Genomic DNA, 245,664 nt, shown 5'->3' with positions numbered 1-245,664 from the left:
GATCTCATTTACATATGATATGACATCACAATAGGACAGGGGTGGGAGATTGGAACCTTCACGTGGTCCCACTAAAATCAAACTGCTGCATGAGTCACAGTGCCATCTCACAGATGTCTAATCACAATGGGACAGGGGTGGGAGATCTCTCCCCCTCCCTTTCTCTCACCCCCCTTCCTCTCCCCAACCCCCTGCCCTCCCTCCCCTAAACCCCCTTCCCCCCCCCCACACCCTCCCCTCCACCCCTCCCCTACCCCCTTCCCTCCACCTCCCCCCTCCCTCCCCCCCACCTCTCCCCATCCCTTCACCCCCACCTCTCCCCCTCCCTTCCCATCCCCTCTCCCCCCTTCCCTTCCCCCCTCTCAGCCCCCCTTTCCCCCCTCCCTCTCCTCCCCTCTCTCTCCTCGCTTGCTCCCCTCCTCTCCCACCCTCACCCACCCTCCGTCTCCTCCTCCCCTCCACCCCCCCACTTCCCTCTGTCTCTTGCCATTCTGTCTCTGTCTCTCCCCATTCTCGCTCTGCCCTCACTCTCTACCCCACTCCCATCCCTCTCTAGACGCGCCTGCGAGTTTGGGGCTATGCGTCAGTGGATAGGGCGGTTATGGGGTAAAAGGAGCAAATTAATAATCTATATTACTAAAAGTCTGTTCTTGACCGGTTTTGGCCATCTGTGCTGCGATTTCCGAGAGAACGCCGCCACCTACGGCCGTCATTTTTGGCCACTTTGCTCAGAGCCCCCCTCCGCCGTATGTGCCGAGGATTTTTCCCGGCGATGAAAAATGACAGAGATATTAATGTTTTTACATAATTCCCCATTCTCTCTGCTGCCCCCGCTGGAGGCAGGTGAAGGGACTATAAAACCAGGAAGTGGTGTGCCTCAATTAGTCTCTGCAAGCTGGAGCTCTGTCAATTAGTCTCTGTCACTCTGAGCTCTGAATGACACTGAACAAATGTCTACAGCACTGTGAGTACCCTTAATTTGGTTTGAAAATGAAAATATAGTTAGTTTGAAGTAAAAAAGCACTGCCTGCAAATGGTTGTTTGGGTCTGGGTTGAAGTAAAAATGCACTCTCTCTCTCTCTCTCCCCACCTCTCTCTCTCCCTATCCCTCTCTCTTTCTCTCTCTCTCCCCCCTGTCTCTCTCCCCTCCTCTCTCACTCTCCCCTCCTCTCCTCTCCCCCCCCTCTTCCCCCTCTCTCCCTCCCCCCCTCTCACTCTCTCCCCCCTCTCTCGATCCTCCCACCCTCTCGTCTCTCCGGCCCCCTCGTCTCCCCCCCCCTCTCAGTCGCGTCGCCCCCTCGGTCTCAGCAGCCCCCCTCTCTCTCTCCCCTCTTCCCCCCTCTCTCCCCCCTCCCCCTCTCTCCTCCCCCTCTCTCCTCCCCCTCTCTCCTCCCCTCTCTCTCCCCTCCTCCCCTCCATCCCCTCCCTCCCCTAAACCCCCTCCCCTACACACCCCCTACCCTCCCCCCTCCCTGCTCCCCACCTCTCCCCCTCACCCCCCTCTCAGCACCCCCTCTCTCTCCCCCTGACTCACCCTCTCTCTCTCCTCCCCTCCTCCCCCACCTTTCCCCCCTCACTCACCTTCCCTCTTCTCCTCTCCACCCCCTATCCCTCTTGCCCCTCTCTCTGTGTGTGTCTCTCTCTCTCTGTCTCTGCCTCTTCTCTCTCTGCCCTCACTCTCTACCCCCCCCCCCCCTCTAGATGTGACTGCAAGTTGGGGGCTATGCGTCAGTAGATAGGGTGGTTATGGGGTAAAAGGAGCAAATTAATAATATTAATATAATATCAAGGAGGGTAATTAGCGTGAGTGCGGGGGGGGGATAGTTAGTGTGTGTGACGCTGCATGCCGCCTCCCTCCCCACAACCGCACGTTGGGAGAACAGACCCAACGGGTCTGCACTTGGTCTAGTATTAATATAATATCAAGGGGGGTAGTTAGTGTGTGAGTGGAGGTGGTTAGTGTGTGTGACGCCGCATGCCGTCCCGCCCTCCCCCCCGCAAACGGCGTTCGGGGAACAGACCCAACGGGTCTGCACTTGGTCTAGTAATTTATAAATCTATCGTAATATTGACATTCTTTTACTTGCAAGTAAAAGTAATATTGCAGATTGGGGAAAAAATTACATTTATGGTCTATTTAGTGACAGTTTCGTGGGCTGGAAAAATAGGGAATAGGTTTGTAAAGTAATCTCAAAATTACATTCCATGAAATCTACATTTTAAAATATTAAAAAAACATTGAATACTGGGTCATGGAATGGAGTAATATAATTTATGCAATGTAGTTAATTTGCTCATTTCAAAAGGATGTTGGATGTTAGTAATGGGAAACAATGACCCAATGAAACTTGCGTGCATGCTTTTTGCATCTGAAGAAAAACGTGCAATGTTTTGGTTAGAATTAATGAAAACAATGGACCAATATTTTTTTAAGTAATTATAATATTAGTAAATGGATTATATACCTAACAACAGAACTGCAGCAGCTTAAATGTTGGTATGGTTTGTAATGGAACATTTGGTGTTGCCCAAATGGCAAAAGACTTCTGCTCTGTACGATGGAATACTAGCCATGCAGACAAGGTGCCATTTTAAAAGCCTCGTGATCTTATTCTAAATGAGTAGATCTGAGATACATCACCTGAGGATATTTGGTGATACAGCAAAAATATATTTAGAGTAACTGAGACCTTTGTGTGCATTTCACATAGGCAACAGCAGAATTCAGAAATGCCACTTCTTGCCTGAAGGAAGTTTACGATTAAAAATAGTATTCATCTGTTAGGAGCAACGTATTTGTTGAATACAATATTGAAGAACAAAGGTATGAAGCTCCTCATGAATATGCTATAATTCAACCAGAGATAAAAATGTTTTCCCATAAAGCACTGCCCTACATTTATCTGATCCTAAGTAAGCCACATTGATATTCGAACCTAGGAATTGATATAGGATTAATTTCTCAAGCATTAATCCTGAAATTGCAAAGCAAGAATTGGAGATACTGGAAATCTAAAAATAGAAACAGAAATATTGGATTTTTTAGCTGGCCTGGCAGTATTTTTGGAGAGAGGAACAGAGTTAAAATTTCATGCTCATGAATTTTCATCAGAACCTTTCAACAAACTTAGAACTCACGTTTACAAAAATATTGAGATATTTTGGGAACACTCTAGAAATTACTGATTTCAGGTCAGCAGCTCAGTGACTAAATTCAAGCCACAGATGAAATGTGAACAGATATCCTTCCTTGGCCGACATTTCATTGCAGACAGAAATGTGTGGTCAGGATCTCTGTCTTCAGGTAAAATATTAATCTGATGTTGTGATATTAAAGGGAGAGTAGAGCTGCTCTCCTGGTATCTTGCACAAACTTTCCTCATAACCAGTTCTGCAGAAACAGACATGGTCATTCACCTTAATATTTGAGAGATTTTGCTTTGTGAAAGTTGAGCATATTTTTTTAGAACTGCGACTGTAAGATCAAAAATACTTAAATGACTGCAAATCACTTTGGAATACAGACATTTTGAGCAGCACAGTGGTACAGCACTTTTACAGCATAAGCAATCACTGTTGATCTATGCCACTGTCTATATGGTGTTTGCCGTTTCCTCCCATATTTTATATATGTGAAGGTTAATTAACCCCTAGTTAATATGGTAGAATATTGGTGGGAGGAGCTGGAGTTTATGGGAATATTGGGAGATTTGAATGTATTAGGGTGGGATTAATGTGAAAATGGGTGCTTAATTGTTGGTGTGGAGTCAGTGGGCCCTGCTTTTGTGCTGCATTTCTCTGACTCGAAAATGCAAAATACAATATATAAATCTTCCTTCATTTCTTGCTAATTACCAACAATTGAGCCAATGAGCAGTCCTTGATGTTATGAGTGAGATTTCTAATTCTCTGCAGATTTGGGAAGCAATTGGATTCTATCCTCTGGTCACTGCTTATTCTCATTTTTACTCCTGGGAATTGTTCTGAGTTTTGCTTTTGTTCTTTTGTAAATAATTGCTCTTCAGAATTCTGAAACCTAAATTACTGCTGTCCGTTGATCTCATTAGCCCTACAAAAAGAATAATCTTAAATTCACCCATTATTTTTATTATTAGTTCCAGCTCTTGCTGCCATTTATTATTACATTTTTCTCCCTGCACTGTCCTTCCAAACCTTTCATTTCTTTCACCATTAGTGGTTGTATTTCCATGATGATAACATTACCAGACTGCTAGTCAACAGACTTAGATGATTGATATGGAGATTTGAATATAAATTTCACCATGGCAGCTTGGGATTCAAGTTCAATTAATTCAACAAAATCTGTAATAATTAGTATCTATAGTGGTAACCATGAAGCTATGTATAGGCCAGTTCATTGGCTATATTTAAGAGGGAGTTAGATGTGGCCCTTGTGGCTAAGGGGATCAGAGGGTATGGAGAGAAGGCAGGTACGGGATACTGAGTTGGATGATCAGCCATGATCATATTGAATGGCGGTGCAGGCTCGAAGGGCCGAATGGCCTACTCCTGCACCTAATTTCTATGTTTCTATGTATGATTGTAATCACATCTATTTCACTTACAACATTTAGTAATTTTACTGACCTATTTATAATTCCAAACCTAAAGCTATTGCGGCTGACTCTCAAAGCCTCTGAATTGCCTCGCTAGCTGCCCAGTTATACCAATTGCTTGGGGATCTACAAAGACTGTTCACCACCACTTTTCTCCAAGGCCAGGTGGAAATTAATAATAAATGTTAGCGATGTCATTGGTTGAATGAATGAATAAAACCCAATAAAATAATAATTGCCTCTTTTTTTCTACTCCATCATTTCCTTCCCCAGGAACGGTGGTTTTGGCTTCTTCCTTTGGAAAGACAAACTCTGTCTTCCTATGTTCACCACTCACAAGCTTATTTTAGGTTTACATTTTTGTCCCCACTTTATCCCTATTATTTTTTCTCTTCTGCCTTGTCATATAATAAGTTTTCTTGATATTCTGTGATTTTTTTTCCAATGTACACGAAGGGTTGAAATTCAATACTTCAGATGCACAGGTTTAAATCACTTCAAAATATTCTGTGTTAGGGTTTGCATTGAGTAGCTGCTATGCTGATCGGTGGCAACAAATATGACCAACAACTGAAATACTGACTGTGGTTTGGGTATTCAAGGTTGTAATCAGGTCAATGCAGTGCAGTTAAGATTTTTTGCCAAATGCTTCAATTAATATTTACAATAACTTATCTTATTCTTGCTTTTGGCTCTCATTATCCCAAGCAGACTATCATCTGTAACCTTATATCAGAGTGATGGCATCTGTAACCTGCAGTTTGTCTGTAAACTCTCGTTCGTGGAGTTGACCTTGAATTGGAATGTTCGGGGTTTTTGTTAAAGTGTCTCACAGTTCTTCAGTTAGAAACATAGAAAATAGATTCAGGAGGAGGCCATTTGGCCCTTCGAGCCAGCACCACCATTCATTGTGATCATGGCTGATCGTCCCCAATCAATAACCCGTGCCTGCCTTCTCCCCATATCCCTTGATTCCAATAGCCCCTAAGAACTCTATCTAACTCTCTTAAATCCATCCAGTGATTTGGCCTCCACTGCCCTCTGGAGGCCAGTGGAGTTACAGGATGTGGACATTGCTACCAAATACAGCATTTATTTCCATTCCTTATTGCCCTTTAACTTAGCGGCTTGACATTTCAGAAGTCAATTACATTGAATCTGAAGTCATATTTAGATACGACCAGGTAAGATGACTGAAGGAAATGTTGTGAACTATTTAGAACTTTCAGACAATGTTGTCATCTCATTGAATTTAAAAAAATATTGATACTAGTTGATACCTGTAATTTAACCACTGTATTTAAGTACCCCAACCGATATTCCTCTGTTGGATGCTGCTTGGTTGAATGTAGTGCATAGATTTGGAATCTCCCTAATTAACGGTACTTGTCTCAAGTGTCATCTTCCTAATAAGGTGGGAAACCAAGCCTCATTTTGAGTGCTTGAATAGACATTAAAAAATCCCATTGCATTTTAAGAACCGAGTTCTACCAAAATCTTTATTGGATTGATTTGGAGCATAGAACAATACAGCACAGGAACATGCTCTTAGGCCCATGATGTCTATGCTGACCATAATGTTAACCCAAATAAATTCCAGTTGCCACTACAGGGTACATATCATTCCTTTCTCTGCCTGTTCACATGCCTCATAAACATTGTTGTTGAATTTGCTTCCACAAGGTCCCCTAGCAGTGAGTTTTCGGGTACCTTCCTCTCTGTGTACAAATAAAAATCTGACATAAATATCTCCTAAATTTTTCACCTCTGACCTTCTAGTATTTGACATTTTCACTCTTTGTAAAAGTCCCTGACTAACTACCCTATCTATGCCTCGCATAAATTTATATACTTTTATCAGGTTGCCCCTCAGCTCCATAGAAAAAAAAGTTTGTCCGACCTTACAGTGCCCTCCATAATGTTTGGGACAAAGACCCGCCATTTATTTAGTTGCCTCTGCACTACACAATTTGCGATTTGTAATAGAAAAAAAATCACATGTGGTTAAAGTGCACATTATCAGATTTTAATAAAGGCCATTTTTATACATTTTGGTTTCACCATGTAGAAATTACAGCAGTGTTTATACATAGTCTTTCCCCCATTTCAGGTGACCATAATGTTTGGGACACAGCAATGTCATGTAAATGAAAGTAGTCTTGTATAGTATTTTGTTGCATATCCTTTGCATGCAATGACTGCTTGAATTCTGCGATTCATGGACATCACCAGTTGCTGGGTGTCTTCTCTGGTGATGTTCTGTCAGGCCTGTATTGCAGCCTTCTTTAACTTATGCTTGTTTTAGGGGCTAGTACCTTTAAGTTTTCTCTTCAGCAATATGCTCAATTGGGTTCAGATTGGGTGATTGACTTGGTCACTCAAGAGTTGACAATTTTTTAGGTTTGAAAATCTCCCTTGTTGCTTTAGCAGTATGTTTGGGATCATTGTCCTGCTGTAAAATGAACCGCCGGTCAATGAGTTTTGAGGCATTTATTTGAACTTGAGCAGATAGGATCTATACACTTCAGAATTCATTATGCTACTACCCTCAGCAGTTGTATCATCAATGAAGATAAGTGAGCCAGTAACTTCGGCAGCTATACATGCCAGGCCATAACACCCCACCACCGTGTTTCACAGATGAGGTAGTATGCTTTGGATCGAGGGCAGTTCCTTCTCTCCTCCATACTTTGCTCTTGCCATCACTCTGATATAAGTTAATCTTCATCTCATCTGTCCACAAAACATTTTCCAGAACTGTGGTTGCTTTTTTAAGTACTTCTTGGCAAACAGTAACCCGGCGATCCAATTTTTGCGGCTAACCAGTGGTTTGCATCTTGCAGTAGCCTCTGTATTTCTGTTCATGAAGTCTTCTGTGGACAGTGGTCATTGACAAATCCACACCTGACTCCTGAAGAGTGTTTCTGATCTGTCGGACTGGTGTTTGGGGATTTTTCTTTATTATAGAGAGAATTCTTCTGCCATCAGCTGTGGAGGTCTTCCTTGGCCTGCCAGTCCCTTTGCGATTAGTAAGCTCACCAGTGCTCTCTTCTCAATGATGTTCCAAACAGTTGACTTTGGTAAGCCGAAGGTTTGGCTGAGGTCTCTAACAATTTTATTCTTGTTTCTCAGTCTCATAATGGCTTTGGTCCTCATGTTGATAAACAGCAATACAAGTTTTCAAAGGTGATGGAAAGACTGGAGGAAAGACAAGGTGCTGAGAGCTCACATACCTGCAATACGGAGCAATTAAACACACCTGAGCAATTACAAAAGCCTGTGAAGCCATGTGTCCCAAACATTATGGTGCCCTGAAATGGGGGGACTATGTATAAACACAGCTGTAATTTCCACATGGTGAAACCAAAATGTACAAAAATTGCCTTTAATAATATCTGACAATGTGCACCTTAACCACATGTGATTTTTTTCTTTGCCAAGTCTCAAATTGTGGAGTACAGAGGCAAATAAATAAATGATGGGTCTTTATCCCAAACATTATGGAGGGCACTGTATACTCTAATACAGGTAAAATCCTGGTAAACCTCTTCTGCACCCTCTCCAAAGCCTCCACATCCTTTCTGCAATGTGGTGACTATAACTACACGCAGCACTCAAAATGTGACACCAAAGTTTTACTCATCAGCAGCACGACTTAATAATGTTTCTACTGAACACCCAGACAAATGAAGGCAAGTATGTAATTTACCTTCCTTACCACCATATTTACTTGTTATTTTCTGGAAGTTATGGACTTGCATTCTAAGATCCCTATGTATAGCAATGCTCCTAAAGTCCTGCCATTTGCTGTATTGGTCTTCTTGCCTTAGAACTTCAAAACGCATCACCTTCTACTTAACCAGATTAAACTCCCTTCTGCCATTTCCTGCCCACATTTCCAACTGGTCTATATCCTGCTGATTCCTTTGTGAACTTTCTTCACCATTCACTACTTCACCAATTTCTGTGTTGTCTGCAATCTTACCAATCAGGTAAATTATGTCTAAATCTAGCAATGTTACAAAATTTTGAGATTTAAAAAATCAAGTCTGCAATTTATCCCATCAGATAAAGCATAAAAAGAAGTTTAATTTGACACCTAATTCACTTTCATATCTTCAGTATTAAATATTTATGGCCATTTTCATACTCGGAAATTAGCATCTTGTTCCCTATTGCTTTTCCATTGACTTAACACAAAAGCTGTGATCGAGGACAATCAAAAGCCCGTAACTTTCTTAAAAATTAAGAGAACTGAAAGAAATTTTCTGTTATTATAGATTGAAACATTCTGAAACAAATATGAAACAGTCTTACTTGGATGACCTGAAATTAAAGCATATAATTAGTTAGTTGCCCAATTGTAGCTAATTACACAATTCAATTACTAGATCTAAACATCTATCCATTTCTTAAGAAAAGATCAACATTTTTAAATAGCCTAAGTGTCCAAATAACATACACACAAGAATTCACAATATAACATGATATTTAAATCTCATAGTCATGGATTTATAGGCCAAATGGAAGGAATTTAGTGTTTAATACCTGCAAATTAATGGCCATTTAAATCATCTTGCGAGTCGGTTTTTCTGGAACGCGATCATTTGGAACGTTGTGGTTGCGGTGAATTTAAACCCCATATCGGCAGGGAAAATACTGCCGGTTCGAATGGGGGGAAAATCACCATTTCGTACGTAAAATGTGAATTAAAGGCATCTTAGGGAGCACTTTTATCCATAAACTAAACGGCTTTCCTTTACCTGTCCCGTACGTGAAATCCGTCCCCGTTGTCGGCGTTAGAAGCATTAGAAGCTGATTTTTAAATTACTCCAGTGCTGAACTTGTCGGGCGATTTTTAAAAAATTAAAAAAATTCACAGAACGCCTGTCGGAACAATTCTTCAGCAAAAGCTTGCAATCCGAGAAAATATAATCTAGGACAGGTAGGTGAAAACCGCATTTTAACCCCGACCCCCCCCCCCCTTCAAAGGCGCCAAAATCGCGCACACGGCCAGTGGCAGAACTGCAGCGCCGCTGAAGGTACGTTTCGTAACATACCTACTAAATGTTTAACCAGCATTCTTGATCCCAATCTTTTTGACCAGCTCTAAGCCCCTTTGTTACAATTTCTTCGAAGAATATTGATTAAATTGACAGTGCACTCTGCATGGGACTTATTTCTCAATTAACCCATATCCCTTGTAATGATCACCCTCACTAAAAGTCCAATACATGCTGTTTAGGTTTTGACATTGTGTGCTATAATCAATAAGGGAAAACCTTATTTAACCTTCAATCGTTATAATGAAATGTTATTTTATTGCTAGGGAGTACAGTATATTTGTGAAGGCGTATGTACTTACTAGCTTTTCTGCAGTATCAGTCTGTTTTTATAATATTGTGGAAGAAGGGTAGTGATTTGTTATGGTTTTCTTTTAGCTTTTTGCCTTCAAGTTTTTACTGCAGGCCACTAAAGATGTATGTTGTTGGAGAATAAATGTACATTCTAAAATAAAAGTATATAGGAACTTTTGAATTAACAAAATGAAATCCTTCCTCTTGGTTTCAGAAAGTTACCTACCATATTTGATTTGCCTTAAGCAGTAGTAATGTGTGCTTCTTCACTTTTCTAATACTGATGAGGGATATGTGACCTGAAACCTCAACTCTGCTTCCATTCCCAGTGAAGCTGCTTGACCTGCTGAGTGGTTTCAACATTTTATGTTGTTTTTGTCAAAAAAAAACCTGTGATTCCTTTCAGCAGGTATTCTCAATATTCTGCATTCCAATTTTGGGATGTTTTCGGATTGAATATCTATGATTATAACATGGTTTACAATCTAGTTCGCATCATATGATTCTGTTACAGGAGTTACCATCTGTCATTTTCTAGATTTACAGCAACTGCTAAGGACGAGAAAAGCCAAGTTGCACAAGCTCCAGGTGTCTGCATAAGACAAAATAATGAGATAGACTGCACATCAAGGAAATAACATATTTTACGGTTCTGATGACATTGAGAATTATTCATAATTGCTTTTATGGTTTATGGTATCATCTGATTCCCACAACTTGTTACATTTTTTAATATACTCTCACCATATGTTCGACATGGAACCTCCTGCTATCTATTATTCCACTGATCATTTATTTTTCATTTTGGTGAATTGGAGTCAAGAGTTTCCATGAATATCTAATTTATTCTACAACACTAAATTTAACATGTCACGGTTCTAAACCTGTTTTGCACTTGTTATTTCAATCATAAATGAAACCTAATTTTAAAATGTGAATCTATGGTACAAATATTACACATAACAAATATGATATGCAGACACCTGGAGCTTGTGCAACTTGGCTTTTCTCGTCCTTAGCAGTTGCTGTAAATCTAGAAAATGACAGATGGTAACTCCTGTAACAGAATCATAGCTACTATGTACAACAAATATTTTGTTAATGCTTTAATTAGTTTAGATTTTGTGACCAAACCACATTGCCATTGGTTGGCAAAACCTATTTTTGCTTCACTGATATGACATTTGCCCTCCGAAGCCTGACTATTGAGATCATAATTGATCTGTGCCTCAACACTATTTACTTCACTTTGATCCTTATTCCTCAATGCCCATAGCAATGAAAACTTTCAGTAACTAGAAAATTTGGCGGGGGAAAATAGCTGTAACAACATTTTGGTGTGGAGATCTCCATATTTAATTTTCTCGACGAATGCATACATTTATAAACCTGGCCTGCCACTTTCAAGGATGTATGTATATATTTGCCTAGGTCTTCCTATTCCTATGCATCGTTTAGAAGCATTTAATCTGTTGTGCCTCTCTCCCTATTCTTTCTATCAAAGTGCATGTCCATTTGCTCTGCTTTCACCAGTGCTTTAGCCATTCTACATTTGTCTTTCATTTTATCGCTATCCTCCTCACTGTTTCCCACTTTCTTCAGGATTTAAATTTTTTTTAAGATATAAATTTTCCTAGCACTCGTGTCAGGTCATTAATATATGATTCCAGCATAATGCACTATCCTCCACCCTGTAAAGTTACTGTTCACATTGTGTATTTGCATCAACCTTGAAGTGTATTTCCTATCCATGCTGCTACTGATCCTATAATTTTATACGCCACAATTTTGCTTGTCAGCTTTTGTGTGAGATTTGACCAAATATCCACAGAAAATCTATGCCATTTAAGATCTATTCCAAGCTACCTTAGAATTTATTTCAATTGGGTCATTTGTCATTCTTCCAAGATCCAGATATTAAGACTTATTTTGCTTAATTTTTGTCCATCTTAGGAATCAATTTAGTTCACCTTTGCTGCACCATCTGTAGGTTAAGTATATGGGGGTGGTGTGGGGAAGGTGGGTGGTGTAGAGAGGTGGGGGAGGGAGGGGAGGGGGGTGTGGGGAAGGGGGGATGGGGAAAGAGGGGTGTGGGGAAGGGGGGGTTTGGGAAAGGGGGGTTGTAGGGAAGGGGGTGGTGGGATGGAGGGTGTGGGGTAAAGGGGGGTGTGGGGAAAGGGGGGTGGGGAGGAGGAAGAGGGATGTGGCTTCCGGTTCAACTCAGCTTCCTGCTGGTCATGCTGGTCACCGCAGAAGCAGTCCGTGGGCTGCGCACTCTCTGCGGGCTGCACAATACACTCCACCCCGTCAGCTTTTTATTCTCCTCGCCGCGTTATTGACAGGCGGTTGTGGAAGGGGCGTTTTTAACGATTTTTAGACCTTCATTACTTTTGTGCTATTTCACTGATCGGAAGAAAACTTATTTGACTTGGAAGAGGAGAGAGAGGGAGAGAGAGATGGAGAGAGAGAGAGGGGGGAGGGGGAGAGGGGGGCGAGGGAGGGGAGAGAGGGAGAGGGCGAGGGAGAGAGAGAGAGAGAGAGAGAGAGAGAGAGAGAGAGAGCGCAAATGACCAGTTTTTCCCTTCACCCTATCAAACAAAGAATTGACCATCTGTTTCTCATATTGCTTTATATATGTCAATGATAGATGTCTTTATTTCAGTCACAATTGCGCTTGCCATGAAAACCTCCGATTTTTATTTCAAAATGTCTTAATGGAAATATCGTTTAGCATTTTTATTGGATTTCTGAGTCGTCAAAGAGACATATGTGATAGAATAAGATGTCAAATACCCTGACCTTTGCAAATGACCAATGAGGGGACAATGGTAATCAGCTGGGCAACAAAGCACGCAACACCCGCATAAGAGCTTTTTTTTTAATGCAATGGAACTTCACAAAGTTCACAAATCACGACCCAAAATTTAAGATACAGAATAAATTTCACTTTCTCAGAATTGAAGTGAAAAACAGTAGATTTCATTTTCACAACTTGTGTTAGTGCGCAAACTTGCCACAATGCAAATGGTTTTCTGCAACCTCCCCACCCAACCCATCCCCGTTGCCCTGTAAAATACACCAAACGCCAGTGTTAATACACTGGAATGGTACAAAATTTTCAATTAGTGGCAAATAAACGGCACTCACTGTTCACTGCATTGACAGGTTCCTGTATTTTTAATGGGTTTTTTAAGCAAATTGTTATACTTAGTTATCTGGCTTTTGAGACAGCTTTGAGCTCTCCGCAGGAAATATGTGCCAACTGTGAATTCTTCAAATTTATAACATATAACATATATAACATAACAATTACAGCATGGAAACAGGCCATCTCGGCCCTACAGGTCCGTGCCGAACAATTATTTTCCCTTAGTCCAACCTGCCTGCACTCATACCATAACCCTCCATTCCCTTCTCATCCATATGCCTATCCAATTTATTTTTAAATGATACCAACGAACCTGCCTCCACCACTTCCACTGGAAGCTCATTCCACACGGCTACCACTCTCTGAGTAAAGAAGTTCCCCCTCATGTTACCCCTAAACTTCTGTCCCTTAATTCTGAAGTCATGTCCTCTTGTTTGAATCTTCCCTATTCTCAAAGGGAAAAGCTTGTCCACATCAACTCTGTCTATCCCTCTCATCATTTTAAAGACCTCTATCAAGTCCCCCCTTAACCTTCTGCGCTCCAGAGAATAAAGACCTAACTTATTCAACCTTTCTCTGTAACTTAATTGTTGAAACCCAGGCAACATTCTAGTAAATCTCCTCTGTACTCTCTCTATTTTGTTGACATCCTTCCTATAATTGGGCAACCAAAATTGTACACCATACTCCAGATTTGGTCTCACCAATGCCTTGTACAATTTTAACATTACATCCCAGCTTCTATACTCAATGCTCTGATTTATAAAGGCTAGCATACCAAAAGCTTTCTTTACCACCCTATCTATATGAGATTCCACCTTCAAGGAACTATGCACGGTTATTCCCAGATCCCTCTGTTCAACTGCATTCTTCAATTCCCTACCATTTACCATGTACGTCCTATTTTGATTTGTCCTGCCAAGGTGTAGCACCTCACATTTATCAGCATTAAACTCCATCTGCCATCTTTCAGCCCATTCTTCCAAATGGCCTAAATCACTCTGTAGACTTTGGAAATCCTCTTCATTATCCACAACACCCCCTATCTTGGTATCATCTGCATACTTACTAATCCAATTTACCACACCTTCATCCAGATCATTGATGTACATGACAAACAACAAAGGACCCAACACAGATCCCTGAGGCACCCCACTAGTTACCTGCCTCCAACCCGACAAACAGCCATCCACCATTACCCTCTGGCGTCTCCCATTCAGCCACTGTTGAATCCATCTTGCTACTCCTGCATTTATACCCAACAGTTGAACCTTCTTAACCAACCTTCCATGAGGAACCTTGTCAAAGGCCTTACTAAAGTCCATATAGACAACATCCACTGCTTTACCCTCATCAATTTCCCTAGTAACCTCTTCAAAAAATTCAAGAAGATTAGTCAAACATGACCTTCCAGGCACAAATCCATGTTGACTGTTCCTAATCAGACCCTGTTTATCCAGATGCTTATATATATTATCTCTAAGTATCTTTTCCATTAATTTGCCCACCACTGAAGTCAAACTAACAGGTCTATAATTGCTAGGTTTACTCTTAGAACCCTTTTTAAACAATGGAACAACTTGCGCAGTACACCAATCCTCGGGGACTATTCCCGTTTCTAATGACATTTGAAATATTTCTGTCATAGCCCCGGCTATTTCTACACTAACTTCCCTCAATGTCCTAGGGAATATCCTGTCAGGACCTGGAGACTTATCCACTTTTATATTTTTCAAAAGTGTCAGTACTTCTTTTACTTTGAAACTCATAGTATCCATAGCTACTCTACTAGTTTCCCTTACCTCACATAATTTAATATCCTTCTCCTGGGTGAATACCGAAGAAAATAAATTGTTCAATATCTCCCCCATCTCTTTTGGCTCTGCAGATAGCTGTCCACTCTGTCTCTCCAATGGACCAATTTTATCCCTCGTTATCCTTTTGCTATTAATATAGCTGTAGAAACCCTTTGGATTTACTTTCACCTTACTTGCCAAAGCAACCTCATGTCTTCTTTTAGCTTTTCTAATTTCTTTCTTAAGATTCTTTTTACATTCCTTATACTCCTCAAGCACCTCATTTACTTCATGCTGCCTATAATTATTGTAGATCTCCCTCTTTTTCCGAACAAGATGTCCAATTTCCCTTGAAAACCAGGGCTCTTTCCAATTTTTACTGTTTCCTTTCAACCGAACAGGAACATAAAGATTCTGTACTCTTAAAATTTCCCCTTTAAATGTCCTCCATTTCTCTTCTACATACTTCCCATAAAACAAAATGTCCCAGTTCACTCCTTTTAAATCATTTCGCATCTCATCAAAGTTAGCCTTTCTCCAATCAAAAATCTCAACCCTAGGTCCAGTTCTGACCCTCTCCATAATTATATTGAAACTAATGGTATTGTGATCACTGGACCTGAAGTGCTCCCCAACGCATACCTCCGCCACCTGTCCCGTCTCATTTCCTAACAGGAGGTCCAGCACTGCCCCTCCTCTAGTAGGTACCTCTATGTATTGCTGCAAAAAACTATCCTGCACACATTTTACAAACTCCAAACCATCGAGCCCATTTACAGAATGTGTTTCCCAGTCTATGTGTGGAAAGTTGAAATCTCCCACAATCACTACCTTGTGCTTACTACTAATATCTGCTATCTCCTTACATATTTGCTCTTCCAATTCTCGATCCCCATTTGGCGGTCTATAATACACCCCTATAAGTGTTGCTACACTTTTCCCACTTCTCAGTTCCACCCAAATAGCCTCCCTAGATGAGCCCTCCAATCTATCCTGCCAAAGCACTGCTGTAATATCTTCCCTGACTAGCAATGCAACACCTCCACCTCTTGCCCCTCCAATTCTATCACACCTGAAGCTACGAAATCCTGGAATATTTAGTTTCCAATCAAACCCCTCCTGCAACCATGTTTCACTGATCGCCACAACATCATACTTCCAGGTGTCTATCCAGACTAAGCTCATCCACCTTTCTTACAATGCTCCTAGCATTAAAATATGCACATTTAAGAAACCCCCCGCCTCTTATTCTCTGTTTATTTCCTTTTTCTTCTTTCTCCTCTTGTGTCCGAGTGCTTCCCTTTTCTGCTTCCTGCCTCCCATTCTGTCTACTAGCTTTCTCTATTTGAGTCCCTCGCCCCAACCATTCTAGTTTAAAGTCTCCCCAGTAGCCTTTGCAAATTTCCCCGCCAGGATATTTACTGAGATAAAGGGCTGCATTATATTGGCAGCATGCTGGCAGATCCATAGCAAACTGCCAGCAAGCTGCAGTACACCACCATCGTGTTTCAAACTTTGACATGCGCACTGCAGTGTGGAAGTACATAACGTGCTGCAAATCAGATGTTGCACGACTGCTTTCTCGTTCCCTTCCTGGACTTGCCACTGAATCCAGTGGCAGTCCATAGCTTATTTAGCTAAGAGAAGAAATAATCTTTGTATACACTGTATACACGAGCCACACATGCAGCGTGAGCTGTCAGCATTCTTTCATTAGATAAATGGTTTGATTTATTTAATTAATATTTATTAACTTAAATCAGTTAAGCATGTGTTTTAAGTGAATTTGTTATTTTGTTTTTCAACTATTTCTAAATGTTTACAAAATATCCGACATTTGAAAATGTTCAAAAGGCCTTCAAGCAAAACAAAGTCAGAATACCACCACAACTGTCCATGGGTACAGCCTTAGTTTCTGTCAACTCTGACCTACTGTCTATTTGTGGACTGGTCCGGCTCACCGGACAACCACCTCAGCATTGCTCGCATTGAGTTGTGAGATATGGGGTTGCCAAGGTTACGTGCTAGCATGGGGTAACCAACGTATAGGGTCCATGCCACAAAGCATAAATTGGGTATCAATCATGTAATGAAGGTGAAATAAAAATTGGAAAGAATTCCCTCTGGATTAAGAGAAGTAAGAGACAAATCAATTAAAAAAATCTCTCCTTAATTTCTGAAAAAATGCAATGACAAACTTAAAATAATTAATCTTTTAGAACTTGGTAATTTGGCAATTGTTATCACTAATGGCATTTGAAATTCTCACCAAATATTTTTCCTGGTGTATTTTTCTGGTATAAATATTGTAAATATCCCAACTATTTAAATGGAGAACATCTATTTTGAAAGATTCTAATATACCACTCTTTGGAAGAGCAGATGATTTATGAATTTACGCATTTTACTGTGCATGTTTCCCAGAAGTTGTTGTGCAATTAACTCTGTAATAATATTGGGACCTCTTAGACTCACCATTGAGTCTTTCTGTTTCTTCATGCTGGAAAATGAAGACATTGTACAACTCCCTGAAAGAAGAAGAGAGGAATATGTTTAATATGCAAGAAGAAGAGCAAGAAACACAGGTGTGGCAGCCCGAAGAGTAAGCACGTGGCCTTGCCTCGCCTTGAAAGCAGCGGAGGGCCCAGAGCCGATCAGCCTCACTATCCTGCTGCCCCGGACCGTCACCCGCGCCCAAAGATCGGACCCCACATCCGCGCGGCAATAACGCCGCCGCCATGTTCAAGAGATTCAAGGAGCCCTGCGGAGCGCGCAGCATGACCCGAGCAACAGTTTAAAGATGCTAAGGGACAAATGCAGAGAAGTAAAAGTTAAGAAGCCAAGAAGTACAGATAATTTGCCGAAAATTCAAATGCAAAGAAGTAAATGTTAAGAAGTGAAGAAGTAAAAGTTAAGAAGCCAAGAGTTATTATGCAAGAAATTGAAAGAATGAAAATAGTTTGTATTGACTGTTTAGTATTGACTAAGTTTTTTTTTGAAGGGGGAGTCCGCCTCCTAGATGGCGCAAGTCTACGAGACCAGGCGGAGAGTAAGTTCGGATAGAGACGTCTAGTCCAGGATAGACACCTGTGTAGCCGGGGATAGACCCCTGTGTAGCCGCGGATAGGCCACCTGTAGCCAGACGCCCAGATGCGAGAAACCTAGACAGAGGAGCCAGTCTCCCAGAGGTGAGAAACCTGGAAAGAGGAGCCAGTCTCCCAGAAGGGGCAATTCCCCAGAAGACACGATGCGCCGAGATGCAGCGAGAGGCAGGAGCCAGTCTCCCAGTAGCAAAAGGCAACGAGACAGGCCCTTTGTTAGAGTTTCTAGAGTTTGAGGTTAAAGTGAAAAACAGCAGCACTCTTAATTGAGTCTAGTGTAAATCCTTATGTGGATATTAGGGGGAGATGTGATGTAATTAAAGTGAAGGGGGAGATGTGATGTAATTAAAGTTAAGGGGGAGATGTGATGTAATTAAAGTTAAGGGGGAGATGTGATGTAATTAAAGTTAAGGGGGAGATGTGATGTATATGTAATGTAATATGTAATGTAAATGCCAGTGCCCCTTGAGGCCAAAAGCAGAAGCTGGCAAATGTACCTGTGCCTCGTGACTGCGGTCAAGTGACCTGGAAGTTTTAGTTGAAAGCAGATTAAACTTTTCCTACAAGATGTCGGACGTGTATTCATTGTGCTAGTCACAACAAGGTTTTACAGAAGACATTACAGAAGATCACATCTAGTTGTCCAACTGGAGGCCTGGGACTAGCCCATTGCTAAATTTTTCATCTCCTGTGCATTCAGAAAGTATTCAGACCCCTTTCACTTTTTCCACATTTTGTCAGTTACAGCCTTATTTTAAAATGGATTCAATAATTTGTTTTTATCATCAATCTACACACAATATCACAGAATGAAGAAGTGAAAACAGGTGTTGAGATATGTTCACTCATGGGAGGGTCATGAACAAGAGGATGCAACTAGAAAATAAGGAGTAGGTCAGTTAAAACTGAGGCAAATAGAAATGTATTCTCTCAAAGGACAATGAATGTAATATTGCCCTGAATTATCTGCCCCTGGGGGTGGTTGAGGCCAGGTTGTTAAGTGTATTTAAGGTATTTAAGATAGAAATAGAAAATAGTTTAAAAATTGGGGCATTGAGCATTATGGGAACTAGCACAGAAGAAGAGTTGAGACCAGCACAGATCAGGCATGATTACAGTGAATGGTGGGGAAAACCTGAGGACCCTGAACCATTTTTTTTTTTTTGCCTTGTGGTGTTGCATGACAGGACTGGGTAAGAGCAGTAGAATTTCATGGTTCATTGCAGAATTAAGGGCTTTTACTATAATTTGGTTGTTTTAAGGCAATATACAAGCCATTGATTACTTTAAATTAATTTTACTAGCTGCCTGGTGGGATTCAAAAGTATCTCCAGGTTAGTATTATGGAACTCTGAAAACTGGTGGAACTCTAAACCAATAAATTGTCATATCACACTTAACAAGCCTGTGCAGCATTTAAAGATTCTGTAATAATAGTTGGCATTCCTATAGTGATTATTTGTAGTTATAGATGAGCTGTTTCAAAGTTAGCATTTTACTTTCTATATTTTATTTTTGCAGTTTTTATACGTTAAATTGTGGGAGGTGAGATTATCCTCATGATTTCCCTGATTTCAATTTGTTTCTGATTTGAAAAATGCCTTGCTTTTCTCATGGTATTTCTTGTTTAGAGATAGAGTTAAAAAACAGGTCCTTCAGCCCACCGAGTCCGCATCGAGCAGGGATCCCCACACTTTAACACTTTCCTACACACACTAGAAACAATTTACAATTATACCATGCCGATTAGCCTCCAAACCTGTACATCTTTGCAATGTGAAAGGAAACTGGAGATTCTGGCGAAAACCCACGCAGATCACGGTGAGAACGTACAAATTCTGCTCAGACAGCACCTGTAGTTAGGATCGAACTCGCGTGTCTGGCGTTGTAAGGCAACAATTCTACCTATGCGCCACCGTGCTGCAAAAATTGTCCATGCAAAAATTCAATCAAATTCTGACTTCTAAAGGTCAGTGACGAGAAGTTTGGAAATGTTGGTTATTCCATAGAAAATTATCTTACATTGGAAAGAAAAGTTGAAACTGATCAATTGAGGCATAGGAAGGAACTGCAGATGCTGGTTTACACCAAATTAGACATAAAATGCTGGAGTATCTCAGTGGGACAGGCAGCATCTCTGTAGGAATGGGTGACATTTCAGGTCGAGACCCTTCTTCAGACTGTCAGGGGAGAGGGAGACTAGAGATATGGAAGGCTAAGGTGCGAAAACGACAGATCAAAGCAGACGATGATCGAAATGAAGAATGGTTAATTCTACATGAACCAGGTGACAACGCTGCATACAATCGATAAAATTAATCAGGACTGAAACTAGTCGGAGAACTAGGGTGGGGAAGGGAGACAGCAAGGATTACTTGAAGATAGAGAAATCATTATTCATACACTGAAATGCACTGTGCTGCTGACACCTCAGCATTATGACTCAGTGAATGTGTGTGTGTGTGTGTATATTGCAAAAGTTAACTGCAACAACTGTTGCTTGCAGCCTGCCCTGTCCTATGATCAGTCCTATAAAGTTGCAAACATTTTGGGAAAGTGAAGGAAAGGACCAAACTGAGGGCAGTCAGGCCCAAAATGAAAAGCTGCTTATTTACAGATTATTATTATTATGATTCCACATGTTTTTGTTTCTGATCTGGTGGTAAAAGTTTTCATTTATATCATTAAAGATTTAGATTGGAAAGAAAATCCTAGTTTGTTGGGGTATATAATTTAAATTATATTTCTATGGAAATTAGATATTCATGAAATAGTAAACAAGAAAGAATGAGTTTTAGTATGTGGTCTCAAATCATTCCATTGATGAATTAACCCGTGTCAACACAATGTAGCTAGAATATGAAAAAACAAGCTTATAATGTGTTGATATATTTTGTTACAGGAGAAACAGCAAATGAAAGGGAAGTGCTTCAAGGTTGTGAGCCAGGAAACCAAACAACAAGCACACGCTGTCAGACAATTCAGGTACACAATATACAGGAATGATTGCCCTTGGGTAACATTATGTTTCAGTAGGTGAATGGGCATAATTAAAATTGCTTTACCTAATTTGGGATTATAAACAGTAGACGCTTTGATGTACCCGTATTTCCATGCTCCTGTATTTGAACACCCATAGTGCATTGACATTATAGATATTTAATGTTAATGTCATACACTATCTGCAAAGTAAAACTGAAAGGTGGATCATAAAGATTTGCTTTCATTTATTGCACTGAAGTATACGAATGTATACTACTATGTATCAGCAAACTTGCTTTCAAGACTTGTAAAGGGCCTGTCCCACTGCGCCGACCTAACTGGCGAGTTTAGAAGAGTTTAGGAGAGTTTAAAAACGTGCCATGTTGAAGATCTCCTTCGACTATGTAGAAGACATCCTTCGACCTCTTTCGACTATGTTGAAGACTAGCTTCTGGAAAATTGGACACCGAATAGTGGAGAGTGAAGACGACCTCCTTTCGACTATGTTGAAGACTATCTACGACCACCTTCGACTACCCTCGATTACCTACGAATAACATGCCGACCTACTATGACCTACTTCGACTAAACCTACGAGTAAAAAAAAATATTGATTTTTATTTTTCCATGGTGACCTTTCTTTACTCGCGGGCATTTTTCAGCCCTGCCAGCAGCGTGTCAGTTTTTTCTACTTTTTTTTGGTTTTTTTGTGTGTTTAAATGTGTGTTTTTGATGTTTCTCAGTGTGTCTTGTGTGGGGGGGGGGTAAGGGGGAAACCGCTTCGGTCGCCTCCTCCACGGAGAGGCGACTTTTCCCATGTCACCTCCCCCGTGGCCTAACAGCAAGGATCGATGCGGCCTTTCTCGGAGAAGCGGCCGGGGCTTCAGCGGCGGGCGCAGCGTGGACTCTCGGCGTGGAGCGGGCGAGCCCCCGCTGGGGCTCGCCGGAGGGGATTTCTCCGTTTACTGGCCTCTGGCAGCCTGAAGCCGTGGTCTGTGGAGCTCCAGCTGGCGCGGCGTCCGCAGCCTCTTTCGGCGTCCGCAGCCTCGGGAGAAGAAGAGCTCCGACGGCCAGCCCGCGGCCTACTTCTACCGCGGGTGCGGCGGGGACTTACCATCAGGAGCGGGGTCCCTCGCCGGGGATCCCTGGAGGGGAGCTTCGACCACCGGCCCTGCGGTCTGCGGTGCTTCTGGCTGTGGGAACTTTAAATCTTCGACCGTCGGCCTGTGGCCGACACCAAACTGAAGCCGCGGTCTCAGGTAGGGAAGCACCGATTCAGGACTTACCTGGACTTTTTACCTTGTCTGCACATCTGGACGCCCGCAGCGGTGGCTGCGGAGGGTTGAGGTCCCGACTACGGGGGAAAATGGAGGAGGTCTGGCCAAATTTTGTGCCTTCCACCACAGTGATGAATGCTGTGGTGGATGTTTGTGTTAAATTTTTATTGTGGTTTTGTTCTTTTTCATTGTACTGCTGGCAAATTAATTTCACTTGTACTTTATGTGCAAGTGACAAATAAAACTGATTGAATTGAATTGTAATAATTTTATCTTTCATAAATTGTATCTCTCCCATAATACACATTTTTTTCCACATTGCATCTACACAGTCCTTATACCTGGATTCCTGCCTCCCACAAAAGGCACAAAATGCTGGAGTAATCAGGCAGCCTCTCTGGAGAAAAGGAATACAGTGTATTCAGAATGTATTCAGACCCCTTCAATTTTTCCACATTTTGTTATGTTACCGCCTTATTTTAAAAATGGATTAAATACATTTTTTTTATCATCAATCTGTACACAATACAGAATGAAGAAGCAAAAACAGATGTTTAGAAATTTTTGTAAAGTAATTAAGAAATAACTGAAATATCACATTTACATAAGTATTCAGACCCTTTACTCAGTACTTTGTTGAGACACATTTGGCAGCGATTAGAGCCTCAAGTCTTCTTGGGTAAGACGCTACAAGCTTTGCACACCTGTATTTGGGTAATTTCTCCCATTCTTCTCTGCAAAATCCTCTCAAGATCTGTCAGGTTGGATGGGGAGCGTTGATGCACAGCTATTTTCAGGTCCCTCCAGAGATGTTCTATCAGTTTCAAGTCTGGGCTCTGGCTGGGCCACTCAAGGACATTTACAGACCTGTCACAAAGCCACTCCTGCGGTGTCTTGGCTGTGTGCTTAGGGTCGTTGTCCTGTTGGAAGGTGAACCTCTGCCCCAGACTGAGATCCAGAACGTTCTGGAGCAGGTTTTCATCAAGGATCTCTCTGTACTTTGCTTTGTTCATCTTTCCCTCAATCCTGACTAGTCTCCCAGTTTCTGCTGCTGAAAAACATCCCCACAGCATGATGCTGCCACCACCATGCTTCATCGTATTGGCCAGGTGATGAGCGGTGCCTGGTTTCCTCCAGACGTGACGCTTGGCATTTAGGCCAAATAGTTCAATCATGGTTTCATCAGACCAGAGAATCTTGTTTCTTATGGTCTGAGAGTCCTTTAGGTGCCTTTTTGCAAACTCCAAACGGGCTGTCATGTGCCTTTTACTGAGGAGTGGCTTCCGTCTGGCCACTCTACCATAAAGGCCTGATTGGTAGAGTGCTGCAGATATATAAATGTCCTTCTGGAAGGTTCGCCCATCTCCACAAAGGAACTCTGGAGCTCTGTCAGAGTGACCATCGGGTTCTTGGTCACCTCCCTGACCAAGGCCCTATTCTCACGATTGCTCAGTTTGGCCGGGCGGCCAGCTCTATGAAGAGTACTGGTGGTTCCAAAGTTATTCCATTTAAGAATGACGGAGGCCACTGTCACCTTCGGGACCTGCAATGCTGCAGAAATTGTTTTATAGGACGGAGATGAGAAATCATTTTTTACACAGAGAGTGGTGAATCTGTGGAATTCTCTGCCACAGAAGGTAGTTGAGGCCAGTTCATTGGCTGGATTTAAGAGGGGGTTAGATGTGGCACTTGTGGCTAAAGGGATCAGGGGGTATGGAGAGAAGGCAGGTATGGGATATTGATTTGGATGATCAGCCATGATCATATTGAATGGCGGTGCAGGTTCGAAGGGCCGAATGGCCTACTCCTGCACATATTTTCTATGTTACCCTTTCCCAGATCTGTGTCTCGATACAATCCGATCTCTGAGGTCTAAGGACAATTCCTTCATCTTCACATCTTGCTTTTTGCTCTCACATGCACTGTCAACTGTGGGACCTTATATAGACAGGTGTGTGCCTTTCCAAATCATGTCCAATCAATTTAATTTACCACTGGTGGATTCCAATCAAGTTGGAGAAACATCTCAAGGATAATCAATGGAAACAGGATGAACCTAATTTTGAGTGTCATTGCAAAGGGTCTGAATACTTATGAAAATGTGGTATTCTTGGTCTCTTGGTCCTCCAAAATATTCCAAATGGAATTTAAACTGGAGGTGGTGAAGGGAGGGCATAAGCCAGAAAAAAATCTGTATTTCAGTATTTTTAATAATTACTTTAAAAAAATGCTGGAGTAACTCAGCAGGACGGGCAGCATCTCTAGCGATAAGGAATGGGTGATATTTCAGGTCAAGACCCTTCTTCAGACTTAAGCATTTTGTGTCCACCATATTTAGAGTACTGATCTTATTTAGTGGCAGAGCATGCTGAAGGGCCTACTGCCATTTCTTGCGGTCTTGCATCTTTCACATTGCATTGATAATCCAAATCCACAAGCTTTGGGAGATGACCTGTATTTGCACAGTTATTGTAGATAGAAATTGCTTTGCCAAGTTCATTGAAAATGGCTTGGCTTGAATTTTTAAGATAATAATATCCTCATTCTGGGTTTTAGAAACAATGTCCAGGGCCCTGGAATTTAGTGTGCAGATTAGGGGACCGGTTAATTGTAGAGACTTGTTTTCCGTGAAGAAGACTAAAGAGGAAATTCAGTAAGAGGTTTAAAATCATGTACTGTTTTTATAAGAAGAAATTGTTAAGATAAACCTGTCTACAGATCGAAGGGGAGTACATAAGGGGCACAGATTTAAGATAATTGGCAAACGCAGCTGAGGTTATATGCATGAATAACTTTATTCCATAGCAATTTATGATCAGGTGTCTACTGACTAAAAGTATGACGAATACAGATTTTCAACTTTCAATGTAATTACTTTAATGGAAGGAGTGCAGATGGCTTTGTAAAAAAATGTAAGCATGATAGTTAATATCACGTGCAGACATGTTAAGCTGAATGGCTTACTTATGTGATGAATCATTCTACAGTTCTATTAATTGCACGTTTTAGATTTGGGGAATCATTTCCCAAAGCCTTAACTTTAGCAGAAGATTTCAACTTCCTCAATAGAGCTTATCAAGCTGATTTTTAATCAATTAATAATAGCAGAAACATATGTAGTGCGTATAGGATTGGAGGATAAAACAAAGACCTTTTAGTGATGAGTGAAAGTTCATTAATAACTGATTGTTATCATAGAAACATAGAAAATAGGTGCAGGAGTAGGCCATTCGGTCTGACTCTTAATTTTTTGAAACTATTTGACTTGCATTTCCTCTATTTATATTTGCGAGCATTACTTTGTCGACACTTGTAGCATCATGACAGAGTTGAATTATGATGAATTTGATAAGGAAGCGATTATATTAGGAAATGTTTAAGTCAACAGCAGCTCTTAGATTGGCCAACTTTAAGGTGATTGAAATTCTCCCAGGACACTGTCCCCCACTAATGTGGAGCATATGAATTGGCATGAGAATTGTGGCAATGGTGGGAGATACCATATGGCATATTTGGGGAAAGAGGGAGCTCAGTGCTCTGATACTGTCATCTGGACTTTTCTTTCCAACTTCCAAATTTTGGAGATAGAGAGAGATAGGGCCACTTATTAAAGCCTATTTAATAACTCATTTGTTCTAATATTTCTTTATTTGGTTTTAACACAAATGGTATGTTGAATTAATAATCCAAACTCAGTTATTCCTTCTGATATTTCTGCTTCTATTGTCTTATTTAAAAAAAAGTAATATGCTGTGATAACAATCTTGGAAAATATATCGTCATAATAATATCTTGAACAATGTTTATATTTACTGTTATTTTCAGACATTTACATTGGTTACAACAGAACATGCATGATTTAAATGTCACGAAGTGTGCACTTTTGTCTATAAATTTAGAGGAAAAGATTACAGAACATAAACTGTCATTCACAGAGGCTTTTACTCTGTTGTCTAAATTAGAAATTAGTTTTGCAAAGACTTATTTGTGAATTCCCACTGGGTTTAAAGAATAAAATAAAATAAATGATTGCTCTATAAGATAGATCGCAGGCAAATAACAAAAGCTTCGAATTGTAACACAGCATTTTCCTTCCCATTTTTAAGAGATAACCAACAAGCTATCTTCAATTGTAACCTGATTGGTGCTGATGGTAAAATATTAATATTTCTTAATTAATCTTCAAACCTTGAACTACTGGACATGTTTTGTATAGAACCATTAATTGTAAACCTGTAATTTGTTCCAGGTATAGCAAACATTAGATGAATTAAAAATCGGTAAATGTTTATTTTAATTTTTTTAACAGACATAGAAGTTGCATTCTAAAGGTTTAGTAGTATTTTCTGGTAAATATCACAATATATATTAGTTGTGGCTATTCAGAGCTCAGTTTCAAGAATAAATTATTGCCCTTGTTGCTCATCATTTCTGCATTATCCTTGGAAAATTTGTTATTAATTCTGAAGGTGGAAGAATCTATAAGCATCCATATCTCTGATGTCTTTTGTCCCACTTGCATTTCCTTGATTAGGCCCAAACATTTCATACAAGAATTAACCGTAAATATTGGCTATAAATGCAATAATGTCTTGGTAGATTTGTATTCTTATTAATTACATTTAGTATACTTTTATTGTTCAGCAGAGACAGTATTGAAACGATTTGGGATTAATTTCTATGCCAAGTACCCATGATCTGTCATGACACCACTTATGGCCCCAGAAATTGAATTTGTTTGTATTTAACTGTAATTGCTAATCTACGAGATAAATGCAGAATATTAAGAATGATTCCATTATTTGTAATTTTATTGCAAATTGTAATAATTCTATTTGGTTTCAAGTATCTTCATGCATTTAATATGAGTTTTTTTTCTTTACAACTACACTGAGAGTCCTGCTGTCAGAGATTTCATGAATAATCTGGCAGCTGGCTACAAAGCTTTTGGACACTTTTTTTCTAAAAGTAGTCCATTCATATTTGGGAAAATTTGTCAGAGTCCTTTCTGGCAGTAAAAGTTCCCATAATAAAGAGAATGTCTAGTTTGTACTGTCTGAAAGTAATGCAAAATCTTGTTACAATACATGGCAAATAGAGCAGAAAAGCTTTTGCAAAATTATATGTGGATTTCTATACAAAATAGGGGTTTCTCATATGAACTGGCTTGCCCGGATGCATTAACTAATGAAAGGTGTAATTAAGGTGATTTAAATGCGTTAAGTTGATTTACGTGTTTCTGGGCAACACAAACCTGAAAACATTTGTCCATTATGATCCTGGAATAGATGAAGAAAATATTTTTACTATAGTGCCATTTAGCCCATTTTATGCATGCAAATCAAAAGTTTGCTACCTAACATCTCACTTTCGAGCGCTTCGTCTATTGCCCAAGCATATTGACACCTCTTTCAGTATGTATTTCGGCACTCTTTATATGTGGTAAGGAGTTTCTGTCTTTACCACCTTTTCAGCCAGTGAATACCTTCTAGATTTCTAGAAATGGCTCGGGGTCCCACGATGTCTAACTAACATCGGCCTATATGGCAAAGGGGTCCTGGAACTACCTCTCACTAGTCTAACAGAGGAATACAAGTGTTCTAAAGTAAGACTTCAGATGACACTGAGGGACTCTAGAGACAAGACCATCAGTGCTGTTGCGCCGCCCCTAGTAACTGGCCGGAAGTGGACGCCATCTGATGCATTACAGCAAGCTTCATCAGCCCTGAGATACAAAGACATCGTGGGGCAAGTCCAGCAGGGAAAAGGAGGCTTTGGCCTTACGACAAGTAAACCAACTTGGCGAAAGGCCACAACATCAGAGCGGAGGACATTGGTGGTCGAGGAGGTGCGGCGACAAGAGGAGGCCGCAAGAAGTGCAAAGGCGGTCTCTCTTGCCAAACAGGGGCAATGGATGCAGTGGGAAGGTGTGGAGCGGAGGAAGATCAGCTGGAAAGAACTATGGGAAATGGAAGCAAGCAAGATCAGCTTCATCATCAGAGCGACTTATGACGTGCTTCCATCACCAAAGAACCTCCATCAGTGGTACGGCGAGGATCCAACCTGTGCCCTCTGCCCAACTCCAGCGACCCTCAAACACATCATGGTAGGCTGCAAGACCAGCCTCACGCAAGGGAGATACACGTGGCGGCATAATCAGGTACTAAAAAGCCTGGCATCAGCCCTTGAGAACAGGCGGTGTGCGACCAACTCCTTGCCTCCGAGAGCAAGCAACCCCCTCCCCCTAAGGGCAACAACCTTTGTCCGAGAAGGACAGAAAACATCTAAACATCCTTCCACCAGATCAGAAGAAGGAAACCTATGCAGGGCCCGCGACTGGAGGATGCTGGCGGACATTGGCCGACAACTAGTTTTTCCACCTGAAATTGCTTCCACCAACCTCAGGCCAGACTTGGTGTTCTGGTCCCCTTCACAGAAGACTGCTTACATCATAGAGCTCACAGTTCCATGGGAGAACTCTGTTGAGGAGGCCTATGAGCGTAAGAAGCTGCATTACGCAGAGCTTGCAGCAGAGGCAACGCAGCGTGGCTGGAACACCAAAGTCTATCCAGTTGAAGTGGGATGCAGAGGATTTGTTGCGTCATCTACCATCAGACTGCTGAAGGAGCTTGGAATCCACGGTCAGGCTCTGCGGAAGACCATAAGATCACTCTCAGAGGCGGCTGAAAGAAGCAGCCGGTGGATTTGGCTCAAGCGGAAAGATCCATGCTGGGCCCCAAGTATTTCAGGGTGAATCTTTGGGACGGTTTGACACCGGACACGCGCTGAGGGCTGATCATCCTGCAGCGGGCCGCCCTTGTGGAGGGTGTATAGTGATAAAAGGCCGAAACACCCAGTGATGCAAGGGTACACTACTGATGATGTGTCCTGTGCCCAACTGTCCTAAAGGTTACCCAGGCCAAGATATACGTATCCACTCCCCCACCCCCGCCCCCCCCCCCACAGATGTTGAGCGTCTACCACTCTCAACAATCAACGAATGTCGTGAAATGCTCCCCACCTATTGGCACAAGGGACTTCTTAACATCTTGTCCTGTGTATTTGATTCTGATAATCTGGACTCGTCCAGTAACTGCTGTGAAAGGACAGCTGACAACATGGGAAAGTCCACGTGACAGCTTGGAGAGACAGCTGACAGGAGGGAACAGACCCCACTGGGGCCGTCATGGGCTAGCTACCCATGATAGCAGTCCCCAACGCTGTTTCAGTTAGTTGGAGACACCCGCTAAATGCTACTAAAAGTAAATTAAAGAGAATACCCCTAGAGCCTGCGAGAGCGGGGGCGGAAGATGGCTCACCGATTGATAACACGGTTACAGACCAAGGAACGGAAACGACTACTGACAAGGAGAGCATGGCACATGAGACATCCACAACAGCTGCGGGACACAAACTTCAGGTGTGCATTTGTGGTTGGGAGAAAATTACATCAGTGAAGGGCTTGAAGATCCACCAAGGGAGGAAAAAGTGCTTGAGAGAGCAGAGACATGGGCCTCGCATTGACCAGTACTTCTTACGAAGCAACCAGTCAAATCAGTCGAGTGAAGCACAGCGACAGGACTCAAACCAAAGTTCGCAGAGCATCAGCACCCATGTCACTGAAGAGGGTGATACAAGCACAGAAATGCCGGTGGAGGAGCCCACGCAACAACGACAAAGACCTCCATTGGAGGGAAAGATCAAAGGGCACAAACCTGGAGTGAAATGGCCCAAAGCTGTTGAAAAGAAAGAGTGGGAGACGGTCAACAGTGACCTTATACATATCTTGGAGCAACAAGCGGGCACAGCAGTGGAAAAGCTTGAAAGGATGGGCAACACAATCTACAGCTATGGAGAAGAACGGTTTGGGGTGAGTAAAGGGAGAGGTGGAAAGAAATTACCAACACCAATCAAGTCTAGGAGGCAGCAGGAGATCGAGAGGCTAATCAGAGAGAGGAGACAGTTGAAAAAGCAATGGAAAAAAGCAACTGAGGCAGAGAGAGAAGGTCTCATGCTACTCCAAGAGGACATCAAGAGCCGATTGGCAACCTTGCGAAAAGCAGAGAACTTGAGGAAACTTCGCAGGAAGAAAGAACACACAAGAACACGGTTCTACAAAGACCCTTTCAAGTTCATCAAAGACCTCTTCGCAAAGGAAAAAAGTGGAACTTTGAAAACATCAAAACGGGAATTGGAGGAACACCTGGAAAAGGCCCACCAAGACACGAAAAGGCATGAGCAGTTAGTCATCCCAGATGACATCCCGCCTATTCAACCACCTGAATTCAACCTGGACACCAGCCCTCCAAGATGGAAAGAGGTAGAGAACACTGTCCGGCGAGCAAGAGCAGCATCAGCTCCGGGGCCAAATGGAGTACCATACAAGCTCTACAAGAACGCACCGGATGTGTTACGCTTTCTATGGAAGCTCATGAGGGTGGTGTGGAAGAAGCAAACAATACCTAAGGCGTGGCGAAGGGCCGGCGGCGTGCTAATACCTAAAGAAAAGAATGCGTCAGACATCAGCCAATTCCGGCCAATATGTCTCCTCAACGTCGAGGGAAAAATCTTTTTCAGCATTGTATCACAAAGGCTGTCCACCTATCTGGTAACAAACAAGTACATTGATACATCTGTACAGAAAGCAGGAATTCCAGGATTTTCGGGCTGCTTGGAGCATACAAGCATGATCTGGCACCAGATCCAAGCAGCTAAGAAGGAGAAGAGAGACCTACATGTGATCTTCCTCGATCTGGCCAATGCATTTGGTTCAGTTCCCCATGAACTCCTTTGGGAATCTTTTGCCTTTTTCCATGTACCAGAGCTCATCACCACACTGGTCAAGAGCTATTTCCAAGACCTGCAGCTGTGCTTCACAACAGCTGACTTCAGTACAACATGGCAGCGCTTGGAAGTAGGCATCATGGCAGGCTGCACAGTCTCACCCTTGGCCTTTACAATGGCCATGGAAGTCGTCATCAGGGCCTCAAAATGGGTGGTGGGCGGTGAACGAACCAGGGCTGGGCTCCGTCTGCCACCCATCAGGGCATACATGGACGACATGACCACACTAACCACTACTGCAGCATGCACCAAGCGGCTACTTGGAAAGCTGCAGGAGAACATCAAGTGGGCCCGAATGAAGATCAAACCATGTAAATCTCGAAGCATCTCCATAGTCAAGGGGGTGCTTAGAGACACAAGGTTCTGTATCGGTGACGACCCTATACCAACAGTGTCTGAACAGCCAGTTAAAAGCCTGGGCAGATGGTACAATGCAAGTCTCAAGGATAAAGAGCAGGTGGAACAACTAAGGCAAGAAATTGTCAATGGCCTGGAGAACATCAATCAGACCCTACTGCCTGGGAAACTGAAGCTCTGGTGCCTACAGTTTGGACTCCTTCCTCGGACAATGTGGCCACTGACCATTTATGAAGCCCCAATAACAACTGTGGAGAAGATGGAGCGAACCATAACTTCATACGCGAAGAAATGGCTCGGGGTCCCACGATGTCTAACTAACATCGGCCTATATGGCAAAGGGGTCCTGGAACTACCTCTCACTAGTCTAACAGAGGAATACAAGTGTTCTAAAGTAAGACTTCAGATGACACTGAGGGACTCTAGAGACAAGACCATCAGTGCTGTTGCGCCGCCCCTAGTAACTGGCCGGAAGTGGACGCCATCTGATGCATTACAGCAAGCTTCATCAGCCCTGAGATACAAAGACATCGTGGGGCAAGTCCAGCAGGGAAGAGGAGGCTTTGGCCTTACGACAAGTAAACCAACTTGGCGAAAGGCCACAACATCAGAGCGGAGGACATTGGTGGTCGAGGAGGTGCGGCGACAAGAGGAGGCCGCAAGAAGTGCAAAGGCGGTCTCTCTTGCCAAACAGGGGCAATGGATGCAGTGGGAAGGTGTGGAGCGGAGGAAGATCAGCTGGAAAGAACTATGGGAAATGGAAGCAAGCAAGATCAGCTTCATCATCAGAGCGACTTATGACGTGCTTCCATCACCAAAGAACCTCCATCAGTGGTACGGCGAGGATCCAACCTGTGCCCTCTGCCCAACTCCAGCGACCCTCAAACACATCATGGTAGGCTGCAAGACCAGCCTCACGCAAGGGAGATACACGTGGCGGCATAATCAGGTACTAAAAAGCCTGGCATCAGCCCTTGAGAACAGGCGGTGTGCGACCAACTCCTTGCCTCCGAGAGCAAGCAACCCCCTCCCCCTAAGGGCAACAACCTTTGTCCGAGAAGGACAGAAAACATCTAAACATCCTTCCACCAGATCAGAAGAAGGAAACCTATGCAGGGCCCGCGACTGGAGGATGCTGGCGGACATTGGCCGACAACTAGTTTTTCCACCTGAAATTGCTTCCACCAACCTCAGGCCAGACTTGGTGTTCTGGTCCCCTTCACAGAAGACTGCTTACATCATAGAGCTCACAGTTCCATGGGAGAACTCTGTTGAGGAGGCCTATGAGCGTAAGAAGCTGCATTACGCAGAGCTTGCAGCAGAGGCAACGCAGCGTGGCTGGAACACCAAAGTCTATCCAGTTGAAGTGGGATGCAGAGGATTTGTTGCGTCATCTACCATCAGACTGCTGAAGGAGCTTGGAATCCACGGTCAGGCTCTGCGGAAGACCATAAGATCACTCTCAGAGGCGGCTGAAAGAAGCAGCCGGTGGATTTGGCTCAAGCGGAAAGATCCATGCTGGGCCCCAAGTATTTCAGGGTGAATCTTTGGGACGGTTTGACACCGGACACGCGCTGAGGGCTGATCATCCTGCAGCGGGCCGCCCTTGTGGAGGGTGTATAGTGATAAAAGGCCGAAACACCCAGTGATGCAAGGGTACACTACTGATGATGTGTCCTGTGCCCAACTGTCCTAAAGGTTACCCAGGCCAAGATATACGTATCCACTCCCCCACCCCCCCCCCCCCCCCCCCCGCCCCCCCCCCCCCACAGATGTTGAGCGTCTACCACTCTCAACAATCAACGAATGTCGTGAAATGCTCCCCACCTATTGGCACAAGGGACTTCTTAACATCTTGTCCTGTGTATTTGATTCTGGAATAGATGAAGAAAATATTTTTACTATAGTGCCATTTAGCCCATTTTATGCATGCAAATCAAAAGTTTGCTACCTAACATCTCACTTTCGAGCGCTTCGTCTATTGCCCAAGCATATTGACACCTCTTTCAGTATGTATTTCGGCACTCTTTATATGTGATAAGGAGTTTCTGTCTTTACCACCTTTTCAGCCAGTGAATACCTTCTAGATTTTTTTCTCATCTCTGAATACTTTTATCTTTAACAATTACTTTATATCTCTGCCCTTTGGATTTTGATCCCACCCAAGGAAAATAAATCCTTCCTGTTTATTTTGTTGAGGCTCCTCATTGTTTTGTATACCAGTTAAGTTCCCTGAAGTACATCTGTTTCAAAGAAAATGGCGATAGCTCATTCAATTTCTTTTTACAGCCAGATTTTTCCAGTCTTGGCAACATCCTATTTATTCTCCTTTGTACCCTCTGTTTTATCAGGCAGTGACCAAAACTGAAGAAATGAAGAGTCCCACATGAGAAGAACATCCTACTTTTCTATTTTGTGCCTCAGCAAATAAATGAAAGCATGGGACGTTAATCACATTATCACCCTATCCTAATGTATTCATAGCTATGTGGACAAAACTTCCAGGGTCTTGATTTTCCTTCATATTTCTCTATCTTCCCATTTATTGTGCATCGCCTCTGACCATTTCAGCAAATGTACAGTCTCACTCTTCTCGGGATTACATTTCATTTGTTACTCTTCTGCCCAACAAACCAGACCATCCATGTTTGTCAAGCACATGACCAATTCTTATATCATTTTTAAATTTCTTTATCATCCTGCCTCATTTTAAGTCTATATTATTAATGTACAGGAACAATGGATCAAATACTGAGCATAGTGGGATCCTATTGGTATCTACCTTCCAGTTATAAAAGCGCCACTTAATCACTATTCCCTGTTTCTGCGTATGGATTCAATTGAACCTCCATGCATTTTTACCCTTTTGACCTGGCTGTATGCAAGATCTTGTCAATAATCTTGATGAAATCTATGTGGACTCCATCAAACACACTGGTGTCATCAACGACGTTCTCATAAAACCCATCTGCTTCACCAATGCCTTTCAGGAAAAGACTCCTACCCTTCTAAAGCATGAGCAGTAACAGATGTGATCATGCAAATCTTTGATTGTAGTGTGGCATGCTGAGAGTGCATCCAGTAAAACATATGGGTTTCTGGGCTTTTTATAAAGACATGGGTACAAAAGCATGGAGGTTATCCTGAGTCTATAAAATAAAATACTGGTTAAGCCATAAATGGAGTGTTGAATGATGATCATTCATTGTAGAATGGTTAAAATTTGAACAGAACACATTTTGCATTTCTTTGCTTTTGTCATTCTAATATAATGGCGACTGACAACATTTTTCTACTTGCTATTTGTTTAGCAGATCCTTGATATTATTAATGCAAATTATGGAAAATCTCTGCATGACATTTCTTAATTATTTTAATAATGTAACATTCGCTTCAAAAAATCCAGAGTCAAAGGTTTAATTGTACTGACAATGGAACAATGAAATTCTTGCTTGCAGCAACATGATAAGCCTGTAGATGCAATGCACACAGATAATGTTACATTACAAAAAAACAGTAAATTTATAATCGCAATACTAGTGGGGCGGCACGGTGGCTCAACGATAGAGTTGTTGCCTTACAGCGCTTGCAGTGCCGGAGACCCAGGTTCGATCCCGACTACGGGTGATGTCTGTACAGAGTTTGTACGTTCTCCCTGGGTTTTCTCCAAGATCTTCGGTTTCCTCCCACACACCAACAACGTACAGATATGTAGGTAAATTAGCTTGGTATAAGTATAAATTGTCCTTGGTGTGTATAGGATGGTGTTAATGTGCAGTGATCTCTGGTCGGTGGGCCGAAGGGCCTGTTTCTGTGCTGTATCTCTTAACTAAACTAATCTAAACTAGTCCTTATTTGCAACTAAGGCAGTCCAGAGTTCATTGTTGAGATCAATGTTGCTGTAGTGTTCACAAGCCTGTTGGCTGTTGGTTGTTGGGAAATCGCTATCAAAACATGGGGGGACACACAATTTCTTGGCGGCCGCACACACAAGCGAAGCTTCAGCTATGGGCCCTGTGGACGGTAACATCGGGAGCTGACCTGGTTGGTGACCGATTCCGAACTTCAGCAACAGCAGCTTCGTCCGCCGCAAAGCGTGGGGCTTGAATTGGCCCATTTGTGGGGTCTTTCATCGCCCAGCGCGGCTTAAAATCGGCCGACGGGGGCTTCAACATCGGGAGTCTCGATCGCCACCATGCGGCAGTTTGACTGCCTGACCGCGTGGCGATGAAAGATTCTGCGGCCGATTTTGAGCCACGCGGGGCGATGAAAGGCCTCGCGAACGGGCCGATTCAGCCCTTAGAAAGCAAATCTTTCAAGAGTTTGCTGGAGTTCGGAGTCGGTCACCAATCTTTCAAAAGCTACAATGTGATAAATAATACTTATACAAATAAAACTGAAGCAAATAAAGGCAAACAGAAGAACCAACCTTGGGGGGGGGGGGAGGGAGAGAGATGGGGAAAAAATACTAAATAACGTGAGCGACCGTGAATGAGGGACTTACCTGCAGTTAGCCAGGACACCCGTTTGACCGGAGCCCTAAATGAACTGACCCGTTCAAATCTTTCCCATCCATCAATCAGCTGCTCCTGAGTGGGCCTAAAACTAAGCGGAAGCTCAGAGGGGACCGTGCCTTTGCTGTGTCGGCACCCAAATTATGGAACGATCTGCCTCTCCACATTAAACAGGCCTCTTCTCTGTCTGTTTTTAAATCACTTCTTAAAACCTATCTCTTCTCCGTGGCCTTTGATACCCAGTAAGACGTCGACTTTATTTACTTGATTTAATTTCTTATTTTGATTGCTTTTATTGCGTGGCTATTATTTTTACTCATGTTTTATGTCTTTTAATTTATTGTTGTATTTCATATGTAATTTTTTGCGCCTTATGTGAGCTCTTATGTTACATTTGTACTTGACATTTGGACAAGTACATGGATAGGAAAGGTTTAAAGGGATATAGGCCAATCGTGAGCAGGTGGGACTAGAGTAAATGGGGCATCTTGATTGGTATGGACAAGTTGGGCCGAAGCGCCTGTTTCCATGCTGTATGACTATGACTAAACCAGATCATTATGTAATCAGTTAGAATGCTTTCTACCGTACACCTGCAGAAGTTAAAGGAGTATTCGGCGACATACCAAACCTCCTCAATCTTCTGAGGAAGAAGAGGCAATGATGGGCTTTTTATGTGATTGCATCAATGTACTAGGTCCAGGACAGATTTACAGATATATATGCACACACATGAACTTGAAGCTGTTGACACTTTCCACCACCATCCTGTCAATGAATATCCACGAGGACCTTAATAGTGCTCAAACTGATCGTCCGTGGTCAGGATATTGTATAAGCCATATCATATAATGACCACCGAAGAGCTGACTCCAGTTGACTTATTAACTTTTGCAGTATGAAATGCAATGTTCATTGTAACCAACTGAATGTGCTATGTTATACCAAGCAGATATTTGTCTATCCGAACCTTGCTTTAAATGAAAACATGTTTGACTGAAAATGTAGGTAATTTAAAGTGCTTACATGCAATCAGAAGCCAGGACAAAAGGAAAAAAAATCACAGGTTTAAGAGACAATTTATATCAGGCAACATGGTGGCACAGCTAGTAGTGCCAGGGTCCGAAGTCCACGTGGGGTTTGCATGTTCTCCCTGTAATTGTGTGAATTTCTTGCAGCATTGCAAAGTTGTTTGCGTTGGTACTTAATTGGTCGCTGAGAATATAGCACTAAATAATGTCCTGTGTTTTTGACAAAATGTTTGGTGAAGTAGGTCAAATTTCGTTAAATTATCTGGTTCAGAATGGTTGTTTCTTATCACAAGAATATCACTTGTCATTAGAATGGAATAGCAACAGCATAAATTTTGAATATATGCATTAGCTGAATGAATTGTTCAGAATGCATGCATTATGTTACTTTCAGCAATAAAATGGTGAATCAGTCTGTCAGGCAGAATGGATGCAAATACATTGTTACGCTTGAGCAAGTAGTTTTATTGGAGATATGAAAGACGATGAAATGAAGTGCTGGAAAGAGATTGAGAACCTTGCATCATAATGTCAGAACAACAACATAGGACCCCCTCCCCGGGTACCTTCCGCTGCAACTGCAGGAGATGCCACACCTGTCCCTTTACCTTCTTGACTCTGTCCAGGGACCCCGGCAGTCCTTTCAGCTATGGCAGAGGTTCACTTGTTGGAGCCGCTGTTCCAGGTATGGACTCTTACACATTGGCAAGACCTAGTGTAGACTGGGCGATTGTTTAGCTGAACACCTTTGCTCAGTCTGCCTAGGCCTACGTGATGTCTGGGTTGCCAAACACTTTAACTCCCCTTCCCGTTCGCTTAACGACCTTTCTGTCCTGGGCCTCCTCCATTGTCAGAGTGAGGCCAAACACAATTGGTGGAACAGCACCTCATATTTTGCCCAGCAGTATGACTATTGATTTCTATAACTTCAAGTAACTCTCTGTCCGTTCCTCCCCTACCCTACTTATTGTACTAGTTTCACCTGTTGAGGTACACTGTCTGTCTGGATAACCTGTTATCACCTAGCCCACAGCCAACAATAAACCATTGTGGGCTCCACCTAACCTTGATCATCATTACTTTTTGTATATCTTTCATTCATTTGTTCTATATCTCTCTCTGTATCACCTTCTATTTCTCTAGTTTCCCTTTCCCCTGACTCTGTTTGAACAAGGGTCTAAACCCGAAAGTTCACCTACTCCTTTTCTCCAGAGATGCTGTCGCTGAGTTACTCTAGCTTTTTGCATCTAGCCTTGGACAAGAGTTGGCTGTTCACCTTAGGAAACAAGAGGTGAACATAACCCTGTCCTCATCAATGGAGATGGTTTAGAGAAGCTTGATCCCTTTAAGGGTCTAGGCATTCATATCACTGGCTAACTTACCTAGTCCCTTTACACTGATCAAGAAAGTTCATCAGAGTATTTACTTTCCTAGGCGCCTGAGAAGATTTGGCATATCCAAAAGGATTGCACTATAGAGAGGATTCTGTTTAGGATGTACCATAGCCTATTATAGCAAGTGCTCTGTTCTTGACCGCCTGAACCTGCAGAGAATGGTAAACACAGATCAGTCCATCAGGGCTTATAATTTCCTTCCACCCACATTATCTTCTTTGTACATTGCATCAGATAGGTGGGATGTATCGTCAAGCAAACCCTGCCTTATTCCCTTTTCTCTCTTCTACCTTTTGGGAGAAGATACAGGATATTCCCCACTGCTTGCAGACTTCTGAAGCAATCCATTCCCAGAGGTGCTACCATGTACTCTTTTTCTTAACCCTACCTCAGTCAATTATTCTGATATTGTACTTTGATGTTTTTTTGCTCGACTTCAGATTGCACTATACTTTAGCAGTCTGTTGTTTTGAACTTGTCGTTATATTTATCAGTGTTTGCAAGCTGTAATTTGTGAGCTTTATGTGAACAAGGAATTCCAATGCACCCTTGTGTATAAATAAACTAACCTGATCAGATATAAATATGGGTAGCATTATTATGAATCTTGCAATTTTTTGAAAGTAGTTTTACAGCTACTGTCAAATAACTTGAATTTATGAAAGATTTATTAATTTGATGGCATCTTTACATATTTTATATTTATTTTGCACATCTATTATTGGAACAATACGTTAAAGCTTATATGTATTCAGAGGCAGCTGAGACCTAGTGTGAGAGGAAGCATAGACCAGAAAAAATAATCAGGCTGGTACCAGTGCCTTGGAGAATTGAATGACTGGGGCTCCAGAGATGTTATTCGGACAAAGCATTTGGATGAGTCTGAGCGAAAAATGTTAAAATGTACAAGGTATCATCAAGGCAAAAGAGAAATGCAGTGATTTGGGTAAAGATAACTACATTTCATCTGGAATGGCTAAAATTTAACATTGAGATATGTGATATATAAAGGACCCAAGCAAAAAAGTTGGTGGTCAAAGATAAAAGCTCTTATTCTCAATGTCTTAAAGCATTTATAATAAGTTCTATTTAATTGGTAGCACAATTTAATTTGACATAAATGCCATTATGGAGATGTGTACGGGGTCTAAAATTAGGAATTAAATACTTTGAGGTAGAATAGAAACTCAAGTACATTGATTGGGTTTACGGAATCCTGATAGGGTGACTTTAGTAATGAATTGTGTTCAGGCGATCAGGATGTATGATTAGTTAGAGCAGAACATAAGATTAGGATTAGTGGGACAGGGGCATAGGAATTGCATTGTTCTATCTGGGCATATGTCAATAAAACACACTTGACCAGTGGAACAGGAATCAATGATGGTTCACTATTGTCATCAATATTAACCATTTGGATCAGAGTAGAGTTCGCATAGTTTGTAAGTTTGTGGAGGACACAAAAATTGTTGGGGAAGAAAATTATCCAAGATTGCAACAGGACTACAAAAGTTGGACAAAAATTACTGTTCAAACAAATGTGAATTAATACATTTTGGCAAGTTAAACCAGGGCAGGACTTGCACAATAATTGGTTGGCCCTGGAGATCATAGTAGAACAGAAGGGACAGAAGATACGTAGCTTCATGAAAGTGGCAATACAGATAGACAGGGTGGTGAAGAAGGTATTTGGCACAATTACCTTCAACAGTCAGACCATAGCGTACGAGTTGAGATGGAATGTAAGAGCTATACAAGATGTTGCTGAGAAGGCATTTGGAGTATAGTGTGCAGTTCTAGTCATCTAGCTATTGAAAGTGGATGTCATTAAGCTAGAAATGGTGTGGAAAACATTCACAATAATATTTTCCAGAACTGGAGAGCACAATTTATTTTCGAGCTTTTACTTGCACTAATGATTTTGAAATTCATCCCTCATTAACCATTTGTTTCCGTGCTATATCGAGATTTGACTAAGTGGTACCTGTTGGGTCCCTGTCACACAGGAGGCTTGGTCCCCCAATGCAATATTCCGCCACTCACCCATAGCCCCCAACTGCACAGGGGCACCTCAGTTCCCCTCATCCCCAGCACTCCCCCGCTTCATCCTCCCTCTTCTTTCTCCTCTCCTCCTCCCCTCCCCAACCTCTCCCTCTCCCTCTCCTTTCCCCTGCCCTCAGTCACTCCCTCCCTCACTCCATAACACTTCTCCCCTCCTATCCCTCTATCCCCCACTCCTCACCTCCCCTATGGGGATCATGACAGAAGCCTCCTCGTGGCGATCCCTGGAAGCGACAACACGATGCACTCTGTGACACGTCGGGCAACAATTCTGTCAACATGTTGGACGACGACAGAAGCCAATAGCGAGCACATCGTCTGACACACGTGAACAAACCTCCCCTATCCATCCTCACCTCCTCCACTGCCCTCCTCTCCCTCTATTCCCCCCACCTCTACTCCCCATCCTCTCCCTCTATTCCCCTTCCTCCCATACTCTACCCACCTCACCTCCTCCTACCCTCCCCCAATCCCTCCCTCACCTCTCCTTTCCCCTATCCTCAGTCACTCCCTCCCTCCCTCCATAAATCCTCCCCCTCTTCTTCCTTTATCCCCTCTGCTCCCGCACTCTTCCTCCCCAGGATCTCGAGGTTGCAGCTCCTCTCCCTTCTTGCGTGCCCCGGAGGAGCATCAGCTCCTTTGCCAACAGGGACAATTTCTCTCTATCCAGTGGGTCCCTGTCACACAGGAGGCTTGCCTACTATTTTCTGTGTGCTTAAGCAAAGCAAGAATTTCATTGTCCTATACAGGGACACATGACAATAAACTCACTTGAACTTGAACTTGAGTCTATACACTAAATGATTTTTAGATTCATTCCCTCTCTACCCTCAGAACTAAAGTCACCTATCTCAGGAATCATTAAAGTAACACTCTTCTACACCTTTTTTCAGGTTATATCATTCCTAACCTTTGGTAACACACTTTGTTGCAATATTTGAGCATAGATTAGTCGTAACTTTCTAAATTTTGTACTCTGTCTCTGTTCATCAATTTATATGTACATACAGGTACTCTCCTGTTACGAACGTCCGATTTATGTGCACTCTATATAAATGAACGAGCATTTGGTCTACCGGGATGGATGAGATAGCTTTCCAGCTGGCGAGGGGCTAGACATCTTTTACAAAGAGGGAATGGGGCAATTCTGCATGTCTTCTCTATCCAATCCCCCACCTGGTTGCTCCTCCCATGACTGCTCACTCTCCCCCCACATATTTCTATGATACTGGCTACTAATTTCCAATTTATGGACAGTTTGTAGGTATGTTGCAAAGCCTACCTGAAGCGTCGCTGAAAATCTGTCGCTGCGAGTGTGCGCGATTTTGGCGCCGTTTAGAGGGGGCGGGTTTAAAACGCGATTTTCTCTAAGCTGTTCCAATCGAAAATGTTCAGCCTAGTTAATTATTAACGAAAAATCGCTGAAAGACCCCGTCGCAAAAGCTATTATTAGGTTTAAAGGCCTTGAATAATAGTTATAGTAGTTTAAAAATCAATCTCTAAACCCGCGACCGCCAGCAACCGCAGGGTCTCATAAAGCAAACCACAGAAGGTAGGCTGTATATTTTTACATTAAAAAGGGCTTCTAAAGATCCCTTTATACAAAGTTTAATATTGCGAGCAGCTCATTTTGGGCCCATTATATCCCGCAGTATTTTTCTCGGCATTTGAGGGCACAAATCTACCGCAATGTGAACGTTCTAAACCAGCGCGTTCACAGGAACCCACTGGAAAGCTGATTTAAATGGACATTTATTTACAGCAATTAAACACTAAATTCCTTCCATTTGGCCTATAAATTAATGTAAATGAGATTTAAAAATCATGTTTTATTGTGAATTATTTGTGAATATTATTTGGACATTTAGGCTATTTAAAAATGTTAATCATTTATTAAGAAATGGATAGATGTTTAGATCTAGTAATTGAAGTCTGAAATTAGCTACAATTAGGTAACTAACTAATTATATGCTTTAATTTCAGGTCATCCAAGTAAGATTATTTTATATTTGTTTCAGAATGCTTCAATCTATGATAACTGAAAATTTCATTCAGTTCTCTTAATTTTTAAGAAAGTTATGGGCTTTTGACTGTTCACGATCACAGCTTTTTTGTTATGTCCATAGAAAATCAATAGGGAACAAGATGCTAATTTCCCAGTATGAAAATGGCCATAACTTTTTAAATACTTGAGATATGAAAGTGAATTAGGTGTCAAATTAAACTTATTTTTATGCTTTATCTGGTGGGATAAATTACAGACTTGATTTTTAAAATCTCAAAATTTTGTAACATTGCTACAGTTTGGATTATGATCAATTGTCTGGATGGAACCCAATTGTAATCTGGGGACCTCCTGTACAGATATCTCCATTTCCATTTCATAATTGTATCCTTCAATTTATTTTGTCTCCTTGTTTTTGTTTTCCCTGTTGAAAACACTGAAATATTTTAAACAATTTTATCTTATGAATCTGAAAATAGTGGTGCTGAATTCAAAATTCTACGGAATCTTCAGTTCTATTTTTTCCTCTGTGTAAATTACTGCATTGGGCTATTGTGTAACTGGTGCACTGTCAGAAAATATAAAGGTATAGTTTGAATTTGTTTTCCAGCCATAAAACATTACTTAACAGGAGCACAGATTGTCTTTTAGTTGCAGGGGTCAGTGGAACTGATCTGACGCCTTCTCAATTTTTAATTCATTAAAATTATTATTTAGGCCAATGAAGATGCAGATGAGTTCTTTGTATTATAAAATTGATTACTCAAATTGCAGGTAAACTTTGGTAATACCTTTGGGTATTGTTAAATTTGGTATATGGTATAATTTCGTTGGTAAACAATGTGCCATATCATAAATATAACTTTTTCCTTTTTGTAGGGCAAAACAACAAATTTATATCCTGTATATACAAGTGAAACATGTACTACTGAACAGATGGACCAAACATTCAAAGATTTTCCTTTAAGTGCGGAGCTCCTCAACGACGTGCCTTTCACACTAGCTCCTCATATTCTAGCAATTCACGCTAGTTTTCAGGACCTCCCTGCCAGCTTGCTATTGTCGAAGAATGAAAACTTGGCACGTTTCGGATATGATTTTACTCTTGAAAATTCTGTACTTAATTCCTAAAAAATGAATGTTGCTATTTTGCATGAAGCACAGTGTTGTCCTTCAAGATATTGAAGTAAAATGTAATTGATGGATTCTTTATTTCTCTATTACTTTTCATGCGTTATGTTACTAGTATTGTACCTTTTTGTGTTCCATCTGGAAGTTTTCCAATGTTTCCATAAAAAAATAATTCTTGACGAAATTTAATGGTTTGCATTTCATGTGAAACTAACATGGCTACTCATGGGAAGGATTGAGAAATTGCGTCGTAAACGCTCAAAGATTAGATTCCTGGGTTGGTGTTGGGGAAGGGGAAAAAGAAGTGACCCTGCTGGTATCATCTATACTGTCAGGATCATGCTTTTATGTGCTGACTATGCCTTTGTATATCAGACCAGAAATTCTAGTCTCTACCAGTAGGGTGCCTCAGAGACTTCTCAGAGAAAAATAAAAATGTCCTTCTTTGCAAGGCTGCTTTCCTGACATGGACTTCCACCTCAAGTGCTTTGACATATAGAAAATTATGATTGCGTTGAGAGATGGGAAAGAGACCAGAATTAATAACTACATTGGTCACTGTCATTTACTAGAATATATTACATGCAGGTGTATAATGTTCATGTATAATTATTTTGCAACTTTTCATTTGATTGAATCCTTTTTGATTTGTCTGTTTGAGTGTTGTACACACTTACAGCAGTTGTGATAGATGTTAATTTTCAGTTTTTGAAAGAATACAAATGCTTTTATTATGGTTGAATGATATAATCATATTGCACAGCAGTGGAGTAATAATAAAGTATATCTATTGAAATAAAACGTTTCTGCTTTTTTACATGGTATTTATAATGTTATGTTCAACATATGCCCTTGGAGAGTTCATTTAACTGGAGGGGGACCAACATTCTGGCAGGCAGGTTTGCTAGTGCTACACGGGTGGGTTTCAACTAAATAGCGGGGGGGAGGGGTTGACAAATTGGAAGTATATGATGGGGTTAAAGTGAAAGAGAGTACAGGAAAAGTTACGAAAGACACCCAAATTAATGGTCTGGAAAGTTCAAGAAGGGATAAGAGAGTAAGGTCAGGTGAAATAGGAACCAGTGTGAGGGGAGGTGAATACCAGATTAAGTATTACATATGAATACGCGAAGTATAAGATATAAAGTGGATGAGCTTGGGGCTCAGTTAGAGATTAGCAGGAAAGATGTTGTGGGAATTACAGAGACATGGCTGCAAGAGGGTCGGCTGGGAACTGAATATTCAGGGTTATACATCGTATCGAAAAGACAGACAGGTGGGCAGAGGGAGTGGGGTAGCTCTGTTGGTAAGGAAAGAAATTCAGTCCTTTGCGAGGGTGACATAGAATCAGAAGATGTAGAGTCATTGTGGATAGAACTGAGAAATTGTAAGGGCAAAAATACCCAAATGGGAGCTATCTGCGGGCCCCCAAATATTAGCCTGGATATAGGGTGCAAGTTGAATCGGGAGTTAAAATTGGCATGTAACAAAGGTGATGCTACGGTGTTTATGGGAGAATTCAATATGTAGGTAGACTGGGAAAATCAGATTGGTACTGGACCCCAATAAAGGAGGTTTGTAGAGTGCCTCTGAGATGGATTCTTAGAACAGCTTGTACTGGAGCCAACCAGGGAGAAGGCAATTCTTGATTTAGTGTTGTGCAATAAATTGGATTTGATAAGGGAACTCAAGGTAAAGGAACCATTAGAAGGTAGTGACCATAATATGGTGTTTTAATCTGCAATTTGAGAGGGAGATGGTAAAATCAGAAGTGTCAGTATTGCAGTTGAACAAAGGGGTCTATGGAGCACGAGGGAGGAGCTGGCCAAAGTTGACTGGAAAGGGACCCTAGCAGGGATTACGATAGAACAGCAATGGCAGGAATTTCTGCGAATAATCCAGAAGATGCAGGATCATTTCATTCCAAAGAGGAGGAAAGATTCCAAGGGGAGTAAGAGGCAACTGTGGCTGACAAAGGAAGTTAAGGACAGTACAAAACTAAATGAGAAGACATTTAACATAGCAAAGATGAGCGGGAAGCCAGGGGTTTGGGGAACTTTTAAAGAACAAAAAAGGTAACTAAAAAGGCAATATTGGGAGAAAAGATGAAGTACAAAGGTAGGCTAGCGAAAAATATAGAGGAGAGTAAAAACTTCTTTAGGTATGTGAAAAGGAAAAGATTAGTCAAGACAAATGTGGGTCCCTTGAAGACAGGTGAATTGATTATGGGGAACATGGTAATGGCAGACGAGTTTAACAGATACTTTGGCTCTGCCTTCACTAAGGAAGACACAAGCAATCTCCCAGATGTACCAGGGGACAGAGGATCTAGGGTGACGGAGGAACTGAAGGAAATTCACGTTAGTCAGGAAATGGTGTTGGGTGGACTGAAGGCTGATAAATCCCCAGGGTCTGATGGTCTGCATCTCAGGGTACTCGGGGAGGTGGCTCTAGAAATCGTGGACCAATTGGTGATCATTTTCCAATATTCTATAGATACTGTTTCAGTTCCTGTGGATTGGAGGGTAGCTAATGTTATCCTACTTTTTAAGAGAGGAGGGAGAGAGAAAGCAGGGAATTATAGACCAGTCAGCCTGATGTGGGAAAGATGCTGAAGTCAATTATTAAAGATGTAATATCGGCGCATTTGGATAGCAGTAATAGGATCGGTCCAGTCAGCATGGATTTACTAAGGAGGAATCTTGCTTGACTAACCTTCTGGAATATTTTTGAGGATGTAACAAGTAAAATGGATAAGGGAGAGCCAGTGGTGTCGTGTATCTGGAGTTTCAAAAAGCCTTTGGTAAGGTCCCACACAGGAGATTAGTGGGTAAAATTAAAGCACATGGTTTTGGGGATAGGGTATAGACATGGAAAGAAAATTGGTTGGCAGACAGGAAACAAAGAATAGGAATTAACGGGTCCCTTTCAGAATGACAGGTAGTTTCCAGTGGGGTGCCGCAAGGTTCGGTGCTGGGACCGCAGCTATTTACACTATTAATGATTTAGATGAAGGAATTAAAAGTAACATTAGCAAATTTGCAGATGACACAAAGCTGGGTGGCAGTGTGAACTGTGAAGAGGATGCAAGATGACTTGGGTTGGTGAGTGGGCAGATGCATAGCAGATGCAGTATAATGTGGATAAATGTGAGGTTATCCACTTTGGTGGCAAGAACAAGGCAGATTATTATCTGAATGGTGTCAGATTAGGAAAAGGGGAAGAGCAACGAGTTCCGGGTGTCCTTGTCACTGAAAGTAAGCATGTAGGTACAGCAGGCAGTGAAGAAAGCTAATGGCATGTTGGCCTTCATAATGAGAGGATTTGAGGAATAGGAGCAGAGGTCCTTCGGCAATTGTACATGGCCCTGGTGAGACCACACCTGGAGTATTATGTGCAGTATTGGTCTCCTAATTTGAGGAAGGACATTCTTGCTATTGAGGGAGTGCAGCATAGGTTCACCAGGTTCATTCCCGGGATGAATACTGTCATATGATGAAAGAAAAACGACTGGGCTTGTATTCACTGGAATTTAAGATGAAAGGGGATCTTATAGAAATATAAAATTATTAAGGGATTGGACATGCTAGATGCAGGAAACATGTTCCCAATGTTGGGGGAGTCCCGAACCTGGGGCCACAGTTAAAGAATAAGAGGTAGGCCAATTAGAACTGAGATGAGGGAAAACCTTTTTACCCAGAGAGTTGTGAATTTGTGGAATTCTCTGCCCCAGAAGGCAGTGGAGGCCGATTCACCGGATGCATTCAAAAGAAATTTAGATAGAGCTTTTAGGGCTAGCAGAATCAAGGGATTATGGGGAGAAGGCAGGAACTGATTGGATGATCAGCCATGATCACATTGAATGGCGGTGCTTGCTCAAAGGACCAAATGGCCTACTCCTGCACCTATTTTCTATGTATATCTATTTTACAATACATTGTATATCTATTTTACTATACATTTAATGACTGAGGACAGAATCATTAGATGTATATGTGTAGTGGAATATAATCTTGTTTATGATGTACTGATGTTATTCAGCAGCAGTGATGCGCAGTAGTGGTCTGAATGTTGCTTGCTAACATTACAGAGTAGACTGGCACCTGGACATGCAATAAACTGCCAAACTCTTACGCCACCAGGAAAATGCATTTTAATGTAAGTAGGGTAACATTTTTTATACTTTCCGTTAAACATTCACTTCAAATCGAAGATTATCCATTTTGAGTATGAACCAATTTATGACACTGATGTTGAGAGTGCTAAATTATCCCTTTGGTATTGAAAATAATCTTAACAACTGTGGAGCCACATACCTTTTAAATGGACACAGATTATCAGTAAATAAAACCTAGTCAATACACTGACTTTGTTCTTCTCATTTAAATTTCTGCAAATGGATTGGATTTGAGGTATTGTAGTAGACATGGATAATTTTGCTTACCACTTTCGCTCAGTCCGCCTGGACCTACCTGTTCTCCCAGTTGCCAAACACTTTAACGACCCTTCCTATTCCCACACTGACCTTTGTTCTTGGCCTCCTCCATTGTCAGAGTGAGGCCAAATGCAAATTGGAGGGACAGCATCTCATATGCTGTTCCTCCAATTGATATGAGATGATATGAGCATCTCATATTTACTTGGGCAGCTTGCAACCCAGTGGCATGAATTTGATTTATTTAACCTCAAGTAATCCTTGCACCCCTCCCTCTCCCACTAAAGTCGTACCAGCTTCAAAGTCGTCCTGTTGAGTCTCATTGCCTGCAACTAATTCTCACCTAATAAACAGCTAACAATGGCCTGTTTTCTTTAGCATATTAACTTTTCATCCATTCGTTCTATATTTCTATACATCACCATTTATATCTCTCGTTTCCCTTTCCCCTGACTCTCAATCTGAAGACGGGTTTCAACTTGAAACGTCACCTATTCCATTTCTCCAGGGATGGTGTCTGACCCGCTGAGTTACTCCAGCTTTTTGTGTCTATCTTTACGTGCTGTACGATGTACATTGTACCCCTGGACACATTAATATGTGTCTCTCGCTAGGCAGGAACATCTGACTATCATCCTTTTATTATCTGGCTCCACTCAATATTTTCTGATCAGATACCATAATCTGCAGCCCTTTGTTGTCTCCACACATCACTTCCCAGTCTCCATGGCTATCTCCATCCTCCCTCACCCAGCTCCTTCTGTCCACAACGCCTCCTCGAGTGGATCCAAGTATCACTTGCCAGCCCCTGTCTCTGTTCCCTTCCTCATCTCTTTATACTAGCGATCTACCATTTACATTCTTAGTTCTGATGCAGTATCTCGACCTGAAATGTCGAGTATCCCTGTGCCTCTATAGCTGCTGCTGACCTGTCAAGTTCCTTCAGCAGCTTGTTCTTTTGCTCCAGATTCCAGCATCTGCAGTCTCGTGTCAACATTCATGCTCTTCCTCCTGATCATTTCTATTGATTGGGTTAATTTCCTTTCTTCCGATTAGAAAACCTATACAGTTATAAATATTTTTTTTAAATCTAGTTTATTTTTATGACTTAAGTCTTTTTGGGTAACGCTACTTTTAATTTTTTTAAAACAGGCATTCCTATTACTAACTGCACTGGGGTGAAAAATATCATTTTAGCACAGAGAAAATACAAACACGAAGTAGGAGCAGAATACGCTACTGGACCCTGCAAACCTACTAATATGATTGTATCCTTGTTGTTGCCTACCACCATGAATCTTTCACCACTTTGTTCCTCATTCATTTATCGAACTCTGGTTTAAAAACTCAAAGATTCTGCTTCTTCCAACAGTGCGAAAGACTTACAACCCTTGGTGAAAAAGAAAATTACCTCATCTGTCTTAAATGGGGGACACCTTAAAGCAGTGATCTCTAGTTCTAAATTCTTCCACAGAAGGGAACATCTTTCCACGTCCACCAGGTAAATGCTGCCAGTTTCTTGTACTTTCAATCAATTTATTTCTCACATCAAAAGGAGCTTTCAATAGGATTTGTCATTATTTGGAGATGGACTATAAAGTGTAAAGATTGATTATTTGAAGAATGTATGTATGGGGTGAATACATACTCAGAGATCTGACATTCAGCAATACCTGGCACAGAGTTGGAACCATGACTCAGTACCATTCTTGCCATGACTCGCTACCAATCAAACCTCACACTATAAATTTCCAACTTCATATTAAAGACATGCTTTAAAAAAAAAAAGAAGAAAATTGGTTTGCTTAAATGCACAGATAAGACTTCCCCTGAAAAATAATATTTCTTAAAACTGTTACAGGCAAAGGATGATAACCAGCATTAACCCGATAAATTATAGTAGAATATCTATGGAACCAAACAAGAGCCCAGACACCAGGTAAAGAGACAGACCTATGCACAATTAAGCCTTTCTTGGTAATCAGTCGTCTAGATAGCATTTAAGAAGCACTTGCTAAACAAAAATTATCTAAACAAAATATAAGCACGGATTCAGCAGAATGTTACCTGGACTTGCAGGCTTGAGTTAAAGGGATGGGCTGAGATTTTGTTTCCTTCGGAGCGTAGAAGGTTAAGGGGTACTGAAGTATACAAAATCATGAATTGCACAGATTAAGTGAGTGCTCTCAATCTTTTCCCTAAGGTAAAGGATTCTAAAACTAGAGGGCATAGAATAAGGTAAGTAGGGGAGAGATTTAAGAAAGACCTCAGAAGCAACATTTTCCCGCAGTAGTAATATTAATCTGAAATGAGCTGCCAGCAGAATCTTTCAAAGCGGATACAATTCCACCTTTCAAAAGACATTTGATCAGATATATAAAACGTGAAGGGTTTGGAGGAATATGGGCCAAATGCAGGCAAATGGGTCGAGCCAAGAATATCAACATTTCAGTGTGGATAAGTTGGGCTGTTCCTACATTGGAAAGCTCTGACCAAATAGATTATGGTTAATAACTTCACAAATTCCAGAAATATGAGGGGGCAATTCAGTGACAATGTCTCCGTGCTGAAGTAACACAGTGGGTCAGTCTGAAGGAATGTCCCAACCCGAAATGTCGCCTATCCATTCCATCATCAGATGCTGCCTGACTCGCCGAGATATTCCAAACATTGTTTTGTTCAAGATTCCAACATCTGCAATTCCTTGAATCTCCATGCACTTTATTAATGTGCTTCATTTAAATATTCAATTTACAGTGAACTGAATTAAGAGAAATGTTTAACTGTGTTTCGCTTTCCACATACATGGCCTGTCCTACTGAGTGTGCCAAGCATTTTGTTTTTATTTCAAATTTCCAGAATCTGCAGTTCTTTTGGTTTTCAATAGACAGAAGGAATATCTCACAGCAAGAGGATTATAAGCCTGAGGCTTTGACAACAAAGATAAGTTGAAAATAATAGAACCAGGAAGACAGGTATGTTAATCCTGGACTGTAATAACTTTTACACGGTGCTACATTTGGCCTTTCTCTGCCCATCAGAGGAACAGCTTAGTTAGGCAGATATAGAATCATTTTGAGTGGTAATTGTCCCTTTGCCTCCTCTGGGCTATTGGCTGACCTATTTTGATGATCAAAGATCTCTTCAGGAGCAATTAGAATTTTAGAAAGTGCTTGATAGTTTTTTTTTGTGGTTTCAAAAAGAAAAATGCTCAGAGAAGGAAATGTTAGCAAATTAACTGGACGGAGTGTGTTTCTTGTGATTTATTCCTGTTCATTCTGTTATATTGACAAATAATTGTATAGGTGACCCTTGTGTTACACGGAAGGTGCATTCCTGGAAAACAGGATGTTCTGTACTGCAGAGCCACGTCATCTATTTATTTTTTCCATATAAATTACACAGGATCAAATCTTATTCCGTATCTCAAATTTTTGGATAGTAATTTGTGAATTTAGCAAGGGCAAATTTCCATAACCGAAATGACAGTAATGCCAGGGTTGCCTGCAAGTAAGAATTCAGTCACAATTTGAATGAGTTTTCCCTAAAGATCTGTGGATGGTAACTCAAGAGACTGCAGCAGCTGGAATCTAGAAGAATGGTCTTGACCAGAAATGTCATATGTCCATTCCTTCTACAGATGCTGTCTGATCTGCTGAGTTTCTCAACTCATTTTTTCCCCCTAAAAATCTACTTTTGAGGTTTAGTTGCCTAAATTAAATTAGCAATACAAACATAAAAGCTTGTTGTGCCAATATCCAGATTCTAAGATTTGCCTATGCGGAGAACGGTGTACAGATGGTGCCACAACATATGGCTACAATGACAGAATAGTTTTGGTATGTTAAGCGACCTGTTAAATGCAAATCCATTAATGTATATTTAATCAGAAATAGATTTGATCTGCATAGCTGTTTGATCATTCAGTCTGATGAAGGGTCCCAAACAGATATGCCATCTGTCTATTTCCCTTCACAGATGCTGCCTGACCCGCTGAGTTCCTCCCGCAGTTTGTTTATAGTTGTTTTGTTCAGGCTGATTGCATGTGATTTAAATTGATGGTGTTTAATGATGAAACTATTCTCTCAATGACTTGTTTTGTTTGTGCAAATACCATTTTGATACTTTTGATCCTAATAAATGAAATTCCATAAGATAGCACAGTGGTCCTAGTGGCAAAAGGTTCCATCATTATGTTTCTACAGATTCACAGCGCCATATTTTGGCAACTTCTATTTTGAGATCCTATCTCAATGCAACCGTCCTTCAGTAGATATAAAAATAATATATTACATGTGCTATGGCATAGTTCTATTAGAAGTATCTCTTAGGCCATATGGAAACTCCTAAGCAGCACACACAGAAGTCTGTAAGTTCAATAGAATTTGTGAATTTTTGATAGTCTTATGCAAGGAAGTCATTATTATAGTAATACTGTGTTGTCATTATTAATCAAATTCAGTATTTTGCATCGTAAGTCAGATCTTGTACATTTCTGATAGCAGTATTGATTATACTGCTTTGCAAAACCTGAGAATAGAGTTTCCAGAAAGTTATATACTGCAACTTGGTTTCAGTTCAACTACAGGCTTTGTCCCATATATTATATTTCAGTATCTGAGAACTAAGACCCTACGGAAATGGTCCCTGACAAAACATTTAGGAGAGCAAAACAACAAAACCATGAAAGATTATCTCGGTAAACCCTACCACTATTTAGGTTACAGAAATTTGCATTTAGGGAATTCACAATTCACTTCCCAAATATTTGAGATACGGTATAAAATTTGCTCTCATGTATTTTGCAGATTTTTTTTTTTTTAAACTCATTTCTTGACACGTGCAGATGGCGCAGCTTGGATATGTTAATTTGTGGGATGCATGTGACAGTGGCAAACTAGAACTTACAACTAAATTATCTTTTATTGCATTTATCTTGTCCCTATGCTCTGAATATCCCCCCAGTCTGACATGTGATTTTTTGCACAAGATTGACATGGAGCCAGATTTGGATCATGGGATTTTTTAAATTCACATCCAAACAATAGGGTGGCACGGTGGCGCAGAGGTAGAGTTGCTGCCTTACAGCACCAGAGACGGGGTGGAAGATTGCAACCTTCACGTGGTCCGTCCTGTTTCGACTAATGCAATCAACTCGAAGTGGACAAACGGAAGATCAAATAGAACAAGTTGTCCAACAACTTTAGGCTGTGCACGCCACATGAAAGAAGAAGATGCACCAGAGACCAGAGTTTGATCCATGGAAGGAAGGGGAAGTACAACGGGATCTGGGGGTCCTGGAGGGAAAAGGGGAAGTACAACGGGATCTGGGGGTCCTTGTTCATCAGTGTGGCAATCAGAACTGTACACAATATGTTTCATATAAAATATTTCAAAAGCTTTACCGAAGCAACATTCATAATAAAAAAAGAGGATATCTGTGAAATAAATGTTCTGATTACTAGCACAGCAATATACATAAGTGGGTGAGTTATAATGAAAGCGGAACGAAAAAAAGCTTTTTGACAATTATTAACTGTACACATATACTTGACAATAATGAGAAGTCTCCCATTTCCCTTTTATCCCTCCTCTAATCCCTGGTTGTTGTTGGAATGACTTAACTCACATACAGTGATTGAGATCCAAAGACTTATTAGCAATACAGCATAGGTAACTTCATCTTAACACATAACTCTAGACTGGGGAAGAAAGGGAAAACAGGCTTTCTATTAAACCAGTGGGCGGAGCTACAGTATGACTCATAACATGAGTGGCACTGATCTACACTGGTCCTTTGTTCCAATATCTATCTATCCATCTATCTGATCTTGTGCTCTTTGCAAGATTTTTCTATTTGCGCAAAAACGGTAATGTGATTGCGCTCCAATTTTTCATTGCTTACTCACCGTTCTCCTGTGCTACGAGTGCAACAAGTTTTGTTCCGATCAATGGTATATTGTAAAAGTTATTAAGGTTTAAAAGTCGTAAAAAAACGCGCATGCGCAGATTGGTCTCCTCTCCTGTCAGTCAGGAAAGTGCATTAACGGGACAGCGACGCCCCTTCCTGGCACCATCACCGCACTGATTGGCTGCGTCCACCGTCAGGCCTGGACGGGATCCCAGGTGGTGGCCGAGCTGAGAGCTGGAGTCGTGCCCAAGCCCAGGGTGTACCAGCCCCTCGGGGGCCGCCCAGCTGCCGCCATCCTAGTGCACAACCTTCGCTTTCTGCTCTGCGGGCAACTCTGGCTCAGCCGCCCGCCAACCTTACCCCTCCCCGGCACAGCAAGCCCCGCTCAGTCAATTAATATGATAAGTTTTAATCTACAATTAATATAAGTTTTAATCTATAATTTGAGAGGGAGAAGGGTAAATCGGAGGTGGCAGTATTACAGTTGAACAAAGGGGACTAAGCCAAAGTTGACTGGAAAGATACCATAGCAGGGATGACAGTGGAACAACAATAACAGGTATTTCTGGCAATAATACAGAAGGTGCAGGATCAGTTCATTCCAAAGAGGAAGAAAGATTCCAACGGGAGTTAAGGGGTGACCGTGGCTGACAATGGAAGTCAGGGACAGTATAAAAATAAAAGAGAAGTACAAAAATAGCAAAGATGAGCGGGAAGCCAGAGGATTGGGTAATGTTTAAAGAGCAACAGAAGATAACTAAAAAGGCCACGGTGAAAAAAGATGTACGAAGGTAAGCTAGCCAAGAATATAAAGGAGGATAGTAAAAGCTTCTTTAGGTATGTAAAGAGGAAAAAATTAGTTAAGACCAAAGTTGGTCGTTAAAGACTGAAAAAGGTGAATTTATTATGGGGAACAAGGAAATGGCAGACGAGTTGAAAAGGTACTTTGGATCCGTCTTCACTAAGGAGAACACAAACAATCTTCCTGATGTACTTGTGGCCGGAGGATCTAGGGTGACAGAGGAACTGACTGAAATCCACATTAGGCAGGAAATGGTGTTTGGTTGACTGATGGGACTGAAGGCTGATAAATCCCCAGGGCCTGATGGTATGCATCCCAGGGTATTTAAGGAAATGGTTCCAGAAATCGTGGACACATTGGTGATCATTTTCCAATGTTCTATAGATTCAGGATCAGTTGTGGATTGGAGGGTAGCTAATGTTATCCCACTTTTTAAGAAAGGCGGGAAAGAGAAAACAGGGAATTATAGATCAGTTAGCCTGACGTCAGTGGTGGGGAAGATGCTGGAGTCAATTATAAAAGATGGGATAGCCGCACATTTGGATAGCAGTAACAGGATCGGTCCGAGTCAGCATGAATTTACGAAGGGAAAATCATGCTTGACTAATCTTCTGGCATTTTTTGAGGATGTAACTAGGAAAATGGACAAGGGAGAGCCAGTGGATGTAGTATACCTGGACTTTCAGAAAACATTTGATAAGGTCCCACATGGGAGATTGGTGAGCAAAATTAGGGCACATGGTATTGGGGGTAGAGTGCTGACATGGATAGAAAATTGGTTGGCAGACAGGAAACAAAGAGAAGGGATTAACGGGTCCCTTTCAGAATGGCAGGCAATGACTGGTAGGGTACCGCAAGGCTCGGTGCTGGGACCGCAGCTATTTACAATATACATCAATTATTTAGATGAAGGGACTTAGCAAATTTGCAGATGGCACAAAGCTGGGTGGCAGTGTGAACTGCGAGGAGGATGTTATGAGAATGCAGGGTGATTTGGACAGGTTGGGCGAGTGGGCAGATGCATGGCAGATGCAGTTTAATGTGGATAAATGTGAGGTTATCCACTTTGGTAGCAAAAACAGGAAGGCAGATTATTATCTAAATGGTGTCAAGTTGGGAAAAGGGAAGTACAACGGGATCTGGGGGTCCTTGTTCATCAGTCAATGAAAGTAAGCATGCAGGTACAGCAGGCAGTGAAGAAAGCGAATGGCATGTTGGCCTTCATAACAAGAGTAGTTGAGTATAGGAGCAAAGAGGTCCTGCAGTTGTACAGGACCCTAGTGAGACCATATCTGGAGTATTGTGTGCAGTTTTGGTCTCCAAATTTGAGGAAGGACATTCTTGCTATTGAGGGAGTGCAGCGTAGGTTCACAAGATTAATTCCGGGATGGCGGGACTGTCATATGCTGAGAGAATGGAGCGGCTGGGCTTGTATACTCTGGAGTTTAGAAGGATGATAGGGTATCTTATTGAAACATATAAGATTATTAAGGGTTTGGACACGCTAGAGGCAGGAAACATGTTCCTGATGTTGGGGGAGTCCAGAACCAGGGTCCACAGTTTAAGAATAAGGGGTAAGCCATTTAGAACAGAGATGAGGATACCCTTGTTTTTACACAGAGAGTAATGAGTCTGTGGAATTCTCTACCTCAGAGGGCGGTGGAAGCCGGTTTTCTGGATACTTTCAAGAGCTAGATAGGGCTCAAGATAGCGGAGTCAGGGGATATGGGGAGAAGGCAGGAACGGGTTACTGATTGTGGCTGATTAGCCATGATCACAATGAATGGCAATGCTAGCTTGAAGGGCCGAATGGCCTACTCCTACACCCATTGTCTATATGCTTTTCTGCCTTAATTTTTATGTTATTGTATGTTAAACTTTCAGTTATTATATATTTTCTCCTTTGGAATATAATGTCTGAATTTTAATTCCCACTGTGCCTCAATCCCAAATGAGACATAACTTTTCACTCCATCCCGATGAACGAAGAAATACAAAACATTGCAGATGCTAGAGTCGTGCAGATGGAGGAACTCAGCAGGTCAGGTGACATCTGTGGAGGGAATCGCAGTCAGCGTTTCAAGTCACAACTCTTCTTTAAAACTGATTGGAGTAGGGAGGAGAAGCCATAAAAGTGTGTTGGGAGTGGGATAAAACCTGGCAAGTGATATGTATATCGTCAGACTGAAGAAGCGTCTCAACCCGAAACATCACACATTCCTTCTCTCCAGAGATGCTGTTGCCCTGCTGAGTTACTCTAGCTTTTTGTGTCTATCTTCAGTTTAAACCAGCATCTGTAGTTCCTTCCTACACATGGAAACAATGGTGGACTGTCTGACCTGTCTTATTGGCTAGACTACATTCAAAACTTTCTGTAATTTGTTGCCATCTTGGACACTGCAGTTCTCAAACCAAGCTGTGATGCAACCTGTTAGTAAGCTTTCTATGATGCATCTGGAGAAATTGGTAAGAGTTGATGGTGATATGCCAAACTTTCTTAGTCTTCTGAGGAAGTAGGCAATGATGTGCTTATTTTGGCCATAGCTTGAACTTGATTGGCCCAAGATAGATTGCTGGTAATATTTATGCCTAGATATTTGCAGCTTCTGACCGGTTCCACCGTCATCATTATCATTGATTGGGACATGTGCTCCAATTGCTTCCTGAAATTAATAACTAGCTCCTTTGTCTTGCTGACTTTGTCTTGACATCATGTTACCAAGATTTCCATCTCCTTCCCGTACTACATCTCATCTTTGTTCAAGATCCGACCTACTACAGTGGCATCATCTGCATACTTGTAATGGAGTTAGAGAGAAATTAATTGCAGTTTGAACGTGTATAGGGATTATAGTAAAGGGCTGAGAAAGCATCCCTGTGGAGTACCAGTGTTGAGAATTATTGTGGAGGATGATTGTGGTCCATGGAATAGAGTCAAGGAACCAGTGGCAGACAGGAGGTGCTAACTCCTAGAGTTTGGAGATGAGTTTGGATGAGTTAATCATGTTGAAGGCAAAGCTATAGTCAATAAATAGTAGTCTTTAGTGTCCTTGTCCAGAGATGACGAGGTAGATGTGATAATAACGTTCAAGGGACTTTTAGATGGATGTGCATGAAATGGAGGGATATGGATTACGTGCAGGCAGATAAGAGATGGGCTTGGCATCTTGTTCACCACAGACATCGTGGGCTGAATGGTCTGTTCCTGTTCTGTACTGTTCTATATTCTCATACTGACATTTCTGTCTACCTTGGCTACCTCCTTTGCCAGAGTGAAAGCACAAACAAACTGGTTACAGGACCTCATATTGCTTGGGTTGCTTATCAACATTGAATCCTCCAATTTAAAGTAATATTTTTCCTCTCCGCACACATTTCTCCCACCATCTACTACCCCTCACAGGCACATGTTCCCTTCCCTACACTTATCTCTCACCAAGTCTCCCATTTCCTTTTTACTCCCCATATTTCCCTCTTCCCCATCCCCTTCGAATCATATCCCTCTCCAGCTTTACATTTAATTGCTCCTCTTCTGTCACTCTTTTGTTTTATTTTCATATCTAGCCATTGTCACTTCCCCCAGCTGCCTATCACCCTATTCACCTGTATCCACCTTTCTTTCACTTGCCAGGCTTTGTCCCACCCCCCACGTCTTTTCTATGTTTCCCTCCACTCCTCCAGTCAGTCTGAAGGGTCCCAAACCAGAAATTAGTCTGCCCTCCACATATGTCACCCAACCTGCTGAGTTGCTTCTCCAGGTGAAAAAGGACTGGGGTATCTGCATAACCCTTTTGTTTAAATTGGTAATGGTCATGTGTTTCTTTTAAGGCCTTGCTGCTGCAAAATTCTGCAATGCTCAAGGTCCAAGATGGTATTTACATTTTTAAAGGTCTAAAATTAAATCCTTCCTTAGAATATTCTACCTTTACAGGGAGTGTGCAGTAATTCCCGACTTCTGGAAGCAAAGCAGTACACATTCTACGTGATACATTCATAGCGCCAAAGTAAAGTTGGTCAAACTCTTCAAGTTCTTAGGAATAAGTATCACCAGCAATTTGTCCTGGACAAGCCACATCAAAGCTATGGCCAAGAAAGCACACCAATGCCTCTATTAACTTAGACGGCTTAGGAAGTTCAACAGGTTCCCAACAACCTTCACCAACTTCTACAGATGCGCTGTAGAAATCATCTAATCGGGAGTTATGGATGTAGCCCAGACCATCAGGCAAATCTACCTTCCCTCCAAGATCTCCATCTGCACTTAATGCTGCCTCGGCAAGGCCACCAGCCTAATCAAGGACTAATCTCACACTGGACACTCCCTCTTCCCTCCTCTCCCATCAGGTAAGAGGTACAGAATGTGAAAACAGATACCTCCAGATGAAGTAGGGTTTCGGCCCGAAACGTTGCCTATTTCCTTCGCTCCATAGATGCTGCTGCACCCGCCGAGTTTCTCCAGCATTTTTGTCTACCTCCAGATTCAGGGGCAATTTCTTCCTAGCTGCTATCAGGCAATAGAATTGTCCTCTCACCAGCTAGAGTACGGGCCTGACCTCCCATCTATCTCATTGGAGACCTTTGAACTATCTTTAATTAGACTTTATGTTGCACTAAACATGATACCCTTTATCCTGTATCTGTACACTGTGGATGGCTTGAATGTAATAATGTAGTCTTTTTGTTGACTAGATAGCATGCAACAAAAAACTTTTCACTGTACCTTGGTACACGTGACAATAATAAAAACTAAACTAAAATGGTTATCCTGTGAGGACTGCTTGGGAACAAACTAGTCAGGATATTACCTGTCAGGTTGGGACATGGCTGCATGTAGAGTGGGACAGAGAGGAGGTTGGAGAGTATATATTCAAGCTAGATTTCAAGTTGTATTTGTCAAATTTCACAACTGCAATACTTTGGGAATTACATATTGCACAATGAAAACACAACTGCACAGCAAATACAAGGGTTGGTATATTGGCAATGGTAGAATTCCTCCCCACAGTGATGTGCTCAAGTTGGTGCACCATCTCCAGAAAAGCGTACACAACGAGAAACAGTGGTAGTAGGCCATGCGCCCCCTCGATCTTCTACCGCGACATTTGCTTGATCACCCCTCTCCCTATACCGTGATTCCTATAATATAACCATATAACAATTACAGCACGGAAACAGGCCATCTCGACCCTTCTAGTCCGTGCCGACTAGATATCCATAAATCGAGACTTCTGCTTGAAATTGTTCTCACGTCCCACTGGCAGATTGGACGGCCGACGTCATTCATCTATTCAATTGAAATTGGATTCTACTCCGGCCTTCAATTACAAATGAAGAAGTACACAGCATTAAATGTACAATTATGCTTGAGAAAAACCCGTTCACTTTTCCATTTGATCCTGTCCGATCTCACCCATTACAATTTTTAGGAATATTATATTTTAAACTGGCTGGTTCTGAAATCCTAAATGTCAGCAAGCAGAGGGTCTGGAGAAGGAGGCACGCTTCAATTATGCGCCTCGCCATTTTTGAGAAAGCATGGTCAACATCTGTTGCGGCTTCACTTTCGTGATTTGAAAAGGACTATCGCGATATCCTAAAAAAAAATACAACTCAAGCGGAACAATAACACACAATTTCACAGCTAGGTCTATCGAGACGTATGCACAAATGCAAGGGCTCGTTCTCAGCTGGATTAATAGCAACTGACAGGTCTACCGAAAAAGTTAACTTATTTCAACATCAACAGAGCAAAATTATAATGCAAGACAAACGGGTAAAAGATGCAAATATCCCTGCGATCAGCTGAAATACAACCAATGAGTAAAAAGAGCCCCAGCAGCAGACAAACCTTGGGCTGAAAGGACAGGTTGAGTTTAGATGCCAATCACGAGATCGCGCACTCCGGGCCCTGGACGGGGCAGACGATTGAATGAAGGAAGCGTCAGTCAAACGGCACCCCTTTGGAAAGCCCAGTAATGTTGTTCGAATAGCAAATGGAAGGGGAGGGTCTAGAGTTACGGCCTCCTGGCTGGAGGACGAGGCTGACAATTATTGCAGGAAGGAGGCGCGGCAGCGCGCAAGTAGCTAATCGGGTGAGGAGAGCAGAACGTGGAGCAGCCCATCCTTTTTCGCCACGATAGGATAATGTCAATGTCAATCCTACCCAGCTCTGTTCTGTTGGAGAAGGATGGTGCGAGTCCAGGTTGTATCTGGGGTTCTAATTGGCGTGGACGCTGTCAGTCACTCCTCCCGGGCTGCGGCTGGCTTGTCGTTTCTTTGGAGCTAGGTTGAGGACAGCAACGCGAATGAGTGAGAAGTGGATTAACTGGAGTCACTTTAACAAGCAGCAGCCCGGAACGGGACCGATTCAAGCAATAGGGTGGTCAAACACTTCCTAAAACAACACCGTTCGGGGCAGCAAGCAGCAGTAACAAATATTCTAGAGCATCCAGCGTACGCAGAGTGAAGATATTACGGCATTGAAAAAAAACAATAATTTGTATAATCATTTTAGAGAACTATCCTGTATTAAAGGATCTCGCCATGTCGTCCTCACAACCAGCGTCTCAACGAGTGCGGCGCAATGGATCGCCTACTTCGAACCGCCTGCAGCCCATTAGGGCCACGGTGCCCTTCCAGCTGAGACAAGGCAATAACAGCCCGACCCGCTCCTCCTCCTCCTCGTGTGCCGGCGGCAGCAACAATAACTCACCGGCGGCGGCCGCGGCGGCTTCTTCAGCATCAACAACCATCCCGACCTCAACAGCAGCCACATCCACAAGCTCCAACGGACAGAAACTTTCCCCAACGTCGTCGCCCACCTCTTCGCTTTGGGCTCCGTCTGCAGCTGTCGTCGCCGCCGACGGCCGCATGAGGCACAGACGGTCTCCTGACAGTAGGAGCTCACCTGAGAGAAGGAGCCCCAGCTCTCCTGTTTATAAAGGTACTGTGGAAAGCCAGATACACTGTCATACTATCTCAGTTAAATGAACGGATTAGAGCAATGTTATTATCTGAAATATTATTTTTCCTTCAAATCTGCTTACGGATATTGGTTTTGAGGGTTTATTTCCTAGTATATTTTAGTGCAACTATGTGGAGAAGAAACGCATTGAAAATATAAAAGGGTAATAGGAATATTCTTATAGTTAATTAGTAAAAGTAGACAAATAAATATCATGCAACCGATTGCAAAGGTGCATAAGAACATTCCAACTACTGCACTCGGCATTGTTTCAAACGTAAGAAATCGCAATTACGTGTGTTTTCTCCAAGAAGAGAGTAGAGGAAGATAGCTGCAGGGGTTGGCTGTGTTTATGTTGACACAGAAATTGATTTAAACGGCATTTTACGGGATTCCGCGTCTGTTTTCACAAACGGGGCATAATCCCAGAAGGATTTTTTTCTGGGATCCAGTCTACTACATTGTGTCAATTTTTCAGATTATCTATATCTGAAAGAAGAGTACATTGGGAATGGCGGTAAAGGATATTTTATCTTTTATTAACTCGCAAGGAAGATATAAAGTAAGCTTTGGTTATCTGCATTGTGTAAACAGAGGTGTAGGAAGCAATTTTGCAAGCATTTTCCACTTAGTAAAATACCATTCGCAGCATTTTCAAGGATGTTGCCTTGCAATAATCCGAAGGGTAATTTGTAGCATGTTACCATTTCTCCAAATATTTTGTTGTTAATCCACATTTCAAATTCCATTTTCGCCCTCAAGTTCAGAAACGTTAATATGAAGCAAAAGTCAAATTGAAGAAACACTGCATCACTGGGGAGGAACCAAATAGACTGCCTCAGATATTCTGATTGCTTTTATAAAGGCCAGTGTTATAGTCCTTGATTCCACTAAAGAAAGCTTTACACCAAAGAGCAACATGATTAGATGATATTTTAAGAGGCTAAACAAAGACTATTTTATATAAAATATGACGAGGCAATTATAAATGTTGAGATGTACATCATTACTAGGAAGTACATGATAAGCATATACTTGTTAAATGTGTTACAAACGTAAATGGCTACTATACGACGTTTTTGTATGTAGGACGTGTAATAGGATAGTGTATTTAAAAATATATCCTCAATGGTTTTCTTCTTGTATCTAATTATTATGTGCGCAACCCATCCTGCAAGACTTGATTATTATCCCGTTTGATCGTATTTACTTTGACCGCCAGATTAAAATGTCACCTTTTCCCACTTACGTTTCTCGATTACGAGACAACTGCGGTAATGGACCCAACGTACAATTACTGAGATTTTGGCTTCGTATGTTACCTATTCCAACAAGATCACGCTTAGAAACTGGAGGGGGAGAGGGAGGGAGGGGGGGAAGGGGAGAGGGAGGGGGGGCTGTTGACGAAGAAAAACATGAATGAAATTAAAATTGTAGTTGTAACTCTACGTGTTTCAGAATCCGTTCCAAATCCTATGTTAATAATTCAATCTTTCCCAATCTATTCACTTAAACCGAGGGATTGTTTATAAACTATAATTTGAGAAGCAGTTTCTAATCCGATTATAATAATTTACAGCCTTTCCAATCTATTCACTTGAGATGGGGGGGGATATTTTTTTAAGGAACGATAATGACATTCAGTGCTGGAGAAAGGGCTGCTTTATGCAGAGCTGCCGAATGCACTTGGCATTCAGACAGTAACACATGGACGAAGGGATTGTGGTATTTTAATTCATTCAGGGGCCGTAGCAAAGGGCAATACGGAGCCTCGGCAAAAGCATGGGTACATCCAAATTACATAAAATCCAAGCAGAATTTATTCAGGAAAAAAACAATTATGAATGACCTGCATTTTAATTAAAATATGATTCCCGCCCCCCTCCCTCCCACCCCCCCCCCCCCCCCCCCCCCCACCGTCTGTCAGATTAAGCGATTTAACACAAAATCGGTGTTATTCACATTTGCTGTTTACAAAATGTGTTTGTTGCCTGACGTGGCCATTGCATTAGTTGGTCCTGATCTCTCGATGCTTTTTTTCCAATGTGCAGAGAGGTCATGCATATAATTCCATAGCACCCCCTTCCCCCCCAAAAAAACTCCCAAACACGTTGAGTTACAGTTGCATCAGATTTCTTCTACAATTTATTTGTGCTTATTAAGTGTTTAAAAAAAACCAAAACAAGTTGGTGCATTTAAAGTAAAACACCTTTACACGGAGCGACATGTGTACGATTGTCTTGTGGTCTCGTCGCTTCCCTGGGCTGCAAATCTTTTCATTGATGACAAGGTATTTTTTAACAAAAGCAAATGTAAGATGTTATTTTCTCTCTCGAGCTCCAACTAGCTGTCATGCTTGGCGTCTGGACACGTTGATGTGAGTCCGGGAGTTGGGATGGTGGATGGGGCTCTTTATGTGTGAATTGGCGGCTATTAATCGGTGGGTTATTTTTCCAGAAAGCACTTTAACAATTGCAAATAACTTAGAAAGAGTTGGACTAAAGGATTCAGGTATATTAGGTGGGGCATTTTGGCGGTATTAGCCCTCCCAGAGTTCTATGTATGTGAATTAAAGATAAAACAATCTGTTGTTAAACAGTAAACATGTTAGGAAGATCAAATTTTAATCAGTTTAGGTTTGGAAAATCATGCCTTTCCAGAGAATGTCAGTAATCCCAAGGCATTCTTTAAAGGAACATTGTATTTCCTCCAATAGCTCCATTCAATTTCTGGGGGATGGATGGGGTGTAATTCCAGATACTATTTCATCCGATAGGTCTCTGAGATTCTTTGTCTGGGATTGGATTAGAGACTACGATTTTAGAATCATGTTTGAAAGACTACTTAAAGTAAACACTTGAGAATCTGAATGTGTGTTTTAAAATATTTAAATCAACAGTGTTAAATCAAAATCTACGGTGGTTTTTTTTTAGCAATTAAGTCAGATTTTTTTTAAGGAATCACATTTTTTGGCAAGATGGAGGTGTTAGAATGTTTAAAAATCAAAAACTATTATTGACAGTACAATCAAGATCTGGACTTGTAAGCTATTTCTAGCAACCATTGTGTAGAGTATGATGAACATCTTATTCCATTTTGGTTGTTGTATTTTTGGTTTCATTTTTATAAACAAATATACTTCCAGTGTGTTTGTCAGGTCGTAGCATTACTGAAGCAATTTCCACTGCTTTGTAACCATAAAAGACTCTTGTTGAAATCAATTTTTATTGTTAGGGCCATTGAAATTTATAATATTACAGTAGGCCCAAGCTATCTTTGCCAGCTCTCTGTGCAATCCAGGCTAATCCCCATTCTCTTAGTCTTGTGGTGTTTTCAATATTCATTAGACTTTTCCCTTCTGCAGTTATCTTTGGCTGGTATCGTAATCTCCAACAAATATTCATTTAAATAAACTTCTAACCCTTCTCATTACAACCTCCCACCCAGCAAAAAAAAACTTAAAGAGATAGCAAGACCTTGAAAAGCGTATGACCTAGATACTATTTGGCTCAAAGTTTATATTTTGAGAAGTGGTCATTATTTAGGCCTATTTTCCATCTGCATACCAAAGCTTGGGGGATGACCGGACTGAGGTATATAAAATGTCAATAACAGCAGAATTTCGGGGAAAAATCATCAAGCTAAGCACCAACAAGCTATTTTGTTTAAATAAAAAAGGATTTATGCAAATGAGTACTTGATAGTCAATATGGACTCAATGCATCAATGTGCCTGTTTCTGTGCAGTGTTCTCTGATTCTATATATCCTTCATCAATATAAAGTCTTTAAAACCATTGAATAAAATGGATAGAGGTATATTATTTAATTAGTTTGGGAAATACAGAGCATGAAAATAATCTGAAAATTAGAGGCATAGGTTGGGTAGACAGTCAGGACCAATTTCCCAGTGGACATGTAAAGACTAGAGGGCATAATTTTAAGGTGAGATGTACGGGCCAAGATTTGTTTTGCACGGAGCGATGGGTGCCTGTAATGTGCTGCCAATGAGAGTCGTGGAGGAAGATACGATCATGGCATTTAAAATACTTTTACATAGGCACATAGTGGAGCAGTGATTAGAGGGATATGGATCATGTGCAGGCAGATTAGATCAGTTTAACTTGCTGCCATGTTTGGCATGGACATTGTGGGCCAAAGGGCCTGTCCCAAGCTGAACTGCTCTGTTTTAATACAACAAGGTCAAATAGAAGTAATTCATTATGCAGATGTAGTGGAAATTTGGAACTTGGGTACAAAAATATGAAAAATGCATGGAGGGAGAACCCCCCCCCAATGTCAGAGAAAATATTAAATGGAAAGGTAACTGAAGGATATGGATGAATAGGGCCACCTAGGGGTGAATCAGCATATTTCCTTAAGTGAAAGTTCTGGAGCTTACGAGTTTGGAAAAATAATTGACCTTTAATTCATTCAAGGTCATTCTGCTATTCCAATCGATCATGAGTGATCTGTAATTGTGAATCCTGTATCTGTTGACTTTTATTAAGAATGTGATCAAAAGTCATTTGTGGCATGAATGTCATGGGATGTAGATCGTGTAAATTGGTTCATGCCTACTTTTGATCAGATCGAATGTTAGAAACTACTTGGTTAAAATGCCTGCTTCTGTTGCTTTGCAACTGTATTCTCATCCCTGTTTTTCTCTCAAAATTATCTATTCACACATCCATTTAAACCATGCTTAGCACCAAATTGCCCATTCAAATGCATTTCCTCAAAAAAAGGTAGGTATGTTGAGACCTATAAATTATATTGGTGAACAGTTTTAACAATTTTGCAGTTGAAATGCTTATTGTTTTACCATATTGGACTGCACCTTGATCATGGATATTTTGACATTGTAACATGCATGGTATATCAAAGCCAGGTTTGGTTCATTGGTTATTATATGTGCAATTTAAAAAATATATGCTAGAATTGAATATGACAGCTGTGTATCGTTGCCAGCTCTTTACATTTTCTGTGTTCTTCACTGTAGTGCCTATCGGTGCATTATTATTTATGCACTTAGTGCTAAACAGATTGTTTTCTACACTTCAGTAGGTTTTTAAAAAATCTTTCATTTTGCCCAATTTGATGCTGCTCCTTGTAAATTCATTCCATGGGTATGATTATTCAGATCAATGGCCTTCTTCTCAAAGCACTTTTACAAATTCTTGGTATTAGTGCCAATTAAACTAAAATCTGAATTGGCTAAGGATTCATTGCTCTAGGTTAGAGCCATTGTGAAAGACTGTAAACAGGTCAATTTATAATATCACAGGTAGTGCTAGGTAAATTAACCTTCCCTCTGAGATCTCAGTGCAGAATGGCATTGCGTATAAATAACAAACGGTGAAGAAGTAGTTTCTCAAGTATCCTCTTCCTTCACTGTTAGAAAGTCCACTTTAGGCAGGAACGTTTTTGAGTCCTTTGTTTTTTTTTCCCCCCCATTGGTAACCAGGATGAAATAATTCCTTGCATTTGGTGTTCCATGTAATGCAGCTGCCCATGTGAATTCTGCAAACTGAGTTGGGCATCAACCAAGTATTTTAAATCACTTTTATAAACCAGGGAACACGGAAACTTTCACAAAGGAGAAAAAGAGTTGTAATTTCAGGTTGAAGACCATGATGTATCAGCATTCTTGGTTTTTATTTCCGATTTTCAATATCTGCAGTTTTTTGATTAGCTTTTGAATCATCACCACCACCACCTGGCTGGATATTAATCATATCAGTTTTTGACTCATCCAGATTTCATATAGTTTCAGCCCGTTAAGCATTGAAAACAATTAATTTAAATTGAGTTTGATTTTTGCATTATAGCTGGCATGATGGCATTTTCCACAACATGAAATTTCCACTAACTTTTTTGTGTAGATATTTAAATTTGATGTATGGACTTAGAAATACAAAATAGCAGTCAATCTGTTTGATATATAATGTTTGACTATTAATTGAATTTTCATTTAAAAAAAGTCCTCTAATTGTATTGCTGAGTTTTGACTAATGTATACTTCTGATTCCAGTCTTGGCTAATGTTCAAACTATGAATTTCTCTGGGGATGTTTATGACTGTGTGGAAGAAATATTACATTATTTTTGTGTGGGATGGTAATTTTTCCATTTTGCCAGCAAAGGGATGGGACTGATGCATCTTCAGATTTCTATAAATATGACTACTGCGTTCTTTTCATTATTGGGGCTATTGACCAGCGAAGAAATCATTCAAGTTCTGCTTTGGGAGAAAACATTTCAGTGACCTTTTCTGATCGCTTTGTTTTTTTTCCAAAAGAGTGAATGGCAGCCAATCTTATTTCACTGCCTTTACCTTCAGGCTCTTGGGTTGCGGTGCAAGAATAGCTTAGAATAATGTTTTATATTTGTTCTATAATACTTTTAAATTCTATCAGTCAATTTCCCATATTACTGAGATAATTGGTAACCAAATCTCCAACCTGCAGTTTACTGCATGGAAACGTGTGAATGTCGACCCATTTCACTCCCCACACGGGAATATAGTAGTACAGCATCAATGTAACGTGTGACTTTTTTTAATAGTCTGAAATGATCTCAAGCTTTGTCTGAATGTGCTGCCCAGTTGTTTGATCCTTATTCCTTATTAGAAGACTGTTCCATGGCAAAGCGCACTGGAGCTCAATGCACCACATGGGTTTTGCTGCTTTGTTTTTCTTTGTGCAATGATCTTCAGCCATGTGTAAATGTGCTGCCCTGCCGTGTGAGACCTGCTGCTTGCAGTGTCACAAGCACTAACATGATGGAAGTAATGTCAATACTGTATCTACTGTGGATGCTAACGGTGTAATCCTCAAAGCTTATATCCATTAACATCTGAATAATGGTTGCTGGGGGCACGGGGACAAACTAAGTGATGAGCGTTCTCCAGTTGCAGTGTTATCAGTCACTCTGCCTTGGTTAAAATGATTTAGTCCACAATTTTCTTTTGCAGTATCTCCATTATGTTGGGCATTATTGATTTAAAATTTTCCCTGAAGTTTTGTGACTTTATGTCAGTGATTTGCCCAGACTATTATGGCAATTTTTGCATAGCTCATTGGAAGATGGAGCTGTGGTGCATTTCTGTTAGCAGAGGTTACCATCACTAGTTATTGCTGTATAGACACACTGAATGATCCATACAGCAATTAGCCACATGAACTAATTAAAAAAGCTACTGGGGGCTCCTTTGAAAGTTTGTGCCCGTCATTCCCATTGAATGGAAAGCATAGCCTCATTAATTCATGTCAACCTGCCCGAACAATTTTTTCCTGTAGTACATTGGAGATGTAATCTTATGTAGAAGCCTGGAAACTAAAACCTTTTATCAATAACTGTTCTGGTTGATTAATTGAATAATCATTGTGTAGTGCCATTAATTCATATTTGCATTGCCCATTCAAAGTACCAATGTACTCTTGAGTCTTTTTGAAGGGATCTATGTTCATAAATATCAAACCAAGAAAGTTTTCTTTTCAATTGCTGAACAATGACATTAGAGCCATAAAAGCAGATCTATTGTCATTGCTGAATTTAGATTTTTTTTTAATATAAAGAACCAACTTAGGCAGAAGGATAATTTGTTGTGTTTTTGTTTTGAAGCCCAATAGTTGGACTAGCATTTACAATTTTCAATTATAAACGCTCTAGTTAGACTGATGCAGATCTGAGGATGGAGCAAAGACCTGCACGACACACATCCTCTTTTGTAATAGAGTATCAAGTGTTACCTGTTGTGGAATGGCTGAGGATTATGTGGAAGCTCCTCTTGATCAAAGAGAGAGGTTGAAATTATTCAGGACATTCAATTAGGAGGGTTATCTTATGATATACATGGAAGTCCAGGATAGCTAGCTAAATGTCACCACTGCCATTTATCTGGCGTCATCTAAACAAAAAGTGGTCCATATGTCCATGGAGGAAAATGTGCAGGAAACTATTTAAAATAAGGTTGCACTGCACATATAGTGATGCAGTCTTGAGGTATGAAATGGTAACTGCAAACGACGTGAATGCTCATAAACACATTTAATATTGTTTTTGTTAAAGCCTACATTTTCTAATTTTCTGTGTATGCATTGAATATTTTTCAAAACATTTCGGCATTTATTATGTTTTTGTTAGTGATTATTTTGAACATCATAAGAGCTGTGTAATATTTACAACCCCTTTCGTTTTTCACAGCTGAAAGGTCCAAATCGCAACAGATGAGAACTTCAAATACTATTCGACGCACCTCATCTCTAGACACCATAACAGGACCGTATCTCACAGGGCAGTGGCCACGTGATCCCCATGTGCATTACCCATCATCCATGAAAGATAAATCAACACAGGTAAAAGTAAAACTATGAATCAGGTTTATATTGCAACATACTTTGATATGCAATTTTGTGTTCCTGGACAGTGCATGACCAACATTTGTCATCCTTGTAAAATGTGCGTTTGGTCCATTTGTTTATAAATTGTCCTTTATCTGGTTCTTGCTTCTGTACAGGTGAAGGATGTACTTTGTTGTGGGCAAATGTTATAGCCAAAGAAACAATTATTGTTATATTGTAAGGTCTGAGTTAACTGGAGATTTTGTGTCACAGGGATGTCAAACAGCTTTGCTTTTGAGAAACCAGGAACTGCAGATGCTGGTTTACAACAAAAAAAAAGACACAGTGCTGGAGTAACACAGCAGATCAGACAGCATCTCTGGATAACATGGATAGGTGACGTTTTGGGTCGGGACCCATTTTTTTGTGATCAGTTTTATTATGCAGCTGAATATGGCCTAGGTCTTGTTTGAAATTTTAAACTTGCAAATTGTTTTTCAACTGTATGTGTATATTTTGCTGCTTTTTGAAGCAGGTTTGACACGTGTACCACATTTTCATGGTGGCCCATTACCAACATTAATCTTTCTGTTTTTATAGTTCTTACACTTTGCATGTCAAGAGTCCAATCTGATACGTTGTTGGAGTGTCCATGAATACTTTCAGTGACTTATTTACTCTAGTTTATTGCTGAGTAGTATAGTCCTTATTTAGTCTTTGCAGTAGAGGTGCTAGCAGCAGTATGCCTTGTGAGATTCAGTGTGACAGAGATGGCAGGTTAGTTTGGATGAAAGGGTTGAAACCCATAGCAGGTGGCTGCAGTAATGAAGTGTTACGATAGGTCAACAAAGGTGGATATACCGTTAAAGCTTACTTTTGTGCTAAGTGAACAAATATTTTGTGGCCATAAATATGTGACAAATGCTCACCATAACTCTGTGTGCTGGAAGGGCCACTAATCAGTCAATGACCCATTTGTATTTTATCCTGGGCATCAACCCAGGAATATAGCAGATGACCTGTTGCAGGCAAAATCTAGCCATGTCAAATAATATCGTTAACATAGTAGCAGTGGCATAGCATGGCAATAGTGACTTCTGCAGAGGTGCTTGTTTTCTTACTCTAGTGAGACTCTGAGGTTCAATACTGATGGAAGCCAACCTTGCCAAAATCAGTTGTGCCCGTTACTGAATAGCCTTCCTCCAGGGCTAGACTGAAATTTTGATCTGCCCCACACAAGAATAATTAAGTTATCTTACTGCAGTTATTCTTGTGGGTAGATCATATCTAAAACATCAACGATTCTGCCAGTTCGGGTTGTGCCAAAGTTTGTGGACTGTAGGTTTAGATTAATTACCGCGAAATATCTGCTTTTTAAAAAAAAAAGTAATCTGTGCTTTTGAAATAAAGAATGTCCCGATCCAACTTCTGTAGTGTATGCACTGAGATTGATTTTTTGATACTGAAGGTAGGATGTCCCCTCCAGCCCATTGGATTTCTGCTATCTTTGACCCATGTAAAAGTCAATGCCTGCAGCAGCTGGTAAACAATGTTTGGATTCCAGAATTGGATCAAACAAAAGAACACTATGTCATTATCACATCTATCATATGTATTTATGATGTTGATGATGTTTCAGTGGGATTGCAACCAAACTTGACAAATTGAAGATCTTAAATCCCTTGAATTGGATTTCTGCTTGGTTGCAGGTGAGAACCTCCAAGTATCCAGATTGCAAAAGGAGCAATTTGTTCTGACAATCCCATTTGCGAAGAACAGTTCTGTTAAGAGATTGATGTCAAAGCTATTTAGGAATTTTCCATTATGCTTGAATGCATTTAAACAAATGCATTAAAGGTAACTCTGAAAGTATTAAATTAGATTAGTTTTGCAATACCTCTGAAGTTGTGTTTTCCTTGCATGAATACCTACCTAAAGTTTTTTTTTTTTAAATGTTGTATGACATATTGTGAACCAGACTGCTTTGAGCAGTGTTTTTTCTCCATCGTTTGAAACAACGTGATATGAACTTGTAGATGATTTATGTTAACATAAATCTTGTTTCGTTAAATTTATTATATTGTCTAAATTGAAAAAGGGGATTTCTGGTTGAATATATGACAACATCCTTTCATTTCTGGGGACTAGGTTTGAACCTAATGTCGGTTGGTAAATTGAAAGCTAAATCTCTCTGATTCCAAGGCTCATTTGGCAATGGTATGATTGTTGTGGTTGGTGTTACAGTCCGCATTCAGGAAGACTTGCATTGGTACAGATGTGCAGTTTATAAGGTGGATTTGTGGAAATGTAATTTGTGCCTGCGCCATGGAGAATTACGTGCATAGAAAATGGATCATGTGCCTCCATGATTTTGAGTGGAACATGAAGCAATTTCTGTGAAAATAGAGGCAACTGAGCTTGAGTGTGGTTTGCAGAGTCCATCATTTCCATTCCAGCTCCCACAAATGTGTGGTGTGTTGAGAGCCCTGGATATGCAAACAACATGGGTCTAGATGCCATTACTGAGATTTTTAATGGTACACATATGATCAATGTTGTTCATGGGCCACATGGAGAAACACCTATCGAGACACAGAAAGCTGGAGTAACTCAATGGGATTCAAGATTGGATTTGCATGATTTAAAATTGATCTCACTGATTAGCTTCCAGGTCCAATATTGGAACAGATTAGAAAGAATCCATCAAGGGTTTACTGTCCTCTCAAAGCCCCCTTTTTCCAATCATTGACAGTGTTTGCCATTGGGTAATGGTGAAGTTCATCATCGATTTCCATGATCATCGATAGATGAGAGGTGGCTCCCAAGATAATGGGAACATGCGCCACCTCCTAACATCTTTTTTGTAGACCTTTCCTGACATTGTATTGTGGGAATAAGTTGAGTCTTTTTTAATATTGATTTATGAAGATTAAATGTGAAGGGATTGAAGTTTTGAAGCTCATCCTCTGGATATCCACATTCACAAGTGACATCAATTTACTGCAGTTTGATGTTGGGGCAACCAAATATGTGCATAAATGGTGAAAAATGTTTTTATTAATACTTTGTTCTTAGTTTCTTCCTTCCACAATGAATAGTTTCATACTTTCCCACTTTAGACACTACTGACCAATCTTTTTCCCAACTCATTAATATAACTCGAAAAACCATTTTCCTATCAACATGCCTCTCATCTGCAAATTTTGCCGCTAAATATTTTCTTCCTTTTATGTCAGTAATAGACACGGTAAACAGGAGCAGTCATGGCAATGATTCCTGTAACATCCCATTGGTCACAGCTTACCAACTGGGAAATGAACCTCTTAAACCCACTTGCTGCTTTCAGCTTGTCAGCTAATCTTCTATTCAGGACAAAATATCATATTGTTGTGGCTGAAATTTTATGAGATACCTTGTCAAATCCATTCTGGTACAATTTGATTTGCCACATGTCATAATCCTACTTTGAGATGTTTATTTTACATTTTTATACTTTTGTTCTGTGTTGCCCTGAATTATATAATTGAATACTTTGTAATGAATGATCCAGGGCCATGTTCTCCAAATGAAGATTCACTTTGACAAACAAAAGAACAACATGTAGACCTGCCTGGAAGTCCATGGCACCAACACCAAGTGCTCATGTCTCATGACTTTACCCCTTGTGGGAGATCTTATCAAATGTCTTCTGGAAGTTCAAATACAGTCCATCTATTACATCCACTATATCTATTCTGATTGAAACTTCTTCACAAAACAAATCCGTCGAATCTTTATCCCTGGAAACGTGGGTGGGAGAGTGTACGGGGATCACTGGTCGCGTGGGCCGAAGGGCCTGTTTCCATGCTGTATCACTAAACTCTAAAGTCTCTGCTTGATTAGATTATAATTTTCCAAATACACGGCTATTACTTTCACAATTATTGATTATAACATTTTCCATCAATAGTTGTTAAAACTAAGCCTATTGTTACCTGCCTTTCATCTCCCTTTTTAAATAGGGGTGTCACCTTGGCACTTTTCTAAAACCTGGCAGATCTCCAAAATGCAAGGGAATTTGGATAATTAAAACGAAAGCAATCACTATCTTGAATGCAACCACATGCACAAAGCATGAGTGGGCCTAACATGGAAGAATTGTCAGAACACTGCAGTCTCCTTTGTTTGTAATAAATTACACAACACAGCTTGTGGATTTAAGTTTCAGTTTGTAGATTAGCAGGTAGCTATGCAATTATATATTTTGTTAGTTCACAATGACTCGTTCCAACCTCAATCTGGATTGACAATCAAATCACCAATTATTGCACTGTGTAATTAGCCACTGGGATCAAGCACATTTATCAGTGGTGGGTAACAGGGCAACAGTGGAGGGGCAACTTCCAAAACATTAAACTTGATCCCAGTTCATTTATTAGAGAAGCTGGTGCGACTGCTCCCCACTCCCACCAAACTTATCAAGGTGGAGACGACAATCCATTTAGGAAAAGGTTTTAGGGTGGTTACGTGCCATTTTAACCAGTGGAAACCAATTTACCGGGATTTAGATAGTGCAGCACATAAAAGATGAGAAAATCCAGATCAATGAAGTGGAGAAGCAGCTTTGTTTTCCTCAAGCTTGACAAGCCACTGATTTTTGATGACAATCATCACCCCCCCCCCCCCCACCCCCCACTGGAACTCTCCCTGCCTCCTGTCCAAATCCTCAAATAATCTGCAATCTCCTACTTATCTTGCATTCTCTACCCAACCATTTCCCCCTCCCAATAGGCAATTCACCTGTTAATTAGGCTAGATGTCAGATGGGGGAAAAATGTGAAAACATTTTAAAAACATTCTACAGTTAATTTTGGCAGGATGTCCAGGAAATCCTAACTTTAATAATTATTGCCCAGAAATCCCCCAGCTCTTTTCACTGACCAAATATGTCGAGGCCAGCTGTCAACATTCAGAAGGTAAAACTAGTGCCAAGCATAGTCTGTCTTTTGAATATTTAATCATTTTTCCAGGGTAAGAAAGTGAATGAAGCTAGAGGGCATCAATTTAAGATGATGCAAAGAAAAATTTAAAGGGCACCTGAGTGACTACCTTTTCAGAGGGTGGTGGGTATTTGAAACGAGCAGCCAGAGGAAGTGGTGGAGAGAGTACATTTGCAGCATTTAAGATGTTTGGACAGGTACAAGGATCAGAAAGGTTTAGTGGCATATGGGGAAAATGCAAATGGGACTGGGTCAGGAAAGCATCTTGGTCAGTATGGACAAATTGGCCTGAAAGATCATTTTCAGTGCAGTACTTTATAAAACGGGCCATCAACAGATTAATTCAGTGCACCCGGTCATCTCAACCAGCCCCACATTTCTTTAACCATCTGTTTCGGAAGAGGCTCCAGAGGTCAAATGACCTATCTCTGTACCAAATTCACATGAAACAACGAGCTCAGGAGTCGTACATATAGCCTCCAGCTTAGAAACAAAATGCTGGAGGAACTCAGCGGGACAGGCAGCATCACTGGAGAGAAAGAAAGGGTGACGTTTTGTGTTGAGACCCTTCAGAGTTATCCCTCAGGAAACTGAATTTCCCCCTACTTTAGCTGTTTTTCATATATCTGCTGTTTGTGAAACTATGCTGTGCATAAATTGGCTGATATATTTTGATTTTATGACTATTACTGTAGTAATTTGAAATGATAGCCCCTACATTAACATATTCTATGTCGCTCTTCTATGGAGATGCTAACTGCATTTTGTTGTCTCTGTACTGTACACTGCACAATGACAATAAAGTTTGAATCTGAATCTGAATCTGAAATCCCTATCTTGAGTTCTTGGTGTTCCACACCTCTGCAGCAACAAAGATTAACCAACTACAACAATGTCACCATCTAAAAATAATAACTGATTGTGATCACAATTAAGTACCTCATTTATCAGCCAAGCTACTTCTAAATTAGGAAGAATGGACAAGAAACCACATGCTCTTCATACAGTTCCAACTTTCAGAACCTTAGATTCAATGATAAATTCATAATTCATTTCGCTCATCTTTAAAAGAAAACATGTTGCACAGAGAATTGGAAAAGCAAAGCTGAAACATTGTGTTGTGGTTTTAAATCGACATAATCAATTTTCTAACATACAGAACTGGCAGGAAAATAAATATTACTGGCTTCATTAAGAGTACGCTAGATTTCACAGGCTGATGTCCGACAATTTCTTTGCATGGCACATATTTTCCAAGCATCATAAAAGCCTATGTTTGGATTCAATGACTTGGAAATACAGTAAATTAGAATTGGAAAAAGGCAAGAAAGTAAAACTTCGTGAGTTGTGAAAAAGCGAAACGGTAAGAGAGAAGATGGAATGAAGATGTCACCTTCAGAAGTTTGTGCAGGCTGTAGTAACCGGTGACCAGAGCAGACTGTTGATCCAATAGCCATGATTGTGAAGTTTTAAACTATGTAGGGTCCAGCTTCTATGCAGCAAGACCCAACATACTGTGCTATACTACAATAGGATAATTCCACAATAACAATGGTCTGTGCATAGCTGATTTATAAATTTGTTCTGTGCTCCTTTAAATAAGCATCTCTTTTTCAGGTATTCAAATATTGAGATTCCAATTAATTTGCTTCAGTCAAACTGTATGCACTAACCTTTATCCAAAAGCACTGTGGCACTTCTTCTCCTGCTTTCTTTTTGCATAATCAAATCAGCTTTCTGGAAGACTAGATGAAGTGTCTCCACCCAAAATGCTAACTTTCCATTTCCCTCCACAGATGCTGCCTAACCTGCTGAGTTCATCAGCTGCTCTCCTTTTGGGCTAAATATTCCAGAATCTGCAGTCTCGTGTGCCCCTAGAATTTCTGATCTGCTTACTTCTGATTAAACAGCAGAGTATAGTATTTTGCCTAATTGGTAGCTATCTCCTTTAGTCTCCACTCAAAATAATATGTACTTTAGATCTATAATAGCCCCAGTACATACACTTGAAAGCAAGATGCATCTAGTCAGGAGTGGGAGGAAAGAACTTAGGAAATCAAGGCCTCACGATATGACTAAAATGAACCCCTGGCCTGTGAAGCAACCAAACGTGAGTGGGCTGGAATGAGGCAGCAAATACAGGTCTTTATTTGCTTCAGAAATCACTTTAACATTTTCAGCTCTGTCAGTAACTTATATTTCCATTTCTTGGAGCCTCCTTTAGTAACTGGCTTCTGAACCCTCCCTACCATCAGATTCAATCGGTTAGAATTGGCCATAACATTTTCTCCATCCTGACCCTCAACATGGTGCTCCTCGGGGTTGCTTGCTCAATCCCCTGCTCTATTTGTACACTTGTGTAGGATTAGTAGAATCAACGGCTTTGAGATAGTACAGGAAAGAGATCATGAACCTTGTATCATGGTGTCAGATTATTTGAAAAATCTTTCAAATTGCATTTATTTTTTCCTAAAGGTTTGAAAATGTTCAATTGATCTCTATCAGTTGAATACCTACTGTGCTGGTGGCGCTGTTTTAATCAGGCTGTGCCATCAGGTTATAATGTTTGGAATGATTAGTTTCATGTTTCAACATGTATCTTACTGAAATGCCCTTACTCTTGCCATTAAAAGTATAACTGCTAACCTGATCAATTTGGAGGGCATTGTAAAAATCTGTTAGTTGTGTTTTAATCTAGTGGGAGGAGTAATGAAGCTTTAGAGTTTCACTGTTGCATTCTAGTGCACTGATGTGCATGTTCATTGTTTTGCTTGTTTCCCCTTGTACTTCCCTTTCAAAATGCTTCACCAGTGTTAATACAGTGTTTCAGGTTGTGGAGCTCAAAAAAAGAGCAGAATACACGGCTCACCAGGAGGTTGGATCTTGTGTGAATTCAACTAATGAGCATTCTAAGTAAAATGTAAAAACAAGTTGATGTTTAAGCTGCTCCCTGCCAAAAGTTATTACATGAAGTCATATTTCTTTTCAGAACCAAGTAATCCATTAATACCATTTTTTGATATGTTAAGCCATGGAGAAAAACTATTTCACCTGGGGTAGATTGTACCTGTGATTATTTTGGAGTTGCATTGTGAGCACAGGGATACTGGTTCTGGCCCTCTGTAAAATGTACATTTACTGTGATTAATGCTTCTTTCCACATCAATCATGCCCCTCTTGCCTTCCAAGTTGCACACTGCACATTTTTTCCATTGTGACATGAGTCAGAGTTTGGGACACAACCTATGACCTTTGTTGAACACTGGCAGCAGAGCCAGCTAGAATGCATCACGCTACATTGTTGCATTTGTGCCCATTTAAAGGGACGCTACGATTCTGGCGACCTCACTGCGGAACTTCAGAACGGACAGCAGCCTCCCAAAATCAACAGAATGTGGTTAAATTGCAATTGAAATTATTTTTCTCCGCACTTGCTTCATTAGTAACACTGATGACAAGACTCTAGAACAACATCTAGATAAGGCATGGTGGCAATGGCAGCAGCTCCCATACTAGTGACATTCCCTGCACACTGAAGGATGTTGCTTTGCTTAAAAGGGGCTGCATTTTAGAATCATTTTGGACCAACAAAAAACTAAGCAATACAAAACATTGAAAATCACAGTTTTCAGTAAAATGATGTATCCCAATTGCAATTTTTCCATTACATGGATTGCAAAGTTGAATACTTTGTCAAAGGCTCCTATCTGGATAATGAAAGGCTGTTCCTTTCCACTAGAAGTCTGCACGTCCTTGGTGATCCACAAGAAGCTCTTGCCAGGAATGTAATCTGGGGTGATTGTTGTGAAGCACAGCAGAGTGTGCTGCTTGAGTAGCCCTGACAGGAGGCGACTTGGTAAACTCAGGAGGTAGATAGATAGCAGTGTCTTGGGCGCACAAACCAGGTTAGCCCTCAGGACGCTGTGTAGAGAAAGGTCAAATGATCCGCCGCCGAAATTGCTCTACCATTGACACACCAAGTCATAGGCGTTGGGTCCCTTTAAGTGTATCAAGGATGGATGAAATCTAACCTTCCAAATGTGCCTAATTTATTTGCACTCTATCAGTAAATGTATTGTCCATCCCTGACCTGAGAAGCAGTGGAGTGCTCACTCCAGAACGATTGGGAGTTCTATATAGGCAAGGTACAACATTAACGAACCAGGTAGGGTTTTATTGAGGTCATCCCTTTAAAACTCCAGATTTACATAACTCTAGATCAATGAGAATTCTTGGATATTACGAAGGATTTCAGAGAGTGAAAGGAAGACTGGAGAGGTAAACTGGCGTTGTAGAGTCATAGGGTTCATTCAAATACTGTGAACTTGCCTATTAAATATTGTTACTGTTTCTGCCTCCACTGTATCCTCCAGCAGCTCATTTTGGATACTAACCACCCTTTGTTTGAAATATTTACTCCTTTGATCTCCTTTTTAAACTACCACAATTTACCTTCAACCAATGCCCTTTAGTTTTGGACAACCCTGATAGGGGAAACAGACTCTGGCTAGCTATCCTGTGTCTGCCTCTCAAAATGTATATGACCTTCATCCCAATCTGAAAAGTAAGGAATTTATCTGAGCCTTTCCTGAATCATGCATCATTTTTATACACAGCATTTGTACATAATATTTATTATTACTACAACTCTGGGCTAGAAAATGGTCCATTATGTAACCTGTGTTCAATATAAAAACCTTTCTTTGCAGCGAAGTAGAGGTTAGTGATTTTATTCCTTTCAAAACGATTGCGGTGCTTGTCTAACAAATTAGGGAAATAAACCTATACCTGCATGGATAAATTAGTCTTGGAAATAGTTAAACTTTTAACAGTTGGTATTAAATGGTCTGACCTTCAAATAGCTGGATGACCAGTATGGGATATTGGGACGACCAATACTCTGGGATAATGAGGAATAGGAATATGCTGAAAATCGGAGGCAAGAGAGGCTACACAAAACCAAGGGAGACAACAAAAACTGAGCACTTTGCTTAATAGAGTGAATCAAATCTCATAACACAAAGTAAGAACCAAGTAACCAGAAGGAAGAAATTACTCATATCCATCATTTTTATGACCTTGAAATTCCAAAACAGTTTACAGTTACAACAATTAGATAGCTTTATGGTGTGGGAAACATGGCTAGCAATTTACAAAGTCCTGTGAACAACTCTATCATAATGACCAGATAATTTGCTTTAGTTATATAGTTTTAGGCAGAGTATTCTGTTGTATTTCAAAATAATGCTATAGACCTCAACTTAGAAGCAGATGAGCCATTTTTAATCCCCCAGCCCAAAGATGACACCTTCAAACAATACTGCACTTGCTCAGTAACTGGAGTTGTTGGCCTGTATTGTATGCAGACATCTGGAGTTGGCTTGAACCCAGATTCTTCTGAGTGAGACAAGAGAGCTGTTATTGAAAGTGAAAGGCCAAGGCACAGAAAATGAGAAATGGAAGACAGCCGGGGACTGTAGCTGCATCTGTCCAATGCTTCTGTAGTACTCCCACAGACTCCAAGAAAATTCATTAAAGCAAAAGATTTGTCACAATAGATTGGTGCTGTGATATTATAATGTATGTTACCTGGACACTCCTTGCAAATTTGAATTTCCAAGACACCTCACATGCCCTTCGACTCTTTAATTACTTTTGGTTTCCAGGCCCCCGTTCCCTCATCTTTAGTGTGGATGTTCAGTTGCTCTACACCTCCATCCCCCAAAAGGAAGGCCTTAAAGCCCCCTATTTCTTCTCGGCAGCAGACCCAGCCAATCTCCCTCTACAAACACTCACCTCCAACCTAGCGGAGCTGGTCCTCCCCCTCAACAACTCTTTCAATTCCTCCCACTTCCTCCAAATCAAAGGCACTATGGGCACTTGTGTAGTAAAGAACTGCAGATGCTGGTTTAAATAAAGTTAGACACAATGCTGGAGTAATTCAGTGGGACAGGCAGCATGTCTGGAGAAAAGGAATGGGTGATATTTCATGTCCTCAGTCTTTAGTGAATGGAGGTTCCCCTCTCCTATCACAGATGAGACCCTCACGTGTATCCTGTAGTTCCGCTTTTGCTCCCCCTTCCCTCAGTCGCAACAGGGATAGAGTTCCCCTAGTTCTTCCCTTTCATCCCATAATCCGTCACATGCAACACATTAACCTCTGACATTTATGCCACCTCCAGTGGGATCCCACCACTAAGCACGACTTGCCATCTCAACCTCTTTCTGTTTTCCGCAGAGAGCATTCCCTCCGCAACTCCCCACCCCCACCCAAGCCAACCCCTCCCCAGGTATTTTCCCCTGCAACCGCAGGAGATGCAACACTTGCCCTCATACCTCCTCCCTCGACTCCATCCAGGGTCCCCAAGAGTCCTTTCCGGTGAGGCAGAGGTTCACTTGCACCTCTTCCAATCTCATCTACTGTATCCGTTGTTCTCTGTGTGGGCTCCTATATATATCGGCAAGACAAAGCGCAGACAGGTCAATCGTTTTGCTGAACACTAGCGCTTACATTCCTTGCCCTACCCGATGCCCTAGTTTTACTCCACTTCCCACACAGTATTTCCACACTGACCTTTCTGTCCTGTCAGAGTGAGGCCACATGCAAAGTGGAGGAACAGCACGTCATATTTCACTTGGGCAGCTTACAACCTAGCGGTATGAATATTGATTTCTCTAATTTCAAGTAGCCCCTGCATTCCCTCTCTCCCCACCTCCCCCACCCGAGTCATCCTACTCGTTCCACTGTTTGCATCCTCATATCCCTTCATTATTACCTCTTCCCCAGCCAACAATGGGCCATTATGGGCTCCATCCTCCCTTGGTCATCCGTTACTGACCTTCTTTGTTCTGCCTTCACCTATCTCCAGTTCCTTCCCCTCTACTTTCAATCTGAAGAAGGATCCTTACCCAAAGTGATATCCATCCTTTTTCTCCAGAGATGCTGCCTGATCTGCTGAGTTGCTCCAGCACTTTGTGTCTATCATCTGAATGTTTTGAAGCTGGATTTGGGAGAGCATTATGTTTGGCGTCTACTATAAATATTAGCTTGACAATCACCTCATACTGCAAGATAATATGGTGGTGGGAACAACTAGCTTATCAATTTTGTGGTTGAAGAGGAAAAACTGGCTGACATTAAGAATTTTCTGCCCCCCCTCTTCATCTTGGCCCCTTGCTATCAGATGGGTTGTACCTCATCCAAACCACATCACATGTTGCATTGGAATGTCAGCCCAACTTGAGTTCAAACCCTGGACCACGACTTGAAACTACCATCTTCTGATTGATGTGTGAAAATGTTAGCATTGGTTCCAGTTGACCTGACTGGAAAATAATGAGAATATATGCACTGAAACTTTGCTTATAGGCTACTGATGTTGGAAAATTGGCATTTGCCACTGTTAATGATTCTCCACATGTGCTTAGTCATGCAGAACAAAGTTTCTTTTCTTGGCTAAGTACAAATTTCCACGTATTTGGATATGCTCATTTAAGCATAAATTCAGCACTGGAAATCAGAAACATTTGTAAACATTGTAAATCACACTAACCTCCAATATGATTTTTAGATTTATGCACCCATTGTATGTGCTGGGAGAGTATTCTTGCAGATTTTCCTTTCCATTATATGTAGATATAGAAAACAGATTTTAGTGTCTCAGTCAAACAAAGTGATTTTTTTTCCCTCGGACTATTTAACCCCTCCATATTCATTAAGGCAATTTAGAGATTTTAAGGAATGCTTTGGGACATGGGAGACTTTTTTTGCCACATTTAGATTACAGTTGTCACCAGTTTGCTTTGCTCGGCCTGGGCAGCCATTGAACATAATTTGGATTATGACAGCTGAATAGTAGAATAGATTTGGGGTAGAATGGTATTTTGCCTCTGCTCAGATCATGTAACCACATTATCTGACTGCTGTTCAGTGCAGAATCCCTCCCTTTACCAAGGTATTGGTGATCACCTCAGCTGTCGCAATCTTCTATTGCAGGCGGATTACTTGTGTTAGATGAATGTAGCCAGTAATTTGTTGCACAGATCTTGATGTTGGCTGGCATGGGCTGCTTTATTAACAGCATTGTGAATGAGCTGAAAATTATCGATTTAATAGTCGCGATCCATTCCTGACATCGGAAGGAAAGTTTTTTTGGAAGTGGCAAAAACAATTCTTTGAAAGATTCTGACAGTAATGTACAAGATTATATTGTTTGGCTTCCAACAGTCTTGATTTCCTTCACATTAAAAATCTTCAACTTCTGGGGGATTTCGTTTAGAGATACAGCATGGAAACAGGCCCTTCGGCCTACTGAGTCCACACCGAACATCGATCACCTGTTCTACATTATCCATCTTTTGTATCCACTTCTTACTTACTAGAGATAATTTACAAAGGACCAATTACCCTACAAACCTGGACATCTTTGGGATGTGGGAGGAAACTAGAGCACCCGGAGGAAACCCACGAGGTCACAGGGAGAACGTGCAAAAGGCACCTGAGGTCGGGGTCGAACCCGGGTCTAGCGCTTTGCCAGCTGCAGCACTGCCACTCTCGTGTCATGTTTTCTCATGTCTGCCTTTGACCACCTATCGTCCCTGATAACATATTTGGATGAATAGTGTCCTGATTCCACTCTTCTGGCATTGGATGCATGTTTCCTAGCTTGTAGCTAGGCGTGTTTGAGCATTGGAGCCAAGTAGTTTGTTAGTATCTGTATTGAGTGCCTCAGAGCATGTTTTTTTATGAACAGAGATGCTTAAAGACAAAGCAAGGAAATGCTTTATTAAAAAAAAAAATGGCCTGTATAATTGGCTTCTGGCATTATCTGCAGGTTTTCTGCTGAATAGTCATTGTTTGTCCCTGCACATGCTTTCATTTGTTTGATTGCTTCATATCTGATCAATTATGAACTTGGATGCTATTAATGGAAATGAAATTTCCCGTGATACGTTCAAGTATGACATGGGTATAATGTTCCAAATGCACACTGGATACAAGATGTTTGTAGTGCAGCTAAATGGTTTGATCATGGCTGGAATATTAATTGTCTGGGTGCTCCAGTCAAGTGTACTCTATCGGGATGTGATGGAAAGAAGTTCTGCATTATACTGCCTATTAGGAAGGTTGCATGTTGCTCAGTATGTGCAATGACTGGCTGCAAATGAGAAGTACAGCACTTTTGGGGGGGATTTTTGATGTCTCGTTTTTTTTTGACATACTTTCAGAACTTTTAGATGGAGAGATCTAAATATTGATGTGCTTATAGAAAATATGTATTGCAATGTACTTTATAATAAAAAAATGTCTTGCAGTATGCTTTTTGGGTTGAATGACGGGGAGGATGACATTTGACGATGTTTTCCTACTTTATGCAGTTCAATCTGGGATTTTATTGAATATGAGTGCAAGAATCCCTGAAAATCTTAACCTGGCTATGGTATTTTCATGCCTTGATGTGGTTGACTGAATGCTTTTTGGGATTTTTTTTTTTTTTTTTTGGTTCGTCTCTGAATTACTGACATTGCATCACTTTATTTCCAACACTTGCGCCGTGTACTTCCTTGCGTATTCATTGCTGGTTAATCTCTATATCCATTTTAATATGAGGATCTCGGTGCTCTCTTGCAGTAGTTGTTGGTGATAAGGCTGCTTAAGTACTGTTATTCATCTTGCGATGACAATTTAAATCCCACGTGCAAGATTATAAGTATAATTAGCTAAGGTTTTGAGTCGTACTTTGATTCGTGTAGAAGTTTGGAAAAGTGGTAAGACTTTGGATTCAGCTTGGGTTTGGTGGGGAGGTTGGTAGCCACTGTAGTGTTTATAATTGAAGGAGTGAATGGATTTTACTGCGTGCCCACTCCTTGTATTGCTGTCCTCTCTGTAAAATGGCTAAATTTTGCATTTTGTTGCATTGCATGTGTATTTTGCATGCCCATTGTTTCAGCACAGATTTTTAGCTTCCAAATTATATCTGATGTAAACAAAAAACTAAAGTTATTCTGTCGACGAGGTTTGTTTTGGGAAGGGCAGGTTAACGAACAACTGCGTGATTTATCTTGTGCACATGCAGTTAATTATACATCTTTTTGATGATTGATTGATGGGCATTGCTGTGTTTTGTCAGGACATCCTACAGTTCCTCAGCAGCGTTCGTGTAATGTAGGTCAGTCAGGTCCTGATCATGTCCAGAATGGCAGACTCCAGCCAAGGCATGGTTTAGTTGTGGCTAGATGCCAACCTTCAGTCAAGGGCGTCATCTCCAGTGTCACTGAGCTATGCACAGCATCTTGTGTCTTCTACTTTATCTTTCTTGAACGTTTCTAGCCTTTTCTGCTTAAGAACTTTGAAAGAAGAAATGGAAGCAGGGAAGGCCTCAAAATTTCTCCTCATTTCTGAATGTTAGTCTTTTTTTTTTTTCTCCCTTCCACCCCCCCCCCCAAATACTCCACTCCCCCACATGGTGACAGAGTGGCCTCTGCTACCACGTTAGATAGGGGAAATGTTGTCTACCCTGTTCAGCCTCTTTTAATTTCAGATTTCCAGCTCTGTGTTTTTTTTTTGGGAATAGTAGAGGCTGAATAAGGTTTCTGAACTAATTGCAGGATGATGGTTGTTTTCTTGTTGCTGAAATAATTTAGCTTGGCCTTTTGTAAAATAATTTTGTTATTTAATGATTCAGCTTAGTACTATTGCGATTTTTTTTTTTTTTTTTTTTTTTTTTTTTTTTTTTTTTTTTTTTTTAATACAAGCAAAGTAACTTGCAATGTAAAGAAAACAGGACGCACTGTAAATATAAAGTTCCATTTTATTGTCACAGTAGGCATAACATTTGCTTCAACTTTTCTGTGATACTAGTAGCTGATAGGTGAAATGAAACTATATGAGGCCTCAAACTGCTTTCACCTTTATGTGTGTGCATCAAAATGAAGTTTCATTGAACAGACATTTATGAAATAAAGTAACATAACTGCTGAAGGGTCGCCTCAACCCAAATGGATAGTACTATTGTAATTATAGTATGCTGAGAGCTTTGAAAATATATGTAACGTAGACTACAAATCGAAGAGATTCATTTTCCATTTAAGTAATCCAAACGACTGTTTCAATTTCCGTGCAAATGAAGTGGGCCTTTGCAGTGAGGCCAATATTTAATGTCCATGCCTAATTGCCCTTGAAAAGTTGGTGATTAGCTGCCTGCTTGAGCACTACAATCCTTTATATGAAGATGGTTCCTCACATTACCAGTGAGGGTGTTCTGGAGCTTTGACTCGCCAATGAAGGAACGCAGAATTATTTCCAAGTAAGGATAAAGTGTGATTTGGAGGGAAATGTGTAGACAGTTTTGACCCACGAGCCCACAGCCCTCATTCTTCTAGGTAGTGGAGGATTGGTGATGAGGTTGAGGGAGAGATGAAGTTGAGGTGTTTCTGTACACGAAGCTCTGTTGATTTGAAGTGGTGCCCGATCTAGATGATACACACTGCAGCCAGCATGTGACAGTGATGGAAGGGTCGAATGCTTAAGGAGATGGACAGGATGCCATACCTTACATTGCGGACATTGCGATACCTTAAGACACTAAATGCTGGATTATCTCAGCTGGTCAGGCCGCATCTCTGGGTGCGTGACATTTTGGGTCTGGTCCTTCAGGTTTTTGTGTCTGAAGAAGGGTCCCGACTCAAAACGTCACTTAAAACGTTACATATTCACCAGATGTGCTGCCTGACCTGCTGAGTTACTCTAGCACATTGTCCTTTTTTGTAATTCTGCATCTGCAGTTCCTTGTCTCCATTGGGATAAATTAACCTGAATATTGGTCCAGCGCGCTGCCGGGCAGTAGAGCATATTCCATCAGACTTCTCACTTGTGCCTTGCATTTGGTGGCAAGGCTTTGGGGAATCGTGAGGTAATGACTGGCTGGATGATATCCAGTCTCTCTACTTTTGTTTAACAGACACTGCATTTGTGTGGTTGGCCCAGTTTAGATTATGGTTATTGGTAATCCCCAGAATATTGATGGTGAGAGACAACATTTTGAAACTCCTTGAAGGTCAAGAACAGAAATTAAATTCTCTTGGAGATGTCCATTGCACAATACTTGATTGACAAATGACATTCTTGCTTCACATCAGTCTGAATCTGAACGTTGTGACATTTTTTGCTGCTTGTGGAAATTGATTGATTGCTTTATTATTTTCAAAAGCTGTAAGTTGAATTGAGCACTGCAATCACCAGCAAACATCTCCACTTTTACCCTATTGATGAAGGAAACGTCACTGCAGTGCTAACTGAAGATTGGTAGGCCCAGGAAATTGCTTTGAACAGTTGCAATAAAATTCTGGGTCAGAGTTGATTGGCTTCAATTACCACAACCATGTTGATTTGGGTATGTTATGACCACAGGCAGTGAAATGTTTTCCTCTTGATTCCTATTGCCTTCCATGATGCATATTCCATCAAATAATTCAAGGACAATAATTTTCACTTCTCAGCTTGAATTCAGCATGTTTTCTTTTCATAAGGCTGCAAAGTTGTCATTAGCTGAGGGACCCCAAGTGACAACTATTGATGAGTAAGTGTTGCTTGCAGATATTGTTGGTGGTGCTTTCCATCAATTGACAGATGAGTTAGACGGGACTGGTGGAAAGAAAACTTATTGAAATGCTGTGTCCTCCTTTTTCTAAACTGGACCTACTTGTACAATGTGCTTATTTTTGAATAGATGCCAGTGTCATGGAATAGTTTGGAGATGGAGATCCATAGTTCTGGAGTGCGTTCTGGAGTGCACCGTGAATATTTTCAGGCCAAGAGTCTTTGAAATAACCACCTCATTTAGCAACTGCCTGGTATAAAGTAGACAAAATGGAAGTGGTGAACACTGGCCTCTATGGTTGTGTTGTGGTCAGCATGCTGATCGCACTTTTAGTAGAAGAAGTTTGCAAATGCTTTGTCTCGTTTGTGTATTGTGATTAAAAATTGGGATGTTTCTAGGCACCCTACTCTAATTATCCAGCGATATTTGTTACTGAATGCAATAAGCTTTCAGAACTTCCATCCAGTCTGGTTATGGGATTATTTTACAATATCAGATGAATGCTGCTTCTGCACTTTGGTATTCGTGCAACATGGTGTTTTAGCTTTGCCTCACTTTTAGTTACTGCGCTGGCATAAACTTCTATGCTTTATTATGTTCTTGTCAGTATCTTGAGTTGAATGTCTTTTGGCCAATTCTACATGATCTGTAGCTTTGTTGATGATTACTATTAGTTCCGATTAGTTTACAAGTAATTTCAATCAGTCCTTTTGTCCTAGGCTGATGTACATTTGCTTACAGATCAAGGTAAATTGGACAGAGGTGAATATTTGACTCGAATTGGCATGAAACTACTTGTTGCAGTGGTATTAATTTAAATGTAAAGTAGTAAATAGTTCTATGGCATTTTCTGGGAGTGATTAGAAGAAACATTTGACAAAGATGGCCAATATGCAGAACAGTATTAAAGAGGCACGGAGGAATGGTTGGTCCAAGAGAGGGAGTCCCAGGCAGGTTGAGTTGAAGACCATCATTGTTAATGTGCCTATAAACAGGATTGCACAAGAGATTAGGATAGGACAGATGATAATTGAGGCATTGCAGAATTAGTTTTTTTTAATTTATTTTTTATTAGGGACAGTGCATATTAATAAACATTTACATGTAATATGCAAGATTATAGCCAGTAGCTAATTTCCATCTTTAGTCCCAACACAAGGTAAACACATCCCAAACAAGGTAAAAACAAAAGACAAAAACAAAAACAAAACAAACCATAAAGTAAAAAAGTAGCAATTAAAGAGTACCATAGGTTATTTTTAATGTAGATTATGATTGCAATTTTGATTTTGTAGTAACCATATTTTTAGATGTTTGGTAAATGAGGTAAGGGTTGGCAGATCCCGTATGACGCATGGTATCGCGTTCCAGGTCTGCGACGCTCGATATGAAAATACTGACTGCCCAAAGACACTTTTCCTAAACGGGACTATACAATCACCCCTGGAGGCTGCTCTTGTCGACCTATTTGTGTTTTTCTTTATAAAGTCCTTTAACGGAGGTGGGGCTAGTCCACGGAAGATTTTATAAACCAAAATCGAGTCCGAATATTTTATTAGTTCAGGGGATGTGAATGGAGGTTGACATTGTATGATGCCAAGGACAGAGTTTCAATGAACTCTGGCTTGTACAGGTTGGAAGTTAAAAGATCAACGCTGGGATGACAAAACTCCATGGTGGCAAAGCTGCTTAGGAGAATTTCATCAGTAGACGATTAGTTGTGGATAGAAATGGGTCGCGTTATGTGTTTGGAAGAAGGCCATCGTGGTAATACTGTGATTATCTGGTCGAAGTATGACATCTGGTCAATACCATGCCAAGGTTATGGGGTAAATGTGAAACGTCTTTCTTCAGGAATGTTATTGAGGGAATGCAAAAGCGAAATGGGATATGCGATGAGTAATTTTCAAGGTTAATGGTGCAGATGCAGGGACCAGAGCTATTACAGATGAATCCTTACTACGTCTCTTGGGTAAACATGAATTCAGACAAGTGGTGAAGAGGCATAGGAAGAGGAGGATGAATAAAAGTGCATTTGTCTTTGTGTGTGACCAAATTTGTCTTTGGTCTGAAGAAGGGTTTCGGCCCGAAACGTCGCCTATTTCCTTCGCTCCATAGATGCTGCTGCACCCGCTGAGTTTCCCCAGCAATTTTGTGTACCTTTGTCTTTGTGACTGTCAGATGGGGTGCGATTTGTGATTGATACGAGCCACATCCATACTGTGGTGGTGGTTGGAGTGAATAAAATGGGTATTTGTCGGGGGAACGGTGACAGATATAAGGTAATAATTTGGAGAGGAAAGAAATTGGAGATGGAATGGAGAACTAATGGAACTATTTTTCTTTATAAGGATGCAATGTTCCATTTACAGTTCAACAGTGTGAGCAATTGACCAAGTGATCTTTTTTTGTTGTGTTTGAGAGAAGCAAATCTGGCATGGATGCATAATGGGTTCAAATGTGCAAGGCGCGTAGGAGAGTGAAGATTAGTTATCATCAATTAAGCGCAGAATATTGATGCAGAAAATTATTTGGTTCTTTGCTAAAGGCATGATCGAAGATGTCTTAGATCTGCGATGGTAAGTACTTTATGGAAATAAAATTAGAATTGTAAAGATCCATGCTACAGAAGTCAGCCACGTTGTTGAACCACATGTCCAATGGCTTCCAGTTAGTTTTGTGCAGAGATGGAATTAACTCCGGCGATAGCAAAAATGTGCTTGACAAGTTGTAGCCTTTTATCTGAAATGGAACGAGATGATGCATATCCTTTTCCATTTTACTTGTTCAAATGCATTGTTCAGTGCTAATGCAAGGTGTCGACCCGAAACATCAATCATTCTTATGCAGCTCAGCAGAAGACAATGCTATACTGGCATTGAATTGAATCCTTTATTTGTCATTCAGACCTTTCGGTCTGAACGAAATGTCGTTGCCTGCAGCCATACATGTAATAATAAACAACACACAATAAACACAAATTAACATCCACCACAGTGAGTTCACCAAGCACCTCCTCACTGTGATGGAGGCAAAAGTCTTAGGGTTGCTGTCTCTTCCCTCCTCTTCTCCCTCTGCGCTGAGGCGATACCCCACCGGGCGATGGTAAGTTCAAGCTCCGCGGCCCTGGGGTGGTCGAAGCTGCCGCCCTCCAGTCCAGCGGACGCAGTTGTTGCCACGGGAGCTCCGGGAAAACAGGCATCAACCTGTGACCCGCGAGCTCCCGACGATGTCATCCACTGGCCCGCGGCCGAGCCCTGGATTCAGGTCGCCGCCGCCTCAGCCGCCGGAGCACCGTCTCCGCCCCGCACCGGGCCGCCCACACGGGAGCGTCTCAGCCCCGCACCGGGCTGCCCACACGGGAGCGCCTTCCAGCCGGGGGCCGGGCCGTCCTCACGGGAGCACCTTCCAGCCAGGAGCCAGGCCGCCCACACGGGAGCGCCTTCCAGCCGGGAGCCGGGCCGCCCACACGGGAGCGCCTTCCAGCCGGGAGCCGGGCCGCACTCACAGGAGTGTCTCAGCCCCGCACCATCCACCCTCACCGGAGCGCCGAGTCGAGCCGCTGCCCAAATGCCGCCACAGCTCGAAGACAGCCAGCCTCGCGTTGGTAAGTCCTGGCTGGCTCTACCTCCGGATCCTCGAGGTCGGTCGCAGGTTGGAGACCGCCAGCTCCGCCATTAGGCCTCAGCTCAGACGGGGGAAGAGAAGGGGGATACGACAAGAAAGTCGCATTCCCCCGAAGGGAGAGACAGAAAGCCCTGTTTCACCCCCCCCCCCCCCCCACATAACACAACATAATAACCAAAAGTTTAACTGAACAAGACAAAAAAAACAACACAAAAAAGTAAAAACAGACAGACTGCAGGCGAGCCGCAGCCGTTTCACAGCGCCGCCACTTCTGGCATATGTTCGAGAACACAAGCTGATCCCAGAGGTTTGCAAATTCTTTCCTTTTTAAGATACTTTACCAGTCTAATTTTGAATACCATATTTTTTGCCTCCAGTGCATTCTAGATATTAACCACTTCCAGAATGTTTAAAACTTCCTTGCGCTGTGTACGCCTGAGCATGAATCTGTTAAAGATATTTTCAAAGAATATGTGGGTGGTTTGTATATTGAGTGGTTTACCTGAACTAATTAGTCCTCCAGCACATACTAGTAGAAATTCTGCTGGTAAAGGTAGTGACCAAGTGAAGGTAGAAATGAACACCATGACAATATTGGCATAATATAACTAACTTTAATGTCAATACCATGCTGGGAAAGAGATTGAGATAAAACGATTCACTGAATTTTCAGCAGCATCCTCCCAAGTCCCACTTCTTTCGGCATTGAAGTGTTCCACAAAGAAACCTGCATTCTGTACTGTGCACATTTTGAGGCTACTAATTTTATATGCTGTACATAGAAACATAGAAATTAGGTGCAGGAGTAGGCCATTCGGCCCTTCGAGCCTGCACCGCCATTCAATATGATCATGGCTGATCATCCAACTCAGTATCCCGTACCTGCCTTCTCTCCATACCCTCTGATCCCCTTAGCCACAAGGGCCACATCTAACTCCCTTTTAAATATAGCCAATGAACTGGCCTCGACTACCCTCTGTGGCAGGGAGTTCCAGAGATTCACCACTCTTTGTGTGAAAAAAGTTCTTCTCATCTCGGTTTTAAAGGATTTCCCCCTTATCCTTAAGCTGTGACCCCTTGTCCTGGACTTCCCCAACATCGGGAGCAATCTTCCTGCATCTAGCCTGTCCAACCCCTTAAGAATTTTGTAAGTTTCTATAAGATCCCCTCTCAATCTCCTAAATTCTAGAGAGTATAAACCAAGTCTATCCAGTCTTTCTTCATAAGACAGTCCTGACATCCCAGGAATCAGTCTGGTGAACCTTCTCTGCACTCCCTCTATGGCAATAATGTCCTTCCTCAGATTTGGAGACCAAAACTGTACGCAATACTCCAGGTGTGGTCTCACCAAGACCCTGTACAACTGCAGTAGAACCTCCCTGCTCCTATACTCAAATCCTTTTGCTATGAAAGCTAACATACCATTCGCTTTCTTCACTTCCTGCTGCACCTGCATGCCCACTTTCAATGACTGGTGTACCATGGCACCCAGGTCTCGCTGCATCTCCCCTTTTCCTAGTCGGCCACCATTTAGATAATAGTCTGCTTTCCTGTTTTTGCCACCAAAATGGATAACCTCACATTTATCCACATTATACTGCATCTGCCAAACATTTGCCCACTCACCCAGCCTATCCAAGTCACCTTGCAGTCTCCTAGCATCCTCCTCACAGCTAACACTGCCCCCCAGCTTAGTGTCATCCGCAATCTTGGAGATATTGCCTTCAATTCCCTCATCCAGATCATTAATATATATTGTAAATAGCTGGGGTCCCAGCACTGAGCCTTGCGGTACCCCACTAGTCACTGCCTGCCATTGTGAAAAGGACCCGTTTACTCCTACTCTTTGCTTCCTGTTTGCCAACCAGTTCTCTATCCACATCAATACTGAACCCCCAATGCCGTGTGCTTTAAGTTTGTAAACTAATCTCTTATGTGGGACCTTGTCGAAAGCCTTCTGGAAGTCCAGATACACCACATCCACTGGTTCTCCCCTATCCATGCTACTAGTTACATCCTCGAAAAATTCTATAAGATTCGTCAGACATGATTTACCTTTTGTAAATCCATGCTGACTTTGTCCAATGATTTCACCACTTTCCAAATGTGCTGCTATCCCATCTTTAATAACTGACTCTAGCAGTTTCCCCACTACCGTTGTTAGACTAACTGGTCTGTAATTCCCCGTTTTCTCTCTCCCTCCCTTCTTAAAAAGTGGGGTTACGTTTGCTACCCGCCAATCCTCAGGAACTACTCCAGAATCTAAAGAGTTTTGAAAGATTATTACTAATGCATCCACTATTTCTGGAGCTACTTCCTTAAGTACTCTGGGATGCAGCCTATCTGGCCCTGGGGATTTATCGGCCTTTAATCCATTTAATTTACCCAACACCACTTCCCGGCTAACCTGGATTTCACTCAATTATTCCACCACGCCTCACCACGCGCCATGCGCACGTAATGCATGCCATACGCGCGTCACGCGTGCGTTGTGATGCATAAATGATGTCGCGTAAATGACGTGCAAATTACGCCGAAGTGGGACAGGCCCTTAACTCTACCTTTCTGAAATGTTGACATATCTTTCCCTTTCAGATTTGGTTTAGTTTATTATTGTCTCCTACCGAGGTACAGTGAAAAGCTTTTGTTTGCATGCATTCATGTCAAAGAAAAAACTATACATGAATATGATCAAGCCGTCCACAGTGCACAAATAAAGGGTACAACATTTAGTGCAAAGATATGACATTGAAGTTCAATAAACTCCAATGAAAGAGTTCAAAGGTCTCCAATGAGGTAGATGGGAGGTCAGGATCACAATCTAGCAGATGAGATGACCGTTCAGTTGCCTGTTAACAGTTGGGAAGAAACTTTCTGAATCTAGAGGGATGTGTTTTCAAACTTCTATATCTCTTGAGGGAGTGACCAGGGTGAGACGGGTATTGATTATGCTGGTGGCTTTGCTGAGGCAGTGTGAAAATGCTGAGCAGTCTACTATATGCTTCTTCTTAGTTTTCAATTTTGGGAACCAAGTTTCTAGTATTTGTAATAAGAGCAACTTGTCAGGAAGATTTGTATAGGAATTGATTCTATTTGAATCAACATTGACACCATGAAATGCCGTGCTCATAGTTTCAGTGTCCCTTAATCAATTCTGACCTGCTGCTGTCTTTGTGGGATTTGCATGTTCTTCCTGAGGTTTTATCCCATTGCCCAATTGCTAATTAGACCGTTTAGTTTTAGAGATTCCGAGTGGAAACGGGCCCTATGGCCCACTGCGTCTGCACCAACTAGCGATCCCTGCACACTAACACTATCCTACACACACTAGGGACAATTTACACATATACCAAGCCAATTAACCTACAAAGCTCTACGTCTGGGTCACGGGGAGAATGTACAAACTCCGTACAGACAACACCTGTAGTCAGGATCTAACCTGGGTCTCTGGCACTGTAAAGCAGTAGAACTACCGCTATGCCACCGTGCCACAGCATAAATTGCTCCTAGTGTAGGTGGGTGGTAAAAGAATAAGAGAGTTTATGGGCACCTAATTACGTGCAGAGATAAATGGAGAAATGGGATTAACAGAATTGGTCTGAGAGCTGGCACAGACATAGACCATAGAGTATAGAACAGTGCAGCATAGGAATACGTCCATTGGCCTCCAATGCCCGTGCTGAACATGATGCCAAGTTAATCTGTCTGCACATGATTCCTAACCCTCCATTCCTGCAAATCCATGTGCCTATCTAAAAGCCTCTTAAATGCCACAATTGTATCTGCCTCCAGCACCATCCCTGCCAGCATGTTCCAGGCACCCACCAACCTCTGTTTTAAAAAATAAAATAAATAAAAGTGCCCTGCACACCACCTTTAAACTTTTCCCCTCTAACTTTAAAGCTGTGCCCTCTAATCTTTGACATTTCACCCTGGGGATAAGGTTGTTGAGCCAAATGGCATACCAAACACTAATACATGTCTGTTTCTTGTCTGGCTCGCCCTTTTGCACAACATTGCGGCCTCAATTCTCCCTCTGTTTTTAACGTTGTGCCGCCTTTTTATTTTCATAAATTTCTGTGCTATTTCATTTATGTGGTGAAAGTAATATTTGCAAATGTATGTTTACATTGCACACTATGGAATATTTTTTTATTTTATTATTGATAGATTTATTCTTATAAAGTTAGGTAAATGCCCATGTACCATAGGAGCTGCACTGGGGTCACGGCATTGATTTTTAGAGTTCTAGGATCATTCTGAAGCTGTATATGAGTTTTGATCGGCCACAAAGATAAACACAGATCGTGTCTGATATACAAAACACCCAACACACTTCAATTACACTTCTGTCACATTTTGAACAAAATGAAGCCCTGCGTGTGTTTGTGCTTGATTGAGATGTGTAGATAGTTTGTGTGAACATCTCGATAAACATTTGCCTTTTGCAAAATACAAGGTGACGCTGAAGCCAGGCAACTCTTTGCTTGCTGGTCTGCTGTCATACATTACAATCGCTCCACTCTTTTAAATCTTTATTTCAACAGCAGCATTTCTTACTCAAAACGTTATACCCTTTATCCAGCATCTGCACACTGTGATGGTTTGATTGTAATCATGTATAGTCTTTTCACTGACTAAATAGCATGCAACAAAAGGTTTCCACTGTACCTCAGTACATGTGATAGTACTAAACTGCTGTTGGTTGAGTTCAGTAAATAAAGTCGTCATTCACTAGTTATGCACAAAAATGCAGAGCTACTTAAAACCACTAACTTCTGTCTGTTGACAATGTACAGTTTTACTTTTGGATTAATACCTATTTCTCCACCTTGTCTGTTCTAGTATATTTATTCTAAAAGTTCATGAGGCTGTTGGGTTGCTTCAAATCAGTTTTTGGTTTCTACCTTACTGCAGTCTATGGAACATATTAATTTGCGGTTTGAAATGCATAATATGTAGTGCATGCTACATATGAAAATATTTACCAAGTTCTCTTCCAGTTCACTTCTCAAAAGAATTTAGAACATGAGCTTCTTGTGAAAGGAGACTTTCTGTGACCAGGGCATACACAGCCTGTGAAAGGCCTGCTTCCGTTGAAGCTATTTTGAGAAGAGTACCACACATTCTGCACTAATGAAGGGAGTAGGTTTCATTTTGCATGAGCTGCAAATGAAACTTTAATACTGTAATTAATGAGTGTGCATCGAACATTACTGAAATGCGAAACTACATACAGGAAATTCAAAGATGTCGGGCTGTGATAACACATCTGCTTTCAATATCTTGATGAATGTCATGTGTTTATCGTTTACTCGTGTTTTATTATACTGAATTTCAGTTATTTGTATCACCTATATAAATGTTTTATGTAAAGACTTTACAACCGAATGCAACATTTTTTTTTTTCTTTTCCCTTCTCCCCAAAGATATTAATTATTGCAGTAAAGTGGCCTCAACACATTTATTTAACCTGGTTGTCTACCAGACCAGTGTGCAACTGTTACACATGTTGATGGAAAATTCACATATTTGCCCAAATTAATGAATAAAGGATTGAACATGTCTATAGGATCTCATCTTCCTTAAGTGAGTCAATTAGGGACATTGAAGTCCAATATCAAGGAGATCCTACCAAGTCTTTCATCCAAAACCTACTGTATAGAATTTGCTCATCTTGATCCTCCCTAACCCACTCTTTCACTGCATCCTTTTGTCTTTTTGTTTTCAATCAGGGATTTGGTCAGGGATCAATCAGGGATTCAATCAGGGATCAACAAAGGTTCACCAAATTGTTTCCTGGGATGGCAAGACAGTCATACAAGAGATAAGATCAATTTGTCCTGTATTCACCAGAGTTTAGAAGAATGAGAAGCAATATAATTGAAATGTATTACATTCTGACAGGGATACTGGAAGGTGTTTCCTCTGGCTGCAGGGTTGCAACTAAAGTTTCAGAATTAGCTGAGAGTTGAGGAGAAATTTCATTCCTGGTGAACCTGTGGAATTCATTATCATAGGGCTGAGGAGTCAGAGTCATGAAATATTATTAAGTACATAGATTTCTCAGTGTAAAAGTCATCAAGGCATCTTCTTGCGTATGGCGTGCACAACCTAAAGTTGTAGGACAACTTGTTCTATTTGATAGTGCACACCGGGTTGATTGCATTCGTCGAAACATGGCGGCAACGTGAAGGTTGCAATCTCCCACCCCAGGCATCAAGTATTGTGAGGTGGGAGTGGGAATGTTGTGTTATAATAGCAGCCATGATTGTACTGAATGGCAGAGGAAAGGTTGCATTGCCAATTCCTTTTTTCTATGTTCCTGCATTTCTGAAAATAACATGAAACATCTTTTAAAACTATGTAATGGATATTGCTTCACTGCAGCTTATGATAGGACTTCATAACATATAATGTGGAAAATACACACAACACTCCTTCCTTGGCATTGGCCTTATCTGCATAATTTACCTTATAATTTACAATTTATCATGCAAATAGTTTTCCCTCATCTCATTTTGGCTATCATTTTGACATTGCTGATTCTGGAGTAGATTTTCTGCTTGCTTTGGAAACTATGCTGCCGATGTTGGGAACTAAAAAAAATAATAATATCAATATAAGGTTCTTCACAATTAACTCAGAGTAACATCAGGATATTGTTGGCAGAACAAGTGCCATCCATGTAGATGACAAACAACACTGGTGGCCATCTAAACTAGCATGGTTTAGTGTGGCTTAATTGTAACTTCAAAACTGTTAAAACACTTTCTCATAGACATGGAAAAAAAAAATCTTCAGGGACATTCGGTCTCTTAACCTTTAAAAGGATAAAAGTAAATAGTAAACAATTGAACTCCCAAACTATGAAAAATTAAAGTTAACTAATATTCAGCAAAATGTTCAACGGAAACACAACTTATTGTCCTATTGATGACATCACAAGGGCATTAGATAAGGGGAAATCTATGCATATGGCAATCCTGGACTTTTCAAAAGTGTTCGATAAAGCTCCTCATGAAAGGCTCCAAGAAAAACTGGATTACTATGGCATCAGAAATAGTCTACATAACTGGATTAGGGACTTTCTCACAAATTGGACGCAGAGGGTGGCACAGGTTGGATCCTCGCCGTACCACTGACGGAGGTTCTTTGGTGATGGAAGCACATCATAAGTCGCTCTGATGATGAAGCTGATCTTGCTTGCTTCCATTTCCCATAGTTCTTTCCAGCTGATCTTCCTCCGCTCCACACCTTCCCACTGCATCCATTGCCCCTGTTTGGCAAAAGAGACCGCCTTTGCACTTCTTGCAGCCTCCTCCTGTCGCCACACCTCCTCGACCACCAATGTCCTCCGCTCTGATGTTGTGGCCTTTCGCCAAGTTGGTTTACTTGTCGTAAGGCCAAAGCCTCCTCTTCCCTGCTGGACTTGCCCCACGATGTCTTTGTGCCTCAGGGCTGATGAAGCTTGCTGTACTGCATCAGATGGTGTCCACTTCCGGCCAGTTACTAGGGGTGGCGCAACAGCACTGATGGTCTTGTCTCTAGAGTCCCTCAGTGTCATCTGGAGTCTTACTTTAGAACACTTGTATTCCTCTGTTAGACTAGTGAGAGGTAGTTCCAGGACCCCTTTGCCATATAGGCCGATGTTAGTTAGACATCGTGGGACCCCGAGCCATTTCTTCGCGTATGAAGTTATGGTTCGCTCCATCTTCTCCACAGTTGTTATTGGGGCTTCATAAACGGTCAGTGGCCACATTGTCCGAGGAAGGAGTCCAAACTGTAGGCACCAGAGCTTCAGTTTCCCAGGCAGTAGGGTCTGATTGATGTTCTCCAGGCCGTTGACAATTTCTTGCCTTAGTTGTTGCACCTGCTCTTTGTCCTTGAGACTTGTGTTGTACCATCTGCCCAGGCTTTTAACTGGCTGCTCAGACACTGTTGGTATTGGGTCGTCACCGATGCAGAACCTTGTGTCTCTAAGCACCCACTTGACTATGGAGATGCTTCGAGATTTACTTGGTTTGATTTTCATTCGGGCCCACTTGATGTTCTCCTGCAGCTTTCCAAGTAGCCGTTTGGTGCATGCTGCAGTAGTGGTTAGTGTTGTCATGTCGTCCATGTATGCCCTGATGGGTGGCAGACAGAGCCCAGCCCTGGTTCATTCACCGCCCACCACCCATTTTGAGGCCCTGATGATGACTTCCATGGCCATTGTAAAGGCCAAGGGTGAGACTGTGCAGCCTGCCATGATGCCTACTTCCAAGCGCTGCCATGTTGTACTGAAGTCAGCTGTTGTGAAGCACAGCTGCAGGTCTTGGAAATAGCTCTTGACCAGTGTGGTGATGAGCTCTGGTACATGGAAAAAGGCAAAAGATTCCCAAAGGAGTTCATGGGGAACTGAACCAAATGCATTGGCCAGATCGAGGAAGATCACATGTAGGTCTCTCTTGTCCTTCTTAGCTGCTTGGATCTGGTGCCAGATCATGCTTGTATGCTCCAAGCAGCCCGAAAATCCTGGAATTCCTGCTTTCTGTACAGATGTAACAATGTACTTGTCTGTTACCAGATAGGTGGACAGCCTTTGTGATACAATACTGAAAAAGATTTTTCCCTCGACGTTGGCCGGAATTGGCTGATGTCTGACGCATCATTTTCTTTAGGTATTAGCACGCCGCCGGCCCTTCGCCACGCCTTAGGTATTGTTTGCTTCTTCCACACCACCCTCATGAGTTTCCATAGAAAGTGTAACACATCCGGTGCGTTCTTGTAGAGCTTGTATGGTACTCCGTTTGGCCCCGGAGCTGATGCTGCTCTTGCTCGCCGGACAGTGTTCTCTACCTCTTTCCATCTCGGAGGGCTGGTGTCCAGGTTGAATTCAAGTGGTTGAATAGGCGGGATGTCATGTGGGATGACTAACTGCTCATGCCTTTTCGTGTCTTGGTGAGCCTTTTCCAGGTGTTCCTCCAATTCCCGTTTTGATGTTTTCAAAGTTCCACTTTTTTCCTTTGCGAAGAGGTCTTTGATGAACTTGAAAGGGTCTTTGTAAAATCGTGTTCTTGTGTGTTCTTTCTTCTTGCGAAGTTTCCTCAAGTTCTCTGCTTTTTGCAAGGTTGCCAATCGGCTCTTGATGTCCTCTTGGAGTAGCATGAGACCTTCTCTCTCTGCGTCAGTTGCTTTTTTCCATTGCTTTTTCAACTGGCTCCTCTCTCTGATTAGCCTCTCGATCTCCTGCTGCCTCCTGGACTTGATTGGTGTTGGTAATTTCTTTCCACCTCTCCCTTTACTCACCCCAAAACGTTCTTCTCCGTAGCTGTAGATTGTGTTGCCCATGCTTTCAAGCTTTTCCACTGCTGTGCCCGCTTGTTGCTCCAAGATATGTATAAGGTCACTGTTGACCGTCTCCCACTCTTTCTTTTCAACAGCTTTGGGCCATTTCACTCCAGGTTTGTTCCCTTTGATCTTTCCCTCCAATGGAGGTCTTTGTAGTTTAACATACTCAACAGAAAGGAGAACAAGAAAGAGTAATGATATGCAAATAGAAACCCCATTCGCCAGAACAGATAAGCACTCATTCTTATAAATGCATAGCAAAAGGATTTGAGTATAGGAGCAGGGAGGTTCTACTGCAGTTGTACAGTCTATTGGTGAGACCACACCTGGAGTATTGTGTATAGTTTTGGTCTCCAAATCTGAGGAAAGACATTCTTGCCTTGGAGGGAGTACAGAGAAGGTTCACCAGACTGATTTCTGGGATGTCAGGACTGTCATGAAGAAAGACTGGATAGACTTGGTTTATACTCTCTAGAATTTAGGAGATTGAGAGGGGATCTTATAGAAACTTACAAAATTCTTAAGGGGTTGGACAGGCTAGATGCAGGAAGATTGCTCCCGATGTTGGGGAAGTCCAGGACAAGGGGTCACAGCTTAAGAATAAGGGGGAAATCCTTTAAAACCGAGATGAGAAAAACATTTTTCACACAGAGAGTGGTGAATCTCTGGAACTCCCTGCCACAGAAGGTAGTTGAGGCCAGTTCATTGGCTATATTTAAGAGGGAGATAGATGTGGCCCTTGTGGCTAAAGGGATCAGGGGGTATGGAGAGAAGGCAGGTACAGGATACTGAGTTGGATGATCAGCCATGATCATATTGAATGGCGGTGCAGGCTCGAAGGGCCGAATGACCTACTCCTGCACCCATTTTCTATGTTTCTATGTAAGAACCTTAAGAGAATGGAATAAACTAGACAACAATATAGTCCAATCACCTTCACTAGATAGTTTTAAGAGGGCACTAACAGCACGTTAGCATGCACAACACATCCAAGTTGGCGATATGCAGAGTTCTGCCCTGCCGACTACAAATTCAGAAGGCTCAGAAGGTATTTCAGTTTTATTTTGGGTTGCAGCATTCCCTTTGTGGAGGTGATGGGCAAAGTCTCCCTGATCCAGGACCAACCTGAAACAAGTTATCTGTGGAGATACTGTACCTAGTGGAAGGGTTGTGGAACCCTAGCGAGCAACCATGAGAATCTAGCTTTAGAGCAATCGTAGTCATTTCACACCAAGGCAACTCAGTATTTCCACTTTCATGAAGAAATTTCAAAAGTGCTTACAATTAGAGTTGTGATTTACATTGGAAAATGTAGGCCTTTAAAAAAAAAAATGTAACTAGGCCAATATTTTCTAATGCATCCACAACTATCTTTTTCTTTTATTTCCCATGCGATGGAAGTTCACCATTTATCCCATTGAGACATGTCGGGTCTCAGCCAAGGCATTAATGCCATTCCCCATTTGCATACCCATCAACTACCTACCTCACCTTCCATTCCAATGTTCCTAGCGTTCACCTACCCTAGCGGTAATTTACACCAACCGATTAATCTAGTCTTTTGGATTGAACCAGGAGAAACTGAGTCCCAGGGAGAACATGAAAACTCCACAGACAGCACTGGGATGAGAGTCAAATGAGAAGGAATGGGTGACGTTTCCTTTGGGTTCTCAATAGGTTCAGCTTCAGACTGAAGAAGGGTCTCGAACCGAAACGTCACCCATTCCTTCTCTCCAGAGATGCTGCCTGTCCCGCTGAGTTACTCCAGCATTTTGTGTCTACCTTCAGTTTTTTTTAATGCTTTGTTTTTGAGCTACTGAGTGACTTTGCTTTTCACACCCACTGTTTTACCATTCAGTGCATATTGCTTTCCCCATTCTTTTCCACCAAGTGGATTTAACCAAAGTGAATCTTTGTTTACAAACTTATCAATGATCTACAGAAGTTAACACATTTTTCAGTTGGAGATGTTTCCTACATTGTAGTAAATTGTTAAATTGTACTTCCAGGACAGAGGTCAGGTCATGTATATGAGCAGTGGCCCATTTGCTGATCGTTCGATAAAACCATTGCTTGCATTCAGCATGGAAAACATGCATCCAGCATTGCTCCATGTTTAATCTTTAACTAACTTACCGTCTGCATCAGTGTTTTTTCCATGCCTTCATTTTAACAGACCTGCTAGTTAGCTGACAATGTGTTTTGACAATATATATGCAGAATATCTGTAGCATGACCTTGAATCATTTAAGGTACTTCCTCAAAAGATCTCTCGGAACTTGGGTAGTTTATAACCCAACGGTGTGAACATTTGAATTTTCCAATTTTAGGTAACTAACCAAAGTCTTGCCTGTCCCCCACCTGGATTCACAATTTACATCTCCTCAATTCTTATCTCAAACCTTTTGTCGTTTCATCTCTGCCCTTTATCCAACCATCTGCCTATCAACACCCCTCCAACCCCCTCCTCTCTCCTTGCCTGCATCTACCTCTCGCTTGTTACCAAATATACTACAGGTGCACAACCTTTTATCCGAAAGCCTTGGGACCAGACACTTTTCGTAATTCAGAATTTGTCGGTCTTCGGAATGGAAATTTTTTAGCGTAGATTTTAATGGCTGGCTCAGTGGTAGAGTGCTCGGCTCATATCCGCAAGGTCGCGAGTTTGCGCCTTGATCCTGGCAGTTACTCGATCGCGAGTTTGAGTCTTCAATGTCGTTTTTTCTTGCAGAATAAATGTTTGTATGAAATACAGTGTAGGAGAAGTGTACTGACTGTGTGGGCAGAACTTTGGAAGTGATTGCCCACCAGTCTAAAAAGCCGCGGTGTCTCCCTGTCCCTGGGATAGCAGGGGGCGATCAAACCCCCCTCCCCCTCCAACTCCAGAGGAATCCGCTCCCCGATGGGCCGCTACCAAAGATCATAGAGGAGCTCCTCTATGATCTTTGGCCGCTACAGTGACAAGTGGCAGTTCGCCCACAGCCCGAGCTGCGCCCCCTCATCCGCCACCCCAAGAACAAGACGTACCTTGCACACCATCAGCTTCTGCCCCTACGTGTTCCTCTGGAGTTGGAGCGGGGCTGGGCTGGAGTTGCTGCTGGCTGTGGGTCTCTGGGATCTCCGTGCTTGCAGTGGGCCTGGGGGTCGGTGGGCGGCGGTGGGAGCTGTGGACCTACGGACCTACCTCCGTGGAGCTAGCCAGCTTCGGAGCGTGGAGAGCTGCGGGGGCGAGCTGCTGCGACCCGACTCCGGTGGATGGTGACACCGGGAGCTCGCGGGTCCCCGGTGGGAGACTGCTTTGCGGGGCACCGGCAGCGGCGACTTCTCCCGCCCGAATTATGGGGTTGAGAGCAAACATCATAGAGGTTGAGAGTGACCTGGAGGGGGGCCTTACAACGCCCGGCGCGGCTGTAAATTGCCGCGGACTTGCTAGCGCCCGCCGGGGGCTCCAACATCAAGATCGGGGCAGGGCCCTACATCTCCCGGCGTGGCTTTGAGTGGCCGCTCCCCGATGGGCCCCTACGACGCCCCGAGCTGCGCCCCGTCATCCGCAACCCAGGTTCCTCTGTAGTTGGAGTGGGGCTGGGCTGGGCTGCTGTTGGCTGTGGGTCTCTGGGATCTCCGTGCTTGCGGTGGGCCTGGTGGTCGGTGTCCAATTGGTCCTGGCACGGTCCTGCTGCAATCGCCGACGTGAAGACAGTGCAAAGCCCCCGCGCCGGTGCAATGGGCGGGGAGCTGGAGAGGGGAGGGAAGGGGTCACACACATGGCCGGGAAGCAGAGGGTGTAGGTGGGGTGATACTGAAGCGAGCGACAATCTGCTGCTGCCTGCCCCGCTGAGTTAAAAAGTTCCCACGCAAGACTCACGAAACACTGTATATCGTGAGTCTACCGTGGGAACTTTTTAATTCAGCGGGCAGGCAGCAGCATATTGTCAATTATTAACCCTCCCGCGCAATATACCCTCACCTTCTCTTTTATGAATGGGGATTTAGTTCCCCTTTCTTCGAGGACCGACCGGAGGTTCCGCTGTCACCTCTGCGGGCCGCCCTTGGTGAACGTTTTCAAGGACCTTTCTTCAAGGACCGAAAAAATGGCCGCTATTCGGAGGTTTTCGTTATTTGGAGCTTCGGATAAAAGGTTGTGCACCTGTAGTACTAAAGATACTAGTGTCTTTGCTTGCTAGGGGTTGTCCTGCCCCTCCTCTCTTCCAGATTCCTTCCTCCTCCATAAATTGGAGGGGGAAGTTTATCCTCCATAATTTATCGTGGAGGACATTACTTCCCAAGTACATACTTCCCAAGCACCAACCTTTTGGTCCAAGTGTAATAAAAAAGGAACTTCGGGAACTGCAGATAGACACAAAATGCTCGAGTGACTGGATAGTCAGTCAGGGTATCAAAACAAGATTCTATATGTTTAAGGTGAAAGAAAGGAAAGTTGAAGTATTTTTTGCAGAGTGGTGGATATTAGGAACGCGCTGCCAGAGGAGGTTGTGGAATCCAACACAATCACGTTTAAAAGGTATTTAGACAGGCACATGAATAGGGGAAGCATACAAGGATATGGGGCCAATGAGGGCACCTGGGATTATTATTGATTGGGAAAAAGTTCAGCATAGGCATGGTGGGCCCGAAGACCTGTTTGTCCTATACAACTGACTCTGACACTCAGTGCAGGAATTGAAAAAAAATGCTCTCTGTCAGCAGCTGTGGAAGAAAGAATTTCACTTTTGCTGTTGAAATGGATTGAATAGAATGGTTCTTCTGCCAAATTGAACATGCCCCAATTGATTACTTGAATCCAATCATCCCTTTAAGAAGATACAGTACTAATTCCTGTCGCTCATTCTGTTGCATTGCATTGCAACTATGAAAGTGTTGAGTATTGCTCCTAAGGCAGTTTTTAATTGGATGATGTTCTTTTCAACTTCTTACTGTTGCTTCTATAAGTGGCAAATCAGTTGCTGTGGGATGGCGTTTGGACCATGCTTCAAGGACAACATTGGATTTGAGGAGATCTTGGTGTTCTTTCCAGCAGCTGCTCTAGAATTTCACCTTGTTCTTGACTCTGGGACGGGGCCTTGGGTGTTAGGGTCATAGTTGTCTATTACTGAACTGAAGAATCCACAAACATTATGACTGTTAGCTTTCTCCTTATCTACGATCTGGTTGTGGGTTCCCAGGGTTCTTGCTAAACCTTTGCCTTATAGTGCCTTCTGAGGACTGTTTGCCTTGGGGAAGAGTGTAGTTTCCTAGCTAACAAATGCTTTGCTTTTGCAGTGAATTAATTCTTGGCCATTCTCAACAAATCCACTCTGGTGGTTCTTGATAAAGAAGCTGAGAATATCTTCACAGTGGTCGCTATGGTGAACTTCAGGGCAATGCATAAGTGATGGACACATTGTGGTTCATGGAGTCTAACAATTGATGGTTCCCATGCGCTCTTTGAAAGAGCTGCCTTTGTGATGTCTTTGAGAGTTTTAACATTAATCTTCTGTTGATGCCGACTTTTTAAGGGGGTTATTTTGTAGATAGAACGGGTCAAGCATTGTTCAGTCCAGCAATCACCTGTCCCAATCAATACAGAAGTGATTTATTTACGGACCCATGCTCTGAAATCGATATATCTGAGAGGTGCCAGTGCTCTGACCAAGGGATTTGCCATGACATCTTGAGCTTGTCCCTCTTTTTAGTTCCTTCCCTCACAGTGGAAAGTGGTGATTCTGCTGTGGGGGGACGTTCATGTTAAATTCTATAGTGTGTTTTGTCTTTTTTCTTTTTTTCTTTTATATGGATGTATGGTAATCTGATTCCTTCTCTGTAAAGCACTTTGGCTTCAACGTGATTTGATTTAAAAGTGCTATATCAATAAAAATTACTTACTTACTCTTTTATAAGGCTGGGCTTTGAACATTTTACCATGAAATGGATCTTATGGGAGTTATCCCTTGCTGATCATGCCTTACTAGAGGGTTGTGTCCTCTGCCTGTGTAGCATTAAAGTCGCCCAGGGTGGGAAAACAAATACTGGTTTTGCATGCAACACCTGGATTCTGAAAATAAATGAATAAAGGGTAACAGAAACAGGTTGCAATGTCACAATAATCCCTCAAAAGGGCTTTCATATCCTCCTATCTATAGAGAACAGATCCAGTTGATCATTGGATTATTGATTAAATTCATTTTACTGTTTGTTTTCCATTTAACAAAACTGGCATTGAATTTTAATTTTAGCTGCATTCTTGCAGTCGGTTTCGCAGTGCAGCATTTCGGAGCTTAAGGCCTTGACAGCTGAAAGTGCAGCTGCTGGTGGTGGAGTGATTAAATTCAGGGACGCGGTGGACTAGCAATGTAAGACGTAGATATTTTAGAGATTATAAATTTGGTAAAGATTACAAAGAAAGGGGGGGGGGTGAGATTTTGGAGGAATTTACAAACAAACATGTGAATTTTAAAATTAAAGTGGGAAACAATTTAGATGAGGTAAGCACAGGTGCAATGGGTGAATCGGATTTGGTGCGAGATAGAACATTATCAGCAAGGTATTGAATTGCTGCCATAGAGAGTGGAATTGAGGACATTGACCTGGATTGCTTTGGAACAATAACGTATGTTTGGATGAGAGCTTTCACTGGCTGAATTAAGGCAATGCTGGAGATGATATGTGGACGCATTTGAAACTTGACTCTTTGGTCAAATGTAACATTTAGTTTGCAAGCAATCTGATTCAGCTTTGTACAGTTCCATGGAGAGGGATGTAGTGGGTAGTTCTTCTTAAAGCGCTTTTGAAATTGGTCAGTTCATTACTTGGAGGAATCTTCATCCAGTTGGCCAACAAAAGGTGTTTACTGAAACGGTGAAGCTAGATCTTTATGCTACACTTTAGGTTGAGATTAAGTGAAGCTAGAATATTAAGGAAAAAAAGAAAAAAGTAAAATCAACCTGAAATCTACCCACCTTATCTATTTTTTTGTTGTTGCATGATCTATGGTCAAAATCTATTGCAATTTGAGTTGATTATACCCAGATACGTAGTAAATGTTAATAACCAAATTATTTTGTGCTGTTGAATATTCTACTGATTTGTTTTCCTGTGAAATTATTTTTTTCCACTTTGCATTTACAGCATATAGTTAGTTCCCAATGTCGTTCTGGGAAAATTACAACCTGGGATTAGTTTGTGCTAGAATTCTTAGAACAAGGATGGATGGTGGCTAAGTTTTGATTTAGTTAGAATTTCCTAACTGGTGGAGAGCATGTCGAAAATAAATCCTCCTATCTTCAGGGACGTGGGAACACATTCACTCACTCAGCTGCAGGCAGGAGGCCAAAGGAATATGAAATTGGAGTTTTACAAGAAATAAACTTGCTGCGTGCTGCTATAAAAACCTTGGTCAAGGACAACGTGGTACTCTGCTTGAAGATGCCTTGCTCTAATTGGCTTCACCATCTGGGGTCGTGGTAAAACCAAGCAACAATATCTCCTATTGATAGCATTGAGGAGATTAGTTCAATATCATTTGGTGAATCAGCTTTGCATTCTATTAATGAAATAACCCCTGTACTAAATATTTTGAAAGAGATTAGTTTCCTGCTCCAGCTTGATAGATTTTTTTCCAGATGCCTTGGGTTGTTACTTGGCTGTTTGAATAGGTTGTGATTGAGTGAGATTGGGCTTTCCATCACCTCTAAGCTGGTAAAGTAGCTTCACAGATTCTTGATGGCGTATTCCATCTACTTGCCCTTTTAGAAATCAATGCTGAATTATCAAGAAGGTTGAGCACAAAAGCATGTCATGACCAGCTCTGTGACCAGGGTGTCCATGTGGCTTTTATTTTGTTGTAAATGCGGAATTGCTTTGAACACCTACCATGTTTTATCAGATTGGTATTTCAATGTACAATTTGCAAATAGTTGGAAAAATTCCAAGTTATTGCTAGTCTTTAGCCAACACATGCAATAGGAGTCTTGGTTAATGTTATTTTTTTATTTCTCATTTGTTATGAATAGCCATATTGTGAATTACATTGTAATGAGGGAGAACTGGAATATTTCTAAACATTTTTATTAGTAATTCTATTTTGCAGCTGAAGTAACAAAAAGTATATTTTTAAATATATAATTGTACAGCGAGCAATCACATTCAACTCTCAGCATTTACTCTTTTTCTATTTTTAAACTATTTTGGATTCACATATAAAGCAAAAATACATATAGATGTGCAGAGTGAAAAAGAAGAAGAATTGAACAAAATGTAATCACCAAGTGGCGTTTAGATGGAAGATGATAAGAAGTGACTTCTAACTTTCGGCTAGTTTCTGGAGAGGAAAGGAAGCGAGAGATGTCTTGGTACCTGTGAATTGATTTGTAATGCTTTGAAACAGAATTTAAATTATTTTTTGTCGTGATTTTATTGCAACAATAATGACCCTTGGCTCTTTCTGTATACTGAAGAAGCAATGTCTAGTGCAAAGAATGCTGTCAAGGCCAAGCAGGTTCATGCTGGTGCTTGTTCTGCAGTCAAATCTCCTTCCTCCCCAACACTCAGTTCTTGGCAACATAACCTTGTTAACTTTAATTTAGAGATACAGCTCGGAATCAGGCTCCTCGGCCCACTGAGACGATGTTGGCCATCGATCACCTGTTCATACTAGTTCTATTACTCTATTTCACATTCACTCCCCACACAGGGGCCAATTTACAGAGCCATTTAACCAACAAATCCACATGTCTCTGGGATGAGGAAGGAAACTAGAGCACCTGGAGGAAACATGCGGTGATAGGGAGAATCCAGGTCTCTGATGCTGTAGGGCAACGGCTCTACCAGCTACTCCACTGTGCCATATTCCTATTCTTGAATTGTTAAACTATCCTTCAAATTAAAAAAAATAGCCTTGCCCATCGTAGAGTCACAGCACAAAAACAGGCTGTATGTCTTCACTCATCCATGCTGATCAAGGTGCCATCCTGAGTGAATTACATTTGCCAGCATTCATTCCAATGTATTCCTTTTGTAATTATGATATTATTATGTTACCAACTTTGAAATCAAGAATTTGTTCAAATAATGGAAGAGAATGTCTGGAAGAGCCTTGGGCAAGAGATTGGTCACATAAAATAAGATTTACTTTAAAAAGTTTTACATTTTTTAATACTTCAAATGGCTTGTTAAATTAGTCCCCCCCCTCACCCCCCCCCCCCCCAAAGTATTGAAAAATATTTGAAACTTTAAATTTTAGAAGTTTATTGGATAATTAATATTTAATTTTCTCAGATGTATTTTTAATTTAAAATATTTAACCATTTCGGAATGCGTCAAACATTTCTTATCAAAATATTTTAAGTCTACGACTACTTTGGCTATGTCTAGAGATTGATTTAGCTGACTGTTCATTTAAAAAATAATCTTATTTAAAGGACTGGATTTGTTTGGACTTGCCGACGTGATTCTCCCTTCATGCCAATATATCCTTGTCACACAGATGGCCTCCTTTTGGAGTATTCTCCCAGTATTTTCCACATGTCCCCATTTGGCCTGTGAAAGAGCAAGTCTTTCTGCTTCCTGAAGTGAGCTACAGGTAGCTCACAGTTGGCCACACGACACACCACATTATTTTTCTCCTGGTTGTTAATGGGAATCAATATTCCTCAAGAATAATCTTAGAGTTATAATCTTAATGGTTCTGCAGATTAATAATTGATTGTAGCTGTTGGAATTTTCAAATAATTGATTCCACAAAATAATTGTTCGATATATGAAGTTTTTACAGTAGGGATGAATTGGTGTTCTGTGATTCCATGTTATGTTTGTTTCCAAGCGCAGGCTTTTAGCATGCCATATAGTTAACATGTCAAACTAAGTTCAAGTTCACATTTATTGCCACATGCACCAGCTAAGGTAAAGTGGAATTTGATTTACCATGCAGCCACACAATCAAAAAGAGCACAATACACAATAGAATACAACATGAACATCCACCACAGTGGAATCAACATTCTTCACTGTGGTGGAAGGCAATAACATTCAGTCAGTCCTCCTCCTTGGTTCATTCGTGGTCGGGGCCATGAATACTCCGCAGTCGCCGCTACGGACGATGTACAGGCCCTCTCGTTGGGATGCTCGAAACTCCGACGTCGGGACAGACAGACACTCCGCTTGAAGGTCCCGAATCGGCCGCTTCCTACCGGAGATATCCGACCACGATGTTATAGGCCGCAAGCCGGCGGTCAGAGTTCTGCTCCGGCGGTCCACAGTGAGGGATCCCACTCTGAAATGGAAAGTCCACGCCGCGCCCGCGGTTAGAAGCTCCGCAGACCGCGGTTTCAGAATCTTATAGTCCGCGGGCCAGCGATCAGAGCACTTCTTTTGCCGATCCCTGCCAAGGGATCACCAGGCACCACAATGGAAAGTCTGCGCTGCGCCCACTGCTGAAGCTCTGGGCCCGACTCTGGGAGAGGCCACACCAATCCAATCTGTTAGGCCGCGAGGGTGGGCGAAAATGTGACTAGGAGAAGTCACATTCCACCGAGGTAAGTAACTGAAAAACAGTTTCCCCCTATTCCCCGCCACCCCACACACACTAAAACACACTTTTAGACATACTAAAAACCAAAAAAAGTGGAAAGGACGAACAGCTGCTGGCGAGGTTGCCGGCTCGTGGCGCCACCCGATGACCGATCTAACGTGTGCTCACTCACTTTATATATGTTTTCATGCTCTGAAGTAAAAAGTGCATTTGCATGTTGATCAGTGACTGTTTATTCCAAAGTAGCTAGACTCTTTACATCAATTGAATCCGGGCATTTTATTGGCATTAACAAGAAATTAATGTATTTTGAATTCCAGTTTTCACTTGGCAAATAGACTTTGGAAAAAAATTGTATTCAGGCAATCAGAAATCAGCTGTTTTTGCCAAGTTTCTACAAGCAAGTTTGCCTGTTTGATTTTGACCTGTAACATGATGAGAGAAATATATTTCCTGGGTTGACTAGTTTTGTTTTGGAGGTAATGCCTTCGAACAGTGAATCTGTATTAACTAAATACTGTGAAAAGTAATCCAGCACAAGGAATGGCAGTGTAACTGAAACTTTAAATCAAAACCATAACATTTAAGGCAATCTTTTAAAACAAAATCATGCTTCACTGATTGTTGTGGTACTTCTAATTTGCTAAATTTAGAGTTTGGGAGTAAGTTTTAACTGAAGCTTTATTTAAAGGCATTGAGCAGACCCGAGTTGCATTTCCTTAAGACCTGGTGTGCTAAATTGAGTGTAGGCGGTTACATTTTTTACTTGGCACAAGAATTAAGTAAATTGTCCCAGCAGATGATGAAAATTGAATTGATATCTCAGCCTTGGTACAGAGGTTTGCAGCAGCACATTGTTCCAAGAGGTACATCACCACTCAGTGGAATGATGAATGAGAAGAACATAGGGTTTTGTGCGTAGGAAGGAACTGCAGATGCTGGTTGAAACCGAAGATGGACACTAAAGCTGGAGTAATTCAGCGGGACAGGCAGCATCTCTGGAGGAAAGGAATGGGTGACATTTCAGATAAGGTTTTGTTCAACTGAAGTATGCAGTCAGTTGTTGCAGCCACAGAATATTACACATGACCTTAGATCAAAAAATGTCGAGTTGTGGGAAAATTGTTACATTTGTTTTTTATGTGTTGAAGTGCATGTTTAAATTTTATGTTTGCTTTTACTTTGTGCATACATTGTAAGAACAGATATTATTGTGTAAAACACTGGCCACAATATACTTCGATGGTTGAAAAACATGCACAGTCTTAATGTAAATCTATATCTTGGATGTTTGGTGCGATAGGTCTGAGGTGTTTCTCAATTTTATATTTATGTTGGGAGAAGTCAGGCATTGTACTGCAGAGCATGAGGCCAGATAAAATTGGTCATTTTTGACTAAAAATGAAGCAGGCTTCATTCAACTCTCTATAGATGGCCTACTTTTGGTTTATAGCCTGCACTATTCATGTGCTTCCAAGACCCAAATGAACTTTGGGCAAAGTGGCAACAAGACGAGTTGCATGCCCTATGACTTCCTATACTCGTCTGTGGTTGTGCATCTCGTAGATATGGAGAAACCAGTCCAAAATCACCAAATTTCCCCAAAGAAACAAAAGGATCCCTCGGCTTGAGTATCACAGCTGAATTTCTCTTACAAATCTGTCCACTTCACCAGTGGCATGTGGCAAGCAAGGTGAATGCTTCATGTGTGCACCCATTTTATGATTGTGTTTTAAATATTCTAGTTGTTTGGTTGGCTCAATGTTCTTTCCACATGAAACCATAGAAACATAGAAAATAGGTGTAGGAGTAGGCCATTCGGCCCTTCGAGCCTGCACCGCCATTCAATATGATCATGGCTGATCATCCAACTCAGTATCCTGTACCTGCCTTCTCTCCATACCCCCTGATCCCTTTAGCCACAAGGGCCACATCTAACTCCCTCTTAAATATAGCCAATGAACTGGCCTCAACTACCTTCTGTGGCAGAGAGTTCCAGAGACTCACCACTCTCTGTGTGAAAAATGTTTTTCTCATCTCGGTCCTAAAGGATTTCCCCCTTATCCTTAAACTGTGACCCCTTGTTCTGGACTTCCCCAACATCGGGAACAATCTTCCTGCAAACCGTTCCCTGTCCAATATTATTAGGAAATATAGATTATGCATTTTTAATTTGAGAAATGTAATAGTTTGTGAATACAGAGTGATTTGTTCAGGCTGGAGTTTTAGTTGTCAGAGATAATCACTCCATGACTGGTCATGCAGAACTTTTCTATGCATTCAAAATCGTTGCTTTATAATTTGGTGTTACACTTGCATTTAAAGACCTGACATGGAAGTTTTGCAGTGTTTGGCGTCTGAGTTATGATAGGAAAATTGCTGTGCAATAATGGAAAGAGTGATGTTTTACTGTGCTGCATTACTGGAAATGTGGCAAATCTCTTAATGTTCAGTTTCACCCGACCATCCCCAACACTGACCAGCCCTGCATCCCATTCCCCTGGCCCACTGAAACCCCTCCCACCAATCCTTCAGAAATGTTAACCCTTCTTGCCCCAAGCTGACCTTTTTGCCTTTCTGTGACATCAACCGGCATTTGTTTTCCTCACCTATTTCCATTCCACTCTTTTTCCATTCCACTCCAGCAGAATTTGGTGCTTTCCAATGATCAGGCTTTCTGGTTCATTTGGCTGCTTTTTAGTTAAAAAGAAATATGCTTCTGCGATAATTGCCATGAATCACACTCCAATTCCTGTTTCTGCAACATGTTGCGTACATCAATCAACAGCGAATGCCTGTAACCAAATTTGACAAGTATTTGAAGCAAAATACTAAGTACCGGATTAACTCGGTGGATCAGGCAGCATATGGGAGGAAAGAGACAGGAGCAGTTTTGGGTTGGGAGCTTTCTTCTGACTGTTTGTAGGATGGGGGTGAATGCTGGAAAATGGATTTGGAGCTGTGATTAAGCCTGGCAAGTGATAGGTAGATACAGATGAGGGGGGGTTGATTGGCAAATAGGTGGAGCTTTGTTTTGTTTAAATGAAGACAGACCATGTCAGACAAAGTCAATCCCCTTCCCTTGTTTCCAGAGGTCTCCAATTATGTCCACAACCTGGCATGACGGAACCCTGCTCCCAGCACCCAAATGGGAACGCCTGCCAATGTCTTGATTCCTGATTTATTTATTTTTTGCCCTTTCCCTCCACTTCCTCCAAACAATTGACAGGTTTGCATCCAATGATTTATCCAATAGTTGCCCTTGGACAGTGACTTCAGGGTTTGTACATGGTAAAATAAACCTTGCCTTGATGGCTACATGCTAGTGGTGCAGTGGATAAATTGGCATAATTGCATGAGAAGTTCATTTGCTCTGCTCAAGCTGAAGGGAAATCATAGAAGCAAGATTGTTATTGTTCTGTATAGGACCACAATACATTCAAAAAGCACAGTACTGCAGATAATACTCAGTTTTTTCTCAACCCACTTGCACATCTTCCAGAGATATGCCACATAAAAGATGATTAGCATCCACGTATGTTTGACAAAGCCAAGAGAAAGAGCGTGAAAGCAAAATCAATGCATGCCATTATGTTCTGGCAGTAAAATTATTCTGGCAAACAAGCAGCTCTACATATGTCCACCATTTAAAGTGATGGTTATGAAAGGATCATTTTGCAAAGCATCACATAAAATGGATTATTCGTCTAAGTGCTCAAAGTACACCCCACTGCAGATGAACCTCAGAGTTGTAAAAAAAAACTAGTAATGATGAGTGGTGACTTGGCTCTCTGGAACTGTGGACTCTGTTGCACTTTTTCTACAGTGGAGATATTCAGAACCAGAAACTCTCGATTCTTTTAAGAGGTAAACATGACCATTTATAATTGTTGTTAGTGAACCACCTGCCCATTTTAGTCGCATCTTTAGTTTTTCCAATGACCATTCCACCCATGAATGAGTTCATATTTAACCATTCCACTACCACTAGATTCAGGAGCAGTTACTTTTCTATTACCATCTGGTTCTTGAACTAACCTGCACAACCCTTATCTTACTTCAGCTGCAGAACACAATGGACCACCTCTTGCACTACCATAGACCTGTTCTGTAATTATGTTTTGCACTAATGTCTTTGCAGTCTTTTTTCCTTTTACACTGTTGCGGATAATTTGTATTTTGTGTGTTGTCTGAATCTATGTGCCTCTGATGTTGCTGCAAGCAAGATTTTCATTGTTCTTGTACTTGTGCATATGTATTGTCATATGTACTTGTGCATATGACAATAAATTTGACTTCCCTTGCTATCAAATCTGTTGCGGTTTAGAACATAACTCTCTCAGACTAATCGCTCAATGGGAAGAATGCCCTAACTTGCACTCATTAATTGGCTTTAACATAGTAAGGGCAAAAGTGATTCCTTGCGGATTAGCTTCAGTAATGTTTGAAGTAAGTTCTATCGTTGCCGCATGAAATAATTGTGTTGTTGCCTCACTGGCTGTCATCCCTTGTCAAACGGTTTACTAGTCCAGAGATTTGCACGCAACGTAAATTATCTGAGAATTGCACGTGATTGTATTTTCTTAGCACCTAAAATGGTTTCTAATTTGCAACATACTTCACATTGACTTTAGTTGGTTTGATTCTTTGAATTTGTTTCTGCTGTTTTGGTTAAAAAAACAGAGCAAGGCTGCTTTTTGTTGCTCAGGCACACCATCTGGCATTTGCATAAATGACACTCGAGTGTACCGTTCCGTGACTAACAGCAACTATCACCTTCCAATCTTGCCTGCTCATGCATCACCTGACGCCATGTTTAAAAAATATTAAACAAAGCTCTACACTGTATGGAGGATTTCAATGATCGTTACATGAGTTGGATACATAATTTCCCTCGCTAATCATTGTTGCTTTTGGCTCAGTAAAAGGGTTAAAGTAAATAGTTTCTTTTTCAGGGAGGTGTTCCATTGTAATTTCCATGCATGTCTCCCTCATAGTGTGTGATTTAAAAAAAAACTAGAACTATGCCGCTGTAATCCACAGGTTGGACAAATAATTCATACACCATTATTACAATTTGACAGTATGACTTCTAAATAAATGTAAAACTAACCAAATAGAAGCTAGAACTTTGTCCCAAATAAAAGAATTGCATGTGCGTGTCCATGCCCATCTATATCACAAGTGATGGTCAACATCTGCACTGATGCTGCTGTAGTGCAGGCTGGATTTTACTGAGCATTTTGCTATCTTTCAGAATATAGATTTCAACAAAAATGTCTTGCATGTTTTACGGATGGTTTTGCATGTTTTATATGGATCCTATACATGGCATTATGATTGAGCAGCTTTGCAAGCATTAAACTTGTTTTTATTTGCCAAAAGGGAAATTCCAATAAAGCAGAAGATGATCACCTGAATTTACAATCTGCCATGATATATAGAAACATATGTACAGAGAAGTTCACTGAGGTGTAAAAGTGTTTCTATTTTTTGATCATTGCCCGTGTGGTGTAATTAATGGGTGTGCAATTTTTCTGTCACCTGACAATTGTCAATAAGCACATTTACAAGGCTTGCTGAGCTTCGAAGCAGTATGCTGCAGTTTGAATCGTAGTTTTGAAGGAATATTACTTTGTTGGAGCATTCTGCACCCTCTCCAAAGCCTCCACATCCTTCCTGTTATGAGACGAGCAAAACTGTGCACAATACTCCTAATGTGGCTTAACCAAAGTCCTATAATGCTGCTGCATGGATTTGTGAGAACGAGATTGATCCCAGATCACTGGAGCAGTGAGGCTTTATCTCTACTAACTGTGCTCCCCAATTAAGCATTTTATGAAATTCTGAGATAATATGGCCATTTTATAAATGTGAGTGTTTAAAAATAAATAAATCAGCATTTAAGTAGAACTGATAGTTTAGTCATGACTGAATGATATTAGAAAGATGATTGCATAATTTTGGATGATTAATGTGGATTGCTGTTAAAATAGAGCTTGTGCAGAATACATACTTAATAATTATGTCCAAAATCACTAGTTCATTATGCTTTTCATCAGGTTATTTGCCAATGTCTGCTTTTAAAACGAAGCTGTACTGACTTGAAACCATTCCATCCTGTTGAAACATCTTGTTGTGGCACTTTTCCACGCAAAATGGTTCAATCTTGTGCCTCTTTAACTAAACAATATTTTTCTGCTTGGTGTGTTATTTGTTGCTACAGGGGTAACATGGATAAATTGGGTCCTTAATTCATCTGCTATGATCGTCCAGAATTGAACTGTGTAGAAATCAGGATTGGAAGTTGGAATAGAGCTGGCTCCTCTTCTTCATAAAACAGTTGTTGTTGCCAGTGTTTTTGAAGCCAGTGTTGTCTGGCTGATATACTCAAAAATACATAGATTGTGCCTAGAAACTAACCAGCATTTGTTATATTAACTATGCTTAAAGTGCTTTTAGCTATTGGGAAAAGAACTGTGCGACAGAAAATTCCTAATTATATTTTCTCTCATACCGGCCAAGTCGTCTTATCAAGGAAAGTCCGCCACAGGTGATCTTTTAAGATGAGGGCATTTTCACTCCAATGAATATAAAATGCATACTCTAGCCAGCTATTTTTGAATTTAATACTATAGCTTATATCGTGTGACATTTCCCTGCTGTTACCGAATATTAATGGATGAATTCTTCACCGCTGTATATTTGCTAGTGGTTTTGTCCTTTTATTTGAAATGAATTCTTGCTGTGTTCAGCAATCATGGAGGTTTTTGCTGAAGAGTTTATTAAAGCCAGTGTGAGGTTAGTTCCGCCACAAGTGGCATCTGCCGTCAGCAGGTTGCGATGTTTTATGGGAGGAGTATCGGACCAGAGGTTGAGGGCTGCCCTTCTGATGCATGAGAGAGTTGTGAGTCTGTGGAATTCTCTGCCTCGGTGGCGGTGGGCGGTGGAGGCCGGTTGTCTGGATACTTTCAAGAGAGAGCTAGATTGGGCTCTGAAAGATAGCGGAGTCAGGGGATATGGGAAGAGGGCAGGAACGGGGTACTGATTGGGGATGATCAGCCATGATCACATTGAATGGCGGTACTGGCTCGAAGGGCCGAATGTCCTACTACTACACCTATTGTCTATTGTCTGCCCCTGTTTTGATGATGAGTATGGTGCATCCAGCCATCAATATGCAGTGTGGTCAGCCACTGGTGACTTCCTGGAGATAGTTGATCAGAAGTAGTAGAAACCTTACCCTTGTCTCAAATTCCTAGTTGTAACCCAGTAGAATTAATTGTTCCTTTTAGGGATGGGCTTGATAATCTGCAAGAGATTTATCAATGTTATATGTTGTCAATAAAAGGCACATCCTTTGCAGATAATGAGCAATAATCAATGCAATAATAATTTGCCTTTGAAATTGGTGATTTGACAATCCCTCAGCTGATTTTATTTAATGTCACATTTCAACAAGATAATTGTGGGATGGCCATAGTCCCACCACTAACGGGTTTTTTTCCAGGAGGGGAAATCCAAAATGGACCCATTTCCAAAGTTTGTGAGTGTTTATGCCTGTACAGTATCAAATGGTGCCCAGTGGACAGTCATCTGGTTGAGATACTCTAAAGTGTTGCTTGTGTGCAAGAGATAAAATGGCAATGGATTAGATGGGTAATACCAGTCCTTCATCAGTTCTGATCAGAAGTAGTTTACAAGTTCCTTAATTGCTGTGCATTGTACAACGCTAACAATCCAACTGGTTCTTTTTTTTCACACTTATGAACAGAAAGCTGCAAATTTGCTTTTTAGCTGAATATCACTAATCTCCTTGGCTCAGTTACTGAATTTCATCCACACTGGTCTCAGTTAGGTACGTAATTAGAATGTTGCCTGGCAGAATTTCAACTTCAGTGCAAGAGAAAAATAATTTGTCTGCATGGATTGCTACTTTTGACTGCTCATTATTGGGGTTGTTGTGCAGAGATTTTTATCACCCAGGATATTTGGATCAAATGAGTCATTGGGATTGGGGAGAAATTTTGAGGTGGAAAAATGCATCATTACTTGCAAAATATTAATTTTCCTTTTAGTTCCAGAAGTTTAATATTCCAGTTTCTGGAAATGACAGATTAAACTATTGGTGATTTTTAAATAAATGGTAGTTACAGAAATTAAATAGTTACAGAAATGGTAGTTACAGAAAAGGCGATCCAGTAAAAAAATCACCTCCTCTCAGTCCGTCGTAACCTACCTGATCTCCCAGTGGTTCAGCACTTCAACTCCCCCTCCCATTCACAATCTGACCTTTCTGTCCTGGGCCGCCTCCATTGTCAGAGTGAGGCCCAGAGCAAATTGGAGGAACAGCACTTCATATTTCGCTTGGGTAGTCTACACCCCAGTGGTATGAACTTCTCTAACTTTCGATAGCCCTTGCTTTCACTCTCCATCCCCTCCCCCTTCCCAGTTCTCCCACCAGTCTTACTGTCTCTGCCTACATTCTATCTTTGTTCCTCCCCTGACATCAGTCTGAAGAAGGGTCTCGACCCGAAACTTCGTCAATTCCGTCTCCCCATAGATGCTGCCTCACCCGCTGAGTTATATTTAAGAGGGAGTTAGATGTGGCCCTTGTGGCTAAAGGGATCAGGGGGTATGGAGAGAAGGCAGGTACAGGATACTGAGTTGGATGATCAGCCATGATCATATTGAATGGTGGTGCAGGCTCGAAGGGCCGAATTGCCTACTCCTGCACCTATTTTCTATGTTTCTATGTTACTCCAGCATTTTGTGTCAACAATCTAAATGTAATCATTTTCAGTTTTGAGGAATGTAGATTTGTGGGTGGGAAAAATTAACCCTTTTTAATGATTATGAATAGTGAAAGGCCTGGAGAGAGTGGATGTTTACACTCGTGGGAGAATCTAGGACCAGAGGCCATAGCCTCAGAATAAAAGGACGTACCTTTAGAAAGGAAATTAGGAGAAATGTCTTTAGTCAGAGGGTGGTGAATCTGTCGAATTCATTGCCACAGAAGGCTGTGGGGCCAAGTCGGGGATATTTTTAAGGCACAGAATGACAGATTCTTGATTAATAAGGATGTCTGGGGTTATGGGAAGAAGGCAGAAGAATGGGGTTGAGGGAAAGATTGATCAGTCATGATTGAATGGCGGAGTAGACTCGATGGGCCGAATGGCCTAATTCTGTTCCTATAACTTATGGACTCATAGCAATGTTCAACATTTTAGCAAATTCAAATGAGTAATGTCGCTAACCTGCCAGCACATTGCAAAATATTCTTTACCATCTAGCAGAATGAGTCTGTGGTGTGAGTTAGCTAAAGAGGTTTGTGCTCGCTATCTCTTCCAGCATCTTCACAGCCGAGAAGGATGGACAGGGAATGCTTGGGAATACCAACACGGCCAAGCACCACTCTGGTATATTCCTTTGTCATTGCTTAAAACAAAACCTTCCCACCCTGTTTGCAATGTGTCAAGAAAGTAGTGCAATTATCATAATTTCAAAAGCGACTAAAAATTAGCAATAAATAGCATGTGGGATGGAAATGTACTTACTACTTCCTTATAGAGCTTCTGGCAATGTTCACCTCTCAAGTCAATTTGTCTCTGACTTCTTTACCTGTATTCTAAACAAAAGTCAGAGATGAGCTGAAGACTAAATGCAGGTATGTGAGACCTACTGCACTGAGTCCAGCAGCAAAAGGCAGCTGTCCTGAGCTGAGGAGCAGGGTTGCACATTATATCTGGCCCCTCGAATGTACAGGAAACATGACATATTTTCTTGCAGATCTAGATGGAAAAAGGGTAATAGAAGCTATTTCTTCAAGTGTAAAGAAAATTATTTTCTAGAAGGTTACAATAGAATTGCATATTTTCATTATTTTAAACTGTTTCCCTTTTGAAATGTTTTTAATAGTTAAATTCCTTTGACCCCATTGGTGAGTTGTCATATGTTATAGGAACAGAATTAGGCCATTCAGCCCATCGAGTTTACTCCACCATTCAGTCATCAAGGAGAGATTACAGATGCCAATGCTGAAAGAGCACATTCCAGTTTTGCAGATTGACTGTCTTGAAGTGCATTCAGTTATTTTCAATCTTAACAGCTGTTTGCCTAAATTCCAGGTTGTTCCGAAGATAAACTAGAAACACCTCTGTTTTCTCTGCTCATCTAATATAAAATTGTGGCTTTTATTTATTAACCAACAATAATTATGGACTTTATCTTAGCATAAAGACAAACGAAGGATATTTTGAGACATTTTGCAATATCAGCTTAATATTGATGTTCATTAAACCCATCTCACCAGAATTTCTAATTTTGTATTAAAGATATTTGTAGTATTTGTTTTGCCGACTTTGTTCATTGCACTTAAGTGTTCTCTGAGATCCTCGTCATCAGAGAATCAGTTTGTGTTTGCTAGACAGAGTTTGTGTTTAATCCAAACATACATTCTTGAATAATGTCAACTTTTTGATATTATTAAAAAGATATTAAGGAATGAAATGTGCTTCCAAGTTTGCTGATAATCCAATATGTTGCACAATCATAGTTTTGGAGTCTGCTGTTTAGCCCTCTTTGTCCCCCATCCCACAGGATGGAGCTTTTTCTGTAAAGCCCATGATAGCTGGAGTGCCAAGGCTGCCCCACGTTTAAAGGAAGGCATCTTCCACTCCACAATAAAGTTCGGGCCCCAAAAGTGACTGTACTGAACACTGGTCTGCTTGTCATTGCCTATATATAATTTATTTTATATCAACACCACTCCATTGGTTGCAGCATATCAGACTGAATATGGCCAGTTTAATAAAACAAGTCGGCAAGTACATCTTCAAGAGGGGCAAACTGGAAAAGAACAGCCCCTCGGGAATTATCCCCAACCCATCCTGTGGAATTAACGAATGCCCTATGATCCTTTGGTTCACTGTAACATGGAACCAACTCATTATAGCTATGAGTGCCTTGTGTGTGAGATGGTACTGCGAACCTGGAAGCCATCCATTATATAGTAGGCCCTGCTCGGTCATGACTGACCATGGGTGATGCATCCTGGTCGGATGCAAGCCTGAACAATGTCATATGAAGGACAGGCTGTTGCCCATGCAGCACGTCCCCCCTCTCCACGTCACTGATCGATCCAAAGGAACAGCAGGGCCGTTACAGTTTGGCACCAACGCCGTCGCAGGAGCTGCCAGAGCGAGGTTGTAGACAACGACGAACTGCTTTAGGGGCTCCGACTCTGGATTTTCTTGAGGTTTACTCCTGGGGCTTTTTCCATGACTGGATATGGCCACAAGGCAGTGGAGGTTTTAAATCAGAGTTTTTCCTCTACCGGATGGACTACCTTCCCAGGCTGACAAGCCCCATCTGCCCGAGACTCGTGGGGGCGGGGGCGTCTACCTTCCCATGCAGGTCTATAGCACCTGCCCCCTGCCATCCATTAGGAGCACACAAAAGCACTATCTCAGGCAAACTATCATGTGCCCCATCTGTGGAAGACTCTGCCCTCGCTACATTCGTGGGCGGAAATCCCGGAGGGGGACGGGGGACACGTCCCCCACATGCTTTGAGAGGTGGGGGACAATCTCCCCCCCCCCCCCATGTTTTGTAATCCGGATTTTGAAATTTGGTGAAAAAAAACTTTAAAATCTCCGCTTTCCACGAGACAGTAGGGGTGTCACTGATAAGCGCTTGTTAAATGTCTCTATTAACATTGTATTAACACGATGTGTCACCAATTGTGTTTTGACCTTCAAGTATTACTGAAGGTATTTGTGGAGAATTTCTTAAAGCTGTCTGATGCGGGTACAATTACCATTTGAACTAATTGGATGTATTGGAGGATGGGAAAGATTTAAATGGGTATCGGATTTAAATGGGTTGGGTCATTAAGGGCTCCAGTCGAACAGGTTTCCTGGCTGGCTGCAGGCAAGTCCCTCATTCACGGTCACTCACGTTATTTAGTATTTTTTTCCCATTTCTCTCTCCCCTCCAAGGTTGGTTCTGTTTGCCTTTATTTGCTTCAGATTTATTTGTTTAAGTGTTATTTATCAGCACATTGTAGCTTTTGAAAGATTCAAGCGGGTATCAGATGCTTTCTAAGGGCTGAATCGACCCATTTGCAGGGCCTTCCATCGCCCGGCGCAGCTTAAAATCAAACTGCCGCATCGACGCTCCTGATGTTGAAACCCCCGCCGGCCGATTCTAAGCCACGTCGGGCGTTGAAAGGCCCCGCGAACGGGTCGATTGAAGCCCCACGGTCGATTCGGGGCAGACGAAGTTGCTGGAGTTCAGAGTCGGTCACCAACCAGGTCAGCTCACGATGTTACCATCCACAGGGCCCCATGGCTGAAACCTCCAAAGCAGCGCAAGTGTATGCGAGTGCGCATGCGCGCGGCCACCAAGGAATTGTCTCCCCCCCCCCCATGTTTTGATAATGATTTCCGCCCCTGGCACATTGGTCTCATTTGCCATCAGTGAAACCCAAAGTAGAAGTCAGGTAATCCTGAGGGATTGTCTGAGAAGGAAAAAGATAATCCTCGTCAGAGATCATGTGAATTGGATTAAATTTGAATTTTTAAGGGATTTTTTTTAAAGCTTGAAAGATAAGAAAACTCAAAGTTTATTGTATTCGCAAAATGTGTATAATATTATTTTACAATGAATGACGAGCACCACTTGTGATTCCCAGTTATGTTCCATCCATCTGTTTATACTGACCTAAAAATGTTCAAGATGTGTCCTCTCCCAGCAGTTATGGATTTGAAAGCAGATGTGTTTTGACTTTGGACATTTTTCCAGACTAATTTTGAGGCCTTGATTTATCAATTCACTATGGAACAAAACATGATTTCATCTAGTTACTCTGCTAAAATTGACCATTTTGATCATCTCTTCTAAAATGCAAGGAGCAAGCAAAGAGGAAAGCAAATGAAAACATGAACCAGAAGGGGAATAGAAGAACGGTGGGATTTTTTTAGCAGAGAAGCTCTGGAAAGAGAGTACTTGCCTTGAAGTGATAGAAACATAGAAAATAGCTGCAGGTGTAGGCCATCCGGTCCTTCGAACCATCACCGCCATTCAATATGATCATGGCTGATCATCCAAAATCAGTACCCCGTTCTGGCTTTCCCCCCCATATCCCTTGAGAAGGAAGGAACATTTTTGAAATCTTTTATTCCTTTGGCTTTTGTGTACCAGTTTTATTTTATAATGTACATTTGAAGCTCTGGCTTCCAGCGTGAGGTAATAAAAATGCCATGCATCCAATGACCTTTGGCAAATAGATATCCTTTTGTACCCTCTTTGGGAAGGTGCTGCCACAGATTCTCACTCTTAATTCTACCTCATTCGGTTATTCTGTTATTGTACCTTCGGTTTTTTTCTACTTTAGCCTGCATTGTAATCCTCGCACCATTGTGCTGTTTTGCATTAATTACTGAATTTATTGTAGTATGAATCAATAGTATGCATGCTATTTATTGAAAATCAAATGTGGTTAAAGTGCACATTGTCAGATTTTAATAAAAGCCATTTTTATACATTTTAGTTTCACCCTGCAGAAATTACAGCAGTGTTTATACATAGTCCCCCCATTTCAGGGCACCATAATGTTTGGGACACAGCAGTGTCATGTAAATGAAAGTAGTTATGTTTACTATTTTGTTGCATATTCTTTGCATGCAATGACTGCTTGAAGTCTGCAATTCATGGACATCACCAGTTGCTGGGTGTCTTCTCTGGTGATGCTCTGCCAGGCCTGTATTGCAGCCATCTTTAGCCTATGCTTATTTTGGGAGCTAGTCCCTTTCAGTTTTCTCTTCAGCAGATAAAAGGCATGCTCAATTGTGTTCAGATCGGGTGATTGACTTGGCCACTCAAGAAATTATTATTTTTTAGCTTTGAAAAACTCATTTGTTACTTTAGCAGTATGTTTGGGATGATTGTACCGCCGGCCAATGAGTTTTGAGGCATTTGTTTGAACTTGAGCAGATAGGATGTGTCTATACACTTCAGAATTCATTATGCTACTACCATCAGCAGTTGTATCATCAATGAAGATAAGTGAGCCAGTACCTTCAGCAGCCATACACGCCCAGGCTATAATACCCCCATCACTGTTTCACAGATGAGGTGGTATGCTTTGGATCTTGGGCAGTTCCTTCTCTCCTCCATACTTTGCTCTTGCCATCACACTGATATGGCACATATCACACATCATATAGCACAAAACACAACAATAATCCTCTGACATTTTCCCCACCTCCAACAGGATCCCACCACTGGCCACATCTTCCCATCTCCTCCCCTTTCGGCTTTCCGCAGAGACCGCTCCCTCCGTAACTCCCTAGTCAATTCGTCCCTTCCCACCCCCTTCCCTGGTACTTTCCCTTGCAACCACAGGAAATGCTACACTTGTCGCTATATTCCCCCCCCCCCCCCCTCTTGACTCCATCCAAGCAGTCTTTCCAGGTGAGGCAAAGGTTCACCTGCATCTCCCCCAACCTCATCTATTGCATCCGCTGCTCTAGGTGTCGACTGCTCTACATTGGTGAGACCAAGCGCAGGCTGGGCGAAAGGCCCCAACACCTCCGCTCAGTTCACATTAACCAACCTGATCTCCCGGTGGCTCAGCACTTCAACTCCCCCTCCCATTCCGAATCCGACCTTTCTGTCCTGGCTTCCTCCATGGCCAGAGTGAGTCCCACCGCAAATTGGAGGAGCAGCACCTCATATTTCGCTTGGGTAGTTTACACCCCAGCGGTATGAACATTGAGTTCTCCAATTTCAGGTAGTCCTTGCTTTCTCCCTCATTCCCCTCCCCAGCTCTCCCACAGCCTACTGTCTCCGCCGCTTCCTTTCTTCTTCCCGCCCCACCCCCACATCAGTATGAAGCAGGATCTCGTCCCTTATTCGAGACGTCATCTATTCCTTCACTCTATAGATGCTACCTCACCCGCTGAGTTTCTCCAGCATTTTTGTCTACCTTCGATTTTTCCAGCATCTGCAGTTCTTTCTTAATCACTCTGATATGTTAATCTGCGTCTCATCTGTCCACAATACCCTTTCCAGAACTGTGGTTGTTCTTTTAAGTACTTCTTGGCAAACTAACCTGGCCATCCTATTTTTGTGGCTAACCAGTGGTTTGCATCTTGCAGTGCAGCCTCTGTATTTCTGTTCATGAAGTCTTCTGCGGACAGTGGTCATTGACAAATCCACACCTGACTCCTGAAGGGTGATTCTGATCTGTCAATCAGGTGTTTGGCAATTTTACTTTATTATAGAGAGAATCCTTCTGTCAATAGCTGTGGTCTTCCTTGGTCTGCCAGTACCTTTGCGATTAGTAAACTCACCAGTGCTCTTTCTTCTCAATGATGTTCCAAACAGTTGATTTTGGTAAGCCTAAGGTTTGGCTGATGTCTCTAACAGTTTTATTTATGTTTCTCAGTCTCATGATGGCTTCTTTGACTTTCATTGGCATAACTTTGGTCCTCATGTTGATAAATGGCAATAAAAGTTTCTCAAGTTGATGGAAGGAGTGGAGGAAAGACTAGGTGCTGAGAGCTCTCTTATACCTGCATCAACGAGGCAATTAAACACACCTGAGCAATTACAAACACCTGTGAACCCATGTGTCCCAAACATTATGGTGCCCTGAAACGGGGGGACTATGTATAAACGCAGCTGTAATTTCCACATGGTGAAACCAAAATGTATAAAAATGGCCTTTATTAAAATCTGACAATGTGCACTTTAACCACATGTGATTTTTTTTCTATTACAAATCTCAAATTGTGGAGTACAGAGGCAAATAAATAAATGATGGGTCTTTGTCACAAACGTTATAGAGGTTGAAGAAATAAACAGTCCGCCTATTTCTGAACTATACGAAGGATAGAATAACATGCTACAATATAATAATTTTGTGGCACATTTTAAGATGAAACATCTGCAGTTCAAACGAAGTGCTTCTAACTTCAGGGAATTTAAGTCGTCAGAGCATAGAAAATTAGAACCAAAAAAAAATGGTAACAGTAATGAACTGGATAGACACAAAAAGCTGGAGTAACTCAGCGGGACTGGCAGCATCTCGGAGAATGGGTGATGTTTTCCTTCGAGATATACCTGGATGTGTTCCATTTCCAATACAGAATGGCCATGGTTTTCACTACATAAATGATGCATGTCAAAATATTTCATTGTAGTAGCGAAGCAAATAAATGAAGTATCTCACCACATGAAGACATGTTATCCTTTAATAGTAACAATATCTTATAATAAATGTGGGAAAAGTCTTGCCTATTCCAATAAAGATGATTTTATGACTTTCTAACCTTTCTCTTTTCTGGAACATTTGAAAGTCCTTAGATTTCCCTCCCATCTTGTCTTCCCAACCCTCTGTGTCTTATGAACATATTTTGTTAAGACCTCTTGTGCTTGTTTCCACCTTGGCGACAACTCCAAAAATTCTGGAGGAAACTTATTTTCTTAAGGGCCTGTCCCACTAACGCGACTTTTGAGCGACTATCTGCGACCTTCAAGTTCGAGGGCACTCGCCCGAAAAACCTCGAGCCGACCGTCAGCGATGAAACCGTGAGCCGGATCTACTGTCCACACACACACACACACACACACACACACACACACACACACACACACACACACACACACACACACACACACACACACACACACACACACACACACACACACACGCGCACGCGCGCACGCACACAGACACAGACACAGACACACACACACACACACACACACACACACACACCGCAAAGGTGGGGGCCAGTGAAAGCGGGGGAGCGCTGTCTGAAATTCACAACTGCGATGACCAGGAAGGTAAAAGACGGCTGGCACAGTTACGGTAAGTCCTTTAGAGAGAGCGGAGAGGGGGGGGGAAGGAGTGGAGACTTTTTAGAAGCCAGACAACTTTTCATAAAGTTTAGCGGGCATTTAACATTACCAGTCGGTTTTCTTACCTTTTTTTCCCTCAACGAGCTTTACCTTCAACTACCTATGATTATCTTCGATTGCCTTCGATTACCTACGATAGCATTACGACCTACCTCGACTAAACCTACGAGTAAAAAATTATAGATTTTTCCCATAGCGCCCTTTTTTTACTCGCGGGCATTTTTCAGCATGTTGAAAAAAATGCCGCGACCTAGATGAGGCCTCGAGTACGCGGGGACTACTCTCGAGCATGAAGAAGAGTTACAAAGACCTCCTGGGACTTCGTGTCGACCATGCTGCGAGTATGAGTCAAGGGCAAACTCTTCTAAATTCACGAATTAGGTTGCCGCAGTGGGACAGGCCCTTTACTTTGTTTTACATATAATCCTTATCCAAATGATGGACACTTATTTCCGACAACATTGTTTGTCAATTACTTGATAATTTAACATTTTTGTCAATTACTTGAGATGACACCAGTAACAAATTAAACTTTCAGAGCATTCAGATGGACATTTTTATTTATATTAATGTACACTCTCTTTGTTCATAGTTGAACAGACCTGTCAGGTAGCAGGCCTGCCTGATCGCTGCATCCAACCACATTTGAATGTGGCTATCAGCATTTAAGCTGCACTTTTCCACTTTTATTGGGGTCTGGGTAATGCCAGCAAGGCCTACTTTGATTGCCAAACTCTTTGCCTTTAAAGCGGTAATGACTTACCGTCTTGAACTACTGCGGACATCAGGTGCAGACGCTCATAATGGCCAGCGATGATGATGGAGCAGCCAAATATCTCCAAGTCAGGATGATGTGTGACTACCCTTGTTCTCTGGTTGATTTTGTGAGGTGATGTCAGATTTATCTGCGCAAGTAAGTGTTGTACATTTTGGAGATGGTAAACCTGCAGTCACTGGGTGTTAGTCGTGGAGTGGATGAATCTTTAGGGTTGTGGATGGTGTATCAATTGCATAGGTTATTTTGCCCTGGATAACAGTGAGCGTCTTGTGTGTTGTTGGAGCTGCACTCATTTAGGCAAGTGTTTTACCCCTAGTGTGAAAATTAAGTCTATAGTTTTAAAGTTATATTTTGCAGTAGTGTGAGTATTTACTGCTAGGAGCCTGTGTTTCATTGGAAGTCCTGCTAGCTGATACTTGGCTGGTTCATTGTCACAGATTGAAGCTACCATTCACTCTGGTTACTGCCACAAGATGTCTGGGTTTTGTTCCATATAAAAGCTACAGATTTATAATTGTCAGTTTGCAGTTCTTGCAGTTCGACCTAATTCAGATGTGGTGCACCATCAACACCCTCTTCTAATGAGGTTCTGGCTTTACAGCTCATGTTCACAGAAATGTGCAAACATTTCCTCAGCATCTCCTGGGGTGGTGGTGGCATATCCGTGCTCCACTGGCTGGCTGCTGCTCTGAATAATCTGCTAGCCCACCTTCTCAAATAACGTCCAACATTCAAAGACGAGCTTGTCTAAGACTGTAGGCAGGAAAAGGACAATGCTGCAAGGATGCAATGAGTTAGATTTTGAAAGAGGAATATGGAACTATTCCATTATCATTAAAAAAAATCTTGTGCTACTATCTTCAAAGATGAATTTCCTTCACACGCTCATCCTTCACTGTGTAATCCCACGTTCACCCAACCACTATCACTCAGGTTTTATTTTCTACCTTTTTCATCGGGCAATCAAACCTTTTTATCATAAGTATGGTGATCACAGTTAGTAATTTGGAGGAAAATATCTTAGTGAGAGGTTCGAATTTGGATCGCACATGCGCAGACAGTAATAAAGGTGAAGGCACATTTTAAGGAATTTAAGGGGGAGCTGGCCCACACAAGAGAAAGGGATGGAAGAATATCCTCGTATGGTGAGATGAAGCAGCAGGGCTGGGGCCTTATGTAAAATATCATCATCGCTAAAGCCTAGTTTGGGCTGGATACACTACATTTACGGGAAAAGATTTAAGCACGAACTGCTAATAACCCCCTTGGGATTAAGCACCCAAGGAAGAATGAAAGGTGGACTGACCACAGAGATACTGCAGCTGCTACAATCTGGAAACAAAATGCAGAACTCAGGAAGAACTCGAGTTTAGTTGACGTCTGTAGAGGAAATCAGGTACAAATTGACATTTCAAGTCAAGATCCTGCATGAGAACTGAGGTAAGAGGTAAAATTGCTAGCAGTATAACAGTGGGAGATGGGGCTGTAGGGATAGAGTGCGTTAGGTGATGGGCGAAATCAGATAGGGAGGGGATGGTGAACCAGTTGGGAAGAGAGGGTGGGAAAGATAAACGCAGGGAGAAGAAAACTAGGTGGATAGGCGAGTGTGGTTGGAGAGGAACATCAGGGATGTGGGATGCCTGAAATTGGAAATTGGGTTATAAGCTATACAGGTGAGATGTTCTTCCATTTGCGTTTCACTTCTCTGATTGTGTTGGATTTGTACTCGCTCTCTGTTGCTAGACTGTTCTGTCAACCTAGCCATGAAAGTGCCATCATAGTAGATCCATGAACTGCTATTTGAGGGTGAGAGCCTACACTTTGGTACCTGTTGGGGCTTCATGCCAGGGTTGAACATTTTCAGTAAGTATTTCTTGCAGAAAAAATTAAAGAAATTACCTGAAAACTTCCAATGGTGTGTTGGCCTGGGTATCTTTGAACAGCTGCTGCAAGAGATCTCAAGGATGGAATGGACTGAATGTAAAAAAAATACTGTTTGTGGTTAAGATGTTGCATATGTGTATTCCTGGATAAATGCGAATTTATGGAATCAACCGTCATACAGCAGCCCCTTCAAATGTTCTGGTTTCCCTCCTCAATATATTTTTCAACAAACGTGATAACCTTGTGGTGGTGGCCAGAACATATACTATGTTGTGAATGTGTTTACATCAATGATTTATAAGGCAGTGGGATTACCTTTCTGTTTCATGACAGATGAACCTGAACACCCCTTTCCTTCCTGAGGTATTGTGCTCGAAACCTATTCATATTGGAGGCCAGCCAAGGCTTTTCACAACTGAAGCAGAACTTCCTCTGCTCAGATTGAGAGAACATACTGGCATTCCATTCGTATACCTGGTTACTTTCTGAATCCGTTCTCTGGCTTTCAGTGATTTGTTTACAGGGATGCCCACATTGCTTTACTCCTGTGGTACTTCTATGGGATACAATGGGCTTTGCACTTTGTTTGCTGGTCTGTGTATTTGTTTTGGCCACATCTTGCGGAGACCTTCCAGTGTAACTTTAAGTCTATGGCATCCAGCTTTGGGGATTAATAATGTCCTATTTTTTTTTAATGGATCCTAGTTAGAGATGGTGATCCTTCAACAAATTTGCTGAGGCTCCATAGCTAAACAATTAAATATGCAAATCGACACAGTTTTGCTAGCATCATGCAAATTTTAGGTTTCCTATTGAACTGGGTTACACAAGCCAAAAGCACTGGATTGACGGCTGAAGCTTATACTTCCTGGTTCACAGGAATAGCAGCCGTGTCAAGAACATTGTTTTCCTTTTAGAACGTGAGATCTGCTTCGTTGTCATTTTGAATAATTTCCATGAATAACCTGAACTACGTGCAGGGGTATTTACACACAATGTCAAAGTATAAAACAGATTAAAAATGTGATAGGTACCAGAACAACTATACAGCTCCTGTTGTCAGCAAGAACATGTAGTTAATTGTTGACATTACAAAGGAAAGCCGAGGTTTCACAAACCTGTCTCCACCACTGGCGGTGGAGAGAATCAACAGATCAAGTTCCTGGGCGTGCATCTCTCTGAACATTTATGCTGGGCCCAGCACATTGATGCAATCATAAAGAAAGCCCATCAACGCCTCTACTTCCGAGAGAAGATTAGTTATGTCGACAAATACGATCTTGTACTTCTGCAGGTGTACGGTAGAGAGCATACTGACTAGTTGCATCATAGCCTGCGTCTCCAATCCAAAAGCTCAGAAATGGAGGGTGACTTCTCCACCATCGGTGGGGGGGGGGGGGGGGGGGGGGGGAGAATCTATCGGAGTTAACACTTGATTTGTTACTCTTAATTTCCAATTTTTTTTTGTCAAAAATTGCAACAGAACCTTGATAGGTGAGGCAGGTGGGCTGAGGAATGGTTGATGGAATTTAATACAGAGAAATGTGAGGTGTTGCATTTTGGGTAGTCTAACATGGATAGCATAGGTTTAGTGGAAAATGGGCCAAATGCAGGCAGGTGGGACTAGGATAGATGGGGCAAGTTGGGGCGAAGGGCCTGTTTCCACCTGTATGAATCTGATTTCTATGATGAAATAATATGAAGGAGGATTTCGATGATTTTAGTTTCTAGTTTCCAGACTGTGGCCTGAATTTGCAATCAGCAATGGATGAACAGCACGTCATTCATTGCACTTAATACTTGTTGATAGACCATCTATTGGACTTTATACTATGGTTTGTTGTAAATTGGATGTCAACCAGCAAGGCAATTATGCTGGGATGGGGCTTAAATTAAACATGGGAAAAATCAGCAATCAAACAAAAAAATAGTTACAAATGTGCATAGTCTAAATCTGGAACTGTAAACTCTGTTATTTAATCCAATGTAAGATTATGTATAAGGCTAGTTCTTATTTTACATATATGGTATTTATATGAAAGCGAAATGTATACAAAAAGGCAGATATATTGAGTCAGGACATCAGGCAGCCCTTGTTTTCCCTCTCTCCATCCCCTCCCCTTGCCAGTTCTCCGACCAGTCTTACTGTCTTTGACTACATTTTATCTCTGTTTGCTTTGTTGTTACCTTCTCCCAACTAACAATGATCTTCATTCCATTTGTCCTGTTTTCACACCTTACACTTCCTTATCTCGACACTTCTTTATCTATGTACCTCCCACTCCCCTGACATCAGTCTGAACAAGGGTCTCGACCCGAAACATCACACTTCTTCTCTCCTGAGATGCTGCGTTACTCCAGCATTTTGTGTCTTCGATTTAAAATCAGCATCTGCAGTTCGTTCATACACATAGACTACGCAATATTTGATTGAAAAGCAATAAATCTCTGGGGTCTGGTTCCTTTGTACCTGTTGAGGAGTGGAAATTATTGGCCTCCAATGACTACAACTATCTTCCTACGTGTTTGGTAGGTATTGCAATACTAAAGAATTTCCCTGTGATTTACATTGCCAAGATCTGGAGTCAAGTGAGCCAAGTGGAACCAAAAATGATCATCAATAAGCACATTATTGCAAGGAAATATAATTGAAGAAACTTTGGGGCAAATAATTCCTGAACTTTGTTGATTTCTACATGAAGAACTACCTCTGTCTGTCCTGAACCCCTGTCTGTTGTCTTTTGAAGCTGTACAAAAATTGTATGAAGTACTTTGTTTGTACTTACTGAGCACAGTTCTAGTCAAACATATGCCTTCCAAACAAGCAGGGAATGGAGAATGTTATAAAGATTTGCAAAATTGATACTGAAACTGACGGGTTATAACTACTGTGGTAAGATTAAACAGGCTGGAGCCGTTTTCTATTGAAAGGAAGAGTGAGGAGTGACCTAAAATGTCTTTAAGATTATCAGGAGGATGGATAATGTGACAAGAAGATGTTTTTAATCAGACAGGAAACCAAAACCAGGGGCCATAAATGTGAATCCAATAAGAAAATCGGGAGAGAATTCTTTAGCCGCATGTGGAACTCGTTCTTGCAATAAGTATTGAGTCCAGTTAAGTTGCAACTGGATGAGCACACAAGGGAGGAAGTAACAGGATGATACGGTCGTAAGCTTAAATGGGAAAGGCTAGGAGATTCATGTGAAGCTAAATTTGAATATGGACCAATTCACCCGAGTGGAACTGTTTCTCTGGTGCATATTTTGTATAACTGGAGGAGAAGATAGATTTCATTAATTATGCAAAGCTGGTTGCTGGAATGTTCCAAAAAATGTTTTGGGCCAGAGCTATAAATGCTAGGCATTCATAACCAGCCTTTTCATGTGCACACCATATGTGAAAGAGCAATGTGGAGCTCATTAATATTGTTCTGGATTGCAGCATTATCAGTATATTTAGTTTAGGTTTCAATCACTTGAAAACCTGAGGGCACAACTTGTACTTCATCAGAAACGTGGCTTAACTACCTGTCTGTTTAATAAAAGGCCAATAGCCCTGGGGATTTCTCCACGTCTGACCAAAATAGCAGAACCCAAAATTGCCTCAGTGCCTGCAGAAGCCTGTTAACCAATCAGAACACAACATGCCAACTATAATTTTGGTTAGAGGCTGTGGGTTGGCATGACCAAATGAGATTTGTGTGAGAGAGAGAAGAGTTTTTATTTTCTTTCATCCTTCGAAGAGAATTGTCCAAACTGGGGTGTGTGCAGGAGAGGACTATGGCCTGGATCATTTAAAGAACTATATAACTTTATACGACTTTTTTTAGCTGTATTTGGAGTACAGCTGCTCCTCGACCTACGGTGGGGTTACGTTCCGATAAATCCATCGTAAACCAAAAATATCGCAAGTCAAAAACGCATTGCGATATATTGTGATCACGTGACCGGAAGTGGCGTGAGGCTCACTGCAGTTGCCGAGCGTTTGCCGATGGTAAAGTCGAAGTATCGAAATATTGCAAGTGGAAGCATCGTAAATCGGGGACTACCTAAATTGTGTGCAGTTGGAAAGGGTGCAGAGGTGGTTTACCAGAAAAGATGCCTCTGTTGCTAAACACTTTAATTGACCTTCCCATTCCCACACAGACCATTCTGTCCTAGGTCTCCTCCATTGTCGGAGTGAGGCTAAACGCAAATTAGGACAGCATCTCATATTTTGCTTGGGCAGCTTACAGCCCAGTGAGATGAATATTGATTGATCTCACTTCAGGTAGCCCCGGCATTTAAAAAAAAAAATCTTTTATTTATTTTTTTTTTTTTTTTTTCTCTCTCTCTCTCTCTCTCTCTCTCTCCTTTATCTCTCTCTCCTTTATCTCTCTCTCTCTCTCCTTTATCTCTCTCTCTCTCCTTTATCTCTCTCTCTCCTTTATCTCTCCACATCAATGTCTATATCTCTCGTTTCCTTTATCCCTAACCAGTCTGAAGAAGGGTCTCGAGCCGAAACGTCACCCATTCCTTCTCTCCAGAGATGCTGCCAGTCTTGCTGAGTTACTCCAGCTTTTTTTGTCCATCTTTGGTTTAAACCAGCATCTGCAGTTCCTCCCTGCACATTTTGTCTATTAGAATGTATTAGCTAGAGGGTGAAGTTCAACAAACTTGGATTGTTTTCTCTGGAGCAACAGAGGTTGCACGGAGACCTGATAGATTTATATCCAATTGCGAGGCATAGATAGAGTAGACAATCAGAGCCAGGATGGAAAAATCAAATACTAGAGGGCATAGCTTTAAGGTGAGAAGAATAAAGTGTAAAGGAGATTTGTGGGCTAGGTTTTCTTTTCACAAAGGCTGCTGAGTACCTGGAAATGCTGTCAGGATTGGTGGTTGAAGCAGATATGTTGATGACATTTATAAAGACTCTTGGATAGGCATATAGATATGGAGGGGTATGGGATATATACAGATAGATAGATAGATGTTGGTCTTTGAATCATGTTTGGTGCAATCATTGTGGGCTGCAGCATTAAAAAGGCAGAATGAGCACCTATGCTTATTGTTCTTAAGTCGTAGGAGCAGAATTTGGCCATCTAGCCCACAAAGTCTACTTTGCCATACTATCATGGCTAATCTATCTTTCCCTCTCAACCCTTTTCTCCTGCCTTCTCCCTGTAATCTTTGACACGCCTACTAATCAAGAACCTGGCAATTTCTGTTTAAAAAATACCCAACGACTTGGCCTCCATAGCCATCTGTGGCAATGAATTCCACAGATTCACCAACCTCTGGCTAAAGGAATTTCTCCTCGTCTGCTTTCAAAATGTACATCATTGTATTCTGGTCCTACACTCTCCCACTGGTGGAACCATCCTCTCCGCATCCACTCTATCCAGTCCTTTCATTATTTGCTAACTTCCAATGAGATGAAACTTCCAGTATGCTACATTTCTTGCTCTTAGCTCCCATTCCTAACTTTCTGCTACTCCCTCTTACTCCTTTTCCCTTTCTTCTTTTTCTTTCTTTCTTTCTCTCCCTTTCCTTTGCTCTAATTTTTGAACGCGTGATCAGTCTCTATCTTTCCCCTCAACTCTACGGTTTTATGAACACTGTAACCATCTGCAGCACACCTTGTCCACACTCATTTACGTAGAACTACTTGAAACAGTGTTTATGCAAGTTGGTGTTTTATAACACAACCTTCACTTGGAACATAAAGTCCTTATAAAAACAATGCCAATAGTTGCCATATTTGGAGTTAGTGCTGTTTTGAGACGTACTTTGAATCTGATTTGTACACAGCATAAATTTGTAGAATGGATTGCACGCTGCTGATAGATGCACACTGCACCTGTTTTCCTGCTGTTGGAAACCGTTCTATATAATTTTAGTTGAGATCATGTTCTTTGATCTATTCACGCAGCTACTGAGGAGGTTGAAGGCTTTATTTTCTATGCCATGCAGTTCCTCCTTCCATCTCCTTATTCCTCAGAGGAATTGGTGGTCTCACCTCTCATCTCTCCCCAATAAATATGCAGGATTTTTCTTTCATGCTCATGCATTTCTAGTATTGATCTTCAGTACCTGGATGTGCCTATATTAAATATTATAGTGACCGTGTGTTCCTTTAGAAGAGGAAAACACACCAGGAACTATATATTTGCTCATTATTGAATTTGCAGAGACAAATTATCTAATTACCATCCAATTGCAATTTCTACCCCATCCCTCCATTTTTTGATTTGGTTATTAGTGCTTTTGTGTTGACGAATGAATGAATGAATGAATGAATGAATGAATGAATGAATGAATGAATGAATGAATGAATGAATGAAAGCATCACAATCTTTAAACTTCCAACTTTGCTTTAGTTTGGAAGACAAACTAATAATGTTAATTTAACTGCCAGGTACCCTGTCAATCTGGTGAGTTTAGTTTGTGATTGATGCTGAGGAGTGTCTGTACAAGAAGGGTCTCGATCTGAAACATCACCCATTCCTTCTCGCCAGAGATGCTGCCTGTCCCGCTGAGTTACTCCAGCTTTTTGAGTCTATCTTCGGTTTAAACCAGCATCTGCAGTTCCTTCCTACACACTCTGTACATTGAGAGGAAGTTTAAAAGATAACTGTGGTTTTACAAGAAATACCTGATTTGGACACGCGTGATGTGTCCTCCTGGATTCACATATGTATTGATATAATCCTAAAAGTTGTTTAGGAAATGGAAGTTGTGGCTTTATCACTATTCATTCAGACATTCCCGTGGGCACCCACATGAGATCTGTATTGATGAGAGCATCCCAGCTGGTGGTGAGCGGAACTCTTTTTAAAATACGGTTTTGTTCTTCCCTTTCAGACTCCCAACTTTTGGTCAGATGAAGGAACAGAAAAGAAAACCACACATCAGCGCTCTGCTTCTTGGGGAAGTGCCGATCAGCTGAAAGAGGTAATAAAGTTCAAAAACACCATTGATTGAAAGCCAGACAATGTATCTTCACAGCTGGCTTAAAAAATAAATGTGCATATTTTTTTTAAGATTCTTAAAATGGGCATAGGATGTTATAAATAAGAATAGTTGGTCAAAGAAGGTTGAAATCTTTATTCCAAAGTTGTTATTTATGATCAATTAACTTTGCATTAATTGGTTACCATTTAGGGTTAAATTATCTGAATTAGAGCTTGATTAAAGCGTGTGGACAAGCCTTTTGATTGGGATATGTCTCCATTGATCCTCATCCTTATCTACGTCTCAAATACAAGGACTTTCTGTTAGGCAAAGAGCTCAGCATTGGCAAACTTGGTTAATTTTCCTGGTGTTCTTAGTGGGTGGATTTGAATCAATACTTGGTTAAATAAGGAATTTAAATTTATCAGTCTGACTAAGGATAGGACTAATGTATTATTTTATGGTACTTTATTGAGGTGCTTGTGAACATGAAATTATAGTTTGTTAGATGTCACTGAAATAATGGGGAAGAAGGAGGTTATCCTAAAGCTTCATGCAGGATTAGCAACATTTTAAATGTCTTGTTATTTACCACTCTTGGTTAAATATGTTAGCATTCCTCAGATGCTGAATTCTAGATGGACACTTCGTTGCAATAGGAAGTCCCAAAATAGATAAGGTTTCAGGTGCCGATGACCTCACCCAAACTGATTAGAGACTTGCACCATATGTGCACATCGTTCAATAGCTCCCAATGTTTAGGATTTGTTTCCTTCCATTAGAAAGTCTAAATCAATCAATCAAAGACTTTATTGTCATTCAAAAATACACCAACAAATGCAAGTCTGAACAAAATTTCATTGCATCTGGCTCACCGTGCAACATAAAATAACAAAAGGATAAAATAGATAAAAAGATAAAATAGATAATAGTGGCGGCACATTATATGGAATTCAAGAGTCTGATGACTCGAGGGAGGAAGCTGTTGCAAAACCTGGCCATTCTGCTCCTTATACTGCAATACCTTTTGCTCGAGGGCAGCAGAGTGAACAGTCCATGATGGAGATGTGTGGGGTCTTTTATAATGCTGTTGGCCTTGGACAAGCAACGTTTGCACGCAATGTCCCGGATTAAAGGAAGAGAATTCCGGATGATTTTTTTCAGCTGTTTTCACCACTCTCTGCATGGACTTCCAATCGGAAGCTTTGCAGTCCCCAAACCAGACAGAGATGCAGCTGGTCAAAATGCTCTCTATGGTGCCCCTGTGGAAAGTGGTGAGGACGGGGGGGGGGGGGGGGGGGGGGGGGGGGGGAACTCTTCTCATCCGGCGCAGAAAGTGTAAATGCTGCTGCACTCTCTTAACTAGTGATGCGATATTTTGTGACCAAGTCAGACTGTTCGTGATCTGCACCCCCAGGAACTTAGTGCTACCTACCAACTCCACATCGATGCCATTAATGTGTAGTGGTGAGTGACTGTGCCGGTTTCTCCTGAAGTCAACGATGACCTCCTTTGTTTTGTCAACATTCAGGATCAGATTGTTCGTGTTGCACCAGTCCACCAGTTGTTTCACTTCCTCCCTAGAGATACTTGCAGGGGAATGTGTGAGGAGGTTATTATTTGTCTTTAGTTTTAGCTTGAACCATGACATCTGAAGATTCAAAGTTTAATATAGTAATTGTGCTGATACTGACCAACCAACCATATAATGAATATCATCCATTCCGGAGGTTTTATTTTTCTCATGCCATTTAAACTTCACTAGGATTTCAATCACTTCAATGTAAAAGTAATTGGGAATGGGCAGCATTGGAACAAATATTTGCCCTTGGTACATATTAACTGTAATATAATAATGTATGCATGTTGGTAGGTGCAATCAAAACAAAGATTTTTTTATCATTGTTGTGTTATGAATAGCACAGAAAATATTATGTACTCTCAAGATCACATTTAATAGAATAATATTGCTTAAATATATAGTTATTGTACTTTGCATTTCGGAAAAGTCCCAGCTGAGAGGAAGACAGCAAAATACTGAAAATATTGGGGGTGAAAATGACTTCAGGACAGTTTGTTAGGAAAATGAAGGAAATTGTAACAGAATACTTATACAGCTGAATGAGTATAATTTTATGGATGAGAAATTGTGTTCAACCAATTGATTACTTCTTTGACAAAGTAACTGGCATGTTAGATAACAAGGAAGCCAATGGATGTAGCCAATTTTGTTATACAAAATTTGGTCTGTGAAGTGCCCCATAAAAGATTACAACATTAGATAAGCACCTGTGGTCTTGAACGTAATATGTTAAGTCCAGGGAGTCAGATATGGGGCTTTATGTGTGTGCCAGATATAGTGTCAGTGCAGAGGGGCTCGGAGCAAGGCCAAGTGTGCAGCCAGAGTCAAGGTCTGGAATAGTACTAGATGTGCAGTCAAAGCTGGGACAATGGGAGTGTTCAGCACTGGGAACCTAACCAGGTAAGCAGCTATGATCAGGGTAGAATAGGGGGCCAGGTGTAAGGCTGGACTCGGGTTCAGGAATGAGAGAAGGTATGCAACTGGAGTCAGGGTCAGGAATAGTATCAGGTGTGCAGTGAGACCCAGGTTGGTCAACATGGGCCAAGTGTTTGATTCTAATCTGATTTCCATACATGAATTCACTAAGATCATTCATGTACTGCACCTGTTGATCAGAGCCTGGGCTCTACTGTGGAATGTAATTAGGAATGTAATTTAGCCTAACCTTATCCATAGCTAACCCAATTTAAAGCATAAATATTGCATTCAAATGTAAGTTAAAAGACTTGCTACAGTATGCACCAGATTGCACAATTTCAAGCTGAAAAATGCAAAAGCTCCGTACCAATAGGTACCCACATCCTTTCAAAATGTAGTTGTATAATGTTGTATATCTAATTAGGAGCTGTGACCAGTGATGTGTTGCAGATATTAGTGTATGAATGAAACAAGTCACAGTGAAATTCTTTGCTTGTATACCTAAGGTACGCAAATAGTCGCCACATAAGGGTGCTGACAAAGTTACAAAGTATACATAGTATCTGCGCCAGTTCCCCTTTGTTCTCCCCCTCCTCCTCACGGCGTTCCCCCCCACGCCAGGACCTCTTGTTCCTTCCCTCGGCAGCGGTGTCCTCACTTCCACATGGTCTGTCTTGTCGTCAGTAGGCGCCCAGCTGGGTTCAGGATCGTATGTTATCTATATTAACAATTTGGATAACAATGTAGTTAATGTTGTTGGTAAATTTGCCAATGATGCCAAAATTGTCAGTCAGCAAAGAACTGCTGGAATTTTGCATAGAACATAAAGTGCTGAAGGAACTTGGCGGGTCAGGCAGCATCTGTGGAGGGAATGAATAGGCAATTTTTTGGTCAGGACAAGTTTGAAAAATTGTCCCAACCCAAAATATTAATCTATGGCAGGAATATCCATTACCTCCACAGATGCTGCCTGACCTGCTAAGTTACTCCAGCAAGGATATCCAAGTTTGGAACAGAATTTGCATCGGTTGGGAAGCTGGGCTAAGGAATGGCAAATGGAAATTAACTGACAAGTGTATGGTGTGGCACATTGGTATGTCAAACCAGGGCAGTAAAAAGAAAGCCTTTAATCGTAGCTCTCTTCCAGTCTCTATCCTCTGCCTTCTGATTACACTCTACACCACCCAGGCATGACCTACTAAAACTTGATTTTAACTGCCACGCCTGCATCCCCAAGCAGCCATGTAGGACAACCCCTCTCCCCTGTCCTGTTCCATTACAATTGAGGTCCCAATATCAGGTTTCCTCCAGAACAAGGCATCCTTTATCGCACAAGATGCCTTGGGCCTCAAATCGTTTTGCAGCTCCGGGCTATTTGCTGACCTGTCATGTCCTGTGTGTTAGTTCTGTCTTTCTAGATCAGGGCGATATGGAGGTCATTATTGCTTTTGCTCTCATTCCATTCTGGATCATGCACGATTTGACTTCCATATATTGACTTACATACATTCCTATTTGACTTCAATTGATATTTGTAAGGTGGAGATTGGCAGATTTTTGATTAGTAAAGGTGTTATGGGGTAAAGGCAGGAGAATGGGGTAGAGAGGAAAGTATAGATCAGCCACGATTGAATGGCGGAGTAGACTTGATGGGCCGAATGGCCACATTCTGTGTCATTCCACAGGTTATTGTCGGTCCTCTGCACTGTGCCTTCCATTTTACAGTGCCTTAGAACTACAGAGGAAAATATGTGAGACCAGTGGAGCTAATTAGTGGTGGTGATGGAAGATATGATTCTCTGAATGGTCCCAATGGGAAAGCCCTGAAAGGCAAGCCATTACAATGATCTCAGACTGAGAGATTTTATTCTTTGCTTCCCTGCAATACACCTGGGAATTGAATTGTTCTTGTCAATTGAGTTTTACTCGTATGATGTCACCTTAATTTTTGAAGTGTTGCTGATTTGTAAACATGTCACAACTGTTTACTGACTATATTAGATCTGTTTATCAAATGATCTCATCTTATTCCCACAATGTATGCAGCAGAGAAATATCAGAATTTGGAATAGATTATTATTGTTATTTATTTTCAAGGTGTACTTTGCATTTAATTAAATTATCATCCATTTTTTGGAATTTGCTTTTTCAACCCTGCTGCTCAAGACCCAACCCAAATTTTTGCCATTGGGACATCGCCTTTGTGCCTTTTTCTAGAGAATTCTAATCACCAAGAGTTGCAATGGGTGGAAGTAGGAGATGCGAGTTGACATGTGCATTAAAATACCACGAAAATTATAACAATATTCCCAGGATAAAGTGAAGTTAATAATATTCATTCAATATCACTGCGTTTCTGCAGATAGTTTCAAATGATCTCATTGGAGAGGGGAGGTGAGAGTGAGTGGAGGAGGGTCAGGGCTTTTACAGAAATCTGTAACGTTCCACACTCCATAGGGAGGGTCCTGGTGGAAGCCGCTGATTGGCGGAAGCAGACTAGAGGAAGCAGCTGATTGGGTGCAACCTCAGGTTAGCATTTCTGCTTTCTGGTTAAAGGTACAGTGCTTTAGTAAAGGTACAGTGAGCTAAGGGTACAGAGCTTTTTGTTTATATAATAAAGGTGCAGTTTAAAGGTCAAGAGGGAGCAGCTGTTGTGAGTCAGATACCTGCTGATTTCTCCCAGCAGTTTCTATTGTATTATACTTGTATCGGATCCAGGGGAAGGCGGGAGAATGACAGCCAGAGCAGTGTACTGTTCGGGATGTCAGATGTGGGAGGTCATGGTGTCGGATGGCCCTCCAGTCGTCCACATCTGCACCAGGTGCAGCGAGATGGGGCTCCTAAGGGACCGTATTAGGATCCTGGAGCAGCAGCTCGATGACCTCTGTCTGGTCAGGGAGAGTGAGGAGGTCATAGAGGGGAGTTATAGGGAGGTGGTCACTCCAAAACCACGGGAGAGAGACATGTGAGTCACGCTAAGGAAGGGCAAGGGGCAGAGGCAGGGACGGGTGAGTACTCCAATGTCGGTACACCTTGGAAATAAGTACTCCTGTTTGAGTACGGATGGGGGTGACAGCCTGCCCGGGGGTAGCGAGAGCGGACGGGCCTCCAGTACAGAGACCGGCCCTGTTGCTCCTGAAGGTAGGGACAAAAAGAAGAGGGCAATAGTAATTGGGGACTCTATTGTTAGGGGGTCGGATAGGCGATTCTGTGGACGCAGTCGGGAGACCAGGATGGTGGTCTGCCTCCCTGGTGCCAAGGTCTCGGACGTGTCTCAACGCTTCCAAGATATCCTGAAATCAGAGGGAGAGGAGCCTGAGGTCGTGGTACATATAGGTACCAATGACATAGGTAAAAAAAAGGAAGCGGCCCTGAAGGGAGGATTTAGGGAGTTGGGAGGAGAGTTAAGGAAAAGGACCAAAAAGGTAACAATCTCAGGATTACTGCCTGTACCACGCGACAGTGAGAGTAGGAATGGAGCGAGGTGGAGGATAAATGCGTGGCTGAAAGACTGGTGCAGAGGGCAGGGATTCAAGTTTCTGGATCATTGGGACTTCTTTTGGGGAAGGTGGGGCCTGTACAGAAAGGATGGGTTGCACTTGAACCCGAGGGGGACCAATATCCTGGCGGGGAAATTTGCAAAGGCTACTGGGGAGACTTTAAACTAGAATGGTTGGGGCGAGGGACTCAAATAGAGAAAGCTAGTAGACAGAATGGGAGGCAGGAAGCAGAAAAGGGAAGCACTCGGACACAAGAGGAGAAAGAAAAAAAAGGAAATAAACAGAGAATAAGAGGCGGGGGTTTCTTAAATGTGCATATTTTAATGCTAGGAGCATTGTAAGAAAGGTGGATGAGCTTAGAGTCTGGATAGACACCTGGAAGTATGATGTTGTGGCGATCAGTGAAACATGGTTGCAGGAGGGCTGTGATTGGAAACTAAATATTCCAGGATTTCGTTGCTTCAGGTGTGATAGAATTGGAGGGGCAAGAGGTGGAGGTGTTGCATTACTAGTCAGGGAAGATATTACAGCAGTGCTTTGGCAGGATAGATTGGAGGGCTCATCTAGGGAGGCTATTTGGGTGGAACTGAGAAGTGGGAAAGGGGTAGCAACACTTATAGGGGCGTATTATAGACCGCCAAATGGGGATCGAGAATTGGAAGAGCAAATATGTAAGGAGATATTAGTAGTAAGCACAAAGTAGTGATTGTGGGAGATTTCAACTTTCCACACATAGACTGGGAAACACATTCGGTAAATGGGCTGGATGGTTTGGAGTTTGTAAAATGTGTGCAGGATAGTTTTTTGCAGCAATACATAGAGGTACCTACTAGAGGATGGGCAGTGTTGGACCTCCTGTTAGGAAATGAGACGGGACAGGTGGCGGAGGTATGCGTTGGGGAGCACTTCGGGTCCAGTGATCACAATACCATTAGTTTCAATATAATTATGGAGAGGGTCAGAACTGGACCTAGGGTTGAGATTTTTGATTGGAGAAAGGCTAACTTTGATGAAATGCGAAATGATTTAAAAGGAGTGAACTGAGACATTTTGTTTTATGGGAAGGATGTAGAAGAGAAATGGAGGACATTTAAAGGGGAAATTTTAAGAGTACAGAATCTTTATGTTCCTGTTCGGTTGAAAGGAAACAGTAAAAATTGGAAAGAGCCCTGGTTTTCAAGGGAAATTGGACATCTTGTTCAGAAAAAGAGGGAGATCTACAATTATTATAGGCAGCATGAAGTAAATTAGGTGCTTGAGGAGTATAAGGAATGTAAAAAGAATCTTAAGAAAGAAATTAGAAAAGCTAAAAGAAGACATGAGGTTGCTTTGGCAAGTAAGGTGAAAGTAAATCCAAAGGGTTTCTACAGCTATATTAATAGCAAAAGGATAACGAGGGATAAAATTGGTCCATTGGAGAGACAGAGTGGACAGCTATCTGCAGAGCCAAAAGAGATGGGGGAGGTATTGAACAATTTATTTTCTTCGGTATTCACCAAGGAGAAGGATATTGAATTATGTGAGGTAAGGGAAACTAGTAGAGTAGCTATGGATACTATGAGTTTCAAAGTAAAAGAAGTACTGACACTTTTGAAAAATATAAAAGTGGATAAGTCTCAAGGTCTTGACAGGATATTCCCTAGGACATTGAGGGAAGTTAGTGTAGAAATAGCCGGGGCTATGACAGAAACATTTCAAATGTCATTAGAAACGGGAATAGTCCCCGAGGATTGGCGTACTGCGCATGTTGTTCCATTGTTTAAAAAGGGTTCTAAGAGTAAACCTAGCAATTATAGGCCTGTTAGTTTGACTTCAGTGATGGGCAAATTAATGGAAAAGATACTTAGAGATAATATATATAAGCATCTGGATAAACAGGGTCTGATTAGGAACAGTCAGCATGGATTTGTGCCTGGAAGGTCATGTTTGACTAATCTTCTTGAATTTTTTGAAGAGGTTACTAGGGAAATTGACGAGGGTAAAGCAGTGGATGTTGTCTATATGGACTTTAGTACGGCATTTGACAAGGTTCCTCATGGAAGGTTGGTTAAGAAGGTTCAACTGTTGGGTATAAATGCAGGAGTAGCAAGATGGATTCAACAGTGGCTGAATGGGAGAAGCCAGAGGGTAATGGTGGATGGTTGTTTGTCGGGTTGGAGGCAGGTGACTAGTGGGGTGCCTCAGGGATCGGTGTTGGGTCCTTTGTTGTTTGTCATGTACATCAATGATCTGGATGAAGGTGTGGTAAATTGGATTAGTAAGTATGCAGATGATACCAAGATAGGGGGTGTTGTGGATAATGAAGAGGATTTTCAAAGTCTACTGAGTGATTTAGGCCATTTGGAAGAATGGGCTGAAAGATGGCAGATGGAGTTTAATGCTGATAAATGTGAGGTGCTACACCTTGACAGGACAAATCAAAATAGGACGTACATGATAAATGGTAGGGAATTGAAGAATACAGTTGAACAGAGGGATTTGGGAATAACCGTGCATAGTTCCTTGAAGGTGGAATCTCATATAGATAGGGTGGTAAAGAAAGCTTTTGGTATGCTAGCCTTTATAAATCAGAGCATTGAGTATAGAAGCTGGGATGTAATGTTAAAATTGTACATGGCATTGGTGAGACCAAATCTGGAGTATGGTGTACAATTTTGGTCGCCCAATTATAGGAAGGATGTCAACAAAATAGAGAGAGTACAGAGGAGATTTACTAGAATGTTGCCTGGGTTTCAACAACTAAGTTACAGAGAAAGGTTGAATAAGTTAGGTCTTTATTCTCTGGAGCGCAGAAGGTTAAGGGGGGACTTGATAGAGGTCTTTAAAATGATGAGAGGGATAGACAGAGTTGATGTGGATCAGCTTTTCCCTTTGAGAATAGGGAAGATTCAAACAAGAGGACATGACTTCGGAATTAAGGGGCAGAAGTTTAGGGGTAACATGAGGGGGAACTTCTTTACTCAGAGAGTGGTAGCGGTGTGGAATGAGCTTACAGTAGAAGTGGTGGAGGCAGGTTTGTTGGTATCATTTAAAAATAAATTGGATAGGCAGATGGATGAGAAGGGAATGGAGGGTTATGGTATGAGTGCAGGCAGGTGGGACTAAGGGAAAAAGTTGTTCGGCACGGACTTGTAGGGCTGAGATGGCTGTTTCCGTGCTGTAATTGTTATATGTTATAGGATGAAGAAATATAATTTAACAGGACTTCTCTCACCTTCAGTTCCCCTTCTTTGGGTGGATTTATACAAGAACAAATCTGGCAGAGGATAGTCTTGGCAGTGTTTTCCTTTGAACACAGGAGTTTGCATAGGGATTTGATACTATGAACTGGCGTAAAAATGACAGTGGAGGGACAAGTAAGTGGAGTGGCAGTGCTGGGGGGAGGTGAGATATAGAATGAAGATGGTTAATAAAAAAAAGTCAGAGAGCCATGGTTAAGGTCTGACTGAGTCTGGTTAAGGTGTGCAAGGAATAGCAGTGGAGGGAGATTCAATTACATCATTTGGAAAGGAGCTAATTCAGTTAATGAAAAGAATTTGCAAGCCTTTAGGGAGGTGCGGGATTGGTCTTGTATGGAGTCAATATAGAATCCATAATGTGCTCAATTACTTTTTTTTGTTGCTGTGACCATTCAGTGAATCTGCAATGATTAGTTGAAGTTCGGAGCCAGCCTCATCCTCAAGGTATAATAAAGGTAGAACCAAGGGAAGTTATGTTGAACATGGGGCTGGCAGAGCCTTCTGTTTCTGTCTTCTAATCAGGAGAGAGCTGGAAAATCTGGTTGAGTTGTGCTGCAACAACCACCACTGGCTCAATATCAACAAGACCTAGGAACTAATCGTTGAATTCAGAAACAGGTAGTCTGGAGTCCATGCACCAGTTTTCATCGATGGGGTGGCGGCAGAGAGAGTTAACAGCCTCATATTACTTGGTGCTGACCTTGTGGATGACTGTCCTGGACCCACCACATTGACAGAATCACAAAGAAGATCCACCAACATCTCTACTTTCTTTGAAATTTTAATAGTTTCAGCATAATGTCATGTAATAGGAGCAGAATTAGGCCTTTCGGCCCATCGGCCCATTCAATCATGGATGATCTATCGCTCCCTCCTAATCCCATTCTCCTGCCTTCTTCCCATAACCCCTGACACCCATACTAATCAAGAATCTATCTATCTATCTATCTATCTTGGGAGTGGCGACGCCTAACGGCAGCGGCTCGACTACAGTCGTCTGTCTTTTTTTATTTTATGTCTTGTTAAATGTATGTCTTTGAGTCAGTTTTTATTTTTTATTTTTTGCTGTGTATATGTGGGGGGTGGCGGGGGGGGGCTGTGGGGGAAACCGTTAATCTCTTCCCTGGGCGGGAACCCGACTATTCCCTGTCGGGTCTCGGATGTCGTTGGGCCTAACATCGTGGAGCCGGCGGCGACCTCCGGCCGGGACTAACCTGAGGGCTCCAGTTGCAGAGCCTGCGGAACTGACATCGCGGTGCTGGCCAACTTCGGAGCGGGAAGAGCTGTGGTGGAGTGCGGCTGCAACCCGACTTTTGGAGTTCGGAGGCACCGGCCGCAGACCCGGTGGACGGGAACATCGGGAGCTCGCAGGTCCCTGGTGGGAGACCGCTTTTCCGAGCTCAGCAACGGAGACTTCTACCGCTGGAATTGCGGGTTTGAAGGACATGGAGCCGGGGCCTAACATCGCCCGGTGTGGCTTAAACGGCCTCAGGACTTACCATCGCCCACTGGGGGCTTTAACATCGGAGCCCCAGTTCGCCTCGACACTGCAGTTGGACTGCTGAACCACGGGAGAAGGAACAAAGGGAAGAGATAAAGACTTTGCCTTCCATCACAGTGAGGAGATGTTGGAGACTCACTGTGATGGATGTTTATGTAAACTGTGTTAAGTGTGGGTCTTGGATTGTGTTTGTAATGTAAAAAAGCTGTAGAAATGGAATTTCGTTCAAACCCAGGTTTCAATGACAATAAATAGCATTCTAATCCATCTATCCATCTATCCATCTATCCATCTATCTATCAATCAAAATATCCATTGACGGCCTCCACAGATGCACCAACCTCTGACTAAATAAATTTCTCACCTTCTTCCTAAAGGAATATATTTTAATTCTGAGGCTAGGACCTCTAGTCCTAGAGGTCTAATGTGACCATATCTTCTAACTAACTGTAGAAAGTATCCTGACTGGTTGCATTATGACCTGGTATGGCAATTCCACACAACAAGAACACGAGCTGCAGATAATGCAGCTTTTTGTGTTCCTGTGGGTTGGAAATGTCATAGCAGGCATCACGGCCACAGCCCTCCTCGCCATCAAAGGCATCAACATGAGGTGCTGTCTCAAGTAAGCGATCTGTATCATCAAGGATCCCATCATCTTGGCAATGCTCTTTCCTCGCTGCCAACATCAGACAAAAGCCTGAAGCCACACACGAGCAACTACTTTCCTGTCACGCTCAGATTCTTGAACCAACCTCTCTGCACAACCCTCTCCCAGTTCTTTTGAGGTTTGCACCTGATTTATGAACACTGCCATCATGGTGGTGCTAAAGAGAAGTAAATTAGTCTGCCTTAATGACTATTGTCCAATGGCTCTCATATCCACCTTTGTGAAGTGCTTCATTAACTCCAGTTTCCCAGAAAGCCTTAAGCCGTCGCAGTTTGCCTCTTGTCGCAACAAGTCCACAGCGTATACCAGGGGTCGGCAACCTATGGCCGGGCTGAATGTGGGCTGAATGTGGCCCGTACTCAAAATCATCCGTCCCGCAGGCGGATTTTGTTTCCCGTATTCATCCGGCCCGCCGATCGCCGCCTCGAGCGCGTCCGAGCTCTGGCTGTACCGTATCCTGTGCAAAGCCGCTGGCGCAGCTGTGCACCTTCTGTGAACACATTTAAGAAAGAACTGCAGATGCGGGAAAAATCCAAGGTAGATAACAATGCTGGAGAAACTCAGCGGGTGAGACCTGCAAGGATTGCATGAGGCTGCCTCACCCGCTGAGTTTCTCCAGCATTTTTGTCTACCTTCTGTGAACACGTGATTTGATGCCTGCCATCCGGGGCGGGATGGGGGCGGGATAGATGTGGCCCGCCATCCGCTCACAGACATGCGTCCCAGTCCCAATGCAGAACAAGGTTGCCGACTCCCGCCGTATACCATCGCCCTGGCCCTACACTCAGTCTCCTATTTATCAATTATAGCTCTGCCTTTTAAACTATAATCCCAACCAAATTCATCTCCATAATCCTAGATGCAGAGTGAGCACCTTGCCCCCCCCTCCCACTCCTGGTCACTGGATCCTTGACTTTTTGACCCATTGACTACAATCAAGGAGGAAAGGTAACAACATTCTCCACGATAGTTCTCAACACTATTTCCTATATATACATATACTCACAACTATGTGGCCAAGTACTGCTCTAATCCCACTAATAGGTTTGCAGATGACATTTTATTAGACCGGTTCTCGAACAATGAAGAGATTGTAGGAAACACAGGAAGGAGCTGGGGAACTTTGCAAAATGGTGTCAAGACAGCAACCTCCGCCTCAATGTCAGGAGCTAGCTATTGACTTCAGGAAGCGAGGTGGAATACACGCCCCAATCAGCATCAATGATGTCAAAGCAGAGACAGCCAAGAGCTTTTCAAGTTTCTTGGTATCACTGATTATGTGTCCTGGGCCAACGATATTACTGCAGCCAAGAAAGCACTCAAATACCTCTACTTCCTCAGAACACTAAGGACATTTGGCATGTCGACATCAATACTTACCAACGTCGGCAGATGCACAATTGAAAGCATCCTATCACAGCAACTGCTCTCTCCAAGGCCTCAAGAGATTGCAGAGTGTTGTGGATGTAGCTTTGACCAGGCTTTCCACCAACAACTTCACCTACACTCAGGAAAGTAGCCAACATAATCAAGGATATGATTCACCTTGGTCATACTTTCTGCATCTCCCAATGGATAGAGCATACAAAAACTTGAAAGCACATGCCAAGAGTTTCAGGATGAGCTTCTTCCCTGCTGTTATCAGACTATGAGCTTGGGATGTAGTCCTGATCTTCCAACCTAACCTATTGTGGACATTGGACATTTTCCTCTGTAACTGTATTGCTGAAATGCTGGAGCACAAAATTCTGCACTCTGGCATTTTTCTCTGCACTACCTGTGGTACTTGTGTACGACTTGATGATACTTGTGTATAGCATGATTTGACTGGAGAAAAGCTTTTCAATAAAAAAACAATAACAATACCTAATCCTACCTCGACAATGGAATACTATGAACTACCATGGACTTGTTTGTTGTGTATTGCAATGAATGCAATGTTTTTTGGCAGTCTTCCTATTTTATTCATCAGTCTGAAGAAGGGTTTCGGCCCGAAACGTTGCATATCTCCTTCGCTCCATAGATGCTGCTGCACCCGCTGAGTTTCTCCAGCATTTTTGTGTACCTTCCCATTTTATTGTCTTGCAGAACTTTTGTGTAATTTTATGTATGATTTGCTTTTGTGTGTTTGTCTGAGTCTGTGCCTGTGATGCTGCTGTAAGCAGGATTTTCATTGTACCTGTACCTCACGGTACATCCGCATATGATAAACTCCACTTGCACCTATCAGTTATGAAAGGTGCTAGGAAATACATTGTGTAACCTAATGGACTTCCATTGGATGCTTGAGATCAGGTAATGGAAGGAAATCTTCTAACTGGTGATGTTGTTCCAGTGTCTGGCAAGCCTGCATCTTGCCACCATGAGATCATTTTTTTAGCCAAATTTTCCACGTATCCCCCTTCCCCTGACCCATCCAGACCCATATCTAATTATCTGGCCTCTCTTCAGCTGTACTTGCCACACCAAGCTTTCGCCAGTCCCTTCACAATATGCGATCCTCCCTGATTGCTGCTAGATTTTCAACTGGAATGAATTCAGCATCAGTTTAAAAAGAAAGGAGGACCATGAATTGCAAGCCTGGAATTTGAATACAACTGGTTAAGATTAGCAGGGGAAACTTTTAATAGCCGTTTGGGAAAGCATCCTCGGAAGCCTGTTGGTGCGTGGAAGTGGATTAGCTGATTTTCAACAGGTGGTCTTGATTAATGTGCCGCTGGTGGACTCGAGTAGCCAGGATCTTAAAGGTAGCCAATAAATCTAGCAAATCACTGGCCTGTCTTGCAAAATGTAAAGCCAAAGCTATTAGGGAAGTTGGTAGATTGAAGTGCGGAGGCCAGGGTATAAAGACTATGCTGGGGAGGCCTGCACTTGCGTGACCAGGGGATTTCCCCTGGATTAACTCTCTTTGCAAAGCAAGGAAGTAAGTTTAACCGGAGGGACTGCTTCTGCCGATTCTTTCATAAACAGCAACTTAGTTTAGTTTTGAGATACAGAGCGGAACCAGGCCCTTTGGCCCATCAAATCTGCGCCGACCAGCGATTCCCGCACACTAACCGTATCCTACACACTAGGAACAATTGACAATTTTACCAAAGCCAATTGACCTACAAACCTGTACTTCTTTGGAGTGTGGGAGGAAACCGGAGCACCTGAAGAAAGCCCACACAAGTCACAGGGAGTAAGTACAAACTTCGTACAGACGGCACCCGTGGTCAGGATTGAACACTGGTCTCTGGTGCTGTAAGGCAGCAACTCTACCGCTGCGCCAGAGTAACTCTTGGGAAAGTAGCAGCTCTTTTTCAGCTGGCCAGGACTTGATCATATCTGAAGTGAACCCTGCTGGATTTGTACAGATGTGATCATTACCTACGGTTTAAAATTGAACCTGTTGGAATTAAGTGGCAAGTTTCCTTTCCGGCATTTTAACTATGGTAAGCTCCAGATTTCTGCCACCTAAGGGATTTGCAATTTACCTTAATTTGCCTACCACGGACCTAAAAAAAATCCTTTGCACAACACCAAAGAAACCAGGTGCTGTTGAAAATTGAGTGCAAATGTTCTTATCCCAGAAAAGGACAATATTGTACCATTTTCTGGGCTTCATAGTGCTCAGAGGGAAATGCGACCCCTGAATTTCAGGCAGAAGTATTGTTAGCATTGGGTACATGGGACAGGATTTATGTTCATTTGGAAAAGCAGGGATGATTAAGAGGTGTCAGCATGGTTTTGTCCAAAGATGATTGTCTCTCCAATCTGTATTTTCAGGAGGTAACCAAGGGGATTGATGAAGGGAGGGTGGGAGATGTTTCAACATGGAATTTAATAAGGTCCTGCATGGTCGGCTGGCTAAGAAGGTTAAAACACAAGGGATCCGAGGCATGTTGACGAACCTCTTTCCTAAATTGACTGGGTGGTAAGAAGCAGAAGGTAATGGTGGAAGGATGTTTTTGACTTGGAGATCTGTAACAAGTGGTGTACTGCAGGGCTGCAGTGACTTGGATGTGAATGTAGATAGTATGTTTAATGAAGTGTGCAGATGATAAGTTCATGGAGTCGTATGTTCAAATGAGTGTTGCATACATCAGCTGGGATGTTGGGCAGAATGCTGGCAGTGGAATTAAATCCAGACAAGTGTGAAGTGATGTACTTTGGGAGGTCTGATTCTGTTAGGGTTGGGGTGTATTCCCAGCTCCCTGAAAGTGTCAACACAAGTGGATAAGGTAGTAAAAAAATACATCTGGTGTGCTTGTCTTCACATGTCGAGGCATCGAGCATTAGAGTCGGGATGTCATGTTGCAATTCTACAAAACATTGGTTGGAGCGCACCGAAAATATTGTGTATGGTTCTGGCCATCGCGTTACAGGAGGGATGTCAAAGCAATGGGACGTGCAGTTTTACCAGGATGCTACTACCTGGGATGGAGAGCTGTAGTGTGTAAGAGATGGCAGAGGCTTGGTTTGTTCTTACTGGAGCATAGAGGACCGAATGGTGACCTTAAAGAGTTGTACACATTTATCAGGGAAAAATAGATAGGGTAGACAGTCTGAATCATTTTCCCAGGGCAGAAGAGTCTAGAAATAGAGGGCACAGGTTAGATTAGATATAATTTAGATTAGATATAATTTATTGCCACACAGCCAGGCTGGTGGAAATTTGGGTTGTCTGCAGCGATACAAGAGGTTCAAGTTGAGAATGGAGAAATGTAAGAGATCTGAGGATTAAGTGTTGCACAGAGTGGACAGTTAATACTTGGTGAGCTGCTAGAGCAGGTAGTGGAGGCAGATACTAATGCAACATTTAAAAAGGAATTAAGACAGGTACTTGCGTAGGAAAGTAGTTGAAGGTTAACACGAGCAAATGGGTTTCACATAGGTAGACATCACAGTTGACATAGATACGGTGGGCTGTGAGGCCCTTTTTCTGTGTTGTACATTTCTGATTCTTTAATCTCTGGTGAAAGATTATCCCAAATGACATAAACTGTAGTACATCACTGTAAGTATTATCGCTGACATGATTTTCAGTCTCACTGTTCTGAAAAACAACAGTGCTTGTTAACTCAGAGCACAACCAGTACTTACTGACGTGATCTTCCCTGAAATTTTGCTAACAGAGCCAGGTTATTCCACACTGTTCACAATTATGGGTGAATCCCCTTTGCATCATCAATGACTATTCTGCAGTTAGGATATGCATCTGATAGGGTATATGTCTGCCACTAACATTTTTCCTCTTGCTGTGGATGTGAACCATTGGCATCAGAGATGTCATAAGTAGCCACAGTCACCATCGTCTAACCCCTTATCTACCCTTGCTGCGGAAAACTATGAGCTCAGCTGGACTTTTATGAGAAGCACTGTTTCCGCGGCTCCTTCGGATCCCTCTGAGAATGCTTCCTTTCTTCCTGATCATTGAAGCTTCCATCCTTGAAGTGGCAACATTCACCAGTGGCTGGAAGAGTGCAGCTTTTAGTATATGTATATTTCCCAAGTTTGCAGCTGTGTGGATGGGTTCAGTGTAGTAAGGTCTTGCAATAAGTCAGTGAAGCAGCCCATACTGAAAATTGACTCCACATCGTTGCACAAGGAGGCTCTGATCTGCGAAAGTTGCAATTAGATTTTTGTTTAAATGGTGCAAGGATAAGATACTGTTCTTGTTTAAAACTGTTAGAAACAGTGAAGTAATCGGTCTATTTTTAACATTTTTGTTACTTCTATGTCTTTGTGGTTGTGGTGACTTTGTGAAAGCCTGGTCATCAAGGTCTTTAAATTGACAGCATGTTTCTTTTATACCATTTGGCAGGTGTTAGTTTTAGTTGCTATGTGCACCAAGCAACATGTCTTCTGCTTTGCAGTGTTCCCATGTATAATAACACTTGTGGTTAAAAGTAAATCATTTTGGTGGCCATTTCTTTGAATAGTAATGTTTATGAGCATTGTGTAGTACACTGTGGTTGCTATATAATTAGAGTTTACATTTCAGTGTACCTTGGCTCCATTTCATCTCTGAAGCGCCTTGGCAGCCTTTGGAATGCCTTAAGTTAAGGGCAATGTTATTTCAAATGCATTTTATTGATTCAATTCAATTCAATTAACTTTATCCGTTAGGAACTTTGATTGAGCTTGTAAATTGTGTGGAAACAAATTTCAACCAAATTTATCTGACTTGGGCTATATTGGTTAATATTTTAGATGGAAAATATTATTTTGTTGCATGCTTGAGAAATATATATATATATAGGTCATTTTAATTTTGCCATTATGCTCTACTGCAATACTTTTTATTTTTAAACTTCAAATTTGGAGTTGATTTGAATGACCTCTTATGGAAAATTGAGAAGCTACATGGTGCGCATTAATGGTGAGGGAATAGACTTTCTTCTCTTACTTCAAAATGGCATCCCAGTAAAAAGTACACTGTGGAGAAATGAACACCAGTCATTTTTTTAATCCTATATTCTACTTTCAAATATTATTTCCTTAAATTTCCTTTGGTCATTCTACAAATTTTGTTGTAGCCTCAAATATGCAGATTTCACTCCGGATGCTGGGTGAAAATCTGGACCAGTTTTCTCTCATTAAAAAAAAAAAATTGTTACTCCCTTGAATTTCCTTGATTTGTTGAAGAAGGAATTTTGTTGAGAGTCAGAGCACACAAATGGGCCCTTCGGGCCAACTCCTCCATGCCAACCATGATGCCCATCTACTCTAATCCCATTTGTTTGCATTTGACCCATATCCCTCTATCCTTTCCTATTCATGTACCTTTGCAAATGCCCCTAAAATGTTATTCCTTTCATTTTTGCTTCAGAACGATTAATGTTGTTAAGTACATTTAGTGATGCAGGCAATGTTTTGAACCGTGCCATTCTGTATGCATTTTAGCAGTTTGGACTTTAGGAAATGGCTTTATGTCTTTGACTGAAGAAGATTATTTGGCCCTCTCCAGGTTCCCCATGGACTCTATCCCTAACTCCTTCACCTCCTCCGCTGCCACAATCAAGCCAAATGCAAACTAGATGGATAGCACCTCGTATTTTACTTCAGTAGTCTACAACCCAACGGCATCCAATTTTGTGTAACCCTCACCACTCTGTCCCTTTCTCTCGCCTTCAGATCAACCCAGGGCCTCCCTCGCATATCCTCTTTCCAACTGCCAACCTATTGCCCAGTTTCCTCTTCCCCCACCTACCTTATCCACCCATCGCCCATACACAAGTCCCACTGTGTCCCTTATCTCCTCCCTCCAATTGCCCATTATTGTCTGCACCATCCCTTCCCTGCCACTGTCGCTATCTCCATCCTTCCTTCCCTCACCTACCAATCAACCCCTTCTCACATGGATCCAGTGGAGTGGAGTGGGTGGAGTGGCCAGCCTTTGCCCACTCCACCCTGTCACTTCTTTATAATGTTGCCCCTCTATTCAGTCTAAATGAAGGGTCTTGACCAAAAACATCAGTTGTCCACTTCCTCCATAGGCACTGCCTAACCTGCCGAGTTTCCCCCAAGCAGTTTGTTTTTGCTCCGTATTGCAATCATCTGTGTGTGTGTTTTTGTGTGTGTCTTTCTCTCGTGACTGACTCCATTATCTAGTTAATTTATTGAAAAGGTTGCCGTCATGGTGGGAATGTGATAATCTCCATACTGTATGAGCATTTTTAACTCTTACCTTTTGCTAGGATGTATTGACTTTGGAAGAGGTGAAGTTCATATTCACTGGAATGATCACAGGTTTAAGGGATTAAATTTATATAGCGATTGGAGCCCTGCTTGTCCAGTTTTGTTTTAAAAACACCCTCAACTTCTAGCTGTTCTCAGTCTGCTGGCAAATTTTGATTCTTAGCCACCCACACCCCAGATTTTGATTTTAATTGTACTTGAGGTGCCCATCAGATCGCTGCAACATTCGCAGGTGGACTCTCACCTCACTGGAAAAGCTGGTCCTTCCAATCCTTTCACCAAATGACTAAATGGTATACAAGGGCCAGGGTGAATGATTTCCTTCAAGGGAGATGGATCTGTTTCTGCTGGGGCAGAGATCATTTTTTCCAGGCGCTTGGCACCCAGCAATATAATTCCCATATGCTGAGACCTCAAACTAGTTTCAATTGCCTGCGGGTGGCTGAGGGGAATTTTCCTGCCTAATTGGCCTGTCTTTCTTATGTGCAAAGCTCTCTTTACTCAAAGACAGGAGGTTTGTTTTGAGAACCAGACTATTAAAATTAGAACTAGCACCTTAAATGCCAAGGTAGAAATACACTCAACGTGCAGGCATGACACGCTGTTCGTTCTTTGTAGACAAGGTTAATTATTTGTTTTTGATATCTCAAGCTTGGGTCATCAACATACTTGCCAAATTCTAAAAGGCAATTTAATATTGTTTGTACAAGGCTGTACTGCTGCTTTTTTCAAACTGATTAATTGATAGAATCACAGCATGCCTGTGCATGTCTAAGCAATGGCCTTGAACTTTTTTATGGTTCAATTCAGGATGTGATAACTCTGGTAATTAATTCCACAAATCCATTAAAGCTGTGCTGAAGGAGGAAAAATTAACATTACTCACAAGGACTTGGTACTAGTCGTCTTAGATTTGTGCTGAAAATGGACATAAATGACTTTAATGAAACTGCTATTAACAATACCAGATGCATTCATGCTCTCCAAACGATCAAACTCCACACTTTAATGTCATTTTCCTCAAAGTGCCTCATAATCGGGGCTATTCACTGTACAAAAGCAGCAGAATACAGAAGCTGGCAGTCTAACACTAAAATCTAAATGTGTGGGATGGGTTATTTCTAACACTACAGTTCAATATAATTTTTATTTCAAATTACTTTAGATCGAGAACAACAAATTAGAGGGTTGAATTAGTTTGGAATTCTGAATTAAGTAGGGTTCCTATAATTACGCAATAGTAGTAGGTAAAATAGTAAAGCAATTGATTCTGGTTAACATGAGCGAAAATCTTAAATATACCATGTGTTGAACTATCCTATTTTAAATTAATTCCTTTTGCTGGAGTTGGCCATGTTGTCTATAACAATACTCACCATTGTATGTGATTTGTACAGCACTCAATGTAAGCAACTTAATTGACATATGCACCAATTATTTCTGGCATCAGATGTACACTTTCTCGAAGTGTTTTGGGTCAGGCATTCCCGTAATCTTTGCGAGTAATAATATACAGATGCTCATGGAGGTGCATGAGCTCTGCTGGGTATCTGCATTTTTGTTATTTTTTTATTGTATTGAAAATCCACTGCTCAGCAAACTCATGTTAATTATTTTTAAAAAACAGTTTATATTTGGCATGTAAAGTTGCACTGGTTGGACATGCACTGTGCTCAGCAGATTGGACCTCCACCCATGGACTCCTTGTGAAGTGTAAAAACAGAAAGTGTTAGCCGATTTGCTGGTAGGACCTCTCAGCAAGATATGCCTGGGCCGAAGTTCTGAAATTGTGCATTTTACATAGTTCACTGTCTCCCCCAGAATACTGTCTTGAAAATTGCATTTGCAGGTTTTCCTTATTTGTGAGTTCAGATGCAGTTTCTTACTGCAGCTGCATTCACCATTTCAGGCAATTGTGAATAAGCTTTGATGGAAGTAGTAACTCGGTGTTTTACTAGCTTTCAAGATCCGTCATGATCGTCACTTTGCAAAGAATTGAACAAGACAAGTCAAACAGTTTTCATCTAGTGGTGTGAAATGGAAGTTGCTTTTTATAAATCAGCTAAATGTTAAGTCTGATTGAAAATGATATTAACTGGGCGGTACACTAACCTAAAAATTGAATCAATTTATGAATATTTTAAGTACAGTTTGCATGTTTAAGCGATTTCGAGCACACTAGGTATATTCTTAAACTATATCACTGATTTTGATGAGGGGATCAAGTGCAATATGTCTAAGTTTACTGATTATCTTGGGTTGGAACATGAATTGCCAGGTCAATGCTGACAACTAAATAAGTGAGAATTAGGCATATCATAGGGAGGAAGAAATAAAATTATCCATCCTTTAAAAAACCATGGCATAAAGCAGGGTCAGAGATATTGCCATTGTGGACAATCTGGCAATGACTAATGATTTGCAATTCGAGAGGTGCAGGTATGGAGAAAATATACAATTAATGGCATGACCCCTGACAGCATAGATGTACAGAGGGATTTTGGGGTCCAAGTCCATAACTCCCTGAAAGTGGCAACGTGAGTAGATAGTGTGATAAGTAAATAAGCCACATTACAGGAGGATATGGAGTCTTTGGAAATGGTGCAGAGCAGGTTTACCAGGATGATTCCTGGATAAGGGGTATCAGCTACAGGGAGAGGTTGGACAGTCTTGGATTGTAATCCCTTGTATGCTGGAGGGGGCACCCAATAGAATATACAAAATTATGAGAGGCATAGATAGGGTAGACATGCAGAACCTTTGTCTTAGGATGAAAAAATCAATTACTACAGGGCTTTAAGATGAGAGGGGCAAAGTTTAGAGCAGATATGTGATGCAGGTTTTTTTTACACAGAGGGTGGTGAATGCCTGGAACCCACTTCTAGGAGTGGTGGTTGAGGCAGATACAATAGTGGCGTTTTAGAAATATTTTTTAATGGAAATGGATGTGGATTATGTGCAGGCAGAGGGCAGTTCTTCTGCAGTTGTATAGGGCTCTGGTGAGACCACATCTATAGTATTGTGTATAGTTTTGGTCTCCTAATTTGAGGAAGGACATCCTTGTGATTGAGGCAGTGCAGCGTAGGTTCACGAGATTGATCCCTGGGATGGCGGGACTGTCATATGAGGAAAGATTGAAAAGACTAGGCTTGTATTCACTGGAGTTTAGAAGGATGAGGGGGTATCTTCTAGAAACATATAAAATTATAAAAGGACTGGACAAGCTAGATGCAGGAAAAATTTTCCCAATGCAGAACCAGGGGCCACAGTCTTAGAATAAAGGGTAGGTCATTTAAGACTGAGATGAGAAAAAACGTTTTCACCCAGAGAGTTGTGAATTTATGGAATTTATGGAATTCCCTGACACAGAGGGCAGTGGAGGCCAAGTCACTGGATGGATTTAAGAGAGAGTTAGATAGAGCTCTAGGGCTAGTGGAGTCGAGGGATATGGGGAGAAGGCAGGCACGGGTTATCGATAGGGGACGATCAGTCATGATCACAATGAATGGCGGTGCTGGCTCGAAGGGCCGAAAGGCCTCCTCCTGCACCTATTTTCTATGTTTCTATGTTTCTAGATAAGCATTGGTCGTGGCATGTTCAGCACAGACATTGTGGACTTGTGCTGTCCTGTCCTGTACTATATCTGTGCTATCCGTACTTGATTTATGCAAGTCCCACTCTCTCCCTGACCCCTCCATCATCCTCGCCTCTCAGGAGAATTTATCCATTGTAGACCAAGCGAATGTTGCTTAAGCACTGTTCTTGGGCAGCTTCATCGTCTGATCATGTCTGGAGTTGGGTCCCCCTAGTATGTATGAAAGGACAGTTGGAATCGGATCCTTTGATCTAATGACAATGACACGGAGAACAATCAATTTCTTATGTCATTTGATCTGCAGGATTCATAATTTATAGCTATAACCTAATAGTAAGAGAAATAATCAAGTGAACAACTTTTTAAATTTCAGAGGTTTACTATTTCAACTTTCATCATCTGTGATTCCTGAGGATCCACATGTTCAGTCACTTTGACCTAGATTTTCTGGTGACGTTTGCAACCTATGTCAACTATCTTCTCCACTGCCTTCGAAGTCTATTTTTTCCCACATCTTGTATGCTCTGCATCCTGTGCATTTGCATCATGTGACTCTTAGAGCAACGTGGTTCAGGCTTTTTATGCATATTCGTATGTGTCCTCAAACTGATCCTTAGATTCCGCCATTTTCCTTTCTCCATCCTTATTTTTTTCCAACCTCTGGTCATCGTGTCTTTTTTCCTTCCATTCCCCAGTATCAGCAGCATTAAACCGGACTCATTCCATGCTCTCTGCTACTGTTCTATCATTGTGTCAGATATAACGTTCTGTTATATTGTTCCACGTGTATCTCCATTTCTAGAGGGTCCGTTGAGGCATTTGTTTCAGTATCCCAGCCAATAGCAATCCCAGTTGTCAGCATTCCTCTCTCCACTTCAATCCAAAATGTATATCTGCTTGTGATCAAGGGCCCTGTCATCTATAAATGGTTGGCAAGTTTGCAGATTGTTAGTAAGGACAGTTGGAATAGGATCCTTTGATCTAATGACAGCGTCAGCTGGAGAATTTAATCAATTTCTTATGTCATTTAATCTGCTGGATCCATAATTTATAATTATAACATAAGAAGATGGTCATATAGTGGACAAGTAAAAAAGGTTGTTGAAGGTTACATTATTCACATCAACTGGGAAAGTGGCACAAGGAATTGCAAATTAAATTTCACTTGGACAAATCCGAGTGCATTTTTGTAAGTTAAACCAGGGCAAGACTGGTATAGTACATGGCAGGGCGCTGGAGAACATTGTAGAACAGAGAACCAGAGGTGAAATTACATTGTGCCTGGAAGGAGGTGCCACCAGTAGACAGGGTGGTAAAGAAGGCAATTGGTGTTCTTGCCTTTACTCACCAGTACACCGAGTACAAGAGATGGGACATCATGTTACAACTGCATGCCATTGGTGAGACCACACTTGGAGAACGGTGAGTAGTTCTATCGACCTAGTATTGGAAGAATGTTATTAGTTGGAAAGGGTGCAGAAAAGATTTGCAGGGATGTTACTGGAGGGCTTCGGTGATAAGGTAAGGTTGGAGAGGCTGGGTTTTGTATCCCTGGAACAAATGGGACTAAGGGGTGACCTTATATATAGTTTATACAATCATGAGGGGCAGTAATAAGGTGGATGTTTTTTTCACAGGATAGGGGAGTCTAAATATAGATAAGGTGACAAGGAAAAAATTAAAGGGGATCTGAGTGGCAACTATTTTTACACAGATGGTTCTGTGAAACAAACTACCAGAATTAGTAGTAGAGACTGATACAGTTACAATGTTTGAGACATTTGGGCAGGAATATGGATAGGAATGGTTTAGAGGGATATGGGCCAAACAAATGGGACTAACTCAGGTTGGTCAAGGTGGACGAGTTTGGCCAAGTGGCCTACTTTCACGGTGTATAACTCGTACTCAAAGCATGCTATAATTGATCAGGTCAAAAGACAAATGACAAATGTGTCAGAAAAAGAGAACACTAATGGTTGATGGACTTGCATCAGAATTGACTGGTTCTTACTCAAATAGAAATGCTAGCATCAGAAATTGCTGAATTTAAAAGATGTAACATTAAGTCAGGATCTCCTCTACCCTTCTGTTCAACATGTGTGTGGACTTTATTTTTAAGATACAATGTGGAAACAGGCCCTTTGGCCCACCATGTCCATGTGACCACTGATCGCCTGTTCGCACTAGTTCCATAATATCATACTTTTTCATCCACTCGCTGCACACCAGGGGGCAATTTCGAGGCCAATTAACCTACAAACCTTCCTGTCGTTGGGATGTGGGAGAAAACTGGAGCACCCGGTCACAATCACAGGGGGAACATGCAAACTCCACACGGACAATACCCGAGCCAAGGATCGAACCTGGGTCCCTAGTGCTGCGAAGCAGCAGCTTACCAACTGCTCCACTGTGCAGTCCTTGTGGAGTTTTTTGACAGAAATGTGGCCTCTGCTGCCTGCCTCCCTTCTTATTTACCCAGCAGGCCTAATCTCCTCAAAAGCGCCCTGGAGCCCTAGTCCTAAAATCGCATCTTTTTCTAGATTCTATCCCATTTCATTTGCTGCATTCACACTCATCCATGAATTTCTCCTTCTATTCACACAATTCTATTCCAAGGTTGTTCGCCATTAAAGCTCTTTTGCCTGATCTATTTGCCCTGATTATAGAATGGTTTTGTCGTCTCTGATCTTATTTCTGCTTTCAAATCTGCTGTCCTCATCATCTCCATGAATGTCACTCTTTGTCCCATTGTCCTTGCAAATTGCCACCCCATCTCCAACTCATGTCTGTCAAGGTTCCTAGAAAATTGTGCTGCTGGGCCAATCAGAAGTCAGGTGTCTCCTCAGAACATGGAACAGTACAGCACATGACCAGGTCCTTTGGTCTGAATCCATCTGCCCACAGAAGGACCATTTCCTTCATATCTAAATGCTCCTTAAATGATGCTCCTGTTATCTGTTTCTAACGCTTCTTCTGGCAGCCTGCTTCAAGCCTTGTAAACCTTCTTCAAACATTTCACCCACTCACCTTAAAGCTATGCCCTAGGAAACAACCTATCCTATCTATGCCTCTCCTCATTTTAGAAATGTCTAACAGATGTGGAGAAAAATTATCAGAGGCCCAAATGCTTCAGGACTTTGGAAGAACTCTCAGAGGTAATATATAGAGATATCAGAGAAAACAAAATTACGTAAGAAATTAGAGCAAGAATCTGGTCCTTCAAGTCTATTCCGTATAAATGATATAAACACCCCGTGTAGGGCAGCATTATTGTCTCTGTCAGGTACGTAGAGATTTTTTTAAATGCTGATTTTTCTGGCAACATGTTTGAAGGGGATTTTGGTATTTCAATTCACTTTCTGTTATGCGGTAGAATCAACAATCTTCTGGTTAATAGTTGATAACGAGATAATCCTTGGTAAAATGGAAGAAGTTTCAGATGACACTCAATTGAAATAGATTTTAAGTTTAAGTATATTGGTTTGAACTAAAGACTCCTAATTGTAATTCTGACACTATTAACACTTTTGAATCATTTTATTATGTGTCATATTTTATGCAGGGCTCTGCAGTTGAGAAGAGAAAGACCAACCCATAGGGCATTTTGGGATATCTTTGTTCAACAGGTTCTATCAATTATCCAGTAGACTTTTGTTTCAATGGTAGAAGGAAGCTGGAAGGGAGGAGGGGTGAGACAAAGCCTGGCAGTTAATAAGTTGATACAGGTGAGGGGCGTTTTGATAGGCAGATGGGTCAATACAGGCCAGAGAAGAAACGACAGAGTGTGTTAGACAAAAGGATTGAAGTTGTGAATTGTTAAGCCAGAGGAAGGAATGTAGTTGAGAGGGGGAGGGGAGAAAGATCAATGCGAGTCCATGTGGGGCACAGGGGAGAGGTGGGGAGAGGAAAGAAGGGGGAGCTGTGTGGGATGAAGGGAGGGAAGAGGGTTATAGTTGCCTAAAATTGGAGAATTCATTGTGCACACCATTGGGTTGTAAGCTACCCATGTGGCATGAGGTGCTGTTCCTCCGCCTTGCGTGTATGGAGGAGGCCAGGACAGCTTGATTAATATGGGAATAGAAAGAAGAGTTAAAGTGATTCACAATCGGGTGACCCAGTTGGCCTTGGTCTATGCTTGGTCTCGACGATGTACAGGTTACATCGGGAATACCGGATGCCATAGTTGAGGTCAAAGGAGGTGCACATGAACCTCTGTCTCTCCTAGATGACTGCTGGGATCCCTGAATGCAGGTGATAGAGGAGGTATAGGGACAGGTGATACATCTCTGGCGGCTGCAAGGGAAAATACCTAGGGAGTGAGTGGTTTGGGTGGGAGGGTGGATGGGTAAGGATGGGAAGATGTGACTGGTGATGAGATTACGTTGGAGGTGATGGAAATGTCGAAGGATGCTGTGTTGGATGCAGAGACAGGTGGGGTGAAAAGTGGGGATCAGGGGAACTATCCTTGTTCTGCTGGGCGGGAGGGGGAGTGAGGGCAGAGCTCCTGGCGAGGAGATTTGCAAAGGCTACTGAGGAGACTTTAAACTAGAACGGTTGGGGGGAGGGACTCAAATAGGGAAAGCTAGTAGTCAGTGTGTGAGGCAGGAGGCAGAGAAGGGTAGCACTCGGACACAAAATGTAGGGGAGAAAGAAGAAAAAGATAATAAACAGAGAATACGGGGGGGTGGGTTTCTTAAATGTGTATATTTTAATGCTAGGAGCATTGTAAGAAAGGTGGATGAGCTTAGAGCCTGGATTGACACCTGGAAGTATGATGTTGTGGCGATCAGTGAAACATGGTTGCAGGAGGGCTGTGATTGGAAACTAAATATTCCGTTGCTTCAGGTGTGATAGAATTGGAGGGGCAAGAGGTGGAGGTGTTGCATTGCTTGTCAGGGAAGATATTACAGCAGTGCTTTGGCAGGATAGATTAGAGGGCTTGTCTAGGGAGGCTATTTGGGTGGAACTGAGAAATGGGAAAGGTGTAGCAACACTTATAGGGGTGTATTATAGACCACCTAATGGGGAGCGAGAATTGGAAGAGCAAATATGTAAGGAGATCGCAGATATTAGTAGTAAGTACAAGGTAGTGATTGTGATTTCAATTTTCCACACATAGACTGGGAAACACATTCTGTAAATGGGCTGAATGGTTTGGAGTTTGCAAAATGTGTGCAGGATAGTTTTTTGCAGCAATACATAGAGGTACCTACTAGAGAAGGTGCGGTGCTGGACCTCCTGTTAGGAAATGAGACAGGTCAGGTGGCGGAGGTATGTATTGGGGAACACTTCGGGTCCAGTGATCACAATACCATTAGTTTCAATATAATTATGGAGAGGGTCAGAGCTGGACCTAGGGTTGAGATTTTTGATTGGAGAAAGGCTAACTTTGAGGAGATGCGAAAGGATTTAAAAGGAGTGAATTGGGACATTTTGTTTGATGGGAAGGATGTGGAGGAGAAATGGAGGACATTTAAAGATGAAATTTTAAGAGTACAGAATCTTTATGTCCCTGTTCGGCTGAAAGGAAATAGTAAAAATTGAAAAGAGCCATGGTTTTCAAGGGAAATTGGACACTTGGTTCGGAAAAAGAGAGAGATCTACAATAATTATAGGCAGCATGGAGTAAATGAGGTGCTTGAGGAGTATAAAGAATGTAAAAAGAATCTTAAGAAAGAAATTAGAAAAGCTAAAAGAAGATATGAGGTTGCTTTGGCAAGTAAGGTGAAAGTAAATCCAAAGGGTTTCTACAGCTATATTAATAGCAAAAGGATAACGAGGGATAAAATTGGTCCATTAGAGAGTCAGAGTGGACAGCTATCTGCAGAGCCAAAAGAGATGGGGGAGATATTGAACAATTTATTTTCTTCGCTATTCACCAAGGAGAAGGATATTGAATTATGTGAGGTAAGAGGAAGTACTGACATTTTTGAAAAATATAAAAGTGGATAAGTCTCCAGGTCCTGACAGGATATTCCCTAGGAAGTTAGTGTAGAAATAGCAGGGGCTATGACAGAAATATTTCAATTGTCATTAGAAACGGGAATAGTGCCGAAGGATTGGCGTACTGCGCATGTTGTTCCATTGTTTAAAAAGGGCTCTAAGAGTAAACCTAGCAATTATAGACCTGTTAGTTTGACATCAGTGGTGGGCAAATTAATGGAAAGGATACTTAAAGATAATATATATAAGCATCTGGATAAACAGGGTCTGATTAGTAATAGTCAACATGGATTTGTGCCTGGAAGGTCATGTTTGACTAATCTTCTTGAATTTTTTGAAGAGGTTACTCGGGAAATTGATGAGGGTAAAGCAGTGGATGTTGTCTATATGGACTTCAGTAAGGCCTTTGACAAGGTTCCTCATGGAAGGTTGGTTAAGAAGGTTCAATTGTTGGGTATTAATGGTGGAGTAGCAAGATGGATTCAACAGTGGCTGAATGGGAGATGCCAGAGGGTAATGGTGGATGGCTGTTTGTCAGGTTGGAGGCCGGTGACTAGTGGGGTGCCACAGGGATCTGTGTTGGGTCCATTGTTGTTTGTCATGTACATCAATGATCTGGATGATGGTGTGGTAAATTGGATTAGTAAGTATGCAGATGATACTAAGATAGGTGGGGTTGTGGATAATGAAGTAGATTTTCAAAGTCTACAGAGAGATTTAGGCCATTTGGAAGAGTGGGCTGAAAGATGGCAGATGGAGTTTAATGCTGATAAGTGTGAGGTGCTACATCTTGGCAGGACAAATCAAAATAGGACGTACATGGTAAATGATAGTGAGTTGAGGAATGCAGTTGAACAGAGGGATCTAGGAATAACTGTGCACAGTTCCCTGAAGCTGGAATCTCATGTAGATAGGGTTGTAAAGAAAGCTTTTGGTGTGCTGGCCTTTATAAATCAGAGCATTGAGTATAGAAGTTGGGATGTAATGTTAAAATTGTACAAGGCATTGGTGAGGCCAATTCTGGAGTATGGTGTACAATTTTGGTCGCCTAATTATAGGAAGGATGTCAACAAAATAGAGAGAGTACAGAGGAGATTTACTAGAATGTTGCCTGGGTTTCAGCAACTAAGTTACAGAGAAAGGTTGAACAAGGTAGGTCTTTATTCTTTGGAGCACAGAAGGTTAAGGGGGGACTTGATAGAGGTCTTTAAAATGATGAGAGGGATAGACAGAGTTGACGTGGATAAGCTTTTCCCACTGAGATTCAAACAAGAGGACATGACTTGAGAATTAAGGGACAGAAGTTTAGGGGTAACATGAGGGGAACTTCTTTACTCAGAGTGTGGTAGCTGTGTGGAATGAGCTTCCAGTGAAGGTGGTGGAGGCAGGTTCGATTTTATAATTAAAAAATAAATTGGATAGTTATATGGACGCGAAAGGAGAGGGTTATGGTCTGAGCGCAGGTATATGGGACTAGGGGAGAATACGTGTTCGGCACAGACTAGAAGGGCCGAGATGGCCTGTTTCCGTGCTGTAATTGTTATATGGTTATATGGTTTATATCTTGGGGGCAGAGGCAGAAAAAATGAGAGTGGGGAAAGTGTCTTTGCCACAAGGCAGGTCGGGAGGAGGTATAGTTCCAATAGCTGGGAGTCGGTAGGTTTGTGGTACACATCAGTCGATAGTCCCCTGTTATGGAGACCGAGATATCAAGGAAGGGGAGAGAGGAGTCATTGATGGTCCAAGTGAACTTGAAAGAATGATCCAAATAGCCCACTATTTGGGGATATGGTCACTTCTGTTGTTTGCAGATATGCATAATCAATTATTATTTCAATACTTTGTTTTTCACCCACCCGTTCTATCTTTTCACTACTGTTCTATAGTCTCCTCACCAGCAGAGTTGTTTAAAGTAGTTGCAGAGTTAATTAGGAATTCATAGATACTGACCGTCAGTTTTGAAGTGGGAGAAAAGTGAGATTTGGCAGTTTGTCAGATAAAGGCAAATACAAATGTCTTGATGGTTGAAGGCTAAGCAATGCTCGCACTGAATTTCAGAGGATGGATTGATGGTGCTGATAGAGAATAGAACAAAGATTAATCTACCTTTCAAGAACCAGCTTTGTTCATGCACAGGGCAAGTTGAGGTAAGACTTTCAAGTGTTTTGAAAGCAAGAGCAAGGATCTTGGTTAATGTCACAACATTTTTTTTTACATTTATGAATTTAAAGCTTGCCTTAATGACAATCACTCTAAATTGATTAGCATAAGCACAAGTACTGAATGAGGTAGAACTGAAGTAGAATAACAATCAAAATTAGGGTTTGTCACAAACAAAGTTGGTATCTGTTTTTTCTTGCATAGTGATCTGTAATAATAATTTGCTAATCTTATGACATTCTGCATAATCAAAGTTATGTTATTAACATAATAAAAACGTGTCCACATTTCCAAATCACTGCCTGTCCTATTGGCTGGAACAGAACAAAGATTCATCACGTCATTCCCAGACAAAGGCATGACATTTTTTAGAAGTTAATCTACTGAACAAAATGAAGGATGTACCATTGCTGTCCTTGGTCTTTTTGTGTTTCAGAGATAGATAGATTCTTGATTTGTACAGGTGGCACAGGTTATGGGGAGAAGGCAGGAGAATGGGGTTAGGAGGGAGAGATAGAACAGCCATGATTGAACGGCAGAGTAGACTTGATGGGCCGAATGGGCTAATTCTTCTATTCGTTATGACCTCTCATTGACAAATGAAACTGAAATACTTGAAACACTCAGCAGGTGAGCTAGCATCTCGGAACAGAGAAAGAGAGCCAGCATTTTGAAGCTTCCATCAGAGCTGGGCAAAGTTAGAAAAAAAATAGTGCAAACGAAAGGGAGGATATGGGAATTCTATGATGGTTTGCAAGGCAGGGAAGATTAAATTAAAGGATTTGTGTAAAAGCTTATGTGGAGGAGATGGAAATAGGAAAAACTGCGTAATTATTTGATATTATAGGAGGGGAGAAAGCTCCCAATTCTGGAAATATGACATGCAAAATGTAGAATTGCTGACCACCTGAAATGGTGGAACGTGATGATCAGGGAGGATGTCAATAACCTAGTCGGAAGGTGAGATGCTGTTCTTCTGTCTCAGGTTGAGCATAGTTGAAACTGCATAGGATGCTGGAAACTGGGGTCAGAGTGAGAATAGATAGGCAATCAATGTTTGAGGCCACTGGAAGATTACATTGCATTTTTGGTCTCATGGGAGTTGTCGTTGAATCGCACAAACCGTGTTTGGTTTTCCAATGTAGAGATGACCACATCGTGAATAGGGAATGCACAGTGAACTTTTGTTTACCCATTATTTATGCATCTTTAGTCAGAGGGTGGTGAATCTGTGGAATTATTTGCGGAGGCCAAGTAAATGGATATATTTAAAGCAGAGATAGATAGATTCTTGATTAGTATGGGTGTCAGAGGTTATGGCGAGAATGCAGGAGAATGAGGTTAGGAGGGAGAGATAGATCAGTCATGATTGAATGGCAGAGTAGACTTGATGGGCCGAATGGCCTAACTCTGCTCCTATCACTTATGATTTTATAATCTGTAATTCTCATGCCACTGGCAAATATTTCTATGAAGCAATTAGATTTTTTATTAGAAGATCAGATAGCAAATTATATTTTGAGTCATACAAAATGAATGTGAAAAGATATGTATTGTTTATTTACATTTATTAAAAATGGCAGCGCAGTTGTAGGTTAATTAGCAGTAACATCCTCTTTGAGGATTTAGCATCATGTGATAGTGAGTAGCGACAATCATTTGATTTATTTTTTACTGTATTTCACGTACTGTTTAACTTTAAAAAATAGAATTTCAGCGTAAAATGGTATTTTAACGGGTAAGGAGATGACATAGTTTTTTAATTTATTTAATGGTGTATGCATAGAATAGTGTGTGTAGCCACGGAGCTGCAGATATTAGAATATTGCATAGAACACAGTACTGGAGTAACTCAATGGGTCAGGCAGCATCTCTAGAGGACATAGAAAGGCGACATTTTGAGTTGGGACCCAACCCGCAACGTTGCCTCCCCATGTTGTCCTGAGATGCTACCTTATCCTCTAAGTTATCCAGCACTTTGTTTTCTATGAATAAGAGTGTATGATGGACATTAATGTTTTTATGCAAATCTCCAATAATTGGCACCACCCCTTGCTATTCTCCATGTATGCTCGAATGGCTGAGTCCAAACTGCAGTTGTCTGCGTTGAAGAAGTACGAGTAAATTTGTGCTTTATCTCAGAAGTTAAGATACCTGCAAAAGGTGCATCATGCTGACTTTCTGACATAATGGAAATGAGACATTATAGTTGAGTTGAAGCAGTGATGCTGGTTTTTCAATAAAAAGACACTAAGTGCTGGAGTAACTCAGAGGGTCAGGCAGCAGCATCTCTGGCGAACACGGATTGGTGACGGCTGAGACCCTTAAGTAATTTTTTATTTTGCTATCTAATTTCACAGATTAGATCATAAACTGTGGGACATGAATCATGCAGAATTTACTATGTGCATTCAGAATTTTTTCTGATCCTTTGATTCCTTCAGAAGTATTTATGTTTCACGATGTCCTTGAATAAAAAATGCTGTATTATTTTCTCCAATGCAAATTTATCATTTGTTAAAGATATAGACCCACATTAATTTCCAAGAGACAGAACTTGCTGATAGAAATTATAGGAGGTATATGATTGTTATGTTTTAACCTCTGCACATTTTCAATCTGCTTAATAAATTGTAACATGTGCAACTTTGAGTTTTGCATCATTTTAACTTGTTAATCTTGATTTGCATTATGATCCAACGTAAAAAGCAGAGGTTAATTTGGAAAATGAAGGAACGCAATTCACAGATTGTCTATGTCACTGAGGAATTTCTGTCAGCTTACCTGCGTACCATATCAGAGAGAGAAAGACTTTAATGAAGCTTTCTATTTATTTGTGTCATTATTAATTTTCCAAACATTTTAAAAGGGATCATGTCATAGATCTGGATGTCTTGCAGAGAAATGTTTATTTTAGTGATACAGCGTGAAAACAGAACCCTTCGGCCCACCACGTTCACACTGCCCATTGATTAAGCACTTGAGCTGCACTTCAACTGTTCACCAACAGCTCCTGGCACCAATATTTTGCAGCGTGTGGCACCTGCTGTATTGCCTGCATCTTTGCCTAGCCCTTGGGTGAGGTCCATGGGCCAAGAGCAGCCACAGCACCCTACAAACCGAGGCCCTGGTTCAAGACCGAGTCTGACACTTCCTGTTGTCCATGGGCCTTCTTACCGCTTCCATATGTCTATAATAGTTTCACAAATGTATTTTAAACTTATTTTGAAGCTGCTTATACCACTGTATGCATTTAAGAACATATTGAAGTATACTAAAGTAAACACAAAACTTGCCAGTACTTGTATTTGACATGAAGGTCGGCAACCCCATTTAAATGAAGGGAGCTACTCTAGATGTGCATCCATGGCTATGGTAAATGAGGGGCCAGATCCAAAGTGCATCCTGCTGCTTGGGTAATGGCTGATTGGTGCATCGAAGGTTGGAGTGAGAACCCAGGTGTCTAGCCTGCCTGACTCTATCCATTAACACATTCCGTCACTTATTGCTACTGTTAATCCAAATGCTGAAATTAAAGTGTGTGCTTTGAGGATTGTAACCAGGGTGGGTTTTTTTCTTACTGCAAGGGGCTGGGATTAAAGGACATGGAGGCCTGAGCGGTGGTTTGCACATCCTGCAGGATGTGGGGGATAATGAGACAATTCCTGGTGACCATACCTGCCGGAAATGCATTCAGCTGTGGTGCCTGCTTGACCACGTGGAGCAGGTAGAGCTCCAGTGGGACTCGATATGGGATGCGGAAAATATCATAGACTGTATGTTTAGAGAGTTAGTCAGACTGCACCTGGAGTATGATGTGCAGTGCTGCTCAACACTATATGAAGGTATTGGTTGTGCTGGAGAGGGTGTACATGGGGTTTACCAGGATGTTGCCTGGATTGGAGGACTTTAATTATGATGGAGAGATCAGACTGGGTGGGCAGTGAAGGAAGCCGAGGTGTAACAATGGAGATTATAAAATTATAAGAAGCATGGATAAGTTTCGATCACAATCTTTTTCTCATGGTGGTGATATCAAAAATGAAGGCACAGGTTTAAGGTGGGAGCCATAGTTTTAAGGGGTAACTGGGGGGTAATTTTTTTTTAACATATAGTGATCGATATCTGAAAGTCGCTGCAGTAAGTGGTGGCAGTTGGGTACAATTACAGCGTTTAAGAGACTTGGAAATGAACATTTAAATAGTCACGGCATAGAAAGATATGGACCTAATGCAATCAAATGGGGTTAAGGTTGGAGCAAAAGAATCAGCATGGATGCGGTGTGCGGAGGGGCTTGGTTTTGCACTGTACAATTCTGACTATGTAAGAGCTGTCTGTTCCCTACAGTTTGTTTTTTGCCATCAAATTAGTGTCTTTAAATCACTCCCAGAACAGTGAAATTGATGTGCAACCTAGTGTTGATTTGTTGTTCAATTTAAAGCATCTCCCAGCAGTTGTTTGAAGTTATAAATTTGGATGCTTAAAGGTCCAGGTTTCCCTGGCTCGCTTCCAAGGCCTTGATGCCTCAGTTGATCAGGCGTTCTGTCATGATCGTGGCCCCTCTGCTGAGAAATGTGCGGGAGAGTTCTCATTCCTTCCAATGTTGTGCTTGTCTGTGGTACAGATGGGTGGGGGACATATTTAGTCTAGTTTTAGCTTGGAGATGCAGCATGGAAACAACTCTTTTGTCCCACCCACCGACCATTGATCTCTCATTCACACTAATTCTATGCTATCCCACTTCCTCATCCACTCCCTACACACTTGGGGCAATCTCACAGAGACCAATTAACCAGGACTGCCAACTCTCACGCTTTGAGCGTGAGAATCACGCATTTGGCCAAATTCTCACGCTCTCACGCTGATCACAAATTTCTAACGCTCTGCCGTGAGAAATTCTGTGATCAACAAAAATTTGAAAACTCATGGGTGTTGGAGAGCCGGGGCTGAGGGAGGGATGGAAGCAGCGGCTCTGCTGCAGAATGTAATTAGGAATGTAATTTAGTCTAACCTTATTCATAGCTAATCCAATTTAAAGCATAAATATTGCATTCAAGTGTAAGTTAAAAGACTCGCTACAGTATGCATCAGATTGCACAATTTCAAGCTGAAAAATGCAAAAGCTCCATACCAATGGGAGGGGGGGACACCCTCCTCCCACCCCCTCCACCCCCCCCCCCTCCACCCCCCCCCCCCCACCTACCTACCCCCCCCCCCCCAGGTCGCTACGCTCCCTCGGGATTGGTCTCTCGCAATTTCTCACTCCCAACTCTCATGTTGGCAGCCCTGAATTAACCTGCAAACCTGCACATCTTTGGGATATGGGAGAAAACAGGAAAAAAGTGCAAACTCCACATAGAGAGCACCCGAGGTCAGGATCGAACCTAGGTCTCTGGCGCTGTGAGGCAGCAGCTCTACCATCTGTGCCACAACAACAAACTTAACCGTTGCGTGACCTTGACCTTGAAAACTCATAGACACTAAGCATTTGAAAGATTATTAAAACAATAATTTTGATTCCCTAAATGCAGCTAATTCTATGCAAAGGATACTCAACTCTGCTATTGTGCTGCCTCAACTCCACCCCTGCCATCAACTCCCGCTACACAACTGCATCCCACCAAAATGGATTCTCGGTTTCTTTGTGGTAGCTTTAAAATGGCATCTGCTTTAAAATATCTCATGAAATTTTGATTAAATTGAAACAACCGATTGTGTCCATTGGGGATGTTTTGAATCCTGATGATTAAATTAGTTGCATTATACTTGGCTATTGCTGTCTCTGGTAGGTAATCCATCCTCCTCCTTTGTGCATGCTGTGCAGCATTTTTCTGCATTAAATATTGTTAAGAAGTGACATATAGACCCTGCAATAATTATATCCGGTCCCTAGAACATTGGACTAAATTCTGTGCTGGTTTCTCGGTACCTATTCAACTGTTTGTGATCTGATGTCGTTTTATTTTAGCAAAACATTATGCGGCGTTGCATTCGTTTGATGACTTCAAACGCTGGTTTGCGATTTGAACCACTCTGATGGCAGTGTATGGAGAATGGAACGAAGCACTTCTCCAAAAGTCTGGTTCAAGGATTAGTGACCACAGTGCTTCCAGCCTACATTGCTGGTACCTGATTGTGCATTACATGCTGCCTTACATCCAGCCAAGGAATGATGTATTATTTGGTATAAAGTCCAACAGAAGTGAAAAGTTGCGGGTTAACAAAATGGTGCTTATTTTTACAAACCCATGTCTCACGGTGGAACAGGATTTTGTAGGGTGCTTTTTTCTTGCCTTATTTTTTCTGAAATATCAATTCAATTTTATTTGTAATATGGTGTTTCCAACACAACTCTGTTATTCTCTTTCTATTTAGACTACCAACGCACAAAGCCATTTTTCTTCAAAAGTGGGTTCATTAAATTGTCCCCTTTGGGTAGTAGTAGACTACTACTGTGTTGTAACTCGGAGCAGATAGAGATGTGAAAAGCCAAATGATTCCCTCTGCTGTAAACTTCAGTGGTGCTAATGCTAATTGAATACATGGTGAAATGTGTCTGAAATTGAAGCATAGTCAGGTGAGCGAGTGAATGTCGGAGCTTGCAGTGGATACTGGTCATTAAACTAGCCATTGAAATGGAGGAAAAAAAGGAAAGAGTCAGAGGTGGGCCATGTGAAGTTGAGAGTAGGGTGAAAATTTGCAGCAAATTTGAGGAATCAGTTAAATTTATTTTAGAGTTTAGAAATGCAGCGTGGAAAGGCCCTTCGGCCCACCAACTGCGCCGACCAGCAATTCCCACACACTAACACTGTCCTACACACACTACGGACAATTTACTATTTTACCAAAGCCAATTAACCTACAAAATTGCACGTCTTTGGATTGTGGGAGGAAACTGGGTAAACGCACGTATGTCACGGGGAGAACGTACAAACTCCGTACAGACAGCACTTGTCGTCAGGATCGAACCCGGATCTCTGGCGCTTTAAGGCAGCAGCTCTACCGCTATTCCACCATGCCGCCCCTCCCCATCCTCTCTGGGCAGTTCTTTCTCTCTCCTTCATTTGAGGCATTCTGGAGGAAACCTCTGACATTCTGGCCCTTTGGCATTTCCACTAATACCACTCTACTTCTCACAACCCTGCCCTACTGCAGACGTAGCAACATCAGCCCTTTTACCTTCCTTCTTGCATTTGTGGGACCAATGCCCCTCCGCCTCCAGCAGATGAGGAAGCAATTCACTTCCAGTTTACTGTGCTGCATTTAGTGTGCCTGGTGTGGTGTCCTGTACTTTGGTATTTGCAGATTTCACTTGATTCCTCTATTTAGGTCTGTCCCAAACATCAATTTTGTGATTCATTGGTCTTCAACCTTTTTCAACTATTTCCACTGCTATTCAAACTCGCCTTCCTTCCATTTTACCACAGATCTTCCGTTTTGTTCCTACTGCACCTCCCTGCAATTTAAAACATTCTTAATGTTTAACCTTTCTCAGGACATTGACTTGAAACTCTAGATTCATTTCTCTCTCCACACAAGCTGCCTGAACTTCTGCGTAATTCCAGTAAATTCTGTTTTCATTTTAAACATAGATTATTTTGTTTTGAACATAATTCCTCTAATGTGCCTTTTGTATAAACAAATTACACATGTGGAATAGCCAGTTATTTCCACATCCAAATAAGGCCTGCGCATCAGGGAATTGTATTGTTTTTCTCGTGTATAATGAACTGCTGGGTGAGTATTCCGTGTTTTATCAGAAGTCCAAACAAAAATAAAATCATTCTGTTTTCGGAAGACTGCATATTGTAATAACTGTGTGTGAAGTAAGGCGAGGCTTGATGGTTAACTGATGAATATTGATCTGCAAATGCCTCTACTGTTCATTCACATCACTGGGGATTCTCCAGATGGCAGCTTCAGACAGGACTCCTCTGCCTGATCAAGGAACTGAAGTGCTTTGGTCTTTAGGGTCTGCAATCAATGCAGATTCCATCATATATTTTGCAGCGTGCTGGAAATGTGCAGACAATCCCTTCATAATTTGCTCTCAGACATTACAACAGAAAAGCCTTTACTCAACCACATTATAAATCCACGATTAAGCTGTAAAATTAATTTGAAAAAGGATGTAGTTGTAGCTAAAAGACAGCTTAATAAACTGTCCTGATGGTGCTTATGATGGATGGACAGCATGCCTTCTACGAGGCTCGAAATCCGGCTAAAGGTCTTATAGAAGGATAGGGTTAATCACTTGGTGACCAGTAAACCTGGTACATGCCATTTGAACATTCTAAAATATTAAGTTGTGCCCAGCTAATTGTATTGACTAAATAACTGGAATTCTTTGCAAATGTATCATATGCTGTGGATGAAGGGGAACCCGTGGTTGTTCTGTAACAAGATTTCAAAAGGCATTTGATTAGGTCCCACATCAAAGCTTGTTGTGGAAATATAAGCTCATGGTGAAGGAGTACACAAACCAGGAACTGCAGATGCTGGTTAATATAACAAAGGATGCAAAGTGCTGGAGTCCAGCAAGTCTACAAGATGTCTACAAATCTACAAAAAGTCCAGATACGACCTTGGTAAGGCCATCAAAAAGGCCAAAAGGGACTTCTGCTCCAAACTGGAGGATGAGACAGATGTTCGGCAGCTGTGGCGGGGCCTGAATGCAATCACCTCCTACAAGGCAAAATCAGGAGGCAGCTCGAATGTCGGCGAAACATCACTCCCTGATGAGCTTAATGCGTTTTATGCACGCTTTGATAGGGAGAACACTGATGTGCCTTCCCGAGCCCCCATTCGCTGTGATGGTATTTCAGTCTCAGTCACAGAGGCCGACGTCAGGAAATCCTTCAGAGGCGTGAACCCTCAAAGCGCCTGGACCTGATGGTATACCTGGTCGTGTTCTAAAAACCTGTGCGGACCAACTGGCTGGAGTTTTTACGGACATTTTCAATCTCTCACTTCTGAGGTCTGAGGTTCCCACCTGCTTCAAAAGGGCACCAATTATACCTGTGCCCAAGAAGAGTAAGGTGACATGCCTCAATGACTATCGACCAGTGGCACTAACACCTGTGGTGATGAAGTGTTTTGAGAGGTTGATCATGGCGCAAATCAACTCCTACCTCGTCAAAAACCTGGACCCACTGCAGTTCGCTTACCGCCACAACAGATCAACGGTGGATGCGATCTAGCTGGCCCTCCACTCCGCTCTGGACCACTTGGACAACAAAAACTCAAATGTCAGGCTGTTATTCATTGATTACAGCTCGACATTTAATACAATCATCCCCTCCAAGCTGGTTACCAAACTTGCAGAACTGGGTCTGCGCATCCCTCTGCAATTGGATCCTCGACTTCCTCATTCTCAGACCAATCTGTTCGTATTGGTGGAAATGTGTCAGACTCGATAACAATCAGCACGGGAGCACCTCAAGGCTGCGTGCTCAGCCCCCTGCTGTACTCACTCTATACTCATGATTGCGTAGCCGGTCATAGTGCAAACTCCATCATCAAGTTCGCTGACAACACCACTGTTGTGGGACGTATCAATGATTGGGATGAGTCAGAGTATAGAAGAGAGATCGATCAACTATCCATATGGTACCAGCACAATAACTTGGCCCTTAACACCAGCAAAACCAATGAACTGATTGTGGACTTTGGAAGGAGTAGGATGGGGATCCACAGTCCCGTTTATATCAACGGGTCGATGGTTGAAAGGGTCAAGAGCTTCAAATTCCTGGGCATGCACATCTCTGAAGACCTTTCCTGGTCCGAGAACACTGATGCAATTATTAAGAAAGCACATCAGCGCCTCTACTTCTTGAGAAGATTACGGAGAGTCGGTTTGTCAAGGAGGACTCTCTCTAACTTCTACAGGTGCACAGTAGAGAGCATGCTGACCGGTTGCATCGTGGCTTGGTTTGACAACTTGAGCGCCCTGGAGAGGAAAAGACTACAAAAAGTAGTAAACACTGCCCAATCCATCATCGGCTCTGACCTCCCTTCCATCGAGGGGATCTATCGCAGTCGCTGCCTCAAAAAGGCTGGTAGTATCATCAAGGACCCACACCATCCTGGCCACACACTCACTTCCTGCTACCTTCAGGTAGAAGGTACAGGAGCCTGAAGACTGCAACGACCAGGTTCAGGAATAGCTACTTCCCCACAGCCCATCAGGCTATTAACCTTGGCTCGGACAAAACTCTGAATATTAATAGCCCATTATCTGTTATTTGCACTTTATCAGTTTATTTATTCATGTGTTTATTAATGGTATATGGACACACTGATCTGTTTTGTAGTCAATGCCTATTATGTTCTGTTGTGCTGAAGCAAAGCAAGAATTTCATTGTCCTATCAGGAACCCATGACAATAAACTCACTTGAACTTGAACGGAGTAACTCAGCAGGTCAGGCAGTATATCTGGAGAACATGGATAGGTGATGTTTCGAGTTGATTCAGTCTGAAGAATGGTCTCGATCCAAAACGCCACCTATCGTCTTCTCCATGGATGCTGCCTGATTTGTTGAGTTACTTCAGCACATGTTGAAGAAGGTAACTTATTGGTTGGATAGAAAGTTGGCTGGCTAATGGGATACAGAGAATGGATAACAATGGGGTATTTTTTTGGATGACAAGATGTAATGAGCGATTGACACACTGCTTGGTGCTGGGTCCTCAATTTTTTTCGCTGTATAAATGTGACTGCATAGATAGCACGGCTGCTAAATTTGCGTATAACACAAAAATAAGGGAAGTTGTGAAGAGACATAAGGAGGTTACAAAGCTGTATAGATAAGTAAATGGGCAAAGACTGAAAATGGAGAATCATGATGGACAATGTTTGGTTTTGGTGGGGTAAAATATAAAAAAACAGATTATCTAAAAGGTGAGAGGTTGCAGAGAAGCAGGGATGTGGGTTTCTCGTGCATGACTTGCAAAAGCATGTACTGCAAGTAATTAAAAAAACTTAATGCTATCGCTTATCATTGAAATATTAAACACAAAGGTCATAAAGTCTTGGCTTCGAAACACAGGGCATTAGTGAGGCCACCTCTGAAAGCAGGATGTCAATGCTTTAAAAGCAGCTTAGAAGAGATAAACTAGATTAGTACCTGGAATCCGTGGTTTGTCTTTGAGAAAGGGTTGGACGAGCTGGGCTTGTATATGACCTTGAGGAACAAGGGACTTGGCTGAAATATGTAAGATTGTGACCATCTTTACAGTGGATGTGGAGAGTGGGGGTTTCTAGTGGAAAATTAAAGAATTGGGGGTCATTCTTTTAATTGATTGTCTATTTAAAATCGAGAAAAGGCAACTTTTTTCCCCTGAGAATTTAATGTTTTCGAATTCGCACAATTAAAAACAAAATGATGGCAGAAGTAGGCGTAAGCATGAGGGTGAAAGGTTACTGTGGGTAGACAGAGATATATAGAGAGGAAGAAGGTTCCCGACCCGAAACGTCACCCATTCCTTCTCTCCAGAGATGCTGCCTGTCCCGCTGAGTTACTCCAGCTTTTTGTGGCTATCTTTGAGATATATAGAGATGAGGTTACAATCAGATTAGCCATGATCAACTTCAGGAAGTGGGGTGGAGGACACCCCAGCCTGTATCAATGTTGCTGAAGTGGAGATGGTCGAGAGTTTCAAGATCCTCAATGTAAATAACAGCAACAATTTGTTCTGGTCCAACCACATTAATGCTACAGCCAAGGAAGTGCACCAACACCTAAACTTGACTCTTACCATTTTCTACAGATGCACAATAGATTGTAACCCATCTGGAGGCATCAGAGCTTGGTATCGTAAGTACACTGCCCAAGACTGCAAAAAATCGCAAACTCCCACCCCCTTCCCCCATCACCACCAACTCTGTCTCCTCTTCGGGCTACCTCGGAAAAGCAGCCAACCTAATTATGGACCACTTACACTCCCCTCATCTCCCCTCTCCCATCAAGACACAAAAGCTTGAAAAGCATCTATCACCACATTCACGAAGAGCTTCTTTCCTGCTGCTAGAAATACCCTGTGGAGTGTTGTAGAGCAGAGGGATCTAGGAGTACAGGTACATGGTTCCCTGAAAATGGCATCACAAGTAGATAGAACGGTGCAGAAGGCTTTTGGTACATTGGCTTTCATCAGTCAGGGTATTGGGTATAGCAGTTGGGACATTATGCTACAATTGTATAAGACATTGGTGAGGCTGTATTTGCTGAATAGTGTTCCGTTTTGGTCACCATATTAAGAATGCCATTAATCTGAAAACAATGCAGAGAAGATTTACGAAATGTTGCCAAGACTTGAGGGGCTGAGCTATCGGGAGAGGTAGGGCAGGCTAGGTTTTTCTTATAGAGGTGTATAAGATTGGAATATATAGGATGAATGCAAAGTCATTTACCCAGACAGAGTAGGGGATTCAAGAACCATAGGACATAGGTTTATGGTAAGAGGGAAAGATTTAATGGGAACCTGAGGGTCAACTTTATTACAGACAGGGTGGTCGGCTGAACAGCCTGTTTCTCTGTATGACGTTAACATATTTTTTCTGCTGGACTCCATCCGAGCTCGCTCAACTAAGGATCTGTTAAAGGAAGGGTTCTGATCCATTCTGGTCAAACCTTGTGCTTGGACTGATAATTTTTCAGTGGCTTGTTTTTGATGGTATTGGCGTAATGGAACTGCACATGTCTCAGATACCCAGGTGACAGAGGACAATGTGCCCATGGGTCTGTGGTCTTGGTCTATTGTATTACCAATATTTGTGCGAAGAAGAATATTGCTAAAGATTCTTATTTAATGTTTTTTTCTTGGTTTCATTACAGCAAATCGCCAAACTGAGGCAGCAGCTCCAGCGCAGTAAACAAAGTAGTCGGCACAATAAGGACAAGGAACGTCAGTCTCCACTCCACGGCAATCACACTGCTATCAATCAGTCTCAGGTAAGTTGCCAGGGAAGATTGTATGTGGAGGTAAATAGTCACAATTGGTTGCGTTCTCCACTTGCCTGTACAACCATTTCTTGAGGTAATTTGTGTGCCCATTGCGTGCTTTGAACACAGTGACTTGTTCCAACAAAGATAAATGGTTTCTGATGCAAAATAAAAGCCAAAAATGTTATAAACATTCCATAGGTTAATCAGCAGCCTTTTAATTACAATGCTAACATTTAGAATGAAGGATGTCATCAATTTTAATAGTTCTGACAACAATCTTTAACAGATCTTTTCCCTTTAGACACTGTGCATTTGCAGCAATTTTTATTTTAGTTTTGTTTTGGTGTATTTACGGTTTTACATTACAATCTCACAACTGATTTTCCTGTGAATAGCCACAACCATTAGGATCTTTTTGTTTGGTCTTAGCTATGATTATTTATTAAGCTATGCTTAATTATTCGTTTTTAAAAAATGAAGATAATTTCAGAGTAAGTACTGAGTGATGAGCAATGAATCATAATTGATTGATTGAAAGCTACAGCATTGAAACTGGCCCTCCCCCCCCCCCCCCCACTGAATCTACGCTGACCATCGATCACCCGTTCTCATTAGTTCTTTGTATTCCCACTTTTGCATCCACTCCCTACTGGGGCAATTGACAGAAGCCAATTAACCTACAAACTCACACACGTTTGGGATGTGGGAGGAAACTGGAGCATTAGGAGGAAACTCTCAAGGTCACAGGGAGAACGTGTAATCACCACACACACATACAGTATCCAAGGTCAGATTCAAACCCCAGTCTGACATTGTGAGGCAGCAGCTCTATGAGTTGCGGCAATTGTAACAGGTGCTTTTCAATCCATTTCAAGGCCAATTTAGTCAGAGGGTAGTTTCTGAGCTGTAGACCCATGCACTCTCTTCCCCCACCAACAAAATGGATAAACTCCTATCTACCTGTTTCTCTAAAACCCAAAATGTTGCACTCTAGCCTAAGCTTGTAACAAGGCAAAGTTTTGTCATAAAAGCAGAACTGCCTACTTCGTTTTTAGACGTGAGAATACAGAAGAAATATCTGCTCCAAAGAGAGTACAACGATCCGGGGCAGCCTGATGCTAAAACAAAGACTGAAAAATTGTATCATAGAACATTAAAGCACATGGGCTTGGAATTTATTTCCATGAGTTTATCTTAAATCATCAGCAGCCTGGAGCCGTATTTGCATATTAATACGATTTAAAGGCTGTTTGAGAAGCAAATTTTGATTAAATATGTAAGGTAGGTTTATTAAGCACGTAAACAACTCAAGTCCTGGTTACTTAAAATCTGGACTAAAATCAGGACCAAAGATGTTGAAATTAAATGGGCGTTACCAGGCTGGTGAATTTTGCAGTACAGAATATCCATCTTAACAATTTAGTAACAATTCATTGACCACAATAGCTCACTTTAAAAACCTGGAATGACCCATACATTAACTGGAAAGTGTTTTTCGATAAATTTACTGATTATAATTTAGAAGCGATGCACATCGATGTAAATCGCTGCTTAAGTTGTCAGTAAATCAGGTGATGTTGGCAGATGCTTTATACATTATTCCCAATAAAATAACCTTTTTTGAGATTATGCATGATTCCACCCACAAACTAGTAATCAGGTCTTCCCAAATGTTTCATCTAATTATTTCAGAAAAAAATTGATGGAAACCCCAGTTATTGTTGCAGCATAATTACGTTAACTATCGAATTAAGTGTGTTCTATTCGATACACAATCACTCGAAAGGTATACAATTGAATTTTTAAATATTGTAGTTTAGATCCAAAGACGTTGTATTAAAAATAAATCATAAACTGGTTGCTTTTAAGATGAAACACCATTGCATTTTACCATGCAATGCCAATGTATAAATTAACATTGATAATGTCTACACAATATAATTCATTGTCATTTAGTTCTTGTACATCGTGAATTATTTTGGTGCACCTCTTTGTGGCTGCCTTAGAGATTTGAGGAAAAGATATGTAGAGTTAGTCTACCTCAGGCAGCTTTGCATGCAGAGATACGTATGGTAAAGTTAAATAACACGGTTGTTTGTCAAATTGAGGCTTCAGATACAGTACATTTCATTCATGACTAATGCGAATATATTAAACTATGCAACTTCTGATACCTGGATACACAGAGGGAGAAAGATATTTAATTAACCTTGGAGTTTGCAGTTTGGTGCTCATAAATGAAGCCATTATTCTACAGCATATGTTTATAAAAAAATTACCAAAGGAACTGAGTGACACTAAGTTAAAGCATTTCTTAATTCTAAGACTTTTGCTTGAATTCAGTTCGTGAAAACATATAGAACCAGATGAACATCTGTCATTTTCATGGTATTGTGGTTCTACGTGACATTAATTAAACCGGCAATAATCACAGCGCAAATTTGCATCAAATGACTGCTTAAGGGAAAGTGCTCTGTATGATAGGGATTTCTGACTGCTGCAGTAGTGAGATGTCTGTGATAATTCTTTGTGGGAATGCATAACACAAACCGTGACACAAATATGGATGGAAAATGTAGTATTCCCCATTGTTCAACACTGACACTAGTAACTCCTTTTTTCATGTAAACGATAAAGGATAAAAACAACAAAAAAAAGGATTCACAGACTTCCTTTTGTTTGAGGTATTTCCATAACAGAGTAAACCTCAGTAGAACCGTTTACAATTGCACATAGAAATGTGTTCCTCGCCTACTGAAGAAACCTTGCCCTTTGGGAACAGCTATTCTTTTTGCTTAACATAGAAAACTCAGTTTAATCTCCCTGAATCTTTCCACTTATGAAGTGCATATCCGGTCACCAAAACAAATCTGGCTATAATTACACAAACGTCTGTTGGAGGCTTTGGAAAGTAACCAGATTTTGAGAAACAGCTCACGATAGAATTTATTAAAATTACAAATTCAGACCAACTTGTTTATGTTTAAATGGATACAATCCCTAGTGGATTCGACAGTAATAAAATCTTTCCCATGCTCCACTTTACAAATTACTTGCTTTATTTTAGTGTTGATTTATCTTTTGTTCATCAGCTAAGGTTTTGTTTGTCTTTATTCAAATTCAAAATCTGGAAAGTAAATATAAAAAAAACTAGTTGTTGGAAATCTAAAACGAAAATAGAACATATTGGAATGCAGAACTGACAAAGCATTTCCATCCTGAAACATTGATTCTGCTTTTTAATCCTGGCTTGTTGAGTATCTCCAGCATTTATTGTTTTTGTTTAAAATTCTAGAATGTACTGTTTTATAAATAAATTATGGACACCCACTGGTTTTTAGAATTGCAGAGTAGTTATAAAATTGGGTACCCAACGTTATGTACCATCTCAGTTAATTCCAAAAATGCTTGTTCATCATATCCATTAATATTTTTCCAATATAATTATCGCATTTCCTTTTGGAAGAATGTAAGGTTTTCTGCTTCATCAACATTTGCTGATTAGCATTCAGAGTTGGATTACCTCCCCTACTGTTCAAACCCTACCATTCACATTTTTGAACAAAACACATTAAATTCATTCTCTGGGGTGACTAATGCAGGTATTTGATCCCTTGCTTTCTCCTACCTCTGCAGAAGCACTGCAGCAGGCCTTACCTGTCCATTGCGGGTGAATGTGGAAGGTCCTGTGATTTGTTTTACCAAGGAGAAGAAAGGAAGCTTGCATTTTATACAATATATTTCTGCAAATGGAGAATAATATTCTATGGAAAACATTCCATTAAAAGAGCAGATTTAAGTTTAGTTTATTATTGTCGCGTGTACTGAGGTACAGTGAAAAGCTTTTCTGTTGCGTACTATCCAGTCAGTTAAAAGACTATACATGATTACAACCATGCCGTCCACAGTGTACAGGTACAGGATAAGGGAATAACGTTTAGTACAAGTTAAAGTCCAATAAAAGAAAGAGGCCGATGTTCTCCAATGTGGTAGATGGTAGGTCAGGACCTCTCTCTAGTTGATGATGGGATGGTTCAGTTTCCTGATTAAAGCTGGGAAGAAACTGTCCCTATATCTTTATGGGCGTCACAGCGGTAGAGTTGCTGCCTTGCAGCGCCAGAGACCCAGATTCAATACTGACCAAGGGTGCTGAACGTACCGAGTTTGTACGTTCTCCCTGTGACTGTGGGTTTTTTCTGGGTGAGCTGGTTTCCTCCCACCCTCCAAAGACATACAAATTTGTAGGTTAATTGGCTTCTGTAAATTGTAAATTATGCCTAGTTTGTAGGATAGTGCTAGTATACGGAGTGATCGCTAGTGGGCTGGTGGGCCGAAGTCCACAGTTTCCATGAGAGATACAGTCTGCATACTGTACCTCTAAAGTCTAAAGTAAATTCTAAATCTGGAGGTATTCGTTTTCACACGTGTACTTCTTGACTGATGGGACTGATGGGATAAGAGGGAATGGCTGGGATGATTCTTCATTATGCTGGTGGCCTTGCCGAGGAGATGTGAAGTGTAGATGGAGTCAATAGAAAGGAGGTTGGTTTGTATGATGGACTAGGGTACGTCCACAACTCTGCAATTTCTTGTGTTCTTGGATGGAGCTGTTCCCAAACCATGCGTAATGCATCCCAATAAAATGCTTTCTATGGCGCATCTGTAGAAGTTGATGGGAGTAGTTGGGACATGCCGAACATCCTAAGCCTTCTAAGGAAGCAGTGGTGTTTGTGGGCTTTCTTGGCCATAGCTTCGATGTGGCTGGTCCAGGACAAGTTGCTGGTGATATTTACTCCTCGGAACGTGAAGCTCTCAACCTATCTCTATTTCGGCACCATCATGTATGTAAGGGTATGTGTATCACTTCGCTTCCTGAAGTAAATCACAATCTGCTTAGTCTTGCTGACATTGAAGTAAAGGTTGGTGTCTTGGCACCAGGTTACAAGGTTTTTATTCTTCTTCCTGTACTCCATCTCGTCATTATTTGATATCCATCGCGCTATGGTGGTGTCACCTGTGAATTTGTAAATTGAGTTGGATTGGGATTGTTGGGATCTTACAATGTGCAGCTGGCTGTAGATTTTTTCCTTTTTTAACGTGGTGATGCTGGTTCAGTAGTGCTTCACTTGTGAAGGAGCATAAGATTATGAAAGGTGGCAATATACTTCAAGATCTTTCTTTGTGCATTTTGCCACACAATCATTAAGCATTATTAACATTTCTGTTAAATCTCCTGTTAACATTCTCAGTTGTGCTCAGAAAATCCCTAAATCTTTTGTATAATTGGCACTGCACCCAAATTATAATGGCCCATGTCTTTCGCAAGATTGCACTTTACAACATACTGACGTTATTAAGTTAACTAAAAAGAAGTGAGTAACCATGTTTAAACCTTCCAAGATGATGATCTTTACGATTTCTCCGTCCCATTCAAAAATAATAAATCTACATTCTGGAGCTTTTGTTCAAACTTGCATTCAATGCAATTTAAACCCGGTCAGTTGCATTCCACAAATTACATTTCCATTGCCTTGCCACAACAAGAAATGTGCAAGTCTTTAATTGCAAACATGCTTAAGTCTTATTTTCAAGACTGAAGCCGGTGAATTATTAATATTCTAGGGTATTGTGATTCTTGGTGATCTAGAGCATCCATGGGTTTGTATACTGCTGAATCCCCCCGGTATCTTTCGGTAGCCTTAAAGAGCAAAATATTTGGGTGAATATTTGTGCTAGTTTATATTGTCAAATTGGTTTAATGAAATAAAGTTGAAAGAAGATACAAACAAATACATTATGCAATTTATACAAAGGGAGTTGTTAAATTTGATAGTTAAATTACATAAGATGATTTCATGACACATGAAGTGTATCGACATGCCTGGACATGCCTTGGCCAGCAATCCCCATTCACGCAGGGTTCATGCTTCAGTAACTGGGATGGGTTTGTTGCAGGTTACTGGAGGATGAAGGCTCAAACTATTGAGCAACTATTGCCATCTCAACGAATGTGTGCTTGCTTCACAACAAACCATCATTGGCTAACAAAAGGAGTGTTTGTTAATCTATCCTTCTGACCTGACGATTCTGGAATTTAAAGGTGTAGAAAACTGAAGGTTATCAGCCTTTAATGTTAAAGGGATCAGATGAACGGAGCAGTTACATTGTACACAATTTCATTCTCACCATTGTAGGTATAATATTAAACTTATGGAAAATATGTAACAATTTACCAGAATAATGACGGTGCTAAAGGAATGGCGAAAAACATTTCTGACAAAGCAGCCCACAGGTTTTTATTGGATTTCGACACACAGATTTTCACTTTATTCGTCAAATGGGACTTTGAATTAATAGCCATTTGTAGGGGGTCCATGGCAGGCAGAAAACTGGCTGATTGTAGAATATGACAGTAACACAATGAATGTCAGTGCTGGCTCGAAGAGTCGAATGGCCTCCTCCTGCACCTATTTTCTATGTTTCTAACCAAAGAAGCCAAAGTTAGGTAATATGATTAACATTATGGAGACACAATGGTCCTGACCCGAAACATCATCTTTCCATTGCTTCCACTGATGCTGTCTGACCCGCTGAGATCCCCCTCCACTTTGTGTTATGATTCACAATATATCGTGGTTCAAAAATTAAAATATTTACTGGCTGGAGGTAAATTTACTCAGGGACAACGACCACTACTGAATATCCATTGTTGCTACTAGCATCAATTCAAGGCCACAGAAAGATGCAGTGTTATTACTATGAAGAAAGGCCTGAAGCCTATTGTGTTTTCAACAGGAGACAAAGCAACATGACACCAACCAAGAGATTTACAATAAACAGATACAAAGTGCTGGAGTAACTCTGTAGGTCAGGCAGCATCTCTGGAGAATGTAGTGAGATGGTGTTTTGGGCCAGGATCCTTTTTCAGGTGGTTTCACAATATTGTGGAAAAATGTGAACTGACAACTTTTACTGCCTGCCCTAACAAAGAGACTGTAGACCGTGTTTTAAATATAAAAACAGAAATTAGTACAAATTTCCAGAAGGTTGAATGAAAATTGATTGCTTCCCTGGTAGTAGTTATTCAGATTAACATTGAAAGGATAATCAAATGTATTTACAAGGAAGATTCTGAATGCCACTTGTCTTTGTCTCCATCACCCAACTTCATTACTTAATCGCCTTATTGTTGGCAAGCTATTCAATCTTGAATGATCCCCAATCATTTCTAGTTAAACATTTGGAAGATTACAGTCTTTGTCCTTGACTCCCACTGCAACCTTTATTCATGTTGCCAAATCCTTTTGGAATTAAGGCCAAGATATTGGTTTACCTTCTAATTACTTGCAGAACCAATGGTTATGAACAGACCCATGTTTAACACAGAACATAGAACAGTACAGCACAGGATCAGGCCTTTCAGTCCACAATGTCCATGCCAAACATGATGCCAAGGCAAACTAATTTCCTCTGCCTGCATATTCTCCCTTCATTCTCCTATCATCCATGTGCCAATCCAAAAGGCTCTTAAATGCCACAAATTCCAGTAGTGCCTAATCTTATACTCAATGCCTCAACCAATGAAGGCAAGCATATCATATGACTTCTTGCCATTTTATTTACTTGTGTTGCCACTTTCGGGTGCAATGGTTTTGACCTTCAAGATCCCTCTGTGCTTCAAAGTGTGGAACTTTGACGGCAGACCAAACATCTTTTATTATGAGCCAAAGACAAAAGATGCACCAACTCAAAACAAGTTAATAGTGGACTGAGATTACAGAAAAAGACCATGAGCCATAAAAAGGATATCGGCTCAGAGAGCATGGAAACAGGCTGTTCAGTCCAACATGTCGATGTTAAAATGTTTCCACTAAGCGAGACCCATTTCCCCACAATTGCCTCATATCCCGATAACATGCACCTCCAAATGTCTTTCGAACATTGAGATTGTAACTACCTCCTCTGGCAGCTCGTTCCATGTTTCCGCCATAATAAAAAATTATAACATTCTGTCAATGTTGTGAAAACTAATTTGAATGGAATTTTAGTTAATACTGGTTTGTTCTGTGTGCTGGGGAAGGGGTTTCATTAGATTTACGTTCTCACAATGTTTTCAACAGGCCTTCCATTGTGCTGCAATTGGTACATGGTGACAAAAACACAGGTTGTAAAAGATTGTGAATGACTTCTTTCTAAAATTGACTCACTCCCAGATTGCCCCGTGTCCTTAATTACCAGGGACAAATAGCAACTCAAGGGGAAATTACTGCAGTCTTTTCAGATAGGTTTTAATTTACCTAGAGCGAAATAAATAATAAGACGATAAATTCAGAAACTTGATCACCCTGTGGATTTCTTTTGTGTTAGGTCCTGGGTTTGAAGAAGGTTAATTTATCAAAAAAAGAGGAAAAGGAATAATCACCTAGATTTTTTTTTTTTTTGTTACCACCAAATATTTCTTGCATTCAATTAACTCTATTCATGAAACAATCCAAATTATAGACCGATTGGAGAACTTTATGTTAAACCCGCCAACCAGCAGTTTTCATAAGTGGGAAATAAAAAGGAAGGAAGTGGCCTTTGTTTCAAACAACCATCTTCAATTTTGAAGAAGTAAGACAATACATGGTATAACCATCTTAATGGTTTAACAATGCATTTAAAGTTTGCAAGGGATGTGATTGTCATTTGTACAGCTCATTTAGATCACATTTTCCATCTGTTTCTTCAACATCTTATTTGTGGTGGATGTTCCATTACTGCAGTCTGTTATGCTTTGGTTTGATTCCTCAGAGGTCCCCAGACATATACAAACACTGGCTGTGGTCAGCATCATTAGTAGAGAGATCAGCTGCTCTGCAAAATTCTGACACATTTTATCATCAGCATCAGAAATTCTGATAAAATTGTTTTGATCTTTACTCCATAATATAATATGCCACTTTAACTTCAGCTTTTTAAAAGCAGACTGGAAGCGCAGAGGGAGAAGAGGAGGGAAGAGACTGCAGCCCTAAGATTTTTGCCTCCACCACAGTGAGGAGGTGCTTGGAGGATACACTGTGGTGGATGTTAATTTGTGTTTAGTGTTGTTTATTATTGTATGATTGTATGTATTACTGCAGGCACAAAATTTCGTTCAGACCGTAAGGTCTGAATGACAATAAAGGAATTCAATTCAATTCAATTCAATAAGTATTGCACATTTCTCAGTATTCACAAGCAATTGGCCTCAGGAAATGAACAGACAACAGTGCATTTTGGATGAGACCTAGTATCAAAATAACATTTTTTTCTTATTTTATTCTCTATATTTAGTAATTGAAATGTGGCTGAACATTTTGTAATAAATTATTTAAAATCTGCCTTGGTCTTTGCACTGAGGGAGTGTAAAAAACGAGTGCTTGTTTTTCTCCATGTGAATTGGACTTTTAGCATAGAGATGACAATGCAATTTGACATTTGCTGTTAAAGGGTAACTCTAGGGAGTTAATTAAATGCTCAGAGCAGTTGGTGAAAATGCCTGGAGTCAGTATTGGTAAGGTTACAGACTCTTTGATCTGTGGTGACTGTATAGTTTAATGCTAAGAACAGATTTAAAGTAGATAACCCACATCAATACTGTTATTATATGTTTGATCAATGATAGTTGCTAATGTCCTTGTTAGACGATGTTATTGGCCCAAAGAGAATAATCCAATACAATTTAGCTTGATTATATTCATACACCATTGTAAATTCAAAATGTTACTTGTCATTGTACAGTGCAGTCATTATTCTGCCTCTCCAGCTCTTGTCCCCTCCCCCTCCTCCCTTTGTTCATCATCCTCTCCGCCCAATCCTCTGTGTCCCCTATTTCCACTCTTCCCTGTTCCTAACTACCAACCATCCTTCCTTCTACTGCTACATTTCACTCATCTTCTTCCTTATCAGATTCCATTGTGTCATTCCCACTTATCACCTCCAGTCTTTGTGACAGTCTCCACCCTTCTCTCCCCCACCTGACTCATCTGCCAATAACCCCTCCTTGCATAGATACACCCATCACCTGCCAGATCTTGTCCTACCCCTTCACCCTTCCTTTTACTCCAACTTGAAGAAGGGTCCTGACCCAAAATGTTGTCTGTCTGTTTCCCTCCACAGACACTGAGATTCTCCAGCAGTTTGTTTTTTGATCACAATTCCAGAAACTGCAATCTTTAGTATTTCATTGTTTTATATTTCCTTTTGCAGAAATGTACAACTATTATGTTTGAACACTAACAGTGATACTCCTAAGTTTTCTATTGTTTTTTTCTCAGGCTTCTGCAGTACGATTCATCACAGGTCCAGCGTCAAATATAACAGTTTCAAAATCTGCAATTTCACGAGTCCAGAACAGTGTTGAAAGCATAAATCAAGAGATAGAAAGAATGTTTATTAAAGACAATGGAGAAAAGGAAGAACTATCAAGGGTAAGTGCAAATTCAGCCATTGAACTGCAAGTTCTTTTGCATCAGAACAACGAACTGCGGTTACAAAGAAAGCAAAGATTATAAAGAGCAAAAGAAAAAGTAAATCCTGGGAATGAAACAAATTATTGGAAAAGCACCAACTTATTGGCACCTGCAAGAAGAAAGATTTAGTAATTTTTCGAAGGGAATATTCAATGAATGGCATGAGGCCGATTTTGTGTTTTTTAACGGGTTGCGAAACACTTTCAAGTTTCTGTTTTTAACAAATATTCTGAAAAATAGCTGTCCTAGATTTGATTATCTCAATGGGGCCAATTGGATAACGATTCTCCCTCAATCTGATTTTGCCTGTGGGTGAGTGTTTTATTGTCATATGCCCCAGTTGGAAAAATACATTTCAGTCACTGGTGTGTTTCTATTTTTCTGCAGGTGGCCAAATTCTGTTAGAATCTTTTAGGGTATTAAATCCCAGTGGTGACATCATTTAATTACAGCATTTGTTGTCTTTTTTTAATCAGTGAGAATGTTTTTCAGGTGTTTGTTATTGCCCTTACCTTGTGACCAACTACTTATGTAATCAGCTTGAGTTATCATGACATGTTCTTTAAAATACTTCAGGAAATCAAGTTAATTAATACTTGCTAATTATGTTGAAAGTTTCTATTTGCACACAACTTTGGCATCACCATTGATGGACTTTCTCATATAAATTTAAGATTGTATGTTAAATACAGCTAAAAAAGCAATAGATCTATAAATTAGAAGGGTCATGAAATTTACTTTGGATAATAGGATTTTGATGAAAATTCGAGATACTAGATTTTTCCAGGGTGGGTGAATAGTGTGATGAGATCAATGTATTCTTTGTCTTCAATTTTGGCTTTGTTTATTTCATATTCTTTTATTTAAAAATATGTTCATTTTCTGTAAAATTCTAAATTGTCATTCTGTCCTCATTTCATTTTTTTTCTTATTTCAGTCCCACGATGTCCATTGTTTTAAATGCGCATACATGCTGTTGCCATTTAATGAATCTCATACTTGGTTACTCGCATGTGGCATGTTAGTAGTTGGACTTGAGTTCTACAAAATGATGATGCGTCCCTTGGATGAGAGAGATGCTGTAAAATCTAAAAAAATAAAGAGGACGTGAAAGGTTGAGAAAACAAATCAGGCAAGGCTTTTGAGGAATATGAAGGAAGAAGGAGAGAACAACATGCAATCAGACCTGGGCCAGTAGGTTTTAGGAAAATTGCAAGGCATATACGTACATTGAAAATAAAAAGGTCACTAGGGAAAGATTGGGACTATTTGAGGATAAAAGAGGGAATTTGTACCTGGAGCCAGGGAAAGTGGGCAAAGTAGTAAATAAGTACTTCACTGACATTAACCCAGGAAAAGGACCATGAGGAAAGCAAGATCAGAGATGGGAGCTGATATTATGGAGCATATTGATATCAAGAAGGAAGTGGTGTTGGCTCTCTTGAACATGATTAAGGTGGATAAGACCCCATTTGGGCCTGATGGGATGTATCCCCGATTATTGAGGGAGGCAAGAGGAGATTTTCTGGGGCCTCCCCCAAAGCACAGGTTAAGTCAGAGAGGACTCAGAGAATAGTCAATAGTAATATTTTGTTTAAGAAGGTCAATATGAATAATCCAGCAAGTTGCATGCTGGTGTGCCTTATTAGAGGCAATTTTTAGGGATAGGATTTACTCACATTTGCAAAAGAATGGACGTTGGATATAGTCAGAATGGCTCTGTGCAGGGTAGATCTGTCTTGTCTTACACACTTGATTGAGGTTTTTTAAGTAGTGACAAAGATGATTGATGTGAGTAGGTCAGTGGATGTAGTCCTAAATTTTGATGAAGGTCTCTCGTGGTAGGCCGATCCAGAAGATGAAGGCATATGGGATCCATGGTCATTTGGTAGATTGAATTCAAAATTAATTTGGCGATTGAAGATGGAGGGCAGTGGTGGATGGGTGTAATTCTGACTGTAGGTTTATGACCAGCGATTATCCATAGAGGTCGGTGCCAAGACCTCATTTGTGATGTACATAAATGAGTTGGAAGAAATTGCAGATTTGTGGATAGTGAGGAAGGATAGCGATAGAAGGAATCAGCAAGATTCAGATTGATTGGAATTTGGGTGGATAAATGGCATCATCATCATCATCGTTGAAAACATTAGCGATGCAGTGGTGCCAGTTTCCAAAGGGAACGGTGACGGATGCACCACATATCTCTGTCCTCCAGTTCCTGCGGACTTCCGGCGCTGGAAGTATAGGATTTTGGTGTGTGTGCTTTATCATCATTCCTTACAATGCTACGTACGGCAGTGATCGCTACTTCTACTGAAGTGTGGATGGGCACTGACTCGCTAGAAGCTCATCCGCCCATTGACATGTCTTGTTTTTGGTCTGCTGGGGGTCCACAGCCCCCTCCTCACCTGGCAAACCGGGTGGGGGAGACAGTTTAGTCAGCAACTATCCGACCATGGAGCAGGTAGCACGGGATTACATGGTACCCCATGGCGGGAAACCCCCCCCCGACCTGACCTGAAAATGGCAGATGGAGTTTAATCTGGACAAGAGTGAAATGTTCCACTTTGTGAGGTCAAATGTAAGAGCAAAGTATACAGTAAATGGTAGAACCTTTAGGATTAGAGATTGTGGGGTACAAGTACAAAGCTCCATGAAAGCAGCAACACAATTGGAAAAGGTGATTAAAAATGGTTTTTGCATGCATGCCTTCAATGATTGGAGCATTGATTGCAAGTTGTAAAATCATGTTGTGGCAGCAGAAAACTTTAGTTGCCACATTTGGGTTATTGTCTACAATTCTAGTGTCACACAAAAAGAAAGACGTGGTAGCTCTGGACAGAAGAGGTGCAGAAGAGGTTTTACCAAGAGACCAGAATTAATCAGGTTAAAGAAAGATCCCGATCCGAAACGTTGATTGTCTATTCCCTTCTCGGATGCTATCTGACACAATTTCTTCCAACACTAATTTATACCAGGATGCTACCTGCATTAGAGGATATTAGTTATAAAGTGAGATTAGACAAACATCAGAAGCTGATGGGCAAACTGATAGAAGTTCAGAAAATTTAGAGAGGAATAGGTTGGGTAGATTGTCAAAATTGTTTTCCCAAGATGGAACTGCTAAATATCAGAGGGCACAGCTTTAAGGTGAGGGGGGGAAGTTTTAAGTAGATTTGCAAGGCAAGTTTTTTCACACGGTGATAGGTGCTTGTTTAGCTTAGTTTATTGCCGCATGTACCGAGCATCAGTGTATAGCTTTTGTTGCATGCTAACCATTCAGCGGAAAGCCAATACATGATAACAATCAAGCCATCCACAGTGTGCAGATTGTAGATATTTAAAAGAGTGGAGTGATTGCAATACATGATTGCAATTCTGTGACCAGCGCACAGTCGCCTATCTTATGCGCCATTGAGGAGCTGCCAGACCTTGGAGCATATTGCCAGAGGAGCAGATGGAAGTAAATGTGATAGCAACATTTAAGAGGCATTTTGTCAGACACATAAGGAGAATGAAGGGACCTTGTGCAGGCAGATTAAGTTATTTTAATTTGGTATCATGTTCGGCATAGACATGTGCTGATGGGCCTGTTTCTGTGCTGTACAATTCTATGTTGTATATTCTTTCTGAGACCTCTTGACTAGCTGCGAATTGATATAGCTCGGCATGAAAATTGATTTGGCTCATGATATGTTCAGCTGTGGGATGCTCTGGTCAACCTTGTTCATGGATATCACGGCTGGATCAGGTCCATGAGTAGATGCTGCCTCAAGGATAATTGGTTTAACGAGGGACTTCCAGGTGGCCTTTTATAGGGCAAGAGTGCTGGTTGGGAACATGGTTGCCACCTGACCAAGGTTGGACAAGTGAGAGATTTTTCTCTTTACAGGCGGTATCACAGGAAGATTTAAGTTGTGCCTTCAAGAACTGGTTGCCGGGCAGCAAGGTGGTGCAGCGGTAGAGTTGTTATCTTACAACACCAGGGACCAGGGTTCGATTCTGAGTATGGGTACTGTCTCTATGGAATTTGTATGTTCTCCCCGTGACCTGCGTGAGTTTTCGGCTGCTTCGGTTTCCTCCCACACTCCAATGACATACAGGTTTGTAGGTTAATTGGCTTGGTATAATTGTAAGTGGTCCCTAGTGTGCGTAGGATAGCGTTAGTGTGCGGGAATCGCTGGTCGGCATGGTCTCGGTAGGCCAAAGGGCCGTTTTCCACCCTGTATCTCTAAACTAAACCTAAATTTATTTGAAAACCTAGTGCAGGACCAGCACTTTGTTTGAATCAGAAGCCTCCATCGCAGGGGACAGACTCCTGACCGACATACATTACAAACCCACTGACTCACATGGCTATCTGGACTACACGTCTTCCCACCCTGCCCCCTGTAAAGACTCCATCCCCTACTCCCAATTCCTCCGCCTACGCCGCATCTGCTCCCAGGATGAGACATTTCATACCAGGGCATCGGAAATGTCCTCGTTCTTCAGGGAACGGGGATTCCCCTCCGCCACCATAGATGAGGCTCACACCAGGGTCTCATCCATACCCCGTAACACTGCTCTCTCTCCCCATCCCCGCACACGCAACAAGGGCAGAGTCCCTCTGGTCCTCACCTTTCACCCCACCAGCCGGCAAATACAACACATAATCCTCCGCCATTTCCGCCACCTCCAACGTGACCCCACCACTCGCCACATCTTCCCATCTCCCCCCATGTCTGCCTTCCGCAAAGACCGCTCCCTCCGCAACTCCCTCGTCAATTCTTCCCTTCCCTCCCGCACCACCCCCTCCCCGGGCACTTTCCGTTGTAACCGCAAGAAATGCAACACCTGTCCCTTCACCTCCCCCCTCGACTCCATTCAAGGTCCCAAGCAGTCGTTCCAGGTGCGACAAAGGTTCACCTGTATCTCCTCCAACCTCATCTACTGCATCCGCTGCTCTAGATGTCAGCTGATTTACATCGGTGAGTTTAAGCGTAGGTTGGGCGATCGTTTCGCCGAACACCTCCGCTCAGTCCGCAATAACCTACCTGACATCCGGGTGGCTCAGCACTTCAACTCCCCCTCCCATTCCCAATCCGACCTCTCTGTCCTGGGTCTCCTCCATTGCCAGAGTGAGCAACAGTGGAAATTGGAGGAACAGCACCTCATATTCCGTCTGGGGTCCTTGCGTCCTTATGGCATTAACATTGAATTCTCCCAATTTGGCTAGCCCGTGCTGTCTCCTCCCCTTCCTTAACCCTCTAGCTGTCTCCTCCCACCCTCCCATCCGCCCGCCCTCGGGCTCCTCCTCCTCCTCCCTTTTTCCTTCTTTCTTTCCCCACCCCCCATCAGTCTGAAGAAGGGTTTCGGCCCGAAACGTCGCCTATTTCCTTCGCTCCATAGATGCTGCTGCACCCGCTGAGTTTCCCCAGCAATTTTGTGTGCCTCAAGATATGGTTTGGTGCAAGGATGTTGATGAACACCAAGCATGAAAGGAATAAAACCATGCTTTGCCTCTGAGAAAGGGTGGGCAAAATCCATTGAATCAATTTTCCAGAGAATGCTTTAATTTTGTGTGTTAGAATAGTTAGAATGTTGTAAATTCTTTTGGAACTAAACACCTAACTGAAAGTAATTAATTCCATTGAACTGCTGACAAATTAGTATTGCAGGAAAAAAAATTAAAGGCTTAATTATTGGATCTGTTTATCAATTTTCATAGTTTTCTATCCATTCACTAAGAATCAATGCAACATCTACGATGAGATTTTCTATTTTATTGGGAACAATATTTGAACTATTTTGTCCTAAATATTGCCGACACCTTGCATTATTTGCAGTGAGAAATCTTTTCAGTTCACTAGACGTGAAGAATATCCGATTCATAAGTATACATGCAGACCTTATTATGAGGATGGCACTGAATGGAGCTCAATATGGACCACCAGGTCCATACTGGCTCCCAACAGAACAATCTCATTAGTCTCATTACCCCTCTCCTTGTTTTCCTCTACCTCACCACCTTGCTCGTCAGCTCCCCTCTGATTTGTTTTCTGCAGGTGCTGGAGTTTTGAGCAAAACACAAAGTGCTGGAGGAAAGTGGTTCAGGCAGTATCCATGGAGGGAATATACTGAGCCTGAAAAAAATGGTGCCTGTCCATTACATCCATGGATGCTGCCTGACCCGCTGAGCTCCCACAGCACTTTGTTTAGCTTTCAGATATGTTTAGGAAGTAGAATAAATATGGAAATAATCAAATTGAAATGAAAAACATGAAGACATTAGTACATAAATATACATTTATTATAAAGAGCCAACAAATATTCTATTAATTAGTAATAAAACCCCTGTCCCACGGTAAGAGTTCTCCCGAGTTTGCCCTGATTCGGAGATTTACGGTAATGGCCACTCGCCGGTACTCGGGGCTCTCGTGGACATATTTCATCATGTTGAAAAATCTTCACGAGTCTTCCCGAGCTTACCTGCCGTTAGCGCTAAGAGACGTCCCCGAGCTCCAACGTACCCGCTACGTTCATTCTCCGTGCTTACCACGAGTTAGATTTTTTTTTTAACTCGGGAGATCTCTTTTAATTAACTCGTACTGTGGGACAGGGCTATTAGGCTGATTATTTTCTTGTCTTTTAGGAAACTGTAGGAACATACACATCCTCCAGTTTAATCTAGTGGCCAATGGCAAATCTTTCATTAGATTTAATTCGGAAATATAAAGTGATTGTTGTGGATTAGGAATGTCTTTAGGTTGGTAGACTTTGAAGCAAAACACGAGTACCAGAAAATTCTGTCAAAACAATTATGTTTGTCATTTTTTCCATTTGTGTACCTTGTTATCGTGTGGCAACATCGTGAATATGTTGGTTTTTTCATTAACATGGTGGTGTGTGTTGCTGATCCGTTGGGGTTATGGTACTTTTGATTAAGATGGATGGGTCTATGTTGTTTCACTCTGTATCGATATGAATTGCAACATAAGGTGTCTCTAGCATTAAATTTATCATTTGAATGTTCCATTCTTGAGTGAAGATGAGCATAAGTTCAAGCATATGGTAATCTGAATAGTAAGCAACAGATCAGGCACATAAGCAACCCTCTGCCTCCCATTAAGCTTTGAAACTCATGAAAATGAAAATATCTGAAATATATTCAGGAAAAGCTTGAAATGCTCAGCAGCTCAGGCCATATCAATGGAAACAGAAACAAGTTCTTAGCACTGAAATTTTATCTCTGTTTCTATTTTCATTGATGCTTTCTGACCCACTGAGTACTTCCATGATTTCTCTCTGATGGTTTCTTTAAAATAGTGTCCTTATTGTATTTTTTTATTGTATTTTTTAATGACCACACAGCCAGGCTGGTGAAATTTGTTCTCAGTACAGCTCGATACAGGTTCCAACATTTCATCAAACATTCAACTCGTAACGTAGATATACATACAAACAGACACATTTCATAATACATAAGGGCCACGCTTATTCGTATTTCCTCACCGTACGGAGTTTAAAAAGTTAATTGCGGTAGGAATGAAACTGTTTTTGAAACGGGTTGTTTTGGAGGCAATTGACCTGTAACGCCTCCCAGAGGGCAGTAGCTGAAAGGCATAGTGTGCAGGGTGAGTGGGGTCAGTGATAATCTTGCGGGCTTTGTGAAGTGTCCGTTTATAGTAGAGTGATTCAAGTGATGGTAGGGGTAAGCCAATAATTTTGGAAGCTCTGTTTATAATGCGTTGTAGTTTCTTCCGGGAGAGTGAGTCGAGGCTGCCGAACCAAACTGTGATAGATGAAGTGAGGATGCTTTCAATAATGGCTGTATAGAAGCAGAGCATCAGATGAGGCCTTGCTCTGAACTTCCTTAGCTGTCGAAGATGGAAAAGTCTTTGCTGGGCTTTTCCATAGATGTGGTCTGCGTTTGTCCACCAATTGAGATTGTTGCTGATGTGGGTGCCAAGGAGTTTGAAAGTGTCAGTGATGATGATGGATTCACCGTTGATGAGCACAGGAGTTTTGGGGGGTGGCTGGCGTCTGAGGTCGATGATGAGTTCTTTTGTTTTTGATGAATTGAGTGAGAGGTCATGGTCTGTGCACCAGGTCACTGCTTGGTTGATCTGTGCACGATATTCAGTTTCTTGGTTATTGGTGATGAAACCTATGATTGTTGAGTCGTCCGCGTATTTGTACAAGTTGACAGAGCTGTGGTGGGATGTGAGCTGGTTTGTGTAAAGAGAGAAAAGCCAGGGCTGCCAACTCTCACGCATAGAGCGTGAGACTCACGCACTTGGCCAAATTCTCACGCTCTCACGCTGATCACAAATTTCTCACGCTCTGTCGTGAGAAATTCTGTGATCAACGAGAATTTCAAAACTCATATCAACTGCATGGATCGCGGGTGTTGGAGAGCCGGGCCTGAGGGAGGGATGGAGGCAGAAGCAGGAGACAGATGCGGACGGGGAGCTGGGGCTGGCAAGTGTTGCGGGGCTGGCGAGTCGCTCGCTGCAGCTCCGGCCATGGAGCAGCCTCAGTGCAAGAGTCCCGGACCGTCGGAGGCGTCGGAAGCGTTGCGCCGCTGCTGTGAGTCTCTGCCAAATTCGCCCTGGTGACTGACATGGATCAGGCAGCGCCTCTGGAGAGAAGGAATGTGTGACGTTTCTGGTCTTGACCCTTCTAAGGGTCTCAACCCAAAACCTTTAGAAGGGTCTTGACCCGAAACGCTCTCCAGAGATGCTGCCTGTCCCACTGAGTTGCTCCAGCATTTTGTGTCCCTCTTTGGTTTAAACCGGCATCTGCAGTTCCTTCCTCCACAATGAGACTCAACAAGACGACTTTGAAGCTAGTACCACTCGGGTGGGGGAGGGACGGAGAGTGAGGGGATGTTAAAGAAATCGATATTCATACTCAATCGAGGAAATGAGTTGATATCTGTCTTTAAATTAATATTTTGTTCATCTTTAAATGTAAATCTTGAATTCATGTAGCGCGGGAAAAAATAAGCAAAGGTAAGATGGTAAATATAAACTACAAATTAACTTCAGAAAATGAAACTTGTAGAGATGAACTTTGCCCTTCACTTTACAAAGAATAACCTCAGGGATTACGCAGTAAATGCCATTCAAATACACTGCAACCTTGGGATAATATTGTTCATGTTCAAATCCGATAGGTAAGTCTTGATTTGTTCAATATTATAATTAGTTCAAAAATACACCGTGGAAAGGCTCTTCGGCCCCTCGAGTCCGTACCGACCATCGATCACCCGTTCACACTGGTTCTATGTTATCCCACTTTCTCATCCACTCCCAACACACTAGGGGGCAATTTACGGAGGGCCAATTAACCAACAAACCTGCATGTTATTGGGATGTGGGAGGAAACCAGAGCACCCGGAGGAAACCCACGCGGTCACAGGGAGAACAGTGACAGCACCCGAGACCAGGATCGAACCCGGGTCTCCGGCACTGTGGGGCATTAATTGTAATGCTAATACTTGGGCCTCCGCTGATATGCCAGGATGATTGCCCAATATTACTGATTATTAATCCATTGTATTATTGATTATATATGTTGTGCCCGTTCTCCTTTATCTGTACATTGTGAGCTGCTTGCTTGCATTTACCGGATAGCATGCAATGAAAGCTTTACCCTGTACCTCGCTACAATAGTAAACTAAATCAATCTATTTACATGTATCTGTGTGTTGTTGTTTTAACCGGCCTGTTAAGATGCAGCAACTGAGAATGTCATTGTTCTGATGTCGCTGCACACGACAACTAAACACTCTTGTCTTCATTCTACACATGAAATTACCACAATGACATTTAAATGGCATTTGGACATACACGTGTAGGAAGGAACAGCAGATGCTGGTTTAAACCAATAGACACAAAGTGCTGGAGTCTCAGCGGGTCAGGCAGCATCTCTGGAGGGAAGGAATGGGTGACGTTTCGGGTCGAGACCCTTCGTCAGACTGAAGGTCTGGTTAATTGGCTTGGTATAAGTGTAAATTGTCCCTACTGTGTGTAGGATAGTGTTAATGTGCGGGGATCGCTGGTCGGTGTGGACTCGGTGGGATGTATCTCTAAACTGAACCCTGTCCGGCTAGCAGGGCAGTGTAGGGCCGAGTGCCGGGATACGGTGACATCTGGCTCTGATCTCCACAAAGCCAATCACGTATCGAGCAGCGCCACAGATCAATGGGTGCTTGGAGTCGGTCCACAGACACAGAGAGGAAATTGGATGTTACTCCGGCTTTTTGTGTCTATCAGTGACTTGGAGAGTGGGCTGGACAACGGGTGACCCAGCTGGTCGCGGCTCCCCTGATCTACGCTATTCCCACGCACGTATGGGCCTGTCCCACTGAGGCGACTCTTTAGGTGACTGTCAGGGACTAGTTTGACTAGCATTTACCTACGACACCTTGCGACAACCTCCGACAACAAAAATTGTTGCCACTGTCACTTGTAGTCGCCCAAAAGATTGCCTAAGTGGGACAAGCCCTTCAAGCTGTGGCTTGGTGCATCCTGGAGGACAACCAGTGGCTGCTGGAAGTAGGTACCAAGCACTGGGTAGAAACGGTGGAAGATAGTGGCCTTCAAATGGGGGTGGTTGGAGAAAGCATCCTGCTTGCCTGCTAGATTTTCACTTCCTGTAACTGAAGGAAAAATGTTCCCGATGTTGGGGGAGTTCAGAACCAGGAGTCACAGTTTAAGAATAAAGAGTAGGCCAGTTAGGAATGAGATGAGGACAAACTATCTTCACCCTGAGAGTTGTGAATCTGTGGAATTCTCTGCCACAGAAGGCAGTGGAGGCCAATTCACTAGATGTTTTCAAGAGAGTTACATTTAGTTCTTGGGGCTCGCGAAATCAAGGGATATGGTGAAAAATCAGGAAAGAGGTACTGATTTTAGATGAACAGCCATGACCATATTGAATGGCAGTGCTGGCTCGAAGGGCCGAATGGCCTATTCGTGCACTTATTTTCTATGTTCCTATGCTTGAGTATATGGCAATAAAACTCGACCACTTGATTTTGAAGCATTCATGCATGGTGGAGGTATAATGTAGTCATAGAGTGATACAGTGTGAATACAGGCCCTTCGGCGCAACTTGCCCACACCCGCCAACATGTCCCAGCGATACTACCTGCTTTTGGTCCATATCCCTCCAAACCTGTCCTATCCATGTATCAATCTAACTGTTTCTTAAATGTTGGGATAGTCCCTGCCTCAAATACCTCCTCCGGAAGCTTGTTCCATACACCCACCACCCTTAAAAGGTTACCTCTTAAAAATACTTCAAACAAAAAACATTGAAATCATACTTCTACAATGCACTGAAACATGACTTTAATACATCAAATTTAAAAAAAGTCCCTCTCTCCACTCCCTCGCCGGGAACCCCCAAGGCCAGTGATCAGTGATCGCTCAGCCACCCCACTTTCAAAAACGTTCCGTAGCCCCTGGTTCAGACAGAGAGCACTGCCAAATGTGAGCAGGGAACTGAGGCCAGTTGTCCCTGATGTCTGGATCCCAATGCTCAGAGCTTCGTGTTTCTGAGTTGGCTAATGTTATTGATTTATAATTAGCCTGATTTGTAAATAGTTGACAAAACCTTAATTTATTAATCTGGAATAACCAGGGGGATGGGATAAGTGTAATATTAAAATGACATGCAAGGTGTCAGGCTGTCTGTCAGAATATACAGCCCCGATAACCCATTATTTCCTTCAGGTAAATATTGGGAAGGTAGCACTATTGTCATTTGCCACTCAACTATTATGTTTGTTTACCTCACTGACTATTTCTAACCCCCCCCCAAATTCCTTTGACAGGTTGAATAGAAATGTCCCCAATCTCGTTGTTTTATTAATTGAACACGTAGATGAACATCCTCAAGGAGTGTAATCAGATGGGAACTGATTCAGATGCGATGTTTAAGCTTGATCAAAGATGGAGCATATTTTAAAGGAGTGACAGAGATACTTACAGGCGAATGTGTGTGGAGGTTATTATTTGTCTTTAGTTTTAGCTTGAACCAGGACATCTGAAGATTCAAAGTTTAATATAGTAATTGTGCTGATACTGACAACAACCAACCATGTAATGAAGATCATCCATTCCGGAGGTTTTCTTTTTCTGATGCCATTTAAACTTCACTAGGATTTCAATCACTTCAATGTAAAAGTAATTGAGAATGGGGAGCATTGGAACAAAAATTTGCCCTCGGTACATATTAACTGTAATATAATAATGTATGCATGTTGGGGTAGGTGCAATCAAAACAAAGATCTTTTTATCATTGTTGTGTTATGAATACCACAGAAAATATTATGTATTCTCAAGATCACTGTCACCCCCCCATCTCAGTCGCTGCACGCTCTCGGGCTTGGTCTCTCGCAATTTTTCACTCCCAACTCTCACCCAATGTTGGCAGCCCTGCCCTATGTGACAGATGGAAATCCTGGATATGAGAACTCTTTTCCAGGTTATCGCAATCTTATTGTGGTGCACTTTTCTGTTTCCTAAGAAGCTATTCTATGGCTTTGGACTAAAATTTGTCTTCGTTATGGTGAAAAAAAAATTTCTAGCCAGGATTGTGCAGTGGTATTGGTGAGGGAAGTCCTTCCAATATATGATTAACTTGAGCCATCCATGATGATGTTTTCCATGTTCTGTAGTGGGATGTTGGTCTTTTGAAAGGCCATTTGTGTTAGCCCTTTGCTTTTTATCTGTATCTATACTATTACTAAAAGTCTCATCTTGACCACTTCCGGCGTACGGTGTAAATAAATTTTAGAAAAAACGCTACCCTATATCGCTATGATTTTTGCCATCTTACTCACTGTCCTCCTCTCCTCCAAACGCCCCAAGGTTTTTTCCGATCGGTGAAATATTAGAAAAGTTATGAATGTTTAAAAAATCGTGAGATCAGCAGATTGGTCTTCTCGCCTGTCAGTCACCATGATGAAGGTAACTCCCCTTCCGGGGGCCAGGATAATAAAGTCCTGGAGGCCGGACACGAGTCAGTCACCCCGGAAGACTGTGAGTGAGAGTTGAGTCCAGAACTGTGAATCTACTCCGTGAGTGAGAGTTGAGTCCAGAACTGTGAGCCTATGCCGTGAGTGAACTGAACTGTAAGTCTGCGCCGTGAGTGAACTGAACTGTGAGTCTGCACCGTGCTGAGTCAAGAGGTCACACTCGTTCCGGAAGTCCCGCTCACTACGGAAGTCCCGCTCAGTCCAGAGGCCACGCTCAGCTGCGTGAGTAGATTCAAGAGAGTTTTACTGTCATATATATGTTGTGTGTGTGTCTGTGAGTGTACGTGTGAGTGTGTGTGGGTGATGGAGGGTGTGAATGATGGAGGGTGTGTGTGTGTGTGTGTGTGTGTGTGTGTGTGTGTGTGTGTGTGTGTGTGTGTGTGTGTGTGTGTGTGTGTGTGTGTGTGTGTGTGTGATGGAGGCTGTGTGTGTGTGATGTAGGGTGTGTGTGTGATGCAGGGTAATTGTGAGTGTGAGATGGAGGGTGTGTGTGTGGGTGCGAGTGTGTGTGTGTGATGGAGGGTGTGAGTGTGGGAGATGGAGGGTGTGTGTGTGAGAGATGGAGGGTGTGTGTGTGTGAGATGGAAGGTGTATGTGTGAGAGATGGAGGGTGTGTGGGTATGTGTGTGTGTGTGAGATGGAGGGTGTGAGTATGTAAGAGTTGGAGGGTGTGAGTGTGTGTGTGATGGAGGGTGTGTGTGTGAGTCCACCAGCTGTGAGTGAGTGAACTGCCAGCCCACCAGCCGCGAGTGAGTGAACTGCCAGCCCACCAGCCGCGAGTGAGTGAACTGCCAGCCCACCAGCCGCGAGTGAGTGAACTGCCAGCCCACCAGCCGCGAGTGAGTGAACTGCCAGCCCACCAGCCGCGAGTGAGTGAACTGCCAGCCCACCAGCCGTGACCGAGTGAACTGCCAGCCCACCACCCGTGACTGACTGAAATGCGAGTCCAAGAATCCATTCGGCCCACAATGTCTATACTAGCTCTCTGGAACCTGTCCCTTCTGCCCACAATACCCATACTAGCACTCCTGAAAGCCCCCCCCCCCCCACTGGCCACCAATATTTGAATTGATGGATAGGTGGAATATTGCGTTGTGGAACCAGCCCTCCCGTGTGAACATGGGTCCTAACGGGTCCCACTTAGCCTAGTATGTGCCTAAAGACAGTTTCAGTTCCAGCCCGTAATTGCTATCAGAAATTTTTATTGGTGTTTTTGTGTTTTTTATCATATTGACCTTTGTCTTCAAAGCAGAGAGGAAAGTGATTTGGGTTTACATGGATTTTTATAGAGAAATTTCAACAATACCATTATTTCATTGTTCGAAATGTATTCACTCATTTAAGCCACCGCTATTTTCAAATGGCAAACCACATTTTTCCCTCCAAACTATTTGGTTTTCCAGTCTGTGCTTTTCATCAAAGTTCAGACTGAAGTAGGTCTGCTTTTCTATGTTGTATTGGAAATGCTTTGATATTTCCAGGAAATAAATTAATAAAAGAATGGAAAACACTTGCGAACTTCACATAGTTCTACAATGAAGATGGCTGTAAAATGGAAATATCTTCCATTTAGAATTAACACAGATTTGTGGAACTAATAACTTTAATGTTAGTTGTAACTAATGCAGTTTTTCATTGCTGTATAATGTGCTATTTTGCCACAACAGCGAAGGATGTGGTGATTGCTCTTTTATTGATTGGTCAATATGCATTATTTTGTTGACAAAATGTCACTGTAAAAAATGCCTGTATTGAAAGGCTTTTAGTTTGCTTTGAATACAAAGCTGATATTTTGTGAACATTGCAGTGTCTGGTCTTGCCTCATTTGTCTGATCTTGCAGATACTGAAGCTTAGAGGACTTGTCCCAGTGCGGCAACCTAATTGGCGAGTTTAGAAGAGTTTGCCCTCAACTCATACTCGCAGCATGGTCGACACAAGGTCCTAGGAGGTCTTTGTAACTCTCCTTCATGCTCGAGAGTAGTCCCCGCGTACTCCAGGCCTCAGCTAGGTCGCAGCGTATTTTTCAACATGCTGAAAAATGCCCGCGACTAAAAAAAGGTCGCCATGGAAAAAAACGATATTTCTTTTACTCGTAGGTTTAGTCGAAGTAGGTTGGCATGTTATTCGTAGTTAATCGATGGTAGTCAAAGGTAGTCGTAGATAGTCTTCAACATAGTCGAAGGGAGGTCGAAGGAGATCAGAGGAGGGCGTCTTCAATCTCCACTATTCGGTATCCAATTTTCCCAAAGCTAGTCGAAGCTAGTCTTCAACATAGTCGAAGGAGGTCGAAGGAGGTCTTCTACATAGTCGAAGGAGGTCTTCAACAAGACACTTTTTCAAACTCTTCTAAACTCGCCAATTAGGTCGCCGCAGTGGGACAGGCCCTTAAATAAATGTTAACTTTAGGATTAGGAAAGATAATTTATTCATGCCTGTTTTAAGAGTGTCTAATACTGCACATGGCATTTGAATTAGGAATTTGGTTTGTTATTTAACAATCCTTTCAAGCAGCTTTTACTTCCTGAATAGTTTTTATTCTCACACATTATTGTTTGATGTATACATGGGCAACAGTTGTATTATAAGTTTATTATAACTCTTGGTTACAGACTAGTGCCTGTAATGTGCACTGCATTAGGGGCAGACGTGACTAGGTTGTATTGGCAATGCATCCAACCAAGTCATAGCAAGCCTTAATACAGCAGAAAGGTCTTGCATGTCATAGAGACTTACAGTGTAGAAACTGGCCCTTTGGCCCAACTGGCCCACATGGGCCAGCAGGTCCCATCTACAGTAGTCCCATCTGCCTGCATTTTATCCATATCCTTCTAAACCTGTCCTATCAATGTACCTGTCTTAAACATTTAGTGTGCACTTAAACACGTGCGGATTTCTCTGTATCGGCTTTCTGCTCACATTAAAAGTTTTCATTGCAGTTACTTCAAAGAAACTGTGCTTTGTTATGGTATGGTAATGCTGCTTTCTTGAATTTACGCGATGAGTGATGATCCCCAAGACAACAGGGAGGGTGCAAAGTTTTTCTTCCCACCTCCTTTGTTCCAATGTCTGATCCTCACTTAACATCTCCACTGTCTGCTCATTGAATCTGAAATAATTCCTTGGCAATGCTGAAATGGCAATATAGTAGTCAGTTGATCTGGTGGTGATCAAAGACTCATTGAAGTCTGTAAAGTTCACCAAACCCCAGGATATAAAAAATAATCGTTTTAAACTGAATTAATAAAAAATGATAGGCTTGCTGAACCAAGCAATGATCAAACTTGCAAGTGCTCGTTAATTTAAGTTTTTTTTTGCCTTTGTCATTTCTGATTTGCTGCGTTCCAAGCATGTGGGTGACCTTCAACAGGGGATGCCTGGAGCTGTTGGGCCTGCTGTTGAGAGGGAGCCATAGTGGTGATACCCTAGCAGCTCCCTTTCGTCTTTAACCCAGGCAGCAGCTTGGATAAATATTTTATGTGCATTTAAGAGGCTGCTTTGAATAAGACAAGCAGTTGACAATTCTCTCAAGAAATTTCAGAAATGATTTAAAGAGAGCTACTGCAGATGTAAAATGAAAATGAGCAAATATAGATGTAACAGTCCATTTTAATCAGCCGTGGTGCAAACTGAGTTCTTATTCCACTTGCATTGAATTCTCTGCAAGATATTGGGCTCCATCCATTTTGGATATCTGTTGAGAATGTGTTTGGTATATTTGAACCATGGAAGATGTAGGGTCTGCCCTTTCTTTAAATGAGGATTATATCCTTACTAAACATGTGACTAAAGATAAGTGGTCATTCTGTTAGGGTGCTTGGAATTACGGGAGAATTGTTCAAATGGAGTTTAGGTGAGGCTGTCATCTGTTTCCTCCAAAGGGAACTTTCCTGTTGTTCCCATGTACGATTTGTCATGGGTTTTATTATATATTTTATTAGTTTGCTTCACTGCATATTCTAGGAATGGTGGTTAGTTGCCAGTTTTAGTAGCGCGAGTAAGAGCTTGTCGCTTAATTGTATATGTTTGCATTGGACACAAATTGAACATTCGTTGGTTGTATAGATGACGGCTTGTTCAAATGTAGTTGTTCAAGGTGAACACATAGGGCAGATCATCATCTCCGGCTTTTAAAAAGACTAATAATGCCCACACTGTATTGGTAATGTGGACAAACATACCCAAATAACCCTTTTAAATAAGCATCTGAAAGAAAACCTCACATTAAAGGTCATTAGAAATCATCGGACAGTTTAGATTAGATGTGGAAATGTTGCGTTCGATTCCTAATGTATTTTTGCAAGTGTCCCTTTTTTCCTTTGAGGTATTGTGCAGCTGTGAGATAAGGAGTTTGACTTTCCCTGTCCTCTCTGCTGATGATGAGGCTGTTTAGGATTATGTAATATGTTGCTCATCTTCGACATGACTTGACTTATGTAATGTGAAAATGCCAGGCTTTACTTACATAAGGGTATAATAGATATATCAAATGTAACACATCAGACAATTATGACATTTTCAGATTTTGTTTGCAGGGTTCTGGTATGAAAGGGATTAGTGATTACCTGATGTTATTTGGGAGGCTCTTGTTATTCCTTGGTGTTGATTAAATCCTTCTGATAACCAGAGCTGAGGACAAGGTGGTGTTGAGAGATGACGGAAATATGAATCAGGACGACAATTCAAGTGATTAGCAAAGTTAATCCCTTTCCTATATTCCTGGTGTCAGTCCAGTACAGTCCAGTAACGATGAAAAGTGTTGAGTGGTGCAAGAAAGATATTTTCAGTTTGTAGGCAAGCCCTGCTGCCTTGGAGGAGAAAGTTTTGCAGCCATTTGTCAATGTGCATAGGAAGTCAGGGTTAAATGGAACCTGGTCTTGTAAAAGCAGATGGTCTACCTGCTCAACTAGAACAACTACACTTTAATATTCTAAATAGAACTAAGCACTCCAAAGACATACAGATTTGTTGGTTATTTGGCTTGGTATAAGTGTAAATTGTCCCTAGTGTGTGTAGGCTGGTGTTAATGTGCGGGGATCGCTGGTCGGTGCAGACTCGGTGGGCCGAAGGGCCTGTTTCTGCGCCGTATCTCTAATCTAAATCTTTTTTTGATATGTAAATTTTAAAATTGTAGATTAAGTTCTGCAGATTTTTCGTTTGTGGAATTGAATGTCCAAGGTTGGGTAAGCATCAGAAATATGCTGCTGATTTTTGTTTATACGGAGGAGATTCTCTGAGCAACGTGAATGTTTTGAGTGGTCTATGCAGCTTGGCAGTAAAACTCCAAGTCTGGTAACATAAACAGCGGGCTCACAAAGCTGTCGCCTTCCCTCGCTCTCAGATTTTCAGTGTGAATGGAAGTAGAAGTGATAATCTTTGGCAACAGAGTGTATAATGGAGCAGCTGCAGTTTTCCATCGTGCTGCCCCACACCAATAAACAAGCTGTTTGCCATTTATGCCTCCTACCCATAAAATAACGTCATATGTAGTTGTATTCTGTTCACATTCATTTACATGTATTTGCACATTTTCTTATCCCACATTGTACAACGGAATAGTTTAATGTAAGTAGTCTCTGGCACAACCACTTGCATTGACAAGGAAAGATAATGTCTCTCTCTTATTCCCCAGTCACATAAAATGTCAATGCAGCAGTTTTTATATTATTGGCATTAATGATTTTTTTTTTACCCATTGGATTTCATCAAACCTTAATTTTCTGTATGTTTGATTGGACTAAGCAAGAAACATTGTTGTTTATCCAAACTTACCCAGATTTCAGCAACTTGGTATAATTTCCCTCGGTACTTAAGAGATCAATTCTGAATGTATTTCCTGAAATATCATTCACGGCAAACCAAAAGAAAAGATTTTCTGGTAGTTGGGTGTCTCCTAGAACCCAACTATTCCCTGTACAAAGCCACCCACATGTGTTATTATGTAAAATGTTAAGCTTGTAGAAGAAACAGGAGAATGCAGTGTCAGCAGATCCTGTTGGTCATTTTACAAATGGACAAGGTGCAGAGAAGGGACTTGCTGTTTATTGCTTGTCATATGCTGCGTTACCACACTCACACTGAGATTACATTTTGCAGCTGTACAAAGCATCGGTCTGGTTGCGCTTGGAGAATTACATACACTTCTGATTGTCACACCACTGGAAGGATATTGTGGCATTAGAGAGAGTGCTGAAGAGATTCCCCAGGATGTTGCCTGGAAAGGAAGATGATAGTTAGAAGGAGAAATTGGGCAAGCTGGGTATAATCTCACTGGGGGCTGAGGGGTAACCCTAGACGTTTGTTAAATTAGGAGGGACATAGATAATATGGATAGTCAAGTGGGGGGACGGGGGGTGGGTAGACCGGAAGAATAGGTTTAATCTGAGAGGGCAGAAATTTAAAGGCGATCTGCGGAGCAACTTTTTCCACACACAGGCTGGTGAGTGTATAGACATGTTTGGACAGGTACATGGATTGGAAAGGAATTGAGGGATATGGGCCTCATGTGAGCAAGTGGGATTAGTGTAGATAGGCATCATAGGCGGCATGGAACAAAGGGTATTTTTCTGTGCTGTACAATTCAATACCTTGATAACAGCAGACCATTTAAAAATGCATTAATGTGGCTGATTATACCTGGTTTATGGCCAAGGGGTAGGTGGACGGTGAGGGGAATCATAGGAGGGTGGCAGTCCTACATTTCCCAAGGGATCGGTGCCAGGCTGAACATGCTCTTATTTTGACTGGCACACACTTGATTGCATTGTCTTTTGAACACTGCCTCCACTTTAACATTTCTGCCTTTCAACTCAAATTAACTTTTAAATGCGTTAAGAGTGCACTAAATAACTATATTTAAAAAAAACCCAAAGTGTTTGCATAATTGGTCATGTTATTAACTGTATTTGTAGCTGTGGAGCTCTTTGTATTTAGGATTAGTGAGACTGTACAGACCTTTCACTAGTATCATACTTTAGGCATATTTTTTTACGCACAATTGATACACACAGTTTACATTTAACTAATACATCATCTGCCTCCCATGACTTTAAATGGAAACTGTATTGCTTCTCACTACTTGTCTTTGTTGGTCTTGAATCCATGAACCAATGCAGTATTGGAGGGCAGAGAGCATTAGTATTGGTTCAAGATACAGTGAAAAGCTTTTGTTTGTGTGCGATTGAGCCAAATCATACTATTCATGAGTGCATTCAAGCCACACACGTACATAACACAATGTGCTGGAGGAACTCGGTGGGCCAGACAGCATCTGGGAGGGAATGGATGGGCAACTTTCAGATTGGAAGCCTTCTTCAGATTGATTGTGCAAGGGGAGAGAAAACTGGAAAAGAGAGGTGGGGGGGAGGGGGGGCGGACAAATCCTGCAAGTGATAGGTTGTGACAGGGATTTGATTCGCAAATGGATGGAATAAGTGACAACGGCTGGGAGTGAAAAGGAGATGAGAGGGAGGAGTGGAGTGAAATGTAATGCTGGAGAGATGGATTGCGTGGAATGGAGGAGAGGAAAGGGAGGGGAATGAGAGATGAGTACAGGAAGGAGGGGAAGGAATAGGGTCACTGGTGGGGTTGGGAGATGATAAGAGAAATGAGAGTGTGCCAAGGTAGGGGATGGCAGCCACGGGAAAGAAAGAAGTGGGTAGGGTGTTGGTGAATTCAATTACTTGATGTTGGAGAATTCAATGTTCACACCATCAGGTTGTAAGTTATACATGCAGAATATGAGGTGCTGTTCCTCCAATCTGCATGTCAATTAGTTAATTTTTTCCCATTTCAAAAGCCCTAAATTCATTTATAATTTGAAAAGTTTGTCATAGTATTTCTCTAGTTTTTGTTTGCATAAAACAATTAATTTTTTGTGACATTCATTAATGCCAAAATGAATGGGGGCTGCTGGTTTTGCAGAACTCGCTACTTTCACTTTACTTGTTGGTTGAAATGTAGTGAAATATCAGTTTTTTTTTGTGTTAATACATCTGCAAAAACCCTAGCTTAACACACATGGGGGTGTACACCTTTTAAGGCACAGTCTTGAGTGTTGAAACTCTTGAGTTCGTACAAGGGAGGTTTATAGTCTTGAATTCTATGGAAACGTTAGTGTTAACATTTTCTGCTGCTCTTGCAATAATAATAACGTAGCCATGTTCATTTATGTTCTAGCCCCTGGAGATTCCTGATGGCCACCGAGCACCTTTCCCTTCCCACTACCGCAGCAGCAGTACTCGCAGTATTGACACACAGACACCCTCTGTCCAAGAGCACAGCAGTAGCTGCAGCAGCCACTCACCATGTGTCTCCCCCTTCTACCCTACTGGATCTCAGGAGGGAAGCCCTTGCTCAGCAGAAGACCTTCAATATGACAGGGAAAAAGGTGAGAGTACAGGCTTCAAAGTGGGTGTGAATGCTGTTGATGACTTTGGATCTGTTGATCACCGGCACATAGTGCATTTGCACTTGCAATAAAGTGGGCTTTATATGAAATGTTACCAAACTTTAAATGTGTAGAAGTAATGATCCATGCAATTGAACATACACATAGATAAATCATGTAAGATTATTCTGAGACTCTACAGGGTCATTTAATTGGTTTTAATTGTCATAACGGAACAATATCTGAAGAAGCAATCGTATCAATGGATGTAGTTGTTGCTCCTGCATTTAAGGGAATTGCAAATTCTTAATTTTGTTGTCAGAAATCGTGGCACATGTTTTTGAGCAAAGAGAATTTGAGATGGCAGATGGTAATGCAAAAAAAAGAACACAATTGCCACCATTCAGTATCGGCATTCAGGAGCTTCAAGCTGCCAAATTCATTCGGGGGGGGGAGGGGGGGGTTCGCAGCAAAAGTGAGGAACAGAGGAAAGCACAAGGGGCACTTTTCTTTGGTGCCATAATGGACTGGGCAGATTACAGAACTTGGACAACTTTGGACTCATTGAAATTGTGGGAGGTATGAGGATTCTGAGTGATGATCACCTTTAGTGGTGAGGATGAAGGCCTGCTCATTGGGTTCCCCTTCTTTTATTCCTCAGACTCTTCTTAGAAAGGGCCGTGCTTTGAGATGATGCCTCTGCTCCCACTCCTGAAAGTTTCAAATTCAGAGACAGTAGGATGTTGATAACTCGGGGATAACACATGTGAGAGATGGGTAAGGTGGATGAACTTAGGGTGTGGGTAGGTACGTGTGAATGTGGAACATTATGGCCATTATCAAAACCTAGCTAAGGGACAGGACTAGCAGCTTAATGTTCCAGGTGCTACAGGCAAGGGAGAGGAGGGGGTAAAAGAGGAGAGGGAACTGCTTTATTGATTGAGGACCACATTGAAAAAATGGCTGTCGCAGTTATATGGGTGCAGCTGCGAAATAAAATTGTTGAAATTGTACTACAGCCCCCAAATAGTCAGTGGGAATTAAAGGAGCAAATATGCCAAAGATTGGATAAAGCTCATTCCTTTGAATCACTCTCAACAACTTCTCCTTCGACTCCTCTCACTTTCTCCAAATCAAAGGCATAGCTATGAACACTCGCGTGGGGCCCAGCTATGCCTGCCTCTTTGTACGGTACGTCGAACAATCCGTGTTCCACGCATACACTAGACCTATCCCTGAATTCTATCTCCGCTACATTGACGACTGCATCAGATCTACCTCCTGCACCCATGCAGAACACACTGACTTCATTAACTTTATTAGCAATTTCCAGCCTCCATTCAAATTCACTTGGACCATCTCCGATACCTCCCTCTCCTTTCTTGGTCTCACAGTCTCTATCACAAGAGATAAACTGTCGACTGACGTCTATTATAAACCTACAAACTCCCACAGCTATCTAGACTACACTTCTTCCCACCCTGGTCCCTGCAAAGACTCTATCCCCTACTCTTAATTCCTCCGTCTACGTTGTATCTGCGCCCAAGATGAGGAGTTTCATACCGGGACAACTGAGTTGTCCTCATTCTTTAGGGAATGGGGGTTCCCCTCTTCCATCGTAGATTAGGCCTACACACGTGTCTCCTTGGTACCCCGCGGCTCCACACTTGCTCCCCCTCCCCCTTGTTGCAACAGGGACAGAATGCCCCTAGTCCTCGCTTTTCACCTAGTCACCTGTCACAGCACATAATTCTCACTGTACATCCTCCCTCAACTCTGTCCAGGGACCACAACTGTCCTTTCAGGCGAGGCAGAGGTTCACTTGCACCTCCTCCAACCTCATCTACTATATCCACTGTTCTAGGTGTAGACTCCTATATATTGGCGAGACCAAGAGCAGACTGGGCTATCATTTTACTGAACACCTTCATTCAGTCCGCCTTGGCCTACGCAATCTCCTGATTTAACTCCCCTTCCCATTCCCATACTGACCTTTCTGCCTTGGGCCACCACCATTGTCAGAGTGAGGCCAAATGCAAATTGGAGGAACAGCACCTCATATTTGGCTCTGGCAGCTTTCAACCCAGCGGTATGAATGTTGATTGTTCTAATTTCAAGCAATCCTTGTATTCCCTCTCACTATGTCCCTCCTCCACCCTAGTCATCAAACTAGTTTCACTGTCATCCTGCTGAGCTTCTCTGTTTGTATCACTTGTTATCACCTACTCACAGCCAACAATGGACCATTGTGGGCTCCACTTTTCCTTGGTCATTGTTTCTTTTTGCATATCTTTCATCCATTTGTTCTATGTAACTTCTATATCTCTTGTTTCTCTCTCCCCTGGCTCTCAGTCTGAAGAAAAGTCTTGACCCGAAACGTTACCTATTCCTTTTTCTCCAAAGACGCCATCGGATCTGCTGAGTTACTCCAGCTTTTTGTGTCTATCTTCGGTGTAAACCAGCATCTGCAGTTCCTTCCCCCACATTTTAAACTGAGGTTTGGCGAACTCTTTACAATATTGTCCTTTATTAATTTTGCTTCACTCCTTTTTTCTCTCGCTCTCACTTTCTCCCAAAGCTGCACCAACATTATGCTTGTGATATCAAAGGGTAAACAAAATTAAGTTTTCATATTTTTGATGTTTAATGCTTGATATTTAATGAATTAGTTATACTTCACCTTGCCCTTTTTCAGTCTTCCCTTTGTCAATTATTTTATAAGGTTTTGCATACACTTCTCGTTTAGAATTTGATAGTCATTGCATTCCCTGTGAGGTTAGTGTTTGTCTTCCTCCGATGGAAACCCACAGATATGTCTGACTCCAGAAAGAAAAAGGAGTCAATTTTTTTCTCATTTAACTCATCAGACTCAATTCCTCTAGGACTTTGTTTTTTGTTCAAGTATCTGCAGTCATTTGTGTCTGAATGTTCTTATTTAGTTCAGCCACTCTTCGACTCTTACTTTGAACGTTTTCACCAGCACTTCCCTCCAACCGTGGGAAATTTTATCTCAAGCAAAGTCAGGGTTTGTTGATTACCATGTAACCGTAATCAAGATCTTTATGTTTAAGTCATTTTTCTCCTTTGCTCTGGTTACTTACATTTTGCTGGAACATTGATTGTCCCATAGAATGGGATTACTTAGTCATACAAACAATTTGATGTTAGTTTCATTAGGGCAATCATCTTTGCAGCCCTCAAATTATTAAATACCTAAAATTGATCTATTTTTCCTTGCACTCAAAAATATGAAAACTCAATTTTGTTTACCCTTTGATGTCACAAGTTGTCATAACAAAGAAAGTTGTACAAATGAGATTGAAGAATATGTGTGGAATCCACAAGTTTGTCTCGGGGTTGGTGTTTTAAATCAACTTTTAGTTGATTCAAAGTCCTTTGAAAATTTTCAAAAAGAAGCTGGATTGAGTTATGTTCAGAGTTCTAAAATTTGATGTCGCGGATATGGAAATAACATTATTGCCCCTTTAACAAAGCAAGAAGAATTAAAAATTGTTGGTGTATTTTATGGGCTTTCCTCATGTTTAACTTTATATTTGCTTTTATTCTTTGCAAAGCATGTATTGATTTATTTATTAATATCTTTAGTGTTGCAGCTTTGAACAATGAGATATCTTCTCCATTCATTATTACTGGTGGTGACATCCGATGGTCTGAATGCCTGAGGTCATCTTAGTAATATTATTTTCATTATTAGTTTCAGGAGCTACATACAGAATCCAAATGAAATCTTATTATTGGAATCAAAAGCAGTATTTATCATGACAAATTGCCAATGTAAAATAGCATTGCATGTTCTAGAGCCGAAGAGGTTAATTATATTAAAATATGTTTTTCCAGTGACAACTGCAGCCAGCTGGAATTTCTTGATTGCCTTGAGAGTGGAATTTCCCAGAGCTTATTCCTGAATAGCTCAGCTCCTTTTGTTTCCCTCTCTTGGGAGTTAGCAGCATCGCTGGTGAGAATTTCTCCACCTGCTTGATAGGACAAGCTTGGTAGGTCTGAAGGACAATCTGATTTTCATATGTTGAGCATCTGCTTAGATCAGTGTGGATGGGCAAAAAGATCAGCAGGAACATGATGTGCTGAAAGGTCCGTTTCTATGCTGTATAACTTGATGATTCTGTCTTGTCCATCTATCGGAGACATTGAATAGATCAAGGCAACAAATTACTTTATTTTCTCGTACACAAGTAGTGCACATTTCATTAGGAGCACAGTGTGGCATGAATTATATATCCATGACTTCACCTCAAGCATATTTTATCAGGGCACCATTGAATGTACCGCTTTTGAAGTAACATTTGTGCCTTTGAGATACAACTTCGTCCGATATTGTGCTGAGAACACCTGTTATGCCAACGGCAATTTTATTGTTTTTTTGTTCTTGCATGTAATATTAATCATGGTTATTATGTAAAAAATGTTATCTTGGTGTCACATGATAATTTTGGATCAAATTTTGAACTGCATCTTTTCATTATGTGTTGTCATGCTTCTAGTTAATCTAATTGTCGAGGGTGAATTGATAGCAGGGGGAAGGTGTTTCCTGACTCACTTGATTTAGCTACCCAGTTGTGGTTAAGCAAAGATTCATGAAAGGAAATCAAAATAAACCCATTTCCATGGTGTGTATATGGATGCCACGATGGGTGACTTTCAGTAGAAAGCAAACCAATGCATTTGTCAGTTTAGACTGACTCTATTTATAAATTATATTAAATATTTCAGGTGTGTTTAGATTATAGTAATTTTTAAACCAAACCACTGCCTGATAATGAAAAACGGCATCTGGAAATCAAGGTTTTATTAAATCTTTTTCGCTTTTCAAATGTGTTCAAATTATCGCAAAGGTTACAGAACATTTTCAAGTCCAATCTAATTTCTTGCAAAGCAGATTCTGAGATCAATGAAGTGTCACCATTTTGGACTGATTCAGGTTATTAACTGACCAAGTAGTTCCCTTAAATCAGTGTTGTTCTACATTTATAAGTGCAGATTATCAGTTTTTGGAAAATGACTTGTCATTCCTTTGTCATAATGTGGCGTGGCTGCAGTATTTTAAGTCTGTGAAATGTTTTCTTTTCTCTCTCCCAGGCTCTGCTAATGCTACTCTTGAACTGACTGCTTGAAAGTGTAAGAGATCAGTCCAGGATGACTCGCTCGCCTTATTAATTTGTTTCCATCCTTCCTTCTCACCTTTTCTGCCCACATCCTCCTTTAAGATCATGAAATTCACCAGCTTTCTTTAATCTGTTTCTCTATGGATATGTGGCATAAATTGCCAGAATTATCTTCTATGACTTCTCACAACGTTATGACCAAGATCGGTAAACTATCTGTACGGAGGAGGACCGTGGTTACTGAACCATATTCTACAGCCTTGTGATTTAATATGTTGACAGTTTCTGGTGCACTGCCACCGTACCACTCTTATTTATGTTCATGGTAAAATAAATGGTAATTTTATGTGAAAGTTTCTGGTAAAATGGTTTGATGTCATTGGTGACGGTATATATGAATATTTCAGTAGACATGGGCAGAGGAGAACCATTCTCCTAACATTCTAGTCCAATCCTCTCCTGATGTTATTGTCATCTACCGCTTTTTGTAAACTTGTAGTGATCCAACCTTCTGTCCTCATTCCCTCTCTTCCATGTATCCATTTCTCGCCTATGTGTCTTTGAACCAATGAACGGTAGCATTTTTAAATTTTCATTAATGTTTTTTAATCCTTCGATACATTGAACCTCAGTGGTGCTGTAATCTGTTCCACCCTAAAACCGTCAACGAATTCTGTTCTTCCAATTTTGGTGTTTATGGTTATATACTAGGCAAGTAGTCCAGAGCCTTAGTTTAGTTTATTGGCATGTGCACTGAGGTACAGTGATTAGCTTACAATTCAGATAATATTCAATTCCCATCATGGGAGGTGGGCTATTTAAATTTGGATCTTTAAATAAGTAAGGAATAAAAAGCTAGCATATCTGTATTGTCCATAACATAACAGGTTTGCCATTATAAAAACCACGTTTGATTTTGGGAAAGAAAACTCGTGTCCTTCCATGTTCTGGTTGACATGTGATTCCAAACTCTCAACAATGCTAACTCAACTGTCACAAACTGAACTGGCTCTACCTCTACCCAAGACACTCCAGTATAGTTCAAAATGTATCCACTCAACCACATGAAAATATCCCGGGGTATGTCCAGCTCACAAAAATAAGGACAAATCCAATCTATTCCAATCTCATCAATACACTCTCAAATCTCCATTGAAGAAAGGCTTTTTCAACAATGCTCTCAATAGTACTTCTCCAATATCCTGCTCCCATATGCTCAATCTTGGTTTTGCAAGGACAATTTGACTCCAGAGCTCTTTGCAGTTTTGGGACAAAAATAGTGTTAAATTCCAGAGATAAATAAATGTGAACACTTCTGATTTCAAGAAGCATTTGACCATCATAGCAAAGAGCCTTTGTGAAACTGAAGTTGATGGGAATCTAAGGAAGAACTTTTCCATGACGAGTTGTGCTTCACACAGAGTAAACTGGTCATGGTTGTTGGGAGTTGGGCCTTTCAGGTACAAAGTTTGGCTCACGGCAGCCAGCCTTTGGAGGCAATCACTTCCAGCTTCTTACTTATTGATATTCGCACTCCACGTCAGAAGTTTGCTAATGTTACATAATATTCCACATGCGACTCTTGTGGTAATGAAGCAAAACGTGCACTTTCTACAAGACCTGGACAACGTTCAAGCTTGAGCTGGTAAATGACAATTACATTTCCAAAATTATCTATAAAGTTCCCCATTGTATTCAACGGGATTGCCATTGGTGACTGTCCATCATTGACATTTTAAGAGGTTAGCTTTACTCAGCCCAATTATCATGACTACATGATGAAGAGGTGAGAACCCCAGTGTCCATGGTAAGTAAGTCATCACTACTGGGGATGTCTTGGGTGTGATAATCCACTGTCTGCTTGCCTGGATGAATGCAGCTCCATCAGTAGGCAAGAAGATTATATATACAGTATCTGGGCAAAGAGGACTACTTGGTTGGCACATTAACAGTTTGTTACATTGTTAAATATTTGTTCTTTCACAATTGGCTCATTGTGGGTAGAGAATATACCATCTACAATGTGCACTCCAGCAACACGCGAGAGCTTCTTTGGTAAAACTGCCCAGACCTTTACCACCCAGGAGAGGAGCATCAAGTGCATGAATATGCCACCACTTACATATTTCCCTCCATTTTGCATGCTTTCCTTACTAGGAAATATTATTTTAGTGGTCTGAGAAACGACTACTGGAATTTTCAACAGATCTTTATTCGAAAGTTCAATATCCAGCATACAGGCTTATCAGACACGTCTGCCCACAACGCTGAACTAACACGCGCAAGGGAAAAACCGCGCGAAAACAACAGCCCCTCCCGAGTCACATGACCACGGCTTCCGAACAAGAGTTCGATATCTGCGTGCGTTAGTAGGCGCCGCTACATGGCCCCCCCCAGAATCCGCGGTACGGAAACGCACGGGTTAACGGACGGTATGACCGGAACGCGTAGTCCGAGGTTGCGGGGCAAGCGTAACATTTGGGACCGGTAAAACAGGACCGGAGGAACGCGAACGAGGGACAGGCGTAACAAAGGGGACCGGTGAAACGCGACCGGAGGTAACAGGTGCAGAGGGCGGCAAAACAGCAGGTGGACGTCCTCTACGCCGTGGAGTAGCCACTGTCACTGGGCTATCCTCGTCAACATGTGCAGGCTTCAGGCGGCTCACGGAGACAAACTCCCCCCTACCACCCATGTCCAACGTGAACGTCGAGACACCTGTACTGAGCACCCTGTACGGACCCTCGTACACCCGCTGTAATGGCGAGCGATGAGCGTCTCTACGGAGAAACACATAAGCACAATCCCGTAACAAAGTAGGCACATGTACCAAATACGAACCATGGGAACCGGGACCAAAGCGCGAGCCCGCTCGCGAAGGTCCGCCAACAACTGTGAGGTAAAAATCTCCTGGTCCGGAGGGACAGGCAAGAAATCCCCGGAAACCTGCAAAAGGGAGCCATAAACCAACTCGGCCGAGGAGGCTTTGAGGTCCTCCTTAGGCATTGTTCTGATGCCAAGGAGAACCCAATCAGGGCCGGTGAGTCGGGCTTTTAAAGCCGAATTAAGGTACCTATGGAACTGCTCAACCAACCCGTTGGACTCCGGGTGATAAGCGGTAGTCTGGTGCAGCTTCGCGGCGTACAGCTGCGCCATACCACACCACAATGAAGACATGAACTGGGCCCCCCTATCGGTGGTAATATGTGAGGAGACCCCAAAACGAGCGACCCAATGCGATACAATGGCCCTCGCGCATGCATCAACGGAGGTATCCGCCAACGGGATTGCCTCCGCCCACCTGGTAAACCTGTCTACGATAGTCAGTAAGTGGGTAGCCCCGCGCGAACAAGGCAAGGGACCTACCAGGTCGACATGGATGTGCAGAAAACTGCCGTCCGGGACGGCGAAATCCTGGACTGGCGGGTGCACATGTCTTTGCACTTTGGAGGTCTGGCATAGGATGCAGGAACGAGCCCATGCTGCGACCTGCTTCCTTAACCCGTGCCAGACGAACTTTGTCGTGACCAAGGCAGAGGTGGTGCGAATGGACAGGTGCGCTAGGCTGTGGATGGTGTCGAATATCCGACGCCGCCAAGCGACCGGAACAATAGGACGGGCTTTACCCGTGGAAATATCACAAAGGACTTGCACGACGGAGGCGCCACATGGCACTTCGACCAGCTTCAGTCCTGATTCAGCATTGCGATAAATCTCCATACCTGTTGGGCGGCTGCTAGCTCCTGGTAATCAATGCCAAGGCTAAACGCTGAAAATTCGGGCAGCGCTGGACTGAACAGTGCATCGGCCACAACATTCAGCTTCCCTGCCACATGCTGAATGTCAGACGTGAATTCGGAAATGTAGGGGAGATGCCATTGCTGTCGGGCAGACCAAGGGTCAGACACTTTGTCAAAGCGAATGTTAGCGGCTTGTGGTCGGTAAACGCGGCGAAAGCGCACCCTTCCAGGAAATAACGAAAATGGCGGGTTGCTAGGTAAAGTGCAAGGAGCTCCCTGTTGAAAGCGCTGTATTTCACTTCAGGGGCTCACAGTTGCCTGCTGAAGAATACCAGCGGCACCCAGCGATTACCTACACACTGCTCGAGGACGGGGCCTACCGCGACGTCTGAAGCGTCCACGGTGAGGGCCGTTTGGGTTGACGCCCTAGGGTGTTGCAGCATAGTGGCGTTGGCCAATGCGGTCTTTGCACCCTCGAACACCTTCTGTGCCTCCTTGGACCAGACCTGGTCCTTAGGCTTATCGGCCAGGCATTGAAACAATGGCCGCATAATGGCGGCTGCAGACGGGACGAATCAGTGGTAGAAGTTAACCATCCCGATAAACTCTTGCAGACCCTTGACCGATAGAGGCTTGGGAAAGCGATGGATAGCGTCGACTTTCTCGGGCAGTGGCTGCGCTCCGTGAGAGGTGATGCTATGACCTAAGAAAGAAATGGAGCGCAATCCGAACTGGCACTTCGCGGGGTTGATCACCAACCCGTGTTTGCGCAGCCGTTCGAAAAGTAGGCGGAGGTGCTTGACGTGCTCTGCCTGTGAGCTGCTGGCTACCAGGATATCATCCAGGTAGATGAAGATAAACGGCAAATCCCGGCCGACCTGATCCATTAGCCTTTGGAACGCCTGAGCAGCGTTCTTCAAGCCAAAAGGCATCCTGAGCCATTTCAAAAGGCCGAAAGGGGTAATGGTGGCCGTTCTAGGGACGTCGTCGGGGTGGATCGGGATTTGATTATACCCGCGGATAAGGTTGACCTTCGAGAAGATAGTCGCACCTTCCAGATGGGCCGAGAAATCCTGGATGTTCGGGACTGGATACCGATCAGCTGTAGTTACTGCGTTCAAATACCTGTAATCGCGCAAGGTCTCCAGCCCCCGGACGTTTTGGGCACCATGTGTAACGGGAAGCCCAAGGGCTATCCGACCGCCAGGCAATCCCCATGTCCTCCATAAGTTGGAACTCGTCTCGTGCAATGCACAGTTTATCGGGCGGGAGACTGCGCGCGCGGGGGTGTACCGGTGGTCCCTCGGTGGGAATGTGGTGGACCACGCCATGACGGGGCGCGTCCCCATCGAACCGGGGTGTGAGCAACCCCGGAAAGTCGGCGAGCAGGGCTGCGAAAGGTTGCTGGATCTCAGCTACCTCAACGAATTGCTGTAGGGGCATTGACGGGTTGCACTGCTTGGCGGGGCGTGGGTCCGACACAGGGAGCATGCGACCACCTCGCACATCGACTAACAGGGAGAACGCGCGCAAGAAATCGGCCCCCAGGATCGGTTGGGCGACGTCAGCAACGATAAACTTCCACGTGTACTGGTGCGAGTCGAAATCTAGATTTGCAATCCGCGATCCGTTGGGAAAAACCGTGCGAAAACAACAGCCCCTCCCGAGTCACGTGACCGCGGTTTCTGAACGCCGGGTTCGATATCTGCGTGCGCTAGCAGGCGCCGCAACATTATCTTTATTTCCACCAATTCAAAATACAGGAACTTGCTCTTAACATCACTGTATGAGTTTATCAGTTCAAGAAGTTGATTCAACAACAACCATGCAAGATCAGTAAGGAAGAACATTACATCAAGCCTTGTCTGTGATACCCGGATCCCATCTGTTATTAGCTTGTTATCTATTCTTCCCTTCGTTGGAAACCATGTGTTTAGTCATCTATTCCCTTAGCTTTCAAGTACCATAAATATTTTGTCTCTTTCCACTCCCTCTCTCTCCCTCATTCTTTGTCAAGCCCTCTGTCTTGCTGTCAGCATTTGGGAAGTTACTGTGAAACACTGTTACGTTTTCCACCTTTTGAGGTGTTTGTTAAATGCAAATAATGTCCTTAATACTGTTTCCAGAGCTGAAGCATTAAAATGTTCAATATGCCGATCTATCAGTGCATAAACACCGACTGTGAACTCTGAATGCATTTATTTTCAACCTGAGATGGATGGGCTTTAGTTACATTATTTGTTGGGAGTGTCAGGTTTGAAATGGACATAATTCCAAAGCATCTAAATGATTTTGATAGGGTATGTGCACGTTAGGAACAGTCTCTTCTAGCTCAGCTAGACTGAAGGAGAAAGTAATCAATACTGATGTGGGTTTTCATTGGATGCTATTTCCACTCAATTCCAAGCATGACTATTAAGACACCACATAATGAATGCTGCAGCAGTCACAATGGAGAGCTAAGTGCAATTGCAGATCACTAGAGGAGGGGGAGTTGGTGCATTAGTTTGTGCATTATCAAGTGATCTTTCTCCCCTGGCTGTCTATCGTTTCTGCTGATCAAACCAGATTCTGTAATGGGAATGGATCTGACCCAAAACGTCACCTTTCCATTGTGTCCAGCAAAGCTGCTTAACTTGCTGAGTTACTCCAGCATTTTGTGTCTTTCTTTGGTAAAGTAGCATCTGCAGTTCCATGTTTCTACAGAGGCTGTAACCATTTATCTTACTGAAATAATTTGCAAATTGTAATATGCAGAACAAAGTATGAAAACTACATCCAACCCTTTGATTTTTCACTGGCAAAACCCTTGTTGTTTTCCAATGCTGTGCAATTGAAATTGATTTTATTTTCAGGTGGTGAAAGCTCCAGAGATTTAAAACAATCCAGAGATTATCTTGATCACATTTCACTTTTATGGAAATGTGCTTGGTGTCATTGGAAATTACACTAGGCACTTCTCAGCCCACATTATCTTGGCATGATGAGATGATTTCTGTGATGGGTCTGCCGTGTAAAATTCCTGTTAGAGTTCTGGAGAGAACTTGGACCACGATGTTGTGCGATAGAGCATCTTTCATTATTTAACAATGGAGTGCTGTTTAGGCTTCTGATCAATTTAGTTACTTATCTCCGATTCTTTTCCTCTAATCCCCATTCCAATCCAACAACCCAAGGCACAGATTACCTCCATTGCTCTTCATTGACTCGGATCTTCATTGTGATTCCAAGTCTGATCCTTGTCTCCGGATCAATGGAACAGGCCACTAACAAACCACCTCGTCACAGGAACTCAGCTGCACTTCCTGCCCAACCCAACGTTCATGGCTCTGCTGCCTGTTGCCCAGCAACCCCTGACCATGGCACCAGACTGTTGCCCACTGCTACCCATGCCACAACCTAAGGCACAAGACTTTGCTACTCCCTTGCCTCTTTTTCTGATCCTTGACTACATCTCGGTGGCTGCAATTCCTCACCCCTCTTCCCTCCTTCCGCCTCTCCTGACAGACCTTCATAACACAAGGCTATCGTGTGCCTGATCTGCCACCCAGCCTTGAATCTCAGCTCAGACCAAACAACTGGGTGCCACTTGTTTGATTCCTGAAATCTACGCTGGATGTTTTGGTGGCGGGCACAATACCATGACATTTAGTTAACTGTCCCCTTCAGAAGTTTATACAGACATTTATACAAAATTAGAGAGGTGCTATTAAGGAGAATAACTGGAGCCACAGAGCCGTACAGCACAGAAGTAGTCTCTTGAAATACTGTGTCTATTCTGATCATCAATTACCTTTCTCTACTAATCGCATTTGCCAGCAATCTGTAGTTTATTATGTCCTAGTGATTCCAGTACTCATCCCGATGTTTCTTAAATGATTTATGAATGCCACTCCACCATTCTTTCAAACTCCAACCACCGGGTGCAAAATTCTGCCACATATCCCCCCCTAATCCTCTGGTTAATCCCATGCCGGCTGATCTTTGACACCTCTGCCATGGGGGAATCCCCTATCTCTGCCTCTCGTAGTGTTGTTCTTCTCTATCACTCTTTGCCTTCCTCTACTCTTGAGCAAATCAAGCCCTGCTTATCCAGCCTGTCCTCATAATTGAATTGATTCATCCTATCCTGGTGATGGTGAATCTCTTCTCTACTCTGAGCAGTACAATCGTGTCCTTCCTATAGTGTGGCAAATTAAACCGCACATAGAAAGTGAATCACAACGGCAGGGAAACAAATTTTTATTCAAGATTAAAGCGGGTATAATCTTGGCCATGTCTGTCAGTGAAATTAAATTGACATGTAAACATGGAAATGCAATGTAGGTCGCAATTATCCTGACGCTGTCAGTTATGTTACATGGAGCATGGTGATCGGCTGATCACAAATGCTCCCCTGCCCATCAGCTAGCAGAATTCAGATTTTTAAAATAAACTGTTTCCAAGGTGAGGTAAACAAATTCCAGGAAGTGTAGTGACATTAAAACGTACATCCAAAAATTTCAGCTACCTTTCTCACGATGCAGAGTTGGCCACAGCCAGACACCATCCAGATCTATCGTAAATTACACTCATTTCATCATCATCATTTTGAAGCTGGTCCATTTGCAGGTAATGCAACAGACTAAAAAGGTTGCATGTAGGTAGATTGATGTATTGATTGAGCTGCTGTTGCCTTATGGAACCCAGCATGTATGGTTCTATTTCATGGTAAACAACCAACTCAATATGTTGGTTTATTTCTCATGTCTACTTGCATAAAACATAGATTGAAACATCCATATAACTATACATGTTGCACATAGCTGCTGCCTCTGCTTCTCTATTCTTGTGTCTTGCTTCTCACTGATTTGGGTATGGTTCTGACTCGTGTAGACACTAAATGCTGGAGTAACTCAGTGGAACAGGCAGCATCTCTGGAGAGAAGGAATGGGCGCTGCTTTGGGTCGATACCCTGCAGACTTCAGAAAGCCCATTCCTTCTCTCCAGAGATGCTGCCTGTCCCGCTGAGTTACTCCAGCATTTTGTATCTACCTTTGATTTTAACCAGCAAATGCAGTTCTTTCCTACACGTTGTGACTCGTGTAGTTGCCCTTGGACACCTTCTGGATTAGCGCAGGGAAAGCTGTTTCATGTGATGGCAGGCCAATCGCCCAGCAGTGAGAGCCCTGTTCCTGTCAAATCGCTGTGGTAGTAGACTGCTGGTTTGTTTTCTGTTCTGTTCATTTGGCAACTGCAGGATTGCACTTTGAAAATAAAATCCCTGGCAAGCTTTTAATTGGTGGTGTAGTTAATATGAATTCTTCTTTCCCAGGGAACTAGAAAAGGAGGGAAGGGAAGATGCTAAACCGTGACTGAGCATTTGATGGAATAGGCTGGGTATCGATGGGGGGAAATGTCAGGAGATCGATGTTACAGCCTGCGATACTGCTGCACTGTTGGTAGCTGGACCAAAATACAGTCATTTGAACCATTTACAAATTTAAGCCATATTTATGTTGGCGCAGCAGTAGAGTCACTGCCTTACACTGCCAGAGACCAGGGTTCGATCCTGATTACGGGTGCTGTCTGTACTAAGTTTGAACGTTCCCCCCGTGACCTGCGTGTTACAGGTAATAACATGCGGCTGACAGTTGAAAATTACTTTCCATTTGATACACCCTACACCCGCACATGAAGCAGTAAATTGTCAGAGTCACTAATTAATCTATAGGTCCCAAAAAGGGCAATATTGTCAATACCATTACGAAGAACAGCATTGGTTCTTTGAGAGTTGTTACTGCGTGGAAAGACTTTTGCTTTATGGGCAGGGAGTTGCAAAATAGTGGCATTGCCAAGATGTCGCTTCTCTCTAAAGACGTTTATACAGGTTGAACGATTCTCCAACACCCACAGTTCCAGAGCCTTTCTGGATTATCTGTAACCAATAGAGGTCACGTGATGATGAAATGACAATATACCTCTGACCTGCTAACAACACCTCTCCCGTGTCTCTAAAGCATCATGGAGTGCCAGAAACTTTAAAAAAAACAAATATAAAATATAAACTGCATGTGAATTTTGTCCGGATTACAGAGGTGGGCTTGCCATCAGTTGCTGGAAAATCAGTGTTCAACCTGTAACTAAAAATAAAATTGATTTGTGTTAAGCATTTGTAAGTAAGTAAGTAAGTTTATTGGCCAAGTATTCACATACAAGGCATGTTGAGCTAAAATAATAACAATAAATGAGCAAATATCATTAAAAATTGACAGTAAATTTAAACGGTCATTAATAGATAGCTTTTTTAGTCACAATGCTTTGGTACAAAGCATAAATATTTTCTAGTGATGTAAACATTGTTGGAAAAATAAAACCTTTACACTAGTAATTTAAGAAAATACAGTTTTATAAATAGAGTATTTAGTGAGACATAATTTATTGTAAGACTATTTGGCCTCGAGTTTCTTTAATCAATAGTTTATATAATGGAACTATATATTTTTTCTCTTTGGGAAATACTGGAGAAAGACATAAAATACTTCCTTTACAAAGATCACATCAGTCTAGGTTTAAATTTTCAGGTGATAAAAAGCAAGGAATGAATACGAAATGGTTTAAAATGGAATGTGAACCCCAAATTCTGAGAATCTGTTCTGCTAGTGCCTGTGTTGGATATAGGACCAAATATACGTTCATGTTGGTGTGTTTACTGATGGGGATGGATACACTGTTCCTTAACTGGCTGTGCATGCATTAGTTTTGTTTGTCTTCCTGCCGTTTACAGTGAGGATGTGCATTTAGACATAAAGGTCATACGGTTGAGAAGTCATTACTCATTCCATCATCTAATTGCACAAAGTCTGGCATTATGTTTGATGGTGTTCTGAATTTTTCATCTATTGCAATGTAACAAATATGTAACTGAGTCTACATATATATATATTCACCAATGAGTTTTTCTGCATTTAGATTCTACTGTCAATTATCAAGTTGAAGTAGCAATGGATATGTGAGAAAGAGATGCTAGAAAATTTGTCAGGTCCATATGTCTTTTTATTCCAAGAAGGATTATCGTTGAAAAAAATGTAAATGTGGCTCCGTTCTGTCATGTGTATGTAGTATATTGAAGAGTTATTAATATATAATATGCTATTTTTTAACTTAAACTGAGTACTGTTATGAACTAACATATTGATGATGTCTATGATGAACTAATAAATCTGTTTAACACCATGAAACACAATACCTGTGCTGCTTTTGTTAAAATACATTAGATATCCTGGTCTTAATCCAATGTTACCCTTCCAGTATTTATGTTTAATGAAGTTTTAAATCTTATTCCTTGATGAATGGAAAGTTGTGAAAAGAACATCCGATACAAAATGTTGTATGCAAAAGTGGTAAAAAGCAAATCAGATAAATTGATTGTATAAAATGCATTGATGTTAAATATTTTAAATGATGTCTTAATTTTCTATGATTCACATTAGCAGTTATTGTATTTTTACAGCATTTTGTATTTGTATAGAGAAATTCAATGCCTTTTCCACTGCATTATTACATGAAAAATCATTATGTGAGGAATTATACAACCTTAAGTTTAAGTCGCATGTTTTCTGTGAGAATACTGTTTTTAAGAATGGAAGGCTTATTGCAATAACGAGTTGGATTTGATGATGTTTGAAGCTTATGAATTAACCTGGATTCTTTCATGCCATGTTCAGAGAAATGAAGGTTTGTTGCAACTAACAGAATTTTATTCTGAAGAAGGGTCTCGACCTGAAACATCCCCATTCCTTCTCTCCAGAGATGCTGCCTCACCCGCCGAGTTACACCAGCATTTTGTGTCTACCTTTAACAAAATTTTATGATGTTTTTGTGATCATAAAGACATAGAACAAGCAGAATTTTATGATCATAATGACCATCCCACATGTCATAAGGTAACATGTCAATAAGGGAGTAGAATTGTTATCAAATCAAGCAGTGCGTAAAATTATTTCCATGCCTTACTTTTTATACATTTTAAATGAATTTTGGAAGCATGTAACATTATGTCATCAAATGTAGACTGCCAGTTAATGAACAACTGCATTTTTCTATTGGTGTGTACCTATTTTCCTGCCTGATGCCATTCAGAGGGTCTAGACTGTGATTTCAACCCAATAACTTATTATTTACAGTTATGCCCCTGTCCCACTTAGGCAATTTTTTAGGCGACTACAGGCAATTAGGCTGTCGCCGGGTTGTCGCCTATATGATCTCCTCAGTCGGCCAAAGAATCGTAGCATTTTTTCTGGTCGCCACTGGATTTTGAAATGTTCCAAATTTTTTGGCGACAGTCAGCGTGGGTTTGTCATAGCTTGACTTCTCCTGACATAGGTGCTGTCGTAGGTTGTCGCCAGGATGACGTAGGTTGTCACAGGTGCTGACCAGTGAATTCCATTGGCGACTACCTATGTCAACCTACGTCCACCGGCGACTGAATTGTCTTATCTTGTTGTAGCTTGTCGCGGTGGACGTAGGTTGTCATAGGTGGACGTCCTGTGGGTCGCCGGTTGTCAGTAGCGTGCCGTAGCTTGACGTCAACAAGGAGGTAGGTTGTTGTAGACATTGTCGTAACGGGGTCTAGTCGCCAGTTTTTGGCGACCTGCTGAGACTATGACAGTCGCCGGCAGTAGCCAAAAAAATCGCCTAAGTGTGACAGGCCCATTACAAACCTTTATCACTCCTGCAGTCCTTTGCTTAGAATGTGTAAGAAAGAACTGCAGATGCTGGTTTAAATCGAACATAGACACAAAATGCTGGAGTAACTCAGCGGGACAGGCAGCATCTCTGGAGAGAAGGAATGGGTGACGTTCCGGGTCGAGACCTTTCTTCAGTATCGACCCGAAACGTCACCGATGTAGAGCAGTTGACACCTGGAACAGCAGATGCAATAGATGAGGTTGGAGGACATCTGACATCTAGAAACATAGAAAATAGATGCAGGAGGAGGCCATTCGGCCCTTCGAGCCAGCACCGCATTCAGTGTGATCATAGCTGATCGTCCCCAATCAATAACCCATGCCTGCCTTCTCCCCATATCCCTTGATTCCACTAGCACCGAGAGCTCTATCTAACTCTCTCTTAAATCCATCCAGTGTCTTGGCCTCCACTGCCCTCTGTGGCAGGGAATTACACAAATTCACAACTCTCTGGGTGAAAACGTTTTTTCTCACCTCAGGCTTCCCGTTTATTCTAAGACGATGGCCGCTGGCTCTGGACTCGCCCAACATTGGGAACATTTTTCCTGCATCTAGCTTGTCCAGTCCTTTTATAATTTTATATGTTTCTATAAGATAACCCCTCATCCTTCTAAACTCCAGTGAATACAAGCCTAGTCTTTTCAATCTTTCCTCATATGCCAGTCCCGCCATCCCAGGGATCAATCTCGTGAACCTACGCTGCACTGCCTCAATCACAAGGATGTCCTTCCTCAAATTAGGAGACCAAAACTGGACACAATACTCCAGATGTGGTCTCACCAGAGCACTATACAACTGCAGAAGCACCTCTTTACTCCTATTCTGAAATCCTCTTGTTATGAAGGCCAACATTCCATTAGCTTTCTTCACTGCCTGCTGTACCTGCACGCCAACTTTCAGTGACTGGTGTACAAGGACGTCCAGGTCTCGCTGCACCTCCTCCTTGCCTAACCTAACCCCATTGAGATAATAATCTGCCCCCTTGTTTTTGCCACCAAAGTGGATAACCCCACATTTATCTATATTATACTGCATCTGCCACGCATCTGCCCACTCACTCAACCTGTCCAGGTCACCCTGCAACCTCCTAACATCCTCTTCACAGTTCACACTGCCACCCAGCCTTGTGTCATCCGCAAACTTACTAGTGTTGCTCCTAATTCCCTCTTCCAAATCATTAATATATATGGTAAACAGTTGCGGCCCCAACACCGAGCCTTGCGGCACTCCACTCGTCACTGCCTGCCATTCTGAAAAGGACCAGTTCACTCCTACTCTTTACTCCCTCCCGTTTCTAGACCTCGCCATCTCCATCGCAGGTAACGGACTACTGACCGACAACTACTACAAACCCACTGACTCCCATGGCTATCTGGACTACACTTCTTCCCACCTTGCTTCCTGTAAGGACTCTATCCCCTACTCCCAATTCGACCCGAAATGTTGCCTATTCCTTCGCTCCATAGAGGCTGCTTCACCCGCTGAGTTTCTCCAGCAATTTACTCTACCAGCTTTTTGTGTCTATCTTTACTTTGATTAACCTTTGATTCAACACTCCCAAATTGTTGCTCTGATCCAATATTTCTCTCTGAAGTTTTCATGCAAGATGTGTTGGAAGCAGCACACCCAAGTAGACAAGCCACATCATGAAATCTATTCTCTGGAATCCTCCCACTTAAACTTGTGAAAATAAAGACTACTGTGCAATGGGAAAAGCACTTAAAATGTTATTTGTCTTCATCATCACCAAATATTCAATCTTTCCTGTACTTTCTTAAACTTTGATGTTCATTAACTTTTATTTTTTCACTATCCTGTGCTGAATTTCTACTGTACTTTGGGAGGCAAACCGGTGTGAGCTGGTGTCATATCTGTTGTGATGAGCCTGCAAAATAATACGGCCGCACTCACACGAAGCGCACCTTGGATCGCCTGACATTGATTCAATCATTACAGAATGAACAAAGCTTTCAGATTATGCTGAAGGTTTCTTTCTTTTGTTTTACAAAAGCCGTGCAAAATATGTGCCCTGTGTCCATTGGCAGAACATTTTAAATGTTTCCATGGAGAGTTATGCTTTATCACTTCTGCTTCCTGGTGTAAAGAGAGACAAAAATAATTTCATCGTAAGTTACATAAACAGTCACTATTTGCCAGAACTGCAATCAGCTCATTTCTGGATTGGAATAAAAGGAGTTCTATCAAGCAACACAGACAATGAGTCTGTTTAAACCACCACCTTATTGAACAAAGGGAGAGGAGGGAGAGAGTTGCGGCGGGTGGGGGTGGGGAGGGGGGTAATGGGGATGTGGGAGGGAGGGGGGGGAGAGAGGTGGGGGGGGGGGGGGCAGATAGTGGGGCCGGGGGGGGGGCAGGGAGGGAAGGAGTGGTGCAGGGAGGGGGGAAGTGGGGGCGGGAGGGGGGAAGAGTGGGGGAGGGAGGGGGGTGTGGGGGCAGGGCGAAGGTGGGGGGGGGATTGGGGGCAAAGGCCTCCGTGTAGATTGAAACCTTTGCTGACCTGACATCCTCCCTTATATGTTCCTTAGATTCAAATAATCCAGTGCTTTTTCCAGAACCTGCTTTAGAAACATTCAGCAACACATTTCCAATCTTCCCCTTCCTCAATGAAGCGTCTAATTATCTTATGTCAGTGTGTGATGATTTGAAATAAATTATTTTTGCTTTATTTCTAATTTTAGGAGTAGGTGTAAAAGGAATCTGATTGTAGTTTTGTATTTCACAGCTGTGGTACATCATGACTCCATCAATGTTGTCAGTGATTATGTGATAATTGGATGTAAATTGCAGCCACCTAGACTGATATTTACTTTCATATCGTGCTGTTTCTTCCTAACAGTGTGCCTTTTGTAAGCAGTACGATCTGCACCAGTCTTCAGGTCCAGGATTTGTTGATAAAGTTTCAGTATTGATGTTTACAAAGGAATGAATGTTGCACGTCATTGCAAATTGAGGCTGACTGAAGAAAGGCCTCGATCCTTCTTTCCAGACATGCTGCCTCTCCCGCTGAGTTACTCCAGCATTTGGTGCTTTATCTTCGGTTTAAATCAGCATCTGCAGTTCCTTCCTACACATATGAATGTAGATTTGCTTTGATTGCATACTGGTAGACCATGAATGAATGAATGAATAAATGGTTTATTGCGGTCATACATTAAAAAGAACAAAACTATACAATCTGTGTGAATATGAACCAACACAGTATCCATTTCACACAACGTTCACATAATCAATGACCGAAAAAGGAATAGGCTGAAGCCACAAAGCTTATTTTTGCCTATCCTATACCATCTGATGAAGGTATTCATATAATGCTTTTTGTGGATAATTCCAGAATTTTGATGCATGATACATGCCCAGACCAGGTTTATTATTGTCACGTGAACCGAGGTGCAGTGCAGCATATTTTTGCATGTTATTCAATCAGCTCAGATAATACCATACATATGTACAATCACGTCAAACAAGTACAATAGGTAAAGCAAATGAAAACAAACAAACAAACAATAATAGTGCAAACAGCAATAGTTCCAGAGACAATAGGGTATGTGACTATCTTGGAGGAAAACCCAAGATGTTCACAGGTGCCTACTGTCCTTGTCCACCCGGATGATAAAAAGGTTGTGGATTTGGGAGGTGTTGGCAGAGTAGCCACAGTGTGTCTTGTAGCTGGGGTATATTGCAGTCATGGTGGGCTGGAGAGTGAGGGAGTGCATTTTTGTATGAGGAATGGGTGGTGGTCACACGGGCAGCTTTACTGGATGGCGTCAATCATCCTGACCGGCATCAGAGCAGCTGTTATCCAGGCAAGTGCAGAGTATTTCATCGTACTCTTGATTTGTGCCATGTAAATGACGAAAAGCCATTGGGGAATTAGAAGCGGAGTCTCTAGCTGCTTTGACCCAGCCCCTGACCTTCTCTTGGGAAGGGCTGATGAATTTCGTTGTTACTCTGATCAAGGTCATTCATTCAACTGTGCATGCAGGATCCCTCCCCAAGTGTAGCCCACTGGGCCAAATGTTTATGAATTTGAATTTTTAACTTCTTACCCTCGTTTTCAAATATCCTTATGGGTTCACTTTCACCACCATATCCTTCACCAGCACCACGGTCCTACAAGATCTCTGTACTCCTCCAGTTTTGATCACGTGTGCGTCCACAGTCTCCATTTCAGCAACTGTGTGTCTCTGCCTTCCGCTGCTTTATGTCCAAGCTCAAAGTCTCCTCGCTAAAAATTCTGCATTGTGACCTGTTCACAACAATGAGGTTGTGTTTGGAAATGTATTTCCTTCCATTGACTCATTTTCCTGAGCAGTTACTATTAATGTCCTGAGGTATGCAATCCATGTTCCCAGTCACTTTTGAGGGAAATGGTGGTGAACGTTTTAATTGATTGCACAAACTAAATCTAAATTATTGAAATAAAAACCTGTTCAATATTGATGCAGTTTTATGTTGATTGTAACCTTAATGCTGACACTGCATTAAAATGGATTTATAGCTAACCCTTTAAATTGCTTCAAAGAGTTATGATGGTCTTTGTAATTGTTTACACTCTTAGTCTGGAGCCAAGCCAAGACGAGCTCTGATTTGAAGATTACTACAAAGCAAGTCTGGTGCTCAATCTGTAACCTTGCCTTTGCATTACAGGATCGGTACCGCATCCTTCTACAGGAGGAATGTTACTGTTTTAATTCCAGTCAATGGAAGAAATATTTATTATTCTCCCCCAAAATACTTTTAGCTATTTTGAACATAATTAGTCCATGGATTATAATGTCCTTTTAATTTTACTTACATTTAACGATCATAGAGGGCGCTTTCTTCCTTGTTATGAAAATGGGGCTAGAATTGAGTATAGGGAAAATTAATAGGGGGAAATGGTAGCCAGTATGGATTCGATGGGCCAAACTGGTTGGTTGTCTTCTACTTAAAGAAGTATGGGAGCATTGTGGTTCATTTGTACTGTTCTGATTTTCAGTTAACTTTCTTTTGTATTTCAAGAACGACACAGCATAGCCGCAAGTAGGGCTGACAACTCTGGTGACTGGGTTGATACAGTGCTGTCTGGGTGGAGTTTGCATGTTATTCCTGTGACCCTGGTGTTTCCCCCATGGTGCTCTAGTTTCTTCCTGCCTCCCAAAGGCAAGTGTGTTGGAAGGTTTAATTTCCCATAAGGAGGTGAATGCTGGAATCTGGGGGGATTTGATAGGAATGTGGGAATATTTTAAAAATGGGATTGTTGTAAATGTGTGTTTGATGGTTTGCTTCAAGTCTGTGGTGCATGATTGACTCTATCTCAACTCTCCTCTTAAGATGAAACAATTTTTAGTGCCTGATATTGAATAATTTTTCATTCTGGGTTACATGGTTAAACTGGGTGCCAAATTTTAAATGGTTTGATTAATAAATAAAAAATCTGCTTCCTATACCTGTAACTGAAGACGTGATAGTGCATGAAGTGTCAGAAAGCAACCAAAACTGGCAGCATTCTGGGGATTTCTGACAGAATGTGGTTAAGTCAGCATCTGTGGAGGAAATGGGCTGATGACATTTTGCGTCGGGACTCTTCTTCAGACTGAAAAATGGTACAGATGCAAAACATTGCTTGTCAATTCCCTCCATAGATGCTGCCTGACCTGCTGAGTTCCTCCAGCACTGTTTTTTGCTCAAGATTCCAGCATTTGCAGTTTCTTTTGTTTCCATAATTGACAGCATATTTTAGTTGGCCAAACTTAATAAACATCTATTTAAGTGCAATTTCACTTTTTCTTATAGATGTTTTTTCATTTCAAATGCTGTTTAGGACTAAAGCTTGTATTGGGGAAATATTCTGGAGACTAGAGCCAAATATGGCTGAAACACTGGAAAGATGTATAGATCAACAGCATATATTTATATAATGCCTTTAATGTGGTAAATGGTTCCAAAAGCAAGCAAAGATTGCACAGAAATTGGTCCAGACTCTGCTCAAGGAGGACATGAATGAACATTTTAAATAAAATAATAATTATTTCTACAGTTGAATTGAGGAAGGAGAGAGCTTCTAAGCGTCCCATTACGAGTAGTTCCAGTTTTGCGATTTTACTGATTCACACAGCGTTAAATATTCATTGCCTCATCTGGATTTTGAAATGAGCATAAGCAGCCTGATTATCAGGAGTAATGCAGTGAAGAAAGAGATGTTATTGATTTGTGTGCTTGCAATGAAAGTGACTGCAGATGAGACTGCAACAGTGCGGGAGCTTTGCACACAGATCTCGTGCAGGTTGGAAAGGTCATAGACTCTCCTACAGTTAGCGGAAAAATGACGTCCAAGGCATGTGCGCTCCAGTTGCCTCAATGATGCATATTATATTTTGTACAGTTAGTTTTCAGTCTCTTTCTTACATTGCCGTGCAGTCATTCGTGTTGAAAGAGGCATTTATGTATTAGTCTTCACAGCCGCAGTATTGAAACAGGATGTTTAGTATGAAAACACATTGAAGTCTCTTTTTTGAGATATAATGAAATAATTTTAATTTTTCAAAGTAAATATTTTAGAGGATTACATGTTGACTACATTTGTTGGCAGACAGTTATTATTACTATTAATACTTTGTCCAACTCATAAGGATTTTTGGTTGCATTTATGCATTTTTATTTGCTTGAAAAAAATCTATTAAGACAAAACTATGTTGCTATCCTTTTTATAAAGACAGAATTAATTATCTTTTTGATGCACCTTAGGTTTCTTCATGCAGGCCTTTATGCACCAAGCAGATTTAATGGCCTTATGTTTGTGCTACTCATCAGCATTTAAATTTTACACAACATTTAGTGACTGCTTATTCTAACTTTCTGCAATTTATTTCAATTGGAGGTTGCTCTAAATGATTGTGATAATCTTGCTTAAACACAGTTTTATGCTTCATTAGCTGCCTTTTAATTCAACTTGTTCAGAGCAGATATCTTGTGCAAAAGCAATTGGTTTGATAACACTACTTTTGAAGAAAAAAAACCCATAATTTAGTGATTGAACACTTATGAACTTTGTTTCAGATTTCTCCTAGTTGAACCAATTTCTTACTTTACATTCCGAGATCCTTCAGTAATCTCTTCCCTTGCATTTACAGACAGTGGGAGTAATTCACCGCTCCCCAAATATGCTTCTTCACCTAAACCAAACAACAGCTATATGTTCAAACGAGAACCCCCAGAGGGATGTGAAAAAGTGAAGGTCTTTGAAGAAATGGCGTAAGTGTTTTTGAATAATTTTTTTAAATATTAGCAACTCTTTAGAATTGACTGAAATGCACATTAAATAGATGAATAAATAAATGGATTAAGTACCATAGCATCTTTGTTGTTTGGATTCTGTATTTAGATGTTAGCACTGGAGGATCACTTTAGAATGTATTTTATGCACGATGATGGCACATTTAGATGCGTGTGGAAACACATCCTCTTGTGCCAAGGGAGAGAACTTCAATCCTAATGAGAGACTGTGCATCTTCACATTAAAACAAGCTGCTGCAGTAGTCCAATTAAAAATAACACACACGGTTTTGCTCAATGTGAATTACTTGAAACACGAGGTTGGTAAATAATATGCAACCTCCAGAAAAAATAAGTGTTTTTAATCTTAACAACTAGGTTTAACTTGAGTTCGATACTATCAAAGATCGTTTTGTTTAGAGTCACTTAGTATCAATGTCTAAATAAAAAAACTAATAGATTTTATGAACATTTACTGAGTGGCAGGAAAGGGATCTGCATGGGGAAGGCCACAGATCCTGGAGACCAAGAGGTCCTGACATATTTGCAGCCCACCATTGGTTTATTTTTGCTGCTTATAATTCCCCTACTCCCAACCCCTGCCAGCAGCCAGCCAGATGGAAAGAAGTTAAAAACATTTAAGAGGTTTAGACAGGAACAAGGTTAGGAAAGGTTCAGGGGGGCAGAGGCAAATGGGCCAAGCGCAGGAAGGTATGTTGGTTGGCATGGATGGGTTTTTACTAACTCTAAATTATGCCAAATGAGCAGAGCTCTGGCCAGTGGGTATCTGAAGAAAATTCTGTGCAAATCCAAATGCTAGAAAATTTTAAATGTGTTATCCCTTAAACATTGCCTTCTGCAAGTATGCTTTTAACAAAGTCTTGCTGGAGTTAGGATTATAAAGTGAACGGATTGATAGTAGACAAAGATTGAACTATTCAAATAGCAAATCTGCAGATTAATTTATTGAATTGGAAAATCACAATTAGGAGAACACCTAGATCTGACTGAGATAGAGCAGAAGTGAGCTCCCATCTGCCCACTCCCAAGAATGTGGCCACGTGTGTTAAATTAAATTTAGTCCAAGGCACATTAAACAAAAATACAGTTATTTTGTATTCATTTGGTTTGCGTTATTGGTTAAAACTGCTTAATTATTTGCCGTTTTCTTCGGTGAGATTAGCATACCGAGAATATATTGCTCAGGCGAACTTGACATGCATGTGATTCAATGCTTGTCGAGCCAATTATCACAAATGGCTGAAGACATTTATTAGGCACGATTAAATCTAATCCTATTATTATGTTTCTGCATCTTTTACAAGGTGTACAATTTAAGTTCCAGATTTATTGCAATAGTTCCTCCTTTATTGAACTTAAATTCCTCTTTAATAGTATCACTGATTGTGATGTCTTTGAGATCTGCTACTGTTTTAGCTTTAGCTTTTACCTCTGAATATCAATAGGAAGGAAGTGTGACATTGTTTGAATATATGCAAATGACAACTGTAATTCAGTATTTTATTCTCTCATGTGATTAAGGTGCAGTTGGTTAAATGGAATTGTGGGGTCCGCAAACTATTCGATTTGCCAGAGGTGTTGATTCTTTGAAATAAAATGGTCTTACATGTACAGATCTACCACCGATTCTCCAGCACCTCTGGTTCCAGAGCATTGCTGTATTATCCATTTTACCAGACCAACAGAGGTCACGGCGTTGAGAGGCCGAGATACCGGAAGTTGGCTATGGGGACGGATCTGCCGGCTCCGACTGGGCCGGAGTTCCATAAGCCGGCCGCAGGGGGCAAATTCAATCTGCTGATCAGCACAGAAGTCCCAATGAGGTCGAGGTAGACCGCCTCACCCAGCCTAGGTGATGCATTTTTGGGGGAACTTCCAGGGAGGGGGAGGGTGGGGGTTTCAAGTGCGCTCTTGTCTGTATTAAAGGAGGTGCCAGAACACCAGTTGCTGGAAGACTGGTGGTGGACCAGTACATACAATGAAATGCAAGGATGATAGTAACAGAAACTGATCAAGGAATAGTGATGTATGGTTAACTACAGCCCATTCATTGTAAGTGGGATATACCATGCGAGATATCATGCCAAATATCTGCAGGAGTCTGAAATGCCTGGAGATGCGTGCTCAAAAGGCTGTGAACTGGTTAGATGTGGAGGTCAAAGTGTGAAAACAAGTTCTGAGATCCTGGATGCAGTGTTGCCAGAAGCTGAATGAGTGCACGTGAGTGGTTATCTCAAAAGAATATTGACCTCACAGATAAGTTCACCATGTGCCTATCACTTCTGAATTTATGAACATAAGTTATCCACCAACAATTTCTGCTTATGCGCAATATTCCAGAGCACCATTGTGTCCCAACAGACCCCAGACCCACAACACGCAACTCGCTCACACTGTTCAGCTGGCTTGGCTACATCACCCCGCACCCATGGCATGACCGTCACTGACACAGTTTCCATCGGTTGCAGGGGAAGATGGCAGGAGATAATTGGAGAGTTCAAGCCTGCCTGCATGTCCTTCCTCTCTCCTGACTGGGAGTAATAGCTATATCCCACTATTGGGACAATAGAATAGAATAGAATAGAATAGAATAGAATCTTTAATGAGTGAGGTTGAATCCATCAAAAAAGCCGTTGACCTCATCCTCTGAGGGATTATCTTCCTAACCAGCGTTCAGCTCATTCTTTTTACAAGCTGTGAATGATTCCAGCATCCACCTTTTCCTCCTCGCCTCACCAGCCTAGCCATGCGGCTGTTCTCCGCTCACGTATTTGAGAAATGGAACCAGGCCAGGTGGTAAAAGACGAGTGAAAATGCACACCATCACTCAGTCTGGTCATGGCTGCTGGATCAGTCCAGATGCTCTGGATAATGGTAGAACTAGAGTGAATGTCCACAAGAAGGCAATGGAGGCCAATTCACTGGATGTTTTTAAGAAAGAGTGAGATATAGCTCTTCGGGCTAACGGAATCACGGGATATGGGGGAAAAGCAGGAACGGGGTAATGATTTTGGATTATCAGCATGATCATATTGAATGGCTGTGCTGACTCGAAGGGTCGAATGGCCTACTCCTGCACCTATTTTGATGTTTCTTTGTAATTGCTGTTGACAGTCTCTAGCCCACAGTGACTGCTGCTGCCAGTGGCCACATGATGCAGTCTACAGCCAGATCGGCCTCCTTCCAGACCAGAGCGAAAACCCTTGCAGTTTTGGTCTTCCCTGGAGTGCAAGGGAGGTTACTGATGCACTTTTGTCAAATCAGCAGTATAGTAACTCTGCTCTTCGCTAGTATTTAAATGTGTACAGTTTTCCTTTGGTAAATCACAGCTGCTGATAAAATAAAAATTAAAGACAAATTAATTTCCAGGACCTCCAGAACTTTTGAAATGTAAATCTAATGAGTGTTATGCAATTCCAGCAGTGTCGGCTTAGATTAAAAATTACAACGCTAAAAGTGTTTGCCATTTATTAACATTTCCTGGTTCTGAAATATTTTTACTGCATTTAAAAAATCAAAATGCTTTCAACTTTAAATTATATTATTTCAAAGTCAAAATAATTTAAACATCTTGATTTCTACTTTGTAAAAGCTTGAATTGCCAACGAAACTGTTTCCGTGAATAATGTTTTCTTGAAATTCTTTCTCGCTAATATTCTTCCTCATTTTAACTGAATTTATCCATTTGGCGTTCTTTGATTCTGCCAAGTCTTACCAATACCCAGAACTTTGAAGCTTTGAAACCATTGTGGAGACACACTTTTGCTAAGCTACTGTTTCCACTCTCAAAGCTGTTTCTCCTCTTGAATATTATAAACAGCAGTGGGCTAGATTCTGGGGTACTAAAAAGGGCATGTCTCCTTCATTGAGTTCATTAATAACTTTGCTTTCTACTAGGTCTCGTCCTCCCAGCTCCGTCCCTTTGTTTTCCTGTCCTGACAGAAACAAAGTGAACTTCATCCCGAAAGGGACAGCCTTCTTTCCTGTGAGTATTGTCAGCCGACCTCTGTTTTCCACCTCTGACCTGATGCTGAAGAATTCATCAATCTCTGGCTTCAGTCCTAGCATAGTCTCCAGCACTGTGATTGCTGAGCAGTTCTCAACTCAGGTCTCGCTCTCACCTTTGTTGGATGACACCAGCACAATGGACTCTGAGGCCTTGGTGCAACAGCCCTCACGCCAGCAGCAGCAGCAGCTCCACGAGCCTCAACCCGAAGAACTCTCCTCTGCTCAGAGCTTTGTGATAATCTAGACGCCTCTCCTCCCCATCTCCCCCCCCCCCCCCCCCCCCCGAGGTGGAGCAGGCCTCTGCCCTTGTGAAGGGGTAGTCTATATATTCAATTGTCTGCATGGAGTATCACCTGCATTCTGAACAAAGGTTCGTAGAATTTTAGCATATCTTATACTGTTCTTGGCAGGGATAGAATTCCTCTTTTAGGGAATGTTTGTGAAAAGCAGTGATGCTTGCAAAACACATGCTTTCATGTCAGTGGTTTAAATGCAGACTATGCATAAACATGGTACATTTGGATGGATTAGTACTGTTGTCCTGTATTCTGTTCCATCTTCTACAGTAAGAATAAGCTCTATATATTAAAGAAAATGCCTGTCTAAAAGATAGTAAAAATAGATGTTGTGTTGCGTTATATCCAATGGAGAAAAAAAATATTATGTTTACAAACAATCCAGGTTGTTTAAGTTAATAAATTCTTGTAACACATACAATGCAAAAAAGAAAAATGGCCACAACAGTTGCACAGTGCCCACCCAATGGCCTAGCTTCAGGTACTTCAGTTGAAGTCTAAACTCAGGTAATTTGGAATGTATATCCGCATAGGATTTTAATGAATTTGTGGCTGAACAAGCTAAGGAGGAGTTTAGGGTAAGCATCACTCTTGCCTTTCCTTTTTTGTACATTAACCTTTCCTCATTACATTCCACTTACTTTAAGTCGAAGTGCATTCTGATCCGGGGTAGACCTGGATGAGGTGAATATTAAAGAACCAGCATTACTGTGATGTCTGACATCACTTGTTTTAGTGGATGTTCGGTCGATAATTGCATAAACCATTGTTTTGAAAAGTATCAGCGTTTTGTATAACATTTCAGAATTTACGAAAATAAAGTTTCAGGTGTTGAAGACTGTTAAGCTGTTAAAAATACAGCAAAGTGTTGAATATTGGGCTGTATCTAAGAAACATTCCATGTTGTGAAGAGATCTCAATGATCAAATGTTTAAGTCACATAACCGGGTTCTTCAGGTTCTTGTGTTAGAAATGTTCCCTTTTCTATGTGTGAAGTTTGGAATTGGCAGATACACAAAGCAAAAATGCTATTACAAAGATGACGCAAAATTAATGTTTAGTTTCTCATCTTGACCCGACCTTTTAGGTTAAACCCCTTGTTTGCACAATTTCCTGTGACTACTGTTAGGTAGCTTTTCCTTTTTATAGATTATTTTAAAACAGTGGTAATTTAGCTAGTGTTTATTTAAAGAGAACGTACTTTGGTACAAGAATGTGCTGGACCAAGGTTCAGCATAGTAGATTATCTTTTTAGTATTCAATTAAATTAATGACTCCTATTATTTGAAAAGTGTTACACTGGAACCAATGAAGAAAACAAGAACCTGGGACTCGGCATTCAACTCCAGAAATAAAAGTTGCGCCCAATATTAGATATTACCACTAAGTTGGTACAAATGATGAACTGAATATCTGTGAGAGAGCTGGGGAACACTGTGTCCAAAACCCTTTTTAACTTATTTCTTTCTTCACCTGAGAAACTAGATATTAATTTTAATCAAACACTGTTGCAAATCTGTTCTGATTATGATCTTTATAGAGGTTTTGAACCAATTTGGTTGAAATTAGCTGAACTTAAAAAAAAAAAATGTAAATCAAAAACATTTATTGGTCTGTGTCTTACATCCAGATGTAGAAATTTTGTTTGTCAAGTGCATTGTTTAAAAACTTGCTTGAAATTTTGTACATAGTTTTGCTGTTATTTCTAGCCACTGTGCTAAACAGTATTTATGAGTTGCCACGCAATGTTACTTTAAATAACACGTTGTGTGGCTTTTGTTTTGTATTTTTTCAGTATATAGTTCTTGTCTTATTTAAAGTTATAGCAAAGAGCATGAATAAAAACTGACAATTTTCTAATAACATTTGTTTTAAAATTCATTGTTAACTCAAGATGTTCACAGGTATAAGGCCTCAGATGACAATTAACACGGACAAATGTTTTAAATTACCACACTGTTCCAAATGCATGTGAAAGTTCCTGTTCTCCTTCTCATTTCCCTAAACCGATTCACATGATTCCATTGATGCTATTTTTCCTAGTCCGGCATCTATTCTACAAACACTTCCTGCAGAGTATATATGTCTCTTCAGATAATTATTGAACAAAAGACTCTATGTTCTACCTTTTAGCAATTTGTACCTGAATGTGATCCAATTGGTTTTCAACAGACTGTAATTGTAGTGCATTGCTTGTAGTCATTTACTAAGATCAGGTCATTGCCATCGCCTCAGGACAGATTTGTACATTATTATACATGAGTGTGATTGCCATATTAGAGGAAAATTGAATTAGGTGAAATTTACTTTATATAACTGATTATTGTGATTATTTAAAATAATTCTGGATGGTTTTCAAGAGCTTCATAAACTAAAATGGGCACAGATTGCTAAAAGTTAAAGGACAAAACTAAAGGGTTTCGATGATATTGATGCAAGTTGACGGGAAAATAGAAGAGCCAACTTCTTAATCCCTTCATTTCAGTACTGCTGCATTGGGAATGTTGGTGGATGAGATGCTTGATGATAACATTCTTGGGTCCTCCATCACTGTACTAGGCCGTTAATCAGGATTCCTGGTGTCCATCACATGCACCCATGGAACCTTTTGTGGGGAAAATGGGTGCAAATTGGAATGGTGTCAAAACTCTCTTTTCGTATATATGGGATTTAATCATACATTAAACAAATGTAATTCCAGAGGTACGTGCATTAAAACACAGCCTTCATGCTGGTTCTTATCCAATGTGCTGGTTCTTATCCAGTGCACCAGTAATGATCCCTTCCCCTTACAATTTGGTGAGTTCTAACATATTTTGTGTTCAGAATTTGATGGAATTTGCAAGTTAAATTTGTTGTGAGTCTGAAACCCATCATTATTTCAAATCTTTGATTTCGTTTATAATTAGAAATTCCCATCTTTTTGGAGTGAATGCACTAATTTAATCAATGGTGGTCTCCTAACTAGTTTACACAGTATCTCTGATTGATTTTTCCACCCTTTTCCATCATGGCTAATTTCCGTGTCACTAGTGCATGCAGTGCTAGTCATGAAACATGATGGAATTTGACTTGCTGCTTGAGACTGTCACTAGAACACGTGACATACTCTTTCAAATACTCTGGTGAGGAGCCAACCAATCTTAATAAGTGAAAAGATTTTAATTTGAAAATTCATCAG

At 41.7% G+C, this 245,664-nt stretch overlaps 2 protein-coding genes and 1 long non-coding RNA gene across 3 annotated transcripts in view; 2 read left to right on the top strand and 1 right to left on the bottom strand.

Annotated features, from left to right (window-relative positions):
- umad1 (UBAP1-MVB12-associated (UMA) domain containing 1) overlaps positions 1-44,376 on the top strand; it is a 75,360-nt gene extending 30,984 nt beyond the window's left edge. The window contains exons 3-4 of the mRNA XM_033045839.1: positions 20,882-20,964; positions 43,324-44,376. Coding sequence (XP_032901730.1) covers positions 20,882-20,964; positions 43,324-43,575 — 335 coding nt within the window. The 3' untranslated portion in view covers positions 43,576-44,376. The remainder of the gene's footprint in view (positions 1-20,881; positions 20,965-43,323) is intronic.
- Positions 44,377-59,589: 15,213 nt separating this feature from the next.
- On the bottom strand, positions 59,590-61,566 carry LOC116988867. Its single transcript, XR_004416082.1, has 2 exons — positions 61,436-61,566; positions 59,590-61,005 (listed from the first exon to the last, which is right to left on the bottom strand). It is a non-coding gene; the product is annotated as an uncharacterized LOC116988867 (long non-coding RNA).
- glcci1 (glucocorticoid induced 1) lies at positions 61,005-244,346 on the top strand. Its single transcript, XM_033045825.1, has 8 exons — positions 61,005-61,666; positions 69,893-70,044; positions 137,532-137,621; positions 181,247-181,363; positions 191,656-191,808; positions 213,063-213,273; positions 238,017-238,137; positions 242,077-244,346. Exons 1-8 carry the CDS (start codon positions 61,267-61,269, stop codon positions 242,429-242,431), a joined length of 1,599 nt encoding a protein of 532 aa, XP_032901716.1. The 5' UTR covers positions 61,005-61,266; the 3' UTR covers positions 242,432-244,346.
- Positions 244,347-245,664: the final 1,318 nt, after the last annotated feature.

Source organism: Amblyraja radiata, chromosome 2 (genome assembly GCF_010909765.2).
Source record: "Amblyraja radiata isolate CabotCenter1 chromosome 2, sAmbRad1.1.pri, whole genome shotgun sequence".
NCBI classification, from domain to species: Eukaryota; Metazoa; Chordata; class Chondrichthyes; order Rajiformes; family Rajidae; genus Amblyraja; species Amblyraja radiata.
This window is presented reverse-complemented; position numbering and strand designations above follow the sequence as displayed.

Bases quoted from the DNA above. Each gene is read 5' to 3' on its own strand.
- glcci1 (XM_033045825.1), top strand. From the start codon at position 61,267: ATGTCGTCCTCACAACCAGCGTCTCAACGAGTGCGGCGCAATGGATCG. The intron at 61,667-69,892 runs GTACTGTGGAAA...CGTTTTTCACAG, and splicing joins CAGCTCTCCTGTTTATAAAG to CTGAAAGGTCCAAATCGCAA. The intron at 181,364-191,655 runs GTAAGTTGCCAG...TTTTTTTCTCAG, and splicing joins CTGCTATCAATCAGTCTCAG to GCTTCTGCAGTACGATTCAT.